The following is a 271,991-nucleotide window of genomic DNA, read 5'->3' on the forward strand; positions in this document are numbered from 1 at the left end:
CTCCTCAGGTGATGGCATGTGCCCAGCTGCAGCCCCCACTTCTCCCCACTCCTGGCTGCTCTGGTCCAGGTGTGGGGGCTGCAGGGGTCCCAGTCTCCACCTGGCCGCCTTGCCCTGGGTGGACCTGGTACAGCTGGCTCAAAAGGAGTGGAGGCGGGGCGGGGTGGCCAAGATGCCGCTCTTGGGGGAGGGGCCAGCAGGACGCCGGAGGAGTGAAAAGGTGCTTTCCAGCAGCTTTTCTGGCGGAGGGGGACAGGGAGGGGAGAAGGGGAAGGGAGATTCTTAAGGTTGAGCTCTGCCGGCGTTGGCTCCTCCCTCAGTTTCAGTTTCTGTTTTCAATTTCAGTGCAGCTCTGTGGCACCGGGCTAAGCTAAGCGGGTGCCCTGGGCGCTTGGGCGGCAGCTCCGCACTTCTCGGCGGGTGTTGTAGGTAAGAACGGGCAGGGGGGAAGCCAGGTGTAGTTTGTGGTATGCCCGCCTCCTGTCTGGGCTAGATGGGGTTCCTCGTCGATCCCATCTGGGCCCTGCCTCACCTCCCTCACGCGGGATGGGGAGGTCTCCGCACAAGACTGGGCTCGACAGGAGTGGGGCGGGGGCCGGGCTTGGGAAGGGGCCAGGTGGGTCAGGGGTCTGACCCTCCTTCCGTTCTCAGAATGGAGCTGCGACCCTACCAGTGGGAGGTGATCATGCCTGCCCTGGAGGGCAAGAATATCATCATGTGGCTGCCCACGGGGGCGGGGAAGACGCGGGCGGCTGCTTATGTAGCCAAGAGGCATCTCGAGACTGTGGACAGAGCCAAGGTGGTTGTACTGGTCAACAGGGTGAGTAGCCCCCACTCCCCTCGGTGGGGTCTCAGCTCCTCAGATGTCTCCCCAAACCTTCCAGAACTCCGGGGCTGCTGTGGCCGTCTCTGAGCTCACCTGCCTTTTCTCCCATTCCTGTCCCCAGCCAAGTCCTGGGGGGGGCGGGGGTCACCTTGCCTCCTCCCCATCCCCCTTGCCCCCAGGCCAGCTTCGTCTCCCCACCTCATTCTCCATCCGCAGGTGCACCTGGTGAGCCAGCATTGTGAGGAGTTCAGCCGCATGCTGGACAATCGCTGGGCCATTACAACCCTGAGCGGGGACATGGGGCCACGAGCTGGCTTTGGCCACCTGGCCCGGAGCCATGACCTGATCATCTGCACAGCGGAGCTGCTACAGCTGGCGCTGGCCAGCCCCGAGGAGGAGGAGCACGTGGAGCTCCACGGTGAGGGCTGGGAGCCAGGGCAGAGAGGCTGCACCTGAGGCCCCTCCCGGCCGCCCCCGGGGCACCCCTTCTCGTGAAGCTGTTGGGACATTCTGTGGGAGTGAGGGGGTCCCCATTCACCAAACCCTGGCCTACAGCCTCGTAGAGTAGGCCTAGCTATAGTGCAGGATCTTGGGCAAGTCCCCCCAACCAGCACCGCTGAGCCTCAGTTGACTAATCTGTCAAATGGAGGTAAGTCACCCCGGCCGAGGCTGCTCTCTGGAGCCTGGCTGCAAGTTGTAAAAGGAGGAAGGAGTGAGCTGACCTGGGGGGGCTACATGCAGAAAAACTTATGGGGGAGGAAGGGCTTTGCAAATGTAGGTCACAGCCTTGCCCATGTGTCCCCAGCCTTCTCCCTGCTCGTGGTGGACGAGTGTCACCACACGCACAAAGACACCGTCTACAACGTCATCCTGAGCCGGTACCTAGAGCATAAACTCCAGAGGACACGGCCCCTGCCCCAGGTGCTGGGTCTCACAGCCTCCCCAGGCACTGGCGGGGCCTCCACGCTCGAGGGGGCTGTTGACCACATCCTGCAGGTCAGCTTGGCCCTTGTGACCCTGCCCCCACCAGAGCCCCCCCTGGCCTGCCGCATGCCCAGCAGCCCCCCCCCCCCCGAGGTCCTCCCAGGCACTAAGCTCTGGCCTCGGGTGGCTTCTTACTGCGCTTAGATTAGCCTCTGTTCTCTCTACTGTCGCTCTGTTCCATGGGACAGGGCCCTGCCTACCTCTCCAGCCTTACTTCCCGCATCCTCCCCTCACTCCTACTCCACCAGCCTTCTCTCTGGATCTTGAGCATATCAGGTCCTTCTCAGGACCTTTGTGCTCACCATCCCTTTTGCCCTGAATGCCCTTCCCCCCTCACTTGACCTGTCTGGCTCCTTCTTATCATTCAGGGAACAGCTTAAATGTCACCTCCTCTCAGTCTTCCCTGATCACCCCCACTGCACTGTGTCACGTCCCGTCATCCAATTTTATTCTCTTCCGAGCTCAATACTATCTGAAACCCTCCCATTCTGTTATTCTTTGCTGGTTTATCCTCTGTCTCCCCAGCTTGACAATAAGACCGTCTGTAGTCCCACTACCGACAACAGCCCTGGGCACAGAGAGGGCGAGCAATAAATATTTGTGGAGTAAATGGATCCCCACTTCCAGTGGCCCTGCTCTGTGGCAGCTGGGACTATCCTGTCTCAGAGTTCGGCCCATTGTCCTCACAGGACTCTCCCCCATCTGAGTGAACCCCTTTCTCTTGCCCCAGCTCTGTGCCAACCTGGACACGTGGCGCATCATGTCACCGCAGACCTACCGCCGCCACCTGCAGGAGCACAGCCCTCAGCCCTGCAAACAGTATAACCTCTGCCACAGGCGCAGCCGCGTGAGTGGAATGCGAGGGGGGCGGGGTCTGATGTGAAGTTAGGGCACCTGGCTTCGAGCCCTGACTCCACCCCCACGAGCTCTGTGACTTCCGGTTACTTGCTTATTTATCTGAGCCTCTATTTCTCCATTCTGTGAAATGGGGAAGGTACAGCTCGAGGCCACAGCCTGCTGTTTGGTTTGACTCCGATGCCTCTGCCGGCACCTGTAGAAACCCTGTGGAGTGCTTTGCAAACCGTACAGTCGGGCCCTTGGTGCTGAGGCTGTCCTGCGGTGCACACTCTGGCGTCTGCTGTGACAGGGCTGTACAAGGTCTTAGACATCGCTGTGCTCAGGCCAGAGGTCAAGGGCACGTAGCAGGTGGAGGCAGAGCAGGAGCCAGGTGCAGGAACCCCACCTCAGCCTCCAGCCGGGACTCCTTCACATCCCAGTATGCTTCTCCCTGGAGCTCCCTCTTCTCAAACACCGACGTGGCAGCAGGAGCCCTGCGGCTTCAAGCGGAAATCAGCGCCCCCACCGGGGGCTCATTGCCCCCCATTCCCATGTGCATGGGAATCCCTTCACGGCCTCTTCCCATCCAGGACCCGTTTGGGGACACACTGAAGAAGATCATGGACCGAATCCACGACCGTCTGGAGATGCTCGAGTTGAGCCAGGACTACGGGACGCAGAATTATGAGCAGCAAGTGGTGGAGCTGAGCCAGGCTGGTGAGAGGGGCCGTCCGCGCGCCGAGGGCCAGGAGGCCGGGACCTGCCTCGGTGGAGGCTTTAGGGGCGGAGCTCAGCCTCGGGGGGTGGAGTCTGGGCGGGAGGAGGCCTGGAGGCGCGTGGCGGCTCAGACCCTGCTCCCCCGCCGGTCCGCAGCGGCCGAGGCCGGCCTCCAGCAGCGCCGCGTGTATGCTCTCCACTTGCGGCGCTACAATGACGCGCTGCTGGTCCACGACACGGTCCGTGCTGTGGACGCCCTGGACTCGCTGCGGGATTTCTACGACAGGGAGCGCACCACCAAGACCCAGGTCCTGCAGGCCGAGCGCTGGCTGCTGGCGCTGTTCGATGGTGAGGCTCGTGGCAACTGGACTAGACAGGGAACGGGCGCCGACGCAGGCTGGGAAGGGGCCCCCCCGAGGGTGCTGGGGCCCTGTTTTTCTCACTGAGAGTCAAGGCCGTGGATAGGACAAAAGATATATGCCCTCATTTGTGAAGGTTTGTATAGACATGAAAACTAATTCATTTAGTTGGGGGACTGTCCCTCGAAAGTCTAGGGTGTGTGGTACCTTTAACCTGGGAAAGTGAGGTGGTCAGAGCGGGACATTTAAGGCCAGAGGCCTCAGCAAGCCCGAGGGGCGGGGCGAGGATCTTTGTGAAGAGATTTGAGGTTGAGTTCATTCTGGGGAGCAGAAGTCAGAGGTATGTCTGCAAAGAATTCTGTACTGTAGGCCCCTGGTGTCAGGCTGGCTGGGTGGGCAGAGCGAGTCCTTGAATGTTCTCTTGGTGCCGTTCAGGGGGCATCAGGAGCAGATATCCTCAGGGTCCGTCTACCCCGGCAATCCTGTCCCTGTGAACCACACCCTCTCCCGTGCACGCCCTGCGCACCTCCAGACCTGAGTCCTGTGTCTCTGTTTTGGGCTTTTCTGCAAGATTACAAGAATGAGCTGGCCCACCTGGCAACATGCAGCCCAGAGAACCCCAAACTGGAGATGTTAGAACAGATCCTGCGGGAGCAGTTCGGGAGCAGCGACAGCCCCCGGGGCATCATCTTCACTCAAACCCGCCAGAGCACTCACTCCCTCCTGCTCTGGCTCCGGCAGCAGCCGGGCCTGCAGACCATGGACATCAGGGCTGACCTGCTGATCGGGGCAGGGACCAGCAGCCAGAACACCCATATGACCCAGGTGTGGGCTTTGAGGACAGGAGCTGGGCCGGGGCGGGGGTCCCTAGGGGAGAAAGGGTGGGGATAGTCTTGGTAGAGCTCTGGGGACTGATTTCCCCAGGCAGAGGGCAGAGAACTGGGGGAGAGAAGCAGACACTGAGATCCCCAATACTGAAGGTTTTCCTAGTCTGGGGGTCCCTGTGGGCAGAGAGGCTGAAGCTTGGGGGATCTGTAGGGGAGAGGTAAGTGATGTTTTCGGGACAGAGCATCAGAGGACTGGGGCCTGTTGCTGGAGAATAGGTCCTGAGACTGCCTAGCGTGGACAGGTGGGGGCCCTTGAGAATCTGTAGGGAAGCTAGGGGTTAGGTGGTCGGTCACCTGGCAAGACGGGCAAGATCCTGGAGGTAGCGGTGGAGACTCAGGCTCCCTAGGAAAATGGGCCAAAGGGGCCAAACTTGTTGAACCAGGTGAGGCTGGGCCGGCGGGAGGGCAGGCAACCCACCCACTTGGTGTACCATCCACTTTCTCTTCCCCCACCCCAGAGAGACCAGCAAGAAGTGATCCGGAAGTTCCGTGTCGGCACCCTGAACCTCCTGGTGGCCACAAGTGTGGCCGAAGAGGGACTGGACATCCCCCAGTGCAACGTGGTGGTGCGCTATGGGCTCCTGACCAACGAGATCTCCATGGTCCAGGTGCGCGGACCCTGTGTCGCCAACAGCCCTCGAAGGTCCTTGTGGGACCCCAGGCCCACTCACGCCCCTCCCTATCTCCTTCCTCAGGCCAGGGGCCGTGCCCGGGCTGGTCAGAGTATATACTCATTCGTGGCGAACCAAGGCAGTCGGGAGCTGCGGCGGGAGCTGACCAACGAGGCGCTGGAGACGTTGATGGAGCGGGCCGTGGCTGCCGTGCAGAAGATGGACCAGGCCGAGTACCAGGCCAAGGTCTGCGTGCACCCTGCACGCCGTGTGGGCCGGGGGGCTAAGGACGCTCTGCCTGGGAGGTCTCTGGCTGCACACACACACCCCTGCTCCCCCTTTCTCTGCGGGCTAACGTGGCCCACCTGGGAAGGTTTGAAGGAAGGGTAGCAGCCAAGGGTGGGGCTGCCTGGGAAGGCAGTGGCTCTTCTCCAGAATGCCTCGTCACCAAATACCTTGTGTATCTGTGAGCTGCCTCACCAGGCTTCCAGCACCAGGCAGGGGGAACAAGCAAAGACACAAAGTAAGCCCAGAAGCAGGACTTAAATCGATTTCCCCTGAGGCAGGGGCGCCTTCGTCCAGCCTCACCCAGGACGGTCCCTGTGTACCCGTTATCCCAGCATAATTCCTAGCGATGCCCCATGTTAGATTCAAAGGAGCAGCTTTGCGCAGAATCCTCCAGAGAGGAGGCAGAGACTCGGCAACCAAGCTCGCCCTGCTCCCAGCATTGCCTCTGCTCTGTATTATTTCTCCACAGAGCTGCTTCTAGAAGCTCCAGGGAGGGTCGAGGGAAGTCCCTTCTGGGTCCTAATGATCTGAGGTCTTTGGGAGCCCTTAGACCTTGAGCACATTCCAGGGGTCAGGCCTGTGTGGCCCCAGCTCTGCCCGGTGTCTGCTCTGACTCCAGATCCGGGATCTGCAGCGAGCAGCCCTGGTCAAGCGGGCGGCCCGGGCAGCCCAGCGGGAGAATCAGCGACAGCAGTTCTCAGCGGACCAGGTGCAGCTCCTCTGCGTCAACTGCATGGTGGCCGTGGGCCACGGGAGCGACCTGCGGAAGGTGGAGGATGCCCACCATGTCAACGTGAACCCCAACTTCTCGTGAGACTGGGGAAGGGGCTGGCAGGATGAGAGGGAGGGAGGGGCATGATGGGGGACCAAGAACTCCTCCCATCCAGACCGGGCTCTGAGGGCTGGGGAGCTGACACCACATTCTTGATGAGTACCGAGTACCCAGTCTGTGTTTTCAAGAGTTTGGTTAGACCGGTTTTATCACCACCCCATTTAGCAGGTGAGCAAACAGAGGCTCAGAGAGGCAAAATGACTTGTCCAGGCTCCCACAGCCACTGTGTGGTTAAGCAAGAGCTGGAGTTCAGGACACCAAATCCTGAGAGGCCACGAACTGGGCTCCCCACCCCCCCAACCGGTCCCACTTACTCTGAAGACAGAGGGGCTGGTTGTCCCTGAGCCATCCTCTTATCCTGTCCCCTAGAGGGTAAGCTCACCCCCTCCGTCCATCCATCCATCCATTAAGTATTTATTAGGGAGCCGCTGGGCCGAGGACCTGCACACCAGGTTCTCTCATTTACGGAGGCAGCACTCCAGCTAGGTCTTGCCCGATGGATGGGGCTGGAAGGTGGGATGAGCCCAGGCGGGGATGACATGCCAGCACAGCCTCGGGTTGGCTTGCGTGGGAAGGACTGTGAAGGATGAGACTCTGAAGAAGACAGGCTGGCCCGTGGGGAGCCGCGAAGGTCCGGCCTGAGAGTCTGGCCTTTGTTCCATAAGCAGTGAGGAGTCTTGGGTGGATTTTGAGCAAGGGAGCGTCAAGGTCAGATTTACATTTTTAGATGATCACCCTGCAGCTGGCGGAAGGATGGTGTGGGTTGGGAGGGAGGATGGAATGGGGTGGGAGGGAGGAGACTGGAGATCAGCTGGGGGACGGTTAGAATCATCCAGGTGGGCAGTGCTGAGGCCTGAACGTGAGCAGAGGACACGCCGTGAGGCCGCACAGGCAGAGCTTAGTGGAGGGCGGATCTCGTGGCTCTGGGAAGTCTCTGTGCCTCTTGGCAGGCAGAAGAGCCCGAGGCCCAGGTAGAGGCCAAGCAGGCAGGAGGGCGTGAGCTCGGAGGTGATGGGGTCGTGAGGACTGACTCCCCTTCCTCTCCAGGATCTACTACAGTGTCTCCCGGGCAGCTGTGGTCATTGACAGAATCTTCAAGGACTGGAGGCCTGGGGGTACCATTCACTGCAGGAACTGTGGGGAGGTAAGTGTAGGGGCCATGGCCCTTAACTCCAGTCTTCAGAAGTCCCCAGTCTGAGAGAGGAGGCCCAGCCTTCTGTCATCAGGACACCCTCCCGGCGATGGGGGAAGCAGCTCTGCCCCAGGAGCCCCCAGTCGGAGGAGAGAGCTCGACCCGCTGTCTTAGGGAACCCACGGCGTGATCGGGGAGGCAGCTCTGAGGTGGGAGACACAGGCCCTGCATTCAAGGATCCCCCACCTTGAGGAGAGAAGCCCAGTCTGAGGACAGTGATCCTTTAACCCAGCCTCCTCCGTTCCACCGTCAGGCCTGGGGTCTGCAGATGGTCTACAAGTCGGTGAAGCTGCCGGCGCTCAAAGTCCGCAGCATGCTTCTGGAAACACCCCGAGGGAGAGTCCAGGCCAAGAAGTGGTCCCGCGTGCCCTTTCCGGTGCCTGACTTTGACTACCTGCAGCACTGTGCCCAGAACCTGGCCGACCTCTCCCTGGACTGAGCGCCTTGTCACTGCAGTGCCCGCCTCAGGCTGCAGGGGGCAGGAGAACCCGCGGCAACCGCTGTCTTGGGAGAGGGGGTGCCTGGGTCCAAGCCCCTCCCGTCTGAATCATCTGCGGGCGGGGCGGGGGGGGCATGCGGACCAGCCACAGACGAACCTGGGGCACCCCGGCTGGCTCAGACTCCCACGCTGAGGAAGCAGCTCGGGGGCCACAGCTCGGCCCCAGGGCCCCCTAACTTACACCCACAGACGCTCAAATGCACTAGATGGAGGGAGGGGTTGGGGAATTGGGAGGGAAACTGAGGCGGGAAGCTGGCCACACTCTACTAGCAATCAACACTGTTTCCCTTGGTCCCTTGACATTCCTTTCTTTCTATTTTTGAGGCTCCTCATAGATTGAAAATAAACTAGTAGAAAATTGCTGTAGAAAAGTTGTGGTGGGGCGCCTGGGTGGCTCAGTTCGTTAAGCATCTCCCTTCAAGTCAGGTCATGACTTAGGGTCCTGGGATCTAGCCCTGCATAGGGCTGTCTGCTCAGCAGGGAGCCTGCTTCTCCCTCTGTTCCCCCGCTCTCTCGCTATCTCTGTCTCGCCCTCAAATAAATAAAACCTTAAAAAAAAAAAAGATGCGGTATGTTAAACATAGATCTGTTGAGGTATAATGGACATAAAATACACTGTACATATTTATAGCATACAGTTTGATAAATTTTAACCTACCCTCCACACTCAAGACAGTGAACACAGGCATCACCCTCAAAAGTTTCCTCCTTCCCAAGTAACCACTCCCCTGATCTGCTTCGTGGTATATTTTTAATGTTGTTTTGTTTTTTAACCACCCCTCTTTATGGCTCTCCTGTAACCTTATTTGGAGAAGGCATCACAAGTCTAAATTTGAGAGCCATCCAGATGTGAAGCCCCCCCCCCACCTCTTTAGAGGCTCCAACCCCAGCAGCCCCCCTCCATCCTCCCCTAACCCCAGGTCACTTCCCTGGGCTGGGGAGAGGCTGAGATCCAGGACCTGAGGGGTGGTGCTCAGGTAAGCATGGGAGTGGGGGAAGCTGTAAAGGCCTAAATTTTCTGTTCTCATTTTAACAAGAAAGAAAGAAAGAGAAAGAGAGGCAAGATCTAGGTTGATTCTTCAGGGAAAGGGCTATTTCTGTAGTAAGAGGCCCAGCAGGCAGGAGTCACCTTCAAGAGGAAGGGAGGGGGCTAGGGCAGAGATCTGAGAGCAGGATGGCGGTCCTTCCCGCCATCTAACCCCCTTCCCACTGCTACATCCTTGGTCCTGCCTAAGGGGTAGACGGGGGAAATGAAGCCCTCTCTTTTCCCCAGCACCTTCTTTCTCCAGTCTGTCTCTTGTCTAATGGAGGCTGAAATTCCAGTTCCAGTCTCTCTGGTCTCCATTGCCTCAGAGGGTACCGCTTTTCCAGGGCCTGTCTTCCTCCCAATCTCAGGTGTCCCTTGGCCTTGGTTCCAGGAATCACCCTTCTCCCTGCTGTCACATCTCCGCCTCCGAGGGCCTGTCTTCTGCCCATCCGTTCCCCCTTCGCCTTCAGTTATCTCCCCTGCCAGCAACGTGCCTTTTACAGGTCAATAAAATTAGCGACTGGGGGCAGAGGGAGGGGGGCAGGGGCCCAGGGGTGCTAAGCTCAATGGCCGTGAATGTGGCTGGGAGCACGGAGTCTGGACGCCTGTCATTCCAGGGCTAAACGGTGACAGCTGAGGGGCCCAAGCTGGCGTTGGGGGCAGGGGGTAGTGTTGCAGGGAGAGATGGATGGAGGGTAAAGACGACCTGGGCACCTAGTGGCCCCCTCAGTGGCCTGGACACCTACACAGCTGACTCCTGGATGGAGGACCCTGACTTTAGAGCGGGTGACCCATCTCGCACCCACCTTGCCAGGCTGGGAGAGTGTTCTTGAACTAGGATGGAAGGCGGAACTCAGGCCACGAGAGGTTCCTAGGCTTGCTTTTTCTGGTGAAGAGTCTTCATGGGGAGCCAAGGCCTCCGGGCCATGTGGGCTAGACTGGACGAAGTAGGGGATTTCTTGGGGTCCTCAGGACGCAGTCAGTCATCCTACCTTTGCAGCCCTCAAAAAGCCAGAGCTCCAGACCCTCCCTAGTGGCCCAGAAGCTCTCCTCGCTTTCTGCCCACCTGAACGAACCCGCCCACCGGACCCGACCGCGACTCAGGGAGGGGCTGGGCCGCGGCTCCCCCTCCCGGGCCCCGCCCCTCCAGGGCCCCGCCCCCTCCCCCGGCCAGCCCGGAGCCGCCGCGCTCCGGAGCGCAGCGAGAGCAGGTGGCCGCGGCGGGCTCCGTTTCTGCCCTGCAGGTAAGTCAGCGACGCGGGCTGGTCCACGCTGAGGACCTCGAGGGCAACGCGGGGAGAACAAGGCAGCCCCCTCCACCTGTCCTGTGCCTTGGTCTCAAAACTGGGGGACTCCAAGGGACAGTGAGGACAGCCCTTTGGCTCTGCGCACGGACCCTGGGCATCTAGCGGATGGGACTAAACTCTGGAGAAGTTTAGAGGCTTCGGGCTGGTTATCCCCGATGCTGGGGTGGGCTCTGAGGGATGAGAAGAGACAGAGCCGGGCATTAGGCACGCAGCTTTCTGGAGGAGAGCAGGGTGGGGGTAGTGACTGCAGGGCTCCAGGTGAGGACCCGCTCACTGACTCCGGGTGCCCTGGGCCTCATCCAAGTGCAGCATCCTCTCCCCACCCTTAGAGAGCGATGGGGTGGCCCAAACAGCGTCTGTTCTGTGGGTAAATGAGGTAAGAGTGCATAGCTGAGCTGGGACCTGGGTTTTCCGGTAAGCCCAGGGCACCCACATCATTTGTTACACCTGGGTACAGAACAGCATGGGTGAGGGGGATGAGGGAGCCGGGGATCATCCAGATGGTCTGGGGAGCCCAGAGAGCCTGGGGACCGCCTAGATCTGTACCGTGCTCATGTCCCAGAGCCAGGTGGAGAAAGTGATCACCGAACGGAGCCTGACTGCAGACGGGGGTGCATTTGTATGCTCTGTGTTGGGGTTTGGGTTGTAGGAAAGGGGTCGTGCCTCCCAGTACTCAAGGAAGGCTCCCTGGAAGAGGTGGTCTGGGGCTGACAGCTCAGATATCATGCTCAGAGCTCTGAGCTACAAGGGAGAGTCAGACTTTGGGCCTTGGTGCTGGGCTGGGGTAGAGCAGACGACCCCAGACTGTAGAAAAAAAGGAGGTCAGGATGCTATCCTCTGGATGCAGCCAGGACCCCACAGACCTTCTAGAGATCGTCACAAGCCCAGGGACAATTGGAGCTCCAATGCAGGTAGAAGGGCTTCCTGTGTATGTCTAGTTCCCCATTCCGGTGTCTCCTTCCACCACATAAACTATCATCGTCAGGAAGTTCTTTCTCATATCTGACTTTCATCCCTTCTGCTTCTGTGCCCACTTGCTTCTGGAAGGCAGTGGGAAAAGTAGGGTTGTTGTGGTCAGTTAGACTTGAGTGCTATCACCTGTGCCTACTGTGTGACCTCGGGCTAGTTACTTAACCTCTGAATTTGCTCTCCCACCTGTAAAATGGGGATAATAATAGAACCCACCTCATAGGGTGGCCTGAAGGATTAAATGAGAATACGCCTGGAGAGCGCTTAGCATAGTGCCTGGCGCCTGGTGAGAGCTCAACAAGTATAAGTGTCCCCTCGAGTGTAGGACAGCAAAGCCGGTCTGCGGGACAGGGCGGGGGGGGGGGGGGGTGCAGGGGGGATGGAAGTTTTTTTTTAAACTTGGCCCGAGAGAGCAATGCCCTTCACCACTGCCACCCCTCCAGCCCCTGCGCCCTGCTGGTCCCTGGATCTCAGCTGGACCCATCTGGGCTGCCCAGGGCCCCTCTCCTTCTCTTTTAGCTGCCCAGGGTGAAGAGGGGGGCCCCGACAGGGCAGGGGCCAGTGGCAGCAGGAGCCTACTTGGGGCTATGCCTTAAGGGAACAGAGTAGTTTAGGGGCGCCTGGGTGGTGCAGTCATTAAGCATCTGCCTTCGGCTCAGGGTGTGATCCCAGCGTTCTGGGATCGAGCCACACATCAGGCTCCTCCGCTAGGAGCCTGCTTCTTCCTCTCCCACTCCCCCTGCTTGTGTTCCCTCTCTGCTGGCTGTCCCTGTCAAATAAATAAATAAAATCTTAAAAAAAAAAAAAAAAGGGAACAGTAGTTTAAGGACCCAACTGAAAAAAAAAATGCCCGTTTGTCATTGCCTCCCTGCCCTCCCCACCTCCAGAAATCCCCAAGTTGGGATCAAGCCGCACTAAGTTTTTCCAGGAAGATAAATAATACAAGCGACTGAAAGTCCTGTTTGGGGATTGTCCAAGCTGTCCTCCAATGGAAAGACAGCTTCAGTCCCTGGCCCGAGCTCTGGAGGCTGCTGGGGAAGGCTGGGTCTAGTAATCACCCTTAAACCTGGGCCGGGGAGGGAGTGCCCGTGTCCCCGCTGGGTGATTTCAAGGGCTCCGCTCATTCCCAGATCTGTGACTCTGGAGGTCCCTGCCCCAATGGTCACCAGCTTGCTGCTAGCCCATGCAAGCCTCTGCCCTGGGCCTGTTCTCAACGCAGGTTATGCTGCTGGTGGGTGCTTCCCTAAACCTGAGTGGCCACTGATGAGGGCTCAGGGGCAGCTGTTTGCCAGGCATGAGGACGGAGCCGGGATGTGAGGCTGGGCTGCCACAGCAGGCATCAGAGTCCCTTGCGGTGCAGAACAGAGCTCTCCCCACATGGCGTCGTTCTCCCGCAAAACTCCGCGGAGTCAGAGAAATCTACATTGGCACCTGGTCTTCCAGGCTGGTATGAGAGTGTCCTTGTCAAGATGGGAGGTTAGAACATATTTTAATTAAGAGTGTGTGGCTTGGTTTCTAACTTTTAAATGGGCGCCCACTCCTTCTCTTGCCCCCGGCCCTGCAAATGTGAGGGGTGGGCCTGGCGGCACCCGTGAGTGACGCTGCTATTTGGTGAATTCTCTTCCTGCTCACTCGGTCCCCCAGTTGAGCAGCACCCCTGTAAAACTGGGCTTAGGACACGCCCCCCGGACCAGGAAGGAGCTTCAAGGTGAAATGGAGACTGTCAGCTGTCACTAACAAGCAGTCCCCACTTGGGCTTGCTGACCTCATTCTCCACCCCAAAATTGGGACAGTTTTTTCAAATGTCCTGTGATGCTTAAGAGGGAATGGATGAGAGGAAGAGAGTCGCTTATCTCCTGACATGGGGAGGGTGTGGGCGCTTTCTGGGCCCCAGGAGCTCAGCGGAGCTGCCGCAGCAGTGGGGAGGGCTGTGAGACTGGGGGGGGAGGTCAGGGCCGGATTCCCCCACCCCTCCTGCTGCCCTTCTCAGAGAGAGAGGCGCCTGCAGCCAGGAGGGGCCGTGGGTCTGTAACGTGGGTCCTCCTGTAAGTTTGGATCTTGGGCTTTGGCTGGAGGAGAGTGTGGGGGCCAGCTGGCCAGGCAGCGGGAGTCATCCCCGGCGGGAATGAATGGCACACTGGTCTCCACTCCAATTGAGTGCCCTGTGGCACCTGGGCACGCCGTCTGTTCAGAGGAGAGAGACTCACGGCCTTTTTGTGGCCGTCTCTGACGCTCATTGACTGTGATTGGGCTCTTTGAGGACCAGACCTGCCACCTTGGCCTCGTTGGCGCCGGGGAGGACTTGATGGAGCGGGACGCAGGCACACTCACCCCCAGACACTCTCGCACAGCCAGGCACACGTGTCCCCCCGCGTGAGCTCGCAGATGGTGCTGTATGCACTTGCACACCCCTAAACACGGCTCCGAGTGCAACGTCAGGGATGGGACCCCTGCAGGCCCACGCTGACACGTGTACCTGGGCCACCCGCGTGCCTCCCCCACAGCCACAGTGTCACCCTCCCCGATCAGTGACTTTTCATTCACCTTGGGTGACCTGCCAGTGCCCGTGGCCAAGGGTTGGCTTCCTCGGGGGTGGCTGGGGGCCAGACGCCTGCAGCCCTTCAAACAGCGTTGGGGACAGAAGACAGCAGCAGTGCCCTCCTGGGACTCCCTGCAAACCCCATTGGATTTGTCATTCGGCATGTCGCCCCCCCCAAGTCTGTCCGGAGTGTCCCCAGGCCCTGAGTCTCTCAGTCAGTCTGTCCCTGCGTAGCTCTGTGAGCCTCTTTCTGCCTCTCAGCTTGCAAGTGCGCATCTGTCCCTGTGTCCCCTGCTCGGTCCTTCCCCTGCGCCTCTGCCTGTCGTTTCCATCTGTCCCTCGTCTCTCCCCGTCTCTGGGTCCATCTCTCCTTCTCTGTGTGTGTGTGTCTCTCTCTCTTTTTCTCTGTATGAGTGTCTCCCTCTCTTTCTAAGTCCCTTTCTTTTTCTGTGTGTCTCTGCCCCTCGGTCTCTGTCACCTCCTCTCAGGCTCTCTCCTCGTCTCAGCTCTGTGTCTCCAGCTGTGTGGCGTCTCTCGAGTTCGTCTTTCTGTCTTTACCTCTCTCCCTCTCCGCCTCTAAGTCTGGGTGTGTGTCTGTCTGATGTCCGTCTGTCTTACTCTCGTGAGGGGTCTCAGAGGAGCGGGATGGCCACATGTCTCTGAGTGTATCAGGTTCTGGAGAGGACAGATGTCAGCCCACCTTCCCCAGCTCCTCTGTCGAGAACTTCAGAACTTGGGGGCTTTGGCTCCAGACTTCCTCTTCAGCCACAAGGCCCAGGGTCATGGCCTGGGAACAGGGCTGGGGGTTCCGAGGGACCAGGAAGAGAGCTCTTTGTCTGTCTGGTTGATCCGATTGACCCTGAGCTGAAGGAAGGGTGTTGGGAACTTGGAGTCTTCCTCAGAAGAGGCACTCGCCAGAGTGGGTCTGACTTGCCACTTTTCCTCGAAGCAGCCAAGCTCAACGCACCCACCCCAGGCCCCAGCTTCCTGCTCCAACCCCCCAGCGCACTCCCCGCCCTGTTCCAAACACTTCCACCAACCGGCCCAGGGCGAGGGCCTGCTCTGCCTCCCTGTCCTCTCCCCAGGTCCCCATCTCAGCCGGCCTCTCCTCACTGCCCTGGCCTCTCGCATAGGAGCGGCTGTGTTGGCTGTTTGTTTTTTTGACTAAGGTTTCCTCGGGTGGGGAGAGGACCAAATCCACGGAGAGTTTGCCCCGGTTCAGATGCCCCAGCAAGAGGCCAGAGCGGGCTGCCGTGTCCCACCGCCCTCACTGTCTTCCCCCAGGTCCCACCTGCCTCTTCTCTATCCTCGGGCCTCAGACTTTTCTCCCTTCCCGGTCTGGATCCGTGATTCCTCCCACTGGGCGGACAGGATGGGGCGGTATGAGCCTCACTGCTCACCACCCCAACCCTCACCTAGGAGGGGGGAAATACCTAGAGACGGTATTGGGAACTGGGCCCCTTGTGTTCTTTGGGGGTTCCCGAAGAGGGACAACATCATGTGTGGTCTTGGAAAGTGGGAGAAGTCTGTGCACCTGCCTAACCACTCTGGCTGAGGCTTGAGTCAGGGCTAGCGTGAGACTCAAACAGAGAAATAATGCTCAATGGGCCTGCGGCCTCTAGGGATCTGTCCTGGAACCGTCTCCGTGGGACACTAAGGTCCATTCCCAGGCTGTGGTACCGTAGTATATACAGAACTGTCTCGTCCTGCCCTCTGAGCCGCTGGAGAAGCAACGAAATCGCTACTGAGACAGAGTCTGGACTTGAAACCAGGTCTCCTCACTCCCCACAGCCAGGCCTCCTCACTGGCTTGGGCCACAGCTGCCCCTTGAGCAAAAAGGACCCACTTCCCTCGGCATCTCACCCTCCCCCACATTCCCTCCGTCCTCACTGGCCTGCAGTGGAGGCTCCTGGTCCCACCTGGGTGTCTCGGGGTTGGAAAGGGAGTGTAAGGCAGGTAGCGTTCTCGTGACCTCGTTCTGAGATCTGCTGTCCTAGTTTGCAGCTTCCTGAGGGGAGAGGGACATGAGAAGCTTTTAGACATGGTTTCAACCATCTGGGTGCTAATTGGGAATGCGACTGTCCCTAGGTTGAGCTGGGACAGCTATTCCGGGGCTTCAGGATGAGGTGTGGAGGTGGAGAGGCCAGAGGAGAGATCAGGAAGTTTCCCCAAATAGCCTAGCCCACAGCCAAAAGTGGGAGCTAGGGGGTGTTGGGGGCGGCCCGGCTGGGGGGCAGCTGGCCAGTTGGCACAGGGACCTGGGTCTTGGGAAGCTGGGCAAGGGGCAGGGAAGAAGCATGTCTGGCATTGTCTTTTCTTTTCTCTCCTGCTAACGGGCTCCTCTGGAACTTGGTGTCACGAGTGAGGGGGGCAGGGGGTGGGGATAGAGGTGGAAGGGTGTATTTCTGTCCTGTCCCTTTTTTCTCCCAAGGGCCCTCGTGAGCTCCAACCCATTCCCCTGCCCCTCACCGTCGTGACACTGACTTATTCATTCATTCCACAAATATTTATTGAGCACCTACTATGTGTTATACTATACTAGCTAGGCTTGCCCTGGGAACTCAAGGGGGGAGTAAGACAGGGTGAAGGAGAAGGAGCGCGAGGAGGCAGGAAGGAAATCTACCTAAAGGAGGGCAGCTCGTGGAGGTGGCATTTCGCTATCAGCGCTGAGAAGGCGAGGTGGGGGCCGGGAGGGAAAGGGTGCTCCAGGCAGAAAGAACAGGGTTTGAGAACGCTCCGAGGTCAGGGGGACCTCACTGTGCTCCAGGGAGAGAAAGAGCCCAGTGTGGCCGGAGTATGCTATGCAGGGGAGGGAGGGGTACAAAAACATGGGAGGGGCACAGGATCTTTTGACCTGGACATTTGGACCCCCAGGATGTTTTGAATGCAAACATTTTAAACCAAAACATACCAGCCCTGAAGACTTTTTTAGAAAGTGGTTTCCAGTTTGAACTCTTTTCATCCAACTTAATTCCTCGATCTGATTTTTCCATTTTTCCTATAGGGTACAGCTAAACATATTTCCATTTTTTAAAATCCCATTTTAATTTTACTGGAATTATTTTCATCGACATCAATGCCATATACGTTTTGCTGTTGAGATTTGATCCATCAATCAATTCGGCATCCGTTGAAGGCTGCTGACCTTCCTCTCAGCCATTGTGTGACTGAGCAAACGCATCTGAGTTTGGAAGATTTAAATTTTAAAAAACATTTGTGGTCAAGACTGGATTCTTCTGTCCATTTTAGTCAATGAGGAGTTTTTCTGTATCTGGTTCTAGCCGTCGGCAGTGTTAGCTCTACCAGTAATTTCCTCAGTGGAGAATTGTATTTCCATCTCAGTAAATCTGTGGGAGGAATCCAGAGGAAGGGTGGGTTGGAAGAGGAGAAGGGTTTTGTGGGGGGGGGAACAGAGGCCAGATCTTCCAGGCTGGGGATAAGGATTCTCCTAAGGTGGGGGTGAGGGAGAAGCCTTTGGAGGTTTAGGGCAAGAGAAGGGTGTGATCGGATTTCCCTTTTTAAAAGGCTCCTTCTGGTGCATGGAGAACAAACCAGGAAAGTGAGAGGTGGAGAAGTGGAGGCAGGGAGGCCCGTGAAGAGGCTGTTATGCCAGGCCAGGTGGTAAAGAGAAGTCAACAGATTGAAGAAAGATTAGGGAGACAGAAAGGGTAACCAGAGTAGCCTCCGTGTCATTCCCCACCCCCTCAGCCCCTGCCTGTCCCTTCCTCTGGAGCCCCAGACGCCTTAAGAGTCTGGCCACCCGGAATTTGCACAGGGTGGAGATCAAGAATGGGGTGTTTTCCTTGGGGCTGCCGCCCAGTCTGTCTCCTGGCTGAATGCAGCTGAGGGAGGGTTAGGGATACCCTGCCGAGGTGGGTGTGGGGGGTGCTGGGAGGGGTGGGGGATGGCCTTCAGATCCGCCCAGCCAGAGCACGTGGCTGGAGAGGCCAGGGCGACCGCAGGCCTGGCAGTGAAATAGACCCAGACACAGGGCGCTTGTCTGGCCATGGCTCTGAGCTCAGGGTGTGACCCTGGGCAGGGGTACAAAGGGGCTTCTGTCAGTGCAGGGCACGGAGCCCACCTGGGCCAGGCCAGGCCAGGCGCCTGGAGAGTGAGGGCGGTGGGCCTGGGGGTGCTGGGAGAGAGAAGGCTTGAAGTGTCATACACGGGGGTTTGGGTGTCGTCTCAGGCAGTCCCTTCCCCTCCTTGATCCTCAGTCTCCTCACCTGTAAAATGGAATCTTTTTTTTTTTTAATGATTTTTTTATTATATTGTGTTAGTCACCATACAGTACATCCCCGGTTTCCGATGTAAAGCTCGATGACTCATTAGTTGTGTATAACACCCAGTGCACCATGCAATACGTGCCCTCCTTACTACCCATCACCGGTCTGTCCCATTCCCCCACCCCCTCCCCTCTGAGGCCCTCAGTTTGTTTCTCAGAGTCCATAGTCTCTCATGCTTCTGTAACGTGGAATCTTAATCCCCGCCCCCAGACCTGGCGCGTTGCCAGGCCCCACTTCGATGACGAACTAAAGCATCCCCTTCATACAATCGTGTATTTTTAAACATCATTTCACAAACACGCGTAGTGATTGCCATGCGCGTGTTTGCTGAACACTTAATGACTATTGGCCCATTTATCCCCCGTAATGACCCTCTAAGAGAGGTACTACTTATTCTTATTTTACAGATGGGGAAACCGAGGCACAGAGGTGGCCAAGGTCACACAGTTAGGAAGTGGCAGAGGTAGGATCGAACCCAGGCATTATGGCTATACTATGTCGTTTCCCCAAAGAAAGAGGTGGACACCGTGCCAGGCCCCTGAAGTGGGGGGACCCTGATTCTTCAGCAGGGGTAGGGGTATACTCTGGGACACCTCTGCTTCGGAGAACACAACTGTGTCATTCCTCCCATCCCAGGGCCTGGCCGCTAGGGCAGGGCGAAAGGTGCAATAGGAGAGACTCCACAAGAGGAGTCAGAGGAGGAGACCTGGGAGGAGGGATGGAGCAAGGATCTCTCAGAGCGGGTCCCAACACTGCTGTCTTCGGCACAGTTGTGGGGGCAGCTGTGCCCAGCAGAGCTGGGTAGATTTGGTATTCCTTCAACCAGGACGAGGCATACCCTGTGGGATGCCAGGCTCGGTGGCATGTGGCTGGAGAAGCCAGCCCTACCCCCGAGAGCCCAGGGTCTGGCCGGGCAGGAAGCATGGGCACAATGGCACAGGGGCTCTGGACCAGGGGCCGAGGGGAGTGAGGAAACGGATCCCAAGCCCACAGCAGCGGGGCCCTTCAGGCTCCATGATAAGCCTAGGAGTATGGCCGGGACCTGACGGGGAGAAAGGAGGCGCCTCCCAGGCTGAGGCCAGAGATGGGTCAGCGTGTCCCGAAGCAGCAGGTGGTCCCGCGGGGGCACGGCTGGGGTCAGTAGTGGGGGGCTCTCACTGCCAGGCTCGGAGCTCAGACTTCGTCTCCTAGGCACATCTCTAGACCCGCCTGCTCTTCCGAATCACTCAGGTGCTTGTGAGAAAGTCTGGTGCTGGGCCTTCCCCCAGCCCCCAAATCCGAATGCTGAGGGTTGCGGTCCAGCCCAGGATGCCGGACCAATTACCCAGGTGCCACTCACGTGGACAGGCGCCTGGGAAAACTGCAGGGCAAGGGGTTCTCACCTTTGGCTACACATCAGGATCACCTGAGCAGAATTTAAAATCCCGTTGTCCAGACGGCACCCCAGCCCCGTCCCATCAGAGCCCCCGGGAGGGGCCCAGCGATCAGAAACTTTCGGAGCTGCCCCCATGATTCCAGTGAGTCGCCACGGTCGAGGGCCCTGAGGCAGGCCTGTCCCTCACATCAGCCAGGTCTGGGCTGAACTGTCCCCTCCTGAGAGAGGCTTTCCTGGCCGCTCACCCTCCCTGACCTCGTGTGGTGATCTACTTAGTGACCGTGACCATCGCCCCCAGATTGCAAGTTTCGTAACGGCCCCTCGGGACTTCCGTTCAGTGCTGGGTCCCCTGGGTGAAGAATGAGGGCCTGGCTTGTAGCTGGTGTCCGACAGACATTTACTCCGCGAGTTGACTGAGCCCCTACTCAGTGGTAAGCACAAAGGGAGGCATCTCCCTGCGTTGTTCCTTAATTTTCCCAACAACCGCATGACGTACATACTGCTGGGCCCATTTTACAGATCACAGAGGTGAAGCAACTTGCCCAAGTTCTGACTTACTGCTGCGCCTGGTCGCTGTCCTGGGCCCGCGCTGCCTCCCAGCTCAGGCCGCTGAGCAGCCCTGGGGGCCAGAGAGAGGGCCTGGGGGGCTTGGGACATGTTGACGCAGCCCATCCCAGGGGCGTTCTTGGAACGTCTCGGCTGGTTTTGAAAGGCCTCCTTCATGGCCTGCGAGGGCCGTGTGCTTCCGCCCACCAGCCAATTCGAGAGGAGGCCTCCTTGATGTGGTCGGCACTTCTGCCTGGCCAGCAAGGTGGACCGTGGCCACCCCACCCTCTCCCTCCCTCCTGCTCAGGGTGACCCTGGGATCTCAGGGTCATTTTCAGCCTCTCCCTGCCTCCATCCTTCTGGATTCAGTTTCTAATACTGAGGAAGGGGAAGGGCCCCAAGGTCCAGTGGGGTGGGCTGGGGTGGGAGGATTCTGTGGAACAGACTGGCTAAATGAGGGCACCAGGAAATGAAGGGTGGGTCAAGAAAATGCAAAGATCTTAATTTCTGCAGGGTTGATCCTGGCTGGTAGTCAGGGCCTTTCCCAGCCTGCTCTGAATGCAGCTCTTTAAGTAAGAGGGAAGGTAGCCAAGGTCCCAGTGAGGACCCCTAGGCCCTCAGCCTTTCCCTTCCCTCCCATGGGGCAGTATGGGGAAGTCCCCCCAGTAGGCTGACTGCCTTCTTGATTGCTGCTATTGAAGCTAATATTCTGGGGAGGGGGCCACCCTGCTCTCGGCACCCCACTTCCCAGCTTCCTCTCCTCCAGCTCCGGCCTCTCCTATACAACCCAGGCAGCTTTGCCAAGCCCGGTGAGGAGGTTGAAATAATTTCCGTTGCGTTGGCAACAAACACAAGTTGGATACAGCTTTGGACTGGGAAAGAGTGGGGATAGGCTGGCAGCCTGGCGAGGCAAGGGGACGGGCAGGAGGGGAGGGGTTTTGTCTGGATATGAGGATGGGCACCCTGGGTGGGAGGGGGGATCGTGGGTGACGTTTTGGGGGTCCCACCCAGCCCCTTGTGCCTTGCCTCTCTTCTTGCCCCATTGCTTTCCAATGCACAGCGGTGAGGAAGTTCTTTCTGCAGTCTGATCACTGTCCCTCCTGCTGTAACTAACAATGTCATCCTTCACACCACCCTGGCTCTTTGCGGCTTGCAGGGTTGGTCTGTATGTTGTCTTAGTTCATCTCCTCAGTTGTCAGCCTTGGGTTAGGGGAGTTATTATCAGTTATTGTCATTGTTATCCCCATGTCATAGACGAGGAGACTGAGGTGTGGAGCAAGGGGGTGTGTTCCCAGGCTCGGGGTAGTAAGTGGCAGAATTGTAATCAGAGCAGGTGTGCCTGATCCCAAGTTATTTGGGTTCCCCTGAGGCCCTGCAAACTACATCCCCCAGACAGCACTCACCCCTCTCCCCCCGCTTCTCCCCCTGCCATTTCACCACAACTCAGAAGCAGGCCAGGCCTGGAGAGGTCATTCCGTCCATCCCCCTGCCTCTAGCCCCGTGCCGTGGAGCCCCCAAGTGGCCAGTATCTGGAGCTCATCTGGCCATGGTCCAAGAGAGGGTAATGGTGGCAGTTGGGGGAGTCAAGGGCGTCAGCTGCTGCTGCTGCTTTTTGAGCAAAGACTTTTAAAGTTTAATGTGATAATCTCACCCTGATCACTGCAAACTGAGGGCCTCATGCTTGTCCAAGAATCCATCACCGGCCTCACACGAGGAGCTCCACTGAGCCCTCCTGTCTCCCCCCCTCCCCCCCATCCTCCTGCATGCCGAGGTGGACTGAGCCTTTTGGTTTGGTTTTAGTGGAAAGGAGATGGTTCCAGATCATGGGAGGGATGATTTGGGCCTCCCTGCTTCAAGACCTGGACAAGTGGACCCCGATCCTTCCCTTTTACATCTGAGAAGTTAGTGTTCTAGGAAGGTAGGAAAGAGCTGCCGGTGAGTCTGGGTGGGAGGCCGGTCAGGGGGCACAGAAAATCAGCCCCGCAAGGGACGCAGGAAGTCATCACAGCCCCCCGCTCCATTCTGCTGGCTGGGAAACCGAGGCCTGCTGCTCTTGCCTCCACATCGTGCCTGCCCAGAAGTGAACCAATTAACACCGTGTCTGGTTCTGTGTTCCGAGCGCCTGTCTCATTATTTGGGGATTTATGTCTCGGTCACCGTGAAGGACGACTGTCCCGGTTTCCACTGGGGGGAGCCTGGCCAGCCCTGGAGCTCAGCAGGGCAAGAGGTGGTGCCATCCTGCTTGGGGCAGGATGGGGATTTAATTTCAGGGGGATTTGCAACCAGTGGGGAGCCGCCCTGGGCACATGGTGGCTCTGGGCTATTTTAGGAGGCAAAAGGCCGGCCCCGTTGGGGGAGGGATCATGGCGAACTTGTTCAAGTCTTTAGGGATTTTGCCCTTTAGGTGACGGAACAGAAAGGAGCAGTGATGGATGGGACAGGCCCACCTGAGGCTGGGACTTCTCTCACCCTCCCGGAACCCAGGGGCCCAGAACGACTCTGCACACCCCAGCCCCAGTTGGGGCCATGAGCAGAGAAGCAGCTGGCTGGGCAGGGGTCTACGGCTCCTTGCCTGAGCCCCTTTGCTACAGGCTTTGCTTCAGCTGGGGCTCTTGGTGTTATTACTATGAATGATTAGTCTAACCATCTCATATTTTTGTGGTAGAAATTATATTTACTGAGCACTCAGCGAAGGCCACATGGGGCCGGGAAGAGGGCTCAGCCTGGAGCAGGCACAACCAGGCTCCTGTCCAGGCCCGGCTGATTCCAAGCTGGTACCAGGGGCTACATAAGTCCCGTCCCCGCTCCGAGCCCCAGTGCCCTGTCTCTCAAGCGGGGACTCTGACACCTCATTAAAGATGCTCGTATTATGAATTGGATGCATATTATGTCGGGCACTCTGCAGGGATGACTTCACATTACCCTGGGCTTTATTGTTCTGTATTCATGGCCCCGTCTTATAGATAAGGAAACTGAAGCTCAGAGAGGGAAAGTCACCCGCCTCAGCTCACACAGCCAGAGGAAGGAACCCAATCCATTTCTGGCTCTCACAGTGAGAGGCGGCTTGTTCCTCAAACCCAGCAGCATGGATTGGTTGCCTTGGTGCGCCAGGCACTGTGCTGGGGCCGGGGATTCCTCACAGACAAGGCAGAGGAGGAGGAAGTAACGGGATGAGACTGGGCTGCAGTGAGAACTGAGGGGCCCAACTAGAGATTCGTTGGCTTTTTTTGGACTAAGGGTCATTTTCTGGTGGGGTGGGGGCGGGAGGCAATAACCTGCGGCCTGAAGCCCCCCTGGGATGAGTGGTAGGTGGGCGAGGGAGCTCGTGCACCACTCCCTGGGCACCTCCAGCTCCCATTATCATGAAGAAGCTTTCCATGTTTCCTTCCTCTCCATCCCCACCGTTAAGAGGGGAAAAAAGTCCCTGGGCATATTGAGATAAGGCCTTTTTAGGGGCAGCAGGACCCGGAGCAATGAGAGCCTGGGGCTTGGAGTCAACCAGATGGGTTTCAACTCCACCCCTTTCTAGCTGTGTGACCTCGGGCAGTTGAACTAAACTCTCCGAGCCTCCCTTTCCTTATCTTCAAAGTAAGGAGAGGAATACCACCTTTCAGGACTACGGGAAGATAAAGGCGTGGGAAGAATATAGGATATAAAGGGCCCACGATTAACCACAGCGTTTTATCTGCGTGCAGGGGTGGAGTTCAGGGGGTTGTTATTCCTAGGTATCTAGGTGAAGCCACGTTTCTGCCGCGGCTCTAAGCTGGCACCTGTGGCCCTGCTGAATGATTTCAACAGGCTGTGGGCCGGACGGGAGTGCCAGCGCGCTGGAGCCTAAGTCTGGGGCTCACAGATCAAGAAACTGCTCTCTTGGCAACTAGATGGGGAGGCTGAGCTTGCCAGCATATCACGGGAAAATAGCCCTGGGGGGGGGGTTCCATGGGCCCCCAGTTCTGGACAGAGCTGACTCGAGAGTGCAGGAAAGTTAAGGGGGGGACAGCAGGATTAGAAAACAGGGTTGAGGGGCAGTGATTCTCTCCCTTGTTCTGTTCTAAGGAGGACATTGTAAGGCAAATCAGTTTAGAGGGATGTAACTAGGATAATAAAACCCCTGGAAACAAATTTTTACTAATTGCTTAGCTCAGCTCAGTTGGTCTCCACGCAAGGTCCTGGGCGGAAGGGAGTGCATAAGGACCTTGAACGACCCTCCCTTAGTGCAGAGGGGTGGCTGGGGCAGGATTTGGGGAAGACATTTCAATGCAACGTGGAAAGTACAGTGTTAGGGACCAATACAAAGTGCCCTGGGAGCACCTAGGAGGGGCTTCCTGGAGGAGGAGGCCATGTCAGGGGACGAAGGGTTGAGGGCAATGGGTCTCTTTAGTTGGGAGAAGAGACCCCTTAGGAAGAAGCCACCAGCCACGTATAGCCCGCTGCGGAAGGCGGTGTGCGTTTCTTCCGCACGACCAAGGAGCGGAGCTAGGACCCATGCAGGAGCATTCTAGGAAAGCAACTTTCAGGCCCCCATACTGAGGAGACTTTTGTCACCGAGAACCACCCAATGATAGAATATTCTGTCTTATGAGGCAGGAAGCTCCCTGTCATTGGCATGTGCAAGCAGAAGCCAGAGGCTAACTTGTCAGGGACAAGTTACAAAAGGGACGGGATGACCTCTAAGACCCCTTCCAAGTCTGAGCCACCGTGAATCTCACGGACAGACACAGGATGTGGGCTGTGCCGGGAGAGGTGTGACTGGATCAAGTTAGAGGCCGGACGGCGAGGCGCTCATGTTCTGTGACTGTGTGCCCCACCCTGGGCTTTTTTTTTATAGTAATCGCTTTATTAAGATATAACTTACAGAGCATACAATTCACCCCTCTGAAGTGTACAATGTAATATGGATTTGCTTTTAGAGTGGGAAGGAACGCATGCATTCATTCAACAACCGTTTATCGGGCCTCTGTTAGCCACGCATCAGGCTTTGGGCTGGGGCTTTAGACACCTGGGAGATAGAGGCCGTGTCCTCATGGAGGAGACAGGTGAGTGTCCAAGCAGAAGAAGGACATCTTGGGGGATGTGCCAGGAAGGAAATAGCCTGGGGCTGGAACAAAGAATAATGGGGCTGGGACCGTGGGGTCTGGGGAGGGGGCATTGGAGCTGAGGCCTGAGCCACAAGGAACCAAGCCTGTGAAGGTCAGGGGAGCATTCCAGGCCGAGGGAACAGCAGGGGCAAAGGCCTCAAGACAGGAGCGAGTTGGTGGATGCGAGGACCAGGAAGAAGTTCTGTGAAACTAAATGGCAGCCAGGTGCCCTGACCCAGTGGGCGAGGCTTGGCCAGGGCTCCCCATGGTGGGACTTGCTCTTTACAGGGCTTGGTAAACATGAGGCCCGCCTGAGCCCAGTGGGGGTGAGCTGCATTGACTCATCTTCTTCGGATACAAGAGCCATCTCTACCCCCTTTCTTTGAAGCTCGCTTTCTTACCCTGTTACTGCCTCTCCATTAACAGAAAGATAGCAGAGCCCTCTCAGGAGGGCATGCCCCCAGCCCCTGCCTCCTGCCCACCCCGGCTTGGCTTCATGCCCCTGCACTGTGCCCCCACTCTGGGCCGGACCCCATGTGCTGATGCCCTGGGAGAAATCAGGAAAATCCCCAGCCACGCACACGGGTGGATTTTCCCCCCACCGGCTGTCTCCTGTGATGTCCGGGAAGGAACCCTAGGAACAGTCTGCAGTCTCCCTCTTGGTGCTTGCTTCCTGTGTGACTTCGGGCCAGTTAGTTAACACCCCAATCTTTCAGTTTCTGGGTCTATAAAATGGGGATCAAACCAGGCAGAGTGGTTATGAGGATTGAATGCCATCCGTCCTGGCACCCAGTAGGTGCTCCCTGAATGTCAGCTTCCTCCTTCTCTCCGAGCTTCCCTCCAACAGAGGGGCAATTTGCAGGGGGTGGGGAGAGCACAGCGGAGCCCTGGGAGGTGGCCACTTTGGGACTCCCTTCCCTGAGCTCTAGGGCCCCTCAGATGCCAAGGGGCATTCATGCCTGGCCGGCCGGGGGTAAGGATACTCACCAATGGGCCCAGCCCTTTTGCAGGGAGCACCCCTGGGTCTCCCCTCGCTTGCCCTCCCGGGGAGCCCCGCTGCACAGCTCCTTTCCGGGGTCTCCCCCGCGCTCCGCTCCGAGCGCCGCGGCTCCTGGCACCTGCTCCGCGCCGGCCGGCCGGGGGCGGGCTCGGGAGCCGGGCGGCTGCCCTGGGACTCGCAGGCCGGGACTCACCCGCCACGCACCTCCACGAGCCGAGAATCCGGATCGCCCCGGGGGACCGTGGGGAGCCGGATGCGGCCCCGCTCCGGTCGTGAGCGCCCTTCAGGTAGGCGGCGGTGCTGGCCGCGGGACCGCACTCCCGGCTCCCCATCCCGGACAGAGTTCCGCTGGGGCTGAGCGCTGAGGGGGCCCGCGCGCGAGCTGGGGGTGTGGGTGGCTCTGTAGGGCTGCGGGCCGCCGCAAGGACCCCGCTTCACCTTGCGGGGTGGGGGAGGTGGGCAGGCAAGAACCGCAACTTAGCCAAACGCCGAGGTTGGGAGGGGAGACAACAAGAGTGATGGCAAGGAGGACTTCCATTTCCCCTTAGGGGAGGGGAGGCCGGGAACCACAGGGCAGAGAGGGTGAGACCCCCACCCTAAGGAGGGGACCATTCTCTGGAGACAGGGAGCCTGACAAATAACTCACTTTTTCTTCCTAAGGAGTTTAGAGAACCCCAGAATCAATCCACCCTTATCAGCACCTGGGATAAACTGGAACAGAAGGAGTAGGGGAGGGGTGATGTCCTATTGTCTTTTTGGGGGTGCAAAGAGAACACTTGCCACCACCCTCCACTTCCACGATTCCCAGTCATTGGAGGCCTTCCTGTCCGCCCTTCCCCCTTCAAGCCGGTGGCCCCACCTTCAGCAAAGGGCATAGGTGGGGCCCTCCTGGCCAGCCTTCCGCCCCCAGCTCTCAAACAGTCTGGGGACTCCCAGCCCTCCTCCCTCTGGCTCCCCGGACTCACGCTCCAGCCCTAGCTTGGAAGTGTTGATGGTGGAGCCATCACGGGCAGGGGATGGGGTTTGGGGGAGCTACCGCTTAGCCTGTGGGGAGCTGGGCTGGGCAAGCAAGCCATGGATGAGGAGGCCGGGGCAGGAGATCCTGGGCCCTGATGCTAAGAGGGTGGAGGTAAGGGGATCTCCTGTACAACAGTCAGGCTTCCCAGGCCTGGCCTGGCAGCAGAGGCTGGAGAAGGGGGTGTTGAGGCTAATACTCCCTTCCTAAGTACCCCCACATCACCGTCTTAGAGGCCGCTGCGCTGTGTGGTCACTGGGGCCCCTGCAAGGAGAGTTGCAGGTCAGACAGCAAGAAGGACTTCCTTCCTGAGGGTGGCTTGAGGCTCTTTTGAGGGCGTATCACTGCCCAGGAGAGGCAGCTCCTATCTTTGGGGGTGTCAGGACAGCAGGAGGCCCTCTGGGACACCCAGCCAATAGGGGTGAGGACAGAGCAGACCGGGGGAGGGGAAGTGGTGGGGGACGGTGACCTCATCTCTGGACCATGGCTCTCCCTCACCTCCCATGCCCTCTTTCTCCCTTCCTTGGAGCTGAGTGTTGGCTTTCAGCACCTCTTAGCCAGTTTACTCCTGAAATCCCCCAGTACCCAGCATCCCCCGGGGAAGGTGATGGGCTGCCTCTGTCACCACTTTGGACAGGAAGACAGACACGGCTGCCTTGGTTTGCCCAGTGGAAACCTCCCCCACCCGGCCCCTGACACCTGGAGCAGCTGGTGCCCCGTCCCAGGGCCCCTGCCCTGGCAGAGCAGGGAGGTGCGGGCGGGGGTTGGCATGGCTGGCCCCACTCAGGCCACCCTAATCCTCTAGGTGGGGGTCTCTGGCTCCTCTGGGGAGTCTTGGGTGTGACCTGGGTGTGACTCCAGCTCTCTGAGCCCACAGAATGGCTGGGGTCGGTGCCACCCTGTGGTGGCCAAGCCCTGAAGTGGTTAATTCCCCCTCCCTCGGCCTAGAAAGGTGTCAGCCATGGGAGAGGGGAGGTGGCAGGAGAGACCAATATGCTCAGCGGCGGCTCCTCGGGGGCACTGAGTGGGCAGCGGGCCCAGGAGGGCTCACACTCAGGACAAGAACAGACGAAGCCTCTCTTCTTCCAGACACTTCTCTCTGCAGCTGGGTTGGTGGGGAGGGGCAGGATCCCGAGCTCCTCCTGGTGATCCTGTGAGTGCGAGGGGGCTGCTGGGGTGTGCGCCCCCTCCCCCTTTCATGACAGGATGGGAGAGGACTGGCCCTACTCACCTGCCTCTCTTTTCACCTCTAAGCCTCAGTTTCCTCAATTGTAGTGCCTCACAGGGTTGTTGTGGGGGTAAAGGGAGGCACAGTGTGCACGGTGCCCAGAGAGCAAGGGACACCTACCGTGGGCAGTTCTCTCTCCAAACCCACCCTGCCTTCCTCTGGTGGCTGAGCAGACAAATACGACCTGGCCTTCCCCTCACCCCCACCTTAGAGGGAGCTGCTCTGAGCTGCAATGGCCACACTGCTTGCAAAGGACCTAAGAGATTAGTCGAGCCCAACCCCCCTGTCTGTAAAGAGGAAAACTGAAGCCCAGAGGGACAGGGACTGGCCCAAGGTTGGCCAGCCAGCCAGGCTCCCTTCTCAGAGGCAGGGCCTAGGACCTGGCTGGGGAAGGTGGGAGGGTAGATGTTGGCAGGCATGGGGGAAAATACCAGAGTGTAATTGGGCTCATTAAGGATTTAGTGAGGGAGTCCTTCATGCCCTGCCAAAGGCTGGGGACAGGCCTAGAACCTTCCTCTCCTGTTAACCCTCTGGCAAAAGCGGCTCTTTCTTGATGACCCCTTCCCCAGGCTGCAGCTGCAACAACTCCCCACTCTGCACTGTATGGCTTCCAAGGTCCCTTTCCAGCCAGCCCTCTTGGGACAGGCAGGCCGAGAGTTCCATCCCACTGCGGTGCCCAAGGGCCCCACAGAAACCCCAGCCCCCAAGTCCATTCATCACTCGGGAAAAGTGGTGGAAGTAGAGCCCTGGGGCCCTGCCTGGGGGCTCCCTCCATCCCCCATCCCCTCCAGCTCCCAGTGAATGGACAGACAGACAGGGAGCTGGCCTCCATCAGCTCTCTAGCTCTGCTGTGAGCCTGCCTTTAAATGGTGGCTCCCTCCAGGGTCCAACCCCGCCCCCCTGCAGCCCTGGGAAGGTGGGAGCAGGAGAGCTTTGTGCAAATCACAGACAGACAGACACCCGCATACATGCGTACTCTTTTTCTCTGCTTTCACTCCGTCTTTTCCAGAACTCAGTTCAGCTTCAATTCTCCCCCTTTCTTCACATCCCTCCCTCCCAGGCTCTCTGGCTCTGGCCCCTTCCTGCCAGGGCACTCCAGCCTGTTAGGCCCTGGGCACCCCTGAGTCTCTGCCTGGCACTCCAGCCTGTTAGGCTCTGGGCACCCCTGAGTCTCCCCAGGAGTCCTTCCCAGAAGGACTGCCTGGCACTCCAGCCTGTTAGGCCCTGGGCACCCCTGCCTGGCACTCCCTGCCTGGGACTCCAGCCTGTTAGGCCCTGGGCACCCCTGAGTCTCCCCAGGAGTCCTTCCCAGAATCTATAACCGCCCCCCCCCCCAGAAGTTCAAAAGAGGGCTTGGCAGCCTTTAAGGAGAGGGGGGGGAAGGCAGTGGTTAAGGACTTGGGCTCCAGGGTCAGACAAGTGTAGGTTCCCCGTCTGGCTATGAAACTTCTCAATGCCTGTTCTCTAATCTCTAATGAAGCGGGATAAAAGGTTAATAATAGTGGCCACCTCATGGGGTTGTTATGAAGTTTAAAAGAGATCCTATGTGCAAAGCACCTGGCACATAGTAAGCTCTCAATAAATGGGGTTGTTAATTCTAAAGAGGTGGCCTGGGCAGCTGGGTAAAGAGGGAGGCAAGGAAGCTTCTAGAAACAGCTCTTCACTATCTTTCCATGTACTTTGAAGCAAGTCCACTCCCCTCTTCTGGGACTCAATTTCCTCTTCTGCTAAAGAGAACGAACGGGTGAGCCAGGTCCTGCCCAAGTGTAGGTCCAGCGAGGGGGAGTCACGCTGCTTCTTTATCGGCAGGGTGTGCTGGCCTGCCAAAGCGCACAGCAGGGGTTAGACAGATGTGTGTGTGCCCTCAAAAGTGTCCACCCCTCCGCATTTTCTGGCTGGGAGTCATCGCTTAGCTGGAGCAGTGTGGCTCCTGGGGGGACAGCTGGGAAGGCTGGGTCAGGCAGGGCAGGTTGTAGCAGGCCGGCAGCCTGGCCAGGGGAACACAATTAGCCCCGGAATCCAGGCAGGCCCCGTGAGCCCAGAGGCTGTATATCACAGAGGTTTAATCAGCCCCATGGCAGATATTTGTCGGCTCTCTTGGGCCGTGTCCTCAGCCTGCCTGTCATAAATTGCACGGAGATTTCAAAATCCCCCTGTCCCCTCGCTGGTGGGGCAGGCGGCTCTCCTAGATGTGGCCAGGAAAATCTCATTGCCACCCGAAGCGTGTTCCCCACTGGCAAGCTGGACTCCCCCCCCCCCCCCCCCGCCCCCCGCAAAACAATTGCATGCGGTAATTGCTTCCTGCTCCTTCCTCCCTCTGGGAGGGTAGGGGAAGCCTTGTGCAGGCAGGACCTTAACTCTGATGACCTCCCCCTAGAGGTGACAGCATGCAGAATGTAGGTGGGGACTCAGTGCAGCCTGGGAGGGGGTCGCTCACAAGGCGAGGGGAGTAACCTCCCAGGGGGTCCTCTGTGGGCACAACTGTGCGCTGGACCCCAGACACAGTGCCCGGGAAGTTGGCGTGGCTCAGGCTGGGGGCGGCAGCCTGCTTGGCCCCAGGAGTGTGGAAGAGTGGGGTCCTCCCTGCCAGGAGGGGAATGGAGTGCCACCTCTTCGCTTCCCGCTAGGTGTTCGCTGCGCCACCTGGAGCCCGTCTCTGGTACTGCACCCTAGCCTCTCCACCTGGTTTCCGGGACCGCCGCCCTCCCACCACTAGGCTTCTAGAAAGCCCCTGCAGCAGACCTTCCGTGTATCCGTTTCCTAGGGCCACGGCAACAAAGTCTGACCAACCAGGGGGCCTACGCAGCAGCAATCTATGGCCTCACCGTCCTGGAAGCTCGAGGCCCGAAATCAAGGTGTTATCAGGGTCGGTTTCTTCTGAGGGCTCTGAGGGAGTCACATGCCCTGAGCTGGGGAGTTCTCTGTCCCCCCACAGGAGGGAAGCTCGGGCCAGGCTCTTGGGGAGCTCCCTCCACCCCCCCCCCACCCCCCCCCCACCCCCCCGTCTGCAGCCCAGGCAGAGAGTGCGCACACGGATCCAGGAAGTGAAAAGGAACCCGGTTCAGTGTGAGAAAGGGGGTTGGCAAGCCCAGAAGAGAGCAGGTTAGAGCTGAGGAGTCAGGCAGGAAGGTTGCAGAGACGTGAGTGGGAAGGGGAAGGATGGTGTGTGGCAGATGCGGGGCCTGGAGGGGTGGCGCGTGTGCGTGTGCGTAGAGGCCAGCAGCAGGGCCCAGGTTGCTACTGAAAATATCAACTGTTGCCACGGCCTGGGCGGCCAACACGGTGAGGGACATCTGGAGCCACGTGGGTCAGGGGTGGGGATGGCTTCACACACTGTCGATGTTTGCGAATGTCACCCGGCCGGGCACTGGGCACAGGGAGGTAGGGTTTCGGCAGCCACCCCTCTGGCTAGCAGCTGCAGCAAGCGCCACATGCCTGCTTGTCACAGGACTGTCAGCGCCTGTGCGAGGCTGAGACTAGGGCCCTGGCTTCCCCCAATGTGACTCCCCTGACCTCACTGCTGCTTCTCCCTCGCTGCTCCCCCAGTCCCCCAGATCCAGGTCTTCCTCGCTGAGCTTTCCCCTTTGGCCGAGTCCCCAGGCGTCGGCCTCTCGGTGTGTGGACATTTGTGACACTCTTCCAGACATTCCTGTATTTTAATGCTGCTTTGTTCGGAATGGACCCCATCACGCTCCCTTTGCCACCCTTGGGTTGGGGATGTCCCAAAGCTGGGAAGTTTCATCTGGGACACAGGGCGCAGGTGTCTCGGGGTCTCGAACCCCTCTTGTTCCTTCTATGTGTTCACAGTACTCAGCCTGTTTCCTTGTCTCCCTGTCTCTCTGCTCAGGTATGAAGCGGCCACTGAGCCCCTCTCCCCCAGGTGAGAAGGAGCCCCCCATATCTGGAGCTACGGAGTGCCCCCCTCGGCCCCCAGAACTGCCTAAGCCCAAGAGGGAGAGAAAACGGACGTCCTACACGCTCTGTGATGTCTGCAACATCCAGCTGAACTCGGCAGCCCAGGCCCAGGTGCACTGTGGGGGGCGCGCCCACCAGCGGCGGCTGCGGCAGCTCAGCCTGGGGAAGACCCCCACCGGGCCAGGTCAGTGCGGAGGGGCGATGCTCCTGCAGGCTCCGTCTGGGCCCCGTGAAAGGCTCTGGGTCTGTGGCCTCTCCCTGGGGGGTGTTGGGTCTTGGGGTGCCCTCAATGGGACCTCAGGGTCAGAAGTCCCCCTGATACGTCTGGATAAGCCTCCATGGGGTCTCTCAGGATCTGAGGGTCTTTAGGGCTGAGGACTTCTCTTGAGATCTTTTTGGGGGCGTGGGAGCTCTCCCTGCGGGGTCTCTTGGGACCAGGACCCCTAAGCAACATTTCCCCAGTCTGGAGCCCCCCCGGCAGGGCTAGCCTTTCTGACAAGGGGTAGCCTGGGCTCCTGCTCTAGCCTCTGCAGGCTGGGCTCAGCAAGGTGCACCACACTCCGGCTGAGGGACAGACAGGGGAAGCCCCTCTTCCTATGTTGGCTGGACTCCTGGCCAGGATTTCTGCCTCTCCCTGGCTGGGAAGACTTTGCAGAGGTTTGGCTGTGAGCGCTGAAGGGGCCGCTGGCTACAAGACAGATTTCTGGGGGAAATGGGTGAATGCATTCATGAGGGTGATTCCAGCTGACAGGTACATAGGGGCCATGGGGAAAAGGAGGAGAGGCAGGCTGCCAGGCGGGCAGGGGAAGCTGGTTCAGAACCAGGCCCAGTGTGGGGAGGTGGGAAGGGCCAGAACTTCCACCTGGTTCCTGGGAGTGGCCACTGGAAACCTACTTTGCAGCCCAGGTTGGTAGCTTTGCCAGAGGGCTACTCTCTGAACTCCGTAACAAGGGCGCCTGTTCTTCTGGTGAATTCTCACGGGTTGCCCACTCTGTTTCCTTCACTGTGCTGGGGCCTGGAGACAAATCCCCGTCGTACTCCTCACTGTCCTGCTCCAAGATGGAGTCTGTCTTTTGGTCTGAGACAGACACAAAAAGAGCAGATGAGTGCTGTGGGTGCCACGTGTGGGTACAAAGGGAGAAGGGTCGTGATTGTACCTGGGGACACCAGGAAAGGCCTCCTGGAGGAGGGGGGACACACTGAGCTTTGCAACAGGGGCGTGGGAAGAAGGGACATTGCAGGCAGAGGTCACTGCCCTAAGGGTATGACTCTGAGTAAGAGTGTATCTGACTGTATGGGTATTTCTGGAGTGTGAGTGTGTGTGTGTGTGTGTGTGTGTGTGTGTGTGTGTGTCTGTGTTCAAAAGTCATTCATTCATTAGCTATTTATAGAAACCAACTCTGCAAGCTGCTGTTTGGAGGATCCGTACTTTTACTTTTCTCCAGCTTTATTGAGATACTATTGACATGTATGTCGGTTTAAGGTTAGTTAACACTTCCGTCCCCTCACATAATTATGATTGTGTGTGTGTCCATAACATGTAACATCTTCTGTCAATGTAAGTGTGTAATTCAGCATTGTTAATTATGGGCACCACGCTGTGCATTCGAGCCCCAGATCTTATTTATCTTATAGCTGGGAGTTTGTACCCTTTGACCACCACTGTAATCTGTATTTCTACAAGACCTGACTTTCTTGGATTTTTTTTTTTTTAAGATTTTATTTATTTATTTGAGAGAGAGAGGAGATAGCAAAAGAGAACATGAGCGGGGAGAAGGAGAAGCAGGCTCCCCGCTGAGCAGGGAGCCCTGATGCAGGGCTCGATCCCAGGACCCTGGGGATCATGACCTGAGCCGAAGGCAGACGCTTCACCGACTGAGCCACCCAGGTGCCCTGAGACTGACATTTTTAGATTCTGCATAGAACTGAGAACATACAGTATTTGTCGAGAAATTCATATTTTTCAAAGGTGGCATGCCTGCCTGTCCAGAAAGAGCTGTCTGAAGACACATGCCTACAAGGGTGTCCAAGATAATAACAGGTTCCGAAGAGGTGGGTAGACGGTGCTTGGAGAAGTCAGAGGCAGGAGGGAAGTGACAGAAGTCAGGGAAAACTTCAGAGAAGTGACGTCAACGTTGGATCTTGGAGACAGAAAGGGAATCCTGGGCAGAGAAACAGCTGGAGTGAATGCTGTAAGGTCCGAGGCCCATGGCGTTCAGGGAGCAGGAGCGGTGGCCACGCTGGGTGTGCAGTGGGCGTGGCAGAGGGCGAGCAGAACCCCTGGGAGGGCCTCCCAGCAGGCTGGGTATTTAGCCTCTGTCCCAAAGGTGATGGGTGTCACTGAAGGGCTCTGAGCAGGAGTCGTTCGAGTTTTTAGATGTCTCCGGCAAGGGGGAAGGGTAAGACTTGGGGGTTCATGAGAAGAAGGAGGAACGGGTTCTGGGGTCTTTTCTGTAGCAGAAGCAACTGGACTTGGTGACGGAGGGATGAGACTCCAGCTGAGGTGATGCTGTGCGGGGCGGTTCCGTCATCAGAAGGGGGACACCGACAGGGAAGCAGGGCTGGGGGGCAGTAGTGGGTGGGGAAGGCCAGTCTGGCCTGGCTGCCCCCCAGCGTGGCCTCTTCACCACCACTGTAATCTGTATTTCTACAAGACCTGACTTTCTTGGATTTTTTTTTTTAAGATTTTATTTATTTATTTGTCCCTGGGGTACAAGCCTCCCTCTCTCCCTTCCTGCCCGCCACGCCCCCCTGGAGAGAGCAGGTGGCCTGCGAGGACAAAAGGGTATAGCACCAGCTGTGACCAGAGACAGGCTGCCCAAGGGGATGGGAACCTCTTCGCCAGGCTTCCCTCTTCCCACAGTCCTCGTCCCCGGAGTCCTGGGTAGGTTTGTGGGGACCTGAGGAGACATGATGCCTGTTCCTCTTTTCTAGATTATGAAATGGGAAGTGAGTCACTGTCCCTCCAGTCATCTGTCTGGGCTGGCCCGTGCCAGGATTCTGCACGGAGCGGTGCTCAGCGCCTGCCCTCGGGTACACACAGTCCAGAGGGGGAGGCAGCCATGGGGCCAGACCTTTCTAACTGCCCTGCTGCGGGAGGGAACAGCATGGGGGCCCCAGGTACAAACCTGTTCTCCATTGGCCTCATTATTTCTGAGCCTACTCCTGGCCACCCCACCACTCCCATGGATCTGTCTGAGAGCTGGGGGTGGGAGAGGCAGCCCCAGCAAGAGGATGCTAGCAACTGCCCCGGGGTGAGGATGGGGGTGAGGGGCCCTCAGCCATGCCGAAGGCCTCTCCCAGCCTTGGTGGGGACTGGGCCAGAGCAGAGAGCCCTTAGGGTGCGGCTGACTGGGGGCAGCCTTGGCCTCTAAACGAAAGAGTCCCACGTAATCCTTCAAGAGGCTTGAGGCAAAGTACAGGGAGGCTTTAACACAAGCCTGTGTTGCTGGACACGGGAGGTGCCAGGCCTGTGGCAGCTAGGAGGACCGCTAGTTTGCTGGGAGGGTGCCGAAGGTGTGGGGGTGGGACGGCTGCTCCGGGAGGCCTCTTGGAGCTGTCACTTTGATTAGGGGTCTGTGGGGCTGGCGGCTTGCACCGTGACAGGCCGTCACAGGCAGTGAGGCGGGGACCCTCTCCTGCTCCTGTCCCTGAGGCCATCGGTGAGAGGGGGAGGCGGGGACTCTTCCCTCTCTGAGCCTCCTCGCCCACTCCTTACTCAGCCACACCTAAGTGAGCCTGGAACACTTGGGAGGGGTCACAGGATGGGGAAATGGCAGGTACCCCAGACTTCCCTAATTCCCTCCCTGCAGATACTTCCCCAGTCTCCCCTGCCCATCGTCCGCCCTGTCTCCTACACAGTAGGCCCTTTCATTCTGTAGGAATGTGTCTTGAGCCGTCGTTCCCTGCCCCCCTTGCCCTTCCTCCCACAAGGTGGGGTGTGTGGGCACCTCTGCCCCAATAAGGCTGGACTCAGTGACCCCGTCGACCACACACACACACACACACACAGACGCACACGCACACCTGAATTTTAGGTGGTTCTTGAACACCTACAGAAAGGTTTGCCGGCTCAACCCTCTGAGCCCCGGCCCCCACTGCACGTGCTGGGCCTGCACAAGGCGCGGGGAACATGGAAGCATCTACTTGGGACCTGAACTGTAGCTCTTGTAGCAGGGCATTCCCCCCTCACCCAGCCACACGCGGCACTCAGTTCTCCCTTTGCATTGGGCTGTTGCAGCTCAGAGAGTTTAAGCAACACCCCCAAAGTCACAAAGCTGGATTCAGATCCCAGCGTGTCTGATTCACCCGCCTTAGCCCCGTTGCTGCTGAGGAGAGCAGCCCCCATGAAGAGAGAGTGGACCTGGATGTTTCAGGAATGGGGAGATGATTTCACAGTGCTCAGAACCCACGGCCTCTCCTCTGCCTCGTGCCTTGGTATCCTCCACTGAAAAATGGGGAGATGCCAGCCGTCTCCCACTTAGCCTCACCTGGCTGGGGAGGGGAGGGGAGCCTCCCAAAGCCAATCCCTCCCTTCTCCCTTCTCTTGGCAGGACTGACCCAGCCATACAGTTCATCCCCCCACCCCATCCACCATCAGCAATGCAACATGACACCAGAGCAGAGAGAAGGGGATTTTGGAAATGACTTAAGTTCTGAACGGGCCAGGGGGGCCTTGGGTGGGGAGTGCAGAGTAGACACTAAGGGGGACAGGAGAACAGAGATGAACTCGGATGATAATGGATTTCAGGGCAAAGATGCTGTGTCTTTAGGGGAGGCCGGGGACCAGAGTTGTGGGTGGAGGCTGTCGCCCGTCCTGCAGTCCTGCACCCTCAGACCTCCCCTAGCTCCTGTTCTAATCAGACCCTCCATCTCCTCTCTGAGTCTTTGACTGCACAAGCCTCTTGCTGCATTCTGAGCCCCAGAGATCAAAGACCTTGAGCTCAGGTCACGCCTGAGTCACCGGTTTGATGAGATCCTCACCCCCCCACTCCCCGCAGATGGATTAATTTCAGTCCCATCAGGAAGCCCTGGAAACCCTCCAGCCTGTCCCCCCATCGCTTCCATATCTCCCTGGGCTGCTGATTCTTCCTCAGTGCCCCCCAATCCGTCCCGAGGCCTTTGGGTGCATGTTTTGGAGATACTGGGCTCCCTCAAGGCCACCGGTAAGTTCTTCTGGCAGTCTAACCAGCGCCTCCTGCTGCTGTTCTCCTTAAGTAGCAGGTGCCCCTCGCTCTCCCTGGACAGCCATCACCTCCCCCTCCCCCAGATGTGAACCTGACCATCAGACACTCCCCCCTACCAGGGACCACCAGGAAATGCAAGGTTGTCTGGGTGGAGAATTAGGGGGCTTAGCTCAGATCCCTGCCCTTAAGAAGACAAAGATTCCGTCTGTGTCTGGGTGGGTTAATTAGCCCTGGGCTTGAGTTTCCTTCCTCTCCCCAAACGAGCAACTCCTTCCCCCTAGAGCCTCTTCCTAACAAACCTGTTTTCAGGAGCTGCTGCTGCCAAGCCCTCCCCAGACCCTTTGCCGGCTGTACTGGCTGCTCCAGAGATTACAGGTTATTGTCTGGTGGAGACAGGATGCTGAGGGGGTGGGGGGCTAGCTCTGGGCCTGGGCTTGGAATGCCAGACTGGATCCTGCTGTGGGTTGGCTGCCTCCTCTCCCCCATTCCACCCCCTCCCAGTCACCAGGTGCTCAGGTGAGTTGAGAGCTGGCCAGTAGTCAGGAAGAGGAGGGGGAGGAAGGAGCAAATGGAGGAGAGCTGGGCCTGGGGGGTAGGGAAGGGTCTGGAGCAGGGGAGCAGTGTCAGAAGTTCTAGTTGAACAGATGACCACCCCCCACCCCACCTGGCATTGTCCAGGTAGTAGGTCCAATGGGCCAGGTACTGGACTAAGAGGGGCAAGCTGCCTGGGGCTGCCTTCCCCCACCACCATGGCCAGTGCTCTGGGGTGAACTGGTCATACCTCTCTGGGCCTCAGTTTCCCCCTCAGCAAAGGGAGGTAAATGTAAGGGGATGGTGGGCCAGAGGATGAAGAAGTCTGGACAGGAGAATGGGGGCTCCTGCAGCAGCAAACCCAGAGGCAGGGCTTCCAAGTTCAGCAAGAACTTTCTGGCAGGCTGAGAAGGGGCTGGCAGCACCTCCTTTCTGGAGGTCTCTATAGGCAAGGTCAACTCTGCACTTAAGTACAAGAGGCACTGGACAGGGACTCTCGGGAGGGGGGGATGGAGGCAGCCCCTTGTCCCTAGTCCCCACAGTTGCCCCATCCTCCACCCTTGGGGCAGGAAGTGCTCTGTGCTTTCCACCCTGGTTGGGATGGGAGAAACTAGGGAACAGGCAGCTCCTTCCAGGCAAGGGGAGAAAGGGCCCTGCAACCGCTGCTTTCCAGCAGGAGCAGGAGTCCCTCCCTCCGCCCTCCCCTCCTGCCCCTCACATCCCCACCCCTTCCCTCTGTCACTCTCTGGCTGGTTTCATTTGCTCCTCAGACAGCGCTCAGCGGTGCCTCCAAAGGCAGAGAATGCTCTTGGGTGAGTGAGGGGGATGCCAGAGCGTGGGGAGGGGGGCTCAGACCAGGGTGGGTGGCTCCTCTCCCCGCCCTATCCTTTTCCTGCTATTGTTGGCCCCCAAAAGTTGTCTGTGGAGGGATTCTGGTAGCCATTTGACTCTTGGTGCCTTTTCCCAGGTCCAGGGCTGGGCAGGGGAGCCCCCACAGTGGCTGGGAACAAAGGTAGGGGTGGGGGTGGTGAGGAGGACTGGTCAGGAAACTGGAGGTGCGCCCTGCAGGAGGGAGGTGGGCTACACCGTGGGGTGATGCACGTTTGAAGAGCCTGTGCCAGAGGTTCCTTGTATCAAATCATACCTTCAACTGCGTCTAAGGGGCTGCCAGGAGCCTCCAAGGAGGGTTGTGGGGGAGGGCAGGGGGACTGCTGAAGGGGGAATCATTACTTCAGCAGAGAGGGAGAGAGAGAGAGAGAGAAGTGGACAGAGGGAGACAGGCAGAAATCTGGGTGGCTCCTCTCTGAGGCCCAGCCACTGCACTGGGGTCCACCCCAATGCCCCCCACCTTTATCCATGGTCTCCTGGCCCACCTCTCCACCAGGGTTACCTGGCACTCTTTGAGGGAGACAGCCATTACCTTTTAAGAGGTATTTTGGGGAACCCCTTCCACAAGGGCAAGGGCTGGGGCAGAGTTCTTGTGACTGGTCTTGGGGGTCTTCCTGCAGCTTGGTGAGGGGGGCTCTGGAGAGTGTGGGGGGCACCCTCTAGCCATGGTGGGAACCCTAAGCCGACCAGGAAGTGAGCAAGCAGATCTTGGATCCACCCCCATTCCCTCCCTTTGGCTCTCTCTTCCTCCTAGACTCCTATTTTCTTCAGAGTTTTGGTTTCCTCTGTGATTAGGAGAGCAGCTTTACTATTTGCGATGTGGGGCGTGTGCCTCGGGGGGGACCCTCCCATCTGCCCCTGTGACTTGTGGTGGGACGAGAGAGAGACTCTGGCTCTGGCTACAGGAGTTTGTGTGTCTATCTGTGCGTTTCATTTGGTAAGGGAGGGTGTGTGCACGCACCTGTCTCTGGGCGACCGTGTCCGTGTACGGATCTCGGCGTCTGTGCATCTCTTTGTGACGGCCTGGGCCGCTGCCTGTCTGCAGTTTCCTATTATCTGTATACGCCTACCAGTGGTCTGGGAGTCCCCGCGTGTCTGTCCCTCTGGGCGTATATGATCTGAGTGTGTCTTTGTTGATCCTACCTGTGTGTATGCACATTGTGTACGTGCATGCTTGTGCGTGGCCCCTGGGCCGGCCTTTGCCCCTCGCCGGCATGGGCGTCTGTCCATCTCTGCGGTGGGCACCACCTCTGTCTCTGCACACACCAGTGAGCCTAGACGGGCTCATCAAGGGGAGATGTGTGTAAGTGTGTGCCTTGGCCTTTGCGCCTGCTGCCGTCTGTGGGCACCTATGGCTCGAGGGTGTGTGTCCCTGTGCTCGTCCGTGTAGCTTTCCGAGTGACGGCAAAACAGCAGGATGTGGTTTGCCCAGATCCTTTCCCCTGGGTGGCAGCCAGAGTGATGTTAATTCATACGCCTGCTCTGCGCCCCTGCCCCAGCTTCCGTTGGACCCCGGACGGTGGCCTCTTTTCTGCCGCTCAGTCTCGCTTGTGTGTGACCAGAGCAACACCCCCCCCCCCCGGAGGCAGCCGTCCAATGAGCCGTGGGTCCCGGCTGTGGACCCTGGCCAGGGTTGAAAAGGGAGGGACTCAGCCAGGGTGTTCAGCTGCAAAATGCCATCACAGAAGACCCCCCACACCCACATACCTGACCCTGGCATGGGTGCTGGGCTGTGGGGTACCCTCCTGGAGCAGGTTTTGGGTCTGCGGTGTGTCCCTTCATTTGAGTGTACCCATAGCCAGGCGGTCATGCGTGTGTGCGTGCGCCATGACTGATGCATCATCCCAGCAGCCGGGGGACCAGGGTTCACGGTGAATGTCAGCAGCAGACGGTGGGTGGCATAGAGCAGTGCTGTGTGAAAGGTGCTGGGGGAGTTCCCAGAAGCCATTGAAGAGGTCCTGACCTCAAATCAACGTGGGCCCTAGGCCTTGTGTGGGAGCAAAGTGTACCCAATTGGGGAGGGGGGCTGGAAGGCACTTCTGGGTGACTATGTTGACGGGAAGGGGAGACTACATCACCAAGTGCCCCGGCACCCCCTCTTCAAATGGCCTCCACACCTAGCTCATTTGTTCCTCAGACCCATCCCTGCCCTGCCCTTTCCTCCTCACCCAGCTGTAATTCCCACTTCACAGATGGAGGAAACTGAGGCTCATAGGTAAGTGTCTAGCCCGAGGCCTCAGAGTTCAGTGTCCCTGGAGCTCTACTGCAGGCCCCTGGACTCCAGGTCTGGGAAGGATGGTCAGCTACAACTCCACACCCGTCCACCTTCTCCTCCGCTCCGCTGGGAACCCACACAGGGAACCCCTCTCCTGAGGTTCCTCAGCAGGCCAGAAGGTCAAACTCCCCAGCACTCACTGCAGAGCGTTCCAGCAGCAGGCACCGCCCCCCCCCCACCTCCATTCTGCCTTGACCTTCCTGAACCCGCACTGGGCTTTCAAGTTCCCCGTGGTTGCTGGGCCAGCCCCACTGCCCGGGATGCTCTTCCCCTGGTAAAACCTCACTTATCGCGCAGCAAAACCTGATAGACGCTCCCGCAGACCTTCGGCGTTCGCCCTGCTGCTCTGTGATCCCGAAGCACGTTGCCGGCGCCTCGCTAGCGCTCTGCCTGTTTGGCTCTCACCTGGGAGCTCTCACCTGGGAGCTCCTCTAGGAACTGGCGGGTGCCCGCGATGCCTGAACGACCGTGCCCCTCCCGCTGGCGGGACACCGCTCCGGCGGCCTCAGCTCCGTCGCCCCCGCTGCCCGCAGAGCGCGCGCGCAGGGGGGGATGGCCGGGCAGGTGAGCCCCGGGGGCCGCCTCCCTGCCCACCGCCCCGGCCCTCGCCGGCTGCTGGCGCCTCTTCGCCCCGGTTACCGCTAGTGGCTGCTGTCGCTCAGTGGAGCCCAAGGAGACCGCGGCCAGAGCGTCCACCACGCAAGATGGTGGCTCCCGAGTCTCCGTGAGTGTGTGCGGCGGGCGCGATGCCCGGGCCGGGTGGGGCGCCCCCTCCCGGAGCTTCCGGCGGGGGTGGGGGGGCGGGCGGGGCCCTGAGGGCGGAGCAGCAGCGCTGGGGAGGCGGGGGCCTCGGGGACCTTCGAGGGCTCCCCCACCACGCGCCCCCCAGAGGAAGTTCCCCAGCCCTCCGTGTTCTGGTCCGGGGCGAGCAGGGAGCCCCCACCTCGCCCGTCCTCCGCTCTGGAGCGGGGATCCCCCTAGGGGCTCCCCAGAGGAAGGGGCCCAAAGGGCCCTGGGGAGGCGGCTGGGGTCCGCCATCCTGGGACGACATAAGCGCTGTGCTTGAGGCTGACCTGCCAGGGTGGAGTGGGGACCTCAGACCAAGACACAGGCACCCCAGGGGCCCCACAAGTTGTGGCGGTTCACATGCAGGTGGCCAGGGTGGAAAGGTGTGAGGGACCTGGGTCTGACAGGTGTGCCGCCCTGGTCAGCCTTGGTCCCATAGTCACATTTTATTTACACCCCACCCCATCCAGCCTGGTTCCCCCAGGTTGAGGTAGAGGAATGTCAGTGGCTTTGGCTGGGTTGTTTCAGAGCAGCGCTGTCCGATAGAACTTTCTGGGATGAAGTAAATGGTCTCTGTCTGGGCCATTTCATACAATAGCCAGTAGCCACATGTGGCTATCAAGAACTTGATATGTGGCTAGTGAGACTGGGGAATTCTAAAATGTTTTTCTAATTCTGATGAATCATAAGCAGCCACATGTGGTTACTAGCTACCGTCTCTGACAGCGCAGTTTCAGAATCCCTCTTCCCATGCATCCTCCCTTCCTACTCTTTTGTTCTTTTATCAAAAGCATCCTAGGTCCCATGGTAATTTTATCCCTTGGCAGAATGGGGCAGGATAACCAGCTTCTAGGTATATGGAAAGGAGGTGACAAACTTCCAAAGAGTACCACCTTGGAATTGCACCCCCTCCCCATTCTAAGATCCTTTGGGTGGTGGGCTAGACAGGGTCACAGAATCATGGGATCTTGGGAGGAAAGGAGGTCAAAGGCAGCTGTTTTAGCCACCCAACAGGTGCCCGAGGCCCCACTCCATTGTTCTCTCTGCTTGAAAGCAGGTGGTTCCCTATTCATTCACTCCCCAAGTTTTGTGGAACACCTGCTGTGTGCCAGGCAGCATTCCCTTCTGTGGGGTTCAGATGTGAACAAGTTAGTTACCTTTCTGCCCTCAGGAAGCTTGCATTCTGGAGAGAGAGGGAGAAGAAGGAGGAGGAGGAGAGAGAGGGAGGGCCAAGCAATAGAAATGCTGAGAAAATAAACTGATTTGTAAACTGTGAGGAGTACAATGGAGGAAACAAACAGGAAGTAGCTAAAGAAAAGAAAGGGACCTCCTGGGAATGGGGTAGAGAAGTCTCCTTGGAAGAGGGGACGTGAAATAGGCAAAGTGTTGAGAGGAGGTGGAGACCTTCTGGAAGAAGGTACAACATGTGCAAAGACCCTGGGGATGGGAGCCTGGCACTCTGGAGGAACTGAGGGAAGGCTGATGTAGCTGGAAGGGGAGAAAGGCACAAGTAGCCAGAAGAGAGGTCAGCAATGCCTGGGCATTTGGCAGACCTCGAAAGGGATCCTGGCACTGAGGACAAGCAGTCACAGAGAGGTTTCAAGCAGTATGTTTCCAAAAGCCCCCTCCAGCTGCTATCGGTCCAGATGGCTCAGAGAAAGGTAAGAGTGGAAACCCAGAGTGCCATCAGGAAGTGACTGCCGTAGTCCAGGTAAGAGATGCAGGTGCCCTGGACAAGGCAGGTGGCGGCAGCATGGCAAGAAGAGACAGGTTACAGGCAGACTGTGGAGGTGGCACCGACAGCACCTGTGGGTAGACCAGGTCCGGGATGTGGAAGAGAGCAGGGGCTGCAGGGGAAGGTTTCTGGCCAGAGCACCTGGGTCGGAGAGCGGGTGTTTCCTGAGCTGGGGATGACTAGGAGAGGAGCATATTTGTAGGGACACACTGACAGTTCCATCTAGACAAGCCAGGAACGTGGTTGGATGGAGAGGTGTGGCACCCAGAGGAGTGGCTCGGGCTGGGGTGGTTTATTTCAGGGTGACCAGCAGATGTGGTTCTGGACCTTTTGGACAGTTTTAGGTTAGGAAGAGGAGGAGAAGATGACATCAGAGGCAGAGGGGTGCTGATGGGGGAAAGGAAAGCCGGGGGATGCGGGGTCTTGGAAGCCAAGAGAATTGCATGTTTCAAGGAGGGTGGGGTGAGCAGTCCCAAATACCGCTGAGAGCCTAAGGGAAGAAGACTGACGAGTTTCACTGCATCGGGCAACAGGGAGCACCTTCCCTTGTACTCAACAGGCTGCCCCTGGAGTTCTGTTCATCTGCCCTTGGTTTTACCTATCCACTAAGTGCTATGTCCCATGAAGGGTGCTGGGCATATCAGGAGCACGAGACAGTCCCTGCTTTCTCAGAGCCCAGTCCTCTAACCAACAGCCTTAGAACAGGAAGTTCTTTCATACAGCCCAAATCAGTGCTTCCATTCTCTTAAACAAATTTTGCTCAAAGGCATCTGCGTGCTGAGCCCTGTACAGGGGCTTAGGGATCCCCAAATGAGCAAACGTACGTGATCTTGGCCTTCCAGGAACCAAGTGCAGAGATATGCAGAGAATCCCTGTGTTTACCATATTGTATCACCGGACCCACACCCAGAGAATTATGGGAGACTAGAGCACAGGCCTCAGCCCCAGTTGGTAGGATTGGGAGGATCGGGGTGGCAGAGGGGAGGCAGAGCTGCTCTCCAGGAATGAATGGGAATTAGCCAGGGAGGAGGGATAGGAAAGTCCGGGCACCGAGGCTGAAGGCAGGAGCAGAGTTAACAGCTGGGTGTGTGTGTGGGGGGGAACGGTGAGCCTCTGGAGCTGGCCGAGCAGCCAGGAGCAGCGGGAGGCTGGGCAGGACCTTGCCGGCTCTGGTGAGGTGTGTAGATTCAGGCAACCACCTAGGGCAGCAGTGAAGAGGCGGAAGCAAGGGAGTGGCCCGTGTGTGAGCCCGCTCTCTGGATGCTGAGATGGATTTGGGGGCATGGCTACAGAGTTAGAGGCGGATGCATAACCCGCTGAGACCGTGCAGGCCAGTCTCAGCGTGGCCTTTGGGGCCAAGTGGACGTAGACTCTTTTTTTTTTTTTTTTGAAAGACTTTTCGTTTTCTTAAGAGTACCTTATTTTATTTTATTTTATTTTTATTTTATTTACTTGAGAGAGAGACTGAGCATGAGTGGGGGGTGGGTGCAGAGGGAGAGGGAGAAGCAGGCTCCCCACTGAGCAGGGAGCCCGATGCGGGGCTCAATCTCCAGACCCTGAGATCATGAGCCGAGCCAAAGGCAGATGCTTAGCCGACGGAACCACCCAGGTGCCCCTGGACGTAGGTCCTAACTCTGCCTCAGCCACTTACTGCTTGTGGAACCTTGGGCAAGTCACTTAAGGTCCCCCAGCCTTGGTTTCCTCCTCTCCAAAATGAGGATGATACCACTGTCAGAGAGCACTTGCAAGAGTAATCTTGGTCTTCTCATGGAGTCACTGCAAGGTCCCTAGCACAAGGCCTGACACGGTTCACACTGACAACAGCTGCTGTTGTTACTAGCAGGCATCTAGGGGACAGGGTTGAGGGATAATAAAGAGGTAGAGTTGGTTGGGTTTGGCCGTTGGCTGGACGTGGCCTCTGGTCCTGAACGGCTCACCTGGCCTCGTCCTTGGCATGGTGGAAGAGTGACAAAGGTACAGGCGGCCAGCTAGCTCCGTCAGCCTGGGGCCCGCCCCCACTCGTGGGCTTCCTTCCCAGAACCACACTATCGGGGTGCGTGTGAGTGCACCCATGTATAGGTTTAGGGAAGGGAGGTCCAGGGAAAACAAATGCCATTCTTGGGCCCCGTGGCTCTGGGAGTTCAGCTTTGGGCTAACTTCATTCTGGTGAAGTAAATGACTATGGACTGGAGAGACTGGCCATCCCGTGAATGAGGAGTCAAGGTCCGATCCTGGCTCAGTCACAGATTATTCACGAGCCCTGAGAACCACTGTCGCCTGGACTCAGTGCCCCCGCCTATAAAATGTGGTTGCACAGATGGCGCCAGTCTTTCCAGAGCCGAGTTCTGACATGCTCCGACAGTCAGAGCTCATCAGGGCCTCGTCCTGCATGGAGGGAGACCCTCAGAGTGGGCTGGGGCCCCCAGGCCTCCCCGACTTTGGATGCCACTCTGTGGCCCTTTGCCTGACCCCACCCATTCCAGTAGCCCTTCCCCGTTAGGTGCCACTCACCCGTCAGTTGGGGGGTGCTCTGCGGGCAGCATGGACCCACGGTGGATGCCCTGACGCCTCTCCCTTGTCTCTTTCATCTCTAGTCTCCCACCGGCCGAGCAGGAATAAACTTTCCCAGCTAAGTTAGATGGATGGTCCCCATTAGCCCGGCGTGCTGCTCCCCTCCGGCCTCCCCACCAACTTCTTTTGTCAAGGGAGGTGCCGCTGGGTGTAGGGCGAGGCTGGGGGCCAGAGCACTTGGGTGGGGGTTGGGGCTGCCCTGCCCCTCGAGCAGGAATGGTGCCCCCAGGGAAGAAACCCGCCGGAGAGGCCTCCAACTCCAACAAGAAGTGCAAGCGTTACTTCAACGAGCACTGGAAAGAGGAGTTTCCCTGGCTGGACTTTGACTACGAGCGCAAGCTGATGTTCTGCCTCGAGTGCCGCCAGGCCCTGGTGCGGAACAAGCACGGCAAAGCCGAGAACGCCTTCACCGTGGGCACCGACAACTTCCAGCGCCACGCTCTGCTGCGCCACGTGACCTCGGGGGCCCACCGCCAGGCTCTGGCCGTCAACCGGGGCCAGCCCACTTTTGAGGGCCAAGCCGAGGGAGGAGGAGCCTACCCAGACCTGGAGACGCCCCCCACCTCCAGGGGCGTCAAGGTGGAGGTGGACCCGGCCAAAGTGGCCGTGCTGACCACGGTGTACTGCATGGCCAAGGAGGACGTGCCCGACGACCGCTGCGCCGCCCTGCTCGAGCTGCAGAGGTTCAACCTGTGCCAGGCCCTGCTGGGCACGGAGCACGGCGACCGCTACAGCCCCAGGAGGGTGAGGGACATGCAGGTGGGTGGCGGCCAGAGGTGCGGGGGAGGGCTTGAGGAGGGAGGACATCGAGCCGTCTGGGCACAGCGCCACCATGCCAGGCCCCCGGGCAGCAGCCAGAGGGCTACATTCATACCGTCACCCAGCAGAATCTTTCACGGACGCGTGCTGCGTGCCAGGCCCTGGGCCAGCTGCTGGGGGCACGGCCATGGAGAGGCCAGACCGGGCCCTGTCCCCAGGTGGGAGGGGGGCACAGGGGTGTTCCCTCACCTCCAAAGCCAGAGGTTGCAAGCTGGGTAGCCTGGGCCTTGATTGGCCCACAGATGTATTTTGTTGATAATCAGTGTTTTTGGAAAGCCTCAATTAGTTTCCAAGTTAAAAAAACAGAGAGATTACATATAAAAAATGTGGATTTGTGACTTCTGAAAAGCTAGGTCCCTGTGCTCTCGGGGCGTGAAGACCCCACCCAGGGCTCCTCCATTCCCTTTGGTGTAACCCTTGCCCACGTGGCCCCTCGGGGCATGCAAGCTGCAGCTCGGTCCTAGGTACCAGGTGTGTGTGAGTCCTAGAGACTGGCGTGAGGGTGGGGGAGTTAGAGCTTATCCTACAGGAGATGATAGAGCACACAGTTGGAGCTCTATGTAACTGGGAGGGAACATGTCTATCAGTTAATCCCCGAGCAGCAGAGTGGAGGGGACCCCCAGGAATAGGGACTGGGGCAATCCTGTAGAAACACACACAAAACGCTGCAGAATCTTTATGGTTCCTCAAGCATTTTTATACTTACAAGCACAGCCCCAAAAGTTGCATTTAGTTGACAACAACCTTTTAAGGAGCGGAGAGGCAGGTAGTAGCCTGATTTCAGAGCTGAGGACACTGAGGCTCAGAGAGGTGAAATGATTTGCCCAAGGTCACACAGCCAGTAAGCGGCCAAGCCAGGACTGGTCTGTCTGTCTGCCCCCAAGGCCTGTGCCCTTTCTGTCTTCTGTACTGCTGCCTCCACTGCTCAGGACAAGCCTAACTCTGTCCCTCCCTTTCTCTCCCTGGCTGTCCCAGGTGGCCATTGCCAGTGTCTTGCACACAGAGGCCTGCCAGCGCCTGAAGGCATCCCCGTACGTGGGGCTGGTGTTGGACGAGACCAGGGACTGGCCTGAGTCCCACAGTCTGGCCTTGTTTGCCACTTCGGTGTCCCCCAGTGATGGCCAACCGGCTACCACCTTCCTGGGCAGTGTGGAGCTACAGGAGGGCGAGGCCACTGCTGGCCAACTCCTGGACATCCTGCAGGCCTTCGGCGTGTCTGCACCCAAGCTGGCCTGGCTCAGCTCGAGCCTCCCCAGTGACCGCCTTGGGCATGTGGGCCCACAACTCCGGGCCGCCTGCCCACTGCTCACCGAGCTACACTGCCTCCCAGGCCGGATAGATCCCGAGCCCCCTGCCTACCTAAGTGAATATGAAAGTGTGCTGGATGCCCTGTTCCGCCTCCATGGCGGCCCCAGTTCCCACACGGTCCCCGAGCTCCGGACGGCCCTGGACCTCGCAGCTATTGACTTGGCAGGACCACGGCCAGTGCCCTGGGCGTCCTTGCTGCCTATCGTGGAAGCAGTGGCTGAGGCTTGGCCTTGCCTGGTGCCCACACTGGAGGCCTCTGCCCTCGCTTCCCCTACAGCTAGGGCACTGGCCCTCGCCTTGCGCCAGTTCACCTTCGTGGCCTTCACCTACCTGCTGCTGGACACTCTGCCCACCGTGCAGAACCTCGCCCTTGTGCTGCAGCCCGAAGAGCCGGACTTGGCCTTGCTGCAGCCCCTGGTGATGGCAGCCGCCGCCTCCCTCCAAGCGCAGCGCAGCTCGGGTGGGGCGCGCCTCCAGGGCTTCCTGCAGGAGTTGGCGTCCTCGGGCCGCGACCTGGGCGGTGGGCGCTGCACCTACCGCGGCGTGGAGCTGGTCGGCTACTCGGACGCGGCCGTGCGGGGCTTGGAACGGCTGCGGGGGGCCTTCCTGGACTCCATGCGGAAGGGCCTGTGGGACTCCTATCCCGGGCCCTCGCTGGACGCCGTGGCCGCCTTCGCAGCGATCTTCGACCCGCGCAGCTACCCGCAGGCCCCCGAGGAGCTGGGCGCGCACGGCGAGGGAGCGCTGCGGGTGCTGCTGCGCACCTTTGCTCCCGCCGTGGTGCGCCAGCGGGCGCTGGGCGACTTCGCGCTCTTCAAGCGCGTGGTGTGCAGCCTGGGCCGGCTGGGCCCGCGGGCCCTGTGCGCCAAGCTGGCGTGTGCGCGCTCGGAGCTGCACGAGCTCTTCCCGGACTTCGCCGCCCTTGCCGCCCTGGCTTTGGCGCTGCCCGCGGGCGCCGGCCTCCTGGACAAGGTGGGCCGCAGCCGGGAGCTGCGGTGGTGGGGGCAAAGCGGGGCCGGGGAGGGCCGGGGCGGCTCGGCGGTGAAGATCGCCGTGGATGGGCCCCCGCTGCACGAGTTTGACTTTGCGCTGGCCGTGGAGTTCTTGGAGAGCGGGTGGGCGGAGGGGCTCCTGGGGTCGCAGCTCACGTGAGGGCGGCCGCCTTCCCTCCGCCCAGCCAGCCCCTCTAGGGCCCGAAGCGGATTTGACCGTGCTGCCCCCAAGCTGACCGCCTACCTGTGGCCTCCCACCCACCTGCCTCGTGCTTCCTCCGCTCCACGCTGAGGACTAACCCCGCCCCGTGGGCTGTGGAGGAAGGGCTGCGGCAAGGGGCGCCTGGGCGAGCGGGCAGAGATGTTAGGTTTGGGGGCACCCTCAATAGCGCTCCTGCCCTTGCCGGAGTTTGGTGAGGAGTAGCTCACCTTTCCCCCTCTGGACCCAGCCCAGATTTGGGCCCTAGAAAAGCTGAGGCGTCTTGGTTGGAGGGAGAGAGGAAGACTGGGTCTCCGGGATTGAGGGAAAGGAGAGCGGGGTCTTGGCTGTTAACTCCCCTCCTGGCAGCATCTCTTCTCTTCAGATAGAACTGGAGAGCAGATGACTTCCTTGTTTTTGACACACAGCACAGCACCCTCTCTGTGCACAAGCTACCAGTTCAAGGGAGGTAGTGGTGGCCTACCTCCCCTACCCATAGGCTGCCTGAGGCTCTTCTGTATATGGTTGTGTGTATAGACATACACATCTATAAATGTAAAATAAACCTATCTTGTGTATTGTTAACACACAAAATCTAAAGGGACTTACAGTTTTGCAATGACAGGGTCCAGAAAAGTCCTGAGGGATTGGATTTATTTCTAGTTCTTTTCTTCTTCAGAGTCTGGTTGCTCCCCAAAATTCCTCCCCTGCCCTTGCCTCAGACCTTTAAGACCAAAGACTGTAAAACCACAGGGCTGGACTGGCCAACTCTATGGACCAGTCTCAGGCCTGACCCAGGGGTTGGAGGGATTTTTTGCCTTCTGGGAGGAGTTGGGGCCTCACCAGAGGGGGGAACACATCCTTTCAGATTCCGATGGGTTTCCTGTCCTCTCTGTCAGCCTCTGCTGTGAATGATGTGGAGATCAGAAGGGGGGCAGTTAGTGAGAAGGGAGGGGGCTGGCCTTTCCCCAGGACTCCTGGGTTTGGGTTTAACTTGCAATAAATGGAAACCCAGTACATCACGCAGTCTCCATGGTGGTGTGTGTGTGTGTCAGGACTCCTCTGTCCCCTCCCTTGGCCTGATTCCCTGCTGGTGTTCATGGGGGCCCTCTGGCTGCCTCTGGAGGGGATGGGAGGGGCATCCTTCAGGGCTGGGAACTGAGAACTGTGGTCTCCCTGCTTCTGTTCCCCCGGTGGTGGAGAACAGAGGCACAGAAATGGGCTGTGAGTGCCCAGGGCTTAGCCAGTGCTGCTTCGTGGAGAGGGAGATGGGAGTTTCTGCCCTGGCTCCGCACCCAAGAAGCCCATCAGCCTCTTTCTCTGGCCGTGGAGGTCGCTGCGAGCCCTGTGACTCCCCATTTCAGACCCTGCCCTTCTTCCTCCTGCAGCAGGCCCGGCCTCCAGTGCCCCCAGCCCCCTGCTGGCCTCCCTGCCCCTGCCTGCCAGGCCTCTGCAGCCCCCGCTGGACTTCAAGCACTTGCTCGCCGTCCACTTCAATGGCGCCACCCCGCTCAGTCTCACCCCCAACTTCAGCACGGTATGGGCTGGGCTGGTGTGGAGGGGCATGCAGCCGAGCTTGGGGGAGGGCAGGAAGGGGGGCGCAGAGGGGCTGGCTTTTGGAAGCGGGGTGTAAGTAGCAGCAACATCCCCAAGAGTGACTAGGCACTCCCGAAACAGGGACCCCTGGGTCCAGCTTTCCCGGAAGCCAAGGAATGAGGATGGTGTCACCCCTTCCCCTGGTAACGACTGCTGGGCCTGTGGCCCGGAGGTTACACTTGCATTTTTGTAGCGGGACATCCGTGGATGATCTGTGTGTGTCTGAGTGCATTGGGGGGTGTGCCCTTCTGTTTTAGTTTATGTCTCTGTGGGTCTTTGTGTGCTACTGTGGATGTCAATGTGTGGATGTGTGTGGGTATTTGTAAACAACTCTTTGTGACTTGGTAACTGTATGTAATTAATGTATGTGCCTGTGTCTCTGAGGGATTTTTTTGTGTCTTTGTGTCGACTCTGTATGTGTTTGGTGTGTGTCTGACCTCTGAGTGTGTGTGTGTGGTTTGGGGGATTGTGAGTGTGTCTCTGAAGCGTGCCGTTTGTACTCCTGTGGGTCTGCGGCACCTGCCTGTAGGCTTATGTGCTCTGCGTGTATTTCCACGTGTGCGTGTGTGTGTGTGTGTGTGATGACAAGTGCAGGGAGCATGAATTTTACTTCACTATAAGAAGTACCCCCCTTTCTTTAATTCTGAAACATCAATCCTCAAGGAACCCCAGCCCATCCTGACAAGATGGTGGGGAAATTCAGTGTCAGTCATCCTTAGGAGTCCCTTCCTTTCTAACCTCCAGGGTCGCACCGAGGTCCAAAGGAGCCTGAGCCATTTGGGGAGTGTCCCCTGTTTGGTCCCCTCTGTCACTTGCTGACACACCATGCACACGGTCCCTTGGGAGTGGGTACAGCTTCTGTTGTCCGCATCACTGGGGGCCCTGCAGGCCGTGCTCCTGTCGCCTGCCTGTCCCTGGCCCCAGGTGCTGTTAGGTGAGGGTTAGAACCTCATTCTGCTCCCTAGGAAGTTTCTGAAATCGTGCTTTTCTCTCAAAGCCTCTGTTCTCTTCTCTCAGAAAGGTCTGGAAAGTTCCTCTTGACAAACAAGCCCAGACAACTGCTTTTGGTCCAACAAGAAGCCCCTGAGAAAAGGGAACATAAAGGCTTGGTTTGATAGAAGGAAAAAAAAAGGTTAAAATAAGGAAGAGGGAAAAAAGAAAACCCACATAAATTAATATACCAAAGAAACAATCCTACGACTCAAGGAACCTTCTGGCTTGCACGTGCTGCCACCTGCCCCTTCCCAGCCCCCCACCTGCCCTGGCCATGCCCTCACTCCCCCTCTCAGGCCCTGTGACAGTGGCAGAGCTGAAAAGATAAGCCTTCTCTCCCCCAGCCCACAGGCCCAGCACAAGGCTGGGTTATGGGAGAGGATTTCCAACAGAGAAACTCTTTGTCCCGTCCCTGCTTCTCCCTGCCCCCAACTCTGTCCCAATAGTTGTGATTCTTGTGAATAAGAGAGGGAAGAAAAAAAAAAAAATCAAACCAGAGACCAGAGGGCCAGCAAGAGATGCCAAGGTGATCACTGGGACATGGTTGTGTTTCTCACGATCACAGAGGTCACCCTGGCCATCCCACTTGCCTCTAAGCTGAAGGCTGGGCAAACAGAGAAAGTCAACCAGGGAAGAAACTTTCTTTCGTGTGTCTCCTCTCCACAAGGATGGGGAAGTCCTTCCTACACCCCGCTGCCTGCGTTCCTCAATAGTCTTCAGTTTTCGGCATTTTGTACTGCCCCCCTGCCAGAGCCGACCCCAGCGTTATTGTGCCCTCCCACCCCCTTCACAGATGGACCCGATCCAGAAAGCTGTCATCAGCCACACGTTTGGGGTCCCCTCCCCTCTGAAGAAGAAGCTCTTCATTTCCTGTAACATCTGTCACCTGAGGTTCAACTCAGCGGTGAGAGGGAGTAGTGGAAACAGGCTGGGGAGGGGGCTGGGCAGGGAGAGGGCTGGACACTGGCTTCTGGGGTCTTTCCTGGAGGAATAGGGCTGGGGTCTTTATTTTCTGTCCCTGGGTGCCGAAGAGGCACTCCTGATCCTTTACCCATCTTGCCCTCTCCTCTCTCCAAATTCCTCTGCCTCATCTCTAGTGGTCCTGGGGCCTCCATTTTCCTCCCTTCTGCTTCTCTCCTGTGTTCTGGATCCTTCTGCAAGAGAAAAGTTTGCCCTTCCCTGCTCTGGGTCCCAGGGGTCCCTATCAGTTCCTGGTCTGGAGCTGAGTTCTTAAAGCACCGGAGAGTTAATGTGTTGAGTGTGTGCGTGCCCATCGTACTAATTAGTTCTCATGAGACCTTGTGAGAAGGATAGAGGCGCTATCATCACGCCCACTTTTCACACGAAGAAACAGCCTCAGAGAGGTTAAGTGACTTGCCTGAGGCCACACAGCTGGTGAGTAGCAGAGCTGGGATTTGAACGCAGGCCTGGCTGACCCCAAGGTCCACGTACTTTCTACCACAGTCTACCCTTAGATAGTGGAGAAGCCTCATTCTGGCTTCCCAGGGAATAGGTACCTTCTGTCTGGACAGCTCTGGGGCTTGGGGAGATCGACTCTGCTGAAAGGGTCTAGGGAGGAGCCACAGGGGCCTGTCTTTCCTACACTTGGAAGCAATAAGCAGGGACTCCTGGTTGAAGGAGGGAGAACACTACCAGGCTAGATTCAGGGGTTCTCTCCAGGTTTTCAGGTTCTATGAGTCTTGCAAGAGATGGACAGAAAGACTTCACTCTGAGGGAGGGCCCATGGCTTCTCCATGCTGGGCCCCTGGCAGAGAGCCGGGCAAAGAGCAAATGCTCAAAAACGATTTGCTGAAAAAAATGAACAAAGGGATGAATGTTCTGGGGTGCACATACCCCAATTATGAGGACTGCTCTTTTTTTTCCATTTGTGCATTTATAAATGTGCTAACTAACATTTGTTGAGCACCTGCTGTACGTACTAGGCCCTTGTCATTCATGTTCGATTTATTTATTTATTTAAGATTTTATTTATTTATTTGAGAGAGAGCGAGGGGAGGGGCAGAGGGAGAAAGAATCTCAAGCAGGCTCCTGGCTGAGCGCAGAGCCCAATGCGGGGCTCCATCTCACAACCCTGAGATCATGACCTGAGCCAAAATCAAAGAGTAAGTTGCTTAACTGACTGAACCAGCCAGGCGCCCTTCATGTTCTTTTTAATTCTCACAACCCTGTGAGGTCAGTATTGTTTACGAGTCAGTAAACTGAGGCTCAGGGAGGTGAGGCGACTTGCCCAGAGACGCACGGCTAATAAGTGGCTGAGACAGAATTTGAAGCCAGAGGCTGCTTGCCTGGAGGCTCATGTGTGAGAAGGAATTCTGTAACCTCAGGGCCACACACACCCTGTGATGACAAGATTCCCCTCTTGTCCGGCTAGAGCCCTGCCCCCTCTGACCTGCCCCCTGCGCAGCGCCCGCTCACGGAGGAGGCATGCAGACTCAGCAAATAAATGGTGACCCCAAGCCCTCCCCTCCCCAGAACCAAGCCGAAGCCCATTACAAAGGCCACAAACACGCCAGAAAACTCAAGGCTGTCGAAGCTGCCAAGAGCAAGCAGAGGCCACAAACCCTGGCCCGGGATGGGGTGCTGGTGTCCCCAACCCCGACTCCAGCCAGTGGATCCCCTGGAGAGCCGCAGAGCAAAGGTCAGTCCTGAACCCCGCCCCCCAACTCCCCAATTCACATCTGGTTTCTGGTGAGGGGTTGGGAGATTTCTGTTGATTATTTTTCCTATGTTGGGGTAGCCCGTACATACCGAAGAAGGCACACATCACAAGTGTTGACCTCAACGAGCCTTCCCGTTCTGGATATACTGAGATCAGCAAACATGACACCAGCACCCAGAAGCCCTCCTAGGTGCCTCCCCCCAGTCCCTACCTCCGTTGTATTAGCTTCCCAGGGCTACCACAGTGAATGACCACACAGTGGGTGGCTGAAAACAGCGGACATTTATTTTCTCGCCGTTCTGGAGGTGAAAAGTTTGAAATCAAGGCGTCAGTGGGGTTGGTTCCTTCGCAGGGTCTCAGATGGAGACTCTGTCCCATGCCTCTCATCGGGCTTCTGGTGGTTACTGGCCATCCTTGGTGCTCCGTGGCTTGTAGCTGCATCTCTCCAATCTCTCCCTCTGTCTTCATATCCCACTCTCCCTGTCTCTCTGGCCTTGTTTTGTTTTGTTTAAATTTGAATTAGTTAACATATAGTGTATTACTGATTTCCGGGTAGAATTTAGGGATTCATCAGTTGCATATAACCCCCAGTGCTCGTCACATCACGTGCTCTCCTTCATGCCCATCACCCAGTTACCCCCACGCCCACCCTTCCAGCAACCCTGCTTGTTTCCTAGAGTTAAGAGTCTCTTGTGGTCTGTCTCCCTCTCTGTTTTTATCCTATTTTATTTCCACACAGTCTTCTTATAAGGACACCAGCCATTGGATTAGGGCCCACCTTGGTCCACCATGATCTCATCTTAACTACTTACATCTGCAAAGACTCTGGTCCAAATAAAATCACATTCTGAGGCTTCAGGCAGATGTGAATTTGGGGGCAACACTGTTCAACTACGTACCCCTCACCTGAGTGATCTTGACTTTTCTTGCCATCCATCAGTTGCCCGTGGTTTGGAAGTTTTGTGCCTGGCCTCTTCAGTGCTGTGTGTAGCTGTGTAGTGCCCCCTTGCGTGACCATACAACTCTTTTTTTAAATCTACTCTCCTGTTGAGGACATTTGGTTAGTTTCCAGTTTTATCTTTTTTTTTTTTTTTTTAAGAGCTTATTTACTTGAGAAAGAGAGAGCATGAGTGGGGGGAGAGGCAGAGGGAGAGGGAAAAGCAGACTCCCCCCACTAAGCACAGAGCTGGACGCAGGGCTCGATCCCAAGACCCTGAGATCATGACTTGAATTGAAGGCAGATGCTCAGCCGACCGAGCCACCCAGGCGTCCTGGACAGTTTCCGGTTGTATGCTAGTATGACTAGTGCTCTAGGAACATTCCAGGGCACCTTTTTTGTGACTTCCACTTACTTAACAGTTAGCTAATAACTCTAAAGTATCGCGGCTGTGAGGGCTTTCTGAGACCCCCGTGTCCAGCTTTGTATTTTCAGATGGGGAGGCTGAGACCCAAAGAGGCCCAACTCTGCGCAGTGAGTTGGTGGGAGAGTGGAGTCTGGATTTCACTGCTGGTCACCCCGACCTCAGGGACACTTCTACTCTGCCATGCCACCCCCAATATATCACTACTTAAAATCATGGTCTCAAGATGATTCTTAGCGATGTCTTCCATCTCCCCAGCAGTTCCTGCGACCCCTCCTCCTGGCCCCCAACTCCAGCCACCACTGACTCCGGACCCCACGCCCAGGGAGCCGGCCCACTCAGACCTCTTGGATGCTGCCTCCTCTTCCTCTTCTTCCTCCTGCCCACCGTGCTCCCCAGAGCCTGGGAGAGAGGTGCCAGGGCCTGAACCAGCAGCGGCTGCTGTGGGAAGCGGTGTGAGTGGGGAGGGCAAGAGCGAGAAGGGGCGCCTCTATTGCCCCACGTGCAAGGTGACAGTGAACTCTGCGTCCCAGCTTCAGGCTCACAACACAGGTCAGTGCGCTGGGGTCTAGGGGAGGAGAGGGACAGGCAGACTGCCCTCCCCAGCTGCGGGCTGGAGTTCCTGGGTATTTTGCGCAAGGGCTTGGTGACAAAGGCATTGTGTTTAGCGGTGATTGCATGGGCACTCCTCCAGCTGACGTTTGAGGGGGGAGAATTGAGAAGAGAAGTCTGGGGCAGCAAGAACTGAAGGGTCACTGGGAGAAGGCGGGAAACACCTCCTCCGTCTGTCCTTAGGTCAGACCCAGAAGGGAGGCAGGAGATGAGATCAAAGGGAAGCGGTTCCACCACAAGAAGACCTTGGGGGTCGGGGGCGGCTGGCGGGGAAGGACAGAAGCTGGGAGCACCTTGCGGAAGTGGGGAAGAGAATTCTCAGGTGGCTGGTGGGGAGAGCACATGCGAGCAGCCTGGAGGCTCGGCGGGGCAGCCAGACTGACCTCGTTCGGAGGGGGTCTCCATGGCCCTTGCAGCCCTCTTTGGTGCTGATGGGCTATCTTCCCTCCTCCCTCAGGAGCCAAGCACCGGTGGATGGTGGAAGGTCAGCGAGGTGCTCCCCGAAGGGGCCGGGGCCGCCCAGTGCCCCGGGGAGCTGGACACAAGGCCAAGAGAGTGGCAGGGGGCCAGGGGGGCCGACAGGGCCCCAGCCCCCCTTTTCACTGTGCTCTGTGTCAGCTCCAGGTCAATTCAGAGACCCAACTCAAGCAGGTGGGAGAAGTGGGGCCGGGACTGGGGCTGAGCAGGGCTGACGGGGTGGGACAGGTGTCGGGCACCGGGAAGGAGCCAGTGGAGGCAGAGGAGCAAGGCCGGAGGGACAGTGGGCTCCTGGAGGGCCAAGGCCAAGTCTCACCTCCCCTTCCCAGGGCTACACCCCGTAAATGTGGGGTGGAAGGGTTAGCTAGTCGAGGATGATAGGTAGCGTGGGGGTCCGTGGGCTTCCCCCTCCTGTTGCCAGTCTGTCTGTTTCTCCGTTAGCACCTGAGCAGCAGGAGGCACAGAGACCGCCTGGCTGGGAAGCCCCCCAAGCCCTCCAGCCAGCACAGCAAGCTGCAGAAGCATGCAGCGCTGGCTGTGAGCATCCTCAAGGTATCTGTCTCCAGGCAACAGGGCTGGGCCCGGGACTGGAGGGGGGAGAGGGTGGGCCAGAAGGGCAAGCTGGGGAGACTGGAGGGGGAGGAGGTGGGGCAGGAAGGAAGCCACCCCCATCTCCCCCCTTCAAGGGTGCCTGGGCCCAGTGAGAGCTGGGCTGGGGTTTTTGGCCATCTTGGAATCTGCCCAGAGAAATTTCCGGGGAGGTGGGCTGAGATAGTAAGCTCAGGGTCAAGAGCAAGGGGTGGGCGTGCATCTCCTAGAGACCATCTTTCCCTCCACCCCCCATGGCCTCCTTCCTCTGGGCAGGAAGACAGGTGGTGAAGAAAGCCCTTTGGAATGAGTGTTTGGGGGTGGGAAGGGAGGATTTAGGTTTGGAACCCTAAAAGGCACGTCTTTCCTGCAGCAGAAAGCCCAAGGATGGAGCCCCGGGAGGGGTGGGAGTTTTCTGGGTCAGACTGTGTCCATTCCTCTCTCTCCTCTCTGCAGTCAAAACTGGCCTTGCAGAAGCAACTCACCAAGACGCTGGCGGCCCGCTTCCTGCCCAACCCGATCCCTGCTGCGGCCACTGCCATCTGTGCCCTGCCTGGGCCCCTGGCCCTCCGGCCTGCCCCCACAGCAGCCACCACCCTCTTTCCAGCTCCCATCCTGGGCCCAGCTCTGTTTCGTACCCCAGCAGGAGCCATCCGCCCTGCCACGGGGCCCATCGTCTTTGCCCCCTACTAGGCTTACTGGGGAGGCCAGGGCTCATTTCCCCGCAGTCTCTGTCCCCACCTCCTCTTCCCAAGATGCCTCAGTTTCCTCCATCCCCAGGAGACTGCCTTTTACAGCCGAGGGCTTCCTGCCCAACCTAGGAAGAGCTGGGGTAGTTTCAAGGGCACCTACCCTTTACCCAGTCTGGACTGGGGATTCCACTACTACCCTCCTGGCCCAAGGACCTTCCATCCCCACCCTCCTTTCTCCAACCTCAGGCTAGGGCTGGGCTCTCCTGCATTACCCAGCCTGATCTATGGGGAGCAAACTGAGAAATCCCAAAGATCTATGCAAAAATCCTAGCCCCAACCCCACGGTGCTTGCATTTCCCCTACTTGAGACCTATACCCCCATGGCCAGAGGCCCTAGGAATCTTAACTTTGAGCCTGGGGACAAGTCTTCGGGGGGAGGCCCTCCCCATTCACTGGATTCTCCGGAGACTGGAGGTGGCAGATGGGGACTCAAGCTGGAAAGGGTTCAAGGCTATCTGGACAAGGTGACCCTGGGGGAGTGGAAGAAGACTGTGGAGGAGACAGGGAGCAGTGCTAAGTGGGGGCAAAGCCAAGATGGGGCTGGGGCTGAAAGCTTTTGGGGCTCCTCTGCTCTGAGAAGATGGGCTAGGAAGAGGGGTAGGTGAGAGTGATTTTCTGGCTGGGCCCAGTTTTAACAGAGGCGATCAACCCCACACAAGCTCTCTCTTCAGCCTTTCATTGATTCCTTGTGAGCCCCAGCTGGGTGTGTGTGGAGGAAAGCACTGGGTCTCCCTCAGACTCTGGACCCAGCAAACATCAACTCCCCTCCAGCTCCTCACCCCAAACTGCTCCTTAGCACTAAACCCAGCTTCCCCTCCTTCCAACCAGCACCCAGCCCCCCTCACTGTGAAGCTGTGCGTTGGGATCCGGGATGACACACTCTCAAGACCCCTATTCATGCTGTCAAAGTCAATGTCACAACCTCCATCCCACCCCCGGCACTGCTCCTTCACCCCACAATATGGGACTTTGCCAGTATCCACCTGTATCTTTTCTTTTTTTAGATATTTCCAGTGGGAGGACAAGAAGGGGGGAGGGGAGGGAAACTTTTTGATAACAGTTGTGGTTTTATTGTGTCCAACGCATCAATAAATGAATTCAAGCCCGAGCCTGTATATGCCCTAATTCGACTCACCCAGTGCTGGGCGGCCTGTCCTGCTCACCTCTCCCATCTCGGGGAGAAGGGGCAGGTACTAGAGGTCACCTGGCTCTAGCGTCTCATCTGTGATGGGTGTGCACATTAGAAGCATGAAGTGGACACGGGAAGTGGTGGGTGACAAGCGCGCTTTACAGCATGTTGAAAGTGTAACCATCCTTCCGAGTCCCGACAGATCTGTCAGCTCCTGAGAAGCTGCTACTGGTTTGCCTTGTTCTGTTCAGGCATCTGAGGTAAGAAAGGGCGAGAGGAGCACCTTGTCCAGCCTTCACCATGGCAGCAGGCAGAGAAACACAAGTAATTTATAAATAGAAGTCCAGCTATTAGCTGAAAACAACCACAGGAAGGGGTGAAGACCAGGCCCCATCGGTGTGAGGTCCGCTGATTGGGCACTGGGCGGCCACTCTGGCGACTAGAGCGGACAGTGCACTCCCGCCCCCTGGTGGTTGGGGGGGAGCAGTGTCTCAGCCTCCAGGGCCAGGGGGCATAGCACCTTGAAGGAGGGAGAAGCCAAAGGGCACAGTAACAGCCAGCCCGAAGCCACAGGCATGATAAAATCTGAGGGCTGGAGAGGGTCCAGAAGATCACCTAAGCAACTCCCATCACCTTACAGATGAGAAAACTGAAACCCAGAGAGGGGAAAGCTTTGCAGGTTCCCAAAGCCAGCTGGTAAAGCCCGGCCATCATGCCACCCATCTCAGCCAACAAGGGCCGTGTGCTCCCTGAGCCAGAAGAGGAAGCAGAACAACTGGAGGGGAGAGTGAAAGCGGATAATTACACTTCCCAGGAGGCTGGCTTCCTCCAGCCAAGGAGAGGACACAAGATCAGGGTGTCAGAGCTGGACACCAGCAGGCACACACATGCACGAGTGCACACGTGTACACGCACATATGCGAGGCCCGGACGCCTTTCTCCGGCGTCCAGGCTGATGCCATAAGTTTAACTGTGTGAGCGTGTGCGTGTGTCTGTCAGTGGCAGGAAACCCACAGGCAGGGGGACCCTTGACAGGAACCAGAGCCTGGACCGGGCACTTCTGCATGGCAGCGCTGCTTCCCGGCCACACTGACCCACAACTGCCCCCGGTCACAGCAGGGCGGGGATGATGAGAGCTGGAGGTGGGGGGAGGACTTGGGGGCACTAGCCTAGATTATCTGCACTTCCCAGAGTCAAGAGGGAGTGAAAGTGACCTGAGCCTGGGACAGCCCAGCTGCCTGGCCTGGGAAGGACAACTTGCCTAACCCCACCCCGGACACATCTGGCAGAGCCCGAGACGCTGGAGTGAGGCTGGGAAGGTGGAGAAGGGACGGCAGCTCTTCAGCCATCCAAGGAGCCACTGCCCTTGTTCTTGCGGCTGAGGGGGAAAGCAGACTTGCTCTGGGGCTGGGTCATCTTGCTGGCCAGGTAGATGAAGGGCTCCAGCAGAGAACGGCGGTCGGCCACAGATACCTCCCAGAGCTTCACCTTCTCGGACTTGGCCCAGTGCTGAGCCACGTCGGGGTCGACACGCCGCTGCTCCTGCAGGTCACACTTGTTGCCCAGGACCACGATGGTGACCTGGGGAAGACGGACAGAGCAGAGACCTGAGGATGCGCCATGGACCTCAGGCCTGGGTGTGACGGCTGGCACCTACCTAGGAGTCCTAAGAGAAGGGAAAGTCTCAACGGCTAACGTTTCACCTCTTCCTATATTAGAAACAATGGGGAGAGGAAGATGGTCGCTTTGTCTCCTTCCCCTGCTCAAATTCTGGCCTCCATCTGGCCCTCCCTCCGGGAGTTCCCTTACAAGCCCTGTATCACCTACGCCTGCTCATTACTAGCAATCAGTCTGTCTGTCTAAGCAACTCGTGAGGGAGCAGCCCCAAATGCCTGCAGTTTACCGGGGGATTTGGGAACAGAAGGGCCTTCACAGCTAAGAACAAGGAACAATCATCAAGAAAGACTGGTGAGGGCTTCCAGAGTTAGATCAGTAACCTCTGAAACTAAAGAAAAGCCTCTCTGGTTGAGCTGCCTCAACACACGGCCGCCTCCAGGGGGAAGACCGCCTTCAGTGGCCTCCATTCCCACTCCAGCTCCAGAGCCATGCCAGGCTCCCCATGCCAGGGCCCAATCCCTTTTATCACCAGTGCCCCCCCAACACACACACCTCCTTCTTGTCCTTGGATTTGTCGATCTCCTTCTTGAGCAGCTCCACCCGCTGAAAGGACTCTCGGCTGTCCGTGCTGTAGACCAGGACATAGCCGTCAGTGCAGGAGAAGCAGTGCCGGGGCAGTTCAGCCCCATCTCGGAGCCCCCGGGTGTCGTAGAAACGCACCTGCTCCCGCACCCCCCGGTCGGTCTCAATGGAGCCCACGTAGATGTCTTCCTGGGTCTCAATCATCTCAGAACCTGGAACGAAATGAAGAGAGAAAACTTGTTTATAGAGAGAAGGAAGATGGGAAACATGAGTGACTGAGTATATCCTAACAGGCTTACCAGCCAGAGAGAGAGAGGAATGTGGGGCCGAGGAGAGAGGGCCAGGGACTGACAGTCCGGGAGGACTGGATGACTTGGGTGTGGGAGGAACAGATATTAATCTCATGCTAATCCCATGCTAAGCAAAAGTGTGACTTGAGAGCTTTTCTTCCCTATCTCAAGTATTGGGTTTCCTCTCTCGTAATTTCAATGTTAGGGTTGGGGTCATTATGCAGATTTTACTCTGTGAGGTACAATCACCACCACCAGCAGCTTTTAGCCTTTTCGTGTTGTGATCAAATCCTACTTATTTTTCAACTTCTCCCACCACACCCCCGCCCAACAACACTCACCTACTACATGGTTCCCATACAGAAGCTGCTCCAGGATTGAAGTTTTGCCCACAGATGCTTGGCCACACACGACCACCTTGCAGCTCTTCCCCATGCTTAGCCTTCAACCTTGAAAAACAGAAGCACAATGGGTGAAATGGGATGAAAAAACAGAGGGCAGACCCCCCCGTCACTGAGAGCCCAGATTCTGGACAGAATACACAGCCCCAGGGATTCAGCACTGCCTGTCCCCTGCTCGGGTCTGGGGTATTGGAATGATGTGTCTATGTTGGCTACTAGACAGTGAGCTATACTTTATTCATCTTTATTATAACCAGTACAGGACCAGTAACTGGCTCAGGGCAGGTTGTCCGTAAATGTTGCCATAAAGGGGGAAGAGAGTCTCTGGTTTAAAGGAACCACTGCCCAGGTTCCCTTCTGTGCACAAGATGTGGAAGACCAGTTGCTGAAGGAGCTCTGGCCCAGCCTCCAGTCCTGAACCAGGACTCCATGGAGAAATAAGCAGGAATGCTGTTTTGTGTGGATCTGTCCTAAGCTACTCTTCACCGGGAGATGGAGCAAATAAGGAGGGTATTTTATTTTCGTGTGTGATTTATCCGGACAAGAATTAATTCCCTCTAATTCCCAGTCAAGTCCATGGCTAAGACGAAGAACATCAGACAACAAGGAAAAGAGTGAAAGAATCTAAGGGGAAAGGGCTTCGGAAAGGAGAAAATCTGTTTTGCCCTTGAACTGACAAAGCAGGATGAGGAGGCTCAGACACAGAAACCCCTTCCCCGAAGAGACCCCAGGCAGAGATCTCGTCGAAGGCATCCCGAACACAGGCTTCCCGGAAGGAACCCCAGACCAAGATTGCCCCAGAGAGCAGATACAGATGTGCTCCCAAAAGGCGTCCCAAACAGTGACCTCTCAAGTAAACTCCTGATACAGACCCCTCCTCCCGCCTGCGGGGCCCGCAAGTAAGGGATACCCTTAAGAGAGACGACTGCCAGAGGGCTTCCACCACCGATTTCCCCCGGAGGGGGGAGGCCCAGAAGGAATCGGAGGCAGAGCCCCTCCACCTAAGGCGGCCCGGACGCGGTGGCCTCCCAATTCCGTACCTCCCGGAGCCTTCGCAGCACCCCGGCCGGGCCCCTCCAGCCGCGCCGGGACCAGGGGAGGGGCAGCACAGCCACAAGTTCTCTGCTTCTCCTCCCGGTTCCTTCCAGGCTCCGTCTGGCCCCGCCCCCCAGCTTCCGTCCGGCATGACCAATTCCGGCGGCGGCCAGCAGGAGCCGAACACGCAGCGCCCCCAGAGGCAGGCGGGGAGAATGACAGGAGCTGGGCTGCCTGTGCACCTGAGCACACGGTTCTAGGCTCTCTGGATGCGGGGTGCTGGTGTCTCTGATGCCCAAATGTTCTTTCTCTAAAGGCTACCATAGCGTAGTAACACTTTTTTTATTCAGTCGTTTATTCGTCAGATGTCTTCTGAGCACCTACTCTGTGCCAGGTACAAAACCACATGCTGAGGAAAAAATGGATGAATTAGACAAGGTAGCTGCTCGTTAGAACTCACTGTCCAGAGGACCTGGACACCTAAACCAACAATTACAGCACAGCACGGTGAGAAGTCTTACCGCGGTGCTATGGGAGCACAGCAAAGGGCATTTCACTTCAGGAACAGCGGGCATCATGGATAACTTCCTGAAGGAGGTTATGTCTGTTTTGAGATTTGAAGGGTGTGGGAGGAAACGGGCAAAAGTCATGGCATTTTCTAGAACTACAAGTATTTGGGGTGATATTGATTGTGGAAAGGAGGCAAATAATCAAAGACCTTGTGTGGTAGGTCAAAGAGTTCAAACTGTATCCTAACAGCAGTAGAAAGCCATTGATAGATTTTATGCCCATGAAGTGACATGATCAGTTTTTGCTTTTAAGAAAGTCATTGGCAGAAGAGTAAAGAATGGAGAGAGATGAGACGGGGACCCAGTTAGGAGACTATGGTAGTATTCCAAGTTTTAAGAATAACAATGATAAGAGCCTGAATTGGGATGGAACAGAGAGAGATTTAGAAGACATTTGGTAGGAGAATCAAGACTTGGTGATAAGTTGGGAGTCAGGAGTGAGAAAGAGGGAGTTTGTGATGTCTGCTATCCTTCTAATTTGGTGACCAGTTGAATGGTGAATCGATTTGACAAGGAATTCAGGAAAAGAGAATCAAGTACTGCATTTGTTTTTTTCTTTTGTTGAAAAGTGGGGAGAGAATGATAAGGTCAACTTAAATATGTTATGTCTCCAGGATTTGTGAAACACCCAAGTGATCCAGTAGATAGTTGGATATGGAGATCTAGAACTCACAACTGAGAAGTCTAGGTTGGAGGTATCAACGGAGTTCAGCGTCATTTACAGCTAAAATTAAAGCTATGAGAGTAAATGAGTTGGCTTAGATGCAAAGAACACAGTGGGAAGACAGTCTAAAGACAGGTTAGCTTCCTGCAGTAGACGGTAGACAGCGAGCCATTAGCAGGCAGGGCAGGTGGTCTGTGAGTCTGTGCCCTCCCAACCTAGCACAAAGTAGGCACTTTGGAGAGGCTAGTGAATGATTGGCTGGATGAATGACTTCTCTCTTCCCACCCACTGAGACTCTCCCATCCTTCCCTACCCAGTGGTGGGTGTGGTTTCTGCTCCCTTAGCACTGTGATTGGCAGGACCTTGCAAGAAGCCTACTGAGAATGGAGCATACAATGGAAGAATGGAGGAAAGGAGTCCAGCCTTTTTAAATTCACTTGCCCCCTTATTTTAGTTCCTCTTAACTCTAAAAAAAAATTTTTTTTTTAAGATTTTATTTATTTGACAGAGAGCGTGACAGCCAGTGAGAGAGGGAACACAAGCAGGGGAGTGGGAGAGGAAGCAGGCTCCTAGCGGAGCAGGGAGCCCAATGCGGGGCTCAATCCCAGGGCTCTGGGATCACGCCCTGAGCCGAAGACAGAGGCTTAACGACTGAGCCACCCAGGAGCCCTTAACTCTAAAATTTTAACCTCAAACTCACCCAATTTAACCTCAGAAAACTCCAGTTTAATTCATACCCACAAATACTATCGGTTTGGGTGAGCGAGTTACTACAAAGATGATTGGGCTGTGTTCTTGCCCTGAGTTCCCAGTTCAGACTGCATTCGGCAAGGCAAGCGTGCTGAGCAGGGTGTTTCTATAAAGGGTGAGAGTACTGGGGACACTACGGAGCAGGGACCTCACCCTGCAAGCTGCCTTATAAACTCTAGGGCAGGGTCTGGGGCGCCGTGCCACCCTCCCTAGGCTTAATGCTGAGATGGCACTCCCAGGCAGCTGACATGAAAGCAGCCTCATAAAAGGATCAGCGTCATTAGGGTGATGAACCAGTTGCTGCTTGGAGATCCAGAGGGGATGAAAGGCGCGGGGTGAAGACGCCCTGCGTTCTCCTGGCTTGGTTGGGCAGGGCTTCCAAGGGCCGATGAAAGCTGGAGGAACTGGGCTCAAAGTGTCTTCTTGCCTTTCCCGGGAGGAAGCTGTGGACAGGTCGGGAAGGTAGTAGTGGGGGATCTTTTCCTCCGGAGTCCTGGGTCATCGAGCCCTCGACCCAACTCGACTCTCCTGAACCTTACTGGAGACTCTCTAGGATTGGAAGTTGCTATGGCAACGAAGCTCTCAGCATACTGAGGACAACTCAGGCCTAGAGAGGCGTCACCCTCTTGTAACCCCCCACTTCGGACCCGCGGATAAAGTGGCGCCCCCTACGCACAGGAACCGTCCCTGGGCCCCCGCCCCGGCGCGGAGACCACCGTGGACCTCCGGGGGCGGGAGGCCGCTCTGGCCCCAAGAGGAGCCTCTCGCTGGTAGACGGGCCCGAGGGAGCCTCTCTGGGCGCAGCGCCGCTGAGCTGCTCGATGCTCCAGCCGGAAGTGCTCTTCACCGCCTGCCTCCCACCCGCCTCTCTGGTCCCGGCGGTAAGATGGCGGCTGCCGCGGAGTGCGATGTGGTAATGGCGGCGACCGAGCCAGAGCTGCACGACGACGAGGAAGCGAAGAGGTAGCCGGGTAGTGGGGGAGTGGAAGGGGTGAGCTTCAGCTCCGTGACCCCGGGAAACCCGTCCCTGCCATGATGCAGCCCCTGTTGAGGCGATGCCCCGCCCTCCGCGACCCCCCCAACTGATATAAGTCCGGATAGACCCCCTGAAGGGGCGCTCCCGGAGGTCGGCCCTCCCCTCCTGCTTCCGCCTGGCTGGGAAGCGGAGGCACAGCCTCCGTTCTTCGGCCAGGAGGAACGTCGCTCTTATTGTAGAGGCCGGGTCTCTGAGGGGATTTCAGAGGTCTGTTGTGGGGTGGGGGAGGCTGCGCGGCGACGATAACGACGATAACGACATCGCCCCCGTCCCCCCCTTCTCTTGTTAACTTCTATGCATTGTTGTCTATCAGCACTTTGCATCTACAAAGCCCTTGTTCTCCTTGCCCCCTGTTCTCCTCACCCCCGTTGCTCAGTAACGTACCCCCAGTGACCACTAGCCTGGGTCCGAGTGTGTCTCCATTGTTGACCTGGCGCCCCTTCTCCGTACCCCAGAAGTCGGAGATGAGGGAGAAAGAAGGAAGAGTGAGGGCCCTGTCTCATGCTCTACACGTCAAACTCCTGCCCCTCCGTCCTTCCGGAGGAAGATCCTCATTCTTCCCAGTACTGTTCTTTCTTAAGTTAAGCAGAGAGGAAGGCAGCTGCTTGGGCGCTGTTGGCACTGTTGGGCGGCCGCAGTGGCTCGAGATTGCCAGTCTGGACTAGCCAAGGGAGCTGCTGAGTGAGTGGTTTTCGAGAACACTCTGGATTCTGGCTACAGCTAAGGCAGGTTATTGGAAGTGGGTTGGAACACAGTTGTGGGTAGTCATACTTGTGCTAATCCTGAAGGAGAATTAAGGAAAAAGTTCTGGAAGCCCGGAGCGCTTTCCTTATCAACTGCAGATTAATTGGCTACAGTTCCCTCAGTCTCCTTCCCTCATCTTTCATATCTTTGTTCTAAACCCTGTATGGCTTCAGTCTGCCTTTCATGAGATCTGAAACCAGGATTCTGAGAATTTTTTTTACTATCCAAGTTAGAAATACAGGAGGTACTCACTATGGCAGAATGAATAGCTATCAAGCTTCAGGGTAGTTCACTGCAGCCTGTGTCCCAAGATCTGTTGAGAACAGAGAGGCTTGACAAAGTGTGTAGTGAGTACCCGGAATAATAGAGACGGCAGGACACCAGAGTCTAGTCACTGTTCTTAGTTTTGAGTTTTCACATACCTAGTGCTTCTCAGGTATTTGGGATTAAGCATCATTAAGGAACTGCAAGATGGGAAACACACCTCCCACACCCCTAACCCCAAACAGACAGAGCTTATATTAATTACAAGGATTTACTTGGTATTGTAAAGCGTTCAGTGGGGTTTTTTTGTGTGTGCCATAAATAGGGACTTGGGCTCTATGTAGTAATTTGAAAAAACCCTCTCCCGCTTAGTTTGTCCCTAATTGGGGTTTTACTTCAAAGCCCTCTATCTATAGCAGGTCCTTCTTTAAACAAACAAAGAAACACGGCCTCATAAAATTATAGTAAATGAACCTGAAGATATATTAAAAAATGCAAAATAGGTGATGCTGTAACATGACCACATGACACAAAAACATAATATTTGGTAGCAGTGCAGCAGAATGAGGAGGGAGGGGTGTTGGCTTGGGTTAACTGCCTTATTTCGTGGAATTTAAGATGTCATTGATTGTAAAATGCACAGTTGTTTTATCTACCGCTGAGAAAAAATACTGTAAATTTAACTGTGAAAAAATACATCGTTGCTAAATAGACTTATACGTAATACATATTTATATAGATCTCTTTTAGTTAAAATAAAACAGATACTGATATATCACTTATGTGAGCAAATCAAAAGGAAAATATAGTGAAATAAACAAAATCAGTTTGACTTTCTGCCGTATAAGTCATCCTTAGGAGAGTAAACGCTGGGCTCTGTTAGTAAGAAAAAAACCTTGTTTATGTATGGTTTTCCAATGCTGAAAATGCGGTGATGATGTAGAAGTTTTGGAGGAAGGTGGTTTTACATTTTTCATGTATTCTGTAATCCTGTGTAGCCATAGCAGAGGGCAGGGATAGGGACATCCCTTCAGATGCCCTTTAGTCATTTGGCCAAGTTTGTGTCTTTTGTTACAGTCCTACTACCAGTTCACTTGGGGACATGGGAGTTAATGGGTCTCTTGGGTTGTTTTTGTGAAGTCCAGCAAGGAGTCCTTCCTTCCTTGCGTCTTGGCTCAAGGGCATGCTGCTGCTACTAAATTGTTACAGTCCCACGGGGGTGGGGGGGCAAAGTGAGAAGAGCTTTCAAGACGCGGGGCCTCATGGTTGCAGCATTTTAAATGGCTGCATGTTTTATTTCATTAGCTTTAGTGTCTCTAAAGAGAAAAGAATGGACTTTTTTTTTTTTTTTGCCTGTCACTCTGACAAAGTTCTTTTTCCCCCATAGCAGCTGAGAGGCTAAAATAAAAGATGTATTAGTTGGCACTCCAAAATAGATCAGGGTTCTGAACGTGAAGATTGTTTATTTCTCTTTGCCCACCAGAACAGAAAAAGCTGCTTGGGGAGCCAGAGAGCTAAATTTCAGAGGTTTTACAATTCAGCTAATTTAATTTAATTTAATTTCAGGCCTCACTTTCCTGGGAAGTTGCTGATTGCTGTATCTGATATGTGAATACCTGTCTCCAGCGAAGGCTCTCTGGTCACCTTTCCTGGGGTGGGGAAGTGTCTGTAGGTAGTCTTTATTATGGTAAAATCGAAGGATTTCGAGTTCCTCATCAATAGAGGAAACACTTCTGTGTCTCAGCATGTATCCGGTGTGACTGAACAATAGGGCCTAAAGGAACCAATGGAAGCGTAGGTTTAGGAAGTAGAACATCCTTATCTGATTCCTTGATCTGATGATCTCTGTATCTGTTTTCACGGGGGACTCAAGCAAGAACACTAGATCCTTTCTCAGTATCCAGGTGTAGTAAACTCTGTAGAGTTTGCTTTTTGTTTCTCTATTCATATCGGTGGTGGGAAGCACCGAACCCTGAATCCATATCTCAGGGTCTGCTGCCGTTGCTGTTGATTTACTACAACTTCCTGGGACATTTTGAAGTTCATGGCCATAACCGGAAGAGCTTGTGCGGATGCCTTCCCCAGCTCTTCTTCCTCTGTTTTAAATTCTTAGGTATTTGTCTCTCTAAACTTTCTCTTGAAGTTCCAGGATAGGCAGCTAGACATTTCAGTAAGCCCACAAGCTGAATGGGATATTATCTTTGACCTTAAATTCACATCAGTGAAAACACTGCTTTCAGCCTTCATTTTCATTTTGATATAGTTGAAGTGTGGGGTCAGAGGTGAAGAAATGGGAGATGGGACAAATAAGTCATGGTTAAGGATAAAGCTAGGAATACAGAATCCTGAACACCAGGATTGAATTTGGTTAGTTACTTGATTAATTGAACCTGATATTAGCAAGTAGCAAGATTGTTAAATCAGGGGTGCCTGGCTGGCTCCGTCGATAGAGCATACACCCTTGATCTTGGGGTTGTGAGTTCAAGCCCCACGTTGGGTGTAGAGATTACTTAAAAATCTTTTAAATAATTATAACTGGACTTAAGGTACAGAGGAAGGGTCTCTCTGTCCTTGCTGCTTTAATTCAGGTCCACATACTAACCAGAACCAGAAACCAAATTGAGCCAAGTTGAATGGCAGTTGCTCTAGTGTCTAGTCCATTCCCAACGACCAGAAATCTGATTGGCTTAAAACCCAGGCTTATTGAACATTCCGGCCAATCAGGAATTAGTGTAGTCATTGAAGCTACTATTTTAAAAGTTTTTAAAAGCTGAGTACTGGGCACTTGCCTTTGCTTTTCTTCTCTAGGACTTTAGAAGATTGGAGAACAATGGTCAGCGGCTGCCTAGGTGCCTTGTGGTCTGATGCACAGTCCCTCTGAGAGCCCATTTCTCCCTTACTCCACTAATGTTTGGTCCCTTTTCTCCAGTGCTGAGTGATGTGGAAGTTACTTAGAGGTCGTTCCAGGTATTCTTTTAAACTGTCTGAATTTCAGCAGTAAGAGCAGGATTCATGACACAAGTTATCCCACTATCTGTTCATTTTATTGGATTGACAATAGTTTTTCTTCCCCATCTAAATCAGAATAGCAGTTCCTGTGTTTTATCCACCATCGGCAGGGGTATGAGTGGTTGAGACTTTAGAGAATGAAAATATGAAGAGGAGTATTTGACTTTCAGAGTCTAATTCTGACCCCTAATCTATTGTCGTAGGACTTAAAGTTTTTGTGGGGAGGCCAGATTGTCAGATAAGCAAAGTGTTAACCATCTCTTCTGATTTTGTTACTAGGTTTTTGGGGAGGGTGTGTGAGGCAAGCAACATTTTCTCTAATACTTGGGGAGTTTCTATCCTGAGAGTTCTTACTCTGGCAGTTTGCTCTGATAGTCAACCACCTGTTAAAGTAAGGAACCCAAGAGAACTTTATTTTTGTAAGAACTTTAGAAGCCACATACCAGTTGACAGTCTAGACTCCCCACTCTGGTTCCCACCTCCACCCCCACCTCCCCAAAAAACTCAGAAAGCAGCCTTTTTCTTAATTATAGTTCCTTAGTTCTAGATTTTTGTGGGTGCTAATGTCCCGACGAGGGTAGTAGGAGATGTCACAGAATGGGGAACTAAGGGATAGAAAATGGTGGGTTTTGGGGTATGTTATGAAAGCAAGCCTCTGGCTGTTGCTAAAAGGCCAGTGACTTATGTCCTCAGAGTGGCTTCTGAGAAGCTTGTTTCTCAGAATCAGCTTTATGGTTGGGTCTCCTTTCCCCTGGAGTAAAGCTTAGGTATACCAATGCCACAGATCGTGACACCTCCCATTTAAGGAACTAGCATAAATTTATCGTGGTTGAGTCACCTGTTTTGTGTGAATATCTTTGTGTGTGCAATAATAGGATTTCTGTCTGGGTCGAGTGATGAGTTGGTTGCTTCCCCCCCCACTGAATATGACATCGCCAACTCCAGTGTGTTGCCTGGTGTCCTTCCCTACTCGAGCAGTAGAGAGTGCTACTGTGTTGTGTAGACTGTATCTGTGACTCCACATGGTCCTTTCTAGCTCTGCCCCTGTTGAGGCTCCCCCCCCCACCCCCCGAATGTCCAGAAAGAGAACAGTTTGAACTGGTACATTAATGAGTTTTCTTCATCTTCATCTCCTCCCCTCTTTTTGGGAGAAGGGTGGGTATTTTAATTGTGCTTTAAAGTGAAAGCAGAAGCTGTTTATTCTAAAGCAAATTGGGTAAAGGAAACTGGGTAGCCCACTTTTATCACCCGGTAGCAGTTGGAGAGCCCTCTGTCTGTTTTCTTTGGACCGTTATGAAGCCTTTATTCACACCCAGCATGTGGCACCTTGCATTCAGCAAGCACTAAATCCGTGGAGTTGCTCCACCTACCTGTATAAAACTTGTCATTTCTTCCCTAGACTAGTTAGAAAAGAACGAGTAGTATGCATTTCGTAAGATGGAATAAAAGGCTCCCAGGCTTCTTTGACTTCATTCTCTCATGGAGGCCAGAGGGAGTACAACATGAAACAGGCCCTGTGACATGCCTTTGGGGACAAGAGGTCTTGGACTGTGGGAAGGAGGGAGGAATTTACTCTGAGACTGGCCAAGATCCCGTAAATTCTAAAGGGTGGAGGATGTTTCTAGATCAACAGACAACTAGTAAACTTGGCTGAATAAAAGAAATGGGTGCACCAGTCATAGAGTGAAGGCGACATTTTGGAAGTAGTAAGTATAGTAAGAATGCATAAAGGATATTTGACTCAGGGGCAGTATAAATTTTTATTGTTAATAGGTATCTTCTTCCGAGATTCTTCCTGCCAGTAAAGTAGTCTCCAGAAGCAGAGGCCCTGAAACACTCCTTTGCTCTAACAAAAGAAATCATCTTGTCCTGAGTTGTATTTTTATTTTTTTTATTTTATTTTTTTAAAGATTTTATTTATTTATTAGACAGAGATAGAGACAGCTAGCGAGAGAGGGAACACAAGCAGGGGGAGTGGGAGAGGAAGAAGCAGGCTCATAGCAGAGGAGCCTGATGTGGGGCTCGATCCCACAACGCGGGGATCACGCCCTGAGCTGAAGGCAGATGCTCAACCACTGTGCCACCCAGGCGCCCCCTGAGTTGTATTTTTAGCAGTTAGATTTTTCTTCCACATCAGGAGTAGCCGAATACATCAAGAAAATGCACAAAAAGAAGAAAAAAGAAGCTCTCATTCAAGCTTCTCCATCTCTTTTGATTTAAAATATTATTAATGGCTATTAGAAGAGCTGAACTTTATGAAAAATATATTACTCTACCCAAATACTTGAAATAAGTAAAAGCAGTCAGGTATGTTTTTGTCATACAAAAATCTAATCCACATTTCCTAGGTTGCAAATGTTATGGAATAGTGAACTGTGCTAGTCTTTTTCTTTTTTCTTTCTTTTTTTTTTTAAATTTACTTATTTGATAGCACAAGCAGTGGGGAGCAGCAGGCAGAGGGAGAGGGAGAAGCAGGCTCCCCCACAGAGCAGGGAACTCAGTGCAGTGGCTCCATCCCAGGACCCTGGGACCATGACTTGAGCCAAAGGCAGACACTTAACTGACTGAGCCACCCAGGCACCCACTAGCCTTTATTTTTATGCACAGATAAACTAAATCTTAAACTGATACTGTACGATTACTGAAGCATCTCATTCCTATTTAATAATTCACAAATACATGAAATGTGAAGCATTTCCAAAGAGAACTCAGTCATATTGAGGGCGTTTTAAAAACTGCCACCCAGGGGGCGCCTGGGTGGCTCAGTCATAAAGCGTCTGCCTTCGGCTCAGGGGGTTCTGGGATCGAGCCCCGCATCGGGCTCCTCCACTGGGAGCCTGCTTCTTCCTCTCCCACTCCCCCTGTTTGTGTTCCGTCTCTCGCTGGCTGTCTCTCTCTCAAATAAATAAATAAAATCTTAAAAAAAAAAACACAAAAAACTTGCCACCCAGTGAATCCTGCATTAATGAAAGCTCAGAATAAAATTCCCTTTCATTGCTAAGAGATAGACTGGTTGGCTTAAGGCGAAGATCTTGCTTTACCATTCAACTTGGAAGTATTTAGAGAGAAAATGGAGATTTTTATAGGGCATCTAATTTGGGTCACGTCGCAACGTGAACTGTGGTGTTCTGATGTATGTTTAATTTAGCTGAGCTGTAAATGTGCAGAGTTGACTGGTGATCATCAGCCCAAGTTGTCTGAATTGATCACATGATGCTGAGCCCTGCTAAGACCTGTGTGATACCAAATGATTCCCTTGGCACTGTTCGTTGGAGTAATGAGCATCCGTGATGAATGAGTGCTGCGTTGGGGGAGAGAGAGTGTAACTGTGTGATCAGAGGATACACAGATCTTTAACGTGTAATGTAGAAGAGCAGGTGTCCGGTTGCAGTTTTCTGATTGATGAAGTTATTTCCAAAAAATAAATACATTTTAAAATAGCAAAGCAGACCAAGAGTGGAATGTAGTCTCCTTACCTGTATCTGTCGGAGGGAAGGCCGCCCAGGCCCTCCAGCACTGATCCTGTTGTGGTGGACCCTCCCCCAGACCTCCAAAGAGGATAGAAGTCTTTGAAAATCTTTCAGTAGCTCTTTTCACAGGAGTTTGTTGCTCACTGTTAAAAGGACTGGTTTGGTGGAGGGTAGAGTCTTTCCCAGCATCTCCTGGAGAGTCAGGGGTAAAGCTTATTCTGCTTAGAGATTGGATGGGAAACTAGATAAATTATTTTTAATCTAAAAACCTTGACGTTGGTTAACAGGGTCTGGTGGGGAAAAAACCTGGGACTGTTAGAGTTAGGCAGCCTGTGTGCGGCTGCCTTGGGTACCTCACTGGCTCTTCCTCTGTTGAAGGGCTTGTGATAGTATCGTCATAACCCTTCAAGAGGCCCAGACCTTCCGTAGGAATGCCTTTGAGAATCTGAAAAAGCACTAGAGACGTAGTGTAGCTATTTATAGCTCCAGCAGGTCAGTCATGGCCATGTCTATATTTTGATGTGGTATTATATTTCAGGGTTTAGTCTGAATTTTATTTTGTAGCCCTAGAAAATAACCCGTAGTGTAATTTAGTCCCTTTTGGACTCCTTTCCTCTTTTTGGTTGGTCCAAGTGGACCTAATTAATTCCAGTCCTTCCTTTCTCAGTGCTGATGTGTTTTGGCAGGTACGTGTTGTAACCTCACTTGGTTATCAAATCAGTTGACCCTGGCGGTGAGTGGAGTGACAGATACCAGCGCCAGACTGCCCTCAATTCCGGTGTTAACCAGCTCTTCTCCTTCTTTTCCAGTCCCACGCCTCTGACATCTCATCCTTCAGTCCCTTTGCTGTAAGGGCAACTTGAACAAGCTTCAGCCCTTTCTCAGACTCCCAGGGCAGGACTTGAATGGATTTGACCCTGGAATTGTTCCTGACGCAGCCTTGTTCAGTTCTTGCTGCTGCCATGCTGGATTCCAAAGATCCGCTTTTTCCTCGGCTGGTCTCACAGGGTCAGGCCCATTGGTTAAAGCTTGTCGCGTGTTTGGTGGGGAGGTTCAAATGAAGGAGGGACTCCACTTTGGGAGTTGGACCTGGAGGCAAAAAATAAGCATTCAGCGTAAAAGCACTAAGTGCCCATTGTTTAGGCAGCTGTTAATCAACCATGTTTCTATGAAAATAAGTCCTTTTCATGAGGCAGTTGTGTGGGAATAGCTAATTCTGGCCTGATGCTGTGCAGTGTGAGGTTAAAAACATGGTAACTTGTCACAACACAATTCTTCTTGTTCTTTCTGCTGTGGGCTGACTCTACATTACTCGCTTTGTTTGCTCTAGAATGGAATCTACTCACCATTTACTAAAATGAAATGCATTTCTTGGGGGAAGCAAAGTCCAGTTCACTAGGTCTTCCGTCTTAAAGAGAAAGGAGCCCTGCTGTCTGTGCGACTGATTGTTAGGAATGCCATTTAGCTTGTTTAAATCCAGATTGTCGTTCTGGAGTTGGATTTTATATGCTGGGGCTATTTTAGGTCTTAGTTTGAAGAAATTCATGTTCATTGCCCATGTCTTATTCCTAGCAGGACAGATTAATTTTTAAAGTCTTAAGCACTAGATAGAGACGTGCATTGGAGAGAAAGCTCAGCATAGTAGACAGTGCACAGGCTTTGGAATGTGACAGGTGTGGCTTGACATCCTGACGGTGGGCCAGTTTTTAATCTCTACCCCTTATTTTACTCCTCTGAGAAATGGGAATAATGAAACACCTGGTAGGAAGATAATGCATGGAAAGTACCTGGCTTCAGTAATTATTTCTGACTTTCCACAGAAAGCATCGGTTGTGTTTTTATAGAAGCTGGTGGTGAAGCCCCTCACCTCCACGGAAGTTGGTGTTTTAGTAAAGGGCACCTTTCTGTAGCTCTACAGATCGCTTCACCTTTGATTAACAGGCTTTCTACTGCTAATATGGTGTCTGTCCAAGTGCCTGGATACCCTTGGTTTTCCTCAAGGATTTGTGTATTCGTAGCCACTAGCCAACCGCAGAGAAAACCAGATCTTCTCAGGTGCATTGTGGGCCCAATGTTTCTTTTGAATTTACCACTCCATTTCTTCACGGCTGTTTGACTTCTCACATCCAGTGTTGGAAAGCCCTTTCTTCAGATCTCTTGGCATGTCTGCTCTGAAAGGATAGGCTCCTCATAGTTTTTATAGTGCCTTGCTTAATTTAGAGTTAAAGTATGGTGTACACCATGTAGAAAGATTGCAGTTGGTCCTATAAATCTTGCAGTTGGGGGATCCTTCTTGAGGACTTCTAATAGCAGATGTTCTCTTTATAGCATTATACCAGTTGGTGTAAATTACTCAGGCAGATTTATGTCCATCACAGTTCAAATCTGTCAGCATTTATAGATCATTGCCATTTTCCTTCTCCTTTCTTCTAGCAGCCTTTTCATGTTAGTAGGGCTTGCCAGGACAGTGCTGGAGAATGGAAAGGGAGATCGCCTAAATAAAAGGAGGGCGGCTTTACCACTTTGTAGTTTAAAATACGTAAGTAAATAAATCACAAATCTTCTCAGTGCTGATGTCCATAGAATCAAGCTGTAAGCTCCCATACCATCACCATGTTAAGAATTAGGTACTTTTGTCCTTACTTCCCTTGAACTAGATTCTTTTTTGGATATGTAGAGGACAGAAAAAGAAACAAAGATTCTTCCTTATAACAAAAATGCTCAGATATTTAGTTATGTTACAGGAATCAGTTGGGTAAAGAATTATCTTTGTCACTCAAAGTGGTGATTGGAATGATTTGGGGTATCTTTGGTAGAGGTTACTAGTTCTTTTAAGACATTGTTGGTCATGTCTTATTCAATTCTAGTTCCTTTATCTGGCATATAATTCTCCTTACATAACATTGTTCCTTTCGGAAAGTACAATTTGTCTAATGGCACAGCTTCAAAAATGGATCTTGGAGTAGGGCAGGAATTCTGATATTAGCCACTTGGTGGTTATACAGGGTACTATAGGAACGATAGAGGGGGCAGTAAGTACCCACGTAGATGGGATAGGCAGAGAGAACATCAGTAGATGGGTACTCAGCATGGCACTGGCAGGCTGCTATACCTCAGACATCCCTGTTATCTAAGTTCTTGGTCTCTGCTGTCACTCAACTCCGTCCTCCATCTTAAACAACAATATGCTATGCTTTTAACTCCTTTGCCACCTGCTTTTGCTCTGCTTGTCCTGTTAGTGACAAATGCATGAGCCAGTCGAGTTTCAAGAGAATAAATCATTAGAACTCTAAGGATGTGACCCATTTCACATTTAGGAATCATTGCCCCTGAATGGAGTGATGTCTAACTGATTTTTTATGTTTGCTGAAGAGGCAGCAGCTGTGACGCAGTGGAAAGGAAATAAATATAAAAATTCAGGGGCACCTGGCTGGCTCTGATGGAGGAACACGCAACTCTTGATCTCGGGGTCATGAGTTGAGCCCCATGTTGGATGTAGAGATTACTTAATGAATAAATAAGTAAACTTAAAAAATTTCAGTCTCTGTGAGAGGGTGTCAAAATTTGCTTGTTGTGTGGGATATGACCATAGACAGGAATAGCGAGGAAGGTCAGGCAACATGAGAGAGGTTTTCTTGATTTAGTTTGAATGTATCTAAGTGACCAAAAAATAGCATTGAACAAATCTAGAAATTCCTTCAAGTACATCGCACTGACTTTCAGCTCAATATGCCCGGGGCTCTAGACCAGAGATCGCTCCCGTGAGATTACAGAGGTTATTCCCTGGGTCTAACACGCTGGTCTTTCTCTTTCCTTTTCAGGGAAGCAGAGTCTTTCAAGGAACAAGGAAACGCATACTATGCCAAGAAAGATTACAATGAAGCTTATAACTATTATACAAAAGCCATAGGTGAGAAGGACCTGCTGCTTATGTTGGAAGATAAATTTGCTAAATATAAATACTATGATAAGTAACGCCTCTTGGAAAAGTAGCCTTTGGCTTAGCGGGTTCATAACTTAACTGTGCGAACTCTTTTGGACTTAATTGGCTTACGAGGGATGGCTTATAAATGGGTAGTTCTTCGTTTGACAAAGGCAATTCCAGAAATTCTAGATATGGCAAAAAGATAACCCCCTAAATGCACCTCAGCCATTTCCAGTTCATTTAACCATGTTAGAAAATGGCTCTTGTAGATATTAATTATCAAGTCTTAACTTCGTGCTCCAGCTGCCAGCATGGTTGAATCCCGTGTCGGCATGTTTCTCACCTAACTTGCTTACAGGCTCCCCACCCCTGATTCAACAAATGCAAATTCATTTTCCTCTCTTATTATATATAATGCAATTCATTCAGGAGGTGAATATGCTGACCCCTTCCCTTGAAAGGGCAGTCAGCGCGCTTTAAAGCTGTTACATTTAAGTGACTTTTATGTTTTAATTGGTCATACCATTGCTGCTGTCTGTTTGCACAGGTAGTCAAAAATGTGGCCATGGCCTTAGAGAGAATGTCAGCATTCCTATTACAATTTGATTACCTTGATGTAGTTCTGCGGGGAGATGGCCCCTGAGTTTTTGAAGCAGTGCCCCGTGCTAGGCTTTATTTTGCTTTCTTCCACCCTCCCTGTAGATATGTGTCCTAAGAATGCTAGCTATTACGGGAATCGAGCAGCCACTTTGATGATGCTTGGAAAGTTCCGGGAAGCTCTTGGAGACGCACAGCAGTCAGTGAGGCTGGATGACAGTTTCGTCCGGGTACGTAATGCGGCCATTTGGGGGGGACCAGTTGCTGCCGTTGAGTTCCTCTAGCCCAAGGCTTCTCAGCCTTGGACACTGTAGACATTTGGGACCAGGTAATTCTTTGTTGTGGGGGCTGTCCTGTGCGTTGTGTGGTGTTTAGCAGCATCTCTTTCATCGGTAGGTGTAGGTAGCACCCCTTCCTCCCTGGCTGAGCGCCAGACATGTCTCCAACATGGCTAACCGTCCCCTGGAGGGTGGACTCTCCCCTGGGTGAGAACCACTGCTCTGGCCACTTTCATCCCGTGTGGGCTTTGTGTGGGTGTTTGTTACCGCTGCTGATTGCTCTCTGCTTGGCCAGTCATGCTCCTTTTCTTCCCTCTTTGCATTTCTTCTAGGGCCATCTACGAGAGGGCAAATGCCACCTATCTCTAGGGAATGCCATGGCGGCGTGTCGTAGTTTCCAGAGAGCCCTAGAACTGGATCACAAAAACGCTCAGGCACAGCAGGAGGTACGGTTCTGGTGGTGTCCGCCTGGAAGGGGACGCTGTGGTAATAGTGACCTGAAAGTCAGAACTGAGAGCTACAAAAAAAATAAAACAAATAAGAACTGAGACCTAGTCTCACTTCTGCCATCACCACACCTGGGTAACTGTAGGCAAGTCTCATGGCCTGTCCGAGCCTCAGTTTCTTACTTGTAGACAGAGTTGTGAATATGATTTATAGCTTTAGAAGTCTGTGAAATGGAGGGTTTCTGAGATGGCCGAGGAGCGGGCAGATGCTGCAAGGGACTGGTTTGAGTGCAGTTAAAGAACTTGGGTAAATTCAAATCCTGACTACATCAGTAGCAGCTAAAATGTGTTTCAGTTCCATTTCCATATATACCCCGTTTACCCCTGGATGTGTTTTAGTGAGAGTCTAGAAACTTCTGCTCAACCTCTGACGATGCCGTGCCTTTAATTTATGTCTATCAGGCACATCTCTGGTATCCTGCCTTGAGGTGGCAGATAGGGCGTTAGCCGGCCTGTTAGGGGTCTGGGCTGTATCTTCACGAACCTGATTAGTGAGAAGTCTGTGGTTCTGATTTTCTTGAACTCATAATTCATCAAAGCCTTGATTTTTGTGGTTGTTGAATCTACAACTTCATTAAAACTTTCCCTTATCTGATTTTCTGGTATAGTTCAAGAATGCTAATGCAGTCATAGAATATGAGAAAATAGCAGAAACGGATTTTGAGAAGCGCGATTTTCGAAAGGTAAAGTACAACTATGGGGAGATCTCATCTACCCTTTATCACAAGGCTGTGCGCACGTGTGTGTAATATGGTACAGAAGGGGTGTGTGTGTGTGTGTGTGTGTGTGTGTGTGTGTGTGTAGTACCACTTCAGTTTGGCTTTGCCTCTTTCCTTTCTTTTTTTTTTTTTTTTTAAAGATTTTATTTATTTATTTGACAGAGAGACAGCCAGCGAGAGAGGGAACACAGCAGGGGGAGTGGGAGAGGAAGAAGCAGGCTCCCCGCGGAGGAGCCCGATGTGGGGCTCGATCCCAGAACGCCGGGATCACGCCCTGAGCCGAAGGCAGACGCTTAACCGCTGTGCCACCCAGGCGCCCCTCCTTTCTTTTCTTTTTTTTTTTTTTTTAAAGACTATTTCTTTAAGAACAGGTTCACAGAAAAATTGAGAGGAAGGTACAGAGAGTTCTCATATCCCCCTGCCCCCACACTTGCATAGCCTCCCCCATTATCAACATTCCCCACCAGAGGCACTTTTTGTTTTTAAGATTTTATTTATTTACTTGAGAGAGCGTGCACCAGAGAGAGCGGGAGTAGGAGGGAGGGGCAGAGGGAGAAACAGACTCCCCCTGAGCAGGGAGCCCGATGTGGGACTTGAACCCAGGACCCTGGGATCATGAGCTGAGCTGAAGGCAGATGAAGGCAGATGCTTAACTGACTGAGCCACCCAGGCGCCCCCAGAGGCACATATGTTACAGTCACGTTTTTGACAGTTATGAATAGAGCTGCTATAAACATCTGTGTACAAGTTTTTGTGTGGACGTAAGTTTTCACCTCTTTTGGGCAAGTACCAAGAAGTGCAGTTGCTGGATCGTGTGGTAAAAGTATGTTAAGTTTTGCAAGAAACTACCAAAATGGCCGTACCATTTTTGCATTCCCGCCAGCAAGGAATGAGAATTCCTGTTACTCCCATCATCCCCAGCATCTAAAAATGTTTTTTGCCAACGTATTTACTTTCTTAATTATATTTGGCTTTATGATAAAAAGCAATGTGAGTTTACTTGAGTTTGTTCCTGCTTTTGATATAAGATAGTAGCCTAAAGGGGCGCCTGGGTAGCGCAGTCGTTAAAGCGTCTGCCTTCGGCTCAGGGCGTGATCCCGGCGTTCCGGGATCGAGTCCCACATCGGGCTCCTCTGCTGGGAGCCTGCTTCTTCCTCTCCCACTCCCCCCTGCTGTGTTCCCTCTCTCGCTGGCTGTCTCTCTGTCACATAAATAAAATAAAATCTTTAAAAAAAAAAAAAAAAAAGATAGTAGCCTAAAAGTGCTGGGTCATAGAGGGAATACTAGTTGGAATTATTAGGTTGGGATAATCCATTTTAATTTGAATAATGAGAGCTAGCTTTGCTGCTTTGTGTGAACTAGATGCAAGTCTAAATAAAAAATAGAGGCTCTTTCGGGGGCGCCTGGGTAGCGCAGTCGTTAAGCGTCTGCCTTCGGCTCAGGGCGTGATCTTGGCGTTCCGGGATCGAGTCCCACATCGGGCTCCTCCGCTGGGAGCCTGCTTCTTCCTCTCCCACTCCCCTGCTGTGTTCCCTCTCTCGCTGGCTGTCTCTCTGTCACATAAATAAATAAAATCTTAAAAAAAAAAAAAAATAGAGGCTCTTTTTAGATTTTTGACCAGTGTATGTAACCTGTCGTCACTTCCGTTTTGATGTTAGGCCTTTCTGTGAAAGCAGCTGCTCTCATTTATGGCGCTGTGATGGTCCATGAAAATTTACGAACCAGAGGGGTCGACCCTATCTGAAAACATGGGAAGGGTGTAAAAGTTCTAAATACCTTTCTAGGTCTTGTTTATAGTGGTTATGCCTCATCTGTGTAATTTCTAATTCTCTGCTTTAGACGATACTTGGAAGTAGCTTTCATTAGAGTTTCAAAAGGGAGGTGAATGGCCCCCTAAAAAGGTGAAAAACGTGGATTAGGGTCAGTTTTCAGGATCACGTAAAAGAGGTTTGTATCATCCAAGGAACAGAGTTGTTACTCCACATGTGGGAATTTGCTCAGTGCTTTCTGTAGAATGTACTCAATTAACATTTGATAAAAGGGCACTGTTAAGAATTATTCTTAATTATTCTTAAGTCACAAACTGTGCAGGTCTTTTATTTGGTAATAAATATTTGATTAGCTTATGCAGAGTCCCGGCATTAACCTAGGAGCATCCCTCTTCTGTCCATTGGTTTTAATAACCACTGTCTTTGTACTGTGATTCATAAGTTTTTTGGGGGTGTGTGTGTGTGTTTGGAAAGCGATTCTGCCTTCTGTCATGTTTTCTGAGGTTTACATAGGCAAAAGCTTTGTCTCAAAAGGCAGTCTTTTGAGTTTCTTTTCTCTCTTGCCCACTGTGGAGCCAGAATCCCCAGTTTGTGACAGAATCCTCTGTTTGTGACATCCCAGCCCCCCCACTGTAGCTCATGGTGATGTCACAAATGAAGAATTATGATCCTGGCAGGGGAAACAGATGAACTTGGAAGAAACAAAGATCTTCTTTGCCTGCAGCTGTCCCTAGTCATGGGGAGTGGGGGGTGGGAAGTGAAGCACTGAGCCTTCAGCTGACACGCCACTGACCCGATGAGCAGAACCATCTCCACAGAGAACGTTGCGAAGGCAACAGGGTGTGGCTGCTTACATCTGACTGATCCCCCCCCCATTCTTTTTCTCTTTAAGGGGGGGAATTAGCACCATGACTCTACATGATACCTGAACTTTCATAGAATCCTTAGAACTTGTAGGATGGTAACCTGTGCCCTGAAGAGAATTCTCCCCACCACTGTTCTACGAACAGTGGAGCAGCCCTTGGTGTTTCCCTACTTCTGCGTATTTTCAAATTTAAATTTTTTTTTTTTTTAAAGATTTTATTTATTTGACAGAGACAGCCAGCGAGAGAGGGAACACAAGCAGGGGGAGTGGGAGAGGAAGAAGCAGGCTCATAGCGCAGGAGCCTGACGTGGGGCTCGATCCCATCACGCCAGGATCACGCCCTGAGCCGAAGGCAGACGCTTAACCGCTGTGCCACCCAGGCGCCCCTCAAATTTAAATTTTTGAGTAGGTGCTATTCATTGTTCAAAAGTTAGAAGTATTGGTGCGGGGGAGAAGCTGGAAGTATAAACAGATACTCAGTGATAGGTATTCCCCTAAACTTCTCTCTGCCTAGTTCTCACCCCCTAAAGTAATCTCTGGTCTTGTTTCTTCTGTTCCCCTCCAGTTTGGTTGCACATATATAAGCAGATAGAAATACAGAGTCCTGGTTTTCCTTTTTTTACATGAAAGATCATACGCTCTTCACTGTTCTGTACCTTGCCTTTTTTCCCTTGGGAGACCTTGGAAATCTTTCTTTCTTCCTTTCCTTTCCTTTCCTTTCCTTTCCTTTCCTTTCCTTTCCTTTCCTTTCCTTTCGATTTTATTTATTTATGTGACAGACAGCCAGCGAGAGAGGGAACACAGCAGGGGGAGTGGGAGAGGAAGAAGCAGGCTCCCAGCGGAGGAGCCCGATGTGGGGCTCGATCCCAGAACGCTGGGCTCACGCCCTGAGCCGCAGGCAGACGCTTCACGACTGCGCCACCCAGGCACCCCGGGATCTTTCTGTACTGACACATGGAAAGTTGCTTCATTCTGTTTTAGAGCCGCGCGGCTTTCCGTTATATGAATGTCTGACCAGTTGCCTGGTGCTGGAATTTGACCTATTATTGCTTTTGAGTTTTCAGACTTCATTTCTTCATGATCCCCATGGCCAGATTCTTAGATGAAATGGGTGTCTCTTAATTCCACATTGCTCCTTCGGGGCATTTATCCTTGACAAGAGTATGATTCAGCAAGGATCTCCCAGCAATAGCAGCTAAACCAAAAATGAAGGCTTAGAGAACAGACTTCTGAAAAGAGAAAATGGGAATGTATGGAGAGGCTTTATCAAGCTGAAAGACAAGAAATCCCATCTGTGCGCGTGTGTGTGAGAGAGAGAAACTTGCCTTTTGGTTTATGTATTAATATGTTGAATATAGTAATCTGATATAGTCTATTTAGGACCATTTAAAACGAACCATTTTATTGGTATATTTCTACTGAAATAGAAGGGGGGGCACCTGGGTGGCTCAGTTGGTTGAGCAGCCAACACTTGATTTTGGCTCAGGTCATGATCTCAGGGTCCTGGGATTGAGCCCTGTGTCAGGCTCCATGCTCAGCAGGGAGTCTGCTTGAGGATTCTCTCTTCCCCCTCCTCCTCCTCCCCCCACTCACACACACCCCCCAAAATAAATAAGTAAATCTTTAAAAAAATAAATAAAAATAAAATAAAAGTGGAAAGGTGGCCGCCACAGTACTTAGTGAGATGTGAGGCTTATGGCACAGGGAGAATGGAACTGTCAGCAATTCGAATAATATGGGGAGCAGCGATTCTGTATCAGGTTATTTTGGGTATCCTTGTCTTATGTAATAGGCGAAGCATGGTGAGTTATGCAGAGTAGCAAATCATCATATTTCTACACTAGAAGAAAGTGAATTTTGATCACAGTCCCTGTGGAGGCAGCTTAACATGGTGATGAAAGTAACAGGCTCTGGAGTCGTAATGTCTGAGACCAAATCCTGTTTCTGTCACTTACTGGCTTTGATGACCTCGAACACATTTCCTTAATCTCTGCATTTTAGTTTGGTTTCTCATTAATAAAATAAGGTGCTTCATAAAATTACTTTATAAAATCATGAGCATTAAATGGATCAGTATATAAAGTGCTTAAATGTTTGCTGTTGGCATGTCATTATCATCCAGATCAATTGCTCTCCTCGTTTCAGTGGTTTAATCAAATGAATTAGGTATGTTCCTAAGCTCTGATATTACTTCCCTTTGAATCTGTCTGTTGCCTATGGCCAGACATTTATAAATGAAGATATTTCTAGAGTCCAGAATGAAGAGTCTTATTTGCTTTCTTCTCCCCATAGGTGGTTTTCTGCATGGACCGTGCCCTAGAATTTGCCCCCGCCTGCCATCGCTTCAAAATCCTCAAAGCAGAGTGTTTAGCAATGCTAGGTCGTTACCCGGAAGCACAGTCTGTGGCCAGGTATGAAGTGAGGCCAGTTCCGCGTTGAAATGCCCCACCACCGGACAGGCACCGTCGGGACCTCTCTATAGCAGGAGCTACCATATGTCCTGTAGGTAGATCAGTAGAGCCGATCAGACCTTCCTGGGACTTAAAGCCAAAGTTAGACCGGACTTGAACACCTGCCAGATACGTAGAAGTACAGCGGGTACTTCAGCTGGGTGTGGAAGAACAGATGTGTGAGGTGGTTTTTGGTTTCGGTGTTTTGTTTGTTTGAATGTCATTTTCGTTCTACATCACAGGTTTGCGAGCTCTGTAAAGGGCCAGGTAGTAAATATTTTAGGCTTTGTAGGTCATATAGTCTCCGTCGCAGCTATGCCCCTGTGCTACCGTGGAGCAGAAGCAGCCATTGATAATAGATAAGCGGGCGATGTGGCTAGATTTCAGTACCATTTCATTTACCTAAACAGTGGCAGGCAGGATTCAGCCCTGTGGGCTGTCATTTGCCGGTCTCTGTTCTAATAAAGACTGAGACTCATGAAGTGTGTTAAAGGTAAATAAATAAAGGTGGTTTCTTTGGGGAAGGTATGGGAAGGGCTCATTGGGATCTGTCTACTTTGGGATACGTTCCATACTAGACACTTGGTCAAGAGAAAAACTGGTGGCAGTAATCGTGAATGGTGGTGATGGTGAGGAGATCCAAACCACCGCTGAACGTGCCCCTTTCCGGCTCTTGCAGCGACATTTTACGAATGGATTCTACCAATGCGGATGCTCTGTATGTACGAGGTCTTTGCCTTTATTACGAAGATTGTATCGAGAAGGCGGTGCAGTTTTTTGTACAGGCTCTCAGGATGGCTCCTGACCATGAGAAGGCCTGCATTGCTTGCAGAGTAAGTGCTAGGCCCCAGATCTGAGTAGGAAAGAAAGCTTCCTTTTTGAGCCTCTAAGAGAATCAAGACTGGAAGGTTCGAGGATCACATGCAGTGTGATCGCTCCTTTCCCCACCTTGCCGGGATGCTTGGTCCTTTCGTTAGAAATTATTTCAGAACTACTTTTATTTGCCTAAAGGTAAATGTGATCATATAGGGTCAGTTCCTTCTAATACCTAAGTGTGTTTTTTCTTTCTTTCTTCCTCCAGTGAAGAAAAAATAGTAATGTTTATCCTAGGGAGTGGAGGTAAACCCTGGGTAAACAGGTCTCACTGGTATTCTGTTGTATATCTTGGTTTCCCCTGTCCACTCTGTAGGAAGTACCAGTGAGCAGCAAACAGCCCAGGTAGTGGGGGCAGGGCAGGGGGTGGGTGGTGGTGGTCAGGGTCCGTGTGATGCTAAACAGCTGGGGTGTGAGAAATCGAAAATAGACTTGGGCCTCTCTACCGTGGTCTGAGGTTTTCTGGATGTGAGCTAACGTCCCCTTACTTTTTCCTGTAGAATGCCAAAGCACTTAAAGCAAAGAAAGAAGATGGGAATAAAGCATTTAAAGAAGGAAATTACAAGCTAGCTTATGAACTGTACACAGAAGCCCTGGGGATAGACCCCAACAATATAAAAACCAATGCTAAACTCTACTGTAATCGGGGCACGGTGAATTCCAAGGTAAGCACTCGGTCTGGGTCTCGGGGCCCATGGAGGTATGTTTAAGGGACATCAAAGAGGTCTTGGGATTCTGCCTAATGAGGGTAGGCCAGATGAAAGGAGAAAAGGTGGTTTTGGTGGAAGGCTCAGCCTGTTAGGGACTTCCTTCTGAGAGGCAAGCTTTTACCTTTCCTGTGGAATTCAAGGGCACTTGAGCGACAGTTCGGAAGGGTATTCCTACCTGTTCTTCCTCAAGATCCTTTTCCTCCAGTAAGAGAATGCCTAGAGCCTGTGGGATAATTTTTAAAGCAAATATTATTGCTGCTTTTGGCCTAAGCAAGTGATTATTTCTTTCTTAGGAGTGATTTGGAGGAAATTAGAGTATGAGGCAGGCTTAGTTTTTTGTCTAGCGTAACTGATGGTCACCATGCTCGACGGGAAACAGTCTGCGGGCCCACTGTAGTCCTGCCTCCCGTAAGAACAGCAGGCTCCTTGCTCTTACAGCGTTCCAGTGGTTAGAAAGCAGAGCAATTCTTACCCGTCTCCTTGGCCTTTGGGAGAATGGAGGGCAGGAACCACCGTTACTATCTCCGTGTCTTGTTTGGGCACTACCCTGGAATGGTAGCGGTGGTCTACCCCTGCACGTAAGTGTGCCTGGCTTCCATCCCGTAGAAGAGAAACCAGTTTCGAACCTGGTATCCTTAGCCCTCTGAGACACTGGCTTTCTCAGTGACCGAGAGTGAGTGTGACAGGGGAGCCAGCAGGACTGATCCTCTTAGAATTTTGAAGCCGTGCTCACGGCCTCCGGGCTCCCTCGGTCCGCAGAGATGTGAAGTATGACTGCTCTCTCTCTCCTGAAGCTTAGGAAACTAGATGATGCAATAGAAGACTGCTCGAGTGCAGTGAAGCTCGATGCCACTTATATAAAAGCCTACTTGAGAAGAGCTCAGTGGTGAGTGCCTCCGGCGGGCGAGGGGAAGAGGGCGTTGCTGCTGGCCTGCCAGGGGATTTGCAGTGTGGATGCGGAAGCAGACCCAGGGACGTTGTGAGGTCATTCGGTCCTTCCCCCTGCCTCTAGGTGGGATTGCTCCAGCCCTAGACTCTCTTTATAGACCTCCAGCGGAGGACCTTGCACAAGCTCCCTCAGTCTCCCATGCCTGTGTCTTACGCCCCACGGTCAGTAAGTTTCCTCTGATGCCTGACCCAAATTCCTTTTGTTAAAGTTTAAATCCATTTCCTTTGGAGATTGTATTTTGTGTTGTACACTTTTGCTCTAACTTGGCACAGTGCTTGGCACACAGTAGGTGCTCACTCCGTAAATGTTCTGTGGAATGAATGTATGGTGCTTGGAAGAGGAAGAAATAAAGTATCTCTTGGAGACAGCTGAGAGTTGTGTTTATCCTGCTTGTTCTGGGTTAGGGAAGACTGCCTTTCGGTTGGAAGGGATTGCCTCTGGCTCAGCCGCCCAGCAGTGTAAGGAAGCCCCTGTTGAAGTAGCTCCTGGGGCTCGGTGATGGGGGGCCAGGCGGCCTACCTAGATCCAATGCCCGGGTTTGCCTTCAGAGTCAGGGCGCTGCCCGGCTTACCTTGTCCATCCAGACTCTTCTCTGCAGACCGGAAGCTCAGCAAGGGCTAGGAGAGACTCCCCCAAATCCATCTCTTCTTCTTCCAGATTATTTCCCAGACAGAAAAACAGCCTACCTTTAAAGTTCCGGAAGGAAGACCTATTTGTTGTTTACTAATCCTCCACCACTCGTTCCATTTCTTGTTACGAAGTGTCAGATCCAGGGAACTGGTGCTGTTACTGATGCCTGCAAGGCCTGTCATTCTTCAGGCTCCTCCGTGTCATCAGTGGTGCAGGGCGTGGCCTGCCTCCTATTTAGTGTTCCCCAAATTATCCGCATTTTTTAAGAATAGGAAAATTGCTACCGTGTGTGGTGCTTTTTGTTTGTTTTTAAGTGGATTTCTAAGTAGATGAGTAAGTCTGTCAAACAGAAGCATCTACGGAATTGTATTACAGATTCTGAGACCCGCTGTCAGTCATCTCTTGTTTGCAAACCACTGGCAAACATGGAAGCTTTGGAAGACAACCCATACCCTCTGACCCAGCTAATGACTCATTCCAACAGATACAAAATGCTACCTGCAAATTTTCTGTGGTGTTATGTGTAATAGCCAGCAAACAGGGTCCCCCAAGTGTCTAGTGGGGCAGGGGTGGCTGGTACATGAGCCCATGTCAACTCAGTGGACACACTGCAGTGTTTGAACAAGGAATGGGGAGAGAAGAGAAATTCTTGGCTTGTTAGGATAATGGGGTGGACAGTTATACTCTGTATGTGTTCAATAAGGAAAAATCAACTGGCTTTAATCAGACAACTCCTTATCTTTGTGGTAGAAACAGAACTGTCCTCCGAGGGGCTCTGCCTTTGTGATCCCACTAGGGTCCAACATGCACTTTTGGGCACAGTTGGCCAAAATTTGGCCAGTGGTCCCGTCATGTAGCTGGGATTGACATGAAGTAGTGGAGATTAGTTCAGGCCAAAGCCTAACCAGGGGCTTTGCTGCCCCAATCTGCCTCAACTTACCCTTGAAGTTGGGGGGAATGCCAGATCTTTGCGACATCTCCTGTCATGGGCTGCAATTTCCCATTTTCCCTGAGGCTCTACTTCTCTACTTTTTCTTCAACTTAAAAAAAATACTTTTTTAATAGACATATAGTTGACATACAGTGTTATATTGTTTCGGGTATACAGCACAGAAAAAAATTTAAATGTAAAGATGTCCCTGGATTTTAGAAACACGTTAAATAAAAATAGAAATTACTATAATAAGTTTAAAACATTCCAAAAGGTCATGGAATGTTCATTAAGATTGCTTATCTGTCAGATCATTCTACTGCACCTGGGCTACCAGCTTCCATTACTCTTCATCCTGTAAATGGATTCTCTGAGCTCCTGGTAGCCCTTGTGCCCTCTGTGTGCAGGGCACTGACTTTTCTCACCATTTTAAAAATTAAAGTTGTAAATTAAGATGTCGCTGAAAAATGAGAGATGCTTACGAAGTTGGGCATCCGTCTTGCCAGCCACATCAGTAGCACTGCCCTGCTCTGGCCTCTCAGCCCGGCGGAGCTCTGGTGTTTGCGAAGATGGGTTGGTGTAGGGCCGTATAGTAAATTTGGTTTCCTGTGCAGTGGCCGGCTGTGCTGTACCCAGCTGATGGGGTCTGTCTCTGGAACTTCTACCACAGCCTGTTTAAGTGGTAGGCCAGTCTTGGCACCAGTGGTCTTATCAGGACATGGAAGATGCCACTTTGCTTCTGTGGAAGAGAAGGTCTTTAAAGATTTGGCAATCAGCCTGTCAAGCTAGATTCCTCCCATCTTGGGCCAGCCCCTCCCCTTTTTCTTCTGCACTATTGAAATAGAAGCAAGCCTGTGTTCAGAGTCTCCTTTTCTCTCGCTCACCTCCATCTCTCAGATTGATGAGTCTTAGTGGAAGCATATGCCAGCAGCCACCACCTTGAACTTGATCCTTCTAGTGGCTCACTAATCCCACTTCTGCTCTGGATTGGAGCTGGCCCTGCATGTTCATGGCACTGCAGGTTTCAAAGCTTTTCCATATCCATTGCTCTCACTTGATAATTTTCTTTTGCGTTTCAATCCCAAGTAACCATTCAGGTAGGTGTGGTCACATTGCCTTTCCTAAGGCGGTCCAGATGCCTCCTGGGGGCTCTGTGAAATCAGAAGGAACCTTCTCGCATTGATTGCTTTCTGCTCAGAGCAGACTTTCACTTTGCTGGTTGGGTGCAAGTGGCATGAGATCTCGCTCTCTTTTTACTTGAGAAATCGGTAGTTAGTTCTTTCTCACGGCGGGCTTAAGGACTCCTGTTTCAGGAAGCATCTCAACCAAAAGTGTGTGTCTCTTGCTTGAGCTGTGCCTCTTCCAGAGCGACACCGAAGGCCATTGCTATTTATGTTGCTGTACCTCCCTGTATTTCCTTCTCAGTTACATGGACACAGAACAGTATGAAGAAGCAGTGCGGGACTATGAGAAAGTGTATCAGACGGAGAAAACAAAAGGTAAAGGGGTCTGAGAGCATCTTTCTCAGGGGACTGTGAAGTCTTACTCTTAGGCCCTTAGAACTGGACACGGGATCGTTTGATTCAGAGATCGGGGTATCCCTGGAGCTTATTTGATCGCCGCCCGGAAGAAGTGAACAGAAACGCCAAGTGCAGGATAAGGCACTTTTCTGGCCCTCAATCCTCTCTGTTACTTTCACTTCCTTTTCTGTGTAGTTAGGCTGATGTGAGGAACCAAAGTATGAGTAGTGTTTTTTTTGTTTTGTTTTGTTTTGTTTTTTAATCTTCAGAAGAAAACACCATTAACGCGCCTGGTATGGGTAACAAGCTTGTGACTGTAAGGCATCTGTATCCGGGTGAGGACCTGGTAAGGGAAACCAGAGTCAGATCTGTCCACTGACTCTAGTTGTCTCCTCCTAGAACACAAACAGCTCCTAAAAAATGCACAGGTGGAACTGAAGAAGAGTAAGAGGAAAGATTACTACAAGATTCTGGGAGTGGACAAGAATGCCTCTGAGGACGAGATCAAGAAAGCTTACCGGAAACGGGCCTTGATGCACCATCCAGGTACAGCCGGTGCGGGGAGGGCACGCGGAAGAATGAACCAGGCCGGCCCTGCCAAACTCAGGCCAGAGTGAAAGTTTCTCCCCTCCGGACTTTGGAAGTTCCAGATTCTAAAATCAGACACGAAGTGCTGTCTGTCTTAAACCTTGTTTTCTTGTGATTCTGAGTTGTTCCCGTCCTCCTCCCTTTAGACCGGCACAGTGGAGCCAGTGCCGAAGTGCAGAAGGAGGAGGAGAAAAAGTTCAAGGAAGTTGGAGAAGCTTTTACCATCCTCTCTGATCCCAAGAAAAAGACTCGCTACGACAGTGGACAGGACCTGGATGAGGAGGGCATGAATATGGGCGGTGAGTGGCTTGGGGCGGCCTGGGATGAACCCGGCAGCTGTGGACTGTCAGAATTCTTCTGAAGCCACTCCAGAGGGGAGTCTGTGACAGCCAGTGTAGCACAGTGCCGTGTAAGCCCCCCCAGCCCCCCCGGATAAACACCTGTAATGTGTGCGGCACGTGACGGGCGCTGGAAATAACAAAGGTAAATCAGACAGGTTCCCTGAGCTCCGAGAACCCAGTCTTGGGCTTTGCAGACTGACCCACAGGCCGCATCTGACCCCGACTCCTGGATGTGGAGTCCCAGTGAGGACGGTCAAGGGGAAGGGGTGCTCAGGATGCAGAGTGGGTACTCAGGAGGTGAGCACTAGGGAGGGAAGGCTTGGAAATGCAGAAATAATACTTTTGGGGAGCCGTGAGGGGCTGAGTGTGGGAGGATAGAGGGTGCTCGAAGCAGGGGAAGGTGAGACACGAGGCCCCAAAGTAGCTGGATACCCCCTCAGAAGGCCTTCGCGGCCGGAGTAGGGAATACGGGCTTTCTCGTATCGGCGGAAGTTCTCCCCTGCTGCAGAGTGTATGCTGACTGGCATCTACGTGTGTCACCCATTCCCGGCAGGCTTCACAGAGTTGTTTCCCCGAAAGACTTAAAACAAAATAAAGCAGATCGGTCGGTGTTGCTGCTCGCCACGAGCTCGGTGGGAGATGGGAGGGGCCAGGGACTCCGTGCGGCTCTCAGACCACTGTCTAGTGCTAGCCCTCTCTCCCCCATTAAGACCATCTGTTGGAATTTAAAATAGGATTGATGATGTTACCTAGATAATCCTTATTTCTGGTTCAGGGGGTGTGCGCTTGCGTGTGTGCGCTTGCTTTAAAAACGTAGGTTTTCACGATAGCGAACATCGCTCTGCCCAGCGGTTGAGAGGAGCAACGAGCAGTCAAAAGCCCTTGAAGGGCTGTGAGTAGGGGAGCTCCGGACCAGAGTTCGGCTCCTGAAGTGTATCCGTGATGGCAGCGCGGAGGGGGGTTGGCGCAGCGAAGGGGGTGAGAGATGGCGGAAGGCATGACGGGTAGGAAAGGATTGGAGGGCACAGTGGGAGACGTAGCAGGAGGCGGTTGCTGATGTGTTGGACGCAGGGAAGGATGAGGCTGGGTGGCGCTGGACGGCTGACTTGGAGGCAGTCCCCGAACTAGGGGACCCAGGACGAGCAGGTACACAGGCAAGGAAGAATTCGCTTTCGGACACGATGTGCCTGTTGGATCAGCTGGTGGAGATGAGTCCTCTGTGGAGCTTAGGAAGTCGGGTGGGGGTGGGGGCAGCAGCCCTGCCGTGGTCTGGTGATAAGGCCACAGCGCTGGAGTCAGGCAGGAGCTGGAATGTTCGGGTCTCCTGCCGTCACCGGCCGCACGGTCTTGAGCAAGTTACCTGAGCTCCCTTAGGTTCTGTTGAGTATGAATCGGGGACGATGTCAGGTATGCAGAGTACCCAGCACCGTGACCGGCACCTAGTAGGTGAACAAACCGTGGCTTGCTTTTTTTTTTCTGGCCTACAGTCTAGACAGCATGGAATTGAATGAATACAATCAACCGTAGATCTCGTTTCTATATTTAGTGTTGTTAGCAGTGAAGGGATGGATTTTCGCCCTCTCACTGGCAGCCCCAGCATTATAGGGAGACAGCGTGGGGTGAGTCTCGGAAGTGCAGGTGGCATCCCAGTTGTAGAAGGAGGTCCGGCAAAGTAGGTTGAGGCAAAGAAAGCTTTCCTTCGGCTGAGCTGGGAAGGAGGAGGGGGCGTGTTCTACGAGTGGGATGAGCAGCGGTAGGCATGGGGAGTGGGCGCAGATGTGCCCACCGCGTCGGCGAGGTTTTGGCGGGGAGGTAAGGGATGCGTCTGGGAAAGCTTCGAGACCCATTCTCAGTGTCATCATAAGTTCTCTTCAGACGTGTCTAACTTTTTCAACTTTCGGTCCCTGCCCTGTTTCTTGCTCTGTTCCACAGATTTTGACGCAAACAACATCTTCAAGGCATTCTTTGGCGGTCCTGGGGGCTTTAGCTTTGAAGGTGAGTAAGCCTCCCGCTCTCGGGAGTTCCCAGCTCACAGGCCCGTAACGCGACTCCCCACTTAGGGAGCTCTGTGGGAGTCGGAGCGCCCAGCCAGCGGGGTCCGGGTCCGCCCAGGTGCTGCTGAGGATGGAGGCAGGGAGGCTCCACACCTCTCCGCGGGGTCGGGGAGGTGTGTCTAGGCTGTCTAGTGCCCGGGCTTCTCTGCAAGAGCGAAGCTGGAGGCTACACACACACAGCTGCTCCCGTGCTCCCAAGCCCCAAGGGCCTAGGCCGTTGGTGCTCTTGGCGGTTTTTCTGTGTGAGTTCAAAGCCGCCCTTGAAGACTCCCCCTAATCAGAGCAGTGATCTTCCCACCCAGAGCCGACTAACAAGCCCTTCTCTTGCCTTCCAGCATCTGGTCCGGGGAATTTCTTTTTTCAGTTTGGCTAATGAGAGGAGACCGTCCAGAGCCCAGAAAGCGCAGACTTGCTCAGTGTAGCCTTGAACGTGGGCACGGTTCACCTCCTCCCTTCATCGCGTCTCCCTGTCCTTAGAGCAGTTTCGTTCTCTTAGTTGGATACCCTGTGTCTGTGTGAGTGGGGGGGAAGGAAAGGGAGCCAGCGCCGAAGACTGCGGGGAGGGGAGGGGAGGGAGGCGGGGGGTGGACAGGGAGGCAGCTTGTGAATTTTTGTTTTACTGTTTAACTTTATTAAAAAAGAAAAAAATTAAGAGAATAAAATGTTTTGACCTTTCCGGCACCTCGCTCTGGCAGCTGCTTTGTGCCACTGCAGTCGGTAGGCCGGAGCAGAGCCCCCCGTGTGGAGCGGGCGCGGACGTGGTCGTAGGCTCAGCGCCCGCCCAGAGGGCTCTGGGCACCCGGGGCCTGGTGGCAGGGCGATGCTGCCCACTGCTCCTGATCCTATTCGGCCTGAGTGCTGCGCGGGCCTGAGCATGCTGTGGGGCCCCGTCCGGCGTCAGTCCAGGTGATTTGATGGTAAGGGCCACCAGAACTCACTAGAAGCTGCATGTGTCCAGAGCGCACGTGGAGTGTGGCTGGGACAGAGGAGGTTTACCCAGGCCCTCACAGCCCTGCGGCCACTGCAGGCTAAGAGACATGGGGACAGGGACAGAATCCTGCCTCCTTGACCCCAGGCCCTTTCCAGGTAGGACACGCAGTTCCTGGGCCCCAGGGTCCGGGGCACAGACCTTAAGTTCACCTGGTCAGAAGCACCATTCTTAGTAAATACCGCTCGCCTTCTGCACTGCTGTCCCATGTGTGGGAGACAAGCTGGGGGAGGGCGCGGTGGCCAGTGTCCTGCTGTTCAAGTCAAGCATAGTGTTCGTGGCAGGTAATTGTCTTAGGAGTTCCGGGCAGAGGGATTGGAGACTTGGCACTTAGATTTTTGGTGCTTTTGGCGGTAGGGCTGGCTGGGAAAGGACCATCGACCAAACAGGGAACCCTGCTTCTCTTTATTCTGAGCCCTGGCCCCTTTCTTTCCAGTCTTCCCGCACTGGCACCAAGGCCATGGCGATAGGATGACTGAGTTAGGCCTGAGACGCTCCCCCGTTGGCCCGAACGGAACTCCTGCAAGTCAGGTCTTCCCTTGTGTTTGCAGCACGCTGACCTGAGAACGGGCGGAAGCCCAGACCGGGAACCGTGGGTCTGATTGCTTGGGGCTGGCACACCTGTGGGCCTGTTGCCGCAGTTAATGGGGGATGACAGGCTCTGCTCCACGTGCCTCAGACCCAGCCACCCCCACTTTCTGTGTGCGTCTAAGATCAGCCGCCCTCCTTTCTGCCGCCTCATGAAAGCCAACACTGTTCGGCTGCCCAACCTCACCACAGCTGTGCCCAGCCAGCAGAGGGGAGACAGGACCGATGGCCCCAAGCTGCGGGACAAAGCCAGTCCTGATACACCAGCCCTGGCCTCAGGGGAGACTGAGCTGGGCACAGAAGGGTGAGAGAGACTGCACACGGCTAGGATTAACACGGTTTATTTCACGGTCAGTCTTACAAGTCACTGAGGTCGGGCGAAGCCAGGATAGTAACTTAAATCTCAAGCACTTTCGTCCAGTGACAACCCGATTAGCAAGGCCCTGTTACTGAGCAGGGGGGCAGCGGAGGGCACCCCAGGAACCACAGCACATGTACCAATGTTAAAAACCCCTTCTCAGAGGCACCAGCTGGGGCTTGGCCCTCACCAGCCAGGGGTCCACTCCGTTGGCTCTTGGTCCCCACCGACTGACTCCCTGTCGAGGCGGCGCAGGGGCCTCCCGGGGCACCGAGGAGGCAAGCTGGACTGGGCAGACGGTACTTTCTCTGGCTTCGATCTCCCCATCCCCACAGCAGAGCCACCCTGCCGGAAAGGATGGCAGCCCATCCCCTGTCTGGGGTGAGACCTGCAGCCAGCTGGGATGTGGCTGTCCAGCTGTCCCTAGTCACAGTGTAAAGGAGGAGGGGACAGGCACTTAGGGCCAAAGGTGGGACGTAAAGCCCCTTTTAAGCCCTGGTAAAAAGCCCCAGCCTACATCATGGGGCTGCAGTGATTAAGATGCGGGGTCAAAGCCCAGGGATTCCCCCACCCTCTCCAATCCACAGCCAGTTTCCCGCGGCCACCGTGACCACCCGGTGGGGACATGCAGCTCTTGGGTGTCTCCCCGCTGGCCAGCTCGGGGCGGGGACAGGGGACCTGGGACAGGCGGCAGGGCTTGGGGTTGTGGCTGCGGCTCCAGGCCCAGCTTGGCTCAGCCTCGTCAGCTTTGCTCTGGGTTCCTGACTGGCGCTCCCCACACCCCTCTTGTGTCGAAAGCTTGGGTGTTAGAGGGGACGAGGGAGGGCAGGAAAAGTTACTTTACAAGTTTTTAAAAAGTTACAGAAAGGTTAACTTTAAAAAAAAAAATCTTAAAGATCAAGCAGAAGGCATGCTTCCCTGTCCCCCCCTTCTGAGGAGCGGGGGGCTGGCGGCGGGAACGCTCAGATGATGGTGCAGGACTGTAAGGCGCCCCCCTTGCGGCTGCCGTGCGCGGGCACAGGTTTGCCCTTCCCGTAGTATCCCGTGAAGATGGCCCTGACCTCCAGCTTCTTGGCCAGGCTCAGCAGCCAGCGCCCGTTGCCCAAGGAGTAGAGTTTGCCCCGGTGTAGCTCACCCACCTCCTCGCCTCGGCTGCCCCCCTTCTCCTGCCGCACAATCTCCAGGAGGTCAATGCCTGTCTGCACGGGCTCCACGTCACCCGCGCAGCCGAGGGTGATGTGGGCGCGGCTGCCCCGGGGCAGGCTGTCGGAGGGGGACAGCTTGTCCACGTCATTGGGCCACAACGGCAGCTCCTGCTCGCTCAGCTGCACCCGCGCTCCCGTAGTCTTGGGCGTCACGAAGAGGGCAGTGATGGTCAGCGTGAAGGCCTTGCAGTAAGACTTCTTCACCACCTGCGGGGACGGAACGACGGCATTAAGCTGCACGTGGTGGCCGCTGGAGCAGGCAGCTGACCCAGGGTGGGCCTAGCAGAGCTGAGCACCACCGAGCAGGACCCTTGGGGAACGGCCGCGCGCAGCCCGTGTGTCGTGGGAGGACATCTTCCCGCTTAACTGGTCAGGTTGACGGGAGACAGCAGAGGTGCCGGACACAGCGGAGCTGAAGGCCAGACTTCCCCAACCCAGGCCTGGCTCCCCACCTACCAGCGGCCGTTCACCCTCTCTGTGTTGGCTCATTCACCTGTTCTGAGGGATGATGCTAGAACCTACCTCAGTGCCCACATTTAACGAGTGTTCTGGGTGAAGGTTCTAGAACAATGACAGGCACGTGACAAGTGCTACTGTCCCTGCTACTCAGCTCATCCTGGTAAAAGCCAGAGGTCAGAAATAAATGCCTCAGATCAAAATCGACCTCGTACACCCTGGTTTACATCTGGTTCTTTCTGATTCTATCTGATTCTCAGACCATCTCTCCCACCCCACCATAGAAGCGCCTCTCATTTTTGCTCACAGTCCCTCGTGCCTGGTGCCTAGCAGATGTTTAATACTGCTAGGCACGTGAATGCTGGAGACGGTGTGGACGTTACCTATGCGCTCACGCGGCCACGCGAGGGGCCACGGATACACCAGTAAACCCAATGGACAAATGCAGGTGGGAGGGACCAGAGAACAATCTGTCACATGGCTGCTGCATTAACCGGGGCAGACAAGTGGGGGAGACGGGTGGAGGTTGGAGGGAGGCCTCTTTGAGAAGGCCACCCCAGAGGCTGGAGACTGTGTGCAGCCGGGCTGCGTGCCTGCGGCCTAAGGACCGCACATCAGAGGCTGCGGGCGCCAGACAGCGGCGAGTGGGAGGAGGGAAAGGTGTGGCGCCAAGAAGCCGCACTATCCCGTCCTGCGCTTAGCCCAGGGCACGGCTGGGCCTGGAACCTGGGGACAAGGAGTCAGAGCACCAGGCTCCCCGGGGGTGGGGTCACCTAACCTTTGGGACTCCACCCAGGCTTCAAGAGGCCATCAGTCTGCAGGAGGAAAAGGCACTGGCGGGCAGGCCTTAGGGGCAAGCGTGCAGGCTGGTGGCAGTGCTGGGGGTGGGCGGGTAGAAAGGGCAGCTGACATCTGTGCGACTAAGCCTGTGGACGGGGCGAGCCAGAGCAGGAGATGCCATTTTTCTGGAGAGGCTGTCTGGTTTCTGGTCCCTGCCTTGAGCCTGCCCTCTTCCCCACCTCAGCCCAGTGTCCCCAGGGAGCACTCACATCCTGCTGGGCGTACTCGTCTGCCCCCGCGGCCTTCCCGTAGTCACAGAACTTGGTTGTGCAGTGCAGCACGCCTGGGGGTCTCTTCCCAAAGTAGGTGACCAGTTCGATCTTCTCCCTGGGCTCATCCCCAGAGACAACTGCAGGGAGAGAGTGGGGCTGTCAGGGCAGGAGAGCAGGCCCATCCTGATCCCCATCACCAAGACCACGGAGGCTCGGAGGGTAAAAAACCGGACATGGAGCATAAATTCTTCAGCGATCCACTATAATCCACTCCTTCATTAGCTGGTCAAACTAATAGCCACGTCAGAGCTACAGAAAGGTGTCTAAATTCCCTGGTTTCACGTTATGCAAACATTTACATCTCTTTGCCAGATTTGAAAACTAACGCACTCGTAACCTGGGGACAGGCAGCACAGGCCAAGGGAATCTCGGCTTTATCAGCTACACATCTGGAAGAGGGAAGCAGGTCACGAGAAACGGGGTAGAAAGGCAGAACAGTGTTGGAACTGTTATGGTACGGTGGAAGGAGTCAGAGCATGAGTCCTTCGGCCTACGGCAAGTGCTTGACCCTTTTCTGTCAATCAAGTACCATCAGGGTGACCATACACCCATCTTCTCAGGACCATCGGGGGGACTCTTAGCAGTGCCCCCTTTCACTCGGGCGTACCTGGACCAGAAGTTCCCTGGTCACCGTAACATGTACCGTGCAGGCCTGTTTGGTGGACGAGAGCCTATAAAGGGCCTAGAGTAGGAAGGGTCTTGGGATATAATGAGATGATACAACATGGAGAGACCAGGGGTGTCTGATTTCAACTTCCAGACTCCAGGCCTTGGGGCTCCTTTCAGAGTCACTAGATCTGTCGTATTTACTCCCAGAGTTGAGTTCCCACAAGGATGTCTCTCACCCTTGACAGGGGAGGGAGAGCTCTGCTGAGAGCAGGCCCGTTACATTTCTCCGGCTGCGTCCCAGGCAGGAAAGTGGTGCAGTTTTTAATGGTAAAGGCAGCATCAGGAGGCAGAGCAGCTCTAACCAAGAGCCCTGCCTGAACGGTGCTTTTCTGCCAAGCAATTCCAGGTAAAGGGCTCACACCCCGACAACGTCACTGCGGGTGTCACGGTTCCCTCGTTCCCCAGTGTTCAGCTTCAGGAGCCAAGAAGAGATCCCTAAGCACACACCCAGGCACAAATTTTGCCTCCGAACACACAGAAATATGGGTGGGGATATTCCAAGTAGGAAGATAATCCAACATTTGGGGATACCAGAAATGGGTTAAAGGAATAGATGGATTAGTGGGTGACACACCCCTAACAGCCCACCTTTGGAAAATGAAGGCCTCCCTTATCCCAAACCTACTCTAGCCCTGGAGCAAACAGCCCTTGCCAGGAGAGGTCGCACCCAATATGCGAAGGCCCCTGCTAGAGCTGATGGAGTCCAGGGCTCTCTCCAGGACTCTGGGCAAATCCCATATCCCTCCTGGGTGTTTTCCCCTCTGCAAAATGCGGCTTCTGGACTAGGCGTGAGGCTGTTCTCTGGAGCTGAGCAAGCCACAGGATGTGCACTGGGCACCCCGAGACTTGGGAACCACACCCAGTGAAGTCACATTAGTCCTAGTTGGGATTTTTTTTTTTTTTTTTTTTTTGCAGCTTAGGATTCTGTGGAATATTTTTCTTAGGTTATTTTATTATTTATCTATTTAGAGAGGGAGGTGGAAAGAGGCAGAGGGAGAGGGGAGAAAGGATCTTAAGCAGGCTCCAAAGTGACGCTGGATCTCACCGATCCTGAGATCATGACCGGAGCCAAAATCCAGAGCAGGATTCTTACCGACTGGGCCACCCCGGCGCACCTTATTCTCTTAGTGATCTCTACACCCCACATGGGGCTGGGGTTCACCACCCCGAGATCCACAGTCGCAGGCTCTACCCACAGCCAGCCCCGGGCCCCTCCAGGGAAGCTTTTCCTTCAGAAAAACGGCTCTGCTGCTGAACACAGGGTAGAAGCCTCGCATCAGGTGCGCATGCTTCCTAGGGTGCTAGGAATTGGTGTTCCCTGATCCACGAACGGGCCGGTGCTCTCCATCCAGGGGGGCACGGCGGGGAGGAGGGGTGCAGCGAGAGAAGAGGGGGCCCTGGGAAGCACCTCCCCCCCACACACACTCCCACCCCGTGCCGCTAAGCGCCCGCACCCTGCCCCCGCCACTTACAGTGTCGCAGCTCCTTCTTGAAGGCCTTGTGGTTGCCCAGCTCGTCCAGGAAGGCCTGGCCGGCTTTGCGGAGGCTCTCGGAGCTCTTCTTGGTCAGGAACCAGCCGAAGTAGAGCGGCAGGAAGTCCTTCTCCAGCCCCGGCTTCAGCTTCTTGAGCTCGTCGGCCGACAGCTGCCACTGGTTCTTCTCCTTGAGCTGGGCGCAGTCCAGCCGCCACGCCGTCTTGGGCTCCACCAGCACCACCTGGTACTGGTACTGGTCGGCCAGGTCGAAGAGCTGCTCCAGCCGCTCCCGCTCGTGGTTGGTGTCGTCCAGCACCAGGACGCGCACGTCCCGCCGGCAGTAGGCGGCCAGCTCGTCGTCCAGCCGCTTGTACTCCTCCGAGAAGTCTCCGCGGCCCCCGGGGGTGATCTTGTAGGCGTCGGCCGACACCATCTTCGTGCCGTCGCGGTACCTGTCCACGATGGCGCGCGCCAGGGTGGACTTGCCGCTGCCCGGCAGGCCGCGCAGGAGGAAGAGCGTCTTGCACTCCTGCAGCGCGGCCACGGTCTCCTCGTCCTGCAGGAAAGGAAACTGCAGCTCAGGCTTGTCCTTGGCCCCTGACGACGACATCTTGCGGAAGAAGATCTTGGGCAGGAACGTGTGGCTCTTTCGGGAGAAGCTTCTGTTCTGTGTGTGAGGAGGGGGGAGAGCAGAAGTCAGCTGGCTCGCCCCCTTGACTCTAGCCTCCTCCCCCTCGGGGCCCCCAGCCCTGAGTTGGAAGCACCCCCGGGTGCGGTGGGCGCCTTCCCAAGCCGGGGACTGGACCTCCTCCTCCTCCGTCCTCCGTCGGGGTAGCCGCCAGCGTCTGGCGGAGGAGGGAGAGGAGAGCTTGTCCTAAACTCTTAATTCCCTCTGGTCAGAGCTGTAGCTTCAAGGACCCCCCACTGCTGCGTCTGGAGGGGAAGTGCGCTGGAAGCGCATGCCCGTGGTCCTAGGAGGGGACCGAACTTTATATTCCTGGCACCTACTAAGGACGACCTCTTCCGAGGTGGGGCTGCTATGTCTGGGCAAAGCCACAGCTGCCCCGGCTCTGGGTGTGCAGAGGAGGCTGGGGGTGGAGAAGGGTTACCCAAAGACTGCCTGCCCTCCCCCCACAAGGGCAGCAACAGATAATACTCTCTTGTCTGGGATGGGGGGGGGACAATGGTCCCACAGAAGGGCTGGTGGGGGGCAGGGCAGGAGAGCGCGGGACAAAGGGCCTCATTCACCACGCCTGCCACCTCCTCCTCTGCCCTCGGCCCCCCACAAAGTCGTGGTCTTTGTGCCTGCCCCAGGACTGGGTGGCCCAGGGCACCTGCGTCCAGGGTCCGGCCCTGCCCCCCGCTTTGCTGTGTGTCAGCAGCACCTCTCTGAGCCACTTGTTTTCCCGCCTGCTAAAAGCCACAAGTGACACCACCTGTTGCTGAAAGCGGACTCCTCTAAAGAGGCTCCACCTCCCGGCAGCACCCCGAGCGCGGCGCTGGCACTGGCTTTTCTCAGATAAGGCCCTCGGACGGGAGAAGGCGAGGAATGCCCGCCCCGCACTACCCCCGGCCCAGCCTCTGTGCGCCGAGCTCCCGCGGCGCGCGATCCCGCCCTCCTCCAGGGGCCGTGCCCGCTCCCCGGGTCTCCCCTACCTCAGGCTGCACCCCACGGCCCAGAAAGCCAGCGCTCAACTCCGGAACCTCAGGTCCTCATTTGCATGCCACTTCCTCCCGAAAATCTCCCCGAACTCCCGTTTTCCGTAAGGGTGCTTCCCTGGCCCGGCCCGCTCCCTCCCCTCCCGCCTCCCCGCGCCCGCTCACCATGATGAGGGGGGCGCCGCCGCGGCCGCCTGGGCAGGCACTACCTCTCCGGGGCCGCCCGCCTGCGCGGAGGGACACGGAGCCCAGAGGTGGCCCGACGCCCCGCAGGGCCGCCTTACATAGCCCGGGGGCGGGGCGCGCGCGGCGGGCCGGGGGCGGGGCGGGGGCTCTCGCGCAGGCGCGGCGAATCGAAACCGTAAACTGACTTCGCGCGGTGAGGAAGCGGCGCACGTGTGCCCTCCGAGAGTTCCTGAGGAACTCTAGAAAGACGGAAGGCGTCGCCGGTCCCGCGCAGGGTGGCGGTGAGGCCGGGGAGGCAGGGTCATGCAACTGCAAGATCAGATCCTGTCTTTATTTAAAAGTGTGATATTATTTCATCGCGGGGTTTTGCGTTGTGTGCGTGTTTTACAATATTGCATTAAAATACTATATGTTGCTTAGTGAGTTTCATGGCGCCCCGTGAAATATTGCAGATAATGCCTCACTCGCCTCACATTAGTCCGGGTCTGGTTCTAGCTAGCCTAACTTCAGCCCTAACCCTTCCAAGGACTGTGGAGATGGAACCGGGATGGCAATAGCCGGGGCACAGATGAATAATGTTCAATCCTAGCTCGTCCTCTGAGGCAGCTGTTCAGCCGCCACCTCCTCTGCGAAGCCACCGAAAGCTCGTCGGATTTTGGAGAGCTTCCCGTGTACCGAGTCCTGCGCTGAGCACTCGGAGGCGGATACCGGTTCTACGGAGGAGGAAACCAGCTTGCGGAGCCTGACTTACTTGGCTGTACTGTCTGGAGGTGGCACAGGTGGAGTCCAGCCGCCACGCCTGCTGGAAACTGCTCCCTGTTCTCGGGCAGGAACTCGCTTCCTCTCTGCTCCTCGAGCACAAAGCCCCTATCAGTGCCAGCATTCACTTCATTGTGCCTGCCAGGCTTCAGCGTGTCCCATCGTCACCACTTCCCTCAAGCCTCCCACAGTGCCCTGACCACAGCAGGCTCTCGGCAACATGAACCGATGGCCAGTGGCTGAGAAGATGTATCTCTACTCCCAGGCCTTTCCTTTGCTTCCCCTCTTCAAGCGAGCCCGGTCCCCTTGGAGCGCGCCTGTTTCTTCACCATCCTGAAACGCTTTCTGCTTAGCACCCTGTCATTTCTTCCACGAGGTCCTCGGACAGGCCCCAGGGAGAGGAACACATTTCCCACCTTTCCCACTCTGGGTCAGGCCTTGCTTGGAGTCTGTGTTTGTCACCTGGCCAGAGGAAGGTCCGTGTTCTGCTTGGAGAGTGGTACTCCAAGCCGGGTCCTCATTCTCTAAGGCTCTTGTGGGTGAGCAGGGAGGCAAAATGACAGACTCAGGGTTTGTAAGAGTGAAAGGTATCTATTGAAAGGGAAAACAGTAACGGAAAGAGGCAGAGGCGACCTGCGGAGCCCAGTCCACGTGTTCTCCTATGACAGACAAATCTCAGCTTGAAATTTCAAGTACAGTTGAATAAGATCCCTGAGGCCCCTGGTCCTGAGGCCTGCTGCTTCATTCATCTTTTTCACCTTCTTCCACGTTTTCACCATTTTCTGCCTTTGTCACTTCTGCTGCTTCTCCCAGGTCTGTTTTCCCTATTTCTTCTGACTCTCTTCTGCTGTCTTCTGAAACTTGACTCTCCAGTCCTTCCGATTCCCTTCTGCTTAATTCTCCCAAGGGTTTCTGGTCCAGCTTTGAAGGCCTCCTGTAAATTTCCCTTGATTCCATTCTGCCCAGGTCTAACGGTTTCCCCTCCTCCCCTCCCTCGTTTCCTGCGCCCAAGTCTCCGGACACTCTCCTGGCAGCATCTCCTGAGTCTCGCCCTGCGGCTCCCAGCCCTGTTCTCCTCAAGGAGCCGGCTTCCCCTACTTCTCTCTGCCTGTTTTCTTCTTGTCCACTCGCTGTGACCTTCAGAGTTTCCTGAGACAACTCATCTTCTGTCTCTTTCTCACTGTCAGTGGGCTCTCGCTCCCAGTGCTTCACCACCTTCTCAGGCTCGTCTCTCCCTCTTCTCGTGCTATCCTTCTCCTTCCCTGCCGCTGCCGCTCTCAAAGTTTCTGATTCAGCGGCCTCTTCTGCAAAACAAGAGAAAGGAAGGAAGAAAAGTAAAAGTTGGTCCATCTCTGGGCCTAGGGGGGGGCCCTCAACCCCCCGGGGGCCTGTGCTTCCGAGAGACAGCGAGTCATTGTTTCCTGAGCACCAGCCCTGGTCCAGGCATCTAGCGGGCTGCAGCAGTGATGTCATGCAGTTGTCACGGAATTAACGGCATAGTGTCAGTGATCTGAGTTTGTCGTCAAAGGACCTGAGACTGATGACGGAGAGATCACAGCCAGTGGTCGCACTGCCGTCCTGAAACCCAGGACGGTCAGCCCTCCGAGCACATTCTTTCCCTATGAGAAATAACAGGTGCTGGGAAGGGACAGAGGGGTTCTTTTCTCCAGCATCCTCATTCTGCATTGAGCTTTGTCCCTAGGAAGCACATTCATCATTTACTGGGAGGTTCCCTATCCAAATATGAGCAGACTGTCAGCAGGAAGTTCAGCTGGAGAGCTGTTTGTATGATCAAAGGGACCCTTGCTCCATGTTTTTATGAGCTATAGAGAAAAGTCACAGTGCCCTCCTGAGTCCCCCCAATACTCTCTGGAAGCCCCTGGTCTCTAAGGTGCCTGCAGGGGCCTTAGGTTCCTAGCAGGAATGGGGCAGGGAAGACCTAGGCAATGCTGCCGCCTGCCGGTCCGGGAGGGAAGTGCCCGGCAGCTGCCGCGGGCTGCAGGGCCTCCCCAGAACGTAGCTGGCGGAAGGGATGGGAGGCCGCTAGGAGCTTCTGCCCTCTCCCTGCTGTATCTCTTCACCTCTATTGCCCCCGTGGCTCCCGAGAGCAGCTCCAAGGGCCTGTGGGAGCAGAGGCAGACGCCCTCCCTGAGGAGATCCAGCCACCACATGGCGGGTGCTGGATAATAAAGGGCTGTCCTCTGGCTGCTGGGGCACCCAAAAACCTCACAACCCATTTCCCCCTGTGCCTGGGTCAGAGAGGACTTCAGCCTCGGTGCCCCTAGGGGGCGCTGTCCTCCCCAGGGACACGGAGCCTGGCCTCACTGGCTTTCACGGCCGCGCTGCTGGAGTCATACACCACAGCGGGGCAGACGGAAGCTGTGCAGACTGTCATTCTGCGGCCCCTCCACCCCCGCCCCCGTGTCTTCACCCCTGCTGCTCCCGCTCACACGCAGGAGCCCCCTTCCTGACAACTCAGCTCTCCTGGCTTTACCCCTGGGCTGTGGGGTCCTCCGGGGCAGGGGCCGAACCTCTGTCTCCCCTAAATCCCACACCTTCCCAGCACATGACCAGTCCTTCACTAGTATCTGATGAGTTCATTGGAGAAATACAGGAGCGGGCTTCTCAGGGCAGTGGGCATGGGCTGGACCTCCTTCTCCTGCCCCACGGAACCCAACCCTGGGCCTGGAAGAGCGGCTGGAGAGCACAGATGGGGACCCTGGACCTCGCCCTGGCACTCACCTCTCTCTCTCTTTTCTCTCAGCGTCTCCCTGTAGTCCGTCTTCTTCAGCTCTTCGATGATGCCCTTGTTGGCATCATCCAAGGCCTGTGGGTGGAGAGCAATTGTGACCTCTCTTAACCCCTGTTGGCACCCACACCTTCCCTTTCTTCAACCGAGCCCCACGTCCAGAAGGCAGGGCCCTGCACCAGCCTAGCCGTCCTCCCTTTCCTCTGGGCTCCTGGGCAGCTCCCACCCCGGGGCTAATTTAGACTAGTGGCCACACTGGCTGGTAGCAGACGCACGACTGCAGCTAACTCGGACTTATCTCCCCTGGGCTTCAGAGTTGTCTCTTGTCTGCTCATTGCGACCTCTTTGCTAGAAGCTTCTTTGGGCTCCAGTCAATGTAGAGACAGTGAAGCCCCTAAGCACTGAGCAAGGCAGCAAGCCACGGAGGGGACTTGGAAACACACTGCCGGGTGGCACGGGGTGCTGGCCTGTCCCAAGAGGGGCCCCCGGGTGTCTGCGGGCTCCCTGGAGGCCCGGGGCTCAGGCTGTGTGCATGTTGTTTCGGGCAGAGCCCGCAGTGAGCCCTCGGGAACCATCCACGGAGAGACCAGGGGGCCTGGACGCTCTTGGAGTGCCGATCTGCCCAACAGAGCACCTTCCTGCCCGGAGCCGCCAGTCCAGGAGGGCGAGGTGGCCGGGACCTGGTCTCACCAGGGGTCACCAAGGCCGTGGGGCCTTTTCTCTCTGCCTCTCATTTTCAAAACCCTGCCCAGCCTTCAAGGCGACCCCAGATTTCCCCTTGATGGTAACGCCCAGCCCCGCCTCGCCTGCTCGGGCGCTCTCACTGTGGATCCCCTTGTCCCTATTGCCCTGGTCAGGAAGAAGCGGTTTTTGTTTTAACCTTCCCGCTGACAGCAATCTTCCTGTGGGCCAGGGCCACAGCTGCACCTTTGGGCTGGACAGCTCAGAGCCAACCCGTGGCCAGCAAATATTTACTGGGTTGAGCTGTGGAGCTGTCCCTCTCCGGTTGCAGGGCCATCCTGCAGAAGGGCATTAAGGGGGAGAGAGGGGGAGAGATGGTGGGTGTGAATGAGCGGCAGACACAGGGCTTCACTGAAGGAGCGCTCTTCCTCTGGAGGGCAAGGTGCACGTCTGGGGAGCTGACCCCCTCCAGAGAGGAAGACGAGGGCAGTGCAACAGGCCTAAGCGGCCCTGGGACGGGTGAGAGGAGGGCACCGACTGCCACATGGTGGAATCTCTCGGGAGCGATTTCCCCACCATGACAGGAAAGGGATAGCCTCACCAGGGTCCTCACAAACCATGAGCTCACATCCTAAAAATCTGAGCAGGTCAGGTCGCTCCTCTGCCATTCCCAGCCCTTCAAGTCCCAGCTGGTTGACCGACTGCCTGGGGACCTTTGGCCCTACTCCTTCTGCCATCGTGAGCCAGCTCTCGCATCCAGGCCCAGGGGCTCTTTCCTGACTCCCACAGACCCTTCAGTGCCCATGGCCTCCTGCGCCTTCGGTGCTCTTGCTCCTTCTCAGCCTGGCCAAAGCCTTCTGTCCCAGTCCCTCGAAGGCCAGCATGAAGTCCACCTCCAACTGGAGCGTCCTCGGCTGTCACTTCCCAGGGTCTCTGCTCCCTTTCCCGAGTACCGGCTGAACCTTCAGTCTGGTCCCCAAGGCCATGCCCTTCGTGGGCCCCCTCATTATGTCTGGCCTCTCTTAACCACAGGGGCCAGCTCCCCAAGGACAGGGGGCCTGCTTCACTCATGCCAGTAGATGCATACCGGGGTCCCACCACATGCTGGTGGGAAGCTCTGGAATCTCAACATGGGGCTGCCCAGGGGGGTAGTGGGAGGGGGAAGGCCAGGGGATTCATGCCAACTGCCTGTGCGTCGTCGAGGTCAGTGCGCTGACCCTGCTGAGGGCGGACAACGGCCTGCAGCGGCTCCGGGAGCAGCGGCAAGGCTGTGCACCTGCGGGCTTCCCCGGCTTCACCTCTGGTCTCTGCCTCCCGACGCTTAGGCCAGCACTGTCCAACAGAACTTTCTGCCACCATGAGATTCCTCTAGAGCTGCACTCTCTGGAACCCACGAGCCACACGTGGCTGTTGGGCACCGGAAACGTGGCTGTGTGACTGAGAAACTGACATTTTATTTACTTCGAGTTCATTTGAGTCTAAATAGCAGCCCGTGGTGGGCGACCTTGCTGGGCTGCGTGGTGCCTCCCTAGGCCTGGGAGGGAGGCAGTCACACACATGCTTGTCTCCTGGAGGAGGCAGCATTATCTTCCAAAAGGCAAGTCCTAACATCGGTTAAGAAGGTCTCAGCCAGGGGCGCCTGGGTGGCACAGCGGTTAGGCGTCTGCCTTCGGCTCAGGGCGTGGTCCCGGCGATCTGGGATCGAGCCCCACATCAGGCTCTTCTGCTATGAGCCTGCTTCTTCCTCTCCCACTCCCCCTGCTTGTGTTCCCTCTCTCGCTGGCTGTCTCTATCTCTGTCGAATAAATAAATAAAATCTTAAAAAAAAAAAAAAAAGGTTTCAGCCAGCATTAAACAAAAGAAAAGAAAATGAAAACTATAGGAGAATATAATAGGAAGTATCTGCATACATAGTAAAGGTAAAATGCTTTGTAAAACTTTCGTTTCTATTATTTCGAATAAGAATAGGTGTATCGGCTTGCTGTATAGACCGAGAGCAGCAGCGAGCTTTTGAAAGCTACTACCCCACCTCGAACGCGGCCTGCGGTTGGTGGGTAATAAATCCCCGGGGACTGGCTGACTGAGGGGCTGAGGACCCACCCTCGCCCTCCCCGCAGCCAGGGCCCCGGGGGTGGGCAGCTCACGCTGACGATGGCCTGCTGAGCCTCGTTGTTGTGGACCAGCTTCGCTCTCTCCAGGGCTTTCTCAAAGTTGCTCACGGCCGACTCGAAGTCTCTCAGCTTGACTGGAGAGCAGAGGGGAGGCATAGCACAGGTAGACTGTGACACGGTGTGTTGGACAATGCGGCTGCCTGGCACCACCCTTTCCATCACATTCCTGGACCAGCTCACCTCTGAGGACCAGAACCTGGGAGCCTGCGTCTTGGAGAGCAGGCCATTCAGAGAGGTCAGAGAGGAAAGAAGGGTCTGGAGTAGGGCCTGTGCACGCATCATGTGTCTCCAGGGCAGGGGGCAATTCCATCTTGCCCCAACTTACGATTGTTCCAGAAGTGGAAATCCGGATATATCTATATCTATATCTATATCTATATCTATATCTATATCTATATCTATATCTATATCTATATCTATATCTATATAGATATTTTTAAGTAGGCTCCACGTATGTGGAGCCCCATGCGGGACTTGAACTCACAGCCCTGAGATCAAGCCTGAGCTGAGAACAAGAGTCGGACGCTTAACCGACTGAAACACTGAGGTGCCCCTGGAAACCCATATTTTAAAACCGTTCATTCCAATTGCCCGACCACGCTGTGAAGACCGACAGAGATATCAAAGGGCCGGCTGTGACTCACAGGCCAGCAGCTGGAGCCCAGCCCCCACACTGGCACAGTCCGAGCTCAGTGCCGCAGCCAGGTAGTGCTGCCGCTGTGACCTCATCATTGCCTGACTGACGGGCTGCCCAAGGTTTCGGAGCCAGGAGGACCTGGAGCCCAAGCTCTGCCTGCGAGGCTGTGTGGCCTCTAGAACCCAGCAGCTCCCAGGCGGCTGCATTTCATTTTTCTATCCCAGAGTGGGGAAACTGAGAGCAGCAATGACTGCCTGGCTCTCCAGGGGCCCTCGGGGCCAAGTAAGTCCTCAAGAGTAAGACTGAGAAGGGTGTCTGGCGGGTGCAGTCGGTTAAGTGACTGACTCTTGGTTTCAGCTCAGGTCCTGACCTCAGGGGCCTGAGATCGAGCCCCATGTCCGGCTCTGCACTCAGCACGGAATCTGCTAAGTTTCTCCCTGCCCCCATTAAAATAAATAAATAAATCTCTCTTTTTAAAAGATTTATTTATTTCTTTATTTTAGAGAGAAAGCGCACAGTGGGGAGGGGCAGGGGGAGAGGGAGAGAGAAACTTCAGCAGACTTCATGCTGAGCGTGGAGCCCTACACGGGGCTCCATCTCACACCCCTGAGATCAGGACCTGAGCTGAAACCAAGAGTTGGATGCTTAACTGACTGCACCACCCAGGTACCCCCAATAAATAAATCTTAAAAAAAAAAAAAAAAAGAGTAGACTGAGGACAACATCGGCCCTGAGCGGTACATCGCATTTCCCCTTGAGCTTATCCTACGCCCTCCTGAGAACAGGAAAGAGTTGTAGGAAGAGCTCCAGTACTCACGCCTTCCCCCAGCTTAAAGCTTCCAGTGGTTGTCTCCCTGTAACGAGGCCCACGAAGCCCTGAGGATCTGGCCCCTCATCGCCCTCCCCCATCCAGACTTCCCAGGCCCCCAAGGGCCCGGGCTGCCGCTCCTCTCCCTCCGCTTCTTAAATCCCCCAAACTCCTCCCCACCTTCCACACGCTGTTCCTTTGGCTGGAAAGCGCTGTGCACAGCTTTTAGAGTATTTGGTGCCTTCTCCTCCTTAAGGTTTCTGCTTCGAAGTGACTCCCTCAGACATGGAAGCGGGACATGGTTACCAATGTTTATCCCTACTGTTTGCCCCGCTTGGTGCCTCAAAGGTGCCAAGAAAGTATTTGTGGTAAGAATAACAAATGATGACACCCTTGACCACAGCCCCTGCCACATGGCCTCCCTCATTGGTAGTCCTCTGCGCCCCTGGGGCAGGGGACTGGGCTCCAGTCCCAGCCTCACTGCTTACTAACCTGTGACCTCCAGCCATTTCCTAACTTTGTATTACGAAATATTTCAGATATACAGAAACACCGATGGAGTACAGTGAGGCCCTACAACTCATCGCCCAGCTCCAACAATTATCAAAATACCACCAACCCTGGTTCATCTATTCCTGCTCACCCCTGCCCCTTGCTGGGTTAGTTTTTACAACTTTATCAGGGTGTAATTTAGATATTATAAAACACACCCTTTGTGACTATATAGTTCAATGACTTTTAGTAACTTTATGGAGCTATACAATGATCCCCACGACCCAGTTTTAGAACATTCCCATCAAGCACCTGGATGGCTGAATTGCTTAACTGGCTGCCTTTGGCTCAGGTCATGATTCCAGGGTCCTGGGATTGAGCCCCAACATCAGGCTCCCTGCTTAGTGGGGAGCCTGCTTCTCCCTCTCCCACTCCCCCTACTTGTGCTGTCAAATAAATAAAATCTTAAAAAAAAAAAAAAAAAAGAACATCTTCATCACTCTGTAAACGTCCCTCATGTGAGCTGGGGCAGTCAGCTGAACCACTCAGTGCCTCAGTTTCCCCATCCGTGAAAGGGGGACAGTAACACCTTCGTCACGGTTCCCACGGTGATTAGGTGCAGGAATGCACGCAAGAAGGGTACCAAGGTCAGAGGAATTGGCGCAGTTCTGATGACGCAATGCTGTGCTGATGTGCAGCTGGGCTTCGGGTGCCCCGGGCTCTCACTGAGCGTGGCTTAAAGAAGGTGCTTACCACACACTGGTCAGGATGGAGGGCTTTGTCCTCCACTCTGAGTCCACATTCATCTGGCCAAGGACACACCGGGATGCTAAGGGTCCCCAGCCCTGGCCTGGCAGCTCGGCCTGAGGGCTGGGAAAGGTAGGGTGGTCCTCTCTCCGTGCCCATACCTTGTGCCTGTGCCACCAGAACGCTGGCATTCAGCTGCCACTCAATGTCCCCTTCTTCCTCGGCACACTGCTGGGACTTTTCACCATAATGCTGGGCCTGCCAGGCCTGGTCCAGCTCCAAGTAGCAGCGGCCGATCTCGTGGAACAGCCAGGTCTTCTCCAGGGTGGTTTTTGCCAGAGGGATCTTCTCCTCCCACCTGGGAACGTGAAGAGCCAGCGTCAGTTCTTTCCGCTCAAACCCTGTACTCGGCCACAGGAGGCCAAGCCTTCTCACCCGGCCGCAGAGCAGAACTCGTTCTCCAACTACCAGTTCTTTCTGACACGGGAGTGGAGCCAGTAAGCCACAGTAAGATATTTTAAAACGACCAAAGCTATTTGGTACAGTTTACAGAACTGATACAATAATTGAAAATCATGTTTATAGACCTGCATTTCAAATAACATAAAAATAACATTGAAAAATATCATTAAGTATATAGAAGACAAAATCCACACACAAAAGATTAGAAAAAAAAAGAGACATCAATAAAGTAAGATTAGGATTAGATCTAGTCATTGTCTTCAGGTGGTAAGACAATTTTCCTGCTACTCTTCTGTATTTTCCAAATTAATATTTTAACAATAAGCACAAATTTTCTATGAAACATTTTCTTTTTTTTTTTAAGATTTTATTTATTTATTTATTTATTTATTTATTTATTTGAGAGAGACAGAGAAAGCATGAGCACAGGGACAGGCAGAGGGAGAAGCAGGCTCCCCACTGAGTAGGGAGCCCGATGCGAGGCTTTCTTTTCTTTTCTTATAAAAAGATACAAACAGGTGGGTGAATTCTCAAACTTGTCTGTCTTTCGGCACATAGACACCAGGGCCGTTCAAGAAGCCAAGTGATGTGGAGCAGAAGGGTCCCAGCGAACGAGTCTAATTGGATCCTGCACTGGGCAGCCTGGAGCACATTTGCTCTCGGTGCTGAGCAAGGGCGCCCGCGGAGCCGGCCCTCCCAGTGCAGGCTGGCGGCCAGGTCAGGCCCAGCCCTGAGTCTCTCCGGGGCTGAGTTGTGCCACTGGAGCAGATCACCAGCCCCAGGGTTGGATATCAAAAATTCAGCAGTTGGGCCTTCTGGAGAGCTCAGCGTCCCTTCCCAGTGAGCCCATGACCGCACAGACTCACAGAAGAGCCTCAGAAGAGGGCCCCAAGGTCAGTTAGTCTATCAACTCCTGAACTTGCTCAAGGTAGGGAACATCTGGTAGTGCTTGTTAGAAATATGTTCCTGAAGGAGGCTGGCTGGCTCAATTTGTTAAGCATTTGTCTTCAGCTCAGGTCATGACCCCAGGGTCCTGGGATGGAGCCCTGTGTTGTTGGGCTCCCTGCTCACGGGGAGTCTGCTTTGCCCTCTCCCTCTGCCCCTCCCCACTCCACTCGTGCTCTCTCTTTCTCAAATAAATAAATAAATAAAATCTTTAAAACACAGGTTCCTGGGCTCCAACCCAGACCTGTAGAATCAGAATTTCGGTGCAGAGACCCCAGTAATTCATTCACCTCCAGGTGATTCCTGTCACTGGGAAATTGTGAACAGATCGGAGTCTAGTCAATCAATTTAACAGATGAGCCTCACAGTTGACACAGTGGCTTGCCCACTGTCCCCTAGCAGACCATGGAGCCAAACTCAGGTCTTCTGACGCTTCTTTGCCTGGCATGCTAACCCCAGGCTGAGAGTCCGGTGTGAGGGTGGGAAGTCCTTGCCCTCAGGTGGGGCAGTCCAGGGTCACTCACGTGTCAATGGCTTGCTGGTATTTCCCAACTCTGGCAAAAACTCTGCCAATGTTGTCAAGGGCTCTCGACTTTGCATCAGGAAGGTCACTGTGGGGAAGAAGCAGGATATGGTTCACTAGAAATTGGCCATCCTAGGAGCACCTAGGTGGCTCAGTTGGTTAAGCATCCAACTCCTGATCTCAGCTCAGGTCTTTTTTTTTTTTTTTTTTTTAAGATTTATTTATTGGGGGACCTGGGTGGCTCAGTTGGTTAAGCATCTGCCTTCTGCATTGAGCCCCCTGCTTAGTGGGGCATCTGCTTGTCCCTCTCCCTCTGCCCCTGCCCCGCACCTCCACTTGTGCTTGCTCTCTCTCTCTCAAATAAATAAATTTTAAAAAGATTTATTTATTTACTTGGCGGAGAGGGGCAGAGGGAGAGAATCTTTCAAGCAGACTCCTCGTCGAGCGAGGAGCCAGACACGGGGCTCGATCCCATAACCCATAGGATCATGACCCAAGCTGAAACCAAGAGTCAGACGCTTAACCAACTGAGCCACCCAGGAGCCCCTCAGCTCAGGTCTTCATCTCCAGGTCATGAGTTCAAGCCCCATGCTAGGTGTGGAGCCTACTTAAAAAAAAGAAGAAAGAAAGAGAAAGAGAAAGAGAAAGAGAAAGAGAGAGAGAGAGAGAGAGAGAAAGAAAGAAAGAAAGAAAGAAAGAAAGAAAGAAAGAAAGAAAGAGAGAAAAGGGAAGAAAAGAAAGAAAAGAAAAAGAAATTGGCCATTCTAGGCACTGTGGAAACTGCAGGGAAGCAGACAGGGGCCCTGGCCTCAGGGCCGGGGCGTCCAGTCCGGTTGGAGGGACGATGCCCAGGAGGCATGGCTGTGGTGCACAGGTCCTCTCACACCCTGTGGCGTGAAGAACACCATGAGAACCTTTCCAGAGAGCAATCACTCGGGAGTTTACACACACGTCCCTTTGATGCGTCAATTCCCCTTCCAGGGATTTACCTGGAGAAGATAATTTGACAAGAACACTCGTTAAAGCAGTGTTTGTAATATGAAACATTAGCAACAGCGGAAACCCGTGCCCCAGCGCTGACCATTTTTATGTATAAAAAAGTCCCTGACACATTAAGTTAAGGTCAGATTACAGGAGCGTATACTATAACTGTTACCCCGTTTGTGCTAAAAATTAATATGCAGGCCTGAGGCACGATGCTGTGTTCCCGGCCTGACGAGGAAGGGGCCACACAAGAGGCGCGCAGTGCACTGAGTGCGCGTCTAGAAGGTGGAAAAGTCTGGAAACAGATTCTCCTTGGAGCCTGTGAAGGGAGCACAGCCTTGCCGACACCTTGGTTCTGGCCCAGTGAGAATGCCTTCAGACTTCTAACCTTCAGAACCACAAGAGAACGAATGTGGGGTGTCCGGGGGGCACAGTCAGTCAGGCGTCTGACTCTTCATTTCAGCTCAGGTCATGATCTCAGGGTCCTGATCTCAGGGTTGTGAGATTAAGCCCCACGTCAAGCTCCACGCTCTGTGCGGAGTCTGCTTGGGATTCTCTGTCTCTCTCTCTCCCCTTCTCCCTCATCCTCCCCCTGCTCGCTCACTCTCTCTCTCTCAAATGAATAAATAAATAAAATATTTTTAAAAAAATGAACCTGTTTTCTTTTAACTCACCAATAAAGAAATAAATGAATAAAAAGTGGGCATTTTTATTAAAGAATTTATTTTCAAGCAATCTCTACTCCCAATGTCGGGCTCGAACTCATAACCCTGAGATCAAGAGTCACGTACTCCACTGACTAAGCCAGCCAGCCACTGCCCAAAACAGGCATTTTTAAAAGTAGAGAGGATGTAAGTCTGGCTATTAATAATGATTTTCCAAGGGAAACGAGAGATGAGGGAAACTACCCATTTATCCATATTGTTCCCCAACAAATAAAATAAGAAAGCAGTCCCCCAATCCTCCCTCCCCTGCACCCAGCATCTCCTCCCACTCTTTCCCTCCTCCTCATCCCTCAGGGCCCTGCCACCCGACAGGTTCCTATGTCCCCCATGAAACTCTACTCCTTGGACTCATTCTCCCCGCGCCGTGGCTGAATCTGCCTTTCCGACATGCACATCTCAACAAGCCATTCCTCTTCCCACAGAAACACGCATACAACGTTGCTGTGTTTGATGGCAAAAGCGGAACAGCCCAAGTGTCCCACAGGGATATAGCTAAAGAAATTACTATGCACGCTGAAATTCCTTTCTCTGGAGCCATTTAAAGAATGAGACCCTTTCCAAGACACACGTTCCTTAAAAATCACAAAAATGAGCTGCTTTTAAGAATCCTAGGAATGTGCATATGTATGTAAATATGTAGGTAAATACTTTGAAAAGGGGCCAGAAGGACACACGTCACACAGGCCCCAGGTAAATGAGCGGAGCGTGGTGCTGGGAGTGGGGGGAAATTCCAAGTTCTGCCCTCAGCGCCAGAGTTCTAGACCAATTACAACACGAACACCAGCACTTCTGTAAAAACAGACGCCTCCTCCGTCTTCAGTCCTCCCCAGCCTGGGACCCAGACTCCGCTCCAACAGGTCTCGCCCCCGCCCTGCATCTCCCATCCCTGCCACTTCTCTCTGCTTGGGGTACCCTTCTTCCTCCCCCTCGTCCACTTGGCTGACCTGTCCTCTCTGAAATCTCTCAGCTCCCAGCAGTGCTCCCACCTGCCTCTCTCCTTGGACCCACAGCCATACTGTGCGCCTGGTGCTCTGACAGCACCTCGGACGGCGGCCTCCCCTTCTAGGGCGCATGCTCTGTTGAAGTGTGATGAATGAATGAGTTGTAATATGTTAATGTATCCATAATACTATGTAATGAGAAATAACAATAGCAATGAGAAAGCATGCAATCAAATCATCTAGAATATGTGGAGGAAAAAATGAGGGCTGGGGCCGCCGGAGATGCTGCTGAGACAGGCTGGGGTTTGATCTGTGCCTTGAGGGCCAGCAGGCTGTGGAGGTGGGGGGGCCAATGGAGGGGGCATGACTGATTAGAATGAGGGAGTACCTGAACAAACAAGGCCTGAGGCCCGTTCGTGGATGGTAAAAAGGGACTAACGTTGTCTAAAGAACACCTTTGTGTATTTAGCACTTGGCATGCGTTTAACACATGCCCACTACGCGGCAGGTGCTGGAAAGAGAGAGAGATATAAGATAGCCCCTTCCGAAATCCAAAGTCTAACAGGGGAGCCAGGATCCACGTGGAAGGTAGAGAGGGAACACCAAAGAGGGGAATTTCTAAATCACCCGGGGGACACTTGGAACTTTCCTGAAGGGAGACACATTTACAATTGTGAAGGACAGAAAGGAAGGCATTGATGAGGAAAGAGAAGGGAGTCCTGTTTTTAGGGGCTGCAGGAGCAGAGCCACAAGGTGTTGCCTGGGGCACAGGATGCCCAGGGGCCTGGACAGAATTGGGTCCACTGGGGCCGAGAGAAGTTGGGTCAGGAAGGGCAGCCCGCATTGAGCAGAATTGGGAGCTGGAACTTTATCCCAGTCCTACCACTGGACTTGTTCGGCACCGAGGGGCCAGCTGGGCTGCAGGAAACCCAGGTCAGAGGAAATCAGGCAAGAAGGGAGAAGGGTCTGGACTGAGCTGTGGGATGGAAACAGAAACGCACCATGGAGACAGGAAGGAAGAGGCCCAGACAACATGTAGGCTGGCTCGGTTTGAGCAAGGAGGGAGGGCTCTGGGAAGCTTGCCTGGGCTCCTTCTTGGGGACTGAGTGGCCAATAATGGTGCCATGCTCACAGATAGGGAACCCTGGAGCAAGAGGTTTGGGAGGAAGATAAGAGATTCCACTTTGGACATGTTAAATTTGGGGTTCCTGTGGGACATCCAAGTGGAAATGCCTTGGAATCAGTGGGATATGCAGGCCTAGGGCTCGGAAGATGGTTGGATCCGTGGTACTGTGCATACGTATCTTGTATAATCCCTATAATCTCTACAAATCCATATTAATATACCCTCATTAGAGAAGAAGAGCAAACTGAGAAGACAAACAATTTAATCAAATCCACACATCTTCCGAGCGCCAAAGCCAGGAATCAAAGTCAGCTCTGTCTCCAAAGCTCTTGCTTGTTTCCTACTTCTGGAATGGCCAACACGAGATACTTCTGCTCAGCATGGCAAAGGCCAGTGAGAAATGAACTGGGAATGAATAGCACGTGCGGCTCAGGAGAGTGAGGAGAGGGCAGGAGGTAGGGGGTTTAAGAAATACGGTTTGGGGGCACCTGGGTGACTCAGTCGGTTAAGCGTCTGACTCTTGATATCAGCACAGGTCAGGATCTCGGGGTTGTGAGACCGAGCCCCACATCAGGCTCTGCACTCAGTGTGGAGTCTGCTTGAGATTCTTTCCCCCTCTCTTTCCCTTCCCTTCTGCTCCTCCCCCCAACTCGTGTGCTCTCTCTCTCTATCAGTCAATCAATCAATCAATCAATCAATCCAATCTTCAAAAAGCAAAAGAATATGGTTTGACTCAAACGGAGGAGTGACATGGGAGGGCTGTGCGGAAGCGGGTTCGGAGGGGGCCTTGAGCGCCGGGTGAAAGTGTGTGGCTGTAACCTGCAGGCAACGAGGGGCCAGAGCCCGTGGGTCACCAGGGGAGGAGCTGCTGGGTAAAACACAGGTCTGTTTAGGTGGTGCGGAGGGCCGGGACCCGACCTTTGAGTGTAAACAGGATGATGGGAGGTAGGGAGAGGCTTGGACTGTGGGGCAAGTGGAAACTGAGCAGCAGAAAGTTGTGGAGGACACCAAAGATTAGAACCAGGATGCCGGGAAAGTGCTGGTACCTTTGAGAGGGGCCCTCAAGTCTGGGGAAGAGCTGGTAAGTTGGTATTAGTATTATTATGGATACCCGGCACTGTCCTGAGAGTTTTACCTGGACTTCTGCCTGTCCTCTCCCCTGCCGCTCTCTCAGGAAGGGGCTATTGTTATGCCCACTGGACAGAAGAGACCTGGCTGGGAGAGGTGAAGTGCCTTTCCCCTCGGCTGCGGGGTACAATTCTGAAGCACAGGTCAGTCTGACTCTAGAGCCCATGCTCTCAGTCAGCACCGGAGTATCCGAGGCCCTGCTTGATCTGACCCCTGCCATTTGGTCTGGCTTCCTCTTGGCCACTCTTCCCTTGCCAATACTCTGATCTCAGGCATTGAGCTTCCTCCTGCCTGCTTCAGGGCCCTTCCAAAGACTGAGTGTGTCCTCCTGGAATATACTGCCCTCAGCACAGCGCCCTGTATCTGTCCTTCATGACACTTCCCACAATCACCATTTACTAGCTGCGTCACTTTTCGCCCCCTGTGTCTGGTCCCTGTGGTGTTCCCGAGGCTAGCAGCAGCAGGCAGGGCTGGGGTTGACGTGTACTTGCTGAAATGGTTTAGGACTAGGCCTATCCCCTCAGAACCAAACCTCTGGGAGCTTTTTGGCGTTTGGGGCCACTGACTTCCTCTTTGTGGCAAAAAAGCTGACAGTCTAGTTCTGCCTCTCAGGCTCGGTCCTGGGAGCTCATCCACCAGCAGTCCTGGCAAAAGGCTGGTGTGCAGCCCCCGCCCCGCTCATCTGCAGGCCCACAGGCCCCAGCCGCTCAGCCTTCCCTGGGCACTCACTATTCCTTGGCGATCTCCAAGTCCTTTCTGTGGCTCTGCAGTGCTGCAACCATCTGCCCCAGCTCAATCTGGGCATTCCCTATGCAGCTGTACAAGTTTCCAACCAGCTCGTCCTTGTTGGGCACCTCCTCTTTGTTCCATTCCAGCACTTTCTTCAGCACTTTCTCGGCTTTCTGAAGGCTCCCGTCAGCACTGCCACTGGTCAGCACTAGGAAGGGAAACGGGGGACATGGAGGCGGGAGCAGTCTCCTCGGGCTGACGGGAGAACCTGCCTCCCCCCAGATACCATCCACAGGCCAGTGAAACCAGGGGCTTGGGCCCTGTGTTGCTCTCCCACTACCCGGCAAAGGCTCTGCCCTTCTGAGAACACTACCCACACATGTCGATGTCCTCGAGGCTCTTGAGGATGTAATGGGCCGTCTGTGAGGGACGGCGCTTGCGGTCCCGCAGCCATTTCTCTTGCATCAGCTTCCGGTCCCGCTCCCTGGCGTAAATGGGCTTCTGCTGTCTCCAGAAGTTACTGCGGGTGTCTAGGTAGTTGATGCCTGTCATGATGAGGTCCTCCACGGTCAGGCCATGCTTGACGGTGCCTTTGATCAGATCTGGGAAGAATGGTGTGAGGAGAAACCGACTAGAACCGGCGACTGAAGGAGCCGCCTCCTCTTGGCTGGGGATTCCCGCTGTGGGTGTCCCCTGTGGGGAGCTCTGCTTTGAGCTGACGAAAGCAAGAGCACACAGGTAGCAGAGTGGCTCTATGCGGACCCAGGTAAGGCCGGAGCCCCTTTTTCAGGCACTCCCACGGTGTAGAACTTAGCACACAGGCCTCTTCTGGCAAGATACAAGGAGCTAGCAGAAGGGGAGCTGGCCGAGAGCTGTCTGAAGGGACCACAACCCCTGGGCCTCCTTATTTCAGGTTGTGTCCTCTGAGAAGACTGAGTATGAATGCACAACCTGGCCCTGCTTGCCAGTGCCAAGGGATTCCCTAGGCGCCAAGTGGGCCAGGGCTGGCAGGGAGCTGGAGGGGCGTGCCTGAGTTCTGCCCTCCTGCCTGACCAGAGGTTAGAGCCGGTCGCAAAAGTGCTGAAGTTCAGGCTCCCCCTTCCTCCACAGAAGCTCCTCTGGAAGGAAGTGTTTGGGGCCCTTACGGACAAGTGGCAGTGGTGGAGCTGCTCCTGAGACACGGCCCTGCAAGGAATCCTGCAGATGACCTCAGGGTGCCAGTTCTGGAGAAAAGGCATTTGATTCAAGGATGATCCCTGCTTAGGCTTACCAGCTAATGGCAATACTCCCACCCTCCCGTTTCATTTCAAGGCTCTGCCCTATTTGAGGCCACCACCAGCACGGAATAGTGGAAAGAACGTGAGACTGGAGGTTCGGAGGCTGGCCCCTGGGGTCGACTTCACCACGAACTTGCTTGTCATCTTGGACAAGTTGCTCCCCATTCAAGGTCTCTCTTTCCTTATCTATACAAGGAGGGATTAGACCAGATGAGATTTCAGAACATACTAGTGCTAGTACTAGGATTCCGCTTCTGGCAGGTTCCAGCTGGACTCCTTTGCCCTTCCTACAAACTGAAGGCTCAGGGGATGCCCGTCCAAGGGACCTCGGTGATAAAGGGACCCCGATCTCTAAGGTTCCCTCCCAGGGGTACCATAGTGCTAAGGGCACTGGTTCTGAAACTGGACATTCTAGATTCAAACCCAAGAGCCATGTCACTGTTTACCGATGTGTAACCTTCGGTGAGTTACTTAATCTTTCTGCACCTGAGTTTCCTCATCTGTAAATGAGAATACTAGGAAATCCTGTCCATAGGCTAATGTTACATGACAGGCTCTCTCTCCAGCTCTTATATTAAGCACCTGTCCCAGATTTCCTTTGCCCCAAGTTCCCTGTTGCAAACAAAGTATCTGAAACCTTCATCCAATAGGAGCTTCTCCAGGTATTCCTTGTCCACGTAGAGCTCGCCCAGGAGCTGGCGGACAATCTTCTCACTCTTGAGCGAGCCCTTCCGCTTGGACTCTCTCTTGGGGTGATGTAAGAGGTGTCTCATGGGATGAGGCTTCTGCTGGGCTTTCATACTCTGGAAAGGTGGAGCAATAGAGCCTCAACAAGGAGCACAGAGTACACAGACATGGCCCCAGAGTCTGTGATCCCAGACATCTCCCCCAGGAACTCTCTGTGGGTTAAGAACCATGGAGTGTGTCTGGTCTGGGAACAGCTAGATTCCCAAGACCCCCCTGGAGCTGGGGCAGAATCCCACGGCTGCCCATAATGGGCAGGAGCCCCCCAGGTAAGAGGGCCACTGAGACCTCAGGCACAAGTGGACACTTCCTTGGGATGGGTGTGGTATTAGAACCAAGGCCCTTACCTCAGCCTGCTTGCTTAAGAAGGAGAGGTCCCCTTTGTTCTCTAGCTTAATTGAAGAAGGACCTGCAAGGAAAGAGGCTGGGGCTCAGGTGTGCCAGGCCCTCAAGCATGACTTATTGCATATTTTTATGTAGAAATGGCTGCCTTTGGCAGGGGGTGGTAGAGGCTGTGGCAAAGCTGGCTCTGAGCCAGCCCAGCAGGTTGATGGCACAGGATGTTTGGAATAATACTCTCCTAAGAGCTAGGTAGCCTGTGCTAGCCCATGGCCATGGCAGCCAGATTTCCAAACGAAGGCCGTCCCTGAGCACTGGGGGAGCTCTCCATCCCCAGCCATTTCCACACTCTGCCACTCACAGTGGCAAACTCTTGCTCTCTTCCCTCCTCCCCCTGCCACTAAGCCAATGGGTAAAGCCAGTCCTTGGTGCATTTGCGTAAGAGAGGAAGCCAGGAACTAGGGAAGGCTAGGCTCAGGACCCCATTCTATCCTATGAAACTAGGCCAAAGACAGCTTAATGTGAACAGCCTTCGCATCTGGCTTAGAGGAGAACCAGAAGTTGCAGAGCTGAGCACAGTGGATCAGGGGCTGGTCCCCTGGGTAGAAAGATTAGTTCCTAATCTTCAAAAAAATCAGAAGCAACCAAATCCAAGCATGAGACTCCCTGCAGGCCTGCTGGAGGCTGCTCACTCATTGGACATCCAAGCCCAAGGATTCCAACAGCCCCCCTGGATAAGGACATAGGTCTGAGGGTCGCTCACTTCCCACTGAGTTGTTGATGGCTTCCTGGGCTTTCTGAATTCCAACTTTGAATTCTCGGTCAGGCCGCAGCTTGTAGCCTCGATGATAGAACACCAGGGCAAACTCAAAGTCTCCCATGGTATACAGGGTCTCAGCCTTTTGTAAAATTCCCTGAAACGAGAGGAAGTCAAATTGAGGTGGCAGACAAGGCCTTACAGGACTTAGGTGTGGTAGAGCGGAGGGTCCTGGGTTGAGGATCAAGACTGGGATACAGGGGCTGGTAGCTACCTAGGAAAGTGACCTAGGCAGAGAAAAAAGCATCAAACCCTGGGCGGTCTGGCTGGTTCTTCAGCTTCTTCTCATTAGAGGCCACGACAGGCAATGGCAGTGGTGAAAGCCAGATTGAGTCACCTTGCAGAAAGTTGGGTCACCCTGGAGTGAAGCCTCAGCATCCTCCAGGGATTTCTCCAGCTCTCCCATCTTCAGGAAGCACTTGGATCGGGCAACCAGGCAGTTCTTATCTCCATTCTGAAGGTGAAGAGCCTAAGAAAGGAACCACCCATGTTGCCTGGCACCAGGCAGCACAAGGTCGAGGCTTGACCGGAAAGAGCATCCCAAACCCTCCTGCCAGAGTTTCCAGGGGACTCCTCAGGCCAGCAAACAGGTCTCTGGATCTTTTGAGACCACAAGCAGCACAACATTGATCTTTGCTCAGTCCACTGATTGTCTGCACGGAGCTCATCTTGAACAAGGTCGAATCACTAGCTCCTGTGAAAGCTACTGAGGGAGATGTGTGAATATACCACTCGGTGGATATACTGAATTTTCCCAAATGTCTGGATTCCTCCCGTCTGCTCAGGCATTAGGAGCTTAGGATTTTTAGCGCATACCCAGTTCAACTGCAAACCTCAAATGGCTGCACAGCACTCAAAATACATTTCAGAGGCTAAGCATTCTGAAGGCTAACGGAATGGGTTTTAGGACATCTACAACTTGAGTTATCCATTCCCCTAACTCTCTCTTTTTACATAGTTTGTTGAGAATGAGTCGCTATTTCAGGAGAACAAGATGAAAATGCTAGCAAAACCGAAACTGGGATTTGGATGGTAAAGTGGGAATGGAACACTTCTGCTCTCTGTGTCCTCTCTTTTGTTTGAAATCATCATTGGAGGGGCACCTGGTGGCTCAGTCAGTTAGGCGACTGCCTCTTGATTTCGGCTCAGGTTATGATCTCAGGGTCCAGAGATCGAGACCCCCCCCTCCAGCACTCAGAGGGGAGTCTGCTTCTTTCTCCCTCTCCCTCTGTCCCTCCACCCACCCCAGGAGTGCACATGCACTCTCTCTCTCTCTCAAAATAAGTAAATAAATAAATCTTTAAAAAAAGAAAAGAAAATCATCATTGGAGCTGTGATGTACTGTCCTTGCTCAGGCATCAGACTGTACTCACACCTTTCTAAGACCTTTCTGCTTTTCCAGGAAGAGGAAGTAGCTACTGGCTTTTGTGGAAGAAGGCTACTTCTCTCACCCAAAGTTATTTTCCCTCAGGGTGTTCTTTTCTCTCTGCCTGAGCTTCTCCACAATGAAACACTATCCAGAAAGAGGAGAATGGGTGGGGGCAGGGCTCCTGAACTCAACTGTTGACCCATCTGGCCAACCATTCTGGTTTTAGGGTGTGATTGGTGATTGAAAGGGACAAGACTTTGGGTAGCAGTGGAGAAGCTTGACTTAAGGAGGAGCCTTGGAATGGTAGGAGGGCTATCCTACCACTCCCTCTGGAATAAGAAGAGGGCTATACGTTGTAAAAGAAATTGTGGTAAGAACATCTAATAGCTTGGGGTGCCTAGGTGGCATGGTCAGTTGAGCAACCGACTCTTGATTTCAGCTCAGGTCGTGATCTCAGGGTCTTGAGATCGGGCTCGAGTGGGGATCCACACTCAGAACGAGTCTGCTTGGGACTGTCTCTCCCTCTGCCCACTTTCTCTTAAATAAATAAATAAATAAATAAATAAATAAATAAATAAATAAATCTGTTTTAAAAAAGAACATCTAATAGCTTACTTGTGAAGGAGTATGTATGGTGGTTAGCACCTCAGCACTGGAATCTGAGTGCCTGGGTCTGAAAACTTTCTCTTGCCAGTTCAGTGATCTCGGCCATGTACTCAACTTCTCTACCAGTTTCCTCATGTATAAAATGGAGTAATAACGGAACCTCCCTCATAGGGTTGTACTACATTTAGCAGCAGTGTGCCTAATATCCTAAAACAGCACTCAATCCCCATAGCGTGAGGTTGAGCAACTGGTACTAAGATTATATGTAATAACGTTATTTACTGGCCATCTTCTGTGAGCAACTGTGTGCTTGGGATTTCACCACTTGTGCGTGCAACCTCCAAGCCCATTTCCCAGCCAATGATGGCAAATGAAGGCTGCACTGTGGGAAGGGGCCAGTCACAAAATACTTAAGTAAAAAAGTAGAAGTCACTGGTAATGCAGAGAACGGTTATTAACAGGCAGAAGATAAGTGGGAAATGGTAGAAAATGGCGAAGCAGTGACAGTAGTTGACAGTACTGCGTCAATCAGGAACAGATGAATAACAGAAACAATAGGGTCCTCCAGGCACCAAGGGGACCTCAGTGTTATCAGGAATCGGAAGTGGTGATGGGTGATTGGTAGGTTCAGAGCCCGACTCACGTTGCTGAAGCTATGGGCAGCTTTAGAGAACTCTCCGCACAGATACAGCCGCTCGCCCTCCGCCATGTAAGAAGGAAATGTGCTTCGCAAGCTGTCAGCTTCTGGGTCCGACATGGTGGCCGTATTCGGTGACGCTGAAGCAGAAAAAGCGAGCAAAAGAAGCCCGAGAACCTCTCTCTGGCTTGTGGAAGCCCCGTCTCTTAGCAACCGAGAGGCGTAGGGTTGCTTCCGGCCCCTCCCTTCGCTCCTTCGGGGCGGGAGCCCGCGGTACATCCGCCGCCAGCGTGCGCATGCGCCGGCCTAGCAGCCTGTGGGCTAGGGCGTGACAGGCGCGTGGCTGGTGGCTGCAAAGCGGCTGCACTGGAAGGTGTTTGCTGTTGCACGCTCCGTCGATTCTCTCCTGAGAACCGTGCACTGTGTCCAGAATATACAGCCCGTAAAGTTGGAAGAGGATTGGGGCAGAATTCCAAATAGGGATAAGGCATACGTGGCAAGGGTGTGTGCACCGTGTTCCGCCACATCCAGGATGTGAGGATTTGCAAGAGATTTCGTGGAAGACAAGGTTGGGTTCGACCTTAATTTAACACATTTATTGAGCACGTGCTAGTGGTAGGCTCTGATGGAGGCCTCTCCTGACGACTTTCCTCATTGCCTCACTCTCTTCTGCCAAAAAGGTAGGCTAGATTCTTCTAGGCTCCAGCGAACGCCCTGTGCTTGCGATACTGCTTTAAAACGTCAACTTCCACGCTAATGAGATCGTGACCTCAGTTAAGGCAGGGACCCTGTCATAACCATGTGTTTCCAGAATTCGACTGTCTGGCATGTAGTAAAAGCTAAATAAATGGTTGTTAAAGTTTAAATAGTTAAAAGATGGCCCTACCTACATACATGTACACACCAATGAGTATATGTAAAACTAGAGAAATCTGAGTAAGATCAGTGGATCTTATCAGTGTCTATCTTCTGTTGTGCTATTGTACTCAAGTTTTTCAAGATGTTACCATTGGGGTAAACTGGGTGAAGGGTACATGGGATCTTTTTATTATTTCTTACAACTGACTATGAATCTACAATTAACTCAAAATAAAAGTGTAATTAAGAAAAGAATGCCAAGTTTAATGCCAAGATAAAAAAATAATATGGTTCCTTCCTTGGAGCAGAGAGTGAGATGCATAAGCAATAATGACTTCCCAAAGTGATGTTGAGTTATTAGAAGTTCTGTGTGCCTGTGAAGGAGATGAGGACCGATGAGTGAAAAATTCAGTCAGGGCCGGGGCTGCATTAAAGACAGCGTCACAGAAGGAGTCACATTTGAGCTGAGGGTGAGTAGGAATGGTGCCCAAGAGACCTAAGTAGGGAAGGAGGTAACCAAAGGCCAGAGGTGTGTAAGGAGCAGCAACCCCACCACTACAGTGAAATTCATCCTGTTCTACGTTATTAAGATGGGCACATAGGTGAGTTGAACACATTGCTGAAAGGACCAGCAGTTAATTGGAAAATCCTCCTGCAAAGAGGAAATCTATAGAGTTAATTCAATCCCAATCAAAATCCCAGCAGAATTTTTTTTAAATAATTGACAAGCTGAGGGGCACCTGGGTGGCTCAGTGGGTTGCGTGTCTGCCTTCAGCTCAGTTCGTGATCCCAGCGGCCTAGGATCAAGCCCGGAATCAGGCTCCCTGCTGAGTGGTGAGTCAGCTTCTCCCTCTGCCCCTCCCCACCCATGTGCACGCACACGTGCGTGCTCTCTCTCTCAAATAAGTAAGTTAAAAATATTTTAAAAATAATTGACAGGCTGATTCTAAAGTCTATGTGGAGATGCAAAGGACCTAGAACAGCCAAAACAATTTCGAAGAAGAAATACAAAAGAGAAGTCATGCTGTGCTGTCGAGACTTATTTTAAAGCCATAGAATGATAGTAGCATAAAGATTGATACACAGATCAATGGAACAGAATAGAGAGTTCATAAACCCACACATATATGATCAATTAATGTTCAACAAAGTTGCCAAAGAAATTCAGTGCTGAAAGGATGATCTTTTCAACACATGGCACTGGAACAACTGGATACCCATATGCCAAAATAAAACAGAAAAAACCTTACCTCACACTATATACAAAAATTAATTCAATAGACTTAAATATAGGGGCGCCTGGGTGGCTCAGTCGATAAGTGTCTGCCTTCGGCTCAGGGCCTGATCCCAGGGTCCTGGGATTGAGTCCGGCATCAGGCGCCCTGCTCCGGTGGGAGCCTGCTTCTTCCTCTCCCACTCCCCCTGCTTGTGTTCCCTCTCTCGCTGGCTGTCTCTCTTTGTCAACCACTGGTGTTCTCTTTCTCTCACTCTGCTTTCTCTCTCTCAAATAAATAAGTTAAAAAAAACCCTTAAAAATAATATCTGTTTAAAAAAAATAAAAAATAATACAATTCTAGAAAATATACACTAAATCTATGGTGCCCAAAAGCAAAACAGTGCCTCCTAGCAATATGGAAGTAGGGCAAGGAGGGATAAAATAGAAAGGCATACAAGAGGATTTGGGGGGTCGGGGGTGAAGGATATATGCATTATCTTGACTGTGGTAATGTTTTCACTATGTATACCTGTGTTCAAACTCATCCGAGAACACATTAAATGTGTACAGCTTATTGTACATCAATTAAGTATCAGTAAAGCTGTTTTTAAAAAAGCACAGTTAAGGGGCCTCTAGGTGGCTCAGTCAGTTAAGCGTCCGATTTGATTTCAGCTCAGGTCATGATCTCAGGGTCATGGGCTCTGCCCTCAACAGGCAATCTGCTTGAGATTCTCTCTCTCCCTCTGCCTCTCCCCCTGTTCACATCCTCTCTCTCTCTCAAAAATAAATAAATAAAATCTTTATTTAAAAAAGCACAGTTAAATAGCAATAATATTGTGTGCTTTTTGGCAGATTACAAAGCACTTTGTGATCTTGACAGCATCCTAATGATGGATGAAACACTGAAGCTGAGAGAAGTAACAGGGCTTGCCTGAAGCCACATCATTAGGAAACAGGTGAGCCGGGCTGGGGTCCATGCCTAGTTTGGATTGGTTAGGGTAAAAAGTACTGGAATTTGTTCCCAACCTGTCCCAGCAATTTATTAGCTGGGTTCCTTATGTTACCTCTTTATATCTCCTTATTTGTCTTTATATTTCCTTCAATTGTGAAATATAACAGAGGTGCACAAACATATATGAAATATACATGTACAGCTTATTAAATAATGAACACCCATGCAATCATCTCACAGGTAAGTCAAGAGACATTGCCAACTGGGGGCCCCCTGTGAGACTCCCCAATCACAATCTCATCCCTGCCCTACCCCCTCCCCAGATAACCACCACCTTCTTGGTTACTACCCTTGTCTGAGCCCTCTTTGGCTCCCTCCAGGATTACTGCAATATCCTTCTAATTCTCTTTATTCTACCCCTGCCTCCTTCCTTCTCAGCATAACAGTTAGAATATTCCTTTTAAGGGGCACCTGCCTGGCTCAGTGGTAGAGTATGTGACTTGATCTCCGGGTCATGAGTCCAAGCCCTGTGTTGGGTGTAGAACTTACTTTATTATTTATTTATTTTTTTAAAATATTTTATTTATTTATTTGACAGAGAGAGAGACAGCCAGCGAGAGAGGGAACACAAGCAGGGGGAGTGGGAGAGGAAGAAGCAGGCTCCCACCGGAGCAGGGAGCCTGATGCGGGACTCAATCCCAGGACCCGGGGATCACGCCCTGAGCCGAAGGCAGACGCTTAACGACTGAGCCACCCAGGTGCCCCTAGAACTTACTTTAGGGAAAAAAAAAAAAAAAAAGATGTCAAAAAAATAAAATTGCCCTATTAAAAAAAAAAAAAGAATATTCCTTTTAAAATGCAAGTCAGATCCTGTCATCTTGTGTTCAAAACACTACAATGGTCCCCCATTTCATGCAGAATAAAAGCTACTCTCCCCATCACTCCCTGTGCTCTGGCCACCTGGCCTCTGAACTTTTCCTTGAATAGGAAAATAGCAGACAGCTTCCAACTCATGAGGGGCCTTCGCTCTGGGTGTTCTCTCAGCCCAGGATGGCTTGGAATTGGTCTGGAATGCTCCCTTCTGGCGACTTAACTGACCCTCTCCCCTCCTCCATGTATTTGTTCAAATTTCTCCTCTTCACCCAAACACCCTATTTAAACTGCAACCCCTTTGCCCTTGTTTATTGCTGTTTGCCCTGATAAAATGTGGGTTACACAAAGCTGAGCGTCTTTGCTTGTTTCATTCATTATTGCTCCAGTGCCTAAAATAGTGCCTGGCAATTGCAGGTGTTCAGTAAATATGGGTTGAATGAAAGAACTAGAGTCCAGTTTTTTTGTGATAACCATTGCTTTTCTTGGTAGTTTTCCCACCTATGTATTCATTCCAAATAATAGAATTTAGGTTTGTTTGTTTGAACTCTATGTAAATTGAATCATACTGTACATGTACTTTTTATGTTCCATTTTCTTTTGCTCAACATTATGTTTTTGAGATTCATTCATGTTGTGTGTGGCTGCAATTCATTCATTTTCCCCTGCTGTCACATTTTTCTTTGTGCGAATGATACCACAACCCATCCAACCGTTCAACTGTTGGAGGAAGTCTGGGCTCTGCCCAATTTTTGGACAATTTCCCATGTAGCTCTGAGCACATGAGTATATGACATTCTCCTGGGCATACCTAGGAGTGGGGCTGCATACCTAGGAGTGGGGCTGCATGGTCTTCGTATGTGTGTCTCTTCAGGTTTATGAGATAATGCCAGATGGTTTCCAGAGTGATGCATGCATCTGTCCGTCTGCAGTCTGGTCACCCCTTTGGGCCTCTGTGTCCCCTGTATTTCCTTTGTAAAATAAGAGGATTGGACTAAGGGATTTCTGAGGTCTCTTTGGAGTCTATGTTCTGTGATTCTGTGATCAAGGAGGCCTAAATAAGCAACACCACATCCTTGAGGCAGCACCTAAGTTCTCAGGGATAGAGGCAAGGGCACCCCCGTGCATGGGAGGAGGCCTTCAAGCCCCCTTGGGTGAGGCACTAAACTCTAAAGACTGGTGTCAAGGTAGCGACTCTGGCCCTCATGGAGGCTGGCAATTCTCATTCATACACGACTTCCGCTTCTGCCTGCCCTTGTGAGAATTTCCAAACACAGAACATGGCAAAGAGAGGCAAAAGTAATGAATTCATTCAGAGATGAAATTAACCATGTCAAGTCAAAGTCAAGGGGAAGTGATGTGTTCTGTCTCAGGACAGGAAATGGTGTGCTGTCTTCCTAGGGGAAGGCATCCTGAAAGAGGAAAAGAGGAGAGAATGTCCCAGGAACACACCTGGTGAGGATGAGGCAGTGGCTATTTTTAAAACACGGTGAGGGTAGGGCTGGGGGCAGACTCCGGGAAGAGGCCAGACAGGAGCTTCTTGGTCTGGCTAGAGAATGTTTCCTATACCCAGAAGCTGGGTCTGGCCATACCTCCCTGGGGAGCTTCCCCAGGACACCACGGGCTCTTGACCCTTGGCTCCAATTGGAGACTGGTCAGTACTGGACAAAAAGTGAAAGTTGCAAGAGTGAGAACCTCCCCAGTTTTTCCCAGGGCAAGTCATGATGGGTCTTTGGTTTAAGCCCTTGTCTCTGGTTGCAGCCAGGAGACAGGTAGGTTCAGAACTGCACACTCAGGTAGACCCTTATCCTGGCTACAGCTCCTCATTCCTCTTCTGTCCTTCTAGAATTTCTTTCCTTCTTTCACATGTTCATTCCAGCATTTATTTCATCACGTATACAGTGAGTGCCTAATGTGTGCCTAGCCCCAGCACAGTTCTGGGTCTTGAGGAGCTTCCAGCCAAGTGGGGGAGACTCACTGGATATGATTTTATTTCCTCCTCCTCACCTACTAGGTGGTAGAGGACAGGGTGAGGGACCTGGCAGCAGAGGGTCAGTTGCTCATCTGCGTAACGATGATGACACTTGGCTCAAGGGGTTGTCATGAAGAGTCTGCATTAGCACCCGTACCTTTCACATAGTAGGTGTTCAATGAATGTTAACTAAAGTGCATTCAAATCTAGGAGGGAGTCACTGGGTCATCCAGTGCCACTATGGTGGAATGCCTGTAGCCTGGGCACAGGGACAGCACCTATATCCTCCTGTATCCGGGCACATGGACTTATCTTCCAGCCCAATCTAAAAGAGGGGGGAGGTGATTCAAATGGCAAAAACAAAAGGGTTTAGAGCTTTTAAGTCAGGAAGGTAAGAAAATGGGGCCCAGATTGATCATTTCGGAGCAGAAGAGCTTCTGCAGGAGCATGGTGGAGTAATGAGAGAGTTTTTCCTGGTGGGCTTGAGAGCTGTGGGGAAAGACCTGGGATGGAACCACTCAGAGAACTGAAAAATCCCAGTGCTTGGCTGGCTCGTGGACCCTCTGGCCAGCCCCTCTCCTCCCTCACTCCCTGGACAGCTCCTTTCTTGTTGCCCCCACCCAGGACTAGTCATATTTGGGCCTGGCAACACCTATGTGGGGGACTTAATCTCTCAGCAAATATTTATTGTTTACTATGTACCAGGCCCTATTCAAAGTGCTGGAGACACAGCAGTGAAGAAAACAAAGAGCCTCATCTCATGTACATATGCACGTATAGCTGAAGGATAAATTGTTAGAACTGGAATTGCTGGGGCAAAAGCTTGTGCATTGAAAATTTTTATTGGTTTCTGGATGAGTGGATCTTTCTAACCAGAGGGATAATTGCTACACAAGTGATTCCTCCTGACTACAGTCTTCCTGCTGGCCTCTGAACACCTGGAGTTGCTATCCCCCCAAGGCCAGAAATAGAGTACCTTTTCTTTCTCTTTTTCTTTCTTTTCTTTTCTTTTCTTTTCTTTTCTTTTCTTTTCTTTTTTCTTTTCTTTTCTTTCCTTTCTTTCTTTCTTTCTTTCTTTCTTTCTTTCTCCTTCTTTCCTTCTTTTCTTTTCTTTTTGGAGTACCTCTTCATAGGAGATGTTTTCTTTATCTACAGAGAGGTGACCCTTTGAGATTTGTGCTTTTGGGAGAGATTCTTGATAGGGTTGGAGCTCAATCCATACAGGAGTAGAAGACTCTCAAGGACCAACAGCAGAGAGGAGGTGAAGAGTTGTTCTTTCAAAAGGATGGTTGGGAGGAAAGGGACCAGAAAGTGACATCAGGGATCATTTGGTTCAGGCATGGGCAGCAAGTTTAGCTGCCCCACTCCTGACTACAACTGGATTGGGGGAAGGAGGGCTTCCTCAAGTTTTTGTCCACAAAAATGTTGCAACACTGTTGCAGTGTCAGTATGACCCGGGTGCTTGGCAGGGGCACACACATGGTGATTCTCTACATACTGGGCTGACCCTTTCACCTGATCTGGTCAGTGCTCCATTGGTTCTCCTTCCTGGAGCTAGGTAGCTCTTAGGGTCAAAGAGCTGCTCAGGAGACCTACAGGACTGGGGTGAAAGCTCCAGAATGTCGGAGCAGTAAATATATGTCCTGGTTTCCAGGATTGCCTGATTTCAAATATTCTGCCCCATTAGTTCACTGGCACCCGTCAGACCGGGTGTCCCAGTTTTTGTTTTGGAAAATAGCCTGTCTCACAGGTAATGGAGAAAGGGGAGGCAACAGTTCATTCATTCCAGTGTGGAAGCTTGGGATGGGAGGTAGGGGTGAAGCAGGAGACCTGCAGAGATGGTCCCGGCCCTGTGCTAAAATCTCAGCTCCGCGAGGTGAGGTGAATGGGACGCAAAGCGGTGTGACTGGCACCCACCTAGCCCCATCGACTCACTCCATTCCCGTCCTATCCCACATCGGGAGGTCTGATCTGATCTCTGCCTTGCCCCACCGGCTCAATGGAGAGGGCCCACGTGCAAACGCAAAAGCAGTCTGCCACCGCTACGTAAAAAGCCGGTCTAAGCAACTGGGTTCAGCGTGGCCGATTTTAGGTAGCCGGGATACGGACGTTAGTTGCTCCCAAGGGGAGAGAAGACGGGAGACTCCAGGTCCCCAACACTGCTACAGCCTGTTCTGCCAACCCCACCCCCAACGCTACCTTCCGAGCGACCATCGGCCCAGCCTCTAAGTGATCAGGCCACGGACCCCCGCCCCGTACGTTCTCCTCCCAGCGTAGCCCGGCCCATCTCCCCACATCGAGGCCCCGCCCCCGGCCCCGCCCCAGGCCTGCGGGCTCCGGAGAGGCGGTGCCTGCCAGCCTTCTGGACGGACGCTCCAGGTGGACTACAAGTCCCAGCAGCCTTTTAGTCCCGCCCCTGGGGGCGGAGCTATACCGGGCAGCGAATTGGGAGGAGCCCTGGCGCTCAGGCTAGGGAACGCGTGTGACCAATCGGGGGGCCACTCGCCCCGTGTGCCGATGGGGGCGGGGAGAAGCCCGCAGGGGCCCGGACAAAAGCCGGATCCCGGGCGGCTGCTTGAGGCTGGGGCGCTCCGGGCATTGGGCGGTGAGGCGGGGCCTGCGGAGGGAGCGCGGCGCACGGACTTTCGCAGAGAGGTTAGTAGCGGGCAGCTGCCTTCGCGGGAGGGACCCCACCTGCCCCAGGAGCTTCCCGCCTCCCTCCCCCAACCCGGAACCGCCTTCCCCGACGCCGGCTTGGTGCTCACGTGCCCTCCCTGCACCTGCTTAGAAGTTTCCGGGGTCTTCGCTTTAGGTTAGCCTTCGCTCGGAACCCCCGGCCGGTGGCCGCGTGTCGACTACCCCACCCCCACTCTCCCACATTACAGTTTCTGGGAGTTTGCACAGGGTGTGCCGTCGTGGCTTCTCTTCCCTCCGCCAAACTGCATTTGCACCATCCGGGCGCCCCTCACCCCGCCCGGAGCCAGTCCTCGAGCCTCTTCGGGCTTTACCGGGCTCCGTCTTGTCCCCATCCGGGTCTCCCCACCGGATGCGGGGGACGGGAAGTAGAAAGAGTGGTGGCCGCTCGCCCCACTCCTCCGCGGGCTCAGGCCCTTCCTCTATTTTTTACGGAGAGTCGACTGAGTTCTGCGCGTAGAAAGTGGAGGGAGCGAGCGGGGCGCTCAGCCTTGGCGGGCCACGCGGGGCCGGGCTGTTCCAGGGTGCTCGAGGCCTGGCCTCGCCGCGAGGACCTGCCCGTGGGGCAGCGGCGCGGGAAGGACCCTCCTCGCCCTGGAGGTGCCGTCGGGCCCAGCGTCTGAGCGACAGATGGCCGGGGTGCCAGTCTCCCGCCCCACCTCTGGCGCTGACGCGGCCAAGGCTAGATCCTGAAGGAACCGGAGGATGCTGCCGCCGCCCTCCTGGAGGACCTGGCAGAGGGCCAGACCCAGCGCCGGCTGCCCTCTCCAACCTTGGCAGATACTGTGCAGTACCGAGGACTTCTGCCATTGGGGTGGTCCCCTGGGGTCTGCCTGGCAGGAGGATTTTGGAGAGCGGGGAGGAGCAGTGCATGGTACAGTTTGGCCAGCCAGCCCACTCCTTCCACTCTTTCAGCCAGCTCAGGTCCTTGAATATCTGAAATATCGGGTGAGGAAAAGCTGGTAGACCCCGACTGCCCAGGGCGGGTCATTTTCATCTCTGAGGGAACTTCAAAAGCTTGGGCCAGGGTGACGAGAAGAGCCCTGGGACATGGAGCAGCTGGTGGCTCCACCGGTATTCTGGCACTATGCTTGCTGCAGTAGGGGACCCTCACAGAATTCTGCCTCTCCCCTTTACTCTGCGAATTGCTTCTCCTCTGAAAAACAAAAACCACACCAATCCTATGGAAACTAACCTAAAAATGAGTGCTCTTTGTCTTTCCTAGAGAAAGACCCTAAGTGGCATCCCCAGTGGCTCCTCTGCACTGGCTGTGTCCCAGGGGTACATTCCTAGGGAACAGGCTCCTTTCATTCAGCCTTGCTGTGGGCTGCTTCAGCCCTCAGTGGCTACAATCCTGGGTCACTTACCTGTCTGCAGAAAAGACCCCATTCAGCTTATAAAGCCCTTCCCTTGGGGTGATTGCGCGCGCGCGCGCGCGAGAGAGAGAGAGAGAGAGAGAGAGAGTGTGTGGTTAAGTTCCTTGGCATGTTTACCCCTAAATGATTTACACTTTTACTTGTTATTAGGTGACAGTTCCTGGGGCCCCAAAGCAGACCCCTGGGGGCTTAGCTATGTCCTAAAACCACCTATCATCAGTTTGACAGCATACTCAGTTCCTGGGGAGGCAGCCTAAGACTTTGGTGGGGTGGATCCCCAGACCCAGATTGGTATACACTTTTTTTTTCTTTTACACTTTAAGTCCCAGTGTCACTAGAGCAGATGCTCTTAACTGGTGGCCTGTGGTCATAATCATAAGCACCTTGAAATGATATGCACAGTGAGGTTGGAGCACATTTTTTAGGCTTCAGGTGATTAGGAGTCTGAGACCTCAAATAGATTAAGAGCCACTGCCTTAGACTTCTGAGACCCCTCTGAATGATTACATTTGCGAGTTTTCTCCACCCCGGCTACTCCATGAAAGGTTTGTGAGTCTTACCCTGCATTGGTGAATATGCAGAGGCAGATTCTTTCCCCACTGTTATTCTGTCATAAATCCTGCCTTGGCCTTGAAAGGGCCTGCCCCCTCTAAGACAAAGTGCTCTGGTGGCATATCTGTTGTTTTGGTAAGCTGGCAAATCTCTTCTATCCTATATCATCCCCGTGTTGTGTCTCCCCAACCCCCCCCCCCCCCACTGTGTTGAAATGAACTCTTGGGTCTGAGATTTGATCTGGGCCTCAAGAAAGTTGTGATTTTTTCAGCACAGAACATCCCTTTCCTCGGCCTTATCCTTTGTCTGCTTTGGGAGGTGCCAGGTCTGGGGGGGTCGTTGTTCTGGTAGTGTCTCTCAGACTGCTCTCTGCCGGGGAGGCTTAGCTGAGGGGCTCCTTCTGGAGTTTTTGGTCACAGGTGCTTGATGTGTCTGAACTGTTGAGGGTGGTCAGCAACTGCTGCCTCCTTTCCCCGCTCGATCTGCCCTGGGTTGCACTCTGTTTGGGAGGGAGGTGGGGGCAGGTGTACCCATCTGATTTCAAGACCAGTTTTTCTGGTCTGAAGTCAAGAAGGTTGGGAAATGGAGCTGGAGTGGGTAGGGGTGGAGGACTGTGGGACATAGGGGCTGGTTGAGGCATCGCCTTCAGAAACTCCTGTTGAGTTGGAGCCTGAAGTCATCCCAGGGGAAGGCCAGAAAGGGGAACATTTCTTTTGAGCCCCTTCCCAGCTACCCCACTTTGGGCCAGACACCAGACTGAAAGCACCCATTGTGCTGAGCTGGAGACTAGCTGGGAGGCTGAGGGGGCCGGCCAAGCCAGGGTTAGAACCTGAAGCCCTGGCCTGGCCAGTTGGGAGGGAGGTGGAGTGTGGCCTCTGGAACTTTGGCCTTCCCTGAGCTGGAGATGGAGACCAACCTTCCTGGGTGTATAAAGGAGCCAGGCCTCTAACCCCGCCCTCCTTTATTTGAACTTGACTTTTCTTCCCCAGCAAATTCAGCAACTTCAGTTATGGATCTTTGTGGGAGAGACTGGAGTGACTTTTCCTAATCTGGCCAAACTCTTAGCATGAATGACGGTTTCGTTTCCCTCCCCTTGCCCCTGTTCTTCTCCCCAACTTGCTCCTCTCACTACTCATGAGAGAATGGATGTGTCAGGGCAGTGGGGGAGGAGGGGAGATAAAGAAATTGTCTTCACAGACCCTTCTGTGAGGTGAAGGGGGGCACGGCCTGGTCCTTGGAGAAAAACCCTCAGGCTGAGTGTGGGGTTTTCTGGGGACCAGGAATAAGAGGATTTGGGTTCAAGTCCTGGCTCCCCTGCTTATTAGTTTGATTTTTTGGGCAAGTTACCTTAATTCCTCTGAGCTTTTATTCCTCATCTAAGAAATAGGTGCATTTCAGTTCACCTCACAGGGTTCATAGAAGATGAGCATCTCCATACATGTGACAGAGGATGACTTCTGCCCCCTCCCCCAGCTCTGGCTCAGTTAGAAGTGACCAGTACAGGGCGGTCCCTCGAGAGGCCAATGTTTTGCTCTAAATCAGCAGCTGGGTGACTCAGTGGGGCGGGTGGGATGCACCGAAGGTCACCGTTCCCCTGCCCTGCGTCTGCTCTGAACTCAGGGGTGGGAGTCTAGGGTCCTGGAAGAAATGAACTCTGAGATGACGCTTCCTCTTGGCTCCTCGGGGGCTTGATCCTGCTTGGGGTTAAGTAAACTCACCCGCCTGGCCCTCAGCCTGGTGGTGACTGTAAGTGTGTAAAGCGGGTGAGTCTGGGTGTGGGGGAGACGAAACCTGTAGGGGAATAAAGGCAGCATTGCACAATTCTGGCTGGGCGCCCCGTAGGTCACAAAACCAAAGGGTGTGTTTCGGTGTCTGTGTGGGACCTCGGGTGGGACCAGTGCTCGGGTTTGGGTCACACCACTGGTATTCCTGTCTCCCCATCCAGCTGCCTTTAGCTCCAAGACAAATGTGAGCTGGTTTGCTGAGGAGAAGCAGACACAGGGTTGAGGCCAAGAGTCCCGGGGGAAAATGCCACCTTTGTTTTTCTCCCATCATTTCCCGATCCCCCTTCCCTGCTGTCAGAAGCGCTCATTGAGATCTCCCTGCCCCCCCTCCCGCTGGGCCAGTCCTCTTTCTCTCTCTTGAGGAGCACGGAGATCTGGTTTTATTGTCTGGGGGCAATTGGACATCGGTCTGTTTCCTCTGCCCCTTCCCACCAGCTCCTGTTCCCCCAACAAGTAGAGCATTCCCTCGGCAGCTATGTCAGCCAAGGCGATTTCGGAGCAGACCGGCAAAGAACTCCTTTACAAATACATCTGCACCACCTCGGCCATCCAGAACCGGTTCAAGTATGCCCGGGTCACCCCTGACACAGACTGGGCCCGCCTGCTGCAGGACCACCCTTGGCTGCTCAGCCAGGTGAGCACGCCCTGCCTGGGCCCTTCTTCCAGGCCCAGGGTCAGAGGAAGAGAAAGGGTCAGTTTGGTGGAGACGGCACAACGGGTCACGTGATGGCAGACTGCCCCCATCCATGGGCAGCATGCAGTGGGCTGAGCGGGGTTTTGTGTTCTGCTGTGGGTCCCACATGTCGAGGTGCCCTGGCAGGGGACAGCGCATGGGCTTGGAACCAGACAAACTGGGGTCCAGATCGAAGCTCTCTGTTGATTAACCATGTGGCCTGGAGCAAGCCGTTTTACCTTTCTTGAGTGTCAGGTTCCCCATCTGTGAGATGGGCAGGACACTCACCCTGCGAGCTGTAAGAATTAGCAGTAATGTCTGGAAAGTATTTAGTGGGCCACCTGATACTTGGTCGATGCTCAGTAAAAGTACGTGTGTGCCCCCCTCCCCCGAGGGGGAGCATAGCAGGATTGTGTCAGGTCCACGAGGGAGTATGCCTGGGACTGTGTGTAGAGTGGCCGATAGCCTTGGGCGGCTAGCCTGGAGTCGAGGCTCCTCTGTCCGGTTCCCTGCAGGGCCATTGTTGGGAAGGGCAGACTTCCCAGGCAGGGCCCGGAGAGCAGGACCAGGACCCATGGCGGCTTCCGGGGTGCACGTTTCCTCCCGCTGCCTCAGGAGGAGGTGCCTTTCCTGGCCGGCCGTGTGCGAGCTTAGGGGCTACTTGCTGGGCTTATAGGCAGGATTGAGCACCGGGATGGGATTGACCAGATCTCTAAGGTCCTTTGTCACCCCAGGGCTCTGTCTCTCTGCTCCTCCTTTTGGAGCACAGGTGCTGGTCCATATTCTGAGGAGTTCGTGGTTCAGCGAAGCTAAGAGAGCCCGTAGGGAGGGTAGGGAATCGCTCATTGAGCAGGTATTTGGTAAGCACCTACTCTGTGCCAGGCCCTATCCTGGGCATGGATGGCTCTAGACTCCTGGTTGTCAAAAGAAAGGTGTAGTCTGGGATAGGTGAGGGAAGCTTCTAGGAGTTGACCCTGAAGAATGGATGGGTGGATTGGAAGCCATGCAGTCTGTCCTGTGCTTTGGGTCCCCGAACTATAGCCTTCGAGTCTCCTCTTTCTTTCCTTGCTCTAAGTACAAACTCCTCTCATTCCAGAGCTTGGTGGTCAAGCCAGACCAGCTGATCAAACGGCGTGGAAAGCTAGGCCTCGTGGGAGTCAACCTCACTCTGGAAGGCGTTAAGTCCTGGCTGAAACCACGGCTGGGACAGGAGGCCACCGTGAGTACAGGGACAGGTCGGGGTGGAGGCGCCGTGGTAACAGAAGCAGACCAGCGGCCCTGAGGGTCAGCCCGCAGCCAACCACATTGCAGCCTGGGGAGGGCGAGGGTCCTGCGGAGCTGACTTGAGCAGTGGGGCCAAGCGTGGTGCTCATTCCCAGCTCTGCCATCAGGGAATGGCAAGGTGGGCTGCAAAAGTCACCCAAGAACAGTTCATGGCTGGGTGGACATGGTCTGTTTCTTTAAAGGCAAGTGCAGAGATGGGTCTCTGAGGCCCGTTCTGGGAATTCCATTCTTTTCAGTTTCCAGAAAGGGCATGGAAGCTTGTGACATGTATACATAAGACGAGTCTGCATCTCCTTTAGGCAAAGATGTTATTGAGCCAAGAGCCTTGGATGAGACTGTTAATATTGAAGAGTAAATTTGGTTCTTGGCTTCTCCCAGCTTGGTGATTAATGTCCGCTCCGGAGATGAGAGCTAAAGTGAGATACGGTTCGGGAAGGCTAGGAGAGGCTCAGAGAGAAAACTGCAGTTCTCCTTCTTGCTGCTAGAAGGGGCTGGGGAACAGGAGAAGGGGAGGGGGCTGAGGTGTCCCTGAGACCGGGGAGGGTGTGCTGTCCCATCTTGGGGGACTGTGACCAGGGGTGAGGTGTTCTCTTCCTTGGCAGTTCTGGAGGTAGGATGAGGGTGGTGACGGGGCCGTCTTCCTCTCCTGCTGGGCTTTCTCAAATCCGTTCTTTGTGGTAATTTCCTAGTTTCTGGCTCTCGGAGTAAAGAGGGCTGCTCAAAGTCGCACGTGGACTTGGGGGCAGAGGGTCTGGATGGGCCTTTGTGCTTGCAGGCCTTCGGGGAGAGGACGGCAGGGTTGGGGGCTGAGTGGTATTCTCAGGGAGGTCCTCATGCGCCCTTCCCCGCGGCTGGCTGTCGGGAGGGGGATGTCATTGCCGGCAGGAGCGCCTCATTACCTCTGATGGATCACTGTCTGGTCCCTGACTCAGCAGTGACGCACGCGGGCTGGCGGGGGCTTCGGGACACACTGGGATGAGGGCTGTCTCGCCTCAGCGGCCGCCAGGAACACACTCAAACTGATTAACTCTGCAGGCCTGTTGTCCTCAGCCAGGAATGTGTGCGTGAAGTTCTCCCCATCAAGCTCTCACTTCCCCCCCATCCCTGCTAATTCCCTGGGCCTGGACTTGCATCCTTGGGCTGGGTCTCTCTGTGTGAGCTCTGCGATGGAGAGCCTTGATTTGTCTGGGCTCTTTAAGTTGTGCGACTGACGGCAGGAGGGAGATGACTCCTGCTGTCTGTGCTTTGGGGGCTGGGGCAGTGCAGGCAGCCCAGCTCGTCTGTCCCCCTCCAGAGGAGGCAGAACAAGAACGTGTGAGGTCCGAACACTTCAAAGTGCGGCTGGCATGAGGGCCGTGGACGGAAGAGGGGATCTCATGGAGACTTCGGTAGCTTAGGGGTCTGTGACCGCATTGCCCTGGTTTCTGGGAAATCTCTCTCTGTCAGATGTTGTGGCAGAAGTACTTGGGCCCCACCTCCGATGGGACGGCCCTGTGGAGGGAGCAGAGGGCCATCCTCCTGCTGTGGGGAACAAGGCATGCTGTCCCTCTAAACTTTAGCTTCCTCCGTCCCCATAGGTGGGCAAGGCCAGAGGCTTCCTCAAGAACTTTCTGATTGAACCCTTCGTCCCCCACAGTCAGGTATGTGTGAGATGGCTCCAGGCTGGGTCTTCTCCCTCCCTTTGTGTTTGTCGACCCTAAAATGCTAAAGGAAGAAAGCAAGCTGCTGGAGGAAAGTCAGAGGGACCAGAGTCTCTGAAGCCGCAGGGAGGGTCTGAGGGTGCCATAGAGCAGGGAGTCCAGAGATGAAGGAAAGGGCTTAGTCTGTAGCAGGGAGGAATCGGGGCTGGTGGCAGAGGGGACCTCTCCCAGTGCTGGGGTGAGTAAGACTTGAAGGCAGGCACCCTACCCCAGGTCAGGTCACCGTGACCAAGGCTGGACTGTCAGCCAGCTAGGCAGTGGCCTCTTCTCTCCTCTTGTCCCCGAGGGGAAGATGGTGGGACAGGCCTCCTCCGGTGAGTGTTCTCTACTAGGGTTTTAGAAGTGAAACCACAGGGGTCGGGCTCGCCAATTCAGTGCCCCTCACCCCACGTGGTACTGTCTTCCCCTTCAAGGCGGAGGAGTTCTACGTCTGCATCTATGCTACCCGAGAAGGAGACTATGTCCTGTTCCACCATGAAGGTGGGGTGGATGTGGGCGACGTGGACGCCAAAGCCCAGAAACTGCTTGTTGGCGTGGACAAGAAACTGAATCCTGAGGACATCAAGAAACACCTGTTGGTCCATGCTCCTGGAGACAAGAAAGAGTTGAGTGAGAGGGAGGGCCAGCAGGTGGCAGTGGGGGAGTGGGGAATGCTGACAGCTCTGGGCACAGCCTTCCCTGTGTGGGCATCCACACTGCCCCGCCCCCACATCTGGGTGGGAGGGTAGGCACAGTCCTTCCCTGTCCCAGGGAGGGGAGCTGGGGGCGGACAGGAGGCCGGCTCAGACTGAAATATGCCGTCAGCGTCCCTCACCTCGTTGCCCCTGTCTGTCTGGCGCCACCGCTTCCAGCTTCATGCCTGACAGCTCCTTTCCACCTCAGTGGCTGAAGAGTGATGTCCAGGGAACAGGGTTCACAGAGGAAGGCGAGAGGATGGGAAGTGGAGCTGTCCATGGCAGTGAGAGACTGCCATGGGGAGGGGGTGTTTGGGGGGTGCTGCTGAGCCGTGCCCTGCTGGCTCCCTGAGGATTGACTGTCCCTCTCCCCCACCCCCTCTAGGATTCTGGCCAGTTTTATCTCCGGCCTCTTCAATTTCTATGAGGATCTGTACTTCACCTACCTCGAGATCAACCCCCTTGGTAATTGGCTGTGCTGGGGGGGCTGGGCAAGGGGCAGTTATAACAGGGTCCCGGTGCCTGTGGTAACCCCGGCCTTGGCCTTCGGAACACCACTCGTAGAGGGCGGTACAGACAGGTGTATGTTTGCAGAGGGGTGTCTGGGCTCTCGGACTGCAGTGTCCTATTTCTGAGCTCTCAGAAGACAATGGTTATTCCTCTTTTAAACTAACTCCAGCTTTCTTTGGTTTTAATTTGTTCTGTGATGGGGAAGTCCCGATGTTGACCTGACACTCTGGTTAGTGGCTGCCTGTGGGTTAAGCTGCCTCTGCACCGATGTGACCACTCAGGCCCTTCATTCTTCCCAGTGCCCCTGGAGCGAGCCCTCACCCAGGAGTTGGTCCATCATTGAGCCCCAAGGCTGGGAAGATGTTGGTGCAAGCCTCTCCGCCTGTGAGGGAGGAGAGCGATATGAGCCAGCTATGGCCAGGGCTGCTCAGGGCAAAGTCCCATTCCAGGTTCCAGCTGGGGATGCAACCCCTGTAATGAACCAGATGGCTCTGTGCTACCTTCATTAGCTAATGGCCCTGGGCTAAAGGGAAGGTGGATGTCCAGTTAGTTGGTAGTAAATGAATCCTGGCCGGGGGCCCAGTGCACCCCGTGGCTTCTCACTCCCCCAGACACTTAAGGCTTCCCCTAGCTGACCTCAGGAAGCCCACATGGACACACCTGGTGGGAGGGGTCTTCCGACGGCAGCCTGTAGTTTAACACTTCTTGTTTTAAGGGCACGGCTGTGGAAGGGTGAGTGGTTAGATCGAAGCCATGGAATGTAGCATTTTAAAAAAAGTTTAGAAACCGCCATGGTGAGATTATCCAGTAGCGGTGGCCAGCGAGGAGACAAGGGCGTGGCGGCGCGATGTCGTGCCTTTCTGCAGAAAAGCCTGGGCCTTAACTTAGATGGTTGGATGACAGTCCAAGGTGCCGAGCAGCCTCGCAAGATTCCAGGTCGATGCCATGCTTTCGAAAAAGAGTGGATAGAATGGGCGCCTGGAATCGGTGGTACCCGTGCCGAGAAAGAGAGCAAGGTGGAAGTGGATGATTTCGTAGAACGTCTGCTTCGGCAGAAAGCGATGGAACATCTGGGCGATGTCAGGAGGCAGTGGGATGAACTAATAAAGGGGGGGGGGTTCGCTCCTCCACCTCACCACTTGGGCAAGGGGGATCCTAGGCCCTGAGCAGAGCAGCTGCTGATGGCTGGAGGCTGATGCTCATGCTCTCTTCACTGGAAAGTTGAGTTACTGAAAACCTCTTTGTGAACGTGTCTAAAAATAAAGGATTGCTCTATCGTGTTTAAAAAAAAAAAATGTAGTGGCACAGTGGCACCTGGGTGGATCAGTCGGTTAAGCACCCAGCTCCTGACTTCTGCTAAGGTCGTGAGCTCATAGGTCGGGGGATGAGGGGCTCTGCGCTCAGCGGGGAGTCTGCTTCTTTCCTTCTCCTTCTCCTCCCCCGACTTGCATGCCCCCCTCCAATAACTAACTAAATAAATAAACTTAAAAAATTGTCATGGCAACGAAAACAGACTTTGCTGTCACATTACCTATAGGTCAGAGATTGGGGGGAGTGGTCTTAAATAATTTATTTTTCTTTTAATGGGGTGAAAGTTGTGTGGAAGGGCCATCTGGTTTTTTGTGGAGCTGGGCAGTTATAGAGTCTGGGTGGGACCCTGGGGTGGGTGGGTGGTGGGTGGGGAAGCCTGTGGAGGGGTTTGGAGGTCGGTGGTCGCCTCTGCCTGGAGCCTGCATCTGATTGCCTCTTCTTTTCTTGCAGTTGTGACCAAAGATGGCGTCTATGTCCTTGACTTGGCGGCCAAGATAGATGCCACAGCCGACTACATCTGCAAAGTGAAGTGGGGTGATATAGAGTTCCCTCCTCCCTTCGGACGGGAGGCTTACCCAGAGGTAAGGCTGCTCGGGGTTAGAAATGGAGGGTGAGGGGGACCTGGGAGGGGGGGACTGATCTCAGAGGAGCATCGGCACCCCCCCCCCCCCGCCATGGGCTGTATATTTGGCAGGAAAGGAAGATTGAGAACCATTTAATTTTCTTAAAACCCCAAAGGAGGTGGGGGTGGGAGTCAGCCAAGCCTCTGAATCCCAGCCAGAAATCCTTTCAGACTCCTCTCTCAATCAACCTCCCTGGGCTCTTAACTTGATTTGTTGATAATTCCGAGTGGCTTTTGCTAATCCTGCCAGAGGAAGGTAGTTCTCTTGGCCACTTGCTGAGAATTTTAATTGCTCTTTCCCACCCCATCCTCTTGAGAGGTGCTCACAGCAGGATGAGGCCTGTGAGTCATAACCCAGGCCAGGGGAAGAGGCTGGGCTGGGAGAAGGGATAGGGCCTGCAGGTGGAGGGGCTTGTGATGAGCCAGGCAGGCAGACGTTGGGAGTGGGGGGCTGTGGTAGTAGCAGGGTGACTTAGGCTTGGGACTTGGGCAGACAGCCAGGGACTTGAGGTCAGAGACAAAGGAGTTGGGAGATTTGCCCCTAGGCAGTGACTACGGCCACGGGTGGTTTTGGTACTTGAGGACATCGTCATGTTTTTGTCCCAGGCACGTAGGACCCTGCACCGCTCCTCTCCCTGACCCTAGTAAGGCTTCAGGACCTTTTCATGTATCTCCAGGGAAAGGGGTAGGGTCCTGGGAGCTGGGACCCAGTGAAGGGGGTACCCCCAGGACCCACCTGTTGTTGTCTGGTCCCTAGGAAGCTTACATTGCAGACCTGGATGCCAAAAGTGGGGCGAGCCTGAAGCTGACCTTGCTGAACCCCAAGGGGAGGATCTGGACCATGGTGGCCGGAGGTGGTGCCTCGGTTGTATACAGGTGACTGAGGGGCTGCTGAAGGGATGGCGGCGAGGTCTGCTTGTAGTCCATGTGTGCGTGGTCTGGATCAGATGGCTTCACCTTGGAGTGGGGGTGGGGCTCTTCATTTTCTCCCCTCGGTGCAGAGCAGAGGCTCTGGTGAAAGCCTGCCCTGTACACTGTCTTCTGCAGCTTTCTTGTTCGCTTCCGAAGGAGGTTACTTTTATTAGTTTAATCTGTATAGTTAACGATACGCTCTTCAGGCAGAGGTACCGTAAATACGGAGAAGAACCTACGAGTGAACCTTGCCTGGCTGTTTCCCCACCCCTCCTTTCCTCCTTCCAGCTGTTTTAGTGCCTGTATAAGTCTTCACACTTTCACACTTTATAGGAATATTGGGCTCATATTCCATACTCCGTGTGATAATTGGTAGTTTTTCACTTAAAACACAGTAGGCATCTGCTTGTTTCCAGGCAGTAATCTGCCGCGTTCCCTTCTGTGCCTGGCTGGGCCCTCCTCTGGCTGCAACCATTTCACTTCTGCATTGGGCGGCCTGGCAGGGGCTCCTGGAATGCGTGATTTTTCTTTGTGTCTGGAAGCCCTCCTTATTCCCTTTACCTACCAGTGTCAGTCCAGAGCCCCGCCATGGCCTGGGGCCGGCAGAGCCTGATGCAGTGCAGTTAACCTCCTAGTGTGACTTTTGTGGACCCTGGAGCGTCTGAGGCCCAAGGGCTCAGTCCTGTAGGCTGACTACAGGGCTCTGGGGGCATCTGCGTGTCCTCGGCACCAGGCTGCCACCCTCTGCCACTAGAGTCAGAGCCAGCACCGACTTCTGTGTCTCCCGGCAGTGACACCATCTGTGACTTAGGGGGTGTCAACGAACTGGCAAACTACGGGGAGTACTCGGGCGCCCCCAGCGAGCAGCAGACCTATGACTACGCCAAGACGATCCTCTCCCTCATGACCCGGGAGAAGCACCCAGATGGTGAGACACACACACTCCTTCCCCGGGACGGCCCCTTGTGCTGCAGTGGGAGCAGCTTTGGGCGAGGACACACTGAGGTGGTGGTCCCGGTCCTTTGTAGCCTGGGGTTAGTCATCTAGCTTCTGGATCTCTGTTTCTCCAACTATACAATGGGCAGCGTGACCTCTGTCGGACGGAGGAGCTCCGGGGAGGCAAGGAGGTGATGTGTGCATGACGGGGGAGCTCCGGGGAGGCAAGGAGGTGATGAGTACATCAAGCCCTCTGAGTAGGTGCGAGGGAGGAGGTAGCAGTGCGCTCTGACTGCTGTGAACTCAGATCTCAGTGGCCCGCTTCCGCGTGTACGGTCTGGGCTGTGGGATCCCCAGCTTCCCTTTACCACCTGTCCAGGGTTTGCGGATTATGCGTGCCAGTTCCCCTTCCCTTGAGTCAGAAGAGGTTCCTGCCGGGGGTATCCAGAAACCAAACTGGGTTTCTGAACGCCAGCCGGAAACGATGTAGCGGTTCCATGGGTTTGGATGAACCTCCTGCTCGGCGGCACAGGTGACGGAGAGCTGAGTTGGTTAAGACTGAACGGACGTCAGGGGAGGCCAGCCTGCTCCCCGCCCCACCCAGCCTCTGCACTGATACCTCCTAACGTGTGGGGGACCTTTGCTTACTGAGGAGAGAACTCTCTCCGTTGGATTTCTGGTATGTTCTAGTCTACCTTTCTAATAACCCGTCTACTCCAAACACAGGCAAGATCCTCATCATTGGAGGCAGCATCGCAAATTTCACCAATGTGGCCGCCACGTTCAAGGTAACCAGCCACAGGGGACCGTGCAGTTTCTGGGGAAAGTGGGTTTGGGGGAAGCCAGGAAGGGAGGTTTCCGTAAGCAAGGTTTGAGGCAGAAGCGGGTTCTCATGACTTACCCAGCTCAGTAGGGGCTCTTGTCCCGGGGTCCCCTGTTGGGGATGCAGAAGACACTGGGATAGATCCGGGTCTTCTCCAAAAGGTCAGAGTGAGGAAAATGGTTCGATAATCAGGGGCTCTTGTTCATCCAGCCAGCGCCCAGCCAGGGCCTGTCAGCCTGGGTCCCTGTGCACAGGTCAGGGGCGTGGGCACACAGTTCAGAGCGTGACCACTGGTCAGGAAGGACAATAGCACTAACGTGGCTCGAGAGTCGTCCCCTTCCGAGCAGCCGCCTCAGGAGGCCACATCTTGCTCCAAACTGTCCAGTGCTGAGCAGTGAGGCTGTTCAGAAGAAGGTGTCCCACCTGGTAGTCATGTCTAAGTTTTGAGAATAATGAATAAGTATAAATGTCAGCCTGGAAGGTGATCTCTGAAGTGGGGGCCCAGGCCTTGTCAGTCTTGCCTAAAACAGGCTTCCCTTAATTGGTCTTGATTCCACAGACGGATCTGATGCAGGTGAATCTTGACAGCTTTATGCTCGTTTTGGAGCAGCCCTGTAGGAAAGCACTGGTGTTGGTCAGGTGCTCGGGTCTGGGGCAGGACCTGGGTGTGGAGCCTCAGGCGGAATGCCTTGGGTGAGAGACATCACCCTTAGGACTCCGTAAACTAGCCTCCTGTCTGGAGAGACGGAATTCGTACGCACCTGTGCGTTCTCCCAAATCGTTTCCAGAGTTGATACTCATTGCAAGCGCTGATCCCCGAAATTGCTGGAAGGGGTTTCAGTAGGACTTGGATGTTGAAGTGGATCATGTCCTGATAGCTCTGAGAACTCTTGCATAGGACCCTGGCCTCGATGTCCCCCCCAGACTGCAGTAAGAGATAACAAGGGCGGCGGGAGCCAGCCCCCCACGCATTGAGGGGTGTCTCCCTCAGCAACAGCACAAGTGCCCGCGAGCGCTAGGCCTTTCGGTTGCTGGTGGGTAGTCTAGTCCACACGCGTGAAATCCTGACGCCCAGGGCCCGCCATGCTTCTTCGTGAGAAGCAGCCCTCGTGACCTACACCCTGGTATGTTTATCATGATGAAGAATAATTGACTTAGCACTGCCTGATTTTTAGTCACATGTCTGTCGGCCCTTCATGCTTCCAGGGCATCGTGAGAGCAATTCGAGATTACCAGGGCCCCCTGAAGGAGCATGAGGTCACCATCTTTGTCCGAAGAGGTGGCCCCAACTATCAGGAGGGCTTGCGGGTGATGGGAGAAGTCGGTAAGATGGGGGGACCTTTTCTCTGCCCGCCACTTTGTGGCAGCCTGCCTCCTCGGGCGTCCTAGAAGCGGGTCGGTCTGCAGACACTTGTGTGCTCATACATCCCCCTTTCTGGACTGCGGCTTGCTTCAGCTTCCACTCGCTGTGCTCCTGTGATGCAGGGCCCTTGGCCTAAACTTCAGAATGGTTCATAAAGCATTGCCATTCAGCTATTCATTGACCAAATATTTGTGGAACACCCGTTCTGTGCCGAGCTCCGTGGTGACAGCCGTGCACATGACAGCAAGCCCTTGTGCTCTTGAGAACATGGGCTGTTGTGTCAGCTAGTGTGAGGTGCCGTGAAAGCAAGCAAAGCCGAAGAAAGGGGTAGCGTGTGTGGGAGGGGCTGGGGCCAGTTTTAATGGGGTGATCCAAGAATGCGTCACCAAAAAGGTGACATTTGAGCAGTGAGCTAGAGGAGAGGAAGGAGCAGCTCAGTGGTGACTGCGGAGGGAAGGGCAAGTTCCAAGGCCCTGAATGGGAGCGTGCTGCTGCGCGGGGACCAGTGGGCAGGGCTGGGTGTTGGCAGTCAAGGCAGGGAGGTGGCGGGAGCCATGTGGAGCTGGTCCAGGTGCCGGGAGCACTTGGCCATGCCTCAGGGCAGGCAGTCTGTGGAAGACTTTGAGGGAGGGGCACACCTTGACTTCGGGCTGGAAGGGTTGTCTGGCTGCCAGGGGGACAGCAGGTTCAGAGGCGGGAGGGTGGAGACCTCCTGTGGGGGAGAGGAGAGGAAGGGCAGGTAGTAGGATGGGAGAGCATTGTGCCTGGCTGAGATGAGGGGCAAGAGGGTGGGGGCATCTGTTTTGGTTTCCTTTCTCCTTTCTGTATTTTGAGTGTCTCAGGCAGGTTCATGACACTCACGTTTAGAGCTTTCCAGAAGCTGGGGACCTCTTCTGTCTGGACTAAGAGTGTGTCTCCCGACATTGACCTTACGGAGCCTGAGACATGTGAACTTGTCACCAGCAGCTTTGGTCTTTAGTGCAGCCCCCATTGCCAAGAGCAGTTACGTGTGGGGCAGGGGTTCAAGCAAAGTGTCAAGAGGGGTGACAAGATGCTCTTGCTCAGGGCGCGTGCCGTGCCCTTTGATTGGAAGGGCAGAAGCTTTCCATCCTCCCATGTTCCCAAATCCGGTGGATTTGGCAAACAGTAACCCACCTACATTTTCACTGCGACTGAGTTCCTGCCGTGGGGACGGCACAGTGAAGGTTCATCATCGTTAAACTCAGAGACATTAAATAAGTAAATGGTTACTAAAAGAAGTTGCTGTCCGATGGGCATGCGTAAGGCAGGGGGAGGGGGGGAGGGAGGAAGTCAGGGAAGGCCTTCCTTGGGAGGCGGCAGTCAGGCTGAGCCGAATGATGGGGGGGGCTCCGCACAGAGGGAGGAGAAGGGCCAGAGCCCTGAGGAAGTGAGCCCGGGAGCTCGGGAACAGAGGCCAGGCCAGGCAGACGTCAAGGTCGACAGTTGAAGGGGTCCAGTGGTCAGCAGGACGGCGCAGACCGTAATTGTGTTCGCAGCTGCTTCAGGATATCAGGAAAGCTCTTTCTGGCTCTTATCAGCAGGTGGTCTTTGGAAAGAGTTGTTTGGTGGTGAAAATAGGGTAGTTGGTCTGTCCTGGATCATTGGTCTTGTGCAGAAGAAAGCACTGGATGCCAGGCAGGGGCCTTTGCAGAGTCATGTAGACTTGAGTGGTTACTTGAAGACTTGAATGATGGATTCTTTTCTTGCCCTCACAGGGAAGACCACTGGGATCCCCATCCATGTCTTTGGCACTGAGACTCACATGACGGCCATTGTGGGCATGGCTCTGGGCCACCGGCCCATCCCCAACCAGCCACCCACAGCCGCTCACACTGCAAACTTCCTCCTCAATGCCAGCGGGAGTACATCGGTAGGTGCACCCCGTCGTCCACCTTAGAGCACGCCGGGTCATCCTTAGCTCCCCCTCCTATCTCCCTCCCATCCAGAACACAGCGCCCCTACTCTAAGCCTCACCATCTGGGGGCACTGGGGAAAGACAGGGTGGTTTCTGTATTGCTGCCAGTCTTTTCCTGCCCAATCAAGGTAGTATAATGGAAAGACCAGAGGTTTTTATCACTTTAGTTTAGTTTTTTAAATAAGCTCTACGCCCAGCGTGGGGCTTGAACTCACAACGCCAAGATCAAGAGTCGCACGTTCCACTGACTAAGCCAGCAAGGTGCCCCTAGACCAGGGGGTTTAAAATCAGACCAGAGTTCAAATCGTGTTGAGAACAAGACCTTGGCTGGTGTTATACCCTCTCGGAGCCTCAATACTAATTCCTATCTCAAGAGGATTGTTAGAATAATACTTTTGGAAGCACTTTGCAGAGGATAGTTCTGTACGTGGTTCTTGTTACCTGATTTCTTTGAGCCTTAAGAACCCAAAGCTTAAGGACCAATAGCTCTTTTTCCCAGTTGCTACCTGTGACTCTTACCCTGTCTCCTTGTCCCACCCCAGACTCCAGCCCCTAGCAGGACGGCGTCTTTTTCTGAGTCCAGGGCCGATGAGGTGGCACCCGCAAAGAAGGCCAAGCCTGCCATGCCCCAAGGTAACTGCCAGCAGGCTCAGCACCCGCCGCTGCCCCCCCCCCCCTCTCGCCTGCCCTGTCCAGGCCCTGCTGGGGCACTGGCACGGGGTTTGGGCTTTCCTTTGAGAGTGGGCGTGGCACATGGGCCAAAATGGACATGAGGACATGAAGACTCAGGCCTTCCCAAGCCTTCCTGTGGGCTCTCGTGGCACTGCGGACCCATCCTGCACCAGGGTCACCCTGCTCCCCACTATCTTCTACCCCCTTACTTCCTGTGGGGGCCTGTGAGCTGGGCAGGGAAGCTGTGGAGGAGACAGGGCTACAGAAATACCCGGAGGTGGCAAGGTCTCCCAGACTCTGCTTCTCCGTGGAGAGCAGGAGCCTGGAGCTGGGACAGCAGAGCAAGCACCCACATGGTAGTTCCTGGCCATCCCACCTCCTGGGGCTCTTCCTGTGAGCCCACCTTAAGAGCACACATCGATACCAGCCTATCTGCATTTCGCCTCCCTTGTCTGTCCGTTCTCTGGTTCATCAGACGCGACCCCTGCCAGCCAGCCCTTGCAGCCAGCATGAGATAATAGACATTGGTCAGCACGGGGCTGTTGCAGCCTCTTCCTGGTACAGACAGCGTGCGTTTGAGGCTTTTCGTGAAATAGTTCCATGGGCTCCAGGCACTCGAGATTGTAAGCTGTTTCCCGGCAGTCCCCACACCAGCAGCTGTGTCTACAGCACAGTGACAGGTCCAGCCCCACAGTGTCCTAATCATCTTATTGTGCTTTGTGGGGACAAACATGGGATTGGCATTATGAGGGTGGGGTCTGACCAGCTGCCCCTCTACCAGGCCTGGGGGCCTCTGGTGTTCTGCACCCCCTCCAAGCCTTCTTACCTCTCCCATCCCCTCTCTGGCCCTTTGGCCTTTCTTGCTTCTGCTCTGCTGATCAGTGCCCTCTTCTCTTCTGTTGGCTTCACTCCTGTCTATTGTGGAATAGATGAGAGACAGTGAGGGCATTAGCCCTGTGAGACTTGTCCTTGGGATCCTTCCCTCTTCCCACCCTCTCCCTCCAAAGCCTCCAGCCACCAGCAGGTGACTCAGCTGCCTTGGTCATTTTCTTTGACAGATTCAGTCCCAAGTCCAAGATCCCTGCAAGGTAGGATGCCCCCGCCCCGCCCCAGCTCTGTGTGTGGCTTTGTTAGCGGGTTATAGTCTTACCGTGTGCTTTGTTTCTCCCCAAGTCCTAGTCTTTGCTCTCCCTCGCTTTCCCAACCCTGCTTAGTCGCTCCCATCCCCACTCAGCGCTCTCCTGGTCTGCTGTCTCTGGCTCCACACTCCGGACAAGACAGGACAGGGTAGGGAGCGTGGGAGCAAGAGCCAGGCTCCCAGCCTTGGAGAGTGGAGTGGTGTCTGCTGAGGAGGGAGGGGCGTCCTGGGAAGGAGGGAGCCATGGAAACTGAAGGGGGAGTGGCAGCGCAGGGGCAAGGAGGGCAGCCTAGCCCTCCGGATTCCCATCTGGGTCTCCTGATCTCTTCTTTTCCTACTTCCCCCACCTAGCCTCACCACTGCCTCCTGCATTCCTGAGCTCTCAGTGCCAGCAGCAGGTTCAGATTTCTCTGGGTTTTGGTTGGAAGGCAGGCTAGACAAGGAGAGAGGTGGAAGCCCGGAGGGATGGTGCAGTAAATCTAAGCGGGGATCTGGGCCTTGCTTTAGGAGGTCACCACTTGCAAGGGACATTTGCCGCGCGCACTCACACGTTCACGCAAACACATGCTCCCCTGTCCCTTCAAAGCATCAGGGCTTCCACTTAACTTTTTGACATTTACAGCTGTGGGAGATTTTTCCCTGGGCAAGGGGAAGCTTCTGATGATGACCTTTGATCCCGTGCTAAGGAGAGGGGAAGGGGCATCTAGGCTAGGATCAGATATGCCCCTAGAAAGGTCAGGAATGCAGCCCTCTCACCATCTGCCTGTAATCCCTATGTTTCCTGTCTCTGGAAATAGCCCTTGTTACCTGAAAGACCAGAGCTGAGGCTGAGCCCTGTGCTGAGAGAACAGGGGCCTACCCCAGTTCGGAGAGCCCTTCCGCCCAAGGGCTGGGGTTCTCTTACTATTAGTCCCTGAGGCTGCAGAGGAGCCTGCTGGGGAACGTCAGCCCCTGCCGCTGGTGGGCTGAGGATGACAGCCCTCGGCTTTGCCATCTCTGTGCTCGAGGAGGAGCACGCTTGAATTCTGCCCTGTTGATGCTGGAGGTGCACAGGGGCTTGGAGAGATTCCAGGCTTTGTCCCCTTTCTGTACGCTCTTGGGTAGACAGATGCATGTTTGTGTGCTTGCTTACACTCTGACGTGGGGAGGGAGGTGTGGGCTCCCCCTGAGGGTGGGGAGAGGCCAGGGCCTCCTGGCTTGTATCCCACCCACCTCCCTTGCACAGTTGAGCTGCATTGTAATTTAGTCTGTAATCTGGCCCTGATGCCAGAGGACAGGATCTCTGTCCTCTGGCATCTCTGAGCTTCAGGTTCCCGGGCCTGGGAAGTGAGGGTACTGGATTAGGTGGCTATCTTTGTTCTGTGATCTCATGTCTCGTGAGAACCCAGATGGGTCTGGTGACAGCAAGTCCCAGGTATTGGGAGTAGCAGGAGTGTTCTGGTATGAGAAGCTTTCAGCTGAGAAGAAAGAAGCCAGCCTGTGTAGGGATGAGAACCCTGCGTGCCTTGGGGGAGTGATCTCGAATTTATTCATTCAGACCTTGAACCTGACTAGCCAAGCCTGCACTAGTACACTAGGTTAATTAATACCAGATGTCTCCTGAGCTCAGGGCCTTGTTCTCCCTGGGGGAGCGGAGAACCTCCCGGGGGCCTTCTTTCCTCCAGCGACTTGCACAGAAGGGGAGGGACAGGTCACTTGTCTGCAGGGTGGTGAAGGGGCCTTTCCCTTCAGGCCGTGCAAGCACCTCTGACAGCTTTTCTCCCCCCTTCTTTTGCCCCTCACTCTTCTGCCCACTGGAGAACTGCCCAAGAGCCCTGTTCTGAGCAGGAGAAGGCCACCTGCTAGAGGGCGGCTGGCAGGAGGGGACCCCACAGAGAATGTTGGGGGGGTGCCGTGAAGCCAGTATGCTCTGGTCAGAACCTCCGGTAAAAATAAGGCTGCAGCCACCCTCTTCTTCGGACCTCCACTGACCTAGAATCCCGAGGACTCGGATCCTGAGCCGGGCTGGTTTATATCCGGATTTAGAGGTGATGAGTGTTGGGTTGTTTCAAGTCGTGCGGCCACCAGAATTGGAAGAGCTTGAGGTTTTTTCTCAGAGTCTTTAAAAATAATTGATCAAGCCTTCATTTGCATGTAAGCAAAATGCTGATTATATGCCTTTCCTGTGAAACGGAGCAGGTCCTATAGGGGTTCTCCGCCTGTGGGTCTTTCCTCTGCACGGGACTCCTTTCTGCGTTCATTGCTAGCCTTTAGCAGCGAGGCAGGCCCTCTTAGCTCTTTTTGCTGTCTGTGTCACCTCTTTGCAAAGAAACCAAGCCACATCTTCCCCCAGTTCTCGGAGTCCCAGCCTCTTGACGTCCCTTTGCCATGGTGATGAGCCCCCTTCCCTGGACCAGGGTGTGGAGGGTTGTGGCAGCCCTGGCCGTCTCCCGGGAGTGTGTGTTCTGGGTGCACTCGCTGTGTCTTTGCCCACCAGGAAAGAGTGCCACCCTCTTCAGCCGCCACACCAAGGCCATCGTGTGGGGCATGCAGACCCGGGCCGTACAGGGCATGCTGGACTTCGACTACGTCTGTTCCCGAGATGAGCCTTCGGTGGCCGCCATGGTGTACCCTTTCACGTGAGTCCCACCACGGTGGGAAGCTAGAGATGGCTGCCAAGTAGGATTTCCTCATCTCTTCTCCCTCACTAAGACAGACCTGGGGGAGCCAGCAAGATTATCCCTTTTGCTGGGGAAGCGTCTGTCCTCCCAGACTGGGGGCGATCCATATTCCTGGGGGATCTGTTTCCCACACATGGGTCCCTCTCTCTCCACCTTCTCGATGAAGCTCTTCCCCTCGGCTTCCCCCTCCCCAGCCCTGACAGTTTGGGGTTATCCTGACCCCTCCTCCTCCTTTCTCACAGCGGGGACCACAAGCAGAAGTTTTACTGGGGCCACAAGGAGATCCTGATCCCTGTCTTCAAGAACATGGCTGACGCCATGAAGAAACACCCAGAAGTAGACGTGCTAATCAACTTTGCCTCTCTTCGCTCAGCCTACGACAGTACCATTGAGACCATGAATTACGCGCAGGTAGGTCAGTGGGCGCGGGGGTGGGGAAGTGGGGAAAGCTGAATGCTGTCTACCGGCACTGCCACCGGGGGCGAAGGGCTTGGCACTCAGGACCGGCCCGTGGAGCAGGAGGAAGCGGTTGGATACACACGATCTTTAGAAGGTCGAGGGGTAACTGAGGGCCGGCAGGCTGCACGGGGCTGCTTACCCAGGCTAACAGTCCCTTCAGCATCATCTGCCCCCACCAGGTCCTCCCTGTGCTGCTAAGACCGGCTTTCACAACAGGATCAAAAGCAACTTCTTATTACAAAATTATTACATGTTTATTATAGAGGAAACTCAAATACTATTAAGTAAAAAGAAAAAAAAACGAATACCTCAGTCAATTCCTGTTTCCCAGAAACACAGTTGCCAACATTTGAATATATCCTCCTCCGTTCCTTTTTCTGGATTGGAACCTGTGGAATCACACTGTCCGTGATTGTTTTGTAGTCCCTTTTCTTCAGTTACTCTTTCCACATCCATAAATGTTCACCAGCAGCATCCGTGACGCTTTCTCAGGTCTTGTGGTGAGCATCTTAGATGGACATTTGTGTATGTCCTTAATTATTTCCCCAGCATCAATGTCTGGACATCAGACTGCCGCATCAGAATGTGCGGGTTTGAAAGCCTTTGATCTGTCCTGCCCAGGTGCCCTCCAGAAAAGTTGTAAGGACATAAACTCCATCAGTGATTCAAGAATGCCTGCTTCCCTGTACCCTGGCCAACACTGAATGTTTGCATTTTAAAAACATGTATGGGGGCGCCTGGGTGGCTCCTTCGGTGAAGCATCTGACTCTTGATTTCAGCTCAGGTCCTGATCTTAGGGTCATGAGACGGAGCCCCGAGTTGGGTTCTGCACTGGGGGGAGAGCCTGCTTAAGATTCTCTTTCTCCCTCTTCCTGTGCCTTTCCACCCTTGCTTCCACATGCGCACTCTGTCTCTCTCTAAGATAAACAAGCAGGTAGTTGATAAGTGATAGGCATTTTATTTAATTTGCATCTTTTTTTAAAGATTTTATTTATTAGAGAGATTGCGTGCGCGTGTGCGCACACAAGTGGGGGGAGGGGCAGGGGGAGAGGGAGAAGCAGACTTCCTGCTGAGCAAGGAGCCCTACTTGGGGCTTGATCCCTGGACTGTGGGATCACCACCCGAGCTGAAGGCAGATGATTAACCAACTGAGCCAGCCAGTCATCCCTAATCTGCATATCTTTGATTATTAACTAAGATGAGCTTTTATTTTTTATTTTTTTTATTTTTTCAAAGATTTTATTTATTTATTTGACAGAGAGAGAGACAGCCAGCGAGAGAGGGAACACAGCAGGGGGAGTGGGAGAGGAAGAAGCAGGCTCATAGCAGAGGAGCCCGATGTGGGGCTCGATCCCATAACGCCAGGATCACGCCCTGAGCCGAAGGCAGACGCTTAACCTCTGTGCCACCCAGGCGCCCCTAAGATGAGCTTTTAAAAACATTTATTGACCGTTTATATTTTGTGACTTGCTCTCCCCTTTCTTTTTTTTTTTCCCCCCTGTGGAGGTATTTGTCTTTTTTGTTACTGATTTGTATGAGTCTTTGTAGATTAAGATATTGATTCTTCTGTTCAAAATTACTGATTCCAGACTGGCTTAGCTCAGTGTATGACTGGAGAATGTCAGCTTGTTTTGCCATCTCAGTGAAGCAAAAACAAAAGCATACCTGCTGAAAATGAGCAGCTTTTTTATTCTAGAGCAAAGTTTAGCAAACTATAGCCTAAGGGTCAAACCTAGCTCAGTGTCTGTTTTTATAAGTAAAGTTTTATTGAAACACAGCCAGGCTGTGTTCATTTATGTATTGTTCTTGGCTGCCCTCATGCTATAGAGGCAAAGTTTAGTAGTTACTGCAGAGACCACATGACCAAAAAAAGCCAGAAATGTTTGCTGGCCCCTGGTCTAGAGCCAGAGGGAGATAGTTCTCAATCTTTCCTGCCCACTCCCATTCCTTCTGGCTTTCTCCCCCAGCCCACTCTGGTCTGAGTGCGTAAGCAGCTCATTTGCGTCCCATACTGACTGTGGGACATAGAGTCAGAGACTCAGAGGACACAGTGGAAAAAGCCCATAGATACCTGCTTTATGTTAGGCACCAGGACAGGTGGGGAGCAGGTGGGTCTGAGTCTTGTGGGTTTTTAGATGGGAGAAAATATAGCTACTTTTGATAGTAGTGGATTTTCAGAAACATTTGTTCTTGCTTCGTTACTGAGTTACTGTGGTGTTAACTGATGGAGATTGGCTTTGGATGTCTACACCTCTCCCTTTTTGGGAGAGGGTTGGAATGGTCAGACTAGGGACAGAGGCCTATGGGAAGAAGGGGTTGCATACTGTTAACATACTTCGTTCTTAGAGCCTGGAAGGAGGTGTGGGAGGTGGGTCCTATAAAGGGTGCCGCCTCATTGCTTCATCTGAGGCACAAAGTTAACAGAAAGGGACTGTTCTTTAGATCCGGACCATTGCCATCATAGCTGAAGGCATCCCTGAGGCCCTCACAAGGAAGCTGATCAAGAAGGCGGACCAGAAGGGAGTGACCATCATTGGACCTGCCACTGTGAGTGTCCTTTCCGGAAAGCCTTTTCAGTTCAAGGCTGTTGTTCGAAGTTCTGGGCCCATAGAAAGCGAACTTGTTGACTCTCTGGTTCCCTCTTAGGTTGAAAAAATTCAGAGAGTACCCATTGAAAGTCAGTCTGTTCATATCTAGTTACTTAAAGTGCTCTCTCCCTGGTCCTTATCACCTTTATAGTTTTAGGGGGCTAACGGGAAGAATTTTTTGTGTGTTTGCCCACCTTCATACAACCATAGCATAGTTTTTGATTACTCCTTTAATTATGAACTGAAGAGGAATTCGCTTCGAGGTTTTCTTGGCCCACAGGTCTTCACATAGAAAGAACTTGCTCTGGAAATATTTTGTTGTTCTTCTTCCTTAGTCGTTGCATTAAAAATTTGTCTGACAGTCAGATTGTTGAGTTAAGCAAGGGGCCTTTCTTTCCTCTCTGAGGCTGGGGGTGATGTTGAGCAGAGGGGCACACCTGTGTTTTCCACTTTTCCTGGGTGCTGTCACCCTTTTAGAGCAAGGGAGAGAGGACTTAATCCTGAGTATACATATTTGAATCTACAGTAGAAGCCATGTTTTCCAAGTAAGGTTCTCTTTTTTTCTGCGTCATGGCTCGCGAGGGAGAGGTGAGATTCTTCCTAAGCCGGAAACCCAGTGTGCAGGTGTTAGCTCTCTCGGACCGTTTTCTTCCCATCCTGGCCAGCGGGCAGTTGAGGAGGTGGCATTGGGCCTCGTGATTCCCCTGAGCTCCGTGGTCAGTCAGGAGCTTACACTTCCTCCCTGACTGCTGTTTCTGCCGTCACAGGTTGGAGGCATCAAGCCCGGGTGCTTTAAGATCGGGAATACAGGCGGGATGCTGGACAACATTCTGGCCTCCAAGTTGTATCGCCCTGGCAGCGTGGCCTACGTCTCGCGCTCGGGGGGCATGTCAAATGAGCTCAACAACATCATCTCTCGGACCACAGATGGCGTCTACGAGGGCGTGGCCATCGGCGGGGACAGGTGATCGGCTGGGCCAGGGTGGGCCTCCACGCTGGGGAGTGGTGGGCTGGGAGAAAGGGGGCACTGGGTCCTCCAATCTCTGCTTGCTGCCACCGAGGGAAGTCCATAAAACAGGGCATTTCTACCCCGTCTCGGGACTGACATCGGCGTGAAATCAGAAAGAAAAACAAAACCAGGGAAATGTTTTTCAAAGGTGTTTGGGCTTTGGGGGTAATTCTGTTTGTTGTCAGAGTTGTGGCCATAGGGAGGCAGCAGAGGGCAGCAGTTGGTAGGACTAAGTCTGAAATCAGAGAAAGGGCCTCAAATCCCAGTTTCTGTATTGACCAGGGAGGTGTCTTGGGCAGGTCACTTACCCTCTGTAGACTCCACCATCCTTACAGATCAAATGGGTAAAATAATAGCAGCCACCTCATGGGGCTGTTGCGAGGATTAAGTGAGGGTGATATTTATAGAAGGCGGCTCATACAGCCTGGCACTTAGCCGGTACTCGGCAGGTGTTAACTGTAGTCCGTAATAGTGAAAGGAAGAACTGTTTCTCTACTCTCTACCATGGCCTCACTGACCCTTCTGGCTAGCGGATGTTGGGATTTTCTTTTTTCCCCCTTGCCAAGCAGTTCTCCAGTTCTCTGCTGGGTGTCCTACGATGCATTTCAATTCTGGCAGTATCTATCTGGAGTTTGTACCAGATCCCACAGGTGAAGGGCCCAGCCTCACAAGATGCCAATGGCAAAGTCCAGGCTTCCGATGCTCCTGACCGACTGGCTATACCTTGGGGGGGGTCTCCAGACCTCCCTTCTTGGGTTTGATAATTTACTAGAATGGCTCGCAGAACCCCGGAACAACCAGAGGAAGGAAACACATGTGGCAAGTAATGGGGGGCAGTGCATGGCGCTTCTGTGCCCTCTGTGGGCACACCACCCTCTCTCACCTTACTAGCTGGCTACAGTGGTGCTGTCATCCGAAGGCCTGCCCAGGGCTGGACAGGGCCCATCCGCAGGCTGGCAAGGGGCTTTCTTGTGGGCTTCTCCACAGGCTGCTCAGTGTCTTCAGGGCCTCGTGGCCAGCGTCCCCGAGAGTGAGCGGTTCAAGAGAGAGGCCAGACAGAAGCTGTTCTTTCTAAAACCCTGCCCCCTTTTGTTTGTTAGAAACTGATCATCAAGTCGGACCCATATGCAAGAGAGACATGAGGTTGCACCTTGTTAGAAGAATCTGCAGCCATATTTTATTTTTTTATTTTTTTATTTTTATTTTTTTTAAAGATTTTATTTATTTATTTGACAGAGATAGAGACAGCCAGCGAGAGAGGGAACACAAGCAGGGGGAGTGGGAGAGGAAGAAGCAGGCTGCCAGCGGAGGAGCCTCATGTGGGGCTCGATCCCAGAACGCCGGGATCACGCCCTGAGCTGAAGGCAGACGCCTAACCGCTGTGCCACCCAGGCGCCCCTGCAGCCATATTTTAAAACCACCGCACACGTGTTCTGTAATCATCTCTTACTGCCAGGCAAACCTCCCTTCTCCTCCTTGCCTTCCCTTGTGCTTCATTCATTACCCCCCAACACTTGAGGCATCTCTGGGCCCTCACAGGACACCCACACTCACGAGAAGCCTCTCGTGTTCCTGGTAGTTTCCTCCACCTGTACATTCCTCCCCAGGCCTTGATCCCATGTGTTCTCTCTGCTCCCACCAGGTACCCTGGCTCAACATTTATGGATCACGTGTTACGTTACCAGGATACTCCAGGAGTAAAAATGATTGTGGTTCTTGGAGAGGTGAGTTTTGTTTTGTTTTGTTTATTTTATTTTTCTGACTCTAAAAGTAATGCATGATCTCCATTAAAAAAAAAAAATGCATGTGTTTTGGTTATTTATAACTTAACGTGACAGTCCCTGGTAGTCCCGCTCCCTGCGCTCTGGGGCATAGAGGCTGTCACCGTTAACACTGCCATGTTTGTTCCAGAAAAACTTCTTGCCTCTTGGTGGCACAAGACATTTTAGTAGCAATAAAGAAGCAGCTTTTCGCTGACCTTGGTCTCTTGAGCAGTGCATAGCTGGAGTAAGGAGCGCACTTTTTTTAGTTCAGGAGAGTTCTTTAACCCCATTCCTTGCTTGTGCACCTAAGCAGGTCTGATCCGAAATCATCTTATACCCTTAGATCGGGGAGGGGAGAGTCCCAGGGACTCCAGAGGTTGCCCACTCCCCCGTCACAGTTCTTCCTTGCGTCCAGTCTCAGTCTCACAGGCTGTTATTCGGCCAGAGCCCAGGCCTCTTCGTTTTCTAGCCAAGCTGTAACTCAGGACTGCTGGTGCCTCTGACCCCAGCCGGATTTGGGGGAGCTTTTCCTGCTGCAGTGGGTTCTACTAACTTGCGGGCTTTTTCTCGTTCCCTGTTCCTTGGCAGATAGGGGGCACTGAGGAATACAAGATCTGCCGGGGCATCCAGGAGGGCCGCCTCACCAAGCCCGTGGTCTGCTGGTGCATCGGGACATGTGCCACCATGTTCTCCTCTGAGGTACAGTCGGGGCAGCTCACTCCTGGACAGGGAGGCCAAGGGGGGCGTTCCAGGGGAACTGTGAGGTCATCGTCTTTAGCAGCTCGTTCCTCCGATGATCATTTATTACTTGCTGGGTTACTGCAAGGTCCAGCCGGGGCCCTGCTTTCTGGGAGGTTAAGTCCCCTGGAGGGTGGGGGGGCAGTCATCAGCAGATGAAGGCCAGAGCAAGGCTCGGAGTCCCTGCTTGGAGTCGGCGCGCCTCTGTCCGGAGGAGCTGAGATGGCTCTGCAGGGAAGGTGAGGCTTGTGCTGCATCTAAGGGATGAGAGAGGGGTTTGCTGAGCCAAAGGGAGGCAGAGAAGGGAGAGGACATGCACCAGGTGCAGAACTGGGGAGGGGCTGTAGAAGAAAGCCAGGTTTGTTCTGGACGTGAAAGTGCCCGGAGGCATACAAGGACCGCAGCCGGGACAGGCAGCCTGCTCCTGTGGGTTTGGCAAGCCAGACCGCAGCCCTGGGACTCCAACTTAGCGGACCCTCTGTCGTGAAGATGGCCTATCAGTGGTGACGAAACCGGGGAAGCAAAGACTTGTCACTGATCAGTGATCAATAGCTGGGCAGGCTCCGAGCGTGAGGCCTTGTACGGGCAGCATGCGTGCTGTGTACGGATGAAGACAAGACTGGGCCATGAGGCTTCCCGCCACAGTGCTAATCCGTACGCTGAGCCCCCACCCTTCCTGCCAGTAAGCCTGTCACCCTGTTCTTCCTCTCTGCGATGCTTGCCTTCCCCGCTGAGATTCCTGCCCACCTCACGGTGGCAATACTTGTGCAGTTGGAAAATGCACCTGTCCTTTGGACCAGCAGTTCCGTTTCTACAAATTTACTGTAGGGGTCTATGCGTGAAAATATTTCCGTGTGTATGCAAGGAAACTCATGACGTTGTAATGGCAGAAAATGGAACAACCCAAATGCAGGTCAGAAGGGGATATGTCATCACGACACAGCCATACAATAGAAAACCCAGGGGCATCTGGGTGGCTCAGTCAGTTAAGCTTCTGCCTTCAGCTCAGGTCATGATGTCAGGGTCCTAGCATCAGGCCGCCCATTGGGCTCCAGCTCAGCGGGGAGCCTATTTCTCCTTCTTCCTCTGCCCCTCCCTGTGCTTGTGTGCGTGCTCTCTCTCAAATAAATAAATAAAATCTTTTTAAAAAGAAAAGAAAATGGCAGCTACAGGTCTTAGCAAATGCTCCATTCCATTCCCCAGTTCACCGATTCTGTGAAGCTCTTCCTGATTTCTTTCTTCTTGACTGCTCTCCCCTCCACCACAGCAGCCAAAAATAATTCCTCCCTACCCCTGCATTGTTTCTCTTAACCAGCTGTGCATTAAAGCCCTCCACCTCCCCACCCCTGCTGTGTTGGGGGACACTTCCCAACAGGGCAAGGACCTCACTCTTTCTTTCCTGGCTGGGCACCCATCATCACCCCAGAGATGGGACAAGTCCTCACAGTGTTTTCTGTCTTTCAATTAATTTTTTAAAACATTATAAAATGTCAAGCATTCACAAATGTAGTAGAGTATATACAGTGACTGCCCAGCTAATAGGTGATTTTTTATGTCTTAAGCAGGTCACATGACCTTGCAGAACTTTCTGCCCTATATAGGAGGTAAGATAGGTATGCAACAAAATCCCCACCTGTTGGCAAGCAGAGAGAGCTCCTCAGGAAAACAGAATTAAGAACTGAGCAATGGGAGTAGACACCAGAGGTGTTTGTATAGGTGACATTTTTCAGAACTGGGTTCCACAAAACACTGGTCCCGTAGCAATGGTCCTCAAAACAAAAACAAACCCAAGCAAACAGAAAGGGGAGCGTCTATAAATTATGAACATGCATAATCTATCTGCCTTTTAAAATTTTGGTTTTTGGGGACGCCTGGGTGGCTCAGTCAGTTAAGCATCTGACTCATGATTTCAGCTCAGGTCATGATCTCAGGGTCATGGGATCGAGTCCTGTGTCGGGCTCTACACTACTCAGCACAGAGTCTGCTTGTCCCTCTCTCTGCTCTTCCTCCTCCTGCCTCTCTCTCTCTCTCTCAAATAAATAAAGGGCACCTCGGTGGCTCAGCATTTTCCATGTATTTCCATGCATTTGAGTACAGAATCTCTTCTCCTTCCCACCCCATGCACCCATGCAGATTCGGTCCTATAAAGAACGCATCGGGAGCCTGTGCTTTAGAGCATGTGTTTTCAAGGGTCTCTAACCAGAGCAGCGGTTCCTGACCTTTCTGACACTTAAGGCCCCTTTTGTTATATGTAGTGGGTAAGAACACAGGGAGAGGCCACATTGCCTGGGTTCCGATGCTACGGCATCCTACCTGTGTGGCCTTGGGCAAGTTACGTTACCCCTCTGGCGTTCTGTTTCCCTTCTTGCTGGAAGTAGCCATAGCTGTTGAAAGATGAAGTGAGTCAAGTGCACAGAAAAGTGTCTGTGTGTAGTCTTACACAAACAGGTTCGATGTTACTGCGATGACCCACCTCATGCCGCCCTGATCGGGGTTTTGTACCACATCTCATTTGGTTACCTCATTTCCCGCATTGCGTGGTCAAAGACACGGTTACCATGTAGCTCTTTCCAGAGGTTTTCTCTTCCCTGATGCTCGCTTCCCGTAGCCAGTCACCCCCGTGCCATTGGATTTAGCGTTTCTCTTACTGCACCGTCAGGTGGAAGGGGGCTGGTGCTACTTGGCTCCAGGTGATTGTTGCCATGTGGGAATATAGGCCTACAGACAATACGAGTTTGTATCTTTTAAAATTTTTATTAAGATTTATTTACTTAATAAATAAATAAATAAACTCTTTCTCTCTCCATCCCATGACCCTGAGATTATGACCTGAGCTGAAACCAGGAGTTGGACGCCCAACCGACTGAGCCACCTACAATCTGACTATTTTTTTTTTAAGATTTTATTTATTTGAGAAAGTGAGCACAAGCAAGAGCATACACAAGCAGGGGAAGAGGCAGAGGGAGGGAAAAGCTGACCCCCCGCTGAGCAGGGAGCCCGATATGGGGCTTGATCCCAGGACCCTGGGATCATGACCTGAGCCGAAGGCAGACACTTAACCGACTGAGCTACCCAGATGCCCCATACAGTCTGACTTTTTAAAAAGAAGCTAGGAGGGGTGCCTGGGTGGTTCAGTCGCTTAGGCATTTGACTCTTGATTTCGGCTCAGGTCATGATCTCAGGGTCATGGGATCGAGCCCCTTGTCTGGCTCCGCACTCAGCAGAGTCTGCTTTTGAGATTCTCTCTCTCCTCTCCTTCTGCCCTTCCCCCTGCTTGTCTCTCTCTCTCTCTCTCGCAAATAAATAAATAAATCTTTTTTTAATAAATCTTTAGTAAATAAATAAATAAGCTAGACACTTGTATTTTGACATGAGATTTTTTTTTTTTTTTTAAATATTGGACCTATTTTATAAAAAGCATGTGCAGGTAATCAGACCCTGTCTGTGAGGTCAGCTCAGCCTCAGGTTGCCACCGTGTAATTTCACTTCTCACGGTGGCTCGCAACTACCTGCTGTTCTCCGTCCCACCCCCACCCCTACCCCCACCCCACTGTTGGCTCAGAGAGATGGGCCACCAGGCTTTGTGTCCTGGCTCCGGTACACAACAGCTGTGTGACCTCTGGTAAGCTCCTGAGCTTCTCGGTGCTGCAGTCCCTTCATCTCTAAGTAGAAAGTCATTTGGCATACCTGCTAAGTGCGGCTCTGTGAGGCCTGAAGTGATTCGCGCAGAGCGTTTAGCAGGGTCCCGCCTGTAATGGGTACAGACGTTCCCAGGAGCCTTTGTTCTCTCCCTCCGGGGATTAACAGGCCCAGTAAAGCCTCTCCCCTTTGCCTTCCAGGTACAGTTCGGCCATGCCGGAGCTTGCGCCAACCAGGCTTCCGAAACTGCAGTAGCCAAGAACCAGGCTTTGAAGGAGGCAGGAGTGTTTGTGCCCCCGAGCTTTGATGAACTTGGAGAAATCATCCAGTAAGTGGACGATGGGGAGGACGCCAGCCTCCCGCTCCCTTTCCAGCTCCCCCATGAGGACTGCAGCCTCTCTGACACAGAGGTGTCTGACATTCCTGGTCCCTTTTAAGTGACGAGTGCAATTGTACAGGTGGTCCGAAATCTCTTCTTTCTTTTCGGTTTTTGTTTTATTTTGTTTGTAGACACAGCAGTTACAGGCCGTTCAGACTGGTAGTAAAACATGTTCGGTTTCTGAGCGTACCTACTTGGCTGTTCTGTAAATAAGAAATGCGCACAGAAACGGTTAGAAGGTGTCACCTCTACGTGATCGATGAACAGTTATTGGATAACCCGTGTGTCTTCCCATCCCTCCCCTCTGTCCTTCCTTAGCCTCCAGATTCAGCTTTCTGTAAAGTCCCATGGGGTTGGTGGGTGGGTCTTGGCCAGACCCGGATTTCCTTCAGTTCTCAGGAATCCAGCTGGTGTGAGGCATCCCCTGGAGTAAGGCATTGCCAGGAGGGGGGGCAGAGCCAGAAAACCTGGAGTTTGGGGTTAGATGGAGGAGCGTTCCTGGGATGGCTTCGAAGCACCCAGAAGCATGAAATCCATGGCTGTCTTCTCTCGTCCCTTCCCCCGCCTCCCAGGTCTGTGTATGAAGATCTTGTGGCCAGAGGAGTCATTGTCCCTGCTCAGGAGGTGCCGCCTCCAACCGTGCCCATGGACTACTCCTGGGCCAGGGTAGGTGCCGCCACGCCTCGCCTGTGGGTGAGGCAGACTGGGGGGCCGCTGGGGTGGGTTTTGAGTTGACCTGGCTCAAATCCCTGGAAGCCAGGCCTGCCCTACTAGTTGCGGCAACCCTACAAATCGCTGCTCTAGCCTCCAAACCATGCCCCTGAGGCTCACTCCAAGGGCATCGGAAGAAACCTTGACGATGATACTTGGACTCCAGCCCCTCCTTGTGTGCTGGAGCTTGTGAGCTTGCCCCTTCCAACCAACGGGGAAAACAAATTCAGGGCCCAAGAGGGCGAAGGGCAGCATGTCTCTCCCACGGCCACGTGGCCTGGCCTGGAAACGGGGGGCTGCAGACAGACAGCGTCCCCTAGAATTGTTTGCACTTGCTTGAAGGGGCTTCAGGGCGAAGCAGAGTGTCCGCTCTGCCTGCTCGTCTAAGCGACAGAGATGAAAAGCTAATTTTCTTAAGACCCAAGAACTCTCTGAAATCCGTTTTTAAAAGACCACTAGAAAAATGGGTAGGAAGTGACCTTTCAACATGAAAAAATAAATGCTCAATTGTGATACCAATTTTCCCCTTTTGGGTCAACAAGGAAAAAATTCTTTGATAATATGTTGTGTCTCTGTGGGTGTAAGGACACTGGTGCGTTTGTCCACTGGTGGTGGGAGTGGAACCGGGCACCTTTCTGAAAGGCAGTTGGGTAATATCAGATTTAAAAGTGCTCACCCCTGGGGCGCCCGGCTGGCTCAGTCCGTGGAACATGTGACTCCTGATCTTGGGGTCGTGAGTTCAAGCCCCACATTGGGTATGGAGATTACTACCAAAAAAAAATGAGTGTTCACACCTGATGGCATAGTGATTCCGTATCTAGAAAGCTACTTCAGGGGAATGCTTATGCGTTCACACAAATGTGTTCAAGATTTTTCCAGTTGAGGGTTATCAGTGGAAGAATGGCTCAGTTGTGGTTTTGTCATATGATGATGGGATACTATACAGCAGTTAAAAGGAAGGAGCTAGATCTATGTATGTGCCGACATTTGTGGAGCTCAAGTTCATTGAGTAAATAGGACATTATGGGACAGTATATCATGATTATGAAAAAATGTATGTACACAAAACAGTGTTGTATAGTCTCCATGTGTCTATATATATAAATAAAAGTAGAGAAAGAAAGGCCAGATAGATGTCCACTAAACTGACAAACATTAAGGCAGAAAGGCGTTTTTAAATTAAAATCAATAGGGCCCTTCTCCCCAGTGGTTAGTGCTGAGATTGCAGTGTGTGCTCTGGGCTTGGAACACACGTTTATTATTTTAAAATTCCAAAAAAAATTTTTTTTAAATCTTAAAGTTGATAGGGGATAATTGGAGAAATGGGCGTAGGCAGAGTTGGCAGCGACGCCCCAATCCCTTTCCCTGGGTGAAGGACATCTTGAAGGGATCCCCTGTTTCCACAGCCACATGCCTCATTACATTTTGGTGGGGGGTTGGCAGCTAAAGGTGGAGTGTTAGAAAAATTTCCCTTTGGGTTCAGTCTTGCATTTCTTAGCCAGGTGACCTTGGGTTGGTTTCTGAGCTTCATTCCCTCTCGCTAGGACATGTTTGTGAGGTGAAAACGAACCTGTGGAAGCGAACTGTGGCTGCCGTGGGCATGGCCCTCCTGTTTTCTACAATGAAAACCAGATAATAGAAGGGCTTTTGTACTTCTTTCTTGGGATGCGTTGGTCTGAGGGTTGGTACTTGGCAGTCAGAATTTAAGACCTGAGACACTGTGGTTCTGTGGTCACGTTGTGCTGCTTCCCCCTCCCCCGTCTCTGCTCAGGAGCTGGGTTTGATCCGCAAACCTGCCTCATTCATGACCAGCATCTGTGACGAGCGAGGACAGGAGCTCATCTATGCGGGCATGCCCATCACCGAGGTCTTCAAGGAGGAGATGGGCATTGGTGGGGTCCTTGGCCTCCTGTGGTTCCAGAGAAGGTGAGGTGTGCCGGACAAAAGATGGCAGGACCCCTCCATCTGTGACTCAGAGTTAAGGATTTTCCCCTGACCAGGGAGTGGGGGTGGGCAGCCTTGGGGAATATGTCCAGGATCAATCTTTATGGCCACAGATCAATTGCAAGGCCAGAGGAAAGAGATACCGGCTGTTCCTAGGTCTTCCAAGGACGGAAAGGCCAGTCTCAACTAAGAGAAGTAGAAAGCAATGACCTCATCAGGGATCTTGGATCAGCCCCTGTTCTTGCTGCTCTTAAAGAAATGAGACAGAGTAAATGCAGGCCTCTTGAGAGAGAGGTCTGGATGGCTCTGGTAGCTCAAAGAGTGCAGGCCTGGCGGCACAAAAAATTGGTTTCTCTGCAATTCCCAAACTTAGCCTTCCCCTGGGACTGTCAGCAGGGCAAGGGGGCCAGTGAGTACTGATTCACAGAGCCCTGGTTTGGGGTGGCACTGGGCAGAAGGCCAGGTGGAAGTCTTGTTTTGTGTCATGCCCTCAGCTACAGAGATGGATCTTGGTCCTGCTTTAGGCCCCTCTTACGACGGATTGACAGGTCGTAACACCTGAGCGGTGTTTCCCTGTCTGCTCTTGTATCCCCATGTTTCCAGATTTGCTCTTAATCATCAGTTGTGGGGTTGAACCCTGCAGGAGACCTGGGGCCTCCTACATGGAGAAGGGGACAGGAGTCTCACTTCTCCCTCCGGCACATAGAGGGAAGCCACAAATACAGGTTACATTCTCTTGCAGCAACTCATGCTGAAAGCCATTGTCTAAAGAAGAGATTTTCCAACCCTGGTGGCTAACAGTTTTAAAAGCAGTATTTGCAGAGCGCCTGGGTGGTTCAGTTGGTTAAGCCTCTGCCTTCAGCTCAGGTCATGGTCCTGGGGTCCTGGGATCAAGCCTGGTATTGGGCTACCTGCTCAGCGAGGAGTCTGCTTCTCCCTCTCCCCCCCGCCCCTCCCCCATGCTCGTGCTTATGCACTCTCTCAAATGAATTTTTAAAACTCTTTAAAAGCAGTATTTGCTATCAGCAAGTTAGGAGCTGCTCAAGCATCAGGAGGTTTTGCTGTGGGACTGCTTGATACAGTATTAGACGTGGGTTGTGAACTTGCTGCCCTTCTTGAACATGAGTGCCTTATTGAGGGAAATGGGAGCAAGTAGGAGCTTGGCTCTTCAGGTCAGCATAGCTCCTGTTCGGCTGCTCGCCTCTGTTCTGACCCTCCTCTTAGTGCCCCTTTCCTCCCACTCCAGGTTGCCCAAGTATGCCTGCCAGTTCATTGAGATGTGCCTGATGGTGACGGCAGATCACGGGCCAGCTGTGTCTGGGGCTCACAACACCATCATCTGCGCTCGGGCTGGGAAGGACCTGGTTTCCAGCCTCACCTCGGGGCTGCTCACTATTGTGAGTACTTGCATCCTGGGAGGTGAGGACTGCAGGGGACACACGGCTTTGGCAACATGCCCTCAGCTGCCACAGGGTCCTAGAAGGAGCCTTGGAGTGTAGAACCCCGTGACAAGGCAGTTTGGGGCATGCCAGATTGGACTGCAAAGCTGAAGGAGGCTCTTCCCAACATGGGCTTGCTTGTCCTACAGGGGGACCGGTTTGGGGGTGCCCTGGATGCTGCTGCCAAGATGTTCAGCAAAGCCTTTGACAGTGGTATTATCCCCATGGAGTTTGTGAACAAGATGAAGAAGGAAGGAAAGCTGATCATGGGCATCGGTCACCGAGTGAAATCAGTAAGTTGCGGCCCTCCTTAAGGACCCATCGGCAGGTGGAGGCAGGTGGGTGGTGACAAGACAGCACTGTTCTAGCTGGGAACACCCAGGCTTCTGACTCTTAACCTGCAAGGCTTTGGCTGTGTTGACAGATGTCAAAGATAAGGCAGCTATTTTTCCCTTTTAATACAGAATGCCCTTAAATAGCTTTACATTAGTGTTAGTTCTGAGAAACATTCCCTCCAGGCTTTGCAGCCACAGTGACCTCCTCCCTTAGCAAAGAGACACTCTGGGTCAGTATGGACTCCAGAAAGGGAGGAACCCAAAAGCCTGAGTGTGGCAGCCCAGGTCTGACATACTCTCCGGAAGAGGCTCTGTGCTATGGACTGGAGCAGTGCTGTCTGCTTGGGGGCCGGCGGTGGCAGAGGTCACTGTAGTACTGGGCGTTGGCTGGTGCCTGAACCACCTCCCTGCCCCGCTGACCAATTCTTGCTTAGCATGGGTCTCTTAGCGGGTGGTGCAGCCTCACGCATGACAGGTCCAGGGCTTTCCTGAAAATTTCAGGGGTGCTCTGGTGCCCCACACCAATAAGTCCTTGCCAGTTTGAAAAGAAAGAACTCTGTTGAGCTTTGTTACAGTTGGAGGAGGCTGCTGAACTAGCGGGCAGCTTGTTAGTGGCCAGAACCTAAGACTTTTGGTTGGAGAGGAGGTGAGCCCCGGCCCTGCTGCTTCAGCCGAGGCCCATGGCCTGTGGCGAGTGCAGTTAACATCTCCAGGTCTCAGTTCCTTGTTGGTGACATAAAGACTTTGGAAACCTTAAGTCCCACAGCAGTGTCATCATCTGTGCTGCATGGGATCAGACACGTGGATCAGGTCCCGGAAACACATCTCCCGGATATGACGCATACATTTGTGTCCGTATGTGGCAGGAGCGCAAACGTGTCTCTTAATAGTGATGTTAGGGTAGGTTCCTCTGTAACTTTGGGTCACTTTCTAGATAAACAACCCAGACATGCGAGTGCAGATCCTCAAAGATTACGTCAAACAGCACTTCCCCGCCACCCCTCTGCTTGACTATGCGCTGGAGGTCGAGAAGATTACCACCTCGAAGGTAAAGGAGAAAATGGCCCTAATTCCCACATCATGGCTTGTGGGTGCATTATTTGGGGGAAAACAAGAGCCAGCCCACATTTTGACTGTGCAGCCAAAATCAAACCAGGTTTTCTGGGAAATTCTGTTTCTGTTGCACTGCTAAGTTCAACAGATACATCTCCCGTGTCAACTAGGAATTGGGTCCTCTGCTAGACATTGGGAGTTGAACTTTCCTAACCAGCTGGGATATTTTGGTGGGAGGTTTGTAAATTATGGTCAGACTTTGTAGTTAGGGGGGGCGCCTGGGTGGCACAGCGGTTAAGCGTCTGCCTTCGGCTCAGGGCATGATCCTGGCGTTATGGGATCGAGCCCCACATCAGGCTCTTCCGCTATGAGCCTGCTTCTTCCTCTCCCACTCCTCCTGGTTGTGTTCCCTCTCTCGCTGGCTGTCTCTATCTCTGTCGAATAAATAAATAAAATCTTTAAAAAAAAAAAAAAAAAGAATTTGTATTTAGGGGCGCCTGGGTGGCTCAGTCGTTAAGCGTCTGCCTTCGTCTGAGAGCGTGATCCCGGAGTCCTGGGATCCAAACCCACGTCAGGCTCCTCCGCTGGGAGCCTGCTTCTTCCTCTCCCACTCCCCCTGCTTGTGTTCCCTCTCTCGCTGGCTGTGTCTATCTCTGTCACATAAATAAATAAAATCTTTAAAAAAAAAAAAAAAAGAATTTGTAGTTAGGTTAGTAGTAGTAACTGTGGAAAATTATAAAGAAAAAATGAGAAATAATAAGTGCTTTGAATTTTTTACCTTCCCAGAAACCAAATCTGATCCTGAACGTCGACGGTTTCATCGGAGTTGCGTTTGTAGACATGCTTAGAAACTGTGGGTCCTTTACCCGGTGAGCTCTGTGACCACTTTCTTCTTAACAATTACTGATACTTGTTGTTACCTTCCAGTGCTAAAAGCAGTGCGTGCTCATTACAGAGGATTTAGAAAATAGGGAGAGGTTTAAAGAGAACAAAAATAATCTCTACTCTACTCTTAACCACCCAGAGCACCCTTTCTCTACTTTGAAACCAAAGAGAGCTCGCTTCTCGTTTGAGGGCAGAAGTTGTACCGTTTCTGGGGAGGAGGGCAGTCACGTGAGCCGTTTTAAAACCACAGGTTGATTTTGTGTTGCAGGGAGGAAGCTGATGAATATATTGACATTGGAGCCCTCAATGGCATCTTTGTGCTGGGAAGGAGTATGGGCTTCATTGGTGAGTTGGAAGTTGTTGCTGTGATTAAGAATTCAGTTTGGGGGCGTCTGGGTGGCTCAGTGGTTAAGCATCTGCCTTCGGCTCAGGTCATGATCCGAGGGTCCTGGATCAAGCCCTGCATCGGGCTCCCCGCTCAGCACAAAGTCTGCTTCTCCCTCTCCCTCTGCCGCTCCCCACCACTCGTGCTCGCACGCACGCGCGCTCTCACTCTCAAATAAATAAAATCTTAAAAAAAAAAAAATTCTTTTTGGTTTGGTTTCCCCGGATGGTTCAGCTATAACACTTACCTATGTGGCAAGTTTCTACATGTCACATTATCTTCATCATTGTTCCTAATCCTTCCTTTTTACTTTAATTTCCCCCTTTATCTTTGTTCCTTTGTTCTTGGAAATGACTGACCGCCAGCCCAGGAAAACAGAATGAAATCTAACAGTTGCCTTTCACCCAGGCTGCCATCTACCTAAGCAGTGGATCTAGATTTACTTCCTCAGTTTTTTTGTATTAGAACGATTTCTCATCCTTATCCTCTCCCCCTCGCCAAACTTTTAACAGACTCACCAACTCTTAATAAAAAGATGCCTTTGCTCCATATTTCAGGACACTATCTCGATCAGAAGAGGCTGAAGCAGGGGCTGTATCGTCACCCGTGGGATGATATTTCATATGTTCTTCCGGAACACATGAGCATGTAATGAGCCAGGAACCCCGCCGCAGTAAAGTGAAGACAAGCACTCCTCCCCTGGGAAACAAACAGCGTGCAGACAGCTGGCACGGGAGCTTGCTCTAGGATGGGCCTGGAATGTAAACAGCCACGGGTGTACAGGCACCGAAGACAGCCCCAGGCTAACACTGTTCAGTCCACACAAAGAAGCTTAGTATTTTTTTTTATAAGCATAGAAATAAAAACCAAGCCAATAAATTGTGACATTTGCTCTGGTACCTGCTGTATTTATTATATGGAAGCATCTAAGCACTGTAAGGATAGTGTTTTTCCTCATTGTAGGGTGTTATGATGTTGCTTTCTTTTTTCCATTAGTTAAAAAAAAATTTTTTTCCCCTCCTGGAGGAAGGGAATGAAACTTTTAAGACCTCAAGACACTATCAATTGAAAGCATCCCTAATGTCTTATTTTTCCACTTCCCTTTCTTCCTCGTATAACCCGAAGAGCATTGTGTTCATCTGATTTTTTAAAAGATCTTTTTATGTGTTATGTGTTTAGGGTTTGTTTGGTATCTCACTGAAATGTTGTATGTTGCAGACCAAACTCTGCTTATGTCAGGGGGATGGGACCATTGCATCCTTAGCCATTGTCACAAAATACGTGGAGTGGTAATTTAAAATGTAAAGTTGTAACATACATATGTTTAAAACAAATGCAAAGCGAAAAGCTGTGAAATGTCCCGTGTCTTTCGTTCTCTGTATTTATGCAACTGATTTATCAGTGTGTTACTGACGTGTGGGTTCAAGGACTCGTCTCTAGCCAGTTTGCATCTGTAATCCTCCAAGATTCTGGCAGCTGCCACCTCAGTCTCTTCTCTGTATTATCAGTTTGGTTTCAATAAACTATCCAGTAACAAGACACACTACTGTCTCATGTCCTCCATATCCTTTCCTCTGTATTTCTTTGAACTATACTTACGGTTTTACTACATGTCATTTTTTTAAATGTTCATCCACCTCTTCACACACAGAGAGAGAGAGAGAGAGAGAGAGAAAGAACTAATCAAAACACTAGCTTCAAAGAAAACCCCCTAAGGGGGCTTCTGGCTGGCTCAGTCAGTGGAGCTTGCGACTCTGTCTCAGGGTTGTGAGTTTGAGGCCCACCTTGGGCGTAAAGATTACTAAGACATAAACTTTTAAAAAAGTGAACAAATAAAATTTAAAAACAAACAAAACCCCTATGTTCACCCCTATATCTGTACCTCTCCCTTTCTCAGTGAAGAGGAACCAAAGCTCTGCCCAGATACTCAAGCCAAAGAGAGTCCTTTCCTCCACTTCTCTCTGGTTGCCACCTCCTATGCATGTACCCTTTCATTATCCCTCTGATCCATCCATATCTAGTCTAACTAGTGCCCCTAATGCCACTTTTTCATTATTTCTAGAGCCACCAGTGATATTTTAAAACACTAATAGAGCCACTCCCTTGCTTAATCCCCCGAAGTGGCTTCTATTCATCTTTTAAAGAACGGAACAGTAACTATGGTTCCAGCACTACGTTAAGACACAATAATCTCATTTAATCCTCACAGCGATCTCCCAAAATAGATATTATCCCATTTTTAGAACATAAATTGGTTCAGAGATACTAAGTAACTTGCTCACCCTCATCTGCTTAGCTGGGTTTCAGTCTCAAGCCTTTTCTCTTTTTTAATGTTTACTCCAAATTAATTTTAAATCTTAAAGTCCACTGTTGCCGCCCGAGGCACTAACAATGGGTTGATGGTCCAGGGTGGCTTTTGGTACAAAATGACCACGAAGAGCATGCCACTCTAAGGGGAAGGAGACAAGCCAACCTCCCACTGAGACTTGGGTGTAGGACTTCTGGGGAAGCTTCACCGTTAAGCCCTCTCCAAGGTGGGACTGCTCCGAGCGGGCGCGGCCGCGCGTGCGCACACCAGCGGCGCCCGGCTCCGCCCCGCGCCCACTATTTATTCCCAGAATCCCTCTGTGTCGCACCAGAACGGCTGGATCGTTCCGAGGCTGTGGAGGTCGGGCGCGGCGGCGTCAAGATGGCGGCGGCGGCGGTGGCGGCGGCAGCGGCGGCGGCAGCGGCCGCATCTCTTCAGGTGCTGGAGATGGAGAGCATGGAGACGGCCGCCGCCGGCTCGGCAGGGCTGGCCGCCGAAGTCCGAGGCAGCGGCACGGTGGACTTCGGGTCTGGGCCCGGCATATCTGCAATGGAGGCGAGCGGGGGCGATCCGGGCCCGGAGGCCGAGGATTTCGAGTGCAGCTCTCACTGTTCGGAGCTGTCTTGGAGGCAGAACGAGCAGCGGCGCCAGGGCCTCTTCTGCGACATTACCTTGTGCTTCGGCGGCGCGGGAGGCCGCGAGTTCCGGGCCCACCGCTCGGTGCTGGCCGCCGCCACCGAGTACTTCACGCCCCTACTCTCGGGTCAGTTCTCGGAGTCCCGCTCGGGCCGGGTGGAGATGCGCAAGTGGAGCTCCGAGCCTGGGCCCGAGCCCGACACGGTGGAAGCCGTTATCGAATACATGTACACCGGGCGCATCCGCGTCAGCACGGGCAGCGTGCACGAGGTGCTGGAGTTGGCCGACAGGTAGGCGGGATGCGGAGGGCCGCGCGCCGGGCGGTGGAGATGCTCGCCCACCGAGGGCCACTTCCAGGGAGGGGGCGGCGGCGGCGGGGAGGCAATGCCTAGGGGTGCGACCGGAGGGAGCCCCGAGGAAATGCATTTGTTTGATACTTATTGAGCTCCTGCTGTGTGCTGTGGGGCAGCCACTGCACTGGGTACTGAGGTTGCAGCCGGCGGGTCTGACGAGGGCGCCCTGCTGTTAGGGAGCTCAGATTCCAGGTGGAGGGACAAAAGGCAGTGAAAAAGAAAGTCTGCGTGTAATCAGTGCTGTGTTGACATTTAAAAAGGATGAAAGGATAGTGATTGGATAGAGGAAAGACCTTTCTGAGGAGGTGACATTTAAACCGACCTCCAAACGGCAAGAAAGACCTACCGTGCAAAGATGGGAAATGAACATTCCGAGCAGATAGCGCAAAGGTCTTCTGGCAGGACCCCATTGGCGTAAAGAACTAAAGGAGATACCCAGTGGAGCTGGATCTCGTAGGTGAAGGGTGTGTGAAATGCATTGAAATAAGGAGTTTGATTTTTTTTTTTTTTTTTAACTGAGCGATGGGAAGCTGGGTGAAGGAAGTCTCTTGATGTAATTATTTTAAAAGCCGATTCTGCTACTGTGAGAAATGGACTGTAAAGGGTAGGAATGGATGCTTCAGAGAATGGTTAGGAGACAGGTGAATGCCATTTTTAGAGATATGGAGGAGTCTGTTTTGGCAGTACTGTGTTACAGGTACATTATTTTAACAAATACCTATTGAGTGCCTGTTATGCATCAGATCAGACACTGGGTCCTGAGGTGCTGGGAATTCAGTGGTGAACAAAACAAAGTCCCTTTCCTCCTTGCACTTACTTTGGTAAATGGACAATAAATAAGTAGACCAGCATGTCAGATGATTGTTACAGCTTTGATGAAAAATACGGCATGGTAAGGGCAGATAGAAAGTGCTGGTGGAGAGGAACTGTGTTTTTTAATTGAGTACGTAGAGAATGCCTAATGAAGAAGACATTTTGCAAAGAACCAAAGGAGATGAGGTAAAGAGTGTTTCAGGTAGGGAACACAGGTGGAAAGGCCGGGAGGCGGAGCTTATCTGGATGTTAGAGAATAGCAGGAGGCCAGTGTGGATGGATCAGATGGATGCAGGTGGAGACGGGTGGGAGAGGCCCCTCAGGGTGGTGCTGGGGATGGATCTAGTTTCCATGGAGCTTGGATTCCCAAGGGCTTGCAGCCTGTGGAAGGAACTCTTACTCTGAATGAGTGTGAGATGGGAAGGTTTGGGGGCAAAGGAATGATGCAGTCTGATTTGAAGAATTTTGCTTTGGGGGCAGAGGAACAATGCAGTCTGATGTGAGGAATCTGCTGTGTTGAGAAAAGGATGGCGCTCCTGGGGCAGAAGCAAAGAGATTAGGAGGTTGGAATGGTGGTAGAGGCTTGGATCGAAGAAAAGTAAAGGTGATTAGCACTTCAATTCTAGATATGTTTTGAAGGTAGAGGAGACGAATTTACTGGTGGGTTTGATGAAGAGTATAAGGGAAAAGACTGCTAGTTTTTTGATCCAAGCAATTGGAAAGATAGGGTTATTTATTTATTAAGACGTGGAAGAGTGTAGGAAAGCAAGTTTGGGAGGAAGATGAGGAGTTTGGTTTTGGTCCAGGGAATGTCTGAGGAGGCAGTTGGATATAAGAACATTGGGAGCTAGAGATTGGGAGGAATATGGCATATAGATGGTAATTAAAGCCATGGGACTGGATGAAATTACTTAGGGAGAAAGTGTAGACAGAGAAGGGGCAGGATTGAGCCCTGGGGTTCCAAAATGTTAAGAAACCAGCAGAGGAGATGGGTCTCTCAGGGTGTAGAGGAGAGAGTGTGGAGGAGGGAGTAGCCTTAGCATGTCAACTCTGTCAACCATAATAGATTGTTGGATTTGGCAATAATAGAGGTCCTCGATGGCATTAACAAGAGCCATTTAAGTCTTCCTATAAAGAGGGGCAGAATGATGATACACATGGAAATGTTTGGGGAAGAGTCAGGGAGGTCTTTTTCCCCCCTCTAAGATAGGAGATACTAGAGCTTGTTTGTGTGCTGGGGGGAAAAAAAGGAATCAGTGGAAGAGGAGAAATTGATGTTATAGAAGTGGGGGAATAATTGCAGGAGCAAAGTCCTTAAAACCAAGAAGGGGATGGAATCTGTATTTAAAATGGAGAAGTTGGACTGGGAGGACAGAGTATAGGATAGAGCTGTGGGCAGATTGGGCGGTGGAGAGATGGAGTTTCTGCCTGATTGCTTCTGTTTTCTCAAAGCCCAAGGTTGGGTCATTCATTAGAGGGTGAAGAAGGATGGGGGCAGGTATAGATTTGAGAGAGGGAAGTTTGTTGAATGAAAATGGGTAGAGAAGGGTCATTGCAATCACTCAAGCCATGTTTATGTCTGTCGTGTGGGCTTATTTTTCAGATTTGCCCCTGCTTTATAGGGAAGTTGGAGGTAAGGAGAGAATGCCCCAGGCAATTTACTTAAAACTTTTAACTTCTCTCCATCTGTCAGCTGCTTTAGCAGCTGCCTGGTGTTAGACACTGTTCTAAGTGCCTTGCAACTATCACATCTAATCTTACCCATCAGCTCGGAGAAAAACATCCCTCTCCCTGCCACCCATATACTGTCTGTTGATCATACCTTCCTTCAAGGGTACTTACAAGGAAATAATAGGAAGTGTCCAGCACACTGCCCAGCACATGGCAAATGCCTAGTATATATATGTTGTTTTCATAGAGCAGTGTTTCAAACACCCTCTCCAAGGGAATATGTGTCAGTGAATTTAGGTGGGCAGACAACTTCTAGTCAGCTACATGCCAAACCACTTACATATGTTTGTTGTTGTTGTTTGAGTTTGCTTTAATGAGAACCCAGCTCAGGCCGCACCCTCCCTGCCGCACCACCCCCTGCCCCCATCATCCGCTGCCCAAGGAGAAAACTGGTAAAGAGATTAAAACCTCTGACACGAGGCTTCCACTGCTGTTCCTTCTGATATTTGAGCAGACATAGCTTCCCAGGAGCCACAGTTCCTGTACCATCTACTCAAGGCTTAATAAAGTCTCTTCCCTGAGACCCTGCCTCATTGAAGAAAAGGCTGGTGATTGACAGGGGTTTAGGACAGGAATGGCATAGACAAGTTGGGATTGGGATTTGCCTTTGCTAATAAAAATAAAGTGTGGGACTGTTGTATTTTATTTTTTTCATTAAGTTTTTTATTTTAATTAAAGTATAGTTAACATACAGTGTTATGTTAGTTTCAAGTGTACAACACAGTAATTCAGCGATTCTATACATTACCCAGTGCTCACCATGATAAGTGCACTGCTCAGTCCACATCACCCATTTCATCCTCCCCCGTCTCCTTTGTAACCATCAGTTCTCTAAGAGTCTCTTTCTTGGTTTGTCTCTCTCTCTCTCTCTCTCTCTTTTTTTTTCCTTTGCACGTTTGTTTTGTTTCTTAAGCTCCACATATGAGTGAAATCATATGTGTCTTTCTCTATTATACTTTATTAAAGGATATGTTCCAGGAAACCTTACACTATGAAGAACTCTCCATTGTTTGTGTGTTGTATGTATCATGTATAATTATACATAAACTATATAATACAAATAATTTAAAATATAGCCTATATAAAGATGACTTTATGCTTTTAAATATACTTTTCAGCATAATCCTTTTTAATTTGGGGGGATTTGCCTTTTTTTCAGATGTTGGGCATAAAGTGAGATGAAGCTTACCATTTTAATTTGTATAATTCAGATGTTCTTAAAATGCAACCACAAAAAATATGCACATTTGAAAATTTCTTTTTCTTGATTTTAGGTTCCTTTTAATTCGTTTAAAAGAATTTTGTGGAGAATTTCTCAAGAAAAAACTTCATCTCTCTAATTGTGTGGCCATTCATAGCTTAGCTCACATGTATACCTTGAGCCAACTTGCTCTGAAAGCTGCCGATATGATACGGAGAAATTTCCACAAAGTAATTCAGGATGAAGAATTTTATACTTTACCTTTCCATCTCATTCGAGACTGGCTGTCGGACTTGGAAATTACAGTGGATTCCGAAGAGGTTCTCTTTGAAACAGTTTTGAAGTGGGTTCAGAGAAATGCTGAAGAGAGAGAAAGATACTTTGAAGAACTTTTTAAATTGCTCAGATTGTCCCAGATGAAACCTACTTACCTTACTCGGCATGTCAAACCAGAGAGGCTGGTGGCCAATAATGAAGTTTGCGTCAAGTTAGTGGCCGATGCAGTAGAGAGGCATGCTCTGAGGGCTGAAAACATACAGTCTGGCACCTTCCAGCATCCCGCCTCTCATGTCTCATTATTACCTCGCTATGGGCAAAACATGGACGTGATCATGGTTATTGGAGGTGTGTCAGAAGGAGGGGATTATTTAAGTGAATGTGTGGGATATTTTGTCGATGAAGACAGATGGGTAAACCTGCCCCATATTCATAATCACCTTGATGGACATGCTGTTGCAGTAACAGAGTCCTACGTGTATGTTGCTGGATCAATGGAACCAGGGTTTGCTAAAACTGTGGAAAGATACAACCCAAACTTGAATACGTGGGAACATGTTTGTAGTCTGATGACAAGGAAGCATTCTTTTGGGTTAACAGAAGTCAAAGGGAAGCTCTACAGCATTGGAGGACATGGCAACTTTAGTCCTGGCTTTAAAGACGTGACTGTTTATAATCCTGAGCTTGATAAATGGCACAACTTGGAATCGGCACCAAAGATTCTTCGAGATGTCAAAGCGCTAGCCATTGAAGACCGATTTGTGTACATCGCTGCCCGCACTCCTGTGGACCGGGACACAGAAGACGGATTAAAGGCTGTAATTACGTGCTATGATACGGAGACTCGACAGTGGCAAGATGTGGAATCTTTGCCACTTATTGACAATTACTGCTTTTTCCAAATGTCTGTGGTCAATTCAAACTTTTATCAGACCGCATCATGCTGTCCAAAGAGTTACTCTTTAGAAAATGAAGAGGCAGTAAGAAAAATTGCCAGCCAAGTTTCCGATGAGATCCTTGAAAGCTTACCTCCAGAAGTCCTAAGCATCGAAGGAGCAGCCATCTGCTATTACAAAGATGACGTTTTCATTATTGGCGGCTGGAAAAACAGTGACGATATTGACAAACAGTATCGGAAAGAAGCCTACCGATACTGTGCTGAAAGAAAGCGGTGGATGCTTCTTCCTCCCATGCCACAGCCGCGTTGTAGAGCCACTGCTTGCCACGTAAGAATCCCATACCGGTACTTGCATGGCACACAGAGATACCCTATGCCTCAAAACTTAATGTGGCAGAAGGACCGGATCAGACAGATGCAAGAAATACATCGGCACGCCCTAAACATGCGACGAGTGCCGAGCTCTCAGATTGAATGCTAGGTTCCCTAACAGGTGCAGCTTAAAACAGTTGTACCTGTTTCGTGAGGCTGCGGATACCCAGACTGTTACTTGAAAAAGTATGTCGATAACTTATTTTCTACCTAAACTGATTATTGCCCCATATAAAGGAAATATAGTTAAAAAACAAGAATGGGAGAGTCGTTTTAATACGTGGTGATTTTGTTGGTTTGTAGTCTTTTTCTGTCTGGTTTGTGTGGATGTGCTGGCTGACTGAGATCTTACTAATGGCACGTGGAAAAACCAGGGATAGCCACTTGGCTGTTTTTCTGCCAACAAGTTAAAACTCCTTTGTCTTAGGGACTTACTGTTTTGAACATGCTTTAAGCAACAGTTTACGTGCACATTTACGTTGATATTCCTTTTGATTTTTTCCTGAATGGCCGGTTTTGGAAAGGGCAGGATTTATGCACTGAGCCCTCGTCTGCAGGAGGTTTGTGCAATCGTGAGACTGAGATTTGAAGGGAAAAGCACAATATTTCAGCAAGAGGATTTCAGAATAATTGCATTGATATTTTGTTGTATGTGTTTATCTAGAAATTCTGTTTCGTTTCTAGAAGAGATGACTGATGAGAAATTTGCGATTGGCTCATTATTTTTTGAATTATTTCATCAGCAACTATTACAGACTTGGAGCCGTCGTTCTGAGGGGACGGTAGTTGACAAGGGTATTGATCTTTAGCTGATTGATGTACTACAGAGGAGGTTATATATGTGAAATTCGTTTCTCTAAGAAGAATAGTATTGTTAGTGTAGACTGAGCAGTCAAAGGCATTAAAACACTTAAACACTCTTTTCCGGAGTTGCAGGCTTATTTGAGGATGAATTACTAAGTGTGAATAACGCCTATGACAATCGACACTCAATGCCTTCGATTGTAAATTTTGCCCTAATGTATATTGTATAGCATCCTCATTCCTTTCTAAAAGAAACTTTTCAAAATGGGAAGGAAGTGACAATTTAGAGAAATGTTGCTAAAGAGAAGCCTTATTGTTTCTCAGTCCTGGTGGTTCTATTTTATCCAGTTGCCCTAGACTTTTATTGGAACTTTGAGCCTAGAATACCAAATTTAGGTACACAATTATGGCTCTTAAAAACGTGTTGCTTTAGTTACCTTTTATTTTATTCATTCTTTTGATTCTCTAACACACTCCCAAGGTTTTTACGAATTAGCATTCAGTTAGCTTAGTTTCTTCTTTCTTTCAGAATGTCTGTCTCCTTAGACATTCCAGAATACTGTTCTAGAAGTTGAATTCCAAGTGCAGTGATTATTTTTTCCCCTAGTCCATTATAATTAACCTCCTTATTGTATCAAACATCAAAAGAGAAAAAGCACAACCAGAAATTTGGGCTCTCAGTTTGCTGCAAGACTATTAGTATTTAGCCCTTGGACTCTATACCAAGAACTTCCCTGAAATTTCTCAATTAGTATCCCTGCCTAGGACAAAGTTTGTCAATAAATGTGTTGGAAATCTGCTTTAAAACCATTTCATTTAGATTGGGGTGGGTGGGGGTAGTAAACTTCAAGTCCTGTTTTTGTATGAGGATTTATTATCCTATGCCACCTTTACCATTTTATCAATTTCCATTTGTAGTTATTTTGAAAAAAGCCATTTCTGAGAAGTGCTAGTTCTGAGTTGAGAGAGGTCTATGCAAGTGAGACAGAAAAGCTCACTGAGTGCTGTTCTCTCTGATAGACCCTGCTAGCTAAGTTCCTTTTCTTGGTGGTGGTGAAATAATTCAGTAGCTCACTACAATGTTTCTCTCTAGAACGTGTGATGTATGGTTTTTGAATCTTATCTCAGAGTTGTCGTCTGAGACCATTGTTACCAAGTTATTTTGGGGGGTGATCTTTTTTCACGCGATGTGACAAGTTCTACCTCCTCTAAGATTTAGATATAATCTGGTTTTGAAAACTTGATTGAAACTGTTGTTTTTTTTAACTTAGCAGGCAGCCTAGGCCATGGCTGAAAAGAAGGGGTAAGTCCTTCCTTGCATGATGTGTGCAGGTTTTCCTGACGACTGAATTTCTAATTTTCATATTTGAATTCACATGTGTGACTTCACATCAATAACTCGTGTTTCTGAAATATCCTAACTAACTTGTTAATAAGGAAGGAAACCAGATTTGCTTAAATCTGTTCAAGGCTGACATTCTGAAATCTAAACTGGAAATAACTTCCAGAGTATTTAGAAAGGTTCTGACTATGATAACCAGCCTAAAATGGCTCTTTGGGAAAGAAATTGCCTTTTTGATGAAAACTTAAAGAATGTGTTTGGTAATTTAAGCAGTTAAAAATATAGCTTTAAAAAGGACAGCTTAACATGTATTCAAGCAGACCTTTCGTTCTTGTTGTTGCTGTTGTTGTTGTTTTGTGGAAGGAAAAGAGCGGAATTGATTATACCAAAAACTAACACCTACACATAATTTTGAGTGCTACTTGTATCTTAGAGTGGATATCCCTTAACTATACCTACCCCACCATGGCTTTAAAAAACAAATCTGTGGCATCTCTTGAGAATGTCAGTCATGAGCTTACAGTTTAAGTAATCCCACTTGCAGTTGTTTGCATGGTTAGTCGTGTGTATCTTGAAATCCAGCTTTGCTTTTGCTGTGCCAGTTCAGAGAGATTTTGCTTAAAAATCTCAATTCATTGACATCAGTTTTGTTCTGATCACTTAGTTTTATATAGTATTGTTGGGACCAAAAACTTTTAAAATACTGACTTTTATATATATATATAGAACAGAGGTTTGAAGCTGGAAAGATAGTGTTTATCAAAGATTTGTGTGCTTTTGTTTTTTAAACTCTTCCGGCTGCTGGTAAGGCAGTTCCTAGGGCACACTGTTTTCTTCTTTGTTTCTTGACTAGTGTAGCATGTGGTATGTTTAACTACTTCATTCTCTGCTTCGTAATTCTAATAAGACACTTCTGTAGGTAGACAAGTAAGCTAAATTGTATTATTTTAGTTACTTGGCCTAATCAAGCGTAACTAAAGGGACTTTTTTGTACTTTCATCAAATTAAGCTTAAATAAAAAGGATATGTTGGCCACACTTCCTGTCTTTTGAAAGTCCACAGAATTATGAAGCAAGTTCTCTGCCTCCACTAGAAAAATAGGGTATTTATAGTTGCCATTTAACTGTAGAATATATGAGAAACAGTTCAGTCTCTCCTTTAATTGTCAAAATTTTGGCACGGTCTATCACTCCAGTTTGTCACTTTCTTGAGAATAGTCCATTTTTGTTGCTGTTATAATGCCTACATTATAACGTGTTCTGGTCATTAGAGACAAAACAGCTCATAGTTGAGTAATACAATAATAGTAACATAATGTAGTAGTCCTCTTGCTTCAAGGAATTTAACTAGATAGCCAAATAACGGCTTTGTCGATGACCTTGGTAGGGCGTTTTGTCCTACTCTCCGAGCACCACTACGAATGCCTGACGTTGAAGCACATACAGTAGAGCGCTTGTTGTTAACCTCACCCTCCTGCATAACGCACTTGTGAAAAATTAAGCTTGCTAGATGTTTGAAGATTAGGATCCATGTGCTAGGGCTCATTGAGTTATTTGTAAAATACATGCTTAGTTCAAGTCGATACACAGTGCGTTTTTGGGGCTATCAGTATCCAAGCCCCTACTCTACTGAGAGCATAATCTCGGCTCTCCCCCTTTAAGTCAGAGGAGATGTAGAATTTAGGACGCTTTGAGACATTACATTGTAAAATAGCTTGTTTTATGTCCCTAAAGCTATCTTGTTCTGTGTCGAAGCTATTAATTGTCTCGATGTAAGTTTTAAATAAACATATTTCTTTAGAGCTGGTTTGCACTGTGTGATTTTTCTTTTAATGATGCACTGTTGGATCTTTCTTCCTTCCCTCTTATTCCCTCATTCATCCAACCCTTGGCTCCCTTAAGTTGAACATTTGCCAGTACTCTTACAAGTTTAAACACTGCATTTATTTAAAAAAAGAAGTAATTCTTATTGCTTAGACTCTTTATTAGCTAAATGAAGAGGCTCATACAGGTAGGGTACTTGTCGAAGCGGAGTACTTTACTTCATCTCGCAGTGCTAGCCCTGTGAAGTTGTCCCGTCTCGCCGCATACTCCCCGACGTTGGCCAGCCCTGGCACCACACAGCAGCTCAGAGCGCTGCGGTAGATGCTCATGTCATGGGCGTCATACCACTCGTCCGTCTTTTCGTCGTAGCACTCCACGTTGAAGGTGGTCGTGAAGCCGTTAAAGCCGCCCACCACAAACAAGAGGTCGTCCACCACCTCGATGCCAAAATTGCTACGAGGATTAAACATAGTGGGGATTGTGCGCCAAGTATTAGCCACGGGGCTGTAGGCTTCTGCACTCCTAAGTCGATTTGCTCCATCAAAGCCACCTACCTGTGGACAGTAAGGGAAACACGGTTGACTGTTAGCCATGGCTTCTGTTCTTGGAGGAAGTGGCCGCCGGTGGGGTGGGGTGGGGTGGGTTGGGGGTGAGGGAACCAGTGATTTCATACCTCCCTCTTTCCACTATTTTCCACGGGAAAAAAATGCTTTTCAAATGCTTACCAATGATAGTGTAACCCTATTTGCGAACCAAAGAATCCAGCGTTACCGTTTTTGTGTGGCGCAAGGTGAACTCACCGCATATACGTGTTCTCCATAAGCAATCACACCTATTCCACTCCTCCTGCTTCTCATGGGTGCTATGACTGTCCACTGATTACTCTCAGTGTTGTACACTTCCGCTGTAAACAGACACTCATTTCCGTTAAAACCACCACATATGTAGACCTGTGTGAGGAGGGGCGCAAGGTTATTAAAATCACTACCTCTGGGGAGTAGAAAGAAAGGGTGTGTATACAGTGGTGAGAAGGGCACCCATCCGATGCCAGCCTGAACAATCGGTTTCTTTTTTTCCATGTGTGCATACTTCCCTAAATTTTTAATGAGTAAAATTTTAAAGGACATTTACAAAGGGCCACTTTGTCATCTGAGGACAGAGTTAGTCCTGCAAAGTGAGTACTGCCTCTTCTATTTTCCATCCACTCGCAAAAAACAAAGAAGAGCGTTACTTCTGGCCGTGTTCTTTCCCCGCTCCCCATTCCTACCTTCCCGTAGAGCGTTGTGGCACTTGCGTCGCTCCTCTGCTCATGCATAGGGGCGATGAGCGTCCACTGGTTGGTCTCCGGCTCGTAACGTTCAGCAGTGTTGAGACGCACGTAGCCGTCAAATCCTCCCATGGCGTAAATAAAATTGCTGAGGACTGTCACGCTGACGTAGCAACGTCGGGAGTGCATCGGGGCCACCTGATGCCACGTTTTCTTGACTGGGTCAAAACGCTTAACGCTATTGAAATAGTCTACACTATCGAACCCCCCAATGATATAAACGTAGCCTTTCAAATAGGCTGCCCCGTGGTAGGCACGGGGACTCTCTTCCTCACAAGTGACATTCACCCATCTGTCTGCCCGAGCATCGTATGCCTCAATGGCATTGGTGGGGCTCCCACCACTCCAGCCACCAATTGCAAATAGGATGGCATAGGGCAGGCGGGGCCTGGTGAGCGGGTTGGTGAAGTCAGAATTAGAGGGTCCATTCATGTTGAGGTCATACATGGCCTTTAGGGCATTGATGATGACTGGCTTGCATTCCTCACTGTCTTTGACATAGTCGTTCATCTTCACATTGTTCATGAAGTACTCAGCGTGCATTAGGGCCAGGCGAACCTAAGAAAGAAATACAGAAAGTCAGATGAGGTGAGGGTACCTGGAAAACCCGCATCCATAACTCCCTGTTTACAGTCTGCCTTTGCATGGCGGCAGGGTCGTATTTTGTGTTCGAAATTTACAGCTCACGGTTTAAATACTTGTTTTTCGGAGGTGGTATACATTTGGATGCTGAGAAAGAGCTAGATAGAAGGCACCTCAAATGCTCGCAGAGCTAGCCCCGTCCTTGGCCACTGGGCAGGACTATTAAACCAGAGAAAGCTGTGGTGATTGTTCAGTCATTGCACATCTATGTGTCTCTGTATAAAGTAACACAGATGAGCACCAGATGGCTGTAATTGTGTATAATACTCACGGTTTGGTGTCTATCCCACTTCTACCTGGGGCTTGGGGAAACCCAGAGAATAAGCAAGGGTGAGAGGAAGGCCCTTTAGAATTCTTTTGAAGGCCTTGCCATCTCCTTCCCCCACTGCCAGGGAGAATTTTGGTCAAAAATTTAAGTGGGGTAGAAGGAACTAGCAATGTCAAGAAAGAAAAAAACTGCAAAATCCCACAGAATAGGAGATGCCTTCTATATAAGTATGTAAATACAGCCCCGGAATCTGCCAAACATCTGAATCTGGCGCTTCGCACAGTCCCTCCGGGATAAATGAACTGAATATGAGCAATTAAGCCTCCCACAAAAAATAACTAAACTTGACCTTGGGAAGCAAAACTGAAATATGCTGCTTCCTATTTTGGGGGTCATGAGAAATCCATTTTAAAATGGCCTCAAATACAGCATCTTCTTGTTTGACGTTGAGCTCATCTTTCTCAATGATATCCTTCAGTTCAGTGACTGAGAGCTCTAAAAACTCGGCCGAGACCTTCACCATCTCCTCAAAGTTGTGCAGTATGAACATGTAGGCCTTCTGCCTCAGCTCGGGACAGTAGTAGTAGTCCGTGAACTTGCAGATGCCGATACAGTTATCCAAACACAGCTCCGACTTGAGGAACTCACAGCAGCCCCTGACAATACCCATGATGTTAAACTGGTCTGCAGCAGCCAGCAGCTTCTCCACATTGTCCGGTGTGATAGGGACGGTCCGGGTGTATGCATATTCAATAATTAGCTTCATCATGTCAGGGGAAATGCCAGGAATGTTGTATACCTTCTTTTCAGTGTTGTTCCAGCCACTTGTAAACAAAGCTCTGGGAAAAAAAAGAAAGAAACTAGCAGCCACTGAAACATTTCTCTCCAGTTTGCCAGGCTCTCCCCCCACCTTTTTTTTTTTTTTTTTTTGGTCCAGGAGAGTTTGGACATTTCCCAAGTAGTGCACGGTGAGTATGCTGGAAATAAATTGGCATGGGGAGGGAGAGCGGGGAGTAGACTGTGGGCATATTTATATAGTGGGCAAGAGAACCTTGCCAAGAACTTTGACTTTGGTCACTCTTCTTCTAATCCTCATGATAACTAGAACTTTTCCCTGTTTCGTTGGGGGGAGGGGGGGAACTGGGGTCTAGAGGCGGGAGTATGACCTAGGTCTCTTCTATCTCAACCTTGCTTAAGGAAATTAAACTTCAGCAATACATTTTTTTAGTATGTACCGTTCAGTCGACACACACCCAGACTCTGGTCACCGGTCACCTCTTACTGCCGCCTTCTTGGTCCAAGCCACCACCATCTCCGGCCTAGATGATTGGGAGTAACCTTCTAACTGATGCCCCTGCTTCCGCCCTTGATGCTGCCAGAGTTTACAGTCACCCCCCAACCACCTTATGAGTACCCCTTCCACCCAAGCCTTCCACTGACATCCCTTCTTGCTCAGAGTAAAATACAAAGTGCTTGCCAGGGAGTGCAAAGGTCATCTGAGATCTGGACCAGTAATACCTCTCCGGCCACTTCCTCCCACCCCACCCCCCTCATTCCATTCCAGTCCCACTGGCCTTGCTTTCCTTGAACACACCAGAGGTGCTTCATTTTTGGTCTTTTGTACATGCTGTGGCCTCTGCCTGGGAGGCTCCCCACAGATCTCCATATTGCTCACCCCCACCTCCCCCTTAAAGTCTTTGCTCAAATGTCAAATAGTGTGGTTTGTCAGCAAACCATACTATTTAAAATCGCCACCTTCTTATTTAAAATCTCCCTACCTGGGGCGCCTGTGTGGCTTAGTCGGTTAAGCGTCTGCCTTCAGCTCAGATCATGATCCCAGGGTCCTGGGATTGAGTCCCGCATTGGGCTCCCTGTTCATCGGGGAGTCTGCTGCTCCCTCTGCCTCTCCCCGCCCCCGCCCCCCCCCTCCGCTTGCAAGCTCTGTCTCTCATAAATAAATAAAATCTTCAAAAATAAATAAATCTCCCTACCTTCCTTTTTTCCCCCTAGCACTTATGATCTGCTATGTTTTTATTTATTGAATGCCTATTCCTCCTACTAAAAGGTAAACATTATGAGAACACAAATATTTATCTCTTTACTCATTGTTTTATTTCTAGTACCTTGGATAGTGCCTGTCACAAAATAGGCACTCAATAAGTAATTATTGACAGTGTACTAGTCCAGAACTATTTACTGGGCTCCCACTGTATAGCTAGGTACTTTTTTAGGTGTTGAACAAGACAGAAGAACCTGCCCTAACAAATTTTTGCTTCCTTTTTCTAGGTGGTGTAAGGAAATAAGGGCTTGGAAATCGGATTCAACTCTATAGCCGGGGTCTGCAAACCTACAGCTTCTGGGCCAGATTTGGCCCACCTCTCGTTTTTGTACCACCTACAAGCTGAGAATGTTTTTTTACTTTTTTTTTTTTTTGCGGGGGGTGGGGCAGTGGGGTGGGGGAGAAACAGAAGGAGAAGGAGAGAATCTTAAGCAGGCTCCATGCCTAATGTGGAGCCCCATGCAGGGCTCGATCTCACAACCCTGAGGTCATGACCTGAGCTGAAATCAAGAGTTTAAACCGCTTAACTGACTGAGCCGCCCAGATGACCTTGTTTTTCACATGTTTAAGTAGGGGGGGAAATGGAAAGATTTTGTGACATCTGGATATTATAATAAGTTCAAATTTCAGCATCCATAAATCATTTTATTGGAACACAGCCATGCCCTCTCATTTAGCATTGTCTATGGCTGCTTTCCCCCTGTAAAGGCAGAGTGCGTCATTGTGACAGAGGCTATATGGCCTGCAAGGCTTAAAATATTCACTATCTGGTCTTTTGTATACCCCATTGTAGGTCTAGGTGAATGAGAATTTTTAGCAACAGATGGGACATATTTATCACATGTTCACTGGAATTGATACCTCAAACATTTTCAGCTCATGAACAAAATAGCTCTGCCACTTCCTGGGTCACAGTGCTTGTGGCCCAAACTCCCTTTATCTTCTGATGAACACTTCCTTGGTGCTGTCTCGCATCCTCCTTCCCATCTGCTCAATCCTTGTTAATTCATCACTCTGTTTGAGATAGTCTCTACCGGGATGGGGGCACAAGGGGCGGCCGAGGTGGCACGCTGTCATCTGGGTTTAAGGAGGAAATCCAGTATGGTTGTCCAGCCTTCCCAAAGGTTGGTTTGGGTGAGAATCAAAGGAAAAAAGCACCTGGCCCACCAACAGTTGGTTGAAATCCAGTTGAAAAGCAGAGAGGAGGCTCCAGCCCTAGTTATGCCTCTTCAGAAGACAAAGGAGCCAGGCTACAGGAGCCCAGAGTTTTGACAGTGTCCCTAACTTAAGATGATGGGGTGGGAAACAGGAAATGAACCAGAATGTGTCCGAATGAGCCCACATCCCCCTTTGGCTTAGTCTGGCAACCCTGTCATACCTAAAGTAGGAACTGCAGCTACAGAGGATGTTCTTGTGGGCATTGAACTCAAAGCCATTGACCTTGATGACCACGTCGCAGAGCTTGCCCTCTAGCCTAAGCTCGTTGAAGATCTCACAGGTCATCGCACTCATCTTCCTCTCCATGTGAGGCTGGTGGAAACGTGTGGAGGCCGCCGCGCTCTCCATCTCCATGGCACCCTGGGACCAGCGGAGAGAGGCTGCTCTCCTAGGGTGTCGGGGAGGGTTGTGGGGGGCCCCTTTAGCCTGCTGTCGCTCCTTTTCCCTACTACATCTTTCATATAGGGCCCATCAGGCAGCCCAAGTTCCAGAATCCTGGGCCCGCAGTGAGATCACTCTCAGGATTGTGCTCTCAGGTTCTGGAACTCTCTCCTGTCCCTGTCCTCCTTTCTTCCCCCCTCCCCCCACAATTCAGGCTGAAGACCACCCCACACCTTCCAAGCCCTTGAATCTGGAGCAGGACTGTGACCACCGACACCATATAAGAGTTTTTATCCATTCTAGCTCCTGTTGCCCACCTCGGTTGCCCAGTTCTGTATCCCTGTAGCATCATCTACCTTCTTCCACTGCTGGGCGCTCGGCTCCCGAGACACTGAATTCAAGGAAACCAAGGCAGAGGAGGCAGAAGGAAGGAAAGCTGATTAGAATTCATGCTGGCCCAGCTGTCCAGGGCCTTCCTGCCCTGCGGACTTGTGTTAGTCGCTCATTTCCTTCTGTGATGAGGAGTGGGCCCAGTTAAACCCCTTCTGGATGTTTTCCATATCCCCTCCCTTCCTGCGGCTTTTTTTGTCAGGCGAACTTTACGTCTGGAAATGACCCCTCTGGCCAGTGCTTTAGTTCTCGACGGTGGCAGCCGGTGGCACCCGGTAACCCCGACTCTTGGGACCCTCGCCCTCCTCAACACAGAGCCCGCAGCCGGGGTCTTGCCCAGCGCGGGCACCGCCCTCTCCCGGCCCCCGGCCCCCGGCCCGCTGTCCCCCGGCCCCCTGGCGGCGGGCGACGCCTGCGCAGTGCGGCCGCGGGGAGGTCGTTGTCCCGGCGCCGTCGTCCCGGCCGCGAGCGCCATGGCGGAGGAGGTGAGGCGGGAGGAAGCGTCCGACGTGGGGCGGGCCCCCATCCCCGGGGCGCTCCGAGGCCCCCAGCGGGCCGCCTGGGCCCCGCCGCGCCACCCCGGCCAGTAGGCGCCCCGGGCTGGCCCGGAGCCCCCCTGCGCGCCCCGCGCGCCCCGGCCCGGCCTCGCAGGGCTGCCGAGCCGGCCCCGGGCTCCCCCTGGGCCCAGCGCGGTGCCGGGGTCAGCGCTTCTCTCGGGTCTCGGGACAGGTGAGCACCCTGATGAAGGCCACGGTCCTGATGCGGCAGCCCGGGCGGGTGCAGGAGATCGTGGGCGCCCTCCGCAGGGGCGGGGGAGACCGCTTGCAGGTACGGCCCGGGCGAGGTGGGGCGGCTGGGGAGGCGACCGGCCCGAGGGGCCTGCCCGCGCTGCCGCGGACGCTGCGGGCCCTGAGCCCCTAGAAATGGCCAGCGGCCGGAGGGCAAGCAGGTTGCTCCGCCCGATGGCCCTGGGTTAGAGCCCACCTGCCGGAAAACCTACATTTCAAATGTGTCGGTCATGACCAGCTGCTGCTTCCTCTTACCAGGTAGAAAGCACCCAGCACCAGGCCCTGGGGCCTTGTTTCCACACTAGCCCGGTCAGCGGGCTCCCCAGGAAGTTGCAATGTGGAGATGGGTCACCTTGGGTGGGACCCGAGGCAATGAGATGACAAGGCTAAGAGTCAAAGGGGGTCCTGTTCTTCAGTCCCGGTTCTGCCAGCGACCGACCGACCAGCAAGAGGCTGGGCGTCCTCAGGCTTAGCACGCTAAGATTAGTTCTCCCTTCCGCCCCTGGCCTTTCCTAACTCCTGCAGGGCTTTGCCCACTGGCTGGGTACTGAGCTGGTTTGCCTTTCATAATCCGCCCCCCCCCCCACAGGGCCACACCGGAAGGAGCCTGTATGGATAGCATCTCTCTTTTGCATTTTAGGTCATTTCTGATTTTGACATGACCTTGAGCAGGTTTGCATATAATGGAAAGCGATGCCCTTCTTCTTACAGTAAGTCACATACTAGCTGGCTTTGTGGGGCTTGACAAGATGGTGGCTTCTGAGTGGCCAGTGAAAGGAGTTTTGTGTGTTTGCAGATATTCTGGATAACAGCAAGATCATTAGTGAGGAGTGCCGGAACGAGGTGGGTTACTCCCCTTCTTTGTTCACAGACGGCTGTCATGTCCTACTTCAGATAGTTCTTGGTTAGGACCAAAGATTCCAGGACAGAGACCTTAGAAGATTAATATTTTTAAAAATTGTCGTTCTTAGGTTCAGATGGACCTAGTCTCCTACACTGGGGCAGTGTTTCCTTTTTGTTCAAGGCATGTGACGATTGGTGGTTAGAATATGAATGTTATGCAGACCGCTAGCTATAGAGTGTACAAGAGACTTCAACATTTGCTGTTTAACCCTCCAGCAACTCCAGTGGGTGGATAGAACCACTATTATCTCCATTTAACAGATGAGAAAACAGGCTTGAAGAGGATAAGCAACTCCTTCAAGGGTCACACAGGCAAGACACAGAGAGCTTGGCTTTCCCATAGATCTGATTCTGTCCCAAACTCTTTTCACTACATTGTGCTATTTCTTTAATAATAAAATTGGGGGGTGGCACCTGGGTGGCTCAGTGGGGTGAGCGTCTGACCCTTGGTTTTGGCTCAGGGTGGTGGGATCTGGGATGGAGCCCTGCGAGGGACTCTCTGCTCAGCAGGGAGTTTGCTTGAGATTCTGCGCACCCTTCTCTCTCTCTAAAATAAAATAAATACGTCTTTTAAAAATATATAATTTTTTGGCAGGGTAACAGGTATCAAGAAAGACTTCCGAATTAATATCAATATATGATAACGCCCGTTTCCATGAGATACATACAAATATTACAAATCCTGCAGCCTCGCAGTTCATTTTACGTTGTTCCACTTTGCCGGAGGAGAGCCCTGCCGGTTGCACGATTCTTTGCAGTTTGCTGAGCGCTTTCTGCTGAACAACTGTATCATTTAGTTTCACTTCATTATGAAATTCACGAAATTACATACTAAGCGGTCTTTCAGTCTGTCATATTGTTCAGCCCTTCCAATACTCTCATAGTTACTTGTTATTAAGATGGGCAGCAAATTATAGATAGCTCTTATATTTCTAAAACCCATCTCTCTGGAGATGTACTTTCGGCATAAGTTCTGCCTCCAGGACTAAGTAATTGCCTTTAAGTCACTTTTAATGGTTCCTCACATATCTGATCTTACCAGCTTCCAGGAAGCTGCATCCACAAGTAAGACAGCACGTTTGGGGGCCTGCTCTGGGATAACGAAGCTAGGGCAAACTAAGACTCTAGGTGTTGATGAGCTCCTGAAAAAAATTAATTTAAAAAATTAATAAAAAATTAATAAAAATTAATAAATAAACAAAGTTTAGGTATGAAATCTTTTTTCTTTTCAAAAAAGTATATCTTCTGTTGAATTCTCTTATACTTTTTAGAAAAATGTTCTCACACCTCCCTCCCTCCCCAAAAAAACACACACATTGAGAATCTTAGTACATTTCAGGAGCTTTCTCCCTTTGTCAGCGTGTGATCTTTGCCTTTAACTCTCTTTTGGACCCATGGTCGGGGACTCCACATTTGATCTCATAATAATTCTGAGACTGTGCTTGTATTAAAGTGACAATTCTTTACCCAATCAGTTCCCATTTTTACTGGGCGCTGTTACTGACTGACTGGGCCTGTGTGACACATGGTCCCTGAAGTGGTCTCCCCAGACGTGGAAGGAAATCTTAGCAGAAGGAGGTACACGTAGATGCTCGTGGGGTCGTTCCCCCGATGTTGGCGTCGTGATGGCTATCCACTAACACGCGGGGTCCCCAACTCACGTCCATGATTTTTCTACTTCCACTTTAATGATTTTTGCCATATCTGTGGTGATTTTTACTACATATTTTACTTAAAGTTGGGTTACTATTAAAAATCTGAATGTGGGGCACCTGGGTGGCTCAGTCAGTTGAGCCTCTGCCTTTGGCTCAGGTCATGATCCCAGGGTCCTGGGATCGAGTCCCATGTGGGCTCCCTGTTCTGCGGGGAGTCTGCATCTCCCTCTCCCTCTGCCTGCTGCTCCCCCTGCTTGTGCTCTCTCTGTCTCTGTCTGCCAAATAAATAAAATATTTTAAAAAAACATCTGAATGCAATTAGAAAGAAACAATCTTTGTGAAAGCATGAATTTGGTGTGCTAGTTTTTTTCTTAATATGCATTAAAATGAATCTAAAACTACTAAAATGAAAAGTGTTTATCCATGGGCCCCTGAAGTTACTTTGCCTAACCCTGAGAAAGTGTACCCCATTTGGGGAAATACAGCATTAATCCCTTCTTGCTGGTTAAGCGCTGCTGGCTGAGCTAGTGGGTAGCAAAATCCTAGTAACCTCTCACCTGAGAGCCAAAGGTCTTTGTTGATTGTTAGGCCTCCCACTCGGAGGGTGCGAATGAAGGGCTGACCGGCTCTACAGATCAGTCACTCCCTAACACAGAGTTGCATCCTTCTAGGTGATTCTTTGCTCACGCTAAACGGTGGGACTTCGCTGGGGAAAACTTGATGCAGACTAACGGCTTTTCTCTTTATTTGGATGTCCCAGCTCAAAGCGCTCCTTCACCACTATTACCCAATTGAGATTGACCCACACCGGACCATCAAAGAGAAGTTACCTCATATGGTGGAATGGTACGTGACGGTGGTTTTGAACCGCTCCTGGCCCCCAGGATGGACTGGTCCAGGAGGGGGTATGTTTCTCCTGAGCTTGAACGAGGTGCAGGCCCGCTTACCTTACTGAATTCCCCTGGTCCACCTGTTAGAACCAACCGTCCAGCCACAGAGGGACTGCTGGTGGCTGCTGCTAGAGTGGGGGCCCACTGAGAATCCTGGGAAGGAGGGAGAAGCCCCTGGGTTTGGGGGGGGGTAAGTGCTTTGGGGAGATGATTCTCCTATAGGAACCGGTATTGCTGGACAGAGCCCCAGTTCTCCAGAACATGGGAGGGGTTCAGAAGAGGTTTGGCCTCAGCGGTTAGCTCACCCAGTCCTTGTTCCTGTGGCTGTGGTGTGGCTTTCTCACCCTCTTCCTTTTAAGGACAGCCGGAGTCCTTCAGGAAGTGGCTTGGTGGAAAAGGATGAGTGGCCTTCATTGGGGGACTTGGCCCTTTAGGGCCAAGGTGACTTTTTCCCTTTTTAAAGGGAAAGGACACTTTCCCACTTAGTGATTGGCATGTGGGCTTTTGCGGGGTGTCTGTTTCTAGGTGGACCAAAGCCCACGACCTCCTGTGCCAACAGAGGATTCAGAAGGTCCAGATTGCCCAGGTGGTTAGAGAGTCCAATGCAATGCTTAGGTAAGCTGCTTGCTCTGGAGAACATTTGAAACTGGTTTGCTCACAGAAAGAGGCTGGGAAGGAGTGGAGGGGAGTTCGTGGCTAGCGGGGTCAGAAGAGACAAAGCCCTGTAAGTGGCTGATGTGAAGAAGGTCTTGCTTTTCCTCTCTGAATACAGCTAAAGGATTTCTCACCCTTGAGTACTTCCTAGGAAGCTGTCTGCTGCTAGTGGGTGTCGTATGAATGTGACCAAGCCTTCATCTTCTAGAACAAATAGCATCGAGCTCATTTTCCCCACTGGTAAAAAGACTTCGGGGTCGCCATGATGACTGGTGTTCTGGATTAACCCAGACATGGCTGTTGGCTGGCCTGGGATCCTTGATCATCAGCGCCCTTCCCAGTGCTGCTCTCTCTGCTGTCTTATTATTATTATTATTTATTAACATATAATGTATTATTTGTTTCAGGGGTACAGATCTGTGATTCATCAGTCTTATATAATAGCTAGTGCTCATTACAACATATACTCTCCCCAATACCCATCACCCAGCCACCCCAACCCCCCACCCACCTCCCCTCCAACAATCTTCAGTTTGTTTCCTAAGATTAAGAGTCTCTTATGGTTTGTCTCACTCTCTGGTTTCGTCTTGTTTTATTTTTTCCTCTCTTCCCCATGATCTCTGCCTTGTTTCTTAAATTCTGCATATCAGTGAGATCATATGATAATTGTCTTTCTCTGATTGTCTTATTTCGCTTAGCATAATACCCTGTAGTTCTAGCCATGTCATTTGCAAATGACAAAATTTCATTCTTTTTGATGGCTGTGTAATATTCTGTGTGTGTGTGTGTGTGTGTGTGTGTCTGTGTGTGTGTGTGTGTGTCTGTGTGTGTGTGTGTGTGTGTGTACACACACACCACATCTTCTTTATCCATTCATCTGTCGATGGACATCTAGGCTCTTTGCATAGTTTGGCTATTGTGGACATTGCTGCTATAAACATTGGGGTGCAGATACCCCTTCAGATCACTACCTTTGTATCTTTGGGGTAAATACCCAGTAGTGCAATTGCTGGGTTGTAAGCTTCTGCTGCCATATTCTTTACTGGTGGAGGGATATGGGCACATAGAGGAAGGAGGCAACATTGTGCCTGCTCTCAAGGATTGGGTGTCCCAACTGGGGAGAGCCATGAAAAGCCAAGAAAGCAGAGACACGTGCAGACCCAGTAAGTAGCAGCGTGGGGTTGGAGTGTTTCCTCAGTGAAGCTGCCCCAGATAGCTTCCTGGTTCTATTTTGCTTGAGCAAAATAAGGCAGAAACAAACAAGCAAACAACAGCCCACTTATATGAAGTTCAGGGATAGGCAAAGCTAATCAGCAGTGATATGAAGTCATAATGGGAGGGGATGGTGTTGGTTGGGAAGGGAACCTTGATCTGGTTAGTAATTACATGGGTGTATACGTATGTAAATATTAATTGAGTTGACCACTTAAGATCAGCGCGCGTTAACCATTTATTGTACGTATTTTAGACCTCAATTTAAAATGTTTTTAAAGGGGCACCTGGGTGGCTTACTGGGGTTAGGCGTCTAGCTTCGGCTTAGGTCATGATCTCGGGGTCCTGGGATCGAGCCCTGGGTCGGGCTTCCTGCTGAGCTGGAAGTCTGCTTCTCCCTCTCCCTCTTTTCCTCTCCCCTGCTCGTGCTCTCTCTCTCTCAAATAAAATCTTTTTAAAAAATGAAATAATAAAATAAAATGTTTTTAAAAAGAAAAAATTTAGGGGCACCTGGGTGGCTCAGTCGGTTAAGCCTCCGACTCTTGATTTCAGCTCAGGTCGTGATCTCAGGGTCCTAAGATAGAGCCCCATGTCGGGCTCTGTGCTCAGTGGGGAGTCTGCTTAAGACTCTGTCTCCCTCTGCCCCTCCCTCCCCGCCCCATACTCTCTCTCAAATAAACAAACAAATCTCTATTTTTTTTAAAAGATTTTATTTATTTGAGAGAAAGAGAGCATGAGAGAGAAAGAGAGCACAAACAGGGGAAAGGGCAAAGGGAGCAGCAGACTCCCCACTGAGCAGGGAGCCCGACTCGGGGCTCAATCCCAGGTCCCCGAGATCATGACCTGAGCCGAAGGCAGACGCTTAACCGACTGAGCCACCCAGGCGCCCCAAATAAATATTTAAAAAGAAAAAATTTAAAAATACATCACCCAAGTAGAAAAGACGGGGGGCAGAGGCAGTGCCATTGCGGAATCCATCCGTCTCTTTTCAGGGAGGGATACAAGACGTTCTTCAACACCCTCTACCAGAACAACATTCCCCTCTTCATCTTCTCCGCGGGCATCGGTGACATCCTGGAGGAGATTATCCGACAGATGACGGTGCTCCACCCCAACATCCACATCATGTCTAACTACATGGACTTTGATGAAGACGTGAGCCGCATCTCCTTTAGGCTGGGAGTAGAAGAGGGGTGGGGACCAGCAGCCCCCCAGGCAGCACCCGAAACCCTAAACCCTGGGGGAGGAGAGGGAGGGAAGGTGTGCTGACTTCTTGCCCTCGGGCAGGTATTTATTTCTTGATGCCGGCTAAAGACAGTTACCTCTGAAGGACTGGCCCTTTGGCGTTTGACTGACAGCTCCCTACCCTGGGGTACCTGATTTAGGGTTCAGCCAGGCCCCATGTCACCGTCCCAGGTCATGTGCCATCGTAGGTACTCCAGGGCTTAGACTTTGACTTGTTTTCCTGGAGCCCGAGGCGGGCCGCTCCGACTCACCTGTGCTCTGACTTCTTCCCTTTACACCAATGGCTGGACTTCTCACCCGGTCGCGTTGGGGGGGGCGGTGCGCACCTGCAGCCGAGGGTGAGCGCCCGTGTGGCCGGGACAGTGCTCGCGTCACGGCTGTGTGCTCCCACTGGAGCCTCTGATCAGTGGTGTCAGAGGGTCCTTGTGAGTTTAAGTCAGCGCTTACACACTTTTTTTGTAAAAGGCTGGGTAGTGAATATTTTAGACTTTGGGGGATGGACTCCGATCTGTCACAGCCACTCGACTCTGCTGTGGAGAAAAAAGCCACCACGGACACGACGTGAGCAAACGAGCCTGGCCGCGTTCCGGTCAAACTGAATTTACAAAAATAGCACAAATCTGGCTGTAGGACCTACTTGGTGGGCCCTGAGTTTAGACTAGGAGGAGGTTTTGGCATTTCTCTGGCTGTCAGGATTCCCTTTCCCCTGTGACAGAGACAGTGGCAAACTGGCTCTAGGCGGTCCCTGCAGCCCTTCTGTGTGTCTCTTGATTATTTAGGGTTTCCTCCGGGGATTCAAGGGCCAGCTCATACACACATACAACAAGAACAGCTCCGTTTGCGAGAACTCCGGGTACTTCCAGCAGCTTCAGGGAAAAACCAACATCCTCCTGCTGGGAGACTCCATGGGGGACCTCACTATGGCTGATGGGGTGCCTGGTGTGGAGAACATTCTCAAGATTGGCTTCTTAAACGACAAGGTAGGTGTGGGACCAGGGCTTCCTGTCTTAGTGGCTTGCTTCTGTTTCAGTGCCTGTTAACTAATGCATAGTGAACACCTGTATGTACTGGTCGTGGTCAAGTCTTAGAGGCACTGAGGTAAGCCACGAGCTATATTGTCATAGGAAAACAGCGATGACGGCTGTGTTGGGCACACGGCGTGACAGTGGAGTTCAGAGACACTACTGGGTGCTCACCACGTACCAGGCATATTGACTCATTTAGTCCTTTCAGCAGCCTTTTGAGGTAGTGACTCTTACGCCTCATTTTACAGATGGGGAAACTGAGGCAAGGAGCTTTCTCTACCCATGGTACATAGTGTAGGAAGTGGTGGCGCTGATTACAGTCCTCCTAAATCATAGCTATAAAGCATGATAGAAGTGGGAGATGGTCAGTATTCAGGAGGCGGGTTTACAATTCAGAGAACAAAAACACAAGAACAGACCAGAGGCCGACAGGGGTGAAAACACTGTAGTCGTAAAGGGGCACAGTATGGTGTCAAATGAGAAGGCCACCAGTCCCTCCCCACCCGCCCACCTCAGCCAGCAGGTGCTGAAGACCTCCAGAATGCCTGAGCCATGTGAAAATTCAGTCCAGATAGATTAGAAGTAACATCTGGTTTTTAAATTTTAATCCTCGTCCTGTCCTTTTGCCATTGGCCCAAGAGTTAATGCCGGCTCCCAGCACCCGTTGCCATCCGAAGGGCAGGTCCCTGTGACCTGGAGCTGCTCTTGGGGAGTTGCAGCTCGCATGCCCTCCTCCCCCTGCCCCGGGTGCCCAAGAGGCAGAGGCAGAAGGCAGGGCGTTCTGGGGACTCCCTACCCCCCTCCCCCGGGCAGGTGGAAGAGCGGCGGGAGCGCTACATGGACTCCTACGACATTGTGCTGGAGAAGGACGAGACGCTGGACGTGGTCAACGGGCTGCTGCAGCACATCCTGCACCGCGGGGACTGGAGAGAGATGCAGGGCTCCTGAGTGCGGGCGGGTGGGGGCCAGGCGCCGCAGGCTGCGGAGGGGGGAGCCTCACCAGGAGACCGCCCGCTGGGAGCGCTGCTCGCTGCTCGTCCGCGTGTGCGCAGAGTCCAGGGTGGGGGCAGCCGCTGAGCCCAGGCCTCTCCCTCCTTGCCCAGCGTCTTCTGCGGTGTCCTCCGGAGGCTGGCGGGAGGGCCTGCCAGATGGGAGGGCCAACCAGACGAACATGGGCCCTACAGGGTCTCTAGGGACCATCTAGACAGGGGTTCTTTGCCCCCCAGTTTTTAAACATGGGAAGCTAGTCTTCAAAGAAATCTAATGTGTGAAACAGATCAAAATAAAAAAAAGGAAAAAACAGCTCTTCTGATTTGGGGGTGCAGGGCTGGCTGGCGGGCTCAGTCGGCGGGGTATGTGACTCTTGATCTCAGGCTTATGAGTTCGAGCCCCACATTGGGTGTAGAGATTACTTAGAAAATAAAATCTTAGAAAAAAAACAAACCCCCAATTCACTCCAAGACCCTCTGAGCATACCCTAAATGTGCCTGGGGGCCGAGGTGGGCAGGCGGGGTTGGAAGGTGTGTCTCTGACCTGGAATGGTTTCACTCGATGCCGGGGTAGCCGCTAACCTCGAAGTCCCGTTGGGGTCAGTCGGGTCTGGCCAGCCCTGTGTGCAGAGTTCCCTGGTGATGGATCCCCAAAGGGATCCATTTGGGGGCTGATTTTCTCTTGTGCCCTTGGCTCCTGCCCTGTCTTCTCTTCCTTATGTGGGCCCAGGGCCACGACGATGGGTGAGTTCAGGGGGGTCAAGACCGGGACCTGAAGGGAGAAGGCGCTCCGGGACGCAGTAAAGTGGGAGTGATTTCTGTTCCGTTGCCTCACGTCACTGGGCTTCCTTCCGAGTTTCTTTGCCTTCTCCCTCCCCTGTCGACTTGGATGGGCAAGAACGAGCTGGATTCTCTCTAGGACACCTTTTGAAGAAAAAAGGTAAAGCACCAGTTTCACCTGGCATTTTGCCGCCTGTCCTCAGAGGAACACACCCCCTCATTCTCCGGCGGAGGGTGCCTGGCTGTGGGACGTGCGCGTTTCCCTGCGGCTCCTTCGCGAGCGTCCTGAAAGTAGGCGTAGTTCCCGTTTACGGGTGGCTTGGAAAAGACCAGAAACTTGCTCCAACTCTGGAGCTCGGCCAGGATTTCAGTGTTTCCGCCCGAAGCTGTAGCATTTCTTCGGCTTCACACCTGCATACCTGCCTCGGGCTCTGTTCGCTTCTGGGGAGCGGGTGTTATCATCTGAGGCCGGGTGGCAGTCACTGCCAGACCCCGCAGCGCCTTCGGGATGCTTTGGGGCCGGGAATGTCTGATCGGCTGTGGGGAAAAGCCGTGTCTCAGGATCCTGGGCAGAAAGTGGGTGCTCGTGGGGGACAGGTCAGTCCAGGGAGTCCCGGACCATCAGTCTCTCTCCCAAGCCTCCCCTGCTCTCCTGTCCTCTCCTGCCTTAGGCCACCTTTGTTGCTGTGGCCAGAGTCCAGCTGGGAGGGTGAGGGGCAGATGGCCTGCCTGCTGGCTGAAGCAACTCCTCCTTCAAGACACAGGAGACTGGAGCCCTGTTACCTTTCCTTCGGACAGGAGGGAGGATGGGGCAGGGAGGAATGGCTGGCAGCCAGGAGCTGGGAGAGGTGGGGATAGCCTAACACTGGAACAAATCTACATGGAAGAGAGGAACTCTTCCTGTGCAGCTTAATTTAATCCTTGAGTTTCTTTGTCCTGTTTGAGGTCAGGAACCTCATCCTTCCATTCAGTTGGGACATTTAGGAGACAGGGATCATCTCTCCAACCTCCCCGCAGGCCCCTCTGGAGACACCCACTCCCCATCTTCCCTCCAGCGGACAGGGGGCTCCCTTGCCATGGGGAGGGCCCTCCTTAGGCCTCAGGAGGCAGAGATCCAGGGACACAGTATCTTGAGCTCCTGCTTTGTGCCCCTTTATTCCCCAGTGTTTGGGTCTAAGGGCCTTCCCCCCACCGAAAGAGCACACCCTGAGGCCTTTGGTTTAGTCGTTTATTTGGTACAAAGGAGAAAGGGATCTGACACCAATTTAGCCTTTTGAGTGTGCAGAGCTCTGCCTACCCCCCTCTGACCCCCAAGTGAGCCCTTCTTCCAAGTTTATCTCAGCCCCGAACCAACAACGTTGTAGCCCTAAGATCCATTTAAGTAGTTATCCTCACCCCCGCCCCCTTCACACTCTTCCTCTTTTCTGTCCCTTAGAGAAAGCAGCCTTCTCTTCAGGGATGAAAGGCAACGCCAAGCCCAGCCCTGAATGCAGCACCCCACGGTTGCCTCAGCCCCTACTGGCCACAGGGAGGGGCGGACAGCATAGGTGTGGGGACACAGGAGGGGCGTGTGACAGGTGGGGCGCTGCCCTCCCGAGAAGCCAGCCAGAGCTGAGGGAGGAAGGCTGAGGGTCCGGTCAGTCCTGGTTCGTGCTCCTAGGGAGCTTCCACGACACAGGAATAGGGACGGGGGCGGGGGGGTGGCTGAGGACGGCAAGGAAAAGTATGGAAAAAAGGGAAGTTAGGGGAAATAAAGAAATGACAAGCTCGGCCTTGTTCAGTGTCTGGTGCCGTGGAGGGGGAGGTATGGGTGAGGCGCCAGCAAGCGCCAGCATGGCTGGCTTGGCTTTGTGACTCCAAAACTTGTAAGGGAGGGGTTTGGGGTCAGAAGAGAAAAACTGAATAGAGGTCTGTGCTATGGACTTTACTCTGGGGCCGTCGTCTCCTGTGACCACGTTTTAGATGTTTCTAGACACCATGCCAGCACAGGGGAGGATGACTCTTAGAAGGTCAGCCCCACTGCCCACTGTCCTCCCAGAAGTGGGCCTTTGCATTTGGGCCCCGGCCCGGGCCCCTGCCCTCAGAGCTCCTCATGGACCCGCTCTTGGTCTTCATCTGACTTCAGTTTCAGCTCCTCCACAGTGATCTTGCCATCCTGGTTGCGGTCCTGGTTCTGGAACATGTCTGCTATGGTTTTCTCCGGGTCCTGCCCAGGCATGAGGCGTCCTTTGCCCTCACTGACTTGAGCCTTGATGAAGGTGGAGAACTGGGAGCCAAGAGAGCCAAGGGGAGAGGGGAGTGAGGGTCTCGCCTGAGGGCTGTGGGTGGCCTGGGGAAGGGCCCCAGGCACCGGCCGGCCAGCTATAGGGGGGATGGGCTGCATGAGGAAGAGGCAGGGACAAGGGACCTATAAGGCCCAGGGACCCAGCACAGGGGCAGAAACAGGTGCGGAGGGGACAGCGGATGGACTGTGTTGCTTGATGCCACCACACACAGTGGCTCCTGTTGGGGTGACAGCATGGGAATGGTTCTTAGAAGAACTGAACTCCTCACCCACCTCCTCCGGGGGGACCTCGCCATCCTTGTTTAGGTCCAGGCCTTCGAACAGGTTGACAGGAGGGTCCTCGTGCCACACAAACAGGTAGCCTGTGGGCAGCCCCTCCTCCCGGGACACCAGCTCCACTTCAAAGAGCAGCACCGCACTGCCAGGGACACCCCGGGCTGCAGGGAGCGAGAAGAGAAGAGAAGGAAGGCGTCGCCATTAGGCCCAGGTCTGGACCCGACTCCCAGCCTGCCCTGGGTGCTCCCCAGTCCAGAGGCCTCAGTTTCCCATGTTGGTCACATGGGATGTTTGCAGAACCCTTGGGAAGGCTTCCCTCACTCCTCCCACCAGCCAGCAAGGCCAGTCGGCCCTCACCTCCGCTCTCTCCGTGTGCCAGGTGGGGGGGCACCACGAGCTGCCGCCTCTCCCCCACACACATGCCCTGCAGGCCCGTGTCCAGGCCTTCGATCACCTTGTTGGCCCCCAGAGTAGCCTCCTGGGGGTCGCCGTAGTCGTGGCTGGGGGGAGAGCAGATCCCCAGGTCAGCATCCATCCTTGTCCCAGGCCAGTTGGCATCCCGTTGTCCCCGGGGCGGGCCCAGTTTCCCAGTCACTCCTCCTGGTGCCCGCCCCACACAGCCGAGGGCCGGGCCCAACAGTTCAGAGATAGGACCCACTCCTCATGGTGCCGCTGCCCCTGTAGTGTGGCCTGGGGGGCTCATCTCCCCCTGCTTTGGTTTCCCCTCCATAAACGGAGCCGTGGCTCGCCTAGATGGCCGGCTTCACCCTCCCTGCGCCCGCAAGTCAAGAATCTCAGCTCCTCGGGCTCCCCCGCGCTCGCTGGATGGGAACTTATGGACGAAGCCCCCGTCAGGGGGCTGTCAGGACTCCCCCCTGCACCTGGGCCCACCCACCTGCCCAGCCCTGGCCCTGCCCCGGACCCACGAGGAGAAGAGCTTAGTGCCATCCAGAAGGGAGCAGTTGTAGTGGTAGCGAATGAAGTCCCCGGGCTGGGCCGTCTCATTGCAGGTCTCTGGGGGCGGGGACAGAACCTTGATTTCCACCGGATCTCCAGGGTTGTGGAAGTCAATGACATGGACGTCGAAGATCAGCACAGCGGAGCCAGGGATCTTGTCTCCTGGGGCCAGAACAGGGAGTGGATCGGCTTGGAATCCAGCAGGGGCTCCACAGAGGCCCCTAGACCTCCCCCGCCCTGTGTTTTTAAGCCAGGATGGGACAGGGTGTTTGTCCCCAGGGTCAATTCTTCTAATACCCTCTTGTGGGGTGCGGGGCGGGGGAGGGGAGGGCCATCCCAGTGAGAAAGCCCTTTACACATATCATCCTGCAACCTCCCAGTAACTTACCCTGCTGGTCAATGTGATTAGTCCCATTTTACCGCTGAGGACACTGAGGCTTCCAGCAAAGCTGGGGCTCAAGTCCAGGTCTCTTTGCTTCCTAGGGCTACGCTGTTTCTGTTCTTCCATAACCACCCCGCCTCCCCAAACTCAGGAGTCGGCTGCCCTTCTCCAGTATGGAAGGGAAAAGTTGGAGGGCTGCCCCTGGAGGAAAGGGCGGAGTCTGTGTGGCAGGTGGGTGGGTGACGGTTTTCGTGATGAGAGGGGCGGAGCAGGTGCTGGGATGGCCCTGTGGTTGGGAGGTCAGGGAACAGTCCGCAGAGGGGCTGCCATGATGACTGGGAGCACAGGGGACACGCCTACCAGTCCCGTTCTCCCCGTAGGCCAGGTGGGGGGGAATGGTGATCCTCCGGCGCTCCCCCATGCAGGCGCCCTGCAGCCCCTGGTCCATCCCGGGGATGATGTAACCCTGCCCCACGTAGGTGTTGTAGGTGTGATTGCGGGAGTAGCTGTAAGACAAGGCAGGGAGGGCCAGCAAGTGAGTCAAAGGGCCCCCCCCCGCCCGCAGCTCAGAGCCACCCCCCGGGTGCTGCCTAGGGCGACCCCAGATCCTGCCTCAGCCTCTTCCACCTCCCTCCCAATGAGCCCATGCCCCTCCCCGCCCCAGACCTGGAATCAAAGAGGGTGCCATCCATCAGCGAGCCATTGTAGTGGTAACGCATGAAGTCTCCAGCCACCGCTCTCCGGACACAGCCAGGAGGTAGCTCCAGCGTCTCCAGCTGGACGGTGTCCTTGGGGTTATGGACGTCAATCAGGAGCACGTGGAAGACCAGGGAGGCCTGCGGGGGGATCACAGTCCCTGGGGAAGGGATAGGCTTGAACCATAAAGTGGAGAGCAAACCAGGGCTCCTTCTCCACTCAGGAAGGCCCATGTGAGCACCCTGCAAAAAAGGTGCTAATTCTGCTCTCCAGAGACCCTTCCTTACCCTCAGCAGCCCTGTTTCTTGCTCCCTCTGTGAGGCGTGAGCTGGATCTTCCCCAGGGCTATCACCAGCCCATACTGAATGCGTGTGTGAAACAGAATAAAGCACCCTTTCTTAGTGAGATCACCACCAAGATAGACTTCATCTCTATTTGACTCCTTGGCTGAGCGCCCTTGTGCAGTACACAACCTGAACAACTGTATGTGGCAGCCCTTTTCTAGGGGGAATCCCCGAGTCCCTGTCTGCCCTCACCATAGCCTTTCTCGCCATAGGCCAGGAACGGAGGGATGATGATCTTCCTTCTCTCTCCAGGACACATGCCCAGCAGCCCCTGATCCATGCCCTTGATCAGCCAGCCGGAGCCGACGTAGGTGTCATAAGTTCCGCCCCTACTGTAGCTGCAGAGAATGAGGTAGAGGTGATGCTGCCGGAGATGGGAGAAGCAGGATGGGCCCCTGACACCATCCCCATCCTACAGAGCCCCCAGGGCCCCAGGACTCCCTTCAGCCCTTACCTGGTGTCAAAGGCGGTGCCATCCAGCAGCGTGCCATTGTAGTGGTAGCGGACAAAGTCGCTGTCCTGGACCGTTCGGGGGCAGTGGGCTGGGTGCTGCAAGGTGCTCACCTGCACGGTGTCTGCCTTGTTCCACACATCCAGCAGGACCACATCGAAGTAGAGGGTGGCATCCGGCGGAATGAGCCCCGCTGTGAGAGTCCGGCAGCCACAGCTCATGTTTGGTGCAGCTTCCAGACCCCTCAGTATGCCAGTCCCCAGGGCCCCAGGACTCCCTCTAGCCTTACGTGATGTCAAAGCTGCTGCCATATTTGCTGCAGCCCCAGCGTGGCGGGTTAAATGGACACTGAATGTCCTGCTAGGCCACCCCCTCCCCCACCCCTAGTTCCCCTTCTCCCCCATCAAGCTGGGATTCTATCCAGGGCCCTGTCATTTCCTTTCCTCCCTCTGCAGTCCCAGACCTGCCGCGACTCACGCTGCGCGTGCGGTGTCACCGTGGGCAAGTCCCTCTCCCACTCTGAGCTTCAGTTTTCTGGCCCTGGGGTCCTTGATTCTGCCTCTGGGTCCCCTCCATCCCCACGCCTGGGCCCCAGCCCTTCTCACCCACACCGATGCTGCCGTAGCCCAGGTGGGGGGGCACGATGAGACGTCGCCGCTCGTTGACGCACATGCCCATGAGGCCCCGGTCCATGCCGGTGATGAGGCGCCCCACGCCCACCACGATGGCCACCAAGGTGCTTCGGTCATAGCTGGGGGAGGGAGGAGACAGACTGGGTACAGCGGCCTCTGCCCACGGCCACACACACAGGTGCACACACACACTCAGGCCCCCTCCCGCTACACAGCCGTGCGTCCACACGCTCCTGTCTCCTCTTCAAGCCTCCCTCCCCACCTTAAGCGGAGGGGCTGTTACACAAGGGAAACCCCCCCACAGGAGGCCAGGGGCTTTCATTTTCCTGGGATGGGGGTGGGGGTCTGTCTGCGCAGGCTCTGTGTGCTCCGACCACCTGCGGACAGCCGCGGAGGGCTGAGTCCTGCTTGGAGGGGAGGGGGAACATAGAGCATTTGCGAGGCCAATGAAATCCTCGGCCTTTTGCTTTCACCACCTTATTTCAGTCTTTCCCCTGTGAAGTGGGCCTTAGGGTTTTCATTTTTCTCCTGACAAAAACTGAGACAAGAGACTAGCGGACTTGCCCAAGGTCACACGCTGACATGCGGTCTAGTGAACGCCACACCATCAATTTTCCAAGGAAAGGAGGGGGCGGCAGAGCTCACTGAGGATAGGCACTGGTTTCCAATTTTGGAAAGGCCTGTTTTAAAATTGCCCTGGCCTTTGTTTTTCTTTTACTTTTATTTTTTTTATTGAAGTATAATTGACATACGAGATGATAGGAGATTCAGGTGTATAACATGGTGATTCGACATTTACATGCGTTCCGAGAAGATCGGAATAGTATGTCGAGTCAGCACCTGTCACCACACAAGGTTAATACAATACCGTTGTCCGTACTCCCCGTGCTTTACCTTACACCTCCGTGATGTATTTACTTGTAATTCGAACTTTGTACCTCTTGACTTCTATTTGCTTTTTCTCACAGTTTTAAGTTTTCGGAAGTTAAGGGAGGTTGGGAGATTTTTATTTTTTTATTTTATTTATTTACTTACTTATTTTTAAGATTCCACTCATTTATGTGATAGAGAGAGCGAGCACAAGCAGGCGGAGTGGCAGAGGGAGAGGGAGAAGCAGGCTCCTCCCTGAGCTCGATCCCAGGACCCTGGGATCACGACCTGAGCTGAAGGCAGACGCTTCACCGACTGAGCCACCCAGGCGCCCCCAGAGATTTTCATTCCAAAAAAAACTTTTAAATCACTTCGTTTTTTAAGTTTATTTAATTTTTTTTTAGTGATCTCTACCTCCAACGTGGGATTCGAACTCATGACCCGAAGATTAAGAGTTGCATGCTCTTCCAACTGAGCCAGCCAGGTGCCCCAAGAGATTTTTATTTTGATCAAAGGGGTGAAGAACCATGGGTTAGGAAAGTTTTCCAAGCTCAGCACTCCATGGACTAGGGCCAGCCAGGCTCCCAGAGTCCCACCAAGGAAGTCATCCCCTGCTCCCCACCCCTCCCTGACTTGGGCTGGACTCCTGGCCATGGGCCATACCTCATTCTGCCTACTGAGCTGCTGCCTTCACCCTGCTGTTGTGAGGGCCCAGGCCTGCACAAAGTTTCTACCAGTTAAAAACTCTCAGAGCACCCAGTCCTCCCCAGAGTCAGGGCTAACGCACCCTCAACTGGCTTTCAGACTGGCAAGCACTGCGCGAAGTTCGCTTTCATTCATCACCTTCCTTGAGCCCTGTTACCAGCCTTAGGAAGGGAGGACTTAATTTTCCAGCTTGTTTTTAACCTCCATTTTTCAGATAAGGAACATGAAGCTTAAAGGGGCAAAATTCCTTGTCCATGGCCACAGGCTGGATTGGAACCCAGGGTCTTGGACTCTGGAGTTCATGTTCTTACTCAGTCTACTGCCTGCCTTCCAAAGCCAAGGCCACTAATTTCCCGTGGGCTGAGTTGTGTGTTTTGGGAAGGGGTCTAAGAGGGACCGACTTCTGTGGATAATGGTGTGTGGCTGGGACCTGAGGTTTAACCAAGGCTGGTGTCAGCCCTGCCCTGCCTCCACCAACAAAAGTGACTGACCAGAGCTGACCAAAGGCCTGATCAAACCAGAAGCCCATCTCTCAAACCCCAAGGCTGGCAAGATGGGTGGCAGCCCTGGCCTGGTAAGCTAAGATGGAGGAAGGTGGGGGTGCAGGGAGACCCGGAGAGAGAGGTAAGAGAACCCTCCGAGGAGCCCAGGGGTCAATGCCCGGCCATGTGACACGTAGACAGATAGGGTCCCTACACAGGGCTGTGCCCTCTGCTCCTGGATCCGTCAGGCCGTCTCATTATAGTGCTCACACTGCTTCACCACGCTAGCTCTTCATAACCCCCACCGCCTCCAAAAAGGTTCTACTGTCTCTTCTCTGGTTACAAAGGCACTGAACCCTGGGGCTGGAACCAGAAGGGATCCAGGCTGGAAAGAAAGGGAGGGGGTCCCAGGCTGAGACCCCTGGAAGATTCACATGCAGCAGGGTCCATGCCCTTCCCCCCAACAATGGGGACCAGAACCTCCTCCCGGGCAGGCCTTTAAATAAAGCACCGGTAAGTAAACAGAGCAGTTCACCTTGATCAACAAACACTTGGAGGAAAACGGGGAGCGTGTTGTAAAAGAAACGGGTCCTTTGAGAGGTGAGGGTTTGCAATCGAGGGCAAGAATGTCTTTGGGAAGATGGATGTCTGGGAGTCCCCGTTCCCAGGGTGCTGTGTTAGGGGTCAGAAGACCGTGGAGTAGGGGATGCAGGCACAGCCTAAGGGGCTACAAGGGATCCCCAGGATTAAGAAAATCTGGCCCTAAGAGGAGTGGCGAGTCTGGGGGCACCCAACCCATTACCTCGAGTCAAACTTCTTGCCGTCCTCGAAAGTGCCGTTGTAGTGGTAGCGCACAAAATCCCCCATCTGCACTTCCCGGGGACAGGTCCTGGGGATGTGGTACCTCTCGATGACTACATCTTCCAGGGGGCCCCCGGCCGGGCTAGCACGGCCCAGCCCCCTCCCCACGGCCTGCAGCAGCAGCAGCAGCAGCTGCAGCAGGGGGAGCCCAAGGAAGGTGTGGCTGGGGGACACCGCGCGGAACATGGTGCCTGGTGCTGGGACGGCCGGCAGTGAGGCCGAGCGAGGGAGTCGCCGCCGCCAACCTCCTTCCCCCCTCCTCTCGGAGCAGGCTCCCCCCCTTCCTGTCCTCCGTCCCCACCCCCGCCCTGGCTGGTCCACGTGGAATGGGGGCTGGGGAGACTGAGCTGGCGGGGCCGGGGGCGGGAGACGGAGGGTGGACTAGGAGGAGGGGGCAAGGCTGAGTGTTGCAGTCACAGGAATGCGCCACTGAGAACTCCCGCTTTCCCCCCTCCCGCTCTCCCGGGGCTCAGCGTCCAGGGGCCCGGCCGGGGAGGGAGGTTCGGGAAAGCGGAGAAGTCGGAGCTGACTCCAGTTTAAAAAAAAAAAAAAAAAAGAAAAGAAAAAAGTTCAGCGTCTTTTTTCCGGAGCCCCCGGGTCCTAAAGCCGGGCTGAAGCATCCCTTGCTTCTTTCTCCGGCACCCCCAAATCTAGGCCTCTCCAGGTGGCTGGTGGGGCTCCAGAATCTGAGGGGGTATCTCGGTATTCCCCCCACCCCGCACCACCCCACCGTCCCAAGGATGGCCTTTCTAGGGACGAGCCGAGCCGCGGAGGCCCGCAAAAGCTGGCCGGCCAAGACTCTCCCGCGCGGGGATGGAGATGGGTGGGCGGCGGCGAGAGTGCCGAGTGAGGGGTGAAACCAGGTGTGCGCATCCCCGTAGCGGACCCGGGTGGGGTTCGGGGGGAGGGGACACGAGGGGTGACTTCATCAGGGCTAGGGGCGGAGAGGAAGCAGAAGGGACTCTGTAATGGAAAGAAGACCAGGTGCCACGGTTTGGGCAGAGTGGAGGAGGCGGCGCTCCCTCAATTTCTTGATCTTAACTTAAGGTGGGGGATTGTCCTTGTGTGGGGAGGGGCTTTGCGGGCTCCCATCCCGGCGGGAAGCGTTCCTCCACCCACTTACCATCTGCCAAGGGGAAGACCCCCCTAGGGCAGGAGGTCGGCCTACGGAGGGGACTCCGGACACCAGTGGGCCCTCTGCCCCCCGGGGGAGCTGACCCAGACCGCGACCCCGCCTTCCTGCCCGGGTGCCGGGCGCTAAGACCCAGCGGGCGCGCCCGCCCGGCCCCCGCTGCCGCCGCCGGCCCGCCCGGCCCTGACGCCTGCTCCGCCCGGGAGAGGCGGCCGGCTCGGCGCGGCCATGGGGCGGCCGGCGTGGGGGCTGCTGTGGCTGCTGCTGGGCAGCGCCGCGGCGCAGTACGAAAAGTACAGCTTCCGGGGCTTCCCGCCCGAGGACCTGATGCCCCTGGCCGCGGCCTACGGGCACGCGCTCGAGCAGTACGAGGGAGAGAGCTGGCGCGAGAGCGCGCGCTACCTCGAGGCGGCGCTGCGGCTGCACCGGCTGCTGCGGGACAGCGAGGCCTTCTGCCACGCCAACTGCAGCGGCCCCGCGCCTCCCGCGGCCTCGCCCTCGGGGCCCGCGCTCGGCCCCGACGGCGGCCGCGGCGACGAGTGGGCCCGCGAGCTGCAGCTCTTCGGCCACGTCCTGGAACGTGCCGCCTGCCTGCGACGCTGCAAGCGGACGCTGCCCGCCTTCCAGGTGCCCTACCCGCCGCGGCAGCTGCTGCGCGACTTCCAGAGCCGCCTGCCCTACCAGTACCTGCACTACGCGCTGTTCAAGGTGGGCCCCGGCCCGGCGCCCCCCGGCCCTCTCCGGTGCCCCCTGTCCCGCCGCGCTCTCCCTCCGCTCCCGCCGCGACCCCCCAGCCCCGCCTCGCCCCCAGTCCCGGAGTCCCCCCACCCCACCTCGGTCGCCCCCAACCCGGGCGCCCCTCACCCCTGGCGCCCCTGCCCTGCCTCGCCCCCGGGGCCCGGCTGGGGCGTGTCGTTCCGAGCCGGCGTCGGGTTCTGTCCGGTCGGCAGCAGAGTCGCTCGCACAACCCGGGACAGCCAAGCCCACTCGTGCGCTCCGGGCTGCGGGCTCCGGCCCTTCCGACACCCTTTGTCCCCGCGCCACAGGCTAACCGGCTGGAGAAGGCGGCAGCCGCGGCCTACACCTTCCTGCAGAGGAACCCGAAGCACGAGCTAACCGCCAAGTATCTCAGCTACTACCGGGGGCTGCTGGACGCGGCCGATGAGCCGCTCACAGACTTGGAGGCGCAGCCCTACGAGGTGGGGTGGAGGGTAGGGCTGACCCTGCCGCTTGTGGGGGAGGGGAGGTGTTGGGGCGTCTCCCTGACCCTTACCCGCTCCCCTGCAGGCCGTGTTCCTCAGGGCCGTGAAGCTGTACAACAGCGGGGACTTCCGCAGCAGCACGGAGGACATGGAGCGGGCCCTGGCCGAGTACCTGGCCGTCTTTGCCCGGTGCCTGGCCGGCTGCGAGGGGGCCCACGAGCAGGTGGACTTCAAGGACTTCTACCCAGCCATAGCAGGTACTCCCCAGCCCCTGCAGCCCCCTGTGGGTGTCCCTCTCATCCACGGGGCCCTGCTTCCCAGAACCCCTAAGGCCTCTTCACACAGGTATCCATCCCATACACTTATGAAGCACCCAGCAAGTTCTTGGGAGGTGGGCAGGAGTAAGGTGGGCTGAGAGGGACAGGCTACAGTCCTGACTGTCCACTGTGTGGGCATGGGTGCAGAGAGGTGGGGACATCCCCAAAGGGTCTGGGGACATTGGGTTCACAGGCCTTCCAGGCAGAGGGCTAAAGTGCCAAGGTGGTGTGTGCAGAAACAGCCCAGCAGGTGTGGGCAGAAGGCAGTTTGTGGCCAGAAATCGCACCTAGTCTGGGGATCCCTAACTGCAGGGGCAGAAAGGACTGTCCTGAGCTTCTCTCTCTAGGCTTCAGTCCCACCTCCAAACCTCATCTGCCTCGGGATGCCCCTGCTCCCTCTGGTTTTGGGGCGGGGGCTGAGCGGAGGGGGTGGTAAGTCAGCCACACGGGTTGTGCTGAGCACTGCCCTTAGGACGCTGAGCGGTCTTCACTGGCATCACCTCCTGCGATCGCACAGGCTGGGGGGACCCCAGCTCCTCACCACTGCCTCCCGCCCCTAGATCTCTTCGCAGAGTCCCTGCAGTGCAAGGTGGACTGTGAGGCCAACTTGACCCCCAATGTGGGCGGCTATTTCGTGGAGAAGTTCGTGGCCACCATGTATCACTACCTGCAGTTTGCCTACTACAAGTGTGAGCCTCCTGCCGGGCTTGGGATGGGGGGCAGGGGGGGAGAGCACTGTGCTGGGAGTGTCACAGAGTCATGGGGAGCCGTCCCTGGAAGTGAGGACCCTGGGTGACAGGAGGGAAGGCTGGGGGTGGTGGGCAGGTGAGAGGGTGGGAAGGAACAGAGAGCAGCCTTAGGAGAATTCAGGGACCCCTTGGGTAAATGACTGGGTAGCCACCAACTGCACGGCACTTCACAGTTTACAGACCCCTGCCATGTCTGTTTATCTCACGTGATGCTTTCACCAACCCCCCCCAGCAGCTGACATGACTGGACCCATTTTTCAGATGAGAAACTGAGGTTCATACAGTGCAGTGGGGCCATGGGTCACATGGCCAATGAGAAGTAGCACCAGGACTTACTGCTCTCCTTGTCTGGGGGAGATCCTGGGCCTCAGCTGGGACTGGGGTGCATGATCTCCAGCGTTCCTGCAATGCTGAGATGCCAAGATTCAGGTGGAGGCTGGAGTACAGGAGCTGAGGACCAAGGAGCCAGGAGACCCTTCATGGGTCCAGGTGGCAGAGCTCGAGGGCCAGGCTGCCGGGCTCTCATTCCCCAGTGCCATTATGCTCCAGCTGTGTGAGCTTGAAAAACCTACCTAACCTCTCTGTGCCTCAGGTTTCTTGTCTATAAAATGGGGATGATAATAACAGTGAGGCTGAAATGAGTCACACGGGCCTGGCACATGGCAAGTGCCCAGTACATTCTAGCTTGCGTTATTATTATTTGGGTGGGGTGAGGTGGCCAAAAGATCTTCGGGGAGGCAGCTGGGCAGCCGGGAGCACTGGACTGAGTTGGGAGATGGGGATGGGCTAGGAAGGTGTTGTCCCTGAAGGTGGGGAGGTGCCGGGGCTACTCCTCACTCCTGTCCTGCCCGCAGTGAACGACGTGCGCCAGGCCGCCCGCAGCGCTGCCAGCTACATGCTCTTCGACCCCAAGGACAGTGTCATGCAGCAGAACCTGGTGTATTACCGCTTCCACCGGGCTCGCTGGGGCCTGGAGGAGGAGGACTTCCAGCCCCGGGAGGTGGGCATTGCCTTTGGAGGCACTCTTGGTTTAATAAAAAAAAATCCTGGCCTGTTTGGAAGGCAGGATGGGAAGGGCAAAGAAAGACTATGGGTTGTGGTTGGCGTCCTGGGTTCAGAACCAGCCCCACCAGCTGAATGGGCCTGGGAACATTACTGATCCTTTCTGAGTATGTGGCCTCACCTGCGAAATGGGAGTGGTACCACCTACCGCGACAGCACTGCCAGGCTGTGGGAGGCCCAAAATACCCGTCCCTCCCTGCCTGCTCCCCACCCCACCCTCATCACTCTCACCGCTGTCCTTCGCCCTTCTTCCCCAGGGGCCGCCTAGTTTGGACCAACTAAGGAACCCCTGGGAATCTAGGGCAAGACTGGCCGTCATGGGGCACATGGTGCCACCCTCGATTTCCTTACTCGTGGCAGACGTTGCTAATGGATTAGGGAACTCTTTCTAATAAAGCCCTCAGAATCCTCCTTAACCCAGGCACTCCGAGCAGCCGTGATTTTTTCATTACCTGTAGAGCTGAGAAACGGTGGGAGGACCCAGATCCTAACCACTTGGCTCCTCCCCCATCTGGCGGCAGGGTCTGGCTTACCCCAACTTCCTCCCCTCCTTTCAGGAGGCCATGCTCTACCACAACCAGACCTCGGAGCTTCGGGAGCTGCTGGAGTTTGCACATATGTACCTGCAGTCGGATGATGAGGTAAGTGGCCCCCTGTTCTCTAGGCTGGGCCATGATGGAGACCCTTGATCTTTTCCGGGGGGCCGCTGCGCCAAAGCCCAGCCCCACCGCCTGGCAGTCAGCTGCTGTGAAGCAGGGGAGACTCACCTGTCCCTCTCTATACCCGCCCTTCTTTCCCCGCTCAGTATTCCCATGCTCCCCTTCGCTATGTGTCTGAATCTTGCCCAGTAATTCTTCAGCCCAGCTCAAGTGGCAGCTCCTCCAGGAAGCCCTCCCTGCATGCCCTGGCTCTGTCTCCTGGGCTTGCAGTCCCAGCTCTGACCCTCTGTGCCTCCCCGGACCTGGAGTGATTTGCAGCCCTGGTCCATCTCACCCCCAGCCCCCTTCTCCGGCCAGTCTCCCAGAGGACTGTGCTCTGGGGTGGGAGACCAGGTTATTCCCAGCTTTCCCACAACACTGGCCACAGAACTGGCATTGGGAAACGGAGTTGGAGTGGAACCAGCGAACGAAGGAATGCAGGATGCCAGGAAGGAAGGACTGCAGCGTGGTACCTTGATTCTGAATGAGGGCTTGAGAGTCTGAATTTCAGTGAGGCGTTGCGCTCAGTGCTGATTTATCCATTCCCCCCTTTGTTCACTCACCCATGCCCCTACTCGTCACATATGGGGGCAGGGGGTACACCGTTGGCACCCCGGCTTTGGCGACAGCCAGACTTGGCCCTGCCACTTACTGGGTGGGCAGCCTCCAGGCAAGTCTTAGGTAGCTCTTGAACTTCCGTTCCTGCGTCTCGAATGGGGAGGATGATGCCCACGTCACGCCGTTGTGGTGGCAGTGAAATGAGATCAAGTATGGAAAGCACTTGGTACAGGCGCTCCGTGAATTGTGCCATTTTGATTACTGTTACTCGTGGCCTGCTGTTCGCAGACACTGTGTGGGGCTGGGGTGAGCCGATGAAAGGCACAGCCCTTTTCCCAAACAGCTCATAGTCTAGTGGGGGAGGCACAAATAGCGCTCAGGGGAGGTCAGCACAGGCCACTGGAGGAGGGCTGCAGTTGCAGCTGGGCTCATGGGCCAGGGTCGCATCCTGGAGCGCCTGGCGTTGGCAGGGTCAACGAGAGCTGTCCAGGCACGGGGGGGGGGGGGTTGCTGGGGGAGGCAATCATGTTCCTGGCCAGAAAACTGCATGAACAGACAGTATGCGTGGACTCGCACTGTTCGCTGTGGAATTCATGCTTAAAAGGAGGGCCTTGGAGAGGGACCGCTTATGCGGACATTGAATTTTTGCTGGGGGAGCACTGGCTCCGGGAGCCGCAGTTTGGGAGGGGGACCTTGTGGGAGAAACCCTCAGATCAGTCCCTGGTGGGATCTTGAGGCTGGGGAAGGAGGGGCTTTGGGGACTGAGATGGGATTGGGGAGGTGCCTCGTCCAGGAAGGGAGCCCGTCTGGGTGTGCACCTGCTGTGACCTCCTTTCTCTCCCTACCCTGGGGCTGCTCTAGATGGAGCTGGAGGAGACAGTGCCACCTGTGGGGCCCAAGGATCCGCCGTCTGATGCCGAGTTCGAGGGGGACGGGGACTACGAGGAGGGCATCTATGCTGACTGGTGGCAGGAGCCGGATGCCAAGGGTGATGAGGCAGAGGCCGGTCAGTGACTCGAGTCCTGGCGGAGGGTGGGGCTGCAACCTGGGATGGAGGTTGGCCACAGAAGGATCTGCGGCCTGTGGGGCAGAGGTGGTTGGCGTGCTGGGACCCCTCCTCTGGGGGGTTCTAGCCTGTTAGCCAACCCTGTCCCACCTTGTGTGTGAGGGGGTGGCATCCTCTCCGGAGCTGGGACCCAGCTGAGACCTGTCGCAGGGAGCCTCCCTCCTGCCTGCCCCCATGCCCCCAGGACAGCACCCAGATGCTTGTTGGGAGTGGGTGAGGGCCTAACCCGGTGCCCCCTCCTCTCCCTTCCAGAGCTGGAGCCTGAACTAGCATGAGAAGAGGGCCACCCTTGCACCCCTCAAGAGCTGGGAAAGCCTGGGCCCAATGGTACCGCCCCCCACCAGCCTGGGCAGCAGCAAGAACTATTTATTAAAAATGTAAAATGGACATAGCTGACCAGGCCCCATCCCATCCCACCTGTGAGCGCTGCTCCCCAGGTCCCTCCTGTGTCCTCTCAGGCTCTCTGGCCACAGGATGCTGGTGCTCCGGCTGCTGACGGCTCGTCCTCCTCCCTGGTGCTCCCTCACCTGGACGGCCTCCTGGAGGAGAAGGTTCCTGCTCATCCAAGCTGGGTCTCAGCCTGGATTTCAGAGACAGCAGAAGGGCAGCTGGTGTCATGAAGAGCACTGGACCAGGAGTCCAGTGGTTCCTGGTACACTGGCAGTGGGTGCTCAATAAATGTTTCTTGTTGAATGAACTGCAGTACCTGGGGTCCAGTCTCCCCTGGGCTGAGGGTGCGGGTCGTTCCCTCCCCCTTTCGGCGTCTATCTCCCCTCCTGTATAAATATGGGGTGGACAAGGGGGCACAGTTTGGCCTCATGGGACCCTGAACGGTTTGGTTTTTTTTTTTTTTTTTTTTTTTTGGAGAGCAGAATGCAATTGCAGATCTGCCCACCAGGGGGCGTGAGCACACAGTTCCTTCCCCAGTCCCTGGAAGGTGGTTTCAGATTTCTAAGATGAGATGTCCCCTATTTTCCTGGTTCAGCATTGCTTCCCTCAGGAGTGTGGTGGAGCATGGGGAGGGGGCTAAGGACATTTCCGGTTCTTACTTTCTAGGCATTTCCTGACCCAGGTTCTCCGGGGTCTGAGAAGCATGCCCTGCCCTGCTCTCTGCCCATTCTCCCATTCTTCAGTAGAGGTTGGACTCCATCTCAGCAGCCAGAGGGGCCCTGGGGATACAGCTTGATGACATGAGACCTCATGGTGGCAGTGGAGCTGCCAGAGCCTCTTGCCCACTCTTCAGCTCTAGGGGGCGGAGTCCGGAGCTGCAGAGGTAGGGGTGATGCCAGGTGGCTACTGTTTAGTGCTGTGACTCACCAGTGTCCTTCCCCATGTTCCACAGTGCGGGGGGCAAAAGGGGCCTCTCTAGAGAGGGACCCTGGGCCAGGGCCAGGCAGGTGACAGTTCTGCCCGACTCCCTGTATTTCGGGCCTCCCAGGGGGCAGGTGGTGTAGGCGGCTTCTCTTCCTACTGGAGAGTAGAGCTCATGCTGGGAAGCCCACCGCCCTGCCCTCCCCGCAGATGTGCCAGGTGACCTGGCCTGGGCCCTCCCCCTCTCTGTGCCCAGGAGGACTCTCTGCCTCCCCCCGAAACCCCTCCCCTAGGTCTCTAGTGGGGACGAGGACAAGAAGGCCAGAGTCAGTCGAGCAGGGCTGGGTCAAGGCTGAGGGCACCGGTGACCTCACTCCCTCTGCCGTAGGTGGGTCCGCGGTGGTAGCGTCTCGTCAGAGCTCCCAGGTGCCAGGGCGGGCCTGTCCCGCCCCACCCCTTTCTAGCTGCTGTGCTGTCAGCTTGCTCTGATGCCCCGCCCCCTGTTTCTGGGCGGGGCTGCCCTTGGGGCTGGCACTGGAGAGGGTGGGGAGCCGGGATGTGCTGGAGCGTGCCTGCCGTGAGTAGGAGCTTTGGAATCTGGACAGCTGGGTGTGAGCCTGAAAGGGTGCGTGTGCAGCAGCAAGAAGGTCTGTGGGCCCGTGTGTTGCGTGCATGCGTGGGTCTGGGTGTGAGCCTGCGTGCCCGCGTCTGAGAATGTCTGTGGCGGTTTCACGGGTGACTGGGCGTTTCTGCACGTGGTCCAGGAGCGCGCGTGCATTCATGGATGTGTTTCTGGAGGGGTTCGCTCCCTCAGCACATTTTTATTGAGCCCCTAGTATGTGCTAAGCACTCTGTAGGTGCCGGGCGTACAATAGCGGGCAAAGCAGGCCAAGTACCCCGCCTTCACGGAGCTCGCGTCCCAGTAGGGGGACCTGCAGTAAACAATAAATGTTATTTTTTTTTAAAGATTTTATTTATTTATTAGAGAGAGAGAGCGCACAGGAGTGGTGGGGAGGGGCAGAGGCAGAGGGAGAAGCAGGCTCCCTGCTGAGCAGGGAGCCCAACATGGGATTTGATCCCAGGACCCAGGATCAGGACCTGAGCTGAAGGCAGACGCTTCACCGACTGAGCCACCCAGTTGCCCCAACACTAAATGTTACAATAAATAAATTATATGGTTAGTCTGATCAATCAGACAGAAAAATAGAGCTGGGGAGGAGGGATGGGGAGAGCGGAGGGGATGCTATTTAAGAAGCGTGTTGTGTGTGTCTGAGTCGTGCATCTGAGAGTGGCGTCTCTGAGAGTATGGTGGTGAGACAGAGTGTGGGGGGGGCATCCCCTGGGGGCCGACCTCCAGCCCCTGCCTAGGCCCTCTCCCCACCTCCACGCCGTTGCCCTGGCCCGCAGCCCCGTGTCCCTTACTCAGCTCTCCTCTTCCAGGCAGCCACCAGCCCCTCCCGCCTCTCCCTGATGCCAGCGTCTCCCCATTGCCAGGCTAGGTCCCCAAACCGGTGAGACCGAGTCCCAGCGTGCACCCTCCAGCCCATTCTCCCAACCCCACCCATTGCAGACACCTTCGCCTCCCCCACATCTGTCTCACCTGGTCCCTCCTTACCCCGCCCCCCAACACCGCACCCAGCACCTCATCAGTCATAGCATCTGTGGTATAATGGGTAGAAGTCAGAGAAGGCCTAAAAGGGACTGGGAATGGCGACCTCACACAATAGGGCAAGTCTCAGAGGCCACAGAGGTCCCCAGACCCAGAAAGACCCCGTCCTGAAGCGAGCGTCACTACCACAGTGCGCCGAGAACCTACCATATGCTGGGCACTTGGTCTCAGACAGTCTTGTGACGTAGGCATCAGTTCCCTTCTGCTACAGCTGAGGAGTGAGAAGCAGCTTGTCGAAGGTTCCTCAAATTGAGTGGCAGCTGAGCTGGGTTTGAAACTCTTCTCCCCAAAAGCGATGCTGCTCAGAGAAAGGAGAGAGAGGTGTTGGCTTAGGGGCCAGATGTGTGACAGAGCCCCCACATTACACAGCCCACCCAGGGAGGCAAGGAGTTCTAGAAGGGAGGGGGGGTTGGGAGCGGCAAGGAAGAGCAGGCAGTCAAGTTCTGCATCTCAGCCCCAATTCCAGAGCCTGCCCTCCACCCGCCTCCCGCCATTGTCAGCTCCATGGCATTGGGCCCATGTTAGGGAGCCTGGGGACAGACTTGCTGGGGTCACTTAGACCAGCACCTTCTTGAGTCCTGAGAAGTGAGGGCCAGTGGAGGGGGAAAGTCCCACAGGCTCTTCCAAAATTCCAGTAAATTCAAAACCCCCTTAGGCTTGAGCAATAGTTCTTAAAGTCTCACCCTGGTGTTCCCCTCTCTCCAGGAGAGTAGGGTCTCCCCTGTGTTGGAAGGCTGTGTGTGTCCAGTTGGCCCTCGCACCAGCAGCATAACCTGACTGGAAACGTTCTAGCAGCTGCAGGGCCCATGCCCCCTGCCGCTTCCCTACTCTGGGGTCTTCATCCAGCTCTCCCACTCCTCTCCAAGGACAGCCCTGGCAGATGGCCCCACCTTCATGGATGGGGAAACTGAGGCCCAGAGAGGCTAGAAGTCTGGCTGAGCCCCAAGATGACTCAGAGATTAGGTGGGAGTTTGTCGGGGCCCGGGGCTGCCCACCAGAGCCAGCCCCAGGCTGACCTATGGACGCCTCACCTGTAATCACCACCTGCCTGGGTCCCACTTGGCGCCAGGCACCTGGATAGCATCGCTTCTGTCCCCCAAACAGCCCTTGGGGTGGGAGCGCCTCTCACACCCCTGATTCAGGTGGGGAAACTGAGGTAAGGGGGAGAACATGCCTGCTTTCTTACCCCCCCCCCAGACACATGTACTTAATCCTCTGAATCTGGGGAAGAACTCACTAAGGTAAGTCACTCCCAATGAAGAGTCAAGGAGAACTTGACATTTTCCATTTGGGGTCACCTTTTTCATCTTTCGTTTTAGGAGAAGAGTGGGCTATTATGTTCTTGGAGCACAGTAAGGAGCGGCCACGTAAGATGCCTTCCTTTTCCCTTCACCACTTGTCTAAATCCTGGTGGCCTTCCTGGAGGAAGCGAGGAAGGAGCACAATTCAGCCAGTCTGAGTGGGGAGTCTGGCCTCTCTCCCTTGCCCTGGTGGATGTGGGGAGCAGGGGGCCTTTTAGAGACCTCACAGCCACGAAAGACATCCCATTAAGCTTTTGGGGGGCGCCTGGCTGGCTCAGTCAGAGGAGCAGGTGACTCTTGATCTCGGGGTTGTAAATTCGAGCCCCACCTTGCATGTAAAGATTACTTAAAAGTAAAATAAAAAAAAAGAAAATAGAAAAGCTTTCGGTATCTCCAAATGAGGTTATGCTCACAGTTACAGAGACACAGGGATAGGAATGAAGTCAGAAAATGCTTGTCGCATGACTTTAACCTTTAGCACAATTATTTTGACAAACCTGGTTGTTGGTGGTGGTTGTGGGTTTTTGCTTTTTTTTTTTTTTTTTTTGGTGATACATTGGTGTCCTCAAGCATGGAAGTGTCCCAGGCTTTGGGGCGCCCTTCCGCTATACACACACACACACACACACACGCACACACGCACACACACACTTTTCACAGACCTGGCCTCTCTCCAGCACCCTCCGCGCCAGCCCAGGCCGGGCTTCACCCGCCCCCACGCTCGGTGCCCCTCCCCCTCCCCACTTCTAGGTTCTCAGCCGCGCCATAAATTATCCATGAGCTGTAAGTTGGTGCCGATGAAATATTCAGGGATCTCAACTCTCAAATTCCCTGGTGGCCGCAGGATGGGACTGGGGAAGAAGGGATTCTCGTAGCAGGTCCCGCCCAGCTGGAGTCTGGGGCCTGGAGACCCGGGAGGCGGGGGGGGGGGGAAGTCCCTGCGAAATCCACGGGGGTGGCTCTGGGTGGTGCCCTCTTGGTGTGGAGGCTCGAGCCGCAGTGAGCAGAGGTTACCGAACTCCACCCCTGGGAGGGCCGGCCAGCCCAGCAAGGCCCCACTGGCCCCCCAGCCCTGGCTCTTGAATCCCAAAGTTTTTCTCCTGAAGTCCCACCACGACGTGACTTCCCACAAAACTCGTTGTCACCTCCCCCTAACACATACACCGCACCCCAACTTTGCTGAGATAGAAAAGACCTAGACTGGTGGGACCAGTGGGCTTGGTGGGCAGGAGACAAGGTTCCAGTTCCAGCCCCGCTGGGAATTTTCTTGTGTGACCTTGGGGATGTTCCTTTCCTGGTTCTAGCCTCAGTTTCCCTATATATACAAGGAAGGAGGCTCTGATTGTTTCTTCTTCCTTTTCCCAAGGACTCTCCACAGGTGGAGAAATCCTGTCATTGGTGTGTGTGTGTGTTTGCGCGTGCGCACGCATGCTTGCACACGCGTGTGCCAGGGGAGGGGCAGGCTCTCTTTCCTGTCAGGGCAGGCATCTCTCCTGGCTCCTTGGGAGAGGGAAGGGCAGGCAGGCGGGCTGGCGGGTGGGGCCTCAGCTGTGTCAGCCTGTTCCAGGAATCGCCCAGGCCAGGAGCAGCAAGAGGGGTGACTCAGGTGGCAAGGTTCCCCCTGCTGCGTCCCCCCACCCAAACTCTCAGCAGAGGGAGGGGGTTGCGCAGAAAGCCAGGGAGACACAGCTCAAGAATCAATCCCAAAGTTCGGAGCCCATCCTGTTGCGTTCCTGAAATTCTGGAATCGTACCTTCTTGGGGGGTTGGGGTAGGTAAAGGGGGTACCTAGTGGGGGATAGTCACTCTCTGGAGAGGTCCTGACCCTCTTCCAGCCTCTCCATCCACCACCACCTCGGGGCCCCTGGTATCTCCCCCTGGCCTGTGCTATTCCTGGCTGTCCTATCTCTGTTTTCTTGTCTCCCTGTTTTCCTTTTGACATTCCATCCCCGCCCACACGCCTTGCAGGGAAGTGTCTAGGGAGCGACCTCTATAATTAAGAGCCCTCCCGGGCTGGCTGGGCACACACCCTCAGGACCAGGTTGTGGGCCGTCTCTGTCCTCCAGGCTCCTCCCCTGGACAAAGGGCAGCACAAAAAGCAGGAGCAACCCCCCTCCCAGGGGACTTGCACCCTCCTCTGTGCTCCTGCTCCCAGGAAGGCCTGGCCCTCCTCCACCCAGGCGAGCTTGGGAGCCCTGGGCTCTTCTGCCGCAGTCACCCCAGCCCCGAAGGGATCTCACTGAGCAATCCCCCCGACCCCGACACCAGCGGGCAGGGGTCGGAGTGCAGATGGAGGCCCACAGGCAGAGATCTAAATTAGTCACAAATCGAGTTCACAAATTGTTAAGGAAGATACACCTTGACAAGTATACCCCCACGGCGACCTGAAAGGCCAAGATGGAATCGAGAGTTGATTCCTTCTCAGAACATAGCGGCCTGGGGATAACTGTTCCCTGACCCCCAGTCCTGGGCCATCTCCCCTTCCCTCTGTACCCCTGACTCCCCACTCACCAGCACACGACAAACGGCTTCCAGCACGTGTGTGTAGGTTCCCCAGCGGCATGTCCGCGGCGTGCATCCCTCCGCCATGCCTGCCCCTGTCACCCTTGGCCCAGGTGTGCACATAACATGCATGCTGGTGTGTCCATTCTCAGCAGAAGGAGCCAGAACAAGAGAACTACAGGCCGCCAAAGCAGGGTCAGCTCCAGGAAGGGAATTCCACTTTCCCCGTCCAGAGTGTGGTCTCAAAGGGGAGAGGTATGAACGCTGTGTAGACGCCTCCCCTTGTTCCTGTATGGAGGGGGTCCTCCCCCTCACTCTGCCCCGTGAGAGGACCAGGGCAGAGGCCCCTTCCCCACGCCTGTGGATGGCTCTGCCCCAGGACCAAGAGTAGGGCCACGTTTAAGATGCTTCCCGCTCTTTGCATTGCCTTTGATTCCGGTCTGCTCCCCCTGCAGGAATAACTTCCAGTTCCTGTGTTTCTTTCCTGCTGTGGAAAGGCAACGTCATCAGCCCGAAGTTTAGCCACCCATCTGTTCACCCCACTTTCCTTTGTAAGATTTTTTTTATAATTATGTATTTGAGAGAGAGAGAGAGCGCGCGAGCTCGGGTGAGCACAAGTGGGGGGAGGGGCAGAGGGAGAAGGACAAGCAGATTCCCCACTCCTCGGGAAGTCTTGTGGGGTTCGATCCCAGGACCCCGAGATCATGACCTGCTGAAGTCAGATGCTTAACCGATTGAGCCACTCAGGTGCCCCCCCATCTTCCTTTATAGAGGTGGCCATATCTGAGGCCACCTTGGGTCAAAGAGGAGGGGAAAAGGGCGTGTGTGTACGTGTATGTGTGTGTGTGTGCGCGCGCGCGCGCGCGCATGCACGTGCTGGGGAGAGCGTGCTGACGTTCCTGGCGTTTGGATATCTGAATCTGGGCCCATCAGTGTGTATCCCGGAGGTATGAGTGCAGACGTGTGTGTGTGTGTGTGTGTGTGTGTGTGTGTGTGTGTGTGTGTGGCTTTTGCACATCTAAATCCCTGACAGAGAGGGGACTGAGAAGGAAGACAACAGCATCTCTCCCACCTCCTTATATGGCCCAGAGGCCTGCGGAGGATGAGCTGAGGAGAGCGGCCTGGCTGTTGTTCACCTTCCCCCAGGGAGCACCTCTCTGGGCCCCACCAACTCCCCCGCCCCAACATTGGACCCTCATCATACACCTGTTTGCTGGTAACTTCGTCTCTAGGGCAGCTTGGGATGAGCCCCTTGGTGCCCTTTCCTTCGTTACTCTGCAAACCCAGCAAGCTGCAAGTCTGCATGAACCGTTTGTGTTCTTCATGGCCCAAGGACTCTGCTTCCACTGAGCTCTGGGCAAGAGAAATGAGCTTAAAATTCAGGAATACGAAGTGAAGCTAGGCATAATAAGGAACTTAGAATAAAAGGAGACAAGGGTATTCATAGAAGGGAGGTGAAAATTCCTGGAGATTTGTCAAACAGAGAAATCCCTGCCTTTAAAGGCGTGGAGGAAGGGGACTGGGTAAGATGTTCCTGTGGCTTTTCCTTCAAGTTCAAGTTACTGGGGAGACTGTGGCCAGTGACTCTCATCCCTGTCCCTAGGCACGTCCTCGCCCCTTGAGACCAAATCCTCTGCACAGGCAGCTCATTGCAGTAAACATCATTTTCTGATTCTTTTCTGTATCCTACAGATGAATCCTCAGTGCCTGGCAGGCGCACAGTAGGTGCTTAATAAATGTGCCCAAAATCCCTTGATCTGGGAGGAGTCACAGCTCTTATTCCAGTCTTTCCTGATGCTGTGGGTGGTGCCTCCACCCAGTCCCAGCCTGATGCTTGGCTTTGAGGCCAGCCTGTTGCAGCTTGTTCCAGGCTGACGTGCAGGGAACATTCTGGGGAGACACACACACACACACACACACACACACACACACACACACACAGAGGCTTTATTCTGAAGCCCTATTTGTGCCCCTCTACTCCACCAGGCTCTTCCACTCCTGTCATCAACCAGCCCGTATGCAGAGAGAGGGAGAGAGGAAGGAAAGAGTGAAGTCAGGCTTGGATCTGGGAAGTGTGTGTGTCTGTGTGCAGGGGTGGCAGTGGGGAGATGGGCAGGGGATGGAGAGAGCAGGGAGAGGGAGGAAGTGAAACCCTAGGCTTGGGAGCGCTATTCCTCCCAAGCTGAGGGCTGGCCACTATACTGCCTGGCTGGGGGCTGGGGGGAGCAGGTGGAGGGGTGGGCAGGGATAAGGTGGGGAGGAAGATCCTCAGGAAAGCAAGAGGAGGGGGAGTCAAGGAAACTAAGTGAAGGACAGTGGCCCTGGCATGTGGGATGATACCTGGTTAGGGATGTTGATGTCTCCCTGGCCCCCTCCAGGAAGGCTTCCTGGATGGCACAGGCCTCAGGTGTGAGAATGTTTTGGCCATCATTCCTTTCTCTGGTGGGAAAGTAGTCAAGGATACTGCTGGGCTGTCTTCACCCAGCCCACCCTGGGTGCTAGCTTTGGGACTATAGAACTTGTTTGAGGGAGGACCTTTTCATGACAAGCACTCCCCCGATTCCCACACACTCGGAGTGGCTAAGGTGACCTATTTACTCTTAGCTCTCTGGGAACCCTTCGAAGGTTGGGATCATTTTGGTTTTCTGTGTTACCAGGGTCTAATCTGGTACCTAGCATACAGTTGGTGCTCAATACTTAAGTGTTGATGAACGGATATCCGTAGTAACCTCAGCATACTATACGTCCATGAGGAGGAGGCATCCATTTCATTAACCACAGAAGGGAAAGACCCCGTCTTCTTCACTTGCTTGCCTATTGGTAAGTTCTTTCTGATAACTAAGCCACAATCTTCCGCTAATGAGGGGGCTGCTGCCCCATTTCTTTTATGCTAGTGTTGATTTCCTTTAGATCCGATGTCTGATTTTTTTCCCAAACCCACTACTACTTTCCCTATCTTTGTCCCAAATCATTGCTCTTCTGTCTCTGCCCAGAATATTTGTTTTTGCCTTTCCCCCCACCCCTCCCTGCTGCTTTGACATATTATTCCACCAGGAGAACATGGGTTTGGTGGGCCTTGAAATGAGAAGAAAGGGGTTCTAGTGTAGGATATGCCATTTTGTTGTTTTATGACTTCTCTGAATTTCAGCTTCCCCATCATTGAAATGAGGCTTATTTCGTTGTCCTGAAATTTTTTTCAGAATTTTCATGAGAATTAAAAAAAACCCACCTCCATGTCTTTAAATTCTAATATTTAACAAGTGATTTCACAAACCTTAATTTTATTCCCGCACCCCCTCCCATGAGACAGATACAGCTAATGTACCCATTTTACAGATGAGGAGAAACAGGATGAAAGATGAAGTAACTGGCTGAGATCATATAGTTACTAAGTGGCAGAACCCAAACTCAGGCCTTCTGATTCGAAATCTCATGAGCACTCCATCTTTGGGGAAAAAATCCCAACCCAGAAAAAAAAAAGCCTATGAAGTGCTATACAAATATGTTATTATCCCTCTGTGGCAAGGGTGAATAAGCCCAAAGAAGCATCATGCCTGACGCTGAGTTGGCTGGTCTCTAAAGGCGTCTGTCCTTTCCCATGGCGCCTCCTGACTCACCTGTTGGACAGGTAGGGGGGAAGGGGAGAGTAATGAGTCTCACCTGCTCAGAGCTAGGGTGGGGCAAGACACACCCCATCCTTCCCATTGGTTCTTTCCTTAGTCTTACTGACAATCCCTTGTCCAATCAGGAGGAAGTAACCTTCTATCTGCCAATAGGTAAGGAGTGAGGATGGAACCTCAAGTTGGGGGCCGTCCCCAGAGCCGACTAGCAGTCCCTGGGGCCAATGGCCAGCGGATAAACAGAGACGGCGGTGGAAGAGAACTGGGCGCGAGGCTCCGCCCCTCGATGGGACTGCCGGGAGAGGCATCCAGTGAACCTTCATCAGTGGGTGGGCGTTTCCCTCAGGGGCGGAGCTTCGAGGGGCGAGAGGCGTGGCTTGGCTGTCAGGTCCCTTCGCCTTTTGTTCGGTTACTGAGTTGCTGCCTTGGCCAGAGTCCGGAGCAGCCGCCGCCCGAGCGCGCCGAGCTCAGATCGCTGCCCGCGCCGGCTCCCAGCCCGGCCCGACCCCTACACCCAGCCCGGCCAGGCTCCACAAGCAGGTGCGGACGATCGGGGCAGGGATCGCTGGGGCGAGGGAAGGGCGGCGAGCGGCCGCGAGGCCGATCCCCGCCGTCCCCGGGCAGGTGAGGGAGCGAGCCAGGGAGCGCCACCCTGCACCGGCGGCAGGGGGCGCGCTGGGGTCCTTGGGCGCGGCGACTCTGGGGGCGCGAGGTTCGGGCCGAGTGCGCTGGGGGCTGCGTGAGCTGGAGATCTGAGAAGGGCGGGGAAGGATGAGGGCAGGTGACTCTGGGGTCGCGCCTGACCCGCGGCCCGTGGAGCTCGCCCGACGCTGCGTCCCCGACTCTCGCCCTGACTCCTGCAAGGGAGACTTTGCCCTGCTCTTCTGCGTCCCAGGGCTCACTCTGTAGTCAGGAATGTACAGTTTGGGAAACTTGCTGCCGCTGGTATCTTTGGGGCCACCCTCACCCCACCTCACGCGTCATCTTCGCTTTCCCTCCCTCTCTACTCCCCCAGGCTTGGGTGGGGCCCTATTGTCTGCGCCCGGCTTGCCCAACCGTGGGGGCCGAGCTCATATTTTCCCAGCGACGCGGGCCCCACCTGCGGAGCAGGTGAGCACTCGGAGTCCAGAGGCCCAGCCCTCCAGCTCCCTGGCCTCGTCGGTACTGTACCTGCGGCGCCTCCCTCCGCCCGGGTGGGTGCCGGGCTAGGGCTCTGCCATAGGAGGTGGGATGGGATGACAGCGGGACTGGCGCAGGGCCCGGCTGCGCGCCCAGCTGGTGTCTGGCACCCGTGGCTCGGACTGGGGTCTGAGCGCAGGGGTCGTGCCTGGTGGGAGAATTCCCTGGCCCAGTTTCCAGTAGCTGCTGCTTCCCGAGTGTCGACAGGGGAACGGGACTACTCTTCTCTAACCTCTTATTGTTGAAAAAAAATCACCCCAAACAAACTTTCTAGGAGGAAGTATTCACGGCAGCTTTCTCTGCGGGTTTTCCTGCCTGCTTGCCCGAGGGCTTTCCCCCAGGCTTAGGGGGTGCGTCTTGGGGCAAAGCCCCCTCCCCCAGGCGGCCCGGCTGAGCCAGGGCCAGTGCCTGCGTCTGACCCTGTCCTCCCTGCCCCCACCTCCATCCTGTTTGCTGGGCCCCTGGGGCCCGAGGTGGGGGCAGGGGTGCGGGGGTGGGCCAAAGGGGAAGCAGCTTCTTCCTTCTCTTCCTGCCTCCGGGGACCACCACACCCCCTCGCTTGAGGCCTGCGCCGGTGGCTCTCTCCCAAGCTTTGCCCCCTCCCCAGGAATGGGGGTGGGGCAGGGCCCGGCCAAACTGACGAGGGTGGGGGGAGCGATTGTTCTGGCCTTTTTTCCCCTCTACCCCATCCCCCAAGGTTATATAGCTGGCTGGTCTTTGAGGCCGATGAGTGTGGAGCCTGGGGTTTGGTTTCCATTTGATTTCTGGATTTTGAAGGTGCATTCCTTCTGGAGGCTTTTGCCGTCAGTCACCCAGTCACCCCTTCCTGAGAGCTGGGTGGGGCGAGTGGGACAGGCTATGGGGGAGAAGGTTTCTGGAGAGCTGCACGAGGGCCCCCTTCACCCCAATTTCCTAAGAGCCCCTTCCCTGGGCAGAGTTGGAGATCACCAGGCTTTCAGCACCGGGTTTTTAAAAATCTGAAATGTGGTCTTTCTGCAGGGATTTGGATGCCAGCCCCCTTGGGGACCAGAGGGGAAATATAAGAGCCAGGCTGTCCCTCAGTCCTGGGGTGAAGGGAGTGTTGGAGGGGACCAGAGGGGAAATATAAGAGCCAGGCTGTCCCTCAGTCCTGGGGTGAAGGGAGTGTTGGAGGGAATCAGGGCTGCTTGGCCTGACTCAGTTGGGAAGACCCTACCACCTCTTCAACGCTGTAGTTGGGGGAGCGGGGAGGGGTCAGACCCGTCTCCATGAAGTGCCCTGGGTTAGGGGGAGGCTGAGGAGGGACCCCATCCTTCTTCTCTAATGGGTAGTGTACCTCTGAGGAGCCAAGAGGTCATGGAATTTGGGCAAAAATAACCTGTTTTCCCTCTTCTGTGTGCCAAAGTGGAGGAGGGGAAGGCATTGTAATTACATTGGTTAAATAATTAGTTTAGCTAATCGGGTTTGTGGCTGTGATCAAAAGATAATACTGAGGCGGTATTGCTAGGAGGTGCCTGGTGGCAACTGGTGGTTCTCGGGACGGGAGGCGGAAGGGGGAAAAGGTAGGATCCAATGAGTCATTTCTTGCTAGATCAAGCACCAGCTTGGGTGACAGGAGCCCTCTCCACCCTGTCCCACCCCCATTCCCTCTGGAACCTCTGTTTGGGCTGCCAGGGCCCCGGCTTTGAGAATGTGTAGGAAGGATTCCCTCCTGGAGGCTCCAGGGGCAGGTCCTGATGAGGGGTTGGGGAGAAGAGCCACCTGAGAATGAGACGGGTGATTGACCTTCAGTGGAAGGGCTGTTTAGTTGGAGAGATGTCACCAAGGGCCGGTTCTGAGCACAGTGAAATGGGCGTGGACTGAGCTGGGTTTGAATCTCAGCTCTGCCACTCATTACCTGGGTGGCTTTGGTCAGTTCCCTTCATCTCTCTGAGCCTCAGTGACCTTGCAAAATGGAAGTAATACCCACTACCCAATAAGTACTTGACAAATGGTAACTAAAAAGGCACGGGAGGACGTTACAGATACCAGGCACTTTCTTCGAGCTTTCTCACTTATTCCTTACGACAGTCCCTAGAGGCAGGTATCATTAGCCCATTCGGCAGATGAGGAAACTGAAACTCAGGAGAGTCAAGTAACTTGCCCAAGGTTGCACAGCGAGACCCAAGCAGAGGCAAGACTACCCTTTGGGTCCTCTGGTTCCAAGCCCAGAGCCCATCCTGCTGTATCATGTGTCACCCCAGTGCAGTTCTGGAAAGAGCCTACCACTGCTCTCTGAGAGCCTCTGCTTGGGAGTTTGGGGAGAAGAGAATTCTAGATGACCCAGGAAGTTTTGTGTGGGTGGCGAAGGTGGGGGCAGGTTCGTCAGGAGGGGGTGACTCATGTCCTAGCCTCCAGCCCTCTGAAGCCTCCATGGCTTGGTTTTTAGTTCCTGGGGGAGGGGGCTATCTCCCCAAGGCCAGGGGCTGTGGCCATGTGTGGAGGAGGCTGGTGGGGGAGAGAGGAGGGCAGGGGTCAAAGCTGCTGCTGCCTCCTGGCTTGCGCTGGGCCAGATCCTGGGCTGTTCTGGGCTTGTCCCTGCATAGGAAGTGGGGCTTCCTGCTTTGCTGGGGGCTGGGGCTGTGCCAAGATAAAGGGGAGCCTGGTCCCTGGGGAGGAGAGAGAAATCAGAGTCAGATTTAGGGCCACTGTGCTGTAGGATTGTACCAGTCCGTACTGCCGGGCTGCTCTGGGGCCGAGAGCTGGCTGTCCTCTGCTTGGGAGCCCGGGAGCCGGGGAGACTGGGAGGGCCTCTCCGGTGATGGGGGTGGGGTCAGCCAGAGCTTTGGTCCCTGAGGGAGGGGCTGGTGTCACTGTCCTCTCAGACCTGCCTGGCTCTGGCGCCTTTGCAGGTGGGCACCTGATACCAGAATGGGCCTGGGAAACGGAGCCTCTGTGTGTGGGGGTGCAGCCTGGGCACGGAGCCTGTCAGCACTGGGCTTTTAGATCCCTTGAGGTCAAGAGGGGACCCCGGGCATGGGGATTATTCATCCTGGAGAAGAGAAGGCTGAGGGGCCTTCATGTGACAGAGAAGGAAAGAGAGTGACCTCAGTCCTGGCGGATGCTATAAAGAGGGTGTCGGGCTTGTGGTTTTCCATCACCCCTGGGGACACAAGAGCCATTGGGACTGATGCTGTTAGGGAAGGAATGGAGGCCAGACAGGAGGAAGAACTTCCTGTCTATTGGAGATGAGATCTTGTGTTGCTGAGTAAGAGGGAGAGATGGAAGGTCAGAGGTGACTTTTCTCTGAAGAGAAGGAAGCAGGGCTCTGTCTGCGGGAGCTGGAGGAGGGCCATCGTGCCCAGGAGAGACGGCAGGCAGGAGTCCATACCTTTGGTGCCAGTCTGAGGTCTGTTGGGGTCCCTGGGGAAACTCACAGTCTTGTGTCTTTTGGGAGAAGAGAGTCCTGGCGGTAAGAGGGACAGGTATCCATGAGCCGGGTGGCCCAGTGACCCCTGTGAAGAGAAAGAGAGGTGTGGCTGGGGGAGGTCACCCTCGTTTGTGTCCCTGCAAGTGACATTTTGAGGCCTCTCTCCTGGGACATGGTTGAATCTGATGGAGGTCTAGGGGCATGGACTGCCCCAATTTCTAGCAACTTCCTTGGCCAGGCCTGGAGAGAAAGCTCTTTGCTCAGCCTCCTGGCACCTCAGGCTTTGGGGGACCTCAGGACAAGAAGCTCTATTCTCTGTGGTCTGCCGAGTGGACTTCACAGGCCTGCTTTCCTTCTCCGCTGTAGGGACATTGGGCTGAGTGTCAGGGGCAGGCAGAGTTGGGATGGGGCTGGGCAATCGGTATACTTCTTATTTGGGGGTGAGGAGGAGGCTAGACTATGACTCCTCCTCCCTCTTGATTGAAAAAGTAATATCTGATCATTGTAAAAAACAATTGGGAAGTTTAGAAAAGTTTACAGAAGAAAAAAAAAATCATCCACAATCCCACTCCATAATCCCGCCACTAACGTTTCTTTCCTCTCTCTTGTTTCTTAGCCTCTGTCTTGATGATCTCATGGTCTGTATACAACAACAAATGTGAACCAAACCTTTATCCGAATCCTAGTTTTCTCCAGCAAATGCAGAACAGGGAACTCAGGGTTGGTTCTTCCCTGAACTTCCGGGAGAGGGTCAGGCAGATCCCTGGAGAGTGAAACCCTGGGAGGGGATACCAGCTGGGGTCAGGGCTGCCCAGGCCCCCCCTGGGGGCACTGGCTTGTGGTGCCTCACTGACACAAGTCAGCCCTTTGCTGTTTCCTGAGGCTGGGTGCAGGGTTTTTCCATTCTCAGGAGCCCTGGTTTGGGTTTGGGTTTATGCCCACAGAGGGTCAGCAGCAGCGACGGGAGCTCCAGCTAGAGCCCTCTCCAGGGGAGCCCGGGGCTTCTCAGGGTCAAGCCACCTGGCCCTGCATTTCCCTCTCCTCGAGTCCCCTTCATTTTCCCACCCTGGTTTGTTTGCTTTGGGAAGGAGCCCAGAAGGAAGAAAACAAACAGCAGCTGGGACGGCCTGACCTGAGCCTCCCCCACCCCCAGCCAGTCCTGGGCAGCAGCTTGGGCTGTTCTCCAGACCGGAAGTGAGGGTTTTCCTCCGGAAGCATCCAGGAGGATGGGCTCCTCTTGTCTTCTCCTGTCCCCAGGGCCCTGGCCATACGTGGTGCCCACTTCAGTCTGCCTGCTTGGAATGACCATTCTGAAAGGAGAGACTACCGAATCTGTCGAGGAACCTCTCCTCTGTGGGGTGTTTCCTCCAGGAGCCACCAGTCTCAGGGGAGAGGCCTCGTTGGGAAGCCCCAGCCTGATGGGGGAGACAGGGCTCTCAAGGGAAGCAGTCAAGTCTGTCTCTACTTTTCTAGGGTCTGTTTCTGTCTGTTCTTGGGACGGCTGGCCAAATCTCTGCTGGAGTCAGAGACAGCGGGGAAGGGTGGGGGCTGGTGACCCTGCTCAACCCAGCCTCTCTCCTGGGACTGCTATGTGGGGAATGTCCCGGCCTGACCGGCCTGGCCACCCCTGGCTGCAGGAAGCAGCACATGTGACTGGGGAGAGGGGAGAGGGCAGTGGGCAGAGCAGTGTCTCCCCTCCGGAGCAGACAGAAATCCTCCCCAGCCACACCCCACCCCACTCCTGGGGCTCCAGCCTGGGGCTGGGAGGCAGACACCCTCCGTGGTCCTGGGTCCCAAAAAGCAGGCTGGCTGCTGGCCACTTGCCAGGCCCGACTCTACTGGCTGCCTTCTCTGCCATGTCTTCGCTCGGCTAATAGAGGGAAGCTCGCCTGGGCTCTTACTGTTGACAGAGGGCTTCCAGGGCCCTGGCTGTGTTAGATCCGCCATATATAGTCTGAAGAAACAAGTGCCTTGATCAACTCGATTTTCCAGATGAGGAATATGGGGCTTAAGGAAATGGGGTGACTTGCCCGAGGGCACGCAGCCAGTGAGTGGCGGGGCTGGATGGGTCCCATCCCCTGACACCCAGGCTCTCCTGCCTGGCCCACAGCCCCCTTCCTCTGTCACTGAGCCTGTGATTGGCGTCTGCACAGGGTGCTGGCCTCTGGCCCAAGGAGCTTCTGGAGGGCCCTGCCTACTCTTCCAGCTCTCGTGCAATGTGTCTAAGCCTCCTTCCAGCAGGCCTCCTGGGTGGCCCATTCCGTCCTTGTTTCCAGGTGTTTCGGTGACACTTGGCATCCTGCAGCCCGGCCCAGCTGTGCCCAGCACTGACCGCGGTGCTGCTGGGGGCAGGGGCCTGAGGTAGGTCTGGTGGCAGGGTTTTTGTATTGGTTTATTTCGTTTTTTAAAAAAAATTTTATTTTTAAGCGATCGCTGCACCCAATGTGGGGCTAGAAACTACAACCCCGGCACCAGGAGCTGCCTGCTCCTCCGACCCCCCGGCCAGGCGCCCTGGTGGCCGTGATTCTGAATGTCAGGACTGGAGCACACTGTGCCGGGACACCTCGGACTTGGGGTGCCCCTGCTGGGGAGGAAGTGGGAATGAAGGGCAGGGTATGTCCAGAGCTTGCCTGCATGCTCCTACCCAGTGTGGACCTCCGTGGGGAGGCCCCTTGGCATTCCTTCTCCAGGGCCCAGGCTCCTCTTCCTGTCCCTGGTACTGTCCCCACCCCACCCTGTGAGCTCTTGAGCAGGCTTCGGCCTCCTGTGTCGCCGGCAGTCAGAGCAGACTGCGAAACAAAGGCCCCCCGTGCAAGGCGGAAAGCCGCCCCGTGTCTGCTCTGCCCGGCTCTGGCCGGAGCGTGGGCAGGGCCGCGCCCGTCTCGCCCACTTCCACCCTGGCCCTGTCCGGGGGCATTGTGGCAGGTCCCGCTCCGGGTCCAGGGTGGAGAGGGGTGAGACCCAGCTGGGTGCGGCCCCCTCCACCCTGGGAACTGCCAAAACAGCACTTTGTTTCTTGGTGAGAGAATTCCCCTGGTTCTCCTGGGAGCCGGTGAGGAGAAAGGTGGGGCGGCCTGACAGTCCTGCCTGAGGTCTGACTCCTCGCCTTCCTGCTGCAGGAGGAGCTCACCCCGGGATCCTTTCCTCGAGAAGCGTTCTGGTGTGTGTCCTCTCTAAACTGTGTGCTGTCTCTCCCCTGGCCCACCCTCGGCCTTCTCTGGTCGGTTGTGGGAAGCCTGAGTCTTAGATAGTAACATTCCTCTGAGATCAGCTGGGCCACGCTTTCTATGGACAAAGCACAGGGGGGCAGGTAATCGTCTAAGGACACCAGTAAGCTTGTGGCAGAGCTGGGACCAGGACCAGGACCTGGGACTCCCGATTTCGCAGCCAGTGCTCTGCCTCCAACTGTGAGCGCCCTTGGCCTCTCCAGCCTCTCCACCCTCTGGCAAGGGGCTCAGCTCTACCCAGGCCCCGGCCACCCCCCTCCTTGACTGCAGGGCGTTCCCTGTTAGGAGCCAGGGGAGCAGCCCTGTTTAGTGGGCCGTAGGCCGGTGTGGAGCAAGGGTGTGAGCAGAGCGCTGCCCTGTTCTCAGAGGGTGTCTCAGTCTTCTCAGCTGGAAGTTGGGCATGATAAAATGCCGGCCAGAGCGGCTTCGAGGGAAGCGTGAGATTCATTTGACAGTAAAGCAGCTGAGTGTCCCCTCCCCCATGGATCCTTTGACCTCGGTGTGGTCTCTGTCTTGCGCTGGGCAGCTGCCAGCCCTCAGCTTCTCTTGGCTCCAGGCCTGGGCTGGTGGGGGGGGCGTGAAGGGCCTGCTGGGAAAATGCCCCTCCTGCGGCCAGCCTTGACCTCGGTGGTCCCTGTGGATATGGGGCCAGCCAGGGGTGGGGGGGTGATCCCTAAGGTTCAGGGTGAGGCCTGTGCCCCTCTGGCTGGGCTGAGAAGTCCCAGGAGTAGGTGGCGGTCTGTGCTGGGGAGGGGCTCTTCCTGGCTTGGATGGGGTGTTCTTACTGATCGGGGCTGGAGATTTCCAGTCCGTCCTGAGCAGATCTGCCTGTAAGGCTCAGCGCCCAGATGTCGGCTCAGCCCTGTGCCTGGCGTGGTGGCATTTACAGGGTCGAAGCAGCTGTGTATCCTGGTAGAGTCTGACCTCCCTTCTGCAGCACTGGGATGTCCAAGGCCTCCTCCCCGGGGTTGTCTCCTCCCCAGGGGCGGCTCTGTGACTCTGAGGCTTGCTCCTCCAAACTCCTCTATTCTTTCTCTCTCCCACCTCCAGTGTGTGGTGAGGGCGGGGGCGGGGGGCTCGTCCTGAAATAGCTGAGCTTGGCCGGGGCCTGGGAAGCAGCTGGGTGCAGCTGGTGGCACGGAGCCTGCTGTCTGGAGCGTTCTGGGCCTGCTTCTGTTTATCAGCTCGAAACTCTGAGTCACTTGGGGTGAAGGGAGGAGAGGAAGGAGGCGGCTTCAACCGGGCCGGCTCCTGCCTCCGCCTGTTCCAGGTGCGCTTACGGGCGGGGAAGGAGCCGGTGTCACCATAAAAGGCAGGAAGGCCCGAGGCTCCTTCATCCTCCTTGAGGGTGGCCCTGGGATCTTGGTTCCTGGGCTGGGGCCAGGCTGAGCCTGCTGAACCACCTTGGGCCTGACCCGGTCCCCCATCATGAGTCCCATTTGAGGGGCTGCGTCGTGTCCACCTACATGGGTGGACCGGGCTGTGGTCTGTTTGCTGTCTGAGGCCACACTGAGTGTGCAGAAGCCACAGGCAGGGGTGTCCCTCACGCCTCTGCCTGGTCCCAGCTCTGCCATTTCTCTGCTGTGCCACCTCCCCTGGCAGAGCCTCAGTTTCCCTGTCCGTCAAGGGGGGAGCCCCTGCTTGTGTGGATGACGGCATTCGTGAACGGTCTGGCACGGGGTAGGCCTTCTCTGGAGCACCGCTTCCCTTGCCTCTCCTTCCAGGGGCCGGACTCTGGGGGTCAGCTCCCACGACCCGGAAGCCAAACAGACCAAGTGAGAATTCACCACCCTGGTCCACAGTAGGGCCCAGCAATTCATGAACCTCAAGTGCCCCCAAGTCTGCAGGGAGAGGGAGGGGTGCCTGAGTAGCAGTGACCACCCTCCCGAGGCCTGCCCCCGCCTGGGTTCTAGGAAGACAGGAAGTGAGAACTGCCCCCCCCCCAGGGAGAGGTGGCCCTGATCCACGGCCATGGCCACCAACATTGAGTACCTACTATGTGCCCGTCACCGTGCTGGGTCCTTTACCAATCTAGCCTTCACGACAACCTGCAAGGGACGGGGCGTTACCCCATTTTGCAAATGAGGGTTGGGCTCTGCGGAGAGGTGAACTAGCCCAGTAGTATGTGGCTGATACTGCAGCCGGTCAGTGGGGCTCAGAATTCTGGAAAAGGCTTCTAGGAGCTGGGGTGCTGGAGAAACAGGGATCTCAGGGTTTGGGCCCCTGGGGTCACTTGTGACCCTGCCCCATCTTCAGGAAAGATCCTGAGATCCTGGAGTCTCCAAGGGAGCCTTTGACGGCTCCCAGCAGCCTCCGGGGCTCTCCAGAGAAACCCGTCGGACTGCTTCCCTGCCCCGCCCAGTTTCCTGTCCAATGCTTGGGGTGTACATGCCTCACCAGAGACTTTCCCAGGGAACCCCAGTGCATGGGGGTGGGTCTGCAGGACCCCAGAAGCTGCTAGAGGCCCTGAGTGCCTTTTGCTCTGGGAGTGTTGGGTGGGGACAGTAAGGTGGGCGAGCCCAGGGCTGGGTTAGGGCATCTGACTCTTTACTGCCCCGCTGCCCATGGGGCTCCCTCCACCCTGGGCTGGAGGTTAGAGATCTAGGCCCAGGACCCACGCTTGGGGATCCCACTGTGGGCAGTCCCTCCCTGGGCCTGGGGATGGGCTGAAGCTGGGGACCGGGCCAGGTCGTGGGATACCTCACCGGAGCCCGCTGATCTCCTATCTCTCCTTTGTGTCCCCAGCAGCCGCCATGGAAGTGATGAACCTGGTCGAACAGCCCATCAAGGTGACTGAGTGGCAGCAGACATACACCTATGACTCTGGCATCCACTCGGGTGCCAACACCTGTGTGCCCTCGGTCAGCAGCAAGGGCATCATGGAAGAGGATGAGGCCTGCGGGCGCCAGTACACACTCAGGAAGACCACCACCTACACGCAGGTGCCCCAGAGCCAAGGTCAGGGTCTCTGGGGACTGTTGCGTGGAAACTGTTCCACGGAAGCACTTAGCAGAAAACCAGCCTGGGCCCTGGAGGGAGGTCGGGGCAAAAGGAGGCAGACTTTAGGCGGCCCCTGTCTGAGGGAGGAGGCACAGCGACTTGAGGCTGCCCCCATCTGAGAGGGAGGCAGATTCCTCTTCCTGGAACCTCTCAGATGGAGGGGGACGCCGAGACCCTTCCTGCCAGTCTGAAGGCACGGCCCTGGCCCTCGATGAACTTACGGTATAATGTTGAGGCATCACTCTTGCCCTTAGGGGACCCATGGATTATTGGGGAAGATGGTCCTTTTGCTCCAGGAGCCTCAAGTTTGACAGGGAGGTGGGACTCCTGATGGGTGTAGGAGGAGACCTACAGATAAACTGAGGCCAGTGGTGGCCTGACGACCCAGCTGCTGGCTCCCAGCCCTCGGGCTTCCGGCTGGGGCTGGAGTATGTGGGACCGAGGACCGCTGTCTACAGGGGCCTCCAGGGCCCCAAACACGGAGCAGGATGAGCTGTGGGAGCTGGGACAGGTACGGGGTGGGGGGGGTGTGTGACAGGTGGAGGCCCTGCAGAACTCAGCCTTGGCGCCCGGGGCTCTCCTTCCTGACGGCAGGCAGAGGCTTCTTGGCAGTGCCAGGCATTGTGTTGGTAGCTCAAAGTATGGCATTCAGGTGGGAAAGCTCTGTGGGTGTCTTCTCCTTCCCCACTAATTGGAGGGTGGAACCTCGGCCTCTCTCTCCCCAGGGCATTGGGACACTTGCCAGGGCAGGGCTGCCTGGGAAGTTTGGACACCTATTTGTGGGACTCCTGGACCCACCCAGGGGGTGGAACCCAGAGTCTGAGCTGAGAACCCACCCCCTGCTTTCTGAAACCCACACTCCCGCCTTTCCCTCTGATCTGCGTGTGATACTGGGTGGCCCTCTGGGCCTCTATTTGCTTGCCTATGTAATGGGAGAGTTGCCTCCTTTGGAGATGATAAGGATATAATTAGAATCCTGAGATTTCAGAGTTGAAAGGAGACCTAGGTTGTCTCCGGCTACCCCAACCTGATTGTTAAGGGAGGGGCGTAGGGTTGGGGTTTGGGCTCTGGAATCAGGCTGTCTGAGTTCAGACCCCAGCTTGGGCTCCTAGAAGCGTGCTGCCTCAGTTTCCCCATCTGTAAAATGGAGAGTATAATAGTACTTGTCTTGTAGGGTTATTATGAGATAAATGAGGAAATATAAGAAAAGCATTTGATTTACTGCTAAGCACATGGTAAGTACTCAAAAAATGTTAACAATTCCTGTGACTAGTAACACTCCCTACCACTCTTGTAGTGATGTGCGTGCTGCATCCTTTCTTTTCAGAGCGATTTACAACTCGTATTTAATTCCGCTAAGAATTCCCTGTGATGGACAGGTGGCGCCCCATTTTACAGCTGACGTAACTGAGGCAGTGGTGGCGTCCCCTGGTTAGAGGCAGAACCGCGTGATGGGTGTTGCTGGGGCCTTGGTCGGGGTGGGAGCCAGCCCAGAGAACCCAGGTGGGCTGTCTACAAGGCCTGCTCTGTCCCCAGTGTCCCCCCCCCCCCCGCCCACCATACACCTCCCGCAGCTCAGTCCCTGCCCCTTGCCCCCACCCCCCAGGTGACCTGGAGTACCAGATGTCCACGACGGCCAGAGCCAAGCGGGTGCGGGAGGCCATGTGTCCTGGCGTGACAGGGGAAGACAGCTCGCTGCTTCTGGCCACCCAGGTGGAGGGCCAGAGCACCAACCTGCAGCGGCTGGCCGAGCCGTCCCAGCTGCTCAAGTCGGCCATCGTGCATCTCATCAACTACCAGGACGACGCCGAGCTGGCCACCCGGGCCCTGCCTGAACTCACCAAACTGCTCAACGATGAGGACCCGGTCCGTGGGGGGCCTGGCCAGGGTGGGGGCGGGGCCGAGAGGGGAGAGGTCAGGTGTCTACAGGGGACAGCCCTACCCTGGGCCCCATCAGCTGGGGAGTCTGAGCAGGGTCCCTCTGAACTCTGTGGAGGGGGTCACCGGGCCCCTCCATCTCACAGGGGCAGCTGGCCTGGCCCATCTGGTCACTTTTTCCCATCCCTCCGCCTCCCCCGCAGGTGGTAGTGACCAAGGCAGCCATGATTGTGAACCAGCTGTCCAAGAAAGAGGCGTCGCGGCGGGCACTGATGGGCTCGCCCCAGCTGGTGGCGGCCGTGGTACGCACCATGCAGAACACGAGTGACCTGGACACGGCCCGGTGCACCACCAGCATCCTGCACAACCTGTCCCACCACCGCGAGGGGCTTCTTGCCATCTTCAAGTCAGGCGGCATCCCTGCCCTTGTCCGCATGCTCAGGTACCCACCCCTACTCACTGTTGGATCCTGCGGACTCCCCTCCCTTGGGCTTCCATACAACAGTTACTGAGGACGTACTGTGTGCCAGGTGCAGCCCCGTGCCCAGTCCCGGGGCTCAGCTCCTCACAGCCTAGCAGGGGAGACAGGCACGTAAGGGACCAGCAGGTCACTTCCCAGGGTACGGTATGGACTAGGGCACGGTCTGCCCAAGATTGCTCCGAGCAGCTGTGCACTCTGACAGCTGGGTGCTGGCGGATGAGTGGGCTTTGGCCCGTGTACATGAAGGGAAGGATATCCCAGGCAGAGGGAACAGCAGAGAGTCCCTTGCCTCCCTGCCTTGTGAGGGTCATTGGTCTTTCTCCTTATATCCGTGCCAGGCTGTGAGTTCCTGACCCCCTCACAGGACCTCTCGAGCACATGGCCTCCCATGTGGTAGTTCCTTAGGAGACCTACTACGTGCTCAGCCCCGGGCTATGAGCCCAGAAACAGGAGGAGACGTGGTCCCGGCGGGGAGAGGAGTGGTACCCGCTGTGTGCTCCGTGCCTGAGAGCGGGGGCTGGCCTCCAGCGATGAGGAGACTTTAGAAAAGGGCTGTTGGCACAGGGACGTTGGTATGGGGAAGGCCTCCTGGGGGAGGCAGCCCATGTTCACACCAGACCCCTTGGGACCCGGCTCGCATTAACCCCCTGCCCACCATCCCAGCTCCCCCGTGGAGTCGGTCCTGTTCTATGCCATCACCACGCTGCACAACCTGCTGCTGTACCAGGAGGGCGCCAAGATGGCGGTGCGCCTGGCAGACGGGCTGCAGAAGATGGTGCCCCTGCTGAACAAGAACAACCCCAAGTTCCTGGCCATCACCACGGACTGCCTGCAGCTCCTGGCCTACGGCAACCAGGAGAGCAAGGTGGGCTGCGCCCCGCCCCCAACCCTGCCCCGCAGTCCTGCAGTGCCTCGCCTTCCGTCCAGCTGCAGCCTCCGGCCACGGCCTCCTTACCCTCTTTGGTTAAATATATGAGTATACGCAGCGGCACGTCGTTCATCATAGAGCCGAATATTTTGAGGATAAGGGAAAGGAAAAAAAAGTCACCATCCTCATGCAACCACAGCTGTTTGCATGTGCTTCCTGCAGGGCCCGTCCTGTGGGCGTATTTGTACGCGGTTGTGGCCATGGCAGATGTACAACGTTGCATCTGTTTTCTGTGTATTTTTATTTTTTTTTTCTGTGTCCTCAAAATTAACCTCTATCGTGGCAAATAGCATTTCATGAAGCGGGGGCCCCCAGATGTTATTCTTAGGGAGGACATTTAGATTGCTCTCGATTTTCTGCCTTTATAAACAACGCTGTAATGAGTATCTTTGGGCACACAGCTTTTCCCAAAGACATTTTTTCATCAGTGGGGCTAAGGGTTTTTAATACTTCTGGGCTTTTACCCAGATGGCCAAATGCCTTCCAGAAGGCTTGTATTACTTACAGCGTTGGTGGTGGTGGTGGTGTCTGTGAGTACACTTTCACCTCATCCTTGTCAGCATTGTGTATTACCCTTTTTTCAAATTTTTTGGCTTTTTTCGATAGTCCCCAAAGCTATTCAGGTTTTCGCTGAAGTTTAGTAGTGACATCTCTGTCACCCCCTCCTTTCCTGGTTCCTTGTCCTACTTCCTGTCTGTCTTACACTCGTTCTCCACCGTCTCCCCGTCAGCTCATCATCCTGGCCAACGGAGGACCCCAGGCCCTTGTGCAGATCATGCGTAACTACAGTTATGAGAAGCTGCTTTGGACCACCAGCCGTGTGCTCAAAGTGCTGTCCGTGTGTCCCAGCAATAAGCCTGCCATCGTGGAGGCCGGTGAGTGTGGCCTGTGAGGATGGTCCACGGGGCCAGGAGGGTTGGGGTCTGGGCCTTGTCCAGCCGCCAGGCTTGGTGAGCGGTGTTCCCTGTGGCTGACGTGCCCCCGTCCCTTGCCCAAGGTGGGATGCAGGCCTTGGGCAAACACCTGACAAGCAACAGCCCCCGCCTCGTACAGAACTGCCTCTGGACCCTGCGCAACCTCTCGGACGTGGCCACCAAACAGGTGAGGGAGGCGACTGGGCCTCGGTCCACCTCTCCAGCCCCCTCGTCCTCCCCTTTTGCCACATGCAGGCTCTTGTCTGCGACTCTGACCTTAGGAGCCGTGGGAGCCCGAGCCCTTTAGATCTTGCCCCGTTGTGGCCGAGGCCGGAAATACCCTGAAATCCCTCGTCCCTTTAGCTTAAGGATTCAGGAAGGGAAATACGGGAGGGGCTGATGTTCCTGAGCCGGAGTTCAGGGGGTACCAGGGGGAGCGTTTGGCCCTAGATCCTGCGACGAGCTGCAGTAATGAACCAAGAGACAGCGTGAGGGCTCTGGTGGCTAAAAATGTAGTTTAAGGAAAAATGGTTTTGGAACAAGACTCCGGGTCCTTCCTTCCAACCCGACTACCATTCCTAAGAGGCCCCCACACCCCCCATCAATAGGCTGGACTCTGCGAGGCACTTGTGGACGTTGGCTCGCCTGTCCCTTTCAACAGCTAGAGGTGGCATGTGGGACCCAGGTGGCTAGCTGAAGAAGCAGGGGCCCAGGGAATTACGTAATGGCCCTTGGTCACAGCTAGTAAACGGCAGAGATGGGACTCAGCAGTGTCATCCCCGAGCCTGGAGTCTTCCTGTTCCAGCACAAGGCCCACGTGGCCCCCCCTGGGAGAAGGGAGGTGTCTGGGCCAGTGACGTTCCCTGAAACTGGATTTGGTCCGGGGATCACTGAGAGGACAGCATGAAGGCCCAGAAAGATGAGAAGCTGGGGAGAGCAGGCCAGCTGGGCCACTGAAGCACGTGGCCTCCTCAGCAATTCCCTCCTGGCCCTGCCCGGGTCTGAGGACGCAGAGGGGCAGGGGGGTTGGAGGGAAGAGCACAGGCTTCGAGGCAGGCCTGAGTTCACAGCTGGCCCACTGGTGGCCGTTGCCCGGGGGGATAGTACCCCCTTCCCCCGGGGTGTCGTCGGCAGAAGCGCAGGGCTGAAGGCTCCGCGGGCCCGTGAACTCTCAGCTGAGAGGGCGTCAGACCCCGCGAGGCCCTCTTGCTCCCCTCGGACGTGTCTGGGAAGACTTCTGGGAGTGGGGAGCCTTCCTCACTCTCCGCTGCCTCCCCCACCCCCCCCAGGAGGGCCTGGAGAGCGTGCTGAAGATTCTGGTGAACCAGCTGAGCGTGGATGACGTCAACGTCCTCACCTGTGCCACGGGCACTCTGTCCAACCTGACGTGCAACAGCAGCAAGAACAAGACGCTGGTGACCCAGAACAGCGGCGTGGAGGCTCTCATCCACGCCATCCTGCGAGCCGGCGACAAGGACGACATCACGGAGCCCGCCGTCTGCGCCCTGCGCCACCTCACCAGCCGCCACCCCCGAGGCTGAGATGGCCCAGAACTCCGTGCGCCTCAACTACGGCATCCCGGCCATCGTCAAGCTGCTCAACCAGCCCAACCAGTGGCCGCTGGTCAAGGTACTGACGGGGGCCGCAGGGGGGCTCGGCCGGGTGGGGAAGGAGCTCCCCGCGGGCGGGATTCGGGGCTGTGTTGGCACAGGCAACGCTGCTGTGACAGAGAGGCTCTGAGGCCCGTCAGCTGGGGCGGGCTCGAGACGCTGCCTCCCTGACGGGCTCCCTGGTGATGTTGCTGGTCCGTGGGCCACGTACTTGCGCTCACGCTTTGGGTCCTGCTCATGTCGCTGCACCTAGATACAACGAGGCTGGCGAAGTGTCGTGTGTCAGAAGGCCACGTGTCCTGCTAAAATTCAGGACGGATACTAACAAGACAAAAAGTAGAAAGGGTTCTGGGGGGGACATTTGGTGTCTGTTAAGGGTGTGAAGGGGCGGAGCCTTCTCCGCAGGGGGGCTGCCTGGGTAGAGGAGAGCCAGCTGGCGGGGCCCCCACTGGCGAAATTTTAGACAGTTTGACAGTACAGATAAGAGTGACTCTGAGGAGTTATACGTTGAATTTTTTAAATCCATAGTGAGAAAAAAAAAAGAGCATGTGGTCCCTCCTTGGGGTTGGTCCCTACTGCAAGCCTGAGGTGGGGGCAGGGTTTGACCTAGCAGCTAAATGACAAGGTCATCCACCTTGTGCCCACATCCTCATCGCTCAGGATTTTTGTCCCTGCCCTCCTGGCTTCTTGTTTTGAGGGTCAACTGAGAGGAGAGCTTGCTTTGCAAGAGCCTGAGGACCCTGGGGGGCCAGAGTGGCCCCTGGGAGATGGGGTGCCCTGAGGAGGAGACTGCTTCCCAGAGCTGCCTTGCTGGAGATTGATAGGCATTATGAGTATCACTAAAGCAGGAAGCTTTGGGGTCAACCATAGCAAGGACTCCCTGATGATCAGGGTTTGGGAATTATCAGGAAAACAAGTAAGACTCTGGTGTCTGGGGGGAGCGGATTGTTGAGAGAAGGGACAGGGTGAGGGTCAGGGCATGGGGCTGGTAGAATGTTCTGGAATGGGGTATCATTTTTGGCAGGGGCTATTAGAGTTAGACATGAGGACCCACAGATCGTGTGGAATAAGGGACATGGGCTGGGAGTGGTCTCATGGTCTGGAGATCTTCCGGCATGTCTGTGTCTGGCCTGGGGGACGGACAGATGACAAGGGAAGGAGGAGACGATGCTGGGAAGTTAGAATTCTTCAGATGCCCAAGAAACGTCCCCCTATCATTGTCCTTTTTCTCATCAGGCAACCATTGGCCTGATCAGGAACCTGGCCCTGTGCCCAGCAAACCATGCCCCGCTGCAGGAGGCCGCGGTCATCCCCCGCCTCGTCCAGTTGCTGGTCAAGGCTCACCAGGATGCCCAGCGCCACGTGGCTGCGGGCACACAGCAGCCCTACACGGTAGGGAGCCCTCCCCCCCGGTTGGGGTTGTCCTGTTTGTGAATGTATGTGTGCGCGTGTGTGTAAGCGGGCAGGCAAGCTGTCTCTGGGGCGAACTCAGAGGACCAGTGAGGTTTGTCAGATTGTCGTGGTGGGGGCATGTGTGGCCAGGTCCAAGGGCCAGTGGTTGCTGCATCCCAGTGTCTCCTCTTGTGCAGGACGGTGTGAGGATGGAGGAGATTGTGGAGGGCTGCACCGGGGCCCTGCACATCCTGGCCCGGGATCCCATGAACCGCATGGAGATCTTCCGACTCAACACCATTCCCCTGTTCGTACAGGTGAGTCTGGGGCAGGTGGACAGGAGAGGTCCCTCCCACCCCTGCTTATCCCCATTGCTGAAAGGGGACGGTTGGCTGGCATGGGCTTGGTGGGTCTGGGCCAGGCAGCAAGAGGTCTTTGGAGGAGTTTGGAGAAAAGTGGCCACACCGGGAGTGACCACTTAGCAAATCCCTCCTGCATGGGAATGGCTTTCCAAGCTCAAAAGCAAGGAAAGAGGGGCACCTGGCTGGCTCAGTCGGTTTAAGCGTCTGCCTTCAGCTCAGGTCATGATCCCGGGGTCTTGGGATCCAGCACCACGTCGGCGCCCTGCTCAGCGGGGAGCCTCCTCCTTCCTCTCCCATTCCCCTGCTTGTGCACTCTCTTTCTCTCTCAAATAAATAAATAAAACTTTAAAAGAAATTTAATAAAAAAGCAAGGAAAGAGATCACAGATAAGAAAAATATCTCCAGATTCAACTACATAAGCATTAAAATCCTCTGTATGTCAGAAACAGCCTAAAAAAGTATGAAAAAGTCAGTAGCAAACTGGGAGAATGTTTGCAAGTATCACAATAGACAAGAGTTTAATATCCTTCATGTAAAAGAGCTCACCAAGACTAGACACCAGTGGTTAGATGGGCAGAGGCAGACGCAATCCCCAGGTCACTCATGAACAAGCAGGGTTCAACCCTAAGAGTTGAAAGAAATGAAACGGATGCCCCCCGTGAGACCCCATTTTCCACTGTCAAATGGGGAATAAAAGGGGGGGCGTGCCCTCGGCTGGCAAAGATATGATGAAATAGGCAGCCCTGTACCTCACCAGTGAGAAGAGAAGGAGACGATTCTGCAGTCTGTAAGGAGAGCCTTGGAGATGTTCATATCCAGGGTGCCCGGGGGCACCTCTGACTCTCGATTTTGGCTCAGGTCATGATCTCAGGGTCGTGGGATCTAGCCCCGCGTCGGGCTCCATGCAAGTCTGCGACTTTCTCCTTGTGAAATCATTTTAACATAATTTAAAATATGGCAAAAATGTATGCCTCCAGCCAGCAATCACAATGCTACTTACAATAATTGAAAACAAGATGAATAGCCAATGATAAGGGAACGGTTAAAAAAAAAAAAAAAAAAAAGAATGATCTGTTCTATCATATGGCTGCATACAGTGAGGTGGAAGAATTTTTTGCTTTTGAAATTTTTTCCCTTTAATTACTAGAGTTCAGAGTGAGGGATCGGTGCCATTGGGACCTCCAATTGTGACCAATGAGGGTTCTTTCTTTCTTTCTTTCGTTCGTTCGTTCTTGTTGTTATTATTTGACTTTTTAGCACTCTCTTTTTCTCTTACCAGTATGGACTCAGATTTCTAGGAAAAGTTTTTTTAATAATGTAGGAAAATGCCTTATGTTACAGTATGAGGTTAAAAAAAAAATCCAAACAGGAATCAGAATATCAAAATATATGCTACAGGGTGCCGGGCTGGCTCTGTTGACGGAACAGGTCTTGGGGTTGTGAGTTTGAGCCCCATGGGGTATACAGATGACTTTTGTTTTTTAAAGATTTTTATTTATTTATTCATGAGAGATGGAAGGAGAGAGAGAGAGACAGAGGGAGAAGCAGGCTCTCCACTGAGCAGGGAGCCTGACGTAGGACTCGATCCCAGGACCCTAGGATCATGACCTGAGCTGAAGGCAGATGCTTGACTGACTGAGCCACCCAGGCGCCAGGGTGTACAGATTTCTTAAAAATAAAAAAAATTTTTTTTTAAAGATTTATTAATTTCTTTAAGAGAGAGAGAGTGTGAGTGAGCATGTAGGGGGAGGGGCAGAGAGAGTCTTAAGCAGACTCCATGCTGAGGACAGAGCCCAATGTGGGGCTCAGCCGTCTAAGCCACCCAGGTGCCCCTACTTAAAAAATAAAATCTTTTTTCTTTTTTTAAGATTTTATTTATTCATTTGAGACAGAGACAGAGAGAGCACAAGCAGGGGGAGAGGCAGAGGCAGAGAGAGAAGCAGACTCCTCCCTGCTGAGCAGGGAGTCCGATGCGGGATTCGATCCCAGGACATAGAGATCATGACCTGAGCCGAAGGCAGATGCTTAACCATCTGAGCCACCCAGGCACCCCATTAAAAAATAAAATCTTAACCAAAAAATGCTTTAAAAAAAGCAAGAATCAGGGCGCCTGGGTGGCGCAATCGTTAAGCGTCTGCCTTCGGCGCAGGGCGTGATCCCAGCATTATGGGATCGAGCCCCACATCAGGCTCCTCCACTAGGAACCTGCTTCTTCCTCTCCCACTCCCCCTGCTTGTGTTCCCTCTCTCGCTGGCTATCTCTATCTCTGTCGAATAAATAAATAAAATCTTTAAAAAAAAAGCAAGAATCAAAATATATAGAGAGATATGATATAAAATATGACTATAATCAAAACCTGATGGGAACATGCCAGTGCATTAACAGAGGCCTTATGTGGGTAGGAACTTATGGCAGGTGTTCTTTCCTGTTTCTTTATACTGTTCTCAGACTTTTCCACACTTTCTGGTAGGAGCTTGTGTTAAATCCAGAGAAGGGAGGCAGAGATGGACAGGGTTGGGAGGCGGGCTGCCCAGCCGCCTTACACCTCACCCATCTGCACCCCTTCCCCACCCCACGCACCCTCTCCCTAGCTCCTGTACTCCTCAGTGGAGAACATCCAGCGTGTGGCTGCCGGGGTCCTGTGTGAGCTGGCCCAGGATAAGGAGGCCGCTGATGCCATCGACGCTGAGGGGGCCTCGGCCCCGCTCATGGAGCTCCTGCACTCCCGCAATGAGGGCACCGGTGAGGGGCTGTGCTGTGGGCAAGGAGGTGGCAGAGGAGGGCTGGTCTTGGTCCTCCAGCCAGGGTGGAGGCAGGCGCCTGAACTGGTTTTTCCTTTCCTCTCCGCTCAGCCACCTACGCGGCTGCTGTCCTGTTCCGTATCTCCGAGGACAAGAACCCAGATTACCGTAAGCGTGTGTCTGTGGAGCTCACCAACTCCCTCTTCAAGCATGACCCAGCTGCCTGGGAGGCTGTGAGTATCCTGGGTTGGACTGCAAAGTATGGTTGTGCAAGTTGCACACTGCACAAGGACAGCACTCTTAAGGGGGCTCCTACTACACTATCAACTTCATAGATTTTTATTTTTTAATTGGATCATTGATGACAATTTCTAGCGGATGGAAGTAGTAGGTTAAACTGTATCTGTTTTTGACCTGCCAGAATGCCAATTTTATTTTGTCTGATCCTAGTGGGGGCGGGGGGGGGGGGAGGGAGTGGTGGTGGTTAGCTCCTGGTACCTGCTCTCAAGTCATCCCGTGCTCTGCTGTCCCCAGGACTGCTCTAGTTGTGTGGGTGTCCCCAAGCATGAATGGTGGGACCTTCCATCCTAGGGGGGTGCCTGAGGAGAGGAGTCCATTGGGGCACTGTGTCACCCCATTTCATTTTCTGTTCCTTCGAGGGGGTCTTTGCTTTTCCCTGGCCCTCTTTCTAGCAGCCTCTCTAGCTGCCCACCCCCAGCCCAGAGCCTACATTTTCCACCCTTCTCCCCTCCCCCAATGTTTCTCTGTCCCTTTCCTTAGGCCCAGAACATGATCCCCATCAATGAACCCTATGCAGATGGTAAGTGTGTGCAGAGTCCCTCAGGGACCGCCGAGAGCCTGGAGTGTGGGGTCGGTGTGGATGTGAGCGAGGGAGAGGCTTTGTGTCTCCAGGGCCAGAGGCCCCGTGGCGGCCCCTGTGTAGTATCCTCACGTGTGGGCCCCTGATGTGGGAATTTGGAGAGGGGGTCAGGCCCACGGGAGCTAGAGGGTCCGGCAGGGTGGTCTGCAGACCGTAGAAGGTCCTCTTGCCTTCTCCTTCCCAGACATGGATGCCACCTACCGCCCCATGTACTCGAGCGACGTGCCCCTGGACCCCCTGGACATGCACATGGACATGGACGGGGACTATCCCATCGACACCTACAGCGACGGCCTGCGGCCCCCCTACCCCACGGCGGACCACATGCTGGCCTAGCTGGCCCAGTCCAGTACGGCGCCCTCCCGCTTCGCAGCCCTCCCTCACGCCTGCGGGCTGCTGAGACACGCTTTTCCTCCCCTCTCGAACCTGCTTCTCACGGAGGCCCTGTCATGTTTCCTCTGAAACCCTGGCTCTTTCCTGGGGGGAGCGAGTGTGGGGCCTTTTGTTGGCCTGCCTTACTCCCTTATCTTGCTGGGGGCAGGGGGTCCTGCCCCTCCTGTGGGTAGTGGGTGGGTGACAGGCTCCTAGGGGCTCCTAGGGGCCGGAGGCCTGCCCTGACCGCTCTGTGTCTCCCCCGCCCCCAGGTGCGGTTCCTCATCTGAGAGGCTCTCCGTGCAGGTGATGGGGCGAGACAGAGAAGTGCCTGAGCCCAGGGGAGCAGGGCCGCGACTTCTCGCCGAACCCCACGCCTCCAGAGGTCCTCTGTAGGGTCTTTCTTGGGATGGTGATCTGCTCCTGCTTTTCTGTCTTGGGCTGTGGGGTCCGGGGCCCAGCACCCCCTCCCCACCTCTGTGGCCCCGGCCCTAAAGCTTTAGACTCGACCACCCTCTCTCTTCCCCCACCCAGCAGTCACCCCTCCCACCCCCACCTCACTCCCACCCCGGGTGGCCTGACTCCACAGAGCTTTGGTTCCTTCTCTGGGCCTGATTTTCTCACCGAACTCCAACCAACCGGCTGTTCGAGCCCCTAGGTGTCCAGGACCCAGGTTCAAGGCCCAAAGCCCCAGAATCCAAAGCTTGTTTTGAAAAGTTCAGGGACGGACCAGAGAGATGGGACGGAGATGCGGAGAGGGAGTCCCCCACTCCAGGACACCCCTGCTCCTCTCTCCAGGACACTCAGCCGGCTTTGGCCCCTTCCTGGGAGCTCTGGGGATGGCTCCCTCACAGCCCGCCCCGCCCCACCCAGTCCCACCCACAACCGCCCTGGCTGACTCCTGAGAAGTGCTCTTGGCTGACCCCTCTGGTGTGCGGTGAGGGGCTTTCTCTTCCCCTTCCTGTTTCAAACCCACCACCACCTCCTGCACCTGGGTGTGGGGGGCTGGGGGAGGTCCCAGCAGAGAGTTTTATTATTCTCGCTTTATGTTTTTGGTTATTGGTTTTTTTTGTATAGACCAAAGCAAAGAAAATAAAACTAACACACAGATCTAAGGAGGCTGTGTTGGGGGGGAGGTGGGGAGTTGGGGGCTCGCTTAGCAGCCCGGTGCCTCCTTGCCTGGGTCCCACGTGCACTCGTGGCCACCTCCACCTTGCGTGTAGCAAAGACACAGAGAGGGGAGTCAGGGAGAAAGGAATGTTTAAGGATCTGGAGTAGATTGAATTCAATACACACACACTCGCAGGCCTCCAGCTTGGAACGTCGGAACCTTAGGAGGTGGGAGGGGTGGAGGGACAGCTGGGCATGAGTCCCGCCTTCAGGGACACCAGGCCTCGTGTGTCTGTCCAAGGGGTGACCTCCTTGCCGGCCTCAGCCTCCAGCCCTGCCCCGTCCAGCCTTCGTGTGCACGTGGTGGATTTCTCTTGGGCAGAACATTCCTTGGGGCCTCTGGCTTGGCGTCTGAGCCCCTGCCCATCCCGTCTGTCTGCTCAGCCAGCATCCTCCTTGCTGGCTCTTGCCCCCAGTCTCTGTCCATGCTGTTCCTTCTGCCCAGGACGCTCTCACCTGCTCACTCTCTGGGATCCAACTCAGACCTCCCTCCCGGAGCGCTTCCTGTGACCGCCCACTGTTCCAGCCAGGCCGAGCTGGCCCCCGTTCTCTGCTCCATAATGCCCTGTGTACACCATCGTTCCACCCATCCCGTTGTCGTGACTTCAGCTTACATGATGGTTCCCCATGCACAGCCCCCACCCCCCTTCCCAGGGAGGGCCAGTTGCAAGGGCCTGCCAAGTCTGAGGATCTGTGGCACCTGTGAGCCTGCCATGGCTTCCATTTCCTCACCTGCCTGAGGTCGGGTGGTGGAGGGAGGCCATGGCCTCTCCTCGCAGGATCTCTGGCACTGGGACGGTTGTGCTGGGGGCAGGCGCGGGGAGCCCACTGGAGAGGCAGGTGTGGGGTGCAGGCAAGGGGTGACAAGATGTTAGATGCCAAGCCGAGCCCTGCTGAGGGGAGGGCACAGGGCAGAGTTTTCAGGGTCACCAGGACTTTTCACAATGCACTTCCTCTGCACACTGTGTCCGGGGCTGTCTTATTCTGCTCGGGCTGCTGTAACAGAGTACCATAGGCGGGGCTTAAACGTCAGGCATTTATCTCTCACGGTTCTGGAGGCTGGAAGTCTTAAGATCAAGGTCCCAGCAGATTGACACCCAGCAAAAGCCGGCCCCTTGGCCTGTAGACAGCCACCTCCTACTGAGTTCTCTGGTGCAAGCTCCGGGAGAGATCTCTCCCTCTTAGAGGGGCGCTAATCCCATCACAGGGCCCCACCCTCATAGCCCCCTCAAGACCTAATTACATTCCAAAGGCCCCACCTCTAAATATCACCTTGGGGGCTAGGACTTGGGACCAAACCCAAGCAGAAACCAGAGAACCCATCCGTTTCCATTGCTGTTGCCCAGAGCGGGCTGGAGGGATGTACAGGCACCAAGGAAGGATAAGCTGACCAACCCCACGCTTTGCAGAAGAGGACTCTTGCCAGAAAGGATCGTCCTCTCAAATCTCATAAGAGGCAATGAGGCAAGGGGTGGGAGGGGAAGTGAAGCATCAGTGTTAAGGGTTAGTACTAGCCGCGACTGAGCTTCACATGAGGCGCTGAGCTTCCTGGCAGCCCGGACAAAAAGGGAAAGTTAAGCTAGTTCATGAAGTGAGTTGACACTTCAAGTTTTCGTGTAGGAGCTGAGCCTCATAACCTTGAAAAAAATCAACTCATGTCTCTCAACCTCGGTTTCTTCCTCTGTACGATGGGGATAATGCCTGTTTCGCATACTGCACGTGAAGACGGAATGAGAGCACAGGGATTCCAGGCAGGAGGAAGGGGAAAAGGCAAAAGGCTTTTTCCCAGAGGAGTTTTGCCTTTCTGTTTTCCAGAAGGGACATCTACCCCCCAGGGACATTGGCAGGAAACTGCCACATGACCCTACCTTGCCGCAAGGGAGGCTGGGAAATTGAGGATATTTTATTGCACACATTGCCCCCTTGATAAAATCAGGGTTCTGATGGTAAGAAAGGAAGCAGACGTGGAAGGCGGGGTAGATCTCCCGTCATGTCTGCTGTGACTTGGAACTAGTCTCCTCCTGCTGGCCTCTTCCTCTTAGGTAGGCTTATTCGAGGGAGGCAGCAGAAATTCTGAGTGCCTGGGTTTCCGCGTAGGAGCCTCCCAGAAGGGGAGGTGCTGGCTTAAGTGATGTGGGCAGCCCCGATGGGAGCGGCCACGCCCAAGGAACAGGAAGCCCAGCCGAGGTGGTCTGGGGGAATGTCAATGTCTGTCACCAACCACAGACAACAGGTCTACCTCCGTATCACCAGTACCAATGGAGACCAATACCCACCTATCACAATGGCAGGTGCCATGCTGAAGACAAGGGAGGCAGCACCAAGCGCCCCCCAGAAATGGCCATGAGCCAGAATGAGGGGCAGAATCCAACAGGGTGGTGGTGGGCGGAAGACCCTCCTCTGCCCTACGTCCTGCTAGCTGGTCTTAGAATCAAATCGACACGAGACAGATTAACAGGAAAATCAAATTTAATAGCGGTACCTATGGAGAATCCACGCGGACATGAACTTCCAAAGACAATGAGGCAATGGGGAGCTTTTCTGAGCTAAGGAGAGGGGAAGGGTCTGAGGCTACAAAGGGGAGAAAGCTCACTAGCAGGAGGATGAGAGGAGAGGTTTGGAAAAACAAGCTTGCCCAATTCTGCGGGTTCTTAGGTAAAGGGGAGTCTGTTAACAGCTCTCTTCCTGGCACAGGCTCTCCTTCCCAATGCAAATTTTGGTAGCTGAAAAGGGGAGGCAGAGAGTTTTTCCTGCATCTGCTGGACTTTGATTACTTTTACTTCGAAATAATCTTTGGGCCCAAGTGGCCCATCTTGGGCCTGCCCTTAGCCCCTACAGTGGGATTTCAATATCAAGTTATCAGGGGGCACCTGGCTGGCTCAGTCGGTAGATATGCGACTCTGTTGATCTTGGAGTTTGAGCTCCACGTTGGGCGTAGGGATTACTTAAATAATATCTTTAAAAAAAATCAAATTATCAAAATAAATCCAAAGTAAGCTATCATTTGTGAACCTAAAACTACTGTTAAAAATACAGTCTGTCAATTTAAAAAGTTATTAAAAAATTAAAAATCTCTATTTTTTAAATTTTTTAATAACTTATTTATTTGACAGAGAGACAGAGAGCACAAGCAGGGGGAGCAGCTGAGGGAGAGGGAGAAGTAGGCTCTGTGCTGAGCAGGGAGCCTGATGTGGGGCTTGATCCCAGGACTCTGGGATCCTGACCTAAGCCGAAGGCAGATGCTTAACTGACTAAGCCACCCAGGTGCCCCTAAAAATATTTTTAAAGTATTACCAGGGTGACTCACTGGCCCAGTCAGTAGAGCATGTGACTCTTGATCGCAGGGTTCTAAGTTCAAGCCCGACACTATGTAGAGATTACTTAAAAACAAAATCTTTAGGGGTGCCTGGGTAGCACAGTCGTTAAGCGTCTGCCTTTGGCTCAGGGCGTGATCCCGACGTTCTGGGATCGAGCCCCACATCAGGCTCTTCCGCTATGAGCCTGCTTCTTCCTCCCCCAACCCCCCTGCTTGTGTTCCCTCTCTCACTGGCTATCTCTCTCTGTCAAATAGATAAATAAAATCTTTAAAAAAAAAAAAATCTTTAGGGGGGCGCCTGGGTGGCTCAGTAGTGAAGTGTCTGCCTTCGGCCCAGGGCGTGATCCCGGCGTTATGGGATCAAGCCCCACATCGGCCTCTTCTGCTGGGAGCCTGCTTCTTCCTCTCCCATTCCCCCTGCCTGTGTTCCCTCTCTCGCTGGCTGTCTCTCTCTGTCAAATAAATCAATAAAATTAAAAAAAAAATAAAGAAATAAAATCTTAAAAAATTTTGATTTAAAAAATGAAAAATAAAGTCTTGCACTAAAAGATTTTTTAAAACATGTCTACACAACCTCATCTAAAAAGCATGTAAGTTGGCTATCAACAAGATAAAATAACTAGGTAGGAAATAATTAGATGGAATCCTAAATCCTATGCGGGATCCAAAAACATCTGTGCACAAATAGAGAATATGGGGAAATTTGGTAACACCCAAGACACGTGGGAAAGAATTGAGAAGTTCAGTTAGTTGACCCCAGTTCCCAAATAATTACTAGTACAATGAAGCTGTGGAAAATGTGTCCAAACGCAGTCCTGGTCTGTACGAACAGGAGTGTGATGTCTCTAGAAGGAACAGGGGCACTCTTCATGGGCTAGATTTGTGGGTCATTCGTTCATTCAATCAGCAAAAGCCTCCTAGCTTTCTGCCAGGCTTTGTGTACGGCCCTGGGGATAGAGATACCCCACCCAATGGTAGCAGGAGAGTGTGCACGCGTGTAAGAGTCTGTAGGAGTCTCAGAGGGTTCAGGAGCCCCTGGAGGGAGTGGTTGACCTTTGAGTTGCCTTGCAAATAAGGAGGGGTTCGATGGAAATCCTGGAAGGTACCTGGGATTTCCTGGCAGTGGGAGCTGCAAAGACGTGAGAATGGGAAACGGAGCCCAGACTTAAGACAAACGACAGTGGGTTGGAGGGGTGAGAGTGAGCACCAGCCTGGAAAATGAGGCAAAACTGGTGAAAGGTCTCCATGGCATGTGGCTTGATGGGGTGCCTGTGACGAGGGAACCCCAGGACACTATTCTGCGGGAATGGCTGGAATCCCGGGAGTCCTCGCTCAGTGGTGTTAACCCCTGTTTCTCCTCTATAAAATAGTACTATTTTTTCTTCCTTCCCGTGATGATAAAATGAAACAACATATACAAAGCATAGGGCCCAGTGAATTTGTGTTTCTCCCCGCTTTGCTGTCCCCCAACCCCATGAATTGTTCCCGGAAAGGTGTAGAGTCTGGACATGGACCCAAGGTTCAGAAGGAGCTGCTGGCTCGAGGGACAGAGTCAGGGAGTGAAGGGTTCCTTGGTCTTCTCCGTGAACCTGGAGGTAGCTGAGAGAGGCCCAAGTGCAGGAGAAGGTCCTCCCAGGCTCACCACCTTCGCCTGCCCACCAGGCTAGACATGGCTGATAGCCCTGCCCTGCCTGACACTGGGCGCTGTGGTTTCCCCCCACCGGGCTCCCAGGTGCTTCCCACAGACACTCCCAGGCCCTGGGCAGGCGGTGACCTGCCACCTGCTGAGAGCTCCAGGAAGGGGGAGAGGGCTGAGCTGAGAAACTCTAAGTGAGCAGCGGGCAGAGGCCTGTACTGGAGTCCCCTAACACCCCCACCCCCTGAGGGTCTGCCGTCCTCGTGCCCTGGGAGGGTTCCTGGTGGGGCTCTCCTGTGTTGGGGAATGCGGAGCCTTGTCCAGGGTCCAGAGCCCTAGGGTCTCGCCCTAACCACGCAAGCCTCTCTGGAGGCTTTGGGGGCCACTCCCTGCCCCCCGCCCACAACCAGACTCACCCAGAGAATCCATCCCGTGTTCGTTGGACAGATACTGAGTGCCTACTCTAATTAGAGCCCTAAGGATACAGAAGTGAGCAAACACGCTGCTCTCTTGGTTAAACAACCATCTAACAAGTAACAGACTCTGACACTGTGAACAGTGGGAGGCAGGAAGATTCCAGGACAGGGCAGAACAGGGAGACACCCCTGCTGGGAGCAAGGAGGGCTTCTCAGAGGAGGAGGCCGAGAAGATCAGGCGTGAGCCTGCAGGCTGTGGGGGGGGGGGGGTGGTGGGTGATCCAGCAAGTCAAGAGCCCCCAGGTGGGAGAAAGCGTGGTGGGGTTTGGGGTGGAGGGAATCTCCATCCCCTAGGATCCTCGCCATCCCTTCTAGAGCCCGGCCCCCACCATCACCCCAGGTACTTCCCCTCTGCCTTCTCTCCTTGCTTCTCTCCTTTCCCGGTCCTGACCAGCAGGGGACCTAGAAGCCCAGAGGACACCAGGCTGAAGGGCTGGGTCCCCAGCATCCCCGCTTCCTCAGCCCAGGCCTGGGAGAGGCTTGGAGTGCTCAGCGCCCGGAGTCTGGCCAGGGTCTGGGGAGGAGGAGCCTTACGTTGTGGGGCGTGGGGCGGGGTGGGGTGGGGGGAGGAGGCCTGGGCACTGGTGGGGAGGAGGCTCCTGGGGAGGGATGAGGGGTCCCAGGAGTCCTACCAGAGAGGAGCAGGAGTGGGGGTGGGGAGGCCGCTCCCCTATCCCATGCCCAGGGCACTCCCTTCTGCCCTGTTCCCCAGTCAGGTGCAGAGAGGTGTCCTGGTGTCTGGCCCCGCCCGGATCCCTGGCACTGACCCTCAGGGGCTCTTGCCATGGGGAGCCTGTCCTAGGTTAATTTTCCAGGATCAGGCCAGGAGAGATGGCCTGAGCTGGGGGTGCACTGAGGCTGGGGTCAGAGTGACTGTGCTTGGCCCCAAGTTCATGGCTGTGGTGGGTCACAAGCCCCTTCCTGTCCTCTCTCTGGTTCAGCAGGGGTCAGAGGGTGCACACTGGGAGGGAAGAAGGAGGTCTAGGGTTTCTGTTCCTCTGACATCTCTGGTTAGAGCAGCGGCAGAGTGGGGAGAACTCGGCTTAAGGACGTCACTGGAGAGGGGCCCTCGGGGTCTCCCGGGCTGCCATGGGCTCATCAGCCGGCCAAAATGCTTACTTGTGGAGCCACCAGGGGTCTGAGCTTTGGCTTCTCCATCTGTCGAATGAAGTCATCCGTACTCTGCATTTTTTGTGGGGTCATTGATCCCATGGGTAAGGGCTGGCTGGGTGAGCGTAGGGGGTATGTGGGCTGGCACTGCCCTCTGGTGGCTGCAGCTAGAGCTGCTTTGCACGGTGCCAGGACCTAAGGGTGCAGTCTACCGGGAGCCGGCTGGGTCCCCTTCAGCTCTGTCTTCTCCACTCCACTTTCTTCTTCTGCACCCCAACCTTCCCAGGGTGCTCAGGGCTGCTTTCTCATGGGCAGGAATAATTCAATTCAGCAAACGTCCATTCAGCAGGAATGGAATAGACCCCTTTTGTATGTCCTGTTCTGCGTGCGTCCCCTCTCTTAAATGAATAAATCTTTAAGAAAAAAATTAAAGTATGGGGGGAAAAAGACAAATTACATTCAGGGAAATAAAGAGAAGGATGAATTCGAGTCCCAACTGAGATGTGCTGTAAGAATAAAATGCCCAGGGTGCTTGGGTGGCTCAACTGGTTAAGCGTCTGCCTTCTCTCTCTCTCAAAAAAATAAATGAAAAGCCCCATCGGGCTCCCTGCTCAACGGGGAGCCTGCTTCTCCCTCTCCTGCTTCCCCTGTTTGTGCTTTATAATAGATTAAATAGATAAAAAATAATAGATTGTTTATTTATTTATTTATTTATTTATTTATTTATTTATTTGGGAGAGAGAGAGCAAGCATGAGCAGGGGAGGGGCAGACTCCCCGTTGAGCAGGGAGCCATTTGTGGGACTTGATCCCAGGACCCTCGGACCAGGACCTGAGCCAAAGGCAGACTCTTAACTGACTGAGCCACCCAGGTGTCCCCCTCCTTTTTTTAAGAGCAATAGGGTTGTTATGGTCTAAATGTTTGTGTCCCTCCGCAATTCATGATGAAATGCTAATCCCCAGTGTGATGGTGTTAGGAGGTGGGGCCTTTGGGAAGTGATTAGGTCTTGAGATGGGAACCCCCATGAATGGGAACTGGTGGCCCTCATAGAAGAGCCCTCAGGGGCTCCCTCGGCCCTTCCACCATGTGAGGACCAAGAGAAGACAAGACAGCAGTCTATGGACCAGGAATTAGAGGTCTCACCAGACAATTTGTGGGCACCGTGATCTTGGACTTCCAGCCTCCAGAGCGCTGAGAAACAGTTTATAAGCCACTCAGACTATGGGATCTTGTTCAAACAGTCAGAGCCGACTCAGACACCACCTCCTGTCTGTCTGCTCTCAGCCACAGCCGTCCTGTTCAACTTATGATGACATCTCTCTGATGACAAGCCCTCCACTCCCTCAGGCGAGGTCTGGTCCATCGGGCCTGCTGCTCCCTTTCTGACCCTCCCCTGCAATCCTCTCTGCTCATTTCAGCCACTCCGACCTCTTTCTCCTACCTCAAGCCTTTGCTTTTGCTCTTGTCTCTTACCCTCTTTCAGTGCCTGTCCTCCCCTGCTCCCTCCCTCCCTCAGCTTTGGACTGAAGTGACTCTTCCCCCCAGCATTAAACTTGCAGCCCACTGCCCACCCATCGCTCCCAGGCAGCCCCTCCTGGTCCTTTTTCCTCCACAGTACTCATTCTGTCTAATACACTGTGTGATTTCCTTCTTCGTGTTGTATTTGCAGCTCCCCACTGCATGCGGGCCCTAGGAGGGCAAAGACCTTTGTGTGTTCTGTCCACTGATATGTCCCCAACACCTGTCACATTGCCCGGCTTCAGGTGCTTTGTACGTGTTTGTTGAAGGAATAATGATGGATCATTTAGGGAGACAAGAACAGTTGAGATAGGGGCGCCTGGGTGGCTCAGTTGTTAAGCCTCTGCCTTCGGCTCAGGGTGTGATCCCAGGGTCCTGGTATCCAGCCCCACATTGGGCTCCTCCGCTGGGAGCCTGCTTCTTCCTCTCCCACTCCCCCTGCTTGTATTCCCTCTCTCGCTGGCTGTCTCTCTCTCTCTGTCAAATAAACAAAATAAAATCTTTAAAAAAAAAAGAACAGGGGCGCCTGGGTGGCTCAGTCATTAAGCATCTGCCTTCGGCTCAGGGCGTGATCCCAGAGTCGTGGGATCGAGTCCCGCATAGGGCTCCTCTGCTGGGAGCCTGCTTCTTCCTCTCCCACTCTCCCTGCTTGTGTTCCCTCTCTCGCTGGCTATCTCTCTCTCTGTCACATAAATAAATAAAATCTTTAAAAAAAATAAATAAAAAAATTTTTAAAAAAAGAACAGTTGAGATAAAAGAAGAAATGAAGCCAGCCCATAATAAGGTTGCTCAAGATTATCACCGTAACACAGGGCGGCACGTGAAAAGCGTACACAGGGCAACCCGTGAAAAGCGTAGGGGGTGGTTATGGAGCTTGATGCCTCCTCTTCTTATTCCAAGTCTCTGGCCTGAGGCCCTCCCCCTTAATAGTTTGGAAGAATATTGGAGTCTGGGTGGGAGGAGGGGAGGAAAAGAGGGAGCCAGAGCCAGGGGGCAAAGGTTGGGAGGGGTCTGGATTCCGCAAGGGAACCACTTCTTACTTCCCTGCCTAGACGGCGCTGGGTGGAGCCAACATTTTAGAAATAACTAATGAAGACTGTCCCTCTGATAAACAAGCAGAGAATTCCCTGTGGGGCTAATCGTGGCTTGGGGCTCCTCGGAGGATTTGATGTGTCTGGGAGGTGAATCGGCACCAGGGTTCACTCACCAGTCAGGAATGAGAAACACTGGCTCCCGAGGAGAGAGGCTGCCATTTGAGGGGGACAGGTAGGAGTTGGCTGGGAAGCCTGGGGGTGTGGCCTGAGATGCAAACTACTAAGCCATTAATGATTTCTCCTCCCCTCCCACCCAGACCGCGCTGTCAGGTAGGTACTTTCCATTTTTCTCATAGTTCCTTTTGTTTGTTTAAAAAAAAAAATGCACTACGTTCTGTAATTGTCTTACTTGTTTTCTCGTTTATTTGCTTCCCTTTCTAGAAACTAAACTCCAGGAGAGCAGGGGTCTAGTTTCTCTTGTTCCCTGCTCTAGTCTGAGAGTCTAGTACAGTGCCTGACACACACACACACACACACGCGTACATGTATACATATATATATATCAGGCACTGCACTAGACTGTGTCTATCTATCTATCTATCTATCTATCTATCTATCTATCTATCCACACACACCTATCAGACAAGATATATATAGATATATCATAGGGATTCAATAAATATTTGTCAAATGAATGAATGGACCCAGATGGAAGGAAACATCCTTATCACGATGCTTCTCCGTGGGAAAGCGGGTGGACAGGGCAGTCTGATCCTCGTTCCTGGGTTGTGTCTCTTGTTCCATGCTGTGTCACAGACACCTGGCCTCCAAGGCACGTTGTCAGCACTAGGAGCCTCTGTCCCAGATGCAGCCCTTGGGCAACAGCCCCTGTCCTGGGCTCAGGCTTAAGTTGGTGGCTGTGGGGAAGGGGCTCCTGGAATTCCTTAGAGATGGATTCATGCGGAGGGGGGCAGGGGGAAATCACAAAAGTCTAGAAAGGAGGGTGAGGCCTCAACAGCAGAGGGGCTGAAGGGGACTGTACATTTGAGAAATATTTAGGAGGCAAATCAAGCAGGTGATTGGTTATTGAAGGGAAGAAAATTGGGACACCAAGAATGATTCTAAGGCTTAAAAGAATTAGTGCCACAACCATCTTTTTCTGGCGGTAGGTTCTTCCAGTCTAAAGGGACAGAAATGGCCACCGGCCTCCTCTGCCGCCCCATCCAACTCCTTCAGGACTTCGGGCTACTCTCGGAGGCACCGCCTCCCGCGGCGCCCTCTGAGGGACACGCTCCCTACGCTGAAGGGGCGCAGGTCTGGTCTTGGAGACAGACACGCTCTGAGCACTGCCGGCCACCGGATAAGCGATGATCTGGGGCCCCGCGGGACGAGGTCGGAGGAGTCTTCCCCGGGGAGACCTCTAAGCACGGTCTCCAGGAAGAACAGGTGTCTGCCGGGGTGGAAGGAGGTGGGCAAAGCGAATGAGGGCTGGAGGTAAAGCATAAGGAAAGGTAATAAGACAAAGTAAGAAATAAGAAAGAGGGCTGTTGAGCGGCTGGAGCACGGGGGTGTGAGCGCAGGGACCGGTGTGGGACGCGCCAGACTGGGCGGCGCGTTGAAACCATACTGGGGTTTGGATTCATCTCCCAGCTCCCTGGAAAGCACAATACTGCCCTAACTCCCGGTCCGGCGTGTGCAGCCGGCAACCCCCGCGGGAGCGGAGGGACGGGGTGTCCCCAGCTAGGGACCTCGAAGTCTCTGTACCCGAGTTCCGGGGAAGCGGAGATTTGGGGCAGAACCATTCTTGGGAGGTGGAGAGGGGAGGAGAGGCCCTGCACTCGGAACCCGAGCCCACGGAACCGGCTGGAACCGCCGCTCGACTCTTCTCCTCATTCTGATTTTTGCGCTCTGCTTCTCCACCAAGAGTTCCGCTCACACGCGACCCGCAGTCCCGGGCCCCACTGGCTGCTCCCGGCCGCCCACTCCCGCGCGTGGTACGGCCCGCCGGCGCCCACTCCGGGCGCTGGTTGTAAAGGCCGGGCGGCTGCAGCCGACTGCGGACTCAAGATGCGTCCTAAGGGGTCGGGGCCCGGCTACGTGAGGCACCGGTTCAGACCCCGGGATCCGGCGGGAGTCAGCCTCGCACCCCCACTCGCAGCCAATCCCACTCCAGAGCCCTCTGCACAGGTGGCACCCGCCCCTGCGCGGGCACCCGCGGCCAGACAGGGAGCAGGATCCAGATCCCCATCCGTCTCGGGACGCCCCGCCGGAGCTCGCGCGACCTCCAAGGCTGGATCGGCGGCAGGACCCCCACGCGCATCCGCATTCTCAGCCGCCCAGGGGAATGCCCAGTCCGTGCGCGGCAACTCGGATGCGCCATGGACCCGCTTCATGTTCCAGGGGCCCTTTGGTCCCCGGGCCACTGGCCTGGGGACTGGAAAGGCGGCGGGCATCTGGAAGACGCCGGCCGCCTACATCGGCCGTCGGCCTGGGGTGTCTGGCCCGGAGCACGCAGCCTTTATCCGGGAGATGGAGGAAGGTAAACTGGATCCCCGGAACCACAGAGCGGGTGGGACGTAGGCATTTCCGTGGAGAAGGGGGCCCAGTCGGCTCCGGGCGCCCCGCTCCCATTGGCGTTCAATCTTCTCGCTCTATCCACTTGCGATGTCACTGTCTGCGGTGCCTCTCCGGTCCCCTCTTGCCTGTCGTCTCCTGATCGTTGTCGGGGGGGGTCAGGTCCAGGGGCTCTCAGCGCCCGTTGCTCCGCAGATTTGCGCACTCTCGGGGCACCCGTCCCCAGGCTACCGCAGAGCCAGGAGAGGGGCGGGGGGCTGCGAGAGGGCGCTGCCCCGAGCCTGCACTGGCCCGCGGCGACGGCGCTGGCCCGCAGCGCCCGCGCAGGGGAGGTGGGTGGGCGGAGGGGTTGATTTGGTCAACCTTTTGGCTGCGGGCGTCAAGGCGGTGCTTTTCCCCAGCCTAGGGATGGGCGGGGCCTCAGGTTTCTTCCCCTAGTAGCCTCTCCTGGGTAGCGCGAGATCTCGGGATTGGGTCTAGAGCTCACGGGCCCCCCTACTGCAGTGCTGGAAAAGTCTCTTCCTTCCCTCCACACGCAACAGGTGCGGGGTGGGTGACTGTGTCTGTTTTATGACCCACAAGGCTCCCATGAGTCGGCCAGGCCAAGGCTGCCCTCTGGGTAAGGCGTGATGAGTCAGTATCTAGCCGCCTCTCTTCTCCTAGGCGCCAGGGACCCAGACGGCCGAGAACTCAGTTCCACCTGAGCTTGGAGGACTGGGATCCTTCACCTCACCCAGGCCCCTCCAGAACAAAAAAAGAGTCTAGTTGGCCCTGGGAGCAGGGAATGGAGTGCTGTACTGGGGTGTGTGTGGAGAGGGTATTGGGGGCAGGAAGGGAGCTCAGTCTTCTCCTCCCTTGTCGCCGACTCTTGTTGCTGAGGGAGAACTGGGGACAGGGCAGGAAACAGTGGGATGTGGGGTGGAATATGCCCCCCTTTTCCTGATTCTGTCGCACTACCTGCTTTTGCAGCGCTGTGCCCTGACCGACCCCCGCCAGTCAAGATCACCCAAGAAGATGTCAAACTGATGTTAAAGCTACTAGAGGAGGTGTGTACTGCCTTCCTGGGGCCAGCCTGAGCCTCTGTTTGAATTCTGCCCGGAGGGGTAGGAGTCCTGTCTGTTCCCGGCTTGACTGTTTCCCTGGGGGTCAGGCTGGGGGTCTCTTTTATGGAAGGCAGGTATATGTGGGATGTCCAGGCTGAAACTGCTCTTAGAGCCAGTTTTCCTCTTTCCTGAGCACGAAACTGAGTCAGGCCCCACAGTGGGTTGATGGCAGACTCTTTTCTAGTAGCCTGGAAAACTAGGGTGTGGAAGGGTTTCCCTTAGTGGCCTAGCTTCCCTTGGAGCCCTGTGTACTCTCTAGCTTCTCCCATCTGTCTGGGAGATCCCAGAAAACAGGAAAGTATTCCCCGTGGACGGGGGTCCTTCTGCAGAGAGAGCGGGACCTACATACGGCGGCTCGCATTGGCCAGTCCCTGGCGAAACGGAACAGTGTTCTGATGGAGGAGAACAGCAAGCTGGAAGCCATGCTGGGCTCAGCCAGGGAGGAGGTAACCGGCTGGGACGAGGGGTGGGGGGTGTGCCATCTCAGACCTACCTCCGTCCCCCTCGTGCCAGGACCTGTGCCTGCCCCTGCCTGCCTTCCCACAGGGATCCTCTCCCCCCACCGGCAGATTTTACACCTCAGACACCAGGTGAGCTTGCGAGATGATCTCCTCCAGCTCTACTCTGACTCGGATGAGGAGGAAGAGGAGGAGGAAGTGGAAGAGGAGGAGGAGGAGGAAGAGGAAGAGGAAGAGGAGGAGGAGAAGGAGGAGGAGGAGGAGGAGGAGGAGGAGGAGGAGGAGGATGGAGAGGAGGAGTGGCAGCGTGATCATCTCTATGGAGCTTCTGAGCCGTGAGTGTCCTGCCTTTTCACCGGGCCGTCCCTGCTCTGTGCCTCAGTTTCCCTGTTTGCAAACTGCGACACACCTGGTGCACCTGCCAGCAGGGTTGCTGGGGCTCAATGAGAACACCCCACTGAGCCCAGGTGGGCAAACCCTGGGTGGGCTGGGACCCGGGTTCCCCACCCCTGCGCCCTGACGCTCCTTGCTCCCGCCGCTAGGACTTCTGTGTGGGAGTCACGGCACCAGTGCCTGCAGCTGGAAACCCTGCAGGAGCAGCTGCGGCGGCTGCAGGCAGAGAACGAGCAGCTGAGAGAGGAGGTGAGGCTGTGGCAAGAGGGGATGGCCACAGGCAGGGGCTGTTGGCTCCCCTGCCACTTCCTCCCCCCCTCCCTGCAGGCCTCTCACCTGGTTGCTTCCTCCCCCCTCCCTGCAGGCCTCTCACCTGGATGCTTCCTCTCTCCCTCCCCGCAGGCCTCTCCCCTGACGCTTCCTCCCCCCTCCCCGCAGGCCTCTCACCTGACGCTTCTTCCCCCCTCCCCGCAGGCCTCTCACCTGCCCTTCCTCCCCCCTCCCCGCAGGCCTCTCACCTGCCACTTCCTCCCCCCTCCCTGCAGGCCTCTCACCTGGACGCCCTGGAGGAAGAGGAGCAGATGCTCATCCTGGATTGCGTGGAGCAGTTTTGTACGTGAAGCTGTAACCTGGGGGGAGCCGAGGGGAGAACTCAGAACTCACAGTCTGGAGACCTGAGTTCAAGTCCCAGCTCTGGCACTTCCTAGCTGTATGAGCTTGGACGAGTTCCTTGACCTCTCTGAAACTTCCTCTTTAGAACGGGGTGCAGAGCTCTCCAGAGCGCAGCGGACCGTGCTCCCTGCATGCTGTGAAGAGCTGTGCAGAAGCCGTGGGGCCCCTCTAAGCCTGTTTCCTTTTGTCATTTGGGGCGTGGGAAGGAGGGGCCTGGAAGCAAGGAAGAGAAGGAGCCCTGAGCTGCCAGACACCGGGCGAGGCACCGGGACTGGGGCAGTGGCAGTGTGGGTACCGTGTGTTTATGAAGACGAGGGAGGCACGGTGTTTGTCTCTGAGAAGCTCAAGTCTCCCTGCCACAGGCAGGCGCAAGCTGGCAGCCGCTGAGCTCCTGCTGCCCCCGCCCCACAGGTCTGACCTTCCTTCCCTCTGGGCTCCCCAGCTCCCGGAAGGGCCAGGCCCCTGGCGTAGGAGCTGGTCCCCAAATGCGGTCACTTCCACCTCCTAAGAAAGGCTCAAGTCTCTTTCCTCCTCCTCACGCCCCTGTCTTGAGCCCAGGCCGGGTCTTAGCTGGTCTCCCGCCCTGTACTGCTGTCTTTTCAGGTCCTTCTGCACACAGCCCAAATAAGTTTTCTAAAACCAAATCTGACCATGTCATCCTCTGCCTAAAAGCCCGAGCTTCCCATGGGCCAAAGGGAAACCTCAGCCCCCCACCCCAGCCCCTGTGATCTGGGCGCTGCCAAGATCCTGAGTCCTCCCTGCAGGGTCTTGTGATTGGCTCTGGGCCCCTCCATGTCCTGTCTGGGCCTCGTTTGCCTTCTTGGCCTGGCCGAGTCCCACTTGCCCTGCAGAGGTCCTAGCTTTGCAGACCGTGTAAGGCAGGACCAGGTACTGCCGCTGTCACTCCCAGTGCGCCCTTTATACGCGGTTCATCCTAGCCCATAGTAGGCTCTGGTGGGATTTCCTTGCCCATCAGCGTCCCCGGTGAGATTTCCTTGCTTATCAGCGTCCCCGCTAGACATGAGCTCTGTGTGTGCCCAGACCAGGTCTTGTAGACTGCTCACCCAGGGCCTTGCAAACATTTATTGGCATGAAGACCCAGGGAGGAACACGAAGTCCAGGGTCCCCTGCACGAGCTGAGGGGTGGGGCGGACAGAGGCATCGGGAGGGCCAGACTGGTCCCCGAAGGCCAGGGCAGCCAGCGCTGACTTGCCCCGCTTCCCCCCAGCCGAGGCCAGCCAGCAGATGGCCGAACTGTCGGAGGTGCTGGCGCTCAGGATGGAGACCCACGACCAGCAGCGGAGGGAGGTCACCCAGCTGAGGACCCAGGTCCTGACACTGCAGCGGTGCTGCCAGACGGTGCGTCCGTCGGAGTGTGTGCAGGGCTCCCTCCTCTGGTCCCGGCCCCACGGACCCCGAGCCCCCTCATCCCTGCCCTCGCCTCAAGGAGCCCTGGGCTGGGCCACTCCCCAGCCCCTCTGTGCGGTGGAGGCAGAGACGGAGATCTCAGGGAGATCTCAGAGAGCACCCGTTCTGCCCCCTCGTTGTCCCAGGGAGGGGACCCAGGCCCAGAGAGGGTCGTGGAGTGTTCTAGGACGCCTCATGCCATGTGACCTCTTGCTTCAAGAGTTGCCAGAGGCTCAGCCGTGGGCCTGGGAAGACTTGCCGGTGGTGGTGGGGAGGCCTCGGCTGGGGCTGACCAGTCTCGGGTCTCGGTCCTTTCAGTATGGAGCCGAGACGGAGAAGTTGCAGCAGCAGCTGGCGTCGGAGAAGGAAATCCAGATTCGGCTCCAGGATGAGGTGAAGCCCCCCCTGGCTCCTGCCCGGGAGAGAGCCTGGCGCAGAGCCCGGAACTCAAGGCCCTCACTCAGCTGGCTGACCTGGGAGGGCGAGCTCCTTGAGCAGGCTCTGGGTCTGTCCCTTTGCACAGCCTTGGTGTCTGGCTTGGGGCCTGGCAGGTGGCAGTTCATTTGGGGTCTGAGTGGAGTAGAGTCCAGGGACCTGCCCGGGGGCACGCTGCACGTCATTATGTGGGTCGAGAGCCTGGGCCGTGTGCCTCTTAGCCCAGGCTTCCCAGCACAGGGGAGAGGGTGGGCAAGGTGTGCCGGGCGGGTGTGCCTGGGTCCCCACAGAACCTGCAGGTGGCTTCCCAGCTGCAGGACCTGCGGGAGAAGTTCACAGAGTGTGGGGGCGAGCTGACCGAGGCCCAGGAGGAGGTGGAGACCCTCCGCCGGCGAACCCCGGTGTCCACTGGCCCGGTCACCCACTACACATATACTGTACCCCTGGTGAGGACCCCCGGCCGCCCGCCTTCTGCCCTCTGTGTGCCCGTGCCTCAGTGCTGCTGGCTGATTTCCATCCCCCGTCCTTCTCTGTCCCTGGAAGTAGGGGCTGGAGTTCTGTGGGGATCCCCTGCTAATATCCGCCTCTCCACCCAGGAGGCCCTTCCTGGTTTCCAGGAGACCCTGGCGGAGGAGCTCAGAATGTCTATGAGGAGGATTATCTCAGACCCTGTGTTTTTTATGGAAAGGTGCGCTGCTGGGACCCCCAGGCCCTTGCCTGACCCACACTCACCTTCCCGGAGTATGGAGGGGGTTTACTTCTGACTTTCCTTCACTCACAGCACCCCTTGTTAGCTGCCCTGGTCCCTCCCCCTCACCGCCCTTTTCACTGTCCGTGCGGTGTATGAGCCCCTCATTTCTCCCTGGGATTTTTTCCATGTTGGGGCCCCAGGGACTTTGCAGTTTCGGCTAATGTTGCCTTGGGACAATGATGGCCGTTTTCTCTGTTGAAGGAATCACAGAACGACTACAGAGGAGATGTCACATCTGGGGTAAGCTGGCCGGGGGCTCCCTGTCACCAAGCATCACTTTTAGCAGCCAGACAACCACCCATGACCCTATCACCCTGGAGAAGGCTCTGCTCTCTGGGCTGGCTGGGTTGAGGTGTTCCGGGAAGGGGCTGCCCCTTTTTCCTTCCGACTTGCCCCGTAGTTGGCCATCTGACTTAGGCTGTTCAGGTGGGGGCTGAAGCCTTCCCTTCACCTCACCAGGGACTGAGAGGAGAATGGGCACTGGCCCAGGAGCTGGGAACGTCCGGGACTCGAGTTCCTGCTTGATCCCTTTATTGGCTGTGTGTCCTTGGGCAAGTCATTTGACCTGTCTGAGCCTTACTAAAATAGCAACTAGTTGTGGGCAGGGCTGTGAAGGTTAAATAAGGGGAGGAATATTATCCTTGCTGCTCTGGGTTGTGCACGGGGCAGGGGGGGGGGGTACCAGGGGAAGGCGGGGCTTGTGCAGTGTGGGTGACCATTCTCCCTCCTTCTTACCTGGTGCCCGGGCTGGGTGTGTGAAGCCTTGAGGCTGGTACCCAGCTTCCCTTTCGCCTGGATGGCACTGACGCGGGGAGTAGCCGTCAGGCCTTGTGGGTAGACTGGGGCAGAGAACAGGAGAGCTGCTCAGCCCTGGTGGCTGGAGAAGTCCCAGGGGAGCGGAAGGAGGGGGCTGGGCGCTCTGGCTGGGGCTGGCTTTCAGGGCACAGAAAGACTCTCCTGTCTCCCTGCCCAGGTACAAGCTGTGCTGCAATGAGGCCCGAGAGCAGGACCGCGGGTTCGAGGCTGAGAAGGGGTTAATGACGGCAGAGGATTTTGTGGCAGAACATTTTGTGCCTTCGGAGGAGTTGGGGGCCACAGAAGAGGGGGTGCCATCCGAGGAGGGGTTGACAGAAGAGGCAGAGGAGGCTGAGGCCCGGGAGGAGGTGGAGCCGGAGCTGGAGGAGGCGACGCAGACGAACGCAGTGCCCTCAACCCTGGAGGCCGGCGGCGCGGGCCCCTCTCACCTAAGCATGAAGCGTGTCCTCCAGCAGCTGGCTAACTGGCAGGACTCGGGGTACAGGCGGCAGCTGAGGCAGAAGACGCTCCAGAAAGGTGCGTGCTCCCGCGGGGGCCTCCCTCTGGCCAGCCGGAGGAGGACAAGCTGCAGATCATCAAGCCAATGAAATGTGAGGGTAGTTGAGCCCCCCAAGTGCTCGCTTACCTCACCCTGGCCCCACCCAGTGTGCTGATTTGCATGGGCTTTGCATATCATTTGCATAGGCATCTCTGGGATCCCTCAAGCAGGAACTGTGGCCCCGGTGTTCATTTATGTGGAATTTGCATAAGATTCCAGAGCTCTACCCCCCTGTTCTGGAGGGCTGGGCTGGGAGTTAAGACTGCCGCCCTCCACTGCGCCTTAGCTGCCTCTCTCTGCTGCCCCCTTCCCCTCTCCCCACTCCACCTCCCCCATCCCCAAGCCTCCCCAACCCTACAGCAGTGGCAGCAGCAGGCCAAAACAATGTGGGGGGCGGGATCAGAGAGCAGCCGCCTGGGGTGCTGACCCAGGACTTTCAGAGACTGGAGGAGGACAGGGCCAACCACCCTCCCAGGGCCTGGGAGGGAGAGGGGGGTGTTCTGGGGCCCTCCAGGCCATTGGGACAAAGGCCTCTGCCAGCAAGGGTTATAGTCGGACCAGTCCCCTGGGTGAGTCTGAAGATGGGCTAGGGTCTCCTGCAGAGTGGGGGGGTGGGTCAAGGTCTCCTCTCCCTAGCTAGAAACCCCCAGGTTTGGGGAGCTACACCTGCTTAGTGTGTGAGTCCTGCCTTCAAGGAGCTCCCAGGGATACCAAAGGTGGTTTAGTGACTCGCATTGTTTCCTTTAATTCTCACACCCCATAGGGAGGAGTTCCTACGCCCCTTTGTTAGGTGAGAACAGAGCTAAAGTAACTCAGCGGCCGCGGATCTGAGCCTGTTCACTACTACGCCATAATGACGTTCCTGGCCTATCGCTCACGTCTGACCCTGTCCTGGTGCCTGCCTCGCCTGCTCTCAGCTGTGAAAGTTAGAGCCCGTTGCTAGTCTCACCGTCATAAGTGGCCTGCCCCCACTCTGATGGCCCTTTGGTCACCCGCAGCCTCATCAGGGTTGCCATGGAAGGTTGTGCAGTTTGTATACTGAACAGTGACCTCTGTGGCCGGCCAGGGCAGCCTGCACAGCAGTCAGTCGTGGCCATCTTTCTGATATAGCCGACAAGGCCTCAGCCCCTGCCCACTGTCCAGGCCCGGAGTTCACATCCACTCCCCTTCTCTTCCAGGCTTTGCTGTGTCCCAGCAGCCTGCAGAGGCCCCACAGACAGCCTGAGGCCCCTCCTTCAGCTGCCTGACCAAGTCCCACCTGCCCCAGAAACCTCCTTCCCATCCTTCCAAACAGGACCCCCCGGTGTCACCAGCCACCTTCTGTCCTGATGAACCTGGGCTGGGGCTTGAGGACCCAAGCCTCCACGCTTTTCTGAGATAGGGGACCCTGGCCTTGGCTCTGCAGCTGGGGCACAAGCTGCGGCAGCTGGGCCCGGAGTCACGTGCTAGCCCAGGGGGTGGTGGAAGCCCCGGGGGAGGCCTGTCAGCGGCCAGACCTGGCTCTGAGCTGGGCTGGGGCTGGGGCTCGGGCCTTGGTGAGGGAAGGTGTTCTGATGACCCTCCTAACAACATCCCCTGACCCCCAAGTTAAAGGTGACCCCCGAGTCCTTGCTGACTTTTAGGGACCTGGCCCTCTTCCTCCATTCTTGGCCCTTTCTTCTCGGTCCCTCACTACTGTTGGTAACCAGGAGTGTCTCTATGGGTGGGTGAGGGGTCCCTCTGTCCACTGGGGGCCTCCTCCCTACCGCCCCGCCTGCGGCCCTTGAGTATCCAGGCTCTCCGCCCAAGTCACTCCCTCCCTGCTGTCCTCCCTGCAGTGCCCCTCGTTTCTTCATTCTGGCTGTTCTGCCCTTCCCCACTCTTTACTCCTAAACAGCCGGAGTCTGGGGCTCAGGACCCCCGTCGGCCTGGGCCTGCTCCCTGCTCTGCTGCTCTCTCTTCTGTTCTTCTGTTGCGTGTCAGCCCGTACACCTGTCGCTGCAGAAAATAAAGGACGTGTGTGCTACCTGGCCCGGACTCCCGCGTCTTTCTCTGCGAGTGTGTGCACGTGCGTGTATGTGTGTGTGTGTGTATGCACACAGGTGTGTGTGTGCGTGTGTGCGTGCGTGCGTGCTCATGCATGCAGCTTTGCTGGGGCAAGGTTGTGGAGAGACGATGGGCTCCAATACTGAATCACGTGCCACAGGCTTTTGGTTAATACATCATGTAGTCACATTCAAACCCCGTGGAGTGGTGGGTGACCTGATAAACGGTTGTTGGAGGGTGAAACAGGCCCAGGCAGGTTAAGTGACCCTCCCAAGGGTCTAAGAGCTAGCTGCAGAACTGGGATGTGAACCCAAGCCCTCGGGCCTCCAGAGCCATGCTCAGACAGACTCCCTTCCCTATTTGTCTGCTCCAGGGATTCTGGCCCGGAGCCCTGGCTGCAAAGGGTAAGGCACGGGCTAGAGTCACCCACTGTCTTAGGCAGAGGTCCCTCAGACCTGGGGTCAGATCTGCAACAGCATTTGAAAACAAGTTGTTCTGAAGCTGGTCCAGGAAGCACTCCTGGGGGAGGTGGGGAATTGAGAAGGAAGGAAGCTAAAGGGTGTGCTAGGCACTGAGGTTTAATCTTACTGAGGAACTCTGGGAAGAAGTGTAGCCCTTTGCAACTTGGCTGGTCTGTGGACCAGCATCATTGACATCTCCTGGGAGCTTGTCAGAAATGCAGATTCTCAGGTCCCGCCCCAGACCTATAGAGTCAGGACCTGTGTGGTCACAGGACCCCGGGGACTGCACATGCATGGTAAAGTTCGGGACCCAGTGAGATGGAGCCCATCTCAGTTATGCCACCCAGGGGGTGGGGAAGCTGGGCACGCATCGCCCCGCTGACATTTGTCACTGACAGCCTTGGGCATTAACGTTGCACTCTGTGCCCCGTGCGTGGGTAAGGAAAAGCCTCCTGGCAGAGAACTCTTTTTTTAAAAATTTATTTATTTATTTTAGAGAGAGAGAGAGAGAGAGAGAGAGAGAGAGCAGGGGGAGGGGCAGAGAGAGAGAGAGAAGCAGACTCCCTGCTGAGGGCAGAGTCTGATGATAGCGGAAACCAAGAGTCAGATGCCTAACCGACTGAGCCACCCAGGCGCCCCAAGAACATGGAGGGTTCTAGTGGAGCACGGACAGCACATGCTGGAATAGATATTTTTAAGTGGTTACACTTCATGTGTGTATGTATGTAGTAGCGTCCATGCCCAGCACGGAGGCCAGTGTGGGGCTCGAACTCACGACGTGGAGATCAAGAGTCGCCTGC

General features: G+C 54.2%; 15 protein-coding genes and 1 long non-coding RNA gene across 34 annotated transcripts; 11 read left to right on the forward strand and 5 right to left on the reverse strand.

Moving 5' to 3' along the window:
• Window positions 1-206: 206 nt before the first annotated feature.
• Window positions 207-8,595, forward strand: DHX58 (DExH-box helicase 58). The gene is made up of 13 exons (XM_026512820.4): window positions 207-429; window positions 652-820; window positions 1,043-1,244; window positions 1,632-1,822; window positions 2,541-2,657; window positions 3,238-3,364; window positions 3,521-3,712; window positions 4,295-4,548; window positions 5,069-5,218; window positions 5,306-5,467; window positions 6,129-6,319; window positions 7,389-7,485; window positions 7,787-8,595. The coding sequence occupies exons 2-13, from the start codon at window positions 653-655 to the stop codon at window positions 7,970-7,972; spliced, it is 2,037 nt and encodes a 678-aa protein (XP_026368605.1). The 5' UTR covers window positions 207-429; window position 652; the 3' UTR covers window positions 7,973-8,595.
• A 23,656-nt stretch (window positions 8,596-32,251) lies between these two features.
• ZNF385C (zinc finger protein 385C) lies at window positions 32,252-59,667 on the forward strand. 2 transcript variants are annotated; one of them, XM_044389236.3, is made up of 8 exons: window positions 32,252-32,501; window positions 50,996-51,144; window positions 52,990-53,100; window positions 54,690-54,855; window positions 56,496-56,789; window positions 57,307-57,500; window positions 57,768-57,878; window positions 58,371-59,667. In XM_044389236.3, exons 1-8 carry the CDS (start codon window positions 32,252-32,254, stop codon window positions 58,605-58,607), a joined length of 1,512 nt encoding a protein of 503 aa, XP_044245171.3. In that variant the 3' UTR covers window positions 58,608-59,667. The 2 variants fall into 2 exon arrangements, with proteins under 2 accessions (XP_044245171.3, XP_044245172.3); XM_044389237.3 differs by having other exon boundaries at window positions 56,499-56,789.
• Window positions 41,877-50,705, forward strand: CUNH17orf113 (chromosome unknown C17orf113 homolog). Its single transcript, XM_026512821.4, has 3 exons — window positions 41,877-41,921; window positions 46,313-47,048; window positions 48,084-50,705. Exons 2-3 carry the CDS (start codon window positions 46,506-46,508, stop codon window positions 49,566-49,568), a joined length of 2,028 nt encoding a protein of 675 aa, XP_026368606.2. The 5' UTR covers window positions 41,877-41,921; window positions 46,313-46,505; the 3' UTR covers window positions 49,569-50,705.
• Window positions 59,668-59,713: 46 nt separating the features above from the next.
• Window positions 59,714-63,871, reverse strand: NKIRAS2 (NFKB inhibitor interacting Ras like 2). Its single transcript, XM_026512822.4, has 4 exons — window positions 63,726-63,871; window positions 62,626-62,733; window positions 61,965-62,206; window positions 59,714-61,376 (listed from the first exon to the last, which is right to left on the reverse strand). The coding sequence occupies exons 2-4, from the start codon at window positions 62,717-62,719 to the stop codon at window positions 61,137-61,139; spliced, it is 576 nt and encodes a 191-aa protein (XP_026368607.1). The 5' UTR covers window positions 62,720-62,733; window positions 63,726-63,871; the 3' UTR covers window positions 59,714-61,136.
• Window positions 63,872-66,384: 2,513 nt separating this feature from the next.
• DNAJC7 (DnaJ heat shock protein family (Hsp40) member C7) lies at window positions 66,385-96,152 on the forward strand. Of its 3 annotated transcripts, none has more exons than XM_026512823.4 (15): window positions 66,542-66,666; window positions 75,036-75,074; window positions 78,048-78,136; window positions 78,854-78,978; window positions 79,359-79,472; window positions 80,141-80,215; window positions 85,178-85,296; window positions 86,015-86,168; window positions 86,709-86,873; window positions 87,713-87,804; window positions 90,854-90,927; window positions 91,348-91,494; window positions 91,683-91,835; window positions 93,810-93,872; window positions 94,267-96,152. In XM_026512823.4, exons 1-15 carry the CDS (start codon window positions 66,590-66,592, stop codon window positions 94,302-94,304), a joined length of 1,524 nt encoding a protein of 507 aa, XP_026368608.1. In that variant the 5' UTR covers window positions 66,542-66,589; the 3' UTR covers window positions 94,305-96,152. The 3 variants fall into 3 exon arrangements, with proteins under 3 accessions (XP_026368609.1, XP_026368608.1, XP_048080741.1); XM_048224784.2 differs by having other exon boundaries at window positions 66,587-66,666; window positions 75,036-75,234; XM_026512824.4 differs by lacking the exon at window positions 75,036-75,074 and having other exon boundaries at window positions 66,385-66,666.
• On the reverse strand, window positions 95,833-102,743 carry CNP (2',3'-cyclic nucleotide 3' phosphodiesterase). 2 transcript variants are annotated; one of them, XM_026512826.4, is made up of 4 exons: window positions 102,607-102,743; window positions 100,780-101,449; window positions 98,576-98,715; window positions 95,833-97,277 (listed from the first exon to the last, which is right to left on the reverse strand). In XM_026512826.4, the coding sequence occupies exons 1-4, from the start codon at window positions 102,607-102,609 to the stop codon at window positions 96,828-96,830; spliced, it is 1,263 nt and encodes a 420-aa protein (XP_026368611.2). In that variant the 5' UTR covers window positions 102,610-102,743; the 3' UTR covers window positions 95,833-96,827. The 2 variants fall into 2 exon arrangements, with proteins under 2 accessions (XP_026368611.2, XP_026368612.2); XM_026512827.3 differs by lacking the exon at window positions 102,607-102,743 and adding an exon at window positions 102,439-102,536.
• A 196-nt stretch (window positions 102,744-102,939) lies between these two features.
• Window positions 102,940-125,288, reverse strand: ODAD4 (outer dynein arm docking complex subunit 4). 3 transcript variants are annotated; one of them, XM_026512830.4, is made up of 12 exons: window positions 125,030-125,288; window positions 122,749-122,880; window positions 122,358-122,508; window positions 121,603-121,664; window positions 121,149-121,314; window positions 119,612-119,836; window positions 119,235-119,442; window positions 113,603-113,689; window positions 111,833-112,029; window positions 108,961-109,061; window positions 106,129-106,213; window positions 102,940-104,690 (listed from the first exon to the last, which is right to left on the reverse strand). In XM_026512830.4, exons 1-12 carry the CDS (start codon window positions 125,141-125,143, stop codon window positions 104,128-104,130), a joined length of 2,091 nt encoding a protein of 696 aa, XP_026368615.1. In that variant the 5' UTR covers window positions 125,144-125,288; the 3' UTR covers window positions 102,940-104,127. The 3 variants fall into 3 exon arrangements, with proteins under 3 accessions (XP_026368615.1, XP_026368616.1, XP_057173717.1); XM_026512831.4 differs by lacking the exon at window positions 122,749-122,880 and having other exon boundaries at window positions 125,030-125,262; XM_057317734.1 differs by lacking the exon at window positions 125,030-125,288 and having other exon boundaries at window positions 122,664-122,835.
• On the forward strand, window positions 124,308-128,048 carry LOC113265438 (uncharacterized). Its single transcript, XR_007191277.2, has 3 exons — window positions 124,308-125,703; window positions 126,657-126,715; window positions 127,950-128,048. It is a non-coding gene; the product is annotated as an uncharacterized LOC113265438 (long non-coding RNA).
• Window positions 128,049-133,377: 5,329 nt separating this feature from the next.
• ACLY (ATP citrate lyase) lies at window positions 133,378-173,381 on the forward strand. 10 transcript variants are annotated; one of them, XM_026512836.4, is made up of 30 exons: window positions 133,378-133,506; window positions 134,046-134,093; window positions 137,757-137,931; window positions 139,067-139,189; window positions 140,832-140,894; window positions 141,368-141,558; window positions 142,014-142,093; window positions 143,900-144,030; window positions 144,829-144,947; window positions 145,775-145,911; window positions 146,646-146,707; window positions 147,949-148,066; window positions 149,842-149,996; window positions 150,584-150,674; window positions 151,772-151,801; window positions 154,328-154,469; window positions 154,754-154,922; window positions 157,413-157,517; window positions 158,326-158,522; window positions 160,210-160,291; window positions 160,919-161,029; window positions 164,908-165,035; window positions 165,659-165,752; window positions 167,569-167,723; window positions 168,988-169,138; window positions 169,330-169,473; window positions 170,450-170,563; window positions 171,355-171,437; window positions 171,722-171,798; window positions 172,396-173,381. In XM_026512836.4, the coding sequence occupies exons 1-30, from the start codon at window positions 133,409-133,411 to the stop codon at window positions 172,488-172,490; spliced, it is 3,468 nt and encodes a 1,155-aa protein (XP_026368621.3). In that variant the 5' UTR covers window positions 133,378-133,408; the 3' UTR covers window positions 172,491-173,381. The 10 variants fall into 10 exon arrangements, with proteins under 10 accessions (XP_026368621.3, XP_026368622.3, XP_026368619.1 ...); XM_026512837.4 differs by lacking the exon at window positions 151,772-151,801; XM_026512834.4 differs by lacking the exon at window positions 134,046-134,093 and having other exon boundaries at window positions 133,391-133,546; window positions 137,733-137,931.
• A 1,092-nt stretch (window positions 173,382-174,473) lies between these two features.
• On the forward strand, window positions 174,474-184,373 carry KLHL11 (kelch like family member 11). The gene is made up of 2 exons (XM_026512838.4): window positions 174,474-175,072; window positions 178,954-184,373. The coding sequence occupies exons 1-2, from the start codon at window positions 174,528-174,530 to the stop codon at window positions 180,533-180,535; spliced, it is 2,127 nt and encodes a 708-aa protein (XP_026368623.1). The 5' UTR covers window positions 174,474-174,527; the 3' UTR covers window positions 180,536-184,373.
• A 175-nt stretch (window positions 184,374-184,548) lies between these two features.
• On the reverse strand, window positions 184,549-190,263 carry KLHL10 (kelch like family member 10). The gene is made up of 5 exons (XM_026512839.3): window positions 190,070-190,263; window positions 186,982-187,471; window positions 185,663-186,280; window positions 185,196-185,345; window positions 184,549-184,949 (listed from the first exon to the last, which is right to left on the reverse strand). The coding sequence occupies exons 1-5, from the start codon at window positions 190,261-190,263 to the stop codon at window positions 184,575-184,577; spliced, it is 1,827 nt and encodes a 608-aa protein (XP_026368624.1). The 3' UTR covers window positions 184,549-184,574.
• Window positions 190,264-191,071: 808 nt separating this feature from the next.
• On the forward strand, window positions 191,072-202,705 carry NT5C3B (5'-nucleotidase, cytosolic IIIB). 4 transcript variants are annotated; one of them, XM_026512843.4, is made up of 9 exons: window positions 191,072-191,165; window positions 191,410-191,508; window positions 192,109-192,178; window positions 192,265-192,311; window positions 194,787-194,872; window positions 195,442-195,531; window positions 197,775-197,937; window positions 198,807-199,007; window positions 199,866-202,705. In XM_026512843.4, the coding sequence occupies exons 1-9, from the start codon at window positions 191,154-191,156 to the stop codon at window positions 199,998-200,000; spliced, it is 903 nt and encodes a 300-aa protein (XP_026368628.1). In that variant the 5' UTR covers window positions 191,072-191,153; the 3' UTR covers window positions 200,001-202,705. The 4 variants fall into 4 exon arrangements, with proteins under 4 accessions (XP_026368628.1, XP_057173903.1, XP_057173901.1 ...); XM_057317920.1 differs by lacking the exons at window positions 191,072-191,165; window positions 191,410-191,508 and adding an exon at window positions 191,175-191,409 and having other exon boundaries at window positions 192,246-192,311; XM_057317918.1 differs by lacking the exons at window positions 191,072-191,165; window positions 191,410-191,508 and adding an exon at window positions 191,176-191,409.
• FKBP10 (FKBP prolyl isomerase 10) lies at window positions 202,036-210,114 on the reverse strand. Its single transcript, XM_026512841.4, has 10 exons — window positions 209,703-210,114; window positions 206,817-206,962; window positions 206,215-206,404; window positions 205,953-206,098; window positions 205,387-205,576; window positions 205,081-205,226; window positions 204,308-204,500; window positions 203,739-203,881; window positions 203,379-203,542; window positions 202,036-203,087 (listed from the first exon to the last, which is right to left on the reverse strand). Exons 1-10 carry the CDS (start codon window positions 209,945-209,947, stop codon window positions 202,902-202,904), a joined length of 1,749 nt encoding a protein of 582 aa, XP_026368626.3. The 5' UTR covers window positions 209,948-210,114; the 3' UTR covers window positions 202,036-202,901.
• A 940-nt stretch (window positions 210,115-211,054) lies between these two features.
• P3H4 (prolyl 3-hydroxylase family member 4 (inactive)) lies at window positions 211,055-217,242 on the forward strand. Its single transcript, XM_026512844.4, has 8 exons — window positions 211,055-211,601; window positions 211,940-212,092; window positions 212,181-212,352; window positions 212,973-213,101; window positions 214,016-214,161; window positions 214,781-214,864; window positions 216,341-216,485; window positions 216,798-217,242. The coding sequence occupies exons 1-8, from the start codon at window positions 211,122-211,124 to the stop codon at window positions 216,818-216,820; spliced, it is 1,332 nt and encodes a 443-aa protein (XP_026368629.1). The 5' UTR covers window positions 211,055-211,121; the 3' UTR covers window positions 216,821-217,242.
• A 10,106-nt stretch (window positions 217,243-227,348) lies between these two features.
• On the forward strand, window positions 227,349-250,409 carry JUP (junction plakoglobin). Its single transcript, XM_026512845.4, is given in 16 exon segments — window positions 227,349-227,487; window positions 237,487-237,699; window positions 239,348-239,607; window positions 239,823-240,061; window positions 240,764-240,965; window positions 241,759-241,903; window positions 242,026-242,129; window positions 243,232-243,471; window positions 243,473-243,571; window positions 244,789-244,944; window positions 245,142-245,261; window positions 247,898-248,048; window positions 248,159-248,280; window positions 248,828-248,867; window positions 249,112-249,276; window positions 249,572-250,409. Coding segments are annotated over 14 exon segments (2,235 nt in total). The 5' UTR covers window positions 227,349-227,487; window positions 237,487-237,494; the 3' UTR covers window positions 249,264-249,276; window positions 249,572-250,409.
• An 11,181-nt stretch (window positions 250,410-261,590) lies between these two features.
• On the forward strand, window positions 261,591-270,712 carry HAP1 (huntingtin associated protein 1). The gene is made up of 13 exons (XM_057317965.1): window positions 261,591-262,097; window positions 263,102-263,178; window positions 263,565-263,681; window positions 263,805-264,028; window positions 264,236-264,335; window positions 264,632-264,698; window positions 265,987-266,117; window positions 266,484-266,558; window positions 266,912-267,046; window positions 267,197-267,288; window positions 267,553-267,591; window positions 268,325-268,683; window positions 269,469-270,712. The coding sequence occupies exons 1-13, from the start codon at window positions 261,626-261,628 to the stop codon at window positions 269,534-269,536; spliced, it is 1,956 nt and encodes a 651-aa protein (XP_057173948.1). The 5' UTR covers window positions 261,591-261,625; the 3' UTR covers window positions 269,537-270,712.
• Window positions 270,713-271,991: the final 1,279 nt, after the last annotated feature.

This window comes from Ursus arctos, unplaced genomic scaffold (assembly GCF_023065955.2).
Source record: "Ursus arctos isolate Adak ecotype North America unplaced genomic scaffold, UrsArc2.0 scaffold_24, whole genome shotgun sequence".
Lineage (NCBI taxonomy): Eukaryota > Metazoa > Chordata > Mammalia > Carnivora > Ursidae > Ursus > Ursus arctos.

Excerpts from the sequence above, each read along its gene's own strand:
- CUNH17orf113 (XM_026512821.4), top strand. The coding sequence starts at position 46,506 with ATGGTGCCCCCAGGGAAGAAACCCGCCGGAGAGGCCTCCAACTCCAAC. Across the intron at positions 47,049-48,083 it reads GGAGGGTGAGGGACATGCAG|GTGGCCATTGCCAGTGTCTT; the intron begins GTGGGTGGCGGC and ends TGGCTGTCCCAG.
- HAP1 (XM_057317965.1), top strand. The coding sequence starts at position 261,626 with ATGCGTCCTAAGGGGTCGGGGCCCGGCTACGTGAGGCACCGGTTCAGA. Across the intron at positions 266,118-266,483 it reads TGCAGCGGTGCTGCCAGACG|TATGGAGCCGAGACGGAGAA; the intron begins GTGCGTCCGTCG and ends CGGTCCTTTCAG. Across the intron at positions 267,047-267,196 it reads ACACATATACTGTACCCCTG|GAGGCCCTTCCTGGTTTCCA; the intron begins GTGAGGACCCCC and ends CTCTCCACCCAG.
- NT5C3B (XM_026512843.4), top strand. Across the intron at positions 192,312-194,786 it reads GTGAGGAGTGCCGGAACGAG|CTCAAAGCGCTCCTTCACCA; the intron begins GTGGGTTACTCC and ends TGGATGTCCCAG. Across the intron at positions 197,938-198,806 it reads ACATGGACTTTGATGAAGAC|GGTTTCCTCCGGGGATTCAA; the intron begins GTGAGCCGCATC and ends TTGATTATTTAG.
- KLHL11 (XM_026512838.4), top strand. The coding sequence starts at position 174,528 with ATGGCGGCGGCGGCGGTGGCGGCGGCAGCGGCGGCGGCAGCGGCCGCA. Across the intron at positions 175,073-178,953 it reads GTGCTGGAGTTGGCCGACAG|GTTCCTTTTAATTCGTTTAA; the intron begins GTAGGCGGGATG and ends TCTTGATTTTAG.
- NKIRAS2 (XM_026512822.4), bottom strand. The coding sequence starts at position 62,719 with ATGGGGAAGAGCTGCAAGGTGGTCGTGTGTGGCCAAGCATCTGTGGGC. Across the intron at positions 62,207-62,625 it reads GTATGGGAACCATGTAGTAG|GTTCTGAGATGATTGAGACC; the intron begins GTGAGTGTTGTT and ends ATTTCGTTCCAG. Across the intron at positions 61,377-61,964 it reads AATCCAAGGACAAGAAGGAG|GTCACCATCGTGGTCCTGGG; the intron begins GTGTGTGTGTTG and ends CGTCTTCCCCAG.
- KLHL10 (XM_026512839.3), bottom strand. The coding sequence starts at position 190,263 with ATGGAGATGGAGAGCGCGGCGGCCTCCACACGTTTCCACCAGCCTCAC. Across the intron at positions 187,472-190,069 it reads AGCTGCAGTTCCTACTTTAG|AGCTTTGTTTACAAGTGGCT; the intron begins GTATGACAGGGT and ends TTTTTTTCCCAG. Across the intron at positions 184,950-185,195 it reads ATGGAGAACACGTATATGCG|GTAGGTGGCTTTGATGGAGC; the intron begins GTGAGTTCACCT and ends TACTGTCCACAG.
- ZNF385C (XM_044389236.3), top strand. The coding sequence starts at position 32,252 with ATGAAGCGGCCACTGAGCCCCTCTCCCCCAGGTGAGAAGGAGCCCCCC. Across the intron at positions 53,101-54,689 it reads ACCTGAGGTTCAACTCAGCG|AACCAAGCCGAAGCCCATTA; the intron begins GTGAGAGGGAGT and ends TCCCCTCCCCAG. Across the intron at positions 57,879-58,370 it reads TGGCTGTGAGCATCCTCAAG|TCAAAACTGGCCTTGCAGAA; the intron begins GTATCTGTCTCC and ends TCCTCTCTGCAG.
- P3H4 (XM_026512844.4), top strand. The coding sequence starts at position 211,122 with ATGGGGCGGCCGGCGTGGGGGCTGCTGTGGCTGCTGCTGGGCAGCGCC. Across the intron at positions 211,602-211,939 it reads TGCACTACGCGCTGTTCAAG|GCTAACCGGCTGGAGAAGGC; the intron begins GTGGGCCCCGGC and ends CCCGCGCCACAG. Across the intron at positions 213,102-214,015 it reads GCAGTTTGCCTACTACAAGT|TGAACGACGTGCGCCAGGCC; the intron begins GTGAGCCTCCTG and ends TCCTGCCCGCAG.
- DHX58 (XM_026512820.4), top strand. The coding sequence starts at position 653 with ATGGAGCTGCGACCCTACCAGTGGGAGGTGATCATGCCTGCCCTGGAG. Across the intron at positions 3,365-3,520 it reads GGTGGAGCTGAGCCAGGCTG|CGGCCGAGGCCGGCCTCCAG; the intron begins GTGAGAGGGGCC and ends GCCGGTCCGCAG. Across the intron at positions 7,486-7,786 it reads ACTGCAGGAACTGTGGGGAG|GCCTGGGGTCTGCAGATGGT; the intron begins GTAAGTGTAGGG and ends TTCCACCGTCAG.
- DNAJC7 (XM_026512823.4), top strand. The coding sequence starts at position 66,590 with ATGGCGGCTGCCGCGGAGTGCGATGTGGTAATGGCGGCGACCGAGCCA. Across the intron at positions 79,473-80,140 it reads ACGCTCAGGCACAGCAGGAG|TTCAAGAATGCTAATGCAGT; the intron begins GTACGGTTCTGG and ends TTTCTGGTATAG. Across the intron at positions 86,874-87,712 it reads GGGGCACGGTGAATTCCAAG|CTTAGGAAACTAGATGATGC; the intron begins GTAAGCACTCGG and ends TCTCTCCTGAAG.
- CNP (XM_026512826.4), bottom strand. Across the intron at positions 98,716-100,779 it reads CAAGAAGGAGCTGCGACACT|TTGTCTCTGGGGATGAGCCC; the intron begins GTAAGTGGCGGG and ends CTCTCCCTGCAG. Across the intron at positions 97,278-98,575 it reads ACGAGTACGCCCAGCAGGAT|GTGGTGAAGAAGTCTTACTG; the intron begins GTGAGTGCTCCC and ends CCGTCCCCGCAG.
- FKBP10 (XM_026512841.4), bottom strand. The coding sequence starts at position 209,947 with ATGTTCCGCGCGGTGTCCCCCAGCCACACCTTCCTTGGGCTCCCCCTG. Across the intron at positions 206,099-206,214 it reads GGCACCGCCTTTGACACCAG|CTACAGTAGGGGCGGAACTT; the intron begins GTAAGGGCTGAA and ends CATTCTCTGCAG. Across the intron at positions 205,227-205,386 it reads GGCACCCTCTTTGATTCCAG|CTACTCCCGCAATCACACCT; the intron begins GTCTGGGGCGGG and ends CTTGTCTTACAG.
- ODAD4 (XM_026512830.4), bottom strand. The coding sequence starts at position 125,143 with ATGTCGGACCCAGAAGCTGACAGCTTGCGAAGCACATTTCCTTCTTAC. Across the intron at positions 113,690-119,234 it reads TTGGAGATCGCCAAGGAATA|TGACCTTCCTGATGCAAAGT; the intron begins GTGAGTGCCCAG and ends TCTTCCCCACAG. Across the intron at positions 109,062-111,832 it reads TCTGGTGGCACAGGCACAAG|TCAAGCTGAGAGACTTCGAG; the intron begins GTATGGGCACGG and ends TCTGCTCTCCAG.
- ACLY (XM_026512836.4), top strand. The coding sequence starts at position 133,409 with ATGGGGGCGGGGAGAAGCCCGCAGGGGCCCGGACAAAAGCCGGATCCC. Across the intron at positions 151,802-154,327 it reads AAGTCCAAGATCCCTGCAAG|GAAAGAGTGCCACCCTCTTC; the intron begins GTAGGATGCCCC and ends TTTGCCCACCAG. Across the intron at positions 169,139-169,329 it reads CCTCGGGGCTGCTCACTATT|GGGGACCGGTTTGGGGGTGC; the intron begins GTGAGTACTTGC and ends CTTGTCCTACAG.